This window comes from Anopheles moucheti, chromosome 3, assembly GCF_943734755.1.
Source record: "Anopheles moucheti chromosome 3, idAnoMoucSN_F20_07, whole genome shotgun sequence".
NCBI classification, from domain to species: Eukaryota; Metazoa; Arthropoda; class Insecta; order Diptera; family Culicidae; genus Anopheles; species Anopheles moucheti.
The window spans coordinates 48842455-49130812 of record NC_069141.1 but is presented as its reverse complement, the minus strand read 5'-3'; the positions used below and the strand labels follow the sequence as shown (position 1 = coordinate 49130812).

Sequence of the window (288358 nt, the reverse complement as noted above, 5' to 3'; positions counted from 1 at the left end):
TGCAAAGCCGGCTGAATCCAGCATTTGTGAAATTTGCTTGCGCACTTCGATGGCTTCTGCCAGGTCCGCCGCACCAGTCAATAGATCATCCACATAGAAGTCGTGCAGAACTGGATCAATCGCTTTGGGGTACTGGCCCTTGTGGTCGTGCGCAATCTGTTGCAACGTGCGTGTGGCCAAAAATGGCGCTGAGGCAGTACCGTAGGTAACTGTTTGCAATTCGTACGTTGCTATCGGGTCGGTGAATCTTTCTCGGTACCGAATGCGTAGCAGTTTGTGATCACTTTCACAATGACGAACTTGTCGATACATCTTTTCGACATCTGCTACTAGGGCTATGGCGTGCTTTCTGAACCTCAAGATAATCGTAAACAAATCATCTTGTACTGTTGGGCCTACGAGCAGCGTATCGTTTAACGAGTACCCAGATGTTGTCTTGCAGGATGCATCGAAGACAACACGTACCTTCGTGGTCGTACTCGTTTCCTTCACCACCGCATGGTGAGGGATATAATAATGCGGAGCACTATCATCAACGGGTTCGGTGAGTTTTCTCATATGTCCCAATGTTTCGTATTCGGACATGAACCGTTTATATTCTACCTCCATTTCAGGATTGTTCAACAATCGTCGTTCAACGGCAACGAGCCGGCGATCGGCTATCGCTCTAGATTGTCCCAATACAATCTTGGAATCGGTCTTATGCGGCAAGCTTACTACGTATCGACCTTGACTATCACGCGTTGTAGTGGCCGCATAATATTTCTCGCATTGGTCCTCTTCTATGGATAACGCGGGACCTTCTAGGATGCTCTCTGTTTCCCAGAAACGTTGCAGCATAGTGTCAAGCGAAGCTTGACTAACGGTGGTGAGGCAGGACCGTTGGCTCGAAGCCGATGTGTGGGAACTATTCCCAGAGACTGTCCAACCGAAGGGCGTCTCTACCAACCATGGTCTACCTCTACCTAGTGCACGCTTTCTGCCAGTATGCATTTCCCAATATGCGTCACTACCGATGACGATATCTATTCTCCCTGGGATGTGGAATGATGGGTCTGCTAACGAGACAGTCGGAATCTTCCATGATGTTGTGTCGATCGGTGTGATTGGAATCTCAGCAGACGGTGTTTTCAAAATCAGAAATTCCATAGTGGTTGAAAACTGCTCTGACTTCGATTGCACTGCAGCATCGATGGACCCTTTAACTTGTTGTACCGCTTGACCGATACCTATGATCGAAACATTAACTTTCGATCTCGTGGTAAGCAACTTTTGCGCTAAGGATTCCGAGATGAAGTTGCACATCGATCCTGAATCCAAGAGCGCTCGTGCTTCATGCCGAATACCATGGTCATCGACCACCCAAAGCAATGCCGTTTCAAGAAATGACATCTCTTGTTCGGCCTTTGCCGCCATCGACACTTTCGGACGTGTGTTGTCATGTAATAGGCTATGATGTCTGGCGTTGCACGTAATGCAACGATTAAGTGACTTACATGACCTCACTTGGTGGTTTTGGTTCAGGCAGTTGAAGCATAGCCGCTCCTTCGCCACCACTTCTCGCCGATGCTGGACATCTCCTTTCAGAAACTCAGGACAGCTGCGAAGATTGTGCACCTCTTCGCAACCCATCGGGCAAGGTAGCTGCATGCCGTTGGACTGGCCATGCGTCGAGTGCCGTGTTGTCGCTGCATTCACTGCAGTTTTCGGCCTTGCTCCTACTTTATGCTCGCCGCCGGCCACCATTGCCGTATTGGCCTTTATGTCTTCCGTGAATTGCCGAGTTGACCTGAGAATAAGTACACGACTTTGTAAGAACTCGATGAGATCCTTATACTTATCTCGAGGTGCTTGCGACGAATGCTTTTCCCAAGCCAGCATAGTTGAGGGATGCAGCTTGAAGAACATCAAGGTGGTGAGCGGAGCATCCCAACTGTCGACAGGTTCCTTCAGCTTTTCTAAGCCGTCTACATGACGCTTAAACTCGACGACCAGGTGCGCCAATTCTTCCGCAGACTCCGATTTCACCGCTGGGAGATGGTGAATTTTCCGCAGATATTGCCGGACCAGCATACGCGGGTTGTCGTAAGTTTTCAACATTGCGGCCCATGTGCTAGCGTAATTGTCTGCTATCAGCGTGGTGTGCTCGAAGAGCAGCGCGGCTTCCCCCTTCAATGACGACAACAGGTACTGCAGCTTCATGATCGTCGGAATCTCTGCTGACGAATCGATCATCGATACAAATCGATCACGGAAGGAGAGCCACTTCGTTGAATCACCATCGAAGGATGGTAATCCGATTTTCGGGAGCCGTAAACTTGGTCCCGAATGACCTGACGCCCCTACACTCGTGTTCGCAAACAACACTGAAGCATTTAGCGGATTTGCTTCGCATGGTTGCTTTTGAAGCAAGAATCCCTTTATTTTGCGATACACATTATCCATCTCGCACCTTTCTTGCAGGTATGTCTCTAGTGATTCCGCTGACTCATCCAACTCTTCCAGTTTGGAGATTGCATCCATAAAATTGGCATTATGTTGCTCTAACTGTTCCAAACACACGGGAATTTCATTCACATCACTGTCGGTAAAGTTTAATTTGAACTGCTCAATGTTCTTAATCAGCGCTTGAGCTTGGCGCTTTTTTAATTGCGCGGCTTTAATTTTCTTCTCCATCTTAACGCACTTCACTAATACTTAGATACGCGTGTAGGGTCGACGATCGTTACAACTTGCTATCTTGCATGCAAGTTGTTCAAATGATGGCGGGAACGACTGTTCGTTAAGATGGTCACGTTTCGCGATGGCGATGTTAAAGGGACGCTACACTTTTCAGAACGCTAAGCCAATGACGCTTTCTCGTTGATGCGGTGCAACAACTCACAATTTTCACGACACGTGAACTAAACGTGCAAAATTGTGGAACAGAAATAAAGTGTCTCTCGCAAACGCGTACGTGATACACGTTTGAACTAATTTCGTGCCTGTGGTGCTAGGCGACGACCGTTGTGTTTTATCGAACTCACACAACTATAGCAATGCCAAAATTCACTTATCCCTCAATTCACGTAGTGAAGTTGAAAATATCACAATCAGCTGGTACTTTCACCCAATCCGGTTCGAAGGACCAAAAAATGTATAATTTTGCACTAGCGGCGAAAGTGGTTCTAATTTGTGATAATGTGAAAGTGATGTTACTCGTTTGGCTTTCCCTTTGCTACTGTTTATTCAATTGTCCCTTAAGTTCATTTTACAATTCATGCGTTCATGCAACTTAATTCTACCATAGTTCATATGCCTAACATGTTGCGTCCTGTTTACATATATAGCTCCTAGAGTTGTCAAGTGCGAACGGATATAAACAAAACAAAACAATTACTTGACATATTTACAATTTAGTTAAACCCTAGAAATCCAACAAACACTTTTTCTTCACCATTCTTCGCCGGCAGTGACCGGCGGGGTTCCGGGGATCGGAAACAAAAATGGCCAACTCTCAGACACCTTCGAAACTTCTCACGAAGGTGGGTGCTTGAAGAATTACCCAAAACTTTTCCAATGAAGTTGTTGGAGTGCGTTGTTGTTTTTTTTTTGCTTCACCTTCCTTCGCTTTCCTCCACGCATCCGGTCGGGTGAAAAAGTGTGCTTCGATTATCCCGGAACTGGTTGCAGTTGTGTGTGTATGTGTGGGAGGAGCAGCAATAAAAAATGAAATGTCATGGCCCCACGATGGGAAAATTGGTGTCAAAGCGCCGGTAACCAATGTCAAACCAGCGGTAGTATGGGTCCAACCCGTAAGGATGTTTTTTGTGGCCTCTCTGGCCATCGTTGGGTCGCTCCGAGTCCCCCTCCAAAACGGAAAGATTCGTCAAAGTGCAATTGAAAGTTTGCAATTGCTTGGGAGGAAACAAACGGCAAGCGGACAAGCGAATGACCCGGGGGGGAATGCTCCGTTGTGCGAAGTCAAAAATTGTTCCTTACACATGGGGTTTAGCCTTTCTTCCTGCTGCTTTCCAAACTCTACACGAATGTTTTTGAAAACCAAAAAACAAATTTACATAAGAAAAGCCAAACTATGAATAGGGTTATTGTGCGTCTACCTCTAGCGAAGCACTGATAGAAAAAGCAAAAAAGTCTTTCAAAAGTAAACAAAGTCTTCAACAAAACAAAAATAACCATCATCGTAACCGCATAAAAAGAAGGTTTATCCTCGACGCTAATGGACGGCGAACGGTGGTAAAGTTGGAAGCCGATCGCCCGGTTCAATGATGCCGCGCACACTTGGAAAAGCTTTAAGCCTGCCCGAATGCCGAGGTGTTTGGCAGCGAATGTCCTGCCTGCTCGGTGGACGACTCCGCCCGACCATAAGTGGAGCGGCATTTGGATGGGTGTGCCGCCGGAATTTCTGGCTGGTGGCCAAAAATGTAGATGAGCACCGTATCCGTTTCAATTCACGATGCCTGTTTTTCTTGGTGCCCCGGGGTGCTTCGTACCGAGACCGCGATGTGCAACTATATCGGCTGCAGCATTGCTTTCCCATGCCCTGATAACGAGCCCGCGAGGTTCACGGGAATGCCATTTCCGGTGGAAATAATATCCGCAAATAAATATCCTACCACGAGCGCGATAGGATAAAAATGTAAATATCTTCTCGTTTGAGCAAATAATCCTTTCCGGGGTGAAAGGGACCGGAGTGGCAAGGTAGGGATGGCAAGGTTTTATCGTCGATTCCAGATCGGCACGGGATGGAGCGTATTTTTTTTCTTCTTCTGTTTGTTCCCCTGTTGCAATGACTTTTTAACCAACCACTCTTACGGAAAGACGTTAGCGTTGGGATCGCATCCCCAGAATTGGGATCCTTCCGGTGTTGAAATATTGCACAAATTTCCGGCCACCCCGCGACGACAACCCATTTGGGATCGGCTTCTTCCAAAGCGACGCGTCGTTTGCTATCTCCCAGCCTTGCAACTGCACGGGGCACTTTTAAAAAACCACCACCAGGGTGGGACGAGTGCGCTTCATACGCTTCATGGAAACCATTAAACCGCTTCCCCATTCCTTTTTTGCGCGCGGGTCAAATGCAGTCAATTGTGAGGCATTTTTGTGGTTTACAGCCGTGCAGTACGAAGCGTGGCTAGCCGCTACACGATCACAAGTGGTCGTAAATTGTCACAGATTAATTAATCCTTCGCTTATCGTCGGGCACCGATCACCGATGGCTTGCCACGGCAAAGAATGCGTCACGCCATTAGGACACCGGTCCAGTCAGGTAGTGTACCTGATGATCGATCGTCGATCGCCAGCGTTGTGGGGAAGGTGGTTTTGGCTTTACAAAAACCATTTTTCAGCCTCACACACACACACACAGCTGAAGGACTTTGCACGAAATGGGAGGTCTTGGTGTAGCGGGACCTCCCGAAGGTGATTGTATCGCGAATTGTAAAACCGTGATGGAGCAACAAAAAGTTGTTCATTTTGAGAGCGCAGTAAGAAAAAAAGGGTATGCATGTACATCGAATGTGACAGATATGATTGATTACGTGCCACCATTTTTGCAGTGTGACGAAAGCCGAAGCAGAAGGTTGAAGATGCAAAAGAAGGAAAAAAAAGGAAGGGAAAAAAAATCGTCCGTGCGGTCGAGCAGGGTCCGAGTGCATGTGCATTTGCGTCTGCACGCAGCTTTGTCACCACTCGCAATCGACCAATCGGCCTGTGATGACAGTAAGAGTGTATTCAATGTGTATTTAATCGAGAAAACGTCGTCATGTGCTGTTGATCCATACCATTTATGATCGTGTTTTTTATATTAATGTTTAATTGAAATTAAGAAAAGTTATTAATATTAATATTAATATTAAGTAAATGAATTAATCTGTATTGTAATTAAATGTTTAACAATAATAAATTCATGAAACCATTACACAAAGTTGATATTGTCTTGTTCATTCTGAATGCTTTGTAGCTCACATGGAGTGAGATGGGGCTCTTCAGATTATCTAGGATCTTGACATAGTGATTATAGATCGTAACATCTCTTCACTGGAGGTACAATATGCTGTATCTCTATAAAAGACATTGTCATACATTATGACATTATTACATATCGCGATTGTTCATACATACAATCCAAATCATACACCATCCGTTTGTCTACCCTTGACCATTTAGTAATGAGTTCAGCACGACATGGATATGAAGTGTCGAAATTAATTACTTTTGCTTTCAATTTCCTTCCTTTCCAAAAATGGAATCAAAACGAACTGAAGAGTGGCAAAAATGATTTATTTGCGCTGTATATTAAGCTCCACTTGAACAACAGCAAGAAAAATCCTCCAACCTCGTTATTGGGTAATTGTTTTGATTTAGTGGAGCGTGCCACGATAATTACACACACTGTTAGCATAACATTACATTACGCTTACGTAATGCGACTTTGAATCCGGTCTCCAATTCCAGTAATCACAGCTTCACACGAGCAACAATTGTGTGTTAATTGTTTGCAAAAATTGGCATTTTCATCGATACGTTGTGCGGTTTTGCTTTGACAATCGGTTGATGAGTGATTGCTTCTGCATGGCATCGAGCAAATTCTGCTCCAACATTACTAAGCAAGGGTTAAGAGCAACAGTAAACAACAGGTCGCACAGTTTGCGGTGTGTGTTTGGCACGCTTCAATCTACCGTTTGTTGATAGTGAATTGAAACGCAGAAAGCCTGACTTAAGGTTACGATAGTGATTTGTCTGGCAGCGAAGCGTAGATCGCCATTGTTGTCTAAACTTTGGCACATTTAGCGACACGTTTTATTGGTGTTGTGATTATTCCGGAGTAATTAAACGCCCATCATCGCACCCAAGATTGTTCTGGATCGGTTTGTGTTGCCATTTCCTAGAGATCAACAAGATTCTAATCAAATGGGCGTTATGAAACTCTACGCGTTATGGAATCAACAATAGCTTTCATGATGCGTTTAGTTGAATTGTTAAAGATTTCTATTGAATTGCTTTGTTATGAGTATACATCAAGGACAGCTTAACAAATCACCCAATAAAAGCTCTTCGAAAGGTTAGATTATTATTATTTTTTTTAATTATTTTCTAGCATTCTATTCAAAATGATCACCCATGATCAATTATCAGCAGGCAATATCGAATAATTTTCAATTATTTAGCAGTTATTTATCGTGAAGCAAGGTGTTACAACAAACAAAATTTTGAAAAGAAATTTGGTGTAAGCAAATCAATAAAAGAGAATAAAACTATAGGGTCTCAAAATGTCAGCTTCACTCCGGTGTTTATCGATGGTTGTAAAGGTCAAGATTATGTTTAAAATGACCCATTAAAGTTGTAAATGAACACTAATTTTTTTATTATAAAACAATACTTCAAAGTTTATTACCTTGTTCGTATACATAAGCTTTCATTATGAATTTTCTATTAATGCACCATGCCGCTGTTACCCTATCAGCTGTTTTAGCTCATCTTTTGAAACGTTCTGATTTAATTCATTATTGAAAACTAAAAAATAGACAATATTGTAATTCGTTTTTTTGTACTCATAAGTTTTAGCTCCGGTGCCATTAGCTGGCTAAATGTAGGCATTTTAATTTCCTGATCTTTAATGATTTGGCAAAAATAGTTCCAAGTTTTGTTTTTAATTTTACAATCCTTTAGTTTGTGTTTAATAGTTTCCACACATTTGCAACTTTCGCAGTTAGGATGCTGTACCATTTTATGTTTAAATTTTAATTCCTTTAATTTAATTTAATAATTTAATTCTTTCATTAATCAAACTTATACAGAATACTTCTTTCGCTAGAACTAAGCTTATTTTCATTGATGTTTCTCCATATCTTGTGCCATTGCAATGTGGGATGTTTTTGTATTATTTGTGGTATTGTAATGGTACTACTGATGGATTCTTGGACTGCTTTTGTGCTTGAGTTTTTGAATAATTCATCGGATAGATAAGCCATTTCAATTTTGATAGTTTTGATACACGGATTCTGTTGTGGAATGTCTGCTATGTATGGTGGATTTTGAATGTGATTTAATAATTTTCTGCTGTTTGGAGTGTTTTCCGTTTCTTTTAGTTGTCTATTCATTAGTAAGGCTTTGAACTTTACTTCGGGGATCATGAGATTTAAACCTCCTTATTCTTTAGGCAGAGCTACTTGGTGCAGGGCTATTCTTGGTCCACTTTCAGACCATATAAATGAACCTAGCATAGATGTAATATTCGCTAAAAGTTTGTTGTTAATTGACAGAACTGATCCAACAAATCATAACTTAGATGTTAAATAGGTATTTGCTACTACGAGTTTTCGGTGCAGGTTTAAGTCTCTTGCACTGTGATGCCAAATTATTTGAGCGAATTTGTGGGACTTTGCTTCCTAGTTCAATGTGATTGTAAGTCTGAGAAAGTTAGTGAAAAATATTTCCAATATTTTGATTTTGTTTCCATTGTCCAACCAATCCACTACCATTTTGTTTCTGTCCGTTATGCGCCCAATGTCAATTGATTTTGATTTGCTAGGGTTAAGCCTAGGGCCCGATTCAATTTCGAATATATTGAATATAGTTTTAAACTGTTCTATTTTTTTACTGTCTGTTGTTATAAGAGATATATCATCTGCATATGCATTTAACAAATCGTCTGCTTTGAACACTTCATTTTACTTTTTTAACAATGGATTTATATATAAGGTGAACAGTAACATTGCTAGAGGATCACCTTGTCTGACTGACCTCTTTATTTGAACTTCCGGTAGGAGAGTTGAATTTCTATGGATTGCAGTTATTATGTGTACTATTTTCCTATTGAAACCCATGAAATACATTATTTTGTATAAAAAATTATGGTTCACTCTGTCGAAAGCCTTCTCTATGTCGAAGGAGATGAGCTTCTTAACTAACTTTTTTTCTACAAATGTTAATGTACACTAATTACACCTCTTGAAACAGCCATTTAAACACAATCATCATGGCTGCTGAACGTTCCATATATCGTACAGCAGTATGATATAGATGAAAAAGCTAAATTCCCGATTAGTTAGTTCATACATTTGTTTTCCGGACGAACTCCAGTTCAAAACAGTAACATTAATCAAATAAACTTCACGCAATATCGAACCAGATTACAGTCAACAGTTTATTTACTTGCGTTAATTCATGACTCATAAACTAAACACAAATCAACCGTTTGAATAGTAATCGCAACGGTAAAATGGAATAATATGACCAATTAACTGCACCACAGCAAGGGCTACCGCGTAGGATGAACTGCGCATCGATCAAGCCGCGGTGCGCACTTCGGTGCTGTTCTTGCTCGTCTCTTCCGTTAGCGGGACTGCGTTTCATTGCCATCAACAAACCTAAAACGGAGCCGTTTTAGCTGCCACTGTCAGTCAGCTCTTTCCCTCTAGTTCACTTTCGACGCAACCAATTACGAGCAAAACCGCCTGTAATCCTTTGACGATAACAATTCACTTCCTAGTTGCAAACCGAGCGTTGTGATACAGCTGGACACCATATTTACCCCCACTGTCACCTTTTCCAACGCTCGGCCCTGTCTACTCGCTCGGGCAGCTTCGCTCGATGGCAACAATTGTCAGGAAAACCAATAAAATACGTACGCTACGCACTGTCAAGATGAGTAATGTGGTATATTAATTAAAATAATAAAGAAAAATAAAAATAATTCACTCGGACATTGGCACCCCATTATGGTGTTTGGCTTTGGCGTCGGATTAAACCGTTCGAGGCATCGAGGCTGTTTGGTGTCGGCGCTTGACACAACCGTCAAGCAAATGCTTCGAACACCCTTAACCAACCTGATTCGTCGTCGCTTTAACCAAAGCTAAATAAACGATCATTCTTTCTCTAAACCCCGGGCGCTCGGTTCCCCCACACATCCGGCGCGACACACATTTGCTTTCGCGCCGACAAAGATCGAATCTCGCAATCGGGTTTCGGTGGGGAAAATTACCACCCCAGCAGATAGCGATAGCGATGGCACCCCAGAAGATCTCCCCTCCGTTGTTCTCGCTAGCAGCGTGAGGCCAAAACCACTACCGGCAAGCGTGACATATATTTACACCAGCGTGTCACATAAATTTTCTAAACAGCATTATTTATAAATTCCAAAACCGACATCCGGCGGTCCGCTTGGGTGGCTGTGCGTATGGGAGTATGGGGCACTGAATACGGCCCCTCACATCCGTGCTACCCGGCAGGACGTAATCCATCCCGTCGAAATGTCGGAACCAAACGGAAGATTAAAACCGATCTGGTAGATGACAAACGCAGCCATTAGTATCGCATATCACTATCATCACACATTGGCACATCTGGTTGGCGAGATTGAGCAATGTGGGTAATGTTGAGATGTTGCCCCATTACAGTCCCCGGTGCTGAGACGAAATTGTACCCATGCTGCATCAATTATTTTACACGATGCAAATAAAATCCAATGAGACGTGCATCGGTCGGTGACGACAGTACGATGCATCGTCGTCCCGATTTGAATTTAGCGCTTAATTTGTAAAAAGTGGTTTTTAGTTTGCATGTGAAGTTGTTTTTTTCCTTCGATGGGGAGGAATATTTTAAAGAATGAATAATTCGAGTAATATATTGTTAATTGTTTCGATTGTGTTATTTATTACTGTTTTATCGATTACACTTATGTTATGGATGAGTCTTACAGTATTGGGTTACCTTCTTTAGGTTAGTCTCATTACATTATTTTTTTTCATCAGATTTTTATATTTATGTATTAAATTATAATAAATAATGCAGACCTGCTAGGCCGTCCTTGATGAATTCAAAACAAGTACATTTTTTTAATCTAGTTACAAACAGCGCTGAATGCATCGCAATTTTCATTGAGCAACATATTAGAAATTTCCATTATTTGAATTGAAAACATTTACTTATTTTCACAACAAACAATATATGGAAAGACCTTGCATGCATCCTCCCTCACTTTCCAAAAGCTACCGGAAATAAGGGCAATCCACATGCGCAACCCTCATCCGTTTGATAAACCTTAACCGAACCTTACAATCGGCCCTCCCGCACGGGTGAAACGTGTTCTCGTGGGCATTTTGCAACCCAGTGCTGTCTTCAGCCTTGCCGCCCGCGTCCGGTCAGTTCCTATTCCTGACGGCAACTCGACATTTATTGACTTCCCTCAAGGCGCAGAACGCTGTTGCTGCTGCTTAGCCCAGGTTTCGCCGAAGCAAACGGACGGATTGTCACGTACACCGCACTCGACGTGTGATGCTCATTAGCGATTTCGCGCATTTTCGTTTGCATGTGGTGGCCTGAGACCAGCGGCGGATCAAACGGTAGGCGGAGTAGGCGGTCGCCTAGGGCCTCGTTGTGTTGGGGGCCCCAAACAATTTGTGCCAATTGTGCGATTTTTGGGTATTTAACAGCAGAGTTAATTTATAGGAAAAAAAAAATGAAAAGGTAAATAATTGATAAAAAATATCTTCCTTGGTTATACAAAACATTTGTTTCTATGTAATCAATTAAATGCAAAGAAGAAAATCGACTTTGCGACTTTAAAGTATAAACGAAATTGCACCAGGACCGGGGCACTAATTTTCCCGTTAATCGAGAAAAATTTCTTTGAAAACTACCTGTTTCCGAATGTATAATACCAGGAGAGCATGCACGGAAGAGGTAGCTCCTGGTACTGCGCCGTAAGGTATGCAATGTTTATACACTAACTTTGCAACCAACTTGCAACGCAATACGCCGTAAGGTATGCAATGTTTATACACTAACCTTGCAACCAACTTGCAATGCAAGTTTGGTGCAAGCAAGAAACTTGCAGCAAGATGGCGCGCAAGATGGCGCCCAACTTCGTACTTGCATGCAAGCTTGCGTGCAAACTTGCATGCAAGTTCTTGCAAGCAAATTCTTGCATGCAAACTTGCATGCAAACTTGCATGCAAGAACTTGCATACAAACTTGCATACAAACTTGCATACAAACTTGCATACAAACTTGCATGCAAACTTGCATACAAACTTGCATGCAAGAACTTGCATGCAAATTTGCATACAAACTTGCATGCAAACTTGCATGCAAACTTGCATGCAAACTTGCATGCAAACTTGCATGCAAACTTGCATGCAAGTTTGCATGCAAGAAATTGCATGCGAAAACTTGCATGCAAGATTGCATGCAAGTACAAAGTTGGGCGCCATCTTGCAAGTTTCTTGCATGCACCAAACTTGCATTGCAAGTTGGTTGCAAAGTTAGTGTATAAACATTGCATACCTTACGGCGCATTGCATTGCAAGTTGGAGGCAAAGTTAGTGTATAAACATTGCATACCTTACGGCGCAGTACCAGGAGTTACCTCTTCCGTGGATGCTCTCCTGGTACTATACATTCGGAAATTGGTAGTTTTCGAAGAAATTTTTCACGACCAAAGGGAAATTTAGTGTTTAAATATTGCATACCTTTCGGCGGTTTTCGAGCAAAATTGCTGTACAAGGTGCTACCTCTTCCGTGGTTGCTTTTGTGGTATCGGAAATCTGAAAATAGCTGGTTGGTATGGAATTTCTTACCAGTCGATGGGAAGTTTGAGCGAGACGAAGCATGCTTTCCGTTTCATCCATCTTACTTACACTAGCGGATTGCTCTCACGAGTTTGATAATATGCAATGCAATAGTGATAGGCAAATTTATTCCACACTGCTTGTGTCACCTCTTGAAAAACATGTTTTTCTGGTATCGCAAATCTGAATACAATTGTGTTGTTCATGGTCTTAAACATCAACATGAGCGCAACAGGTTTCTAAGAAATTTCTCTGATTGTTACCGTAAAGTTAACCGATTGAAAACTGTTAACTTGGGCGAAAAATCGTAGAAGGCGTTGGACTAATCAGGATTCGTAAATGTACGTAAATGTGGCGTTATGGTTCTCTTTAGCGCATACAAACGTTTATATATAGACTAGCTTACTAGGCCCGTTTACAGGGCTACGCAACAGAACTCTGAGATGTAGGGAGCTTTCTTTCCGAGACTTTGCTTGTGTTGTTAAATCATGTTTGAAGTACACCTCCCTAACACCGATAATGTCGTAACAAAATTATAGGCCCCCCTTGAAAAATTCCGCCCTGGGCCTCCAAGAGGATTGATCCTCCACTGCCTGAGACAGCGGTTCCACGATAGCTTTCGTTTTCCTTTCGTTGGCATTTGTTCAGCAATCTTGTCTCAATGGCGCACATGCATATGAATTGGAGGGTTTTCGTCAATTGTGTGTTTCATATGAATTGTTTTATTTAATGGATAAACATAATAAGTGCTAATCGAAGAAGGCGCCCGACTAAAAAAACTGGATAAAAGTTTTAAATTGTAGCTCGTGATCGAATCAACTTTTATTCTATTTATCCAACAAAATCCAACAAAATTAAATCAAATACCTTTTGCACTGGCCCCGACTGTGGCAGAGCTATTGCTGCTTATCAGGTAATGGCGCGATTTACCTTAAAATTCGCACACAAAGCGCACATGAGCAACCCATCAATGTTCACCCCGAACTGCACCGAAACGGTGTCTGCTTCCTCGTTGCAGAGCAATAAATGTTAATTTCGACAACTTTACACCACTTTTCCACTCGAGCTACTACCCTTTGGTTGTACATAGTCCCATCAACACGGCGCGTTCCATCAGCCTTCACCGTACGATTTGCTACACTTTATGACCGGTCCATGCTGGGTCAGTGCTTCCTTGGACCGAAATTTCCTTCTGCACGAAAGGGGCCGAAAAGTGCATGGCACCGACCGCCGGAACAGAGCAGCCAAACCTTGCCAAACCTGAACGAAGCGTTCCATCAGCGACCCCGGGAAAAGTTCACCCGCTGCATTATTATGGCGTGCAGAACACCGTGTTGCAGAAAATTGCAGGTGCCTGGCAAGGGCCATAAAACCGTAGGTAAGGTTGCCCGAGTGTAAAAGACGGCATTAAAAAAGCACGATAAATTACGAAATGAAATCATAAATGTAGATGCTAATCTACAGTGGTGGGTTGTGGTTTTTACTACATCCCACCGCGCAGGTACCTCAGCGAACGGTCGAAGGCACCTGCTCTTGATTCGTTCATTCTAACTGGTGTGTGTGTTGGCACGTGGTGATAGTGCTACATATCATTGAGCACATTTCGCCGTAAGCACCACTGCAAACAATGTCATAGGCACGAATCTGATCCAAATGACGAAATTCAACCGTTCTCCTGGCATTGGGCGACCTAGTATTGACCTACTGAAAGAAGAATTACTTCCTGAACCCATCAAAAACATTTCTAATGGCGTTTGGAATGAACACGAATGGACCAAATCGGACGTGAGCGATACTCATGACTTCATTGTATCGTTATGCCTATTTTGGTCAGGTTTTCATCGGTCGTTTTTCTTCGCTTTTAGTGCCTGTGTTCATCAGCAGCCTAGCAGTTCGAATAGGGATCGTCACCAGCAGTGACACGAGTAGTGTTCTATCAATGCGGAAGATTGTTCTCTGTTCTGGCTCTTCAATGGATCATTGGTGTTTGGTTTCATCAGCTACTTCCTCAGTGGAATTATCACGTATGGCGAGCTCTTTTCAGTATGATATATATATACACATGGTGGAGGATTGTTTGTAGCCATTGTAGACAGTCTCTGAAGAGAACGGAACTACACATGTGACTTGACCAAGTTGTTTCAATTTGTAATCCTAAACGTGACACTGTGAAACTAAATTAAAAAGATTGCTTTAATAATTACTATGAAGTAAACCAAATAAATTGTTTTACTCAACGTATCGCATCTATAGTTATGGCATGGACAATTTGTTGAGAAATGGGAGTTAATTTTATATTTGTATGTATAGCCCACACTATAATTTAGAATATAAATATTACTTCTATAAAAAGTTTAAGTCTACGATTGTTTACAGTTTTGGTTGATTTTTTCACCTGTATTTAAATTTAATAATTCATGGTTTCTAATGATATTGAAGATTTCACATCTCAATGCTTCGGGTTGAATGCAAACGGTTGGTTTCTAGACCTATAACTGTAAGAATAACTTTCTTACATTATTAAACTATATAACAAGTTTTTGTTTTCTATCCACGTTCGAAACTTAATAGATGGTGGTGGTGTGAAGGAACGGACAGGCTGTATTTTCTTCTTTTGGACATCGCCATGGACCGACGAATTTATGTAGAATAAAATTATTGAATGAAAGCCTTCATGAAAAACGATACAATGTATATCTAGGATATCTATTAAAAGTCCGTATCTAAATGTGCGTGTCAGATTTTGTTTTGTTTTCCTTTTTTTTACTGATTTCATGGTATTTACTCTTAATAGAGTCTAATGAAAGGCAATAGAGTCTCGTCTTCAAGAGGCAATTGACACATTCAGTTCTTGGTGCCGCCGAAACTCATTGCTACTGTCCATCGAAAAATGTCACTAAATCTACTTCCCAAGATGCAAATCTCTCATTCTTTTTGACTACAACATTGAGAATAGTTTATTGCAACGTTCGGAAAGTGTTAGAAACTTAGGTGTCGTTCTTGACAAGCAACTCAGTTTTAGACCTCATATGACAAATCTAATTAACCGCGGTAATCAAACGCAAGGCCTACTATTTCGAGTGACTAAAGATTTCCGTGACTCCATGTGCATACAAACATTATTTTGTTCGTTAGTCCGACTAATCCTCGAGTACGCGAGTATTGTTTGGTGTCCTTCAACACAAAGCTGGAACCAACGCATCGAAGCGATCCAACGGAACACAACCCAGTGTACCATTAGACTTCTTCCCTGGAGAGCCAACGACACACGCCCAGACTACGCAGCACGATGCCTGCTCTTGGGACTTCAGCCATCGGCGGTACGACGGACAATGGCTCAATGTATGTTTGTTGCTGGCCTCATCGGTAACAAAATTGATACACCGGCTCCAGGAGTCTAAGACAAAGGGAAATAATTAAAACTAAGCGGTATAGAACCACTTTCGGTCAAACAGATCCCGTTAATGTAATGTGTACAGTTTTTAACGCTAATTACAATGTGTATGGCTTTGGTATTTCCCAACCGGCATTTCGCGAACGTCTCCGTTTCTGCCCATCAATGTCCAACTCGTCTTGTTAGGTCCGCTGTCTCTTTGTTATATTATCAACTAAGTATTCATTCAGACACGTGTATGTCCGATGAAATAAATGAATAATAATATTAATAGGAATTGGTACATCTCTGATTGATTAGAAATAAGTTCTAACCTATATTGAATGCTGGCACTACATTTGGAATCATCTACAAAAATTGGTTTCTAGCTTTTTGTCAAACCAGGCGATAAATTCTTGTTGTATCTGCATTTACATCACTCTGTTCTCTTCTCCAAACAGCTTTGGAACCGAAATCCAGTTCAGCACATCAGGTGATGTCCACATTCTATCAGTACGCACTGATACCCACTTGTACGCTGCATTCCAGTCAACTGTTTTCTACTGCCAAGAAACTATATTGTTCAGCCAGAATCGAAATTTGGTTTTGTTATTATCCTGTAGCGTTATAATTTTTCAACATGATTGAGTTTCTTCGCTAGTCTAGATCTTTGATGGGTCATTTATAAGAGTATCTCAACTTCTCGTCCAGTAAGACTCTCAAGTAATTAACATAGTGGAATTTATCGATTTGTTCCTAATTAGCGACTATAGGGAAACGGTAAGATCAACCCCATCTTACTAAATTCCGATTATTGAGTAAGGACAAAGTAATCATCAGCTACCTTGCATCACAAGATTTGAGACAAGATTAAACACTTTATTTTCGCTTAACATTAGACAAACAAATAAAGTTTACTATTTTTTATAGTTTTTAATCTCCGCATGGTTTAAATTATTAACAACGAATTGTTCAACACAGCATAAATAATCACAGTCTTCACACGACGATAACAACCAGTTGTTAGCTATCATATCGATCATTTCACTAAATATGTAACATAAGTAATAAAATAGTAATATAATAAAAAAAATAGGAATGTTAAGATAGGTTAGTCATTGATCTTTCTAGGAATTTGAGAATGATTAAAGTTAATCAAAAATTCCGAAAACCTTCATAGCACATCTAACGTGCTGCGAAATATGTAAGTACAGTGAAAAAAAATTTAAAGTACTACAGTCATCTAAACTATAGCAATTTTTATGTTCGTTTCATTTAAAACAGTACTAGCTCCGAATATAATGTTCAATTTAGTTGACACAATAATTCACTCACAAATTTTGGGACCAGTATTACGTTCCAGAACGTTATTCATCGAAGCCACTTACACTTCGTCATGCGAAAGTCTTATCGCATTTTGATCAAAATCGCCCGCTGTCTTCATAGGCCCTTTTGCCATTACATCCCCACTCCCTGGCTCGCCAACATTAATCCGCCGTCTGCTGCAAAGACAACCGACGGGCAGCGCACACAACTACACCCATCGCGGAGCGTTCGCGGACGCGGCCGCGAAAATAGATGACCTTGTGCAAAAATATTGCGCAGGTCATGGATGCGACGGGTTCGGTTCAACTTTCGGCTCAACTTGCGTTATGTTGCTAAGTTTTCTTCCCTCTTTCACATTTCGCTTTTTCGTCACTGTTTATTGCATCTGTTTCGATTTTTGTGCGAGCAATCTTTCTGCTTGCACTCTTTGTCTGCGTCTTCTTTACTCCGTTCTGTGCCGCGAACATTCACTTTTAGGTTCATTTGAAGGTTCGTTTCTTTTCTTTTCTTTTTTCTCTCTCTCTCTGTGTGTGTGTATATGTCTGCTCATGTTCCACAGCGCATCCGACAGTGTATCTGCGTATTTTCGTTACGGACAAGTTTTGAGCTTCTCCCGGTTCGAGTTGCATGTTTGTTTTAACAACGCTTCAGCTGTTTTCGCACGAGTGCCGCATGGTTTCCGGTGGAATAACAGCGACGATCGTTTTGTATTTTTGTGCCATAAATTGAAGGCAAATAAATTACGGAGCCGTTCACGAAACACGGGCAGCGAGCGTTTGCCGGGAGATGTGATGAGCAGCGAAAGCGAAAAAAAAGTCAAACACAGCGAAGCAATACACGAAACAGGCTGAAAGGCACCAACGACCGTGTGATTGACGAACATAACTGCGATAAGATAACGATGCTGGTGAAATTCGCATGTTCATAAATCAAATCAAATTTTTTAATCAGATATGAATACATGAGTTTCAACGCCGGTTTAAGATTGAGGCTGGTATTTGAAAGGTTAAATGAAGTTTGAGAGTGTTAAATTACTGCACGAAATCTTTCCAACACGAACCTAATGTGCGCATGTATCTTTTATACAGTTTTGTTTTAATTAAATAAGTACTAAAGTGTACTATAAGTACTATACTCTAGACTTATGTTATTAACTAAAATGTCTTATAAGGTTATGAGTTCTAAAACTTTTGCTGGAACTTTGCATGTAATATAAGTTTTTGCCATCTAAATAGATCTTTTTCAAAATCAAAAAATAAACTAATTCACTACCTACATAAGACCAGACATTTTCTGTCATAGAAATGAAATTAAGTTATTAAAAGCCATCAATTCAATTCCACCATTTTTAAGATGATCAAAACCTCCTTTTAAATGTTCAAATCCTCACGATCACACATTACGTGACTGTGGTTCATCCCAGCTGGGATTCTCACTGCTCGCTAATGTTCACCCGTATGTGTGCGTACACACTGTTTATCCCATGCTGGGCGGGGGTTCATTGAACCAAAAGCAACGATCTGTTTTCGGTGGGACGAGATGCACCGAACGCACCGGTTGCTGATTTTCGACAGTTTTACGATAAACTTCCAAATGCGCTCGGGAGCTCACCCCACGGGGATCATCCCCTATAACTCACCCCCGGGGAGAACCACCGTTCAATAACCTTCGCGCAAGGTAGTTAAACGGAACCGCAAACATTTCGCACACGATCGCACACATTGATTTGTAGTGCAGGCCAGGCGAAGATCGAGTTTTAGCTTCTGGTTCTTCATTTGTTTGTAAGTGTTGCATTTGTTGCATGTTTTCTTTTTTTCCACTTTGTCCACAGTTGTGTTAACGTCCTAAGCACGGGGACATCGTTACGTCATGCGCGTATTTTGAGCCAGCACCGAGCGAGGTCGTGCAAATTTTTATTGGCTAGATATTTTTGGCCAACGTTCCGCGATGCATGCTTCATGTCCGGCCCGAAGTTGCATCATCAGCTCGTGTGCTCGGTACGTGTGCATTATCGGGCAACGACATGCGGGAAGAAAGGTGCGAGAATTACGTTTTTAGAAGACGCCGAGAGATCATTAAAAACAGCGAGCAAAATCACTAAAACCTCCAAACAGAAAAAAAAAATGACAAATGCAAACTTCTTGCAAGTCAGTGACTTGCGGACAAAAAAGGGCAAACAGTTTTTCCAATTCAAAAGTGAAAACCCCCCATCCATTGCATGGGGTTAAGGGCGGGTGGTTAAAGAAACGAAAACCGCCCGGTTTCACCATGTGTCCTTAAAGTCACCGATGGTGGCTGGTCGACGAACCTGTGCAGCGTGCAGCTACAAAACGTTCGAATTATCACGAAAAATTGTTTGCCACCCGTCAGCAGGAAAGCAGGACCTGAGTCGCCGTTTTCCCACCCGGACGGTATGACATTGAGAGGAAAGTGCAGCTGGGATGGATTTTCCCATTACTTGTTCCGGTCGCATCAACAGACACAACCGCCATCACCACCGAATCGGACGGCGGCTGTCAGGCTTAACGGGTTGGTTGAAATGTTTTATTTGTTTCGCCGGTTCTTTCCTTTTTTTTTTTTTTGGTTCGTCGCGAGCTCGCCTCACTACTGATGGTGATTTTTATTTGTTTGGCTAATTTTGTCATTTGTTCCGCGACCATTGATTGCGCTGCAACTCGATGCACAAGAGCGCGTCCATCATAAGCCATTACCGTTGTTTGAAATTGGTTCGGTATGCAATGGTATGCGACTGCTGGTAGCGTTCGGTGCGACGTTTTACACTGTGGCCGCAAAGTGTCACAAATCGTTGTGATGCTACCGATGGCAGCTTTGTTACAGTTGGACCATTTCGGGAAAGCCCGGCGGCCCGGGAGGAAAAAAGGGGGAACCGTGGACGTTTGCGTGTTGGAACATTCCAACCGTACATGTCGTCACGCAGAAACGGCAGAACGAACTTCCTGACGAGTAATGAAAATGTACCAATGTCGGGAAGAATTATTCCGTGTTTCGCTGTACGCGCATGCATGTACATGCAAGTGTAAGAAATGTGTCTGTCACCGGTTCACGTTTTTGCGTGCGCTAAGGGGAAGCAAAAGCAGACGAACGATAATCCGAAGAAGGGTTAAATTTATCTTTTTATGATCGCACCATGTGCTCCGTTCACGGATTTAGTGTTTGCCTTTTTTTCTCATTTATCGACGGGAAAATGGTGCTGGATGGTTGTTGTCATGAAGATGATCATTCAATTTACCGCGGGCAAGTAAGACATTCGAGCAGAGTGGTTTCTTTCACCCAAGGTGGAAACGTTTTCGAGTGTATAATGATCATGAAGATCATCGTTTACGGTTGCTGTTCAATTTTAGTTTATAACAGAAATTTTTAAGTGGAAATTTAAACCACGTCTTTTATTGCACCGTTAATCGTGGCAGTGATGCTAAACGTTCCTTTCTTAAATTAACTTCACGAAAGTCAGACACAGGTTATTATTATATGACGTATTTATCATTTTATTGACAGGTCTTCAACCTTTTTTTCTGTAGGAGAATGAATAAATATTAAACGTTTTCGATTGTTCACAAATACTTTCGCAGGAACATTCTCAACCACATGAGCAAAGCATGCCATTAATTACAGATTTTTGTGCTTCGCTCCTGCCCCATCAAACACTAATCGGATCGGCACCTTACCCACCCGGGGACTTACCACAAAAGGAAAGCGGTTGGATATTCTGGATATTTTTATGACCGACTCGATGGCGGCTCACTCAGGCTCACGAACCCGCGCATCAACCGCACACTGATTGGACGTGCATCCGCCCGCCGGTCCGCCCAACCCTGCATGTCCCATCCGTTCACGCGAGGATCAACGATCGTCGACGGCGCAGCAACTCCAATTCTGTTACATTCGCCCCAGAACGCTGTCAGTGACTTGCAAACTGATCCAGTGATCCGAAAGAAACGGCACAGCAACAACAAAAAAAAAGAAGCACAACCTGCAACGGTGCGACGACAGGACCAGCACGATCACACCGATGCACTCTGCTCTGACTACAGCGCTGCTCGGGTACACCGGGTATAAACCGGGCGCAGAAATTATTCATCAATCACATTGACATTGGGAAATATAAACACAAAACGCGAGCACTCGCGTACGTTCGTTCGACCCGATTCTTCCCCTCACTCCCTTCACTTTCCCATGCGATTCGGTTCGGTTACGGTGCAGTCGCAGTCCAGCAATAAACATGCAAACCCGGGCGACTTGCAAAAGGACGCTGCGGCGGTGCGGATTCTGCACAAGATATGCCACATACCGGTACTGGCCAAGGATAGTGCCAATGAACTGTAATAAAATTATGGTTCTGCATTATTAGTCATCTCCCTATCGGGCTCCCATCATTTGTATTTCCTTCCCCGCAGCGAACGGCTTGGAACGACCGGAAACATGAGAAAGCATACCGTTTAAGAACAACTGGTCCGTTGATCGGAACGGGTTGCAGTACGCAGCAGGAAAGTATTGGCTTGCCGTAATGCTAACACGTTCTTGGGGTAAATTACGGTCAAATATGTCAAATATTGTGTAAATGGAAGGATATGGTTGACGCGATGGAATGGATTATTGGGAACTAGGATAATTTGGGTCTTGAATAGAAGCAATATAATTTAAAATATTCATCAAATATAAAGAAGTATAAAAAAGTTTAAAACAATACAGATTTGTTTTGAAAAGAATTCAGTTTTTTTATTAAAATTTAATAATTTAATTCGAAAGGGTCTTAATAGGAAAAAACATCTTTACATGCATTTAGCTCAAGAGTAACAACATTTCAATTGGGCTTAAACGGGCTATGTATCTCATTTTTGAAATGGCGATAAAATCCTTAGCGATTTCTAACATAATTTATTGTAATCTTCATTAGCGAATCATCACAAAAATAATATTATAACATGAGACAGTACAAGTCTAATAGACTATAAAGATCATCAAACAAACTTCAAATACATTTCAAAAATACACATCATGCAATGCTAAATACCGCACATATCAACCCAGCAAGTGAAGAATTTATACAGTCATAACAAAATATAACATAGGAATGAGAAATTGATAAATATAATAAGGTTACAATCAATAGGTAACTTATTAGCTATTACCAATGATATGTAAAAGTTTAAAAAAGAAAAGCGATATTCTCCCAAAGGTCGAAAACGAAATTAAAATCTGACTCCACACCATGAATTTAAATTTAATTATTTCATCAAGACCGTATTATTTGGTCAAGAAATAATAATTTCAGGACTTTTGTTCTTCAATGCAACTCTTAACTTAAAATGCTTTAGCGCTCTCAAAAATACATTGATTTTTTGATATTCACGAAATCATTAAAGCTCTGATGAGGAAAACAGAAAGCTCTAATTATCACGACTTTTAACCATCAAAATCAACACATTCTGCTCCATTCGTTGCACCTCGATCCGGGAATCAATGTCATCTAGAACGAGCATCCATCCTCAGTAGATGCGCAGATAAAACGTTTACAGTTGAATTCATTGCCGTAGCATTCGAAGTTTCCAACCCGCCTACGACCAGTACCAGCCACACAATCGGCACCCCACTGTTGACTTTGTCCCTACCCGGTACCAAAGTGCTCAATCGCCTGCCGGGTGTTTTGCTGTTGCATCGAACGGATCGAACAGAAGCGAATATCCCCATCCGCACCAGAGAAAAATGGAAGACAAATTTCAATATTTTCCCTGGCACTGCCGGTGAGAAACGGGGACAGACACTGTCGGGGGTCCTGGGAGGGGTGTTTCCCGTGCGTCACTGGATTGTCTCCCATTGTTTGAGTACCATGTACGAACGGTGGCACTTCGCAAGTGACAACACTTTTCCAACTACTTTTCCGAACGCCCGACCCTCGAGTAGATATCAAATGCAAACGACTGTGTCGACTGGGCAAATCGCTTCAGGAGTATTTCATCTTTCTGAAAGCACAACAAACGGAAGCGCAAGAGCGTCCGAACTTTCAATCCGATAGCCCGGACATCATCGACCGGATGGATGCACTTTCCCGCACGCAGGGTTGAAGATGCGCACGTGCGATGCGGCAGGAAAGGTAAAAGTATCCTTTTTGTCAACTCTCGGACTTTGGAACACCGGTCATGCCGGTAGTATGTGTCCCGGCTCGGACGGAAAACTCGAGGGCGAGGAGGTTTTCTGCCCGTCTGGGCTCGTTGCACAGAAGCGCACGAAAGGTGAACGCTAGTGCTGCTATCGGGGAAAGACACAGTTGCAGATTCAGGAGCACCTGCAAACCTGGCCCTGGGTCGGCCGGGTAACGAGTCTGACAAAACAGTGCTTCGTGTCCCGCAGCGATGGATTTGCAATTTTCTAGCAAAACAATTTCAAATTATTGTGTCACAATCACTTCCAACCCGTCGGTCGGTGGAACCTGACCGGGTAAAAGGATAGAATAGCCTTTTTAGCTCCTTCTTTGGTTCTATGAAACGGTCCTCGTCTCGGTCACTCCCCGTTGCAAAACCCTTTGAGTGAATTCTGTATTTGGTTTTTGCTGCGGGGAGTCGGATCCGTCGGCAAGGGAAACTACGCTGCTGCAGAGATTGAGCTTTCCCATTTCTTTCTAATGTTAATCATACATCATCAAACAAGAGTGTCCATGGCTTCCTGGTAACGCTATCGATATCAGGAATGCGGACACAGGCTAGTAACTCTTTGAGGTTTGATGATTTTAATTTTACAAACAAATAAGTTTTTCCAGCCGAGAGCATGTGTTCGTTTATGGAGTCGTAGTATTATGCTTTGATCATTTACAATCTGCAATGCAACCTACCGTCTTCGTACAAAGTAACTTTCCACCCGTTGTAGAGTAGAAATATAATCAATTTAAAACATATGGAGAATGAGTTGTTTAAGTTGATGAACAGTTTTCTCTCGTGGTAACAATTCGAACTGATACGGCTCATTCAATGTAGGTTGTGTTAATCTTGAAATAAACACATAAAAGAGACGTAAACACTTCAAAGTTTAAATGATATTTTTGATATACTATTATAGGAGAATTTCTTTACGCGTATGTCGAATTTCACAAAAGGGAAAAAATGTTCACTCTTAACATGAATAGATTCTGACTGAATTTGGGTTATCTTGACAATCTTAAATTAATTAAAAATTTTTTTTTGGTAGCACCTGACATGATCAGTCCCACATGAAATTTATTTCACCGTAGCAATATGATAATGACAAGTCTTTACGACCTTACGGTTCTCACAAAAAAAAGTTGATTTAACGGATCACACTTGAAGGTATTATCATTTTTTTATGCTGTAAACTTTGCACTACAAAACTTTTTAAACTTTCAATTTTCAAACTCCGTTTACTGAATCTCCACATATCATATACCTGGAGGCAGTGGCGGGTTTAACGGTAAGCAAACTAAGCAATTTCGGGGGGCTTCGAGCTGACGGGGGCCCCGAGCTGACGGAGACCCTGAGCTGAGACAGGCCGAGAGTTGAGGGTTTACCTTTTTCAGGAAGCGGGTTAAGCAAAAATTGGAGTAAGCAAGCTACGGGTGTGCAGGTAAAATCCAAGATAATTTAATAAGACAAAGTCTACTGATCTACTGTTCTAAGAATGCCCCGAGCTTGGGCTAGACCATTTTTCGGCAGGAAGCGAGCACAGCAAATGAGTACACAACAGATTAGAAAAAAATCAGATTACAGATCAGATCAGATCGTTGTGTGCACATCTAAAAAAACGCAACCCTAAAGCAGTTTGTGTACCCTGCGCAAACCATTCCTTTTACCTTATAGGCAATTTTGCAGCTAAAAACTGTGCTACTGAAATATTTTATTTTCATTCAAAACTTATATACAAGTCTTTCTTCTTCCACACACCGCTGGAACAAATTACAAAACAAATTTAAAAATAGCCAAACTCAACCTATAACTATTAAAAGAATTTCAGATACAAGGTGGTCAAGATACAAGAGCAGACGCTGTAAATGCTTTTTTCGAGATTTTAATGAGATAAAAGAAACATTAAAGAAACTTTCAAGTGACAATTATGAAAAACATACAATAAAGTTGGAAACAAAGTCGTTACTTAAAAAAATGTATAAACATGATACTGCATTTAAAACAATAATATGGAATACAATTCTACACCGTAACAATGCTACGTCTAAGTCTCTACAATCAATAACATGTGAAATTTTGCATGGTTCACAATTGCTCAACTCTTCAGCCATATTTATCGACGAATTCAGAAATGACTTTGAAACGGTTGTAAAACAATCAACCGAACTTAGTGGGTTGCTATTTGCAGCGATGGATACTGACGATAAGAGGAAACGAAAAAGAACAAAGCAACCAATGACGAATTATAAGGAATGAATAGAGGAATGATTTTTCATTTTTTTACAACAAAAGATTTAAAATAAACACATTCTTTGTAATTTTTGATCACATACAAGCTGAGTTAATTGTTCGAGCCAAAAAGTACGAATCTGTTTTAGAACCCTTCAGTGCATTATTTGATTGCAATATGAATATTCAACGCAGATCCCAGTCGTTGTTATCGTTAAAAAGAACATATAATGATGATATTGATGTACAAATGGTAGGTGATGCATTAGAACATTACTTGCATTTCATGAAAGATAAGGACACAATTCAAAGTGCAGAACTGAACATTCAGAAAATGCATAAAATAACAAGACAAATGTCACGCACTTTCTTAAATATTTAAATATTAGTGAAAATTTTCTTAACCATCCCAATGTCAAATGTTTCAGCGGAAAGATCGTTCTGCACTTTAAAACGTGTTAAATCATATTTGAGGATTACACTAGGAGCAGAAAAGCTAAACAATTTAGCACTTTTGTATGTAGAGAATACAAGAAAAGATACAGAGAAAATTACTCAGGAATTCGCCATTAGCGAAGTCAGGCGCAAAAATAATTCGCTCATACTTATAGAAAAGTACAATATTCGAAACATAATTGAATACAGTGGCAAATGAACTCCCCAAAAAGGATAGAATCAAATTTTATTCTTTTCCTTTAAACGCAAATTTAAACTTAAAAGAAATAAACTCAATTAGTTTAACCAAAATGGAATATTTAAATTTAATTAAGGAAAACAATGAATTACAGATATTTTCCATTTTTTTCAAATAAAACGTAAGATATATTTAATATTAAAAGCAATTTTATTAGGGGCCCTAAAACTGTTGTTGCTCAGGGCCTCCGTACTCCTAAATACGCCACTGCCTGGAGGGTTATTGTTGTTTACATAGTTTTAAATATCAATTTGAAGTGGGACCAGTGACAAAACAAGTTGCCATAATAAAAATTTCTTATACTTGAAGTTTTTATAATCTTATATCTTCATAATCTTACAAGATATTTATTCTTATATCTTCATAAACCTATAAAACACGTTCCGAAAAGAAATGAAAACTGAAAATGAATACTTTTTTGAATTTGTTTGATTTATTACAATGCATATTAGCGAAATTTAACCATTGATTGCAATAACGTCTTTCCTCAGTGGTGAGAGAATTAATTTTAAATTTGCTTTGAAACACAAACACGATTGTTCTGGAACGTTTTGCAAGAAAACAAATTACACGAAATGTCGTTAATGTCTGGCCAGATAGAAGCCCCGCAACGAAAAAAAACTGAACAAACACCCAATATGACTAAGATCCTGGAGCAAAAGTAGGCCAACGATTAGATACGGCACCGCTGTCGATGCAATTGCACTTTACACAACTGTGTACATTCGCTTCACGAATCTGAGAATGCGTTGTGTTTTTTTTTGTTTTTGGTATTGTTTTCGTCGGTTGGGATTTTTGTGCACCTCATTTTTTCGCCTTCATTTAGCGGGGTCACTCGACCGTCTTCCACACGGTTGCACGTCTGCTTTGCGTTGTTATGCCAAAATGCAGCGTTACGGAATGGGGTCAGACTGCTTCCACTTACAGTCTCGTCCCACCCGAATCGTTTACGGTGTGCCTGATAGAGAGGTGTAAATTTTGATAACTGCTCTGCATTTTGCGCGCGCAATCTGTTTGTAACACTTTTCGGGTGATATTTTAGAATCATTTAACGTTCTGGCTGACGATGATACGCTCATTCCTGCCAAGGCGTTAATTACAATCGTAAGACGAATGCAGGTTTGCTGAGGTTAGCACTATTAGCGATCAAATGGGTTTCCGTGGAGTGTGATTGTAATATAAAAGCGCATTTTATAAATAATTTCACGTGACAAATGTTTGTTCATAACCGATAGCGAATTTCATTCGAATGTGTTCGATGAACGTCTACCGAAAGCAATTGAAAAGCTTCTTCAAATGAACATCAAAGTAGACGTGCTTCCTGCTGCGATAATTTCCATCATTCCAACCAACTACCTTTCAAATCTGAGCGCTAGTTTTTGCCGCAACAGCAAGCATGTAATTTGATAGTCATTTATAATGCAAAACCCCGATAAAAAAGCTTGACACAAATTGAATAATTCTCTTACGGAACCATGACTTTCAAGTGTGTATTCCCAGTTTTGCTGTCATTTTTTGCCAGTGTTGTTTTCGTAATCATCCCCTCCCATACCGTGCCTACTCGATAATCCGGCAGGCGAAATGGTCAGGTCGTACGGCGTTTTTATGCACCCATCCCAGCCCATCATCGGAGCACCCCTTATCTCCTTGACCTCATTCCTGCGGGCAGTGTGACGTCAAAATAAGCAGCCTGTTATAACCAAAACAAGCCATTGAAGTGGACAAAAAAAAACACATTACAAAATGCACAATATCAGTTCGCTGGACGAGGGACGAGCGGTCAAGAGGGACCCGCCGAATGCACCGGCAGCTGAATGCAGTTCGGTTGTAAAATGTAACTGCAGTGTGGTGTACCCGGGGTTGCAGACACTTAAGGCTGCTGCCCGGCCTGATAAGATAGGCCCGGCCTGATAAGCGCTTGAGGTTTGAAGCTTGTTTAAAAAAAAAAGGTTCGTCCAATCGAATGTCCCCCGTCAGTGTCAAGATCGACAAATTACTTTCTCTTGCCCTCTGTTGCTTCCGCCCGCACCCGCCGGAATACGCGAACGCGAAGATGTTGATCGAATGTCAGTAAGGGTGCTGATATCAGTCTAGGTGAATGCTTTCCATTTCCAACGTTCATCGAAAGGTGTTTGGTACTCTGTGGTGTCATGGAGCACTTTTTTCCACACTCCCGCTCAGCTCGCTTCACCTCAGCGCTAGACGCAGTTCATTGATACCTGATCGGATCGGCAGAAAAGGAGGTCAGCCAGGAGTGTGGTGCATGATTTGCAAGCTTCGATGCACTAACAAACACCCTGCTAGGGGCGATGGTTGTGTTTATTTGTACTTCTTTTTTCCTGCCTTATTCCAGACCGCTTAATTGGCAAGCTAAAAAATAGCTCCTGTATGTACGCTAGTGATTCCACAGCTGCGAGATTTTTCCATGAAAAATTGTTTACGCATCAGTATCGTGCGTAAGAAATGCGTTTGGAATAAGAAGGTGAATTCTTTGAGCAGTGGAATGAAAAAAAATCTCACCAAGACGAAACAAAAAAGCGTCAAACCTTACTAACCAATTACATACCAGGGGTTTTAACTCAAGTGACTTGAAACTTTGTAATACATCTAGGAATGATTAGAAATGAGGAACTTGGACACCTATTTTATGTGGTCAACCTTGGAATAAAATTTATATTCTCCCTGAAAATTGTTTAAATTTTATTTTCTTTTTGTCTTATGTTGGGCAGTTCATATTCTTAAGGTTATGTTGTACCATTATGTCTCAATTGAAAGCAATATCGAATCCTTGGAAGTACTTTTTTTTGGATGTCTAGTTTTTTACTCGATCTTTCTCGTACTTTTCATATTATAAACCACAACTTAATTTACTAAAATTTATTTACAAAGTTATATTAGCTGTAATTCAATTGCCAATTTTAATTTTAAATTTGAAACACTGTCAAAATGACAGAATGAAGTGTCAATACAGAAAAGATAAGGCTCAAATTAATTTCAATAGCTAAACCAAAAACTGTTTAAAAAACTATGAGAAGATACGAATTAACGTTTTAGGTGAAGGTTTCTGGAAAGGTATGAGCCGTATTTTTTGTTTATTGTTTTTTTAATCATTATGTGAATTTTAAAGATCCGGTCTCAAACATGAAATAGTATTGACTCATTTGGTTTTATGTGACACTATCCTGATCCTGATCTTTATAGTGCTAAAGAGCATATTATAAAAAGGTTACTCAACACAATCACTCTATTTTGTATTCTATATCCATCGAATTATTTCGACGCTAGATACCTCGTGCAATTTCGAATATTTACACAAAAACAAAAACCTTAATGTCGCGCAACATCTTGACCTAGATCAACTCTAGCATTTTTACGGCGCTATTTTTAACTGCACAGCAAAGCAACAAAACATGTGTGGCATGATTTGGGAATTTATTTCCCAACAAAGAAGCGTGCGGAAAAATCGAACGTGAATTTTTTTCATCCAACGCGGTCTTCCGGTCTCCGGATACTGCAGACAGGCGATAGAATCCACACGCCCGAAGCGAATATTGTTGTATACCCCATTCCCTATTCGGTTAATGCATTATTCATTTAGACCTGCCCGCGTTGCGCGCAACTGCATTCGCAGTAGCATTGCATGTTACACACTCTTACCGCTCGGGTTCGTTGATCGTTCCCAAATCGAGTTGCCCTTCATTGCGATCGAGATGGATCACCCATCTAGCCGAACTCGTCCAACCGGTCGGGCTTGCGATAAGCAACGGATTTGCGCGCCTATGGTGGTAGCAAAAAAAACCATTGCACTCCGTTTCTGCACCGACTCCCTCTGCTCAGCTTCCGTGCGGGAGATGGGTCACCGGTTGGTCATCTTTTGCAGATCACGTTTCGAGAGAATACGTTAATTGATGATCGCAGAGTGATGATGCGGATGGTGCTTCTGTTGCTGATGGTGGTCGGGTTATTGATATTTACGGCCCACCAAGCGAACGGCTGCATCGGTAAGAAAATTGTGCAATCTAATCGATTTTGATGCATCTGCAAATCGGTGGTTGCGAACGGTCACATGGCTGTGCCGGTGCACGGTGCCATTCAGACAGTGAATGGAAATGTACGCAGCTAAAAATACTCTTTCAAATAGGATTTTTCGATTCATTTTTTATTCAATACTTTTTTCCCTTAAAAGCAAACCATTTACTGTCCTAGCTCAACTGGCAAAAACATTTTCTTGTATATCATTTCATTATCAACCCGAAATCGATTCCATACCGCCTCCGTTTTGCACGAGCTTTAATAAAGTTTGTTCACACGCAACACATAATAAAGACAGTTTCGATCTTGGCCGACCAAGGGAGGTGCACATTTATTTGTCTTCTGCAATATTACATCCCAATTACACACACCGCAATGACCCACAAATTGGTACACACGTCCTGTGGTCCGACTTTACCGAACGTCAGAGATGCTCGCTGCAGAGCTCGGAGAAGCGTTTATTGATTTTATGGCCACCCGAATCCATACTGTGCACATATTGATAATGGTCTCTGATGGGTTTTGTGGTTAAAGGTACATTCGATCCGGATTTTCGATCGAATATCTGATATCTGACAATGCGAGCTAATGTTTGCTGAGGGCAGCTGCGCTGTAAAGATTGAGTTACATGTGTGTTACAGCAAAGGCAAGCGGGTCTTTTCTACTTCTATCTGTTTGCGCTTTGTGGTAGTTTTACAGGCAACTTGATCGTGTTTATATTTGTGTGCCGTCTCTATATCACTTAATACTGCTTAATATATCAAGACCCGCGTTGTTCTTTACTAATTAACCATATTGACAAACACCTTCGCCGTGTGGACGTGCTGCGTTCTGTCGATAATGAAGTCGCTGATGATGAAATGTCACCGCCGCTGTGGTTTTGCGGTCTAATCAATTCTTTTCCTAATATACTGGCGACCAAGTGTTGACCGCGTGGGTTGCCGATGCTAGCGGGACGATTTGCATACGGTCCGATTAAAGACGCGGTCGGTCGGCCTTCCCGGTTGGTAGCTTTTCACTCTTCTGGCCAGCATGCATCACTGTCCACCCGCGTCGGCACGGCACGAAAACACGGCGAACGTGACAAACGGACGAATGGATCCGCGCATCCGCATTGCTTCGCCCCCTGTCGCCTCTGTCCCCCCCCAGACGGCCATTAAAGCTCAGCTTCTCAATCCTGCTCGACGACCGCAACTAGCAGACCGCGTAGGTGGTTAGTGCAAATACACATCCCGAGAGCAAACGCACACTCACGTATCGCGGCGTACTTGGACGGTGTGTTCTTTACGACGGCTCCGGCCCCATCCGTGCCATTGATACCGATCCCCTGTCGCTAACGACCGCGCCCTTTCCGCCGTGCCCAGCACCATGTATCGACGGACGCTTTGCGTGTTTTATTTAATAAATATTTATTTACATTACGTTTGCTTCCCGCTTGCAAAACGCCGAGGCAGTCGGATCATCCTTCTTTTTTCCGCCTGTTTTTTTTTTGTGTCTCGTTCGCCGACTCTGTCTCAGTGTCTGTCTGGGAGTCCTCTCGATGCCTGCACCCGCTGCGTGATGCTTGTACGAGATATTGCATCGCTTCCTTTGCGCTTCCATCGGCGATTGCGATATTATTCACTCTAAATATGTCCTGTCTGAAATGTTCAAAGGCTTCTGAACTCATCCGTTTTGCGGCTCACTGACCTACGTCAACGCTCGGGGAAGGTTGAATGGATGGATAAATCCGGCCGGATTAATTTAAGACTGACGAAGGATAAGATCGATGTGCACGGCGTCCTCGAGCGTCTGGATGAATGTTGTTATGGTGGCATCATGCTGGTTTGCATCAATTTATGGTTGGTGATTTGCAATACTATTCAAACGGTTAGTTTGTCGTTGGAAGTAAAAGTGCAAACGCATACGAAATAATACTTTGGAAGAACATTAGCAATATTTCTTTTATTAGTACATCCGAAAATATTTTGTTTAGTTCGTAGAACGATAGTATGTCTGCATATACATTCCGTTACATAATTATACGACTTATAATTATTTAAAGAAGAACAAAACAAGCTGAAAAGATAGATAGACGGAAAATGGGGGTTCATTTTTGACTCTTCTGTCGTTTACTGCAGTCTATACTTAAACTTTCATAATGTCGTAGTGTCCTGATTGGAGTTTTAATATTAAATTCGGACTACAAATCTTTGGATAGTAACTCCAACGTTATGTTTTTTTGAACGTAAATGTTTTTTTCACTCAAGTAAAGGAGTATGAACGTCGTAGAACTGAATACTGAAACGTAAACCGGACAAACAATAAATAGAAGAACTTGAGATAACTGAGGTCAGCAATTGAAGCAGGCTGTGGATCATTTCTAACATTTACAGAGTTTTTCTGTTTGATAACTGGGTTGTAATCTAAGTTATGATTGTTATACCATTCAGGCGAGAAATTTTCTGAAAGTTACTCGATTCTGTCTAAGTGATTGATTTTCTAATTTTTGTTTCATATTTTAGACAAATAAAACCTATTCCAACCTATCAACGTCGGCAGCAAATGTCAACGAGCAGTGAGTAATATAATCAAAGTGCATTGAATAAATAATACCCTAGCGAACTGCCCGTATGGCATATTTAACAAGGTTAAAGGGAAAGTTAGTGTTAAAAAGCTAATGCCTAAACGCAAGGCTACCCCATTTCGCTCAATCATCACTTATCGTTCGAGCGCTGGTCACCTTCACCGGCGCCATTTCTGCTCGTCAGCAGTGCGCACGAGGACGCGCGAGATCATCACATGAGCGGTATACTGTAACTCTTCGCAGCACAAAAACGCCACGGCTCGGAAGCTTCCGTGTTGCGAAATGGTGTCTGCGAGGGCGTTTCAAAAATTATCCCTCCCCAAGGGTTCAGCATTAGGCCACATGGCCACAGCGATGCGGCGTTGCACATCTCGCCGATCTAAACGGCTAAATGCAGCTGCGTCAATTGCAATCAATAAGGAACTAGGAGCAGGGCGTAGTTTTGCAGCCCCCGTCCCCTACCCGGGACCTGTGTGCTGGCAAATTTTACAGCATTTTGATTGCTCCTAATGAAAGCTGCTGGCAGTAATTTATGAAATAAAATCATTATCCATTGCCGGCGGCCCCCACCGGTGTGAGGGCCCTTGACGGTCCGAACCTCGGACCCGCTCGTTATATCGATTAGATGAAAGTGAAGCTTGTTAGGCGGTCGGTTGCGAACAGTGCAAGAAGCGCTATTTATATTTTATTACTGCTTTTATACGTTGCAAAACTTACAGCTAGATCCCTTTTATGGGCGATCAGAACAAACGTAAAGGGAGATTAAAGTTGGGTTCATTTGGTCCGTGTCAAAAAAAATGGTATAGGTTCGCAGTGATGTGAATAGTTCACATATTTTGAAATTGTTTTCCAGCGAAATCACGTCGAAAATCATCGTTTTTAATGTTTTCCTTTCAGGTGACCTAGTTTTCGGTCACTCACAGAGTGTTTTTGATACCTTATCATATGTGTGTGTGTTGAATTTTATTTTTCTTCCACGTCTACGTACTTTCAACCTCTCTAGCAGCAGTTACTGATCTACGACAAATCCCAACGAAACCAAATGCACTTTCGGGGGGAGGAAAGGCGGGTTTTGCGATTCTGCGATAATCGTTATCTGCTGTTTACCACCGGTAAGCGATAGTCCGTTCAAGTGCCCACTTGATGGAATGCTATTGACGGTAGTACGGCCTCCTTTTGCGCCTGGGGGTTGGTTGAGCTTTCAAAGTCAAGGCTCGGACATGACAGGATGGTCTTCCGATAAGGTTGAGTAGTGTGATATAGGCGGATGATAGGTTTATATCGCCCCATCGACATGTTACGTGCCTGCCCGAACGAACGTTTATTTTGAAGCTTTCGAACAGTTTATCTATTAAATGATAAGCAAGGTTTAACAATTTGGTTACAGTCAATGTTTCAAATAGTGATTGAAGACGAAAATTGTAAGTTCTTGCTTTTAAAGGTGATACTATAATTATGATAAATTTGCTTCGGAATTAAAAAAATTCCGTTGCTCTCAACATTCAAGTAAACAAACTCAAGAAAATAAACGGTAGTTTTATTTATTTTTTTGCTTACACACTTATCTTATCACGAAATTTCTTATCGTCCCCTAATCAAACATTTACACGGCATACATACGACGGCCGTGTGTTCTATCGTATCGTTTTTGTATTTTCTATCAGTGGCTCATATGGTCCGGTTATTATTATTTGGTTACCTTTCGCTTTCAAGCGCTTGACCTACCCCAAAAGAATCGGGGCGATTGTATTGGCCTTGCGCAAATTTTAAGGCTAGCACAATCGAGAATTTCTGTTTGTTTTGCTTTGTCATCTACCGTTCTGCTTTCAGTGGCCACGATCGACGCCATGTTACGGTGACCACAAGATGGTGACAGATAAGTCCGTTCAGACGCCATCGCAAATAAACAAAACCTCAACATCAACAATTGCATCAACAAATCGTTTTGTACCGTGTCTTACGGTGTCCTCTCTGTGGGGATATTTTTTCCCGCTTCTCCTTGCGATAATTCCAGCCGCGATCGTTCGGCGATGATATACCCGTGACCACCATTCGGACGATTAAAGGCTGCGATCGTTTATGGTGCACGCAACGGGGAATGTTGCTGACGATCGGCGACGGCCAAGGTGGATCATGTCGTGTCGCTTTGGCGATGTTGAGTGTCATATTTTGTAAACAATTTGGTTTGCCTTCCCCTCCCCCTGATTCACACCCTTGCCGTGGTTCACTGCTGCTGATGCCGCCCGGTGCAAGATGAACTGCACAGATGTGCGCAGAGAATTGGCGATCAAAAAGTGCGCCCCGGCTAGCGCGTACGGTGGTGCCATCGGCAGTCGCAGCCGCATTCCCTGTGGCAAACCGTCGCGCGATTCCCGTGCGCGAACAACTGGCGCAGAGGTTAACAACCATGGCCTTGGATTGCGCGTATCACGATTTCAGCGAACGGAGCTGGTCGGATTCCGTTGCTCCATAGCGGACTTTCCGGCCCATGTTTTCGAGGTCAGGTGAATGGGAGCATTTTTTACCTTTCCTTTCACAGCAAGCGTAGGTAATGAGTTTTTATGTTTTAGAACTTATTTCTGATTTCTGAAGCGGTGGTATTATTATAATTCGTTTCTAAAGAAACTGCCAAAGAGATGGATAGTTTTTGCTTTATTTCCGTGTGAAGTTCAATGATCTACACTTTGAACAATAAACGAATTTGTTTGAACTTCTATTCGTTTGTTCGTATATTTAAGTTATCTTGCATGGATTGCGTTGTGTTAAACTATTCTTGATCTAGCTAACCGTCATATGCATATGCATCAACTTAATTACTTATATTTTTGCAAGTTTCCGTCATTTGCATAATAGGGTCACTATCACCATGTGTTATAGATCTTAATTCAGGCCTCAAAAATGGTCTAGGTTTAAACTATCTAACTGGAGCCAGGAAATTATGTTGGACTAGAACAGACGAGGAGTCAATAGTTCCTGAAATAGTTTTATGGAAAATGAAAAAAAGGAAAATGAATTGTGTCGTCATTCCTCCACGTTCTAAAGATTCTATTCCAAAAAGCAAACATCTTATCCGGCAGGTAGAACAGGGGATACTACTAGACCAAAGTAATCAAAAGGATAACTGTTTGTAAATTTCCCCTAAATAGCTTTTATGATAACTATCTTAACTTGTACCCGCGGTGACAAGCAAAGCAAAATTCGATAATTAAAATCGTTGTTGCGGTTCGTATTTTCAACAACGCGTTTTACTGATAAACAACGTCCATGTAAAAACATCCATGCCCGAAGTAAGACGAGGTGAGTGAAAGGAGGAAATGCTTTGATAATTGAACAATTCAACTGAAAACAAACAAATGTTGTACTATGCTGTGATTACTGGTCACCAAAAATACACACTACTGTTCAAAAGAACATTATTATTTAATAACATTTACATTTACAACATTTTAATTATTTAATAACAAGGTAAAATAGATGTCATGAATCGTGTCCAGAAATTCTATACCTGGAAGGGCCAGAAGAGGCAGTAAAGAGAACAATTTATTTATATTGTTTTTTTATTTGTTATAAATACCAATCAAATAGCCAATAATGTCAGAAATATGAAAACAATTTATCATAAAAATTATTACATTGTCATCAATGTTCACATCGGATCAGTGGGTATATGTAATTAATTGTACAGGCACTTCCCGAGATACGCTATTATAGCGAACCGCTATAATTCGGGAAAAATCCGCGTATCTCGAATTTCCGCGTAAGTCGAATCCTGGTGCAATTTCGTTTATACTTCAAAGTCACAGAGTCAACTTCCTTCTCTGAACTTTATTTATTCAGCGAAACATTCGATTTTTAGAAGGATTACGTCAAAGTAAGTTAGAAAGAAATGTTTTATGTAAAAAAAATACCAATTTTTCACCTTTTTGCTTAGATTTTGTGCTATAAACTTACGCATATGTCAAATTTCCAAAACCCGCGTATCTCCGAATCCGCGTATAAGTGGTACCGCGTATCTCGGGTACTGTCTGTATATCTAAAAAACATCTCTTAAATCCAAAATGTAATTAATTGTATATTAAAAAAAACATATAATAAAATCACCGTTAATAAAAAAATTACTTCTTAAAATACGAATGACGTACATTTAGTTCCGCGTGTGTATTGATTCACTGCCACTCGAACGGCTCGTCTCTCATGGGTGCGTTTTGCATGCGACTTCCGGTAGGTAAAAGTGACGGCAAGCGAGAACTGCAGCAGCACAACACATGCCGCTGTTCCCCGGGCATTCAATCGATCCTATTTTTTATTGCGCTGAAGGTGACACTTCCCTTCCCGGCTTCGGTTCCGCCCTGCGCTATCAACCAACGCCACCGCACAACCACTTTTGCTTTCTGCCAGGACGCGTCACACACAGCGCAGTGCGCATCTGACGGTGACCTCATTTGGTGTTGTTTAGCCATGTACGCTCCGTTTGGCTGCCGCTTTCGATACAGCAACTGTTTGTTTGTAAATGGGACGAATAGCAGGCGGCCAGCGGGTGTGCGGTGGAGTCGCTTCATCATCATCATCATCACCGCCGCGTTTGTCATTCACTTTCAATAACGACAAATTTCACCGGAGTTACCGGGAGAGGGTGGGTCTACTCCCCCCCAATGCCGTCTCCCGAAACCACCCTCCCCCACATACAGCTGAGACAATCGAATGCACGAGAGCAGACAGTGTCCTCCTTGCCGGAAAGGTGAAACAAGCGTGGAAAAAGGCGCTCTCGGTGGTGAAAGGGAAAGAGCTCCATCTGACCAAATAAAGGAACCCGAACGGATGGATTCGCGTACGCAAGTGGCAAACGTGTACGCGAAATGCGAACACAAAGGCGTAACGTGGCCGTAACGTGAGCGGAGGACGCGACCACACTGGATGAAGAAAAAAAGTGTTGCGTTAGGTCAGTTATTTTCGCCCCGGACCATGGAGACTGACGGCAAACAGAAGGTTCCAAATGAAGCAGAAGCAACAAAAAAAAAACCAACAACGAAACCAACAAACAAACTCAAACACGCGCAAACACACGCGTTAGGGCGGATGCTTGGCTGGCGAATTTGTAGACCCCACCAACACTAATGTGACCTCAGGCGTTTCGAGACAAGCGCCAGAAGATAAGAGTGCCAGACGATGGAAGCTATCGGAATTTAGGAGTAGGTTGTGTGTGTGTGTGTGCGTGTGTCACATTACTTTGGTCTGAGACGGCACGAGGAATCGGTTCGAAATGCTCCCTCCAAACACAGCCATGACGATGACGCACTGCGAAACGGAACGGTGAAATGAGCCACTGGCGAACGGCGAAAACCCAAAAGGGAGCTTTTTAAATGAACACTCCACACCCTTGCGCACCCTCGCGCCTGCTTCGTTTTTGGACCAAATCTTTTGGGGACTGTGGCAACATTGACACTTTTCGGGGGTGTCGGACCCGAACCACCGAAGACGCATGTGTGTGTGTTAGTGTCCCGCATGGGTCGAAAATGAGATGAAGCAAAATGACGTATTTTTGGGGACTGGTTCCAGCGCCGTAGAGGCGCTAGGGCGCTGGTGAGGTAGATGCCCGTAAGGGGTTAGGGGTAGCGAACGAGGTTGGATAAACATCTTCCTTCCGTTTATTCATTCCATTACCACCGGTGCGCCAACTACCAACCCAGGACCAGCCATCCTTCCGCCAGACGGTGCCACCAACATGCACGGACCACGACCTCATAATACCGAAACCATGTCTGGGTGGACGCTTGCTGTCTCTATCGTGCTGCTCATTTTCCCCCGGCCAGAGCAGGGCGTACACTCCGTCGTAGTTTGGAGCGCTACCATCCCCCTGGAGACACCGGCCAAGATACTGTATGTCTGGGTTACTGCTTCTATCGCTCGCTTGATTCTTCTATGAAGCTTCTATTAAATTGTGTTATTTCATTTGCAAACAGTTAGTTGACAGGAATGCTACACGCACACGTTCGTTACACGCCGGTTCGTTTTACGGTCGTCGCTGCTCAACCCGCTGTTTCGGCCAAAGAAAAAAAAAGGATTGTCCGTTTATCGTGTTGTTAATTGTTACCATTTTTGTGCTTGTATTGTTCAACCGGAAGGAATACAGGAAATTGACACTTTTTTTACAACGGTTGCTGCGTCTCCAGGGGTCTTAGCAATCCATGATCGCTTATCGTAAACAAGGGTGCATACGTCCATTTAAACTCAACTTGAAGTTGTTATGAATGCAATATGTTATTAATCATTAAATTATTAACAAACTTTAATGTTATCAGAGATTGTCGAATTTCCTGGTTAAAAAATCCAACAACAATGAAGTTGCTATATCTACAGTCCGATCATCCCATCAATCCTCAAACATTCAAATATCCAAATTAAAATGACATCACACATACTATATTTGTTTAATCGATTTAACCCGAGTAAACTTTTTTTTATTATTTCTTCAAAAACGGCCAGGCCGTATTGCTTACAACTAAGTGTAACTTAATCTATTGTACAATTCACATACGTTTGAAGACATTTCCTTCTCCAAACAGTGAAAGGTCACCTTATCCCAACCCGAGTTAACTTTATTTATATAACAATTATGTTTTAAACAAATGCATTCATTAAGTGTTCTTAGATTAGTAAATTTTTTAAACTCGTGATTGAACTACATCATTTACATGATAAATATTACCAAACCCACGAACGAATACCAGCTACATACGTGGCTTTAACCGTCAACTCTACGACCGGATACCCGGGTATGATTTTCGTTTTCAAACTTATATAACTTTTTATTGATATATGATAGCTACCTGATTTTTTTTACTGTATCTTCAGGAAATTTAGTTCTCTTTCAGAAAATATCCAATATCTGGCATTTGGATAACTGGAAACATTATTTTTTCACAAATTTCTTTTTATACCCCTCATCTCTACGACCGGCATACATATATATAATACATATATAGAATAGTATATATACAATAGCATATATATTGTGTATAAAACAATACAAAGGATCAGGCGTTCAAAGCAAGAAAACCGTATGTGCTCAACATTCAACAAACATGCCCAAATGTAACAGTTGTTGAACTCTAAATTCCATGCATAATATCAAATAAATATCATACAAGTACAATAAACCATCACAATCTTCAACATCAAAATTATATGCATGAAATATGCATTTCTGTTAATAGTATATGCTGACAAATTGATTTATTACAGAATTTTACTGGGCAAAGTTCATATATCACAGTAAGTTATTGAATGCTACATGTCAAAAAGTTGGGTTTTCATACACAAAAACACCATTAAAAAATTCTAAATAAACTTTAAAATTCTGTTTTTTTCACGATTGTATAGAATACTAATGCCCGCTTTTGTGTTCCAAATTTGAAATTTTAATTTCCAATGCAAAAAAAGTTAATTAAGTTTAAATACGAAAACTTTGCGTTCCCCATACAAAATGTATGGGATACCCGGGTATGCCGGTCGTAGAGATTAAGGCGTAGATTTGGTTATTGACACAACGGTTAATAGTGCATTATAAAAAGCCATGAGAGATGTGCTCAAATGTTTCGTCGGCTATTGATTTTTTTTTTGTACATAAAGTCGTGCCTCGAGTTCGTGTAAATAAAAAAGATTCATTATATGTTCAAAAACAAGCATATTAACTAAGGAACAGTTTATTCGATTATATTCATTGTACCATACCTGAATGTCACAATAATTGTATGTTTTTTCTTTGAAAATCGATTGATTTTCTGCGTATTTTCATTCTTGTTCTAAACGCATAAGTCTCCGGCGGAAGTTCGTAATCCATGCAGCATATTTAATCCAACATCATTACCTGCCCCTCGACGTACCTAATGCAATGTTCTTTAATATGTACTTCAACAAACGAACTCCAAAAGCTAATCCCACTACAAAGAAAAGCTTCTCTGTTTCAACTCCAGTCGAACGGTTCTGTGCTTTTTGCGCGTTTGGCTTGCCACCCCCCCACTGTTGCTACGGTAGTTCTATCATTTCCAGCTGCTGCTGTGGTTTTGTGAACCGAGAGGGTTTTCGTTGTCGTCATCATCATGCGCCAATGATGGCGAGTTCTGCCCGGTGGTGCCGACGGTGAAAGAAATGACCAGGAAAGCTCTGCCCCACCCCTAAGAGGCAGACAGTCAGCAGTTAGTCATAAAATAGTTTAATCGTAAGACCTATCCCAACATGAAATTCGACCAACGGTTCCATCGGTTCGCTCCGTCTCCGCACGGCTAGTTTCGAGCATGGCAGATGGAGGCCAAACTACCCCTTTCTTTTTACCCGGTCCCAGCGATCCACCCGCTCATCCGGTTTCGAACCGCTCTCCGTCCGCCTGTCTGGTACGAAGCTGTTCGTCCGTTCATCTGTCTGTCTGTCTGTCTGTCCCCGCTTCGTCCTTCTTCCAATGTCATACCGGGGCCACGCTGCCTTTCCACATACATCTTTCTCTCTCTCTCTCGCTCTCTCTCTTTCTCTTTTCCCGAGCTACACTAACACCAGCTGGGGATCTCACCAAACGGGACGGTTAAAAAGCGTACCACTACACACGGACACACACACATTTATAACGGCCGACTTGGATGGTCGGAAAGAAATAAAGTTCGATGGCGAATGTTGGAACAGTGTTGGTATGGGAGCAAAGTTTTAAACGAGAGCATCTAACGACCGAATCCCAGCAGGACTACACAGCACCCCATCGGCATCCACGATCACCACCACCGCCGCCCGGAACGTCCATCTGACCACTAACAATTTTGAAGCTAATTTCTCCCATTCCTGCCGGTGTGCACCTCTCCTCTGATGAACTGGTTTTCCGCCGGACATAAGTGTACCACATCTCGTTAGCTTAACTTCTACCCCAACTGGTGAAGCGGTAGGACTGGGATGCATGTACTGCCGCCCTGCAAAAGTGCCACCACATGCTCACATAAAATAGAGGATGTGGTCACGGAATCCCTCACATCCATCTTTCCCGTCTGAAGGTCGATTGACTGTGGGAGGTAGCAGAAAACACCAAAAGAAGGAAGTGTGATGGTATGGAATCTTCGCTTCGCTTAGAGAAAAAAAAACAACCACCGTCAAAAGCTCCCCGTCTAGACTGTTAATATACGGTTGAGGTATATAAATTTAATGAAATTCTCCTCGAAATTCTGCCCAAGTGGAAGTGTTAATTATGATATTATTGCTGTTGGTGCTGCTCTACCGGCAGTAGCCGAGCGAACGTACCGGAGCGGAGCGCTGGTGTTGGTGCCGGAAAACTCTCGCCTTGGAGAATATGGGCGCTGCACTTCCATATTTATGTTTGGGCTACCCACCGAGTGCGCTGGTTAGAGATGAAACATAGAGATTCACATGCGAGTTTTTCCTTTCCGCAAGCCGTTTTGCCGTTGTTTTAAATCGCAAGTTTCCTCGCTATCCGCCGTGCGGCTCGGGAAGGTGAGTGAGAAAGAGCGCAAACGGAGAGATTGAAAAGAGCTTATGGTTTGCCTTCTTTTACATATTATTTGCTACTTCCTAGAACTCCCTCCCTTGAGCGGTAACTTGAGGGAAATCTATTTTATTATTCAGAAAATCTTGGTTGAATCGTACACCGCGCTCACGTTCGCGTGGTTCTTCGCGCGTTGGCTCCGTTACAGAAACGGGCGCACAGGAAAGTCAACGGACCAGAAACGATGAAGTTCTGAACTTTGGCAGTAGTTAACAAGACCCCCTGCGGGTTGAGAGCCCTCCACCCGGGTGGAAGGTACTTGTGGCCACTCTGGTGAAGCATTTTTATTTTTGCTCCTCCATTCGTTTCCATTTCCCTTGCCCGCGCGTCCCGGCCTTTATTCAAAAAGCAATCTCGTCTGGGTTGCTGCAGTTGCATTTACTTCCGCGGGTAAACTTTACTCACAGCACAGGCAGACATCGACATCGAATCATTTGCCCTGTCGCTGTCGCCGGTTGAGGTAAATTGGCTGCATAATCTCCGATCTCCAGCTGGGTTAACTGGCATGGGTCACTTCTTTCGTTTTCGCTGCCAATGCACTTCACCCGTGGCTGCGTGGCCCGTAACGGGCAGTGAGATTTGCCGAAGAGCCAAATTTTTTGGCAGAACAGAGTGCAACTTTTTTTTGTTTTCGCTCTCTTTTTCGCTTGTCATCTTGTTTTCCACTTCCACTCGGCTCTGTGCTATAAAGCAAGGATAGTTCTTCGCCGTAAAGGTTTTTTGGTTTGATTTGATCGAGCGCCACATCGCGGCGGGTTCGAAATTTCTGCAACGTTGTAAAATAAGAACCACAACTTTCACCCATTTGCCCTACACCGGAAGCCATCAACTTGAACTCAGCTTGACTCAACAGGGCAGGTGTAGTCGCGTGGTGCAAAAATTCGATCGACGAAGCCAGACGGCGTTACTGCACCACCAGCCGTAAAATACACATTATTCCTGCAGCTAAGAATTTAATACATCTTTTCCTGTGAGAGTTTTTCATTTTGCTGCTACCGTTATTGTTGTTGTTGTTGTTGTTATTGCATCTGTCTGCCCTTTTTTAATCGTATTGCAATGGCTTGAATTCGTTGAATGCATGGTACGAAAAAAATATTACACCAAGCAAGCAACACTGTGCTGACAGCGGAGAAAGCATCGTGGACGACGTGAAATAACGTCATAAAACTGACAAAAATCTCAACAATTTTCCCTTCTCGGTGACAGTGACGAACTGGCCTGCAGGATGGGTAGTAAACTCCTGTTTCTTGCTCGACTGAAAGGCCAATTGTGGCCAAGGATTTGCAGGGAAGCTTTGGTCTAGTCTTTTTGATTTATGTTTTGTATTTATTATACAATAAAAAGACAAAGGATAATTCTATAACATCACGAATCACACTGTGCATTCAAATCCTTTTAGTTTTAAATTGATGTGTTGTTTAATTTATTGTCTTTTCTTTATCGCATTTTTAATTAAAATTATGTAAATTTCCACCATTATATACACAAATTTCTTCATGAACCGGTATCACGTTCCAAAATAATGTTTGTTTTTTGTATAATTCAAAAGCGCCATGTCAACTTTTTTTAAATTAAATTAATTGTAAAAAGTTGTGTATGTTTCCCCTTTTTGTACGAAACTCGTTACTCTCCTAACAAACAACCATGCGTCTCCATAACGAGGGAACATGTTTGCTAACCAAATCCTCACAGTTAGTTCATTTTCTGTGGCTTCATTTAGCTATCAGACGCAAACATACATACACAGCTTACTATGATGCAAGTTTACAGCAAGTTAGATGCAAGAACAACCTTTCCCCATACACATCACTCCAGCTGATGCAGCTGCACGGCCACAGTGCACGGCGGATGGAGACGCCCGGGAAAATATTACTTATTGAAAGCAAACGGTCGGAGCCTGTTTACTTGCGCAAAACTCGGAGAGAATGGGGAAGTTTTCCACCCGGTGCAAACTTTACCATTCCAAATCACTCAACCGGCGTAGGTTCTCGCTACGGATACTTTCCGGTATGCGGGTATGCACTGAGCTTGCAACAAAAAGGGAAAAAGGACACCCGGGGGAGATTTTCCGCGCTGCTTCTACAGTTTGCGAGCGTTGATGAAGATGGCGATGATTAGCTGTAGCCATCTAAAAACTCGATAGTCGTCAATCTTTTCGCAGATGGATGGCTTCATTCCTGACATGTGTGCATTACCACCGCTGGTGTGCCACGCCGGTTACGGTTTTCCTCGGGCGGGCGGGCCACCGACTAACAGCGAGAACGGTGCAAAACCACCGCATCACCTCGTGATCGTTAGCAAAGGTTTTGTCGTCCAACAGGATGGTTTTGCGTAAAAAAGCACCATCCAAATCGATTTCTGGTGCTTCCACGCCTGTCCCGTGCGGTAAAGTATGCCTCGCAAATGGAAGTCATGAGCAGTATTTATCGTTCCGTCGAGATTTGCTGCATTCCCTATTCCACCCATAACTGGCGGGATGCTTAGGTGAGAGAATTTCCCTCGATCAAACTGGCAACGGTGCGGTGTTTGACTTTCATCTCCGATCGCTTTCCAGATGGATCGCGGCTCCGATGGTGCGCGGTAGTACATCACACACCGCTGGAATCCGTTCAATGTATGCATGCATGCATGCATGCATGTAACATACTATTTTACACTTTCAATATCAGAAAACCTACCATCGCGATGCGATTCTGAGGTTTCGCAGAGTTTATCGATTTCTCGCCGTCGTCGCCGGTCGCCGAAGCTGTTCCATAACGTGCGCTGCACACCGTTGCGACTGTTGAGATAGGTTGGGAACACCAAAACCCACACACACACGCGCGACGGCGAGACGGAATCGATAACAGCCACTTTGCACGTAATGTTAAGCATAAATAAATATGTACAATATGGTCGGTTCGTGCGGCATGGCGACCACCGACACGTCGTGCTTTATTTCCTGCCGTTTCTTTCTATTTTTCCTCCCAATGGTTTGTTTGGCCGTCTGGTTTTGCTGGGTTCGTTTTTTAGCCCCCATTTTGCAGACACCTGTCCCAAGGCAAGGGCGAGGAAAAAGCATTTCAAATCATCAATATTTCTTATTTCAAACCGAAGCTGTTTGTTGACTAACGGTGGTGGTACGGTTTGGGTTTCTTCCGCTTGCTACATGTGATGATTTATTTAGAAACCTGGAAGGTTTCGGAGAGCTGTTTGTCTTGCAAAACACTGCTAGTTCATGTAAGACAATACAAACAAGTGCTTCATTTCTTAGTAGTGTTCAATAATTATGCTGTGTTGATAGAAAAGCGCTTCAAACTATTGCTTTAAAAGAAGATTTTTTAGTTTATTGGAAATTTATGAAACAAAACCACTCACGAATAAAATTTAAATGCTACAAGTGAATAATAAGAGAGACTAAAGTTAAGTTAAACTTAAAGTCACCTTTGATTTTGTTGAGTTGAAAGTCATTTATGTCCTAGCCAATCGTTAACTAAATGCAAATACCTTATTTTAAATTGTGTACACTTCATCATTATCATTTAAGGCATGTTTTTAGCATTTAATTAATATCAATTAACGTTTAACATCCATGAGTTCGTCAATATGATTGTGTATTACGTTGCCCGGATCTGTATTATGCAGAAGTGTAATCGTTTATTATTATTGTAAATTATCATTAAATTGGCTAGCGTAGTTGTGATATTGAATAATTTCATACAATTATTGTTAATATTTAATGGAAATCAACTATGAAAGTAAAAACAGTAATTTAAGCAACAAGAATCCCTACTGCAATATGAGTTGTTGTATTAGCGCTTGGATTGATTCGACGTATAAAAACACCCACACACGTAATTTGTCGCTTACCACCCGCTACGTGTGCGTGTGCGTTCCCGTTGCATCCCCTGCGTTGCTGCATTTCGTAGCCATTATTTTCATTGCCCGCAGACACTACGCAATCATAAAACACCGTAGCGCAGGTCCGGGTCGAACGAGGCGGATGAATAAAACAAACACAAGCGACATGGTAGCACAGCGAGCAAAAAAAAGGACCATCACGAAAACAAAAAAAAAACAATGAAACACCAACATGATGGCAAAAACGCACACTGAAACGGAAAAGATTGAATACAGTTGGCCGAAAAGGTGTGTTGGAGAGCAGAGTAAACGACGCGAACAAAAAAAAAAAAGGAATCCGACACATTATGCCAGCAGCTTCACAAACACCAGTGCGAGGAGCTGCTCACAATTGTGGAATAAAAAGCATCACCCCAAACAGTTGCGCTGCACTTACTAGCGCTTCTGTTTTGTATTTTGGTGGTACGCACCATTTCGTGCAGTTGTTTAAACAAACGGGAACAAAAAAGGCGACACCATCGGATGGGAAACTATGCTCAAAATAATAGAATGATGAAACAATTGAGTGCAGCAGTCAATTATTAACATACTGCAGCTTTATCAACGGGTTTGCATGCATTATAAATTCGAGAGTTTTATTTTTGTATTGAATGATTCAGTTATGCTCTGCTCAATATTTTTATGCCATGCTCTAAGGCCAAATTGAATGAATGCAGTGCTAATTTTTTTTTTATTAATATCTTTTGTGCACTTGCTTTTTTGCTAACTGGATATTTTTGTTTGGCGTTGTGAACACAATAAATTTATTATCGAACCAGATCGAATGAACATTTCAGAGAATTATTTCAAAGCTAGCATATTATCCCGAATCGGCAAGGTACATGGAACCGTTTCTGCCAAACCAATAACACCACACCTCAGGGGATAAGGGTGCCTACCAATGACCTTCGCATTGGCCGTACATACAATGATGAATTCTACAACGTAAATGTCGTGTTTAAATTTGGAGACCAGAGCACGGGGCCGTCTGAGCTGGTGCTTTTGGTTCTGCTTCTGTAAAGTCAGGACGCGGCCCGAGAAACACGGCTCCACTATATCACCGGTGCCACAAGTTTAGCCATCCCGAGGGATGCCGATGTAAATGTCTGGCCAAGAACCGTGCCCACCGCACGAGAACTCGCCTCGAGTCGACATGATACTTTGCTCCACATGCAGCCGACCAATTTTGCAACCGCAGGACTAGGGCTTTCCATTTGATACGCTGGCAGCAGGGTACGGCCATTACGGCAAAGCTATTAACGTCAACGCTGGTGGCGGTAGCTTTTACTTCACACTTGAGATGGTTTCATAGTACACTGGGGGGATGACGCCGTAAACCGTGTATGGAGGTCAACGTGTACGTGGAAAGTTTAATCTTGCGCCGAGTGCGATCGATAAGAACTTTACTTTTTTACTTACTTTACTGCATTTTATATAAAGGAATTTTCGTTAAAATTTCTTAAAAATGGTACACTTATTGCCAATATTAGTAAGTTCTTCGCCATCCTCCAGCTTTCGGTGACGATTACCATAGCAGTGATCGAACAATTTTATCAGACATGATTCAATTACATGCTTTCGCCGGATGCTTCTTATCGCATTATATACCCGAAGCGCGCTGTCATTGTACGGTGCAAACCCCGGGCAGCAATGATTCGCTCGCATCCCGCCCACGAACCCACCGTAATCCTGGTCCATATTCCCTATCATGTGCCATCACATCGCCGTCGCGCAAAGCGATCACGTTTCGCCGGCCAATTAAATTAAACATCCGTATTTTTAAACTTCTGCCAAAGCCACTGGCTCTCGATGGCTCAGGGTTGAGCTTTTCTATCGCTTTTGTGCTCGGAACGGAGAATCCGGGCCAGCCATGCCCATTCCTTTATTTTTCGTTTCATTTCTCACAGCGCAAAGAATTGCAGTTCACGAAGTAACGTTACTATTATCATTATTATTACTGTTAATAATATTTTTTCCTCGTACAAATATCAATTGTCTCTCGCTCCCAACCATTTGCTTCCCTGCGCTAAGGTTGTTCGCCGCGAGGAAATCCTTTTCGCAAGAAATCTTCTGTCCTGCATATTTTTAACCACCCTGCCACCAAAAAACAAAAAAACACTGACGACAGACCTACCGATCTGCCGAAAATTCATCTCACCAACATGACGCGAAGCGGGTTCGGATGTGGCTGTCGCAGCAGTTGGCCAGCTTGGGACGCAGAAGCGTTGCTTTGCATAAAAATTCCGTCACGCTTATCCTTCGCCGTGTTCGCCTGTGTATTTTTCTTCTACACATAGTATTTTTAAGCTGCTTTTTGCCGTTGACAACGTAGAACCGTCTCGCCATTCGGCAGATGCATGCATACTTTGTCCTGATATGCACAGGCACGATAGCAGCCGACTGGACTGTATGGAAATGTAAGAACCGAAAAGAGGAGAGGAAGGCATTTTCGCTATCGCATGCAATTCATGAGTGAAAATGAACGAATTCGGGGCGTGATTCGCGTACCGATGCATGCCCCAGTTAAGCAATGACTTTGATCGTTTCCAACTCTAACTTTGCGAATGTGTGTTAATTTTTCGCAGCAAATCGTTTTTGAAGAATGTTAAAATTGCACCAAATTATCGAGATATGTAAAGAGTCTTGTGTGATTCCATTCAATACATCCAGTTTTAAGGTATGATTTTTTTCAAGTCGTGATTGCTACTAACGTGATAATATTACAACTATCTCGTGCGTATCTCGGGAAAATTCAAGTAAAAATGCGAGCTTACAAAATTTATAAAAAATTGGATTTTTAATGGACTTTAATTTGACGGAATTTGTGTTTAAATAATAAACGTCCAATAAATGTAGAAAACATTTAGAAATTACTTGATCTAAATTCGACTTTATTCTTTTATTCGTAATTTCATTGATTAATTCATTGACAGGCATTTAATTGGAATGGAAATAAATGTTTTGTTGTTCACATGACTTATGAGTTCTAAAAGTTTCTGAAAATTCTGAAATTTCGTACATTATTTATTTTTTTATTAATCAATTTAAAACATTAGATGGGGCGCCCGGTGGCATGATGGTAGCGGAGCCGGTCTTCACACGAATGGATCGGCCCAAAATCTCATCCGGACCAATCCCCCGTAGCAAGGATTGACTATCCGGCAACGTGGTTAAATAAGTCGATACGGCCAGGCCGTTCTAACGAATAAAAAAAAATTTAAAGCCTTAGATTGTAATGGGGCGAGGTATGGCCGTTCTCAAGACGCCGAAGAATTTTCAAAATTTATTTTACAGTAAAGAATGATTGATTGTCTTGTAGAAATAATGCCTACACCTATCATATTGTCGTCTTTTTTTCATTCGCCATTTAGCAAATCCATTTCTAAGTTTCTCATTAAGTCAGGAGTTCCAGACATGCGTTGAAGTTCATAATGTATCTGCTTACATTTATACGTCTGGTTTAACTAAAACCATTTTTTTTAAGTTGTAAATGTACTTTTTAAAAGTGTAAGTTTATCGGACACATGGAAGTTCAATCTAATTTATTTTGTTTGATTGTCCACTTGCTTGCTCCTTGTCATTGAAAGCGTCATTGCTTGCTCGGTATAACAAATGGCATAAAGTGGCGCCTATTGAGAGCCTCAAAGATCGCCCTAAAACTAAAGTTACAAACATAACTGGCAACACTGACCGCTCACGGATAGTGATATCAGACAGTTAGGAAAGAACGTAAACACCAACACCGCGTCTGGTGAGGTCAACGAGGATGGTCAATTATCGACCGAAGGATAATTGTTTATGTAAAGAAATAAGGGCAAATAATCGCGGCATTATTCGATGGTTCCACAATAGAGAAGCAACTTAATTAATTATACACTTTAGTGCGATACATTCTTGTATGGAGACGAAATCAAATGGGGATTATTTCTTAGGTTTCAATCAATTCACATTTATTTTAAGGAATTAGGAAAGGAAACTGTATGCGTAACAAGTTCACTGTAACAAAAAAAAAATTGATGATAAATTCGAAACATGCACTGCAGTTATTTCAACAGCGAGACAGACTTACATTTATGTAATTTATGTTTAAATATTATGATTTTGTGTTAGTAATCGGCACCCACAAACTCAACCTATTTGTACCTCAAATAAAAAAAAATCTATTAATTTGTTCAACAAGATACAGCATTAAGCTTGAATTTGTTTCATGTTTTCCAAATAAAGCGGTAAAATAATGTAAATGAAACAATTTATCCATAGCATTTCTTCGTTTACGTTCAAGACGTATAATATGCTCGTTTATTAGCATAGTTAAATCAACACAGTTTTTAAAAACTACAACGCATCCATGAATAAAATATGAACGATTGTTCTACGATCATGACGTTGGATACAAAACCATGTGTTTCAGGGCAACCCGAACGATTCAACCCACTCGTCTGCTTCTGGGTGGTTTCAGTCCACCGGTAGTCTGGCGCAGTTCTAACGAGCCACCCAAAGCATATGATACCGTGCTTGATTGCCCGCCGTTGACCGTGAAACGTGCTATGGATTTTATTCTCCTATGGCAAATTAAGCATTCGTGGAAGCCGTTAATTCATACGATCCGGAAGATGGTTCAACGTACCGACTAAAGCGGGTCGTGTTTTCGGCGTGGCAAGCTTTTTAAGTGCTTTTGAATAATTCCTAATACCCCCCCAGCAGCAGCAGGTTGATTGATCATGATTGTTGATGTATTTTTAGACCACCCCGGGCTGGATCTGATGAGTGGTACGACAGCCCCGGTTAATAATTATGCGACCAACGGAATCGTTTTATTTCGTTTCAGCTCATTCTAATTGCTGTTAAAACAGCACTTTTGTTGGTCATAAAACAGTTTTGGAGGAAAGCGAAATCGAATCGAAAGTGATAATCGATTGTTTTCTGTTCGCATTTGCTATTTAGCCACCGGCTAACTAAGCACGGTCCGAGAAACAACATGAGGCATAACTCATCTGCTGCTTTGCACCAGCTGAAGCAGTCACAAAATAAGCAGCTCGTAACGATGGACAACAACAGGCCGAAGTCAATTAATGGAAATGAGGTCGAACAGAGTCGAGTCTCGAAAGTCAAAACCAGTCTAACCGGGCGTCATAAATTGTTCATCACCGCTTAGATGATGGCAGTGCGGGTGAGGAACAGGCAGAACATTAATCTTTTCGGTGCGGATAAATCATGTTCGAATCATCCTCCTACATGAACGCACGCCATTCGGATGAAGGCGCCGAGTCCTCCTGCGCTAAATGAAGGGCGCCAAAGCGATTAGCTTAAGCAATGGCGTGAACCGCTTGCTCGAATGCTGCTACTAGAACTGCACCGTTCGTGTAGAAGCGTGGATCGTCGTTCACCTTGACTCTTAAAATTGCCAGTGTCAGTGTGCTCGTTTGGGGATGCTGTGGAAGACGCATCTGGCTCGCATTCTTCGTTCCAGTCTCGTATAAACTCTTAGGATCTGTCATGGTAATTAATAGGAAAAGAGCATCCTTGCCAGTAGCGTGCCGAGTGAAAAACGCATATTAAGATTGTTGATTGCTTAGAGAAAAAAGCAACATATTTCCTCTGGAGTTGCATACGTTTCTGATAATTTTAAATGTAAATTGGAAGTTAAAAATTAAGCTGTTAATTTTTAATTAATTAATTAATTAATTAATTCTGTATTTCGATTAATTTCTGTATTTCGAACGACGAAGTGTTAAATTATTATAGTTTTATTGGTTCGTTTACAGAGCATGTACGAGAAAGTTCACTGGAAAATCATCCTTTCGACAGATTTAATCCTTCCTAAACATAAACTTCAACCAAACATTCTTTAATAAAAGTGAAAAAAAATGATCATACGGCCCTCGGCCGTCATAATGGAATAAAATAAAATATTAAATAAAAGTGTAAAAAGTTATTGCGAATTGAGGAAAAAAAGACTAATAAACGTACGATTGCAAGAACGAAGCTATATTTTCAAATTAACAAACAAACGGCTCACGAATAAAATATACATGCCAGATGATAAATTAACAACCACAAGCCAGTCATCGTCGTCGTGATACGTAGTCGCATGAAGCAGGGAGTGTTCAGTGCAAGCCTTTACCCGCCAGACTCGTCGAGTGACTTACTTCAAAACGCGCGTGCCGCCTCGGCAGGCGCGTGACGCGTGAACTGCTCGGGCACAGAAATGTCAACCGAAAGGCGAGGCATCGCCATCGCATCGAGCGGCATCTTCACAGGCAGCGTTAGCGTTTCGTGTGGAAATTATTTTTATTTCGGTATGATGATTAAGCGCATACTTTCCACAGGTCCTTGGCGTTTACATTCCCGAATGTGATCCGTCGATAGATCCAGAGCGCGGAGGAAATAGTGCGACAAGCGTGAGGATGAGTCACATCGGTGGGATGCATTGGATTAGAACTGAGTGAACGAAGATCACGGTTGGTGTCGGAATGGCGTTGAACTTGTGATACTGGGAACACCCCGTCGTTCGAAGAGAATCATGATCGTTGAAATGGTCAAGACGTCGTTACTGATCGCAAGGCTAGAGCTCAGGTATCTGGCAACATTCCGGAGTGTAACTCAAACCCTTGAGCAGACCCCGTCGGCCCCGACAAGAATTCGCACTTTTTTTATGAGCCAATTCAAGGCCGACCGTCAGTCCGTCTGGCCTGTTTTAATGAGGGCATCGTAACGGGCTGGGGATGATTCCGAAGATGAATGCCTATCACGAATGTCGCGAACTGGATGAAAATGAACTCGCGGGATCATCGACTGGTCGTGGCCGGGTTCGGCAGAACTCCATTAATACCGAAAACTCATCGTCAAACCGTCGATGGTGGTGACCATCGGCGAGGTCAAACACCGCCTCGATGATGTGTTAATACGCGGCCAGCCTCTCACGCATAAATTATATGCAGCCGCGCGGCGTACCCACCGAAGAACCGGCTGGAAGGACGGGAGTTGTACGTGTAGTTCCCTCCCTGCTTGGGTAATTAAACGCGCGAATCCGTTCACACCCGGACCTGGTTTAAGAAGATGGATTCGTCGGTGATGTTTGTACCGTGCCGGGATGACTAAGCGCATAGCGGCATAGTTGAGTCGCAGCACGCAGTATAATGTTCCGCCACATGTTTCGAATGCGATCGTCCGCTGGGCATACGTGCACTCTTTTAGTGTACGGTTAAGGAAAGTAAAAAAAAATACGATGTTGCACGAACGACTGTGCCTGATCTCTAGCAGCGAATGCTGACTGGTAAAGTTAGCAGTTGTGATGGTCGTTAGGCCGATGATGACGATGGTGGCAATGCGCGTAAATTATCTTTATTTATTGCAGGGTAACGATCGCATCAAGCCTCCAACGGTGTGCTGGTGGAATTCAGTTCCCAGCAACGGACCAGAGGCGCTCAGGAATAGGTTTCCCCTAAAACGATTGTTAATAAATTGTGTCGCTTGCAGCGATTACGGAGTGTTGATGATGGAGGCACTGGGAATGATATGATCAATGAGGATCGTCATTCGGTTGACGCGAAATGTGTTGTTGCGTGATGCAAACAGAGAAATAATGTTATTACGATTTAGACTTCGTGATTCCGGTTGCTTAAACAAACCATTCATTCTGTCGTTTATCGCGAGCCAAACGGCGACTAGCTGTTGCGTATGAAATCATCTCAGGCAGAATGGGTTGCAAATTTTGAAGGCATTATAAACTATACGATTGCATTCTATATAACTATTGTGAATAGTGTTTCTTACTTGTTACATTTAATAATGTAAGTTTTCTGATCAAAGAGAATAAACAATGCAATACAGATAATTTGATAAAAACGGATGTTTTCCAGTGCAAATATAGAACAAAGAGAGTTTATTATTCGTTAATGCAATAGGTTAAATAAAAGCGCATTATGAAACTATGAAAAACAATTTTTATTTGTGTACCAGTAATTTTGAAAGCAACAAAAAAAAACTGATTTAACAGATCGTCCTACCTTGAGGGTTTTTTTTATTTTTCTTTATTTCAAAAAACAAACTCTTTACTTTCTTTACTGAAAAAAAAACACCGACAATATAAAAATATATTATGCATCAAAGCTTAAATTAGATAACATCACACAGCAGTTGAAGAATAATCAGATAAAAGGAAACTAAAGAAAATACAAAAATAGTAAATTTAGCAACAAACAGTTATCAGTGCGAAATGAATGTTAACTCACACTAAGCACTCTGGCTATTGCAGTTTATTATAGATTACAGGATTACAGGGTTAGTGAAATTATTAAAGAATGTTTATTGTAAAGCTCGATAGCACATACTATGTTTTTATTTTATTTTATTTATATTATGACGGCAATGCCGTATTTTCAACACCGCTTGTGTTGAGCGATAATAACAATTGTCACAAGGCATTTCCTCCTTGCGATTTGCCTTATCCCGGGCATACTCGGTTGTATTGGATGTTACTATGTTTTTGTTTTGTTATAAAATAATATATAATTTTTGCATATTTTATAATTTTAATAATAAAATATAATTTTTGCTCTAGGGTTACTACTCGGCAGCATTTTGAGTAAGCCGAGGATTCGCTCGAATCTTTTATGAATAAAAATTAATAAGCAAATGGCTACTGACCAACGTATTACTACCGGAATACTGTTTAGACCAAGCTGTATGCTACTTGACCAGGAATAACAGAGACGTAGTTATTCACTCGACCATACCGACATCTATTATTATCCAAAATGTTTTGTTTCCATACGCAGGACGATGAAAGAGTCCATGTTAAGTTTAGAAAATTAGTATAAGAAGTGTAGAAAAGATTAAAAAAATACATAGTTAATGTTCTTTATACATGCATTGATTTAGTAAAAACAAAGAAAGGAGGTAATTTGAATAACGAGCAGAAGTGGTTCTTCTACATATCGTGCAAAATGTAAATCAAAAAGGTAAGGTTCATGAGGAATCACTCACATCCCAGACACTACAAGTATAAGCACAAATATGTTAATCCACAGATAATTTATTTTCACTTTTCTCGTGCTGTTCACTGTCCGTAAATGATAAAGCGATACCAGATTAAGCAGCAGTGATGTCCCGGCAATTTGTATTCCATGCAGACGATCGATGCAATGTACATCGCACAAACCCACTTCGCCGTCAATAACAAAAATGAACCCAAAATGGTCCCAGGAGCATTCCGTTTCGCGCAGCAAAGAAATGAAGAATAGACATAAAGTATGTTACTCCCTATCTATTTGCATGCCGAGTGGTTTGCATTTGATTTGCTTGTCTTTTTCATTCTCATTTCGCTCCGCTTGCCGGGCCCGCCACACCCCCCCCCGGTTGATGAACGAATCTCGTGAGAAATGATCTCAACAGAAAATTTGCAAGAATAACTGACCTACATACATGCGGGCGCGGACCGTTCCTCCAGCCACCGGATCGTCCCCGTTTTCCTCGCTTCTCAGCAGCGGTAGCAGGGTGCCAAAAAAAAACGAAAATAAACCGATCGCACTGTCGTAGACACCCATGTGATCCATCTCCGTCCGGATGGAAGAAAAATGGCCAAAATGCAACGGCCATATCTTTCCGTGCCGTTCCGCTTTGGTTTGGAGGAGCTGTTTTTTCGTCCTGCTTCAGGTTTTTTTTTTGCAGTTCGTTTGCTCATTTTGGAGCCATTTTTATTTCTGGCAGCACCATGCACTTGTGCGGGTACGGGAAGGTGGTAGGAAACGGATCGGTAGCATTTGGTACACGAGTTCGTTGTGATGTTGATTTTTATTCTGCTGTAGGTTTGCGGTGCCTCCTTGATTCATTCAAACGCTCTTTTGTTGAGTATTTACTCCTGCACAAAATGAACGTCATTTCCTTTGCCCGGTTTCCCCCCCCTCGCTAAATCCTCCGCCGTATGCCGCTCCGGTTCGAAACGTTTTCCGGCCAGTTGATCGATTTGCAGCCATTGCTCCTTGACCGTGGCTGAATGGGAAAGGTGTAGAGTGGAAAAACGTTTCCCATCACCATTAGGGTAATATTTTTCTGTTTTTGCTCGTTCGTTTGCACCTCTCGCCATTTGTGTGTTTTTTCGCACATTTTTTTTTGTGAGCCGAACGGGGGAGATAAAATTTGCTCTGTCTCTGTCAGTACCGCCCAAAACTGAAGGTGATTGGGTTAAAAACTCCAATGTGACGTTGGAAGTGACATTGAACTTTGAATGCACAGCTATCGCTTTTATCAAGTGCCGATAGTATCACAAAATTATAACCAAATTATTTAAGTAGATTAAAACTATATATGATAAAACTTTACATAAACTATTAATATGACATCCAACTTATAATGTTCTTTTACTTGTATAATACACAAAATGCATCAAATAGGATCGAAAACGTGAAATTCAGTCTCCAACACGGAACACACTTTTCACGCTCGACTCATCGCATTTTTCAGTTGTCGCCATGGTGACCATTGAAGCCTGGAATTTAATTGCGTTCCATCCCGATAGCCTATAATTTCCAATCAAATTACCATTCCCGGAAACTGACCGGTTGCATTTTTGCGCTCCATTCGGTTGCGGTCATGTCATTCGGTACAGCGGCCCTTCAGTCGGCCAGCACCGAAACTGAACACGGTGCTGAGGTATCGATTACCCGCTGTCACACGACGTTCCTAACGTTGGTACGGCAGAATGCAAACCAAATAAGGGTGAGCTTTTAAACATTTCATTTGAATTTTTCAATCGCATAAATACTCATTGCGCGTCGAAAATGGGTACGAGTAATGGTCCCAGAAAAAGGGTTAATTTTGGGCCACTGTCGCGTTTTCGTTCCGTCCCTGCCACGCAGCTCGCACTGCTGTAGCAGGCAGAATTTTACGATAACGATAACCAACTATGCGGAATGAATCAATGTAATAAACGTTAATGGAATTAATAAACCGGTCTTTTTTTTCTGTCGCCTTTAACCAGATACGCATATTTCCCACTGGCACGTCAGTAAGTTGAAATGCAGTGAGTGAAATTAAAATTGCGTGGTTGCTTACATTGTTGCCCATTACGGGGGATCGGAAAATGAATATCGAACGTCCATAAGATACCTGCTTCCTGCGAATTTTAAGTCATCAATCGACGGTGTCATTTAAAAATCAAAACATAATTGGATGTTCCTCTCCGCTTGGGCCCTCAGCACACCTGAGATCATGACACCCTTGCTCGGTGCTGCATCATGGATTCATTGCCAAAAAATCAGCTTTTGAGATGAGCACCCAACTTACACCTTGCATACTAAACGCAGCACTCGATCTTACTCGCGCTGTTTGTTGGATCAATTTCATTGCAACGTCCCACAGTGACACGGTTGACAGACGCCAGGATCCTTTTTGGGCATGCATTGGCCAATCGTTTATGGTCCCACTTTGACTTACCGTGAAGGAGTTCTCCTTCGGTGTGGATCGGTATCGCCTTCTTGGAGAGATTACTTCATTCATTTGGCCCCGATGCCGGTGCAATGCCGATTTCTTGCGAGCGTGAATGAGTCGGTCGGTGTAATCGAACCACACGAGAAGGCCACCGAGAAGGCTGGCTGGTGGGGGTGTGTGGTGAACGACACTGAATGCAAATTGCACCGAGGGGTCCATTGTGCTGCTTGGTTCGTTACTGTGCACAGGCATACACACACAGTTGAAAGAGTGTGCTGCGTGCTGATTGCATCTTACGGTGCGACCAGGGCAATATTGCACTTCCTTAAGTAGCAAGGGAAGGTAACGATGATACTCTCATATTTTGCTGATCGATGAGTAATTTATGGCTGTCATTTGTGAATATGGACAGAGGTGAACAACTTTATTCACATGCAAAAAAAGGGCGAAGCGATACAGTAATCTAGCAATTAAGTTATTAACATATGTAGGTATCACTTGACCAAAAAAAGAGTTACATGGTGTTTAACAAGTTCATGAAATTTTTAGTTTATTTCTTCCAAGAATTTCGATTGTTGTTTTTCATAAAAAAGGGAACATATTAAATTGATGGAAAAAGTCTAGTCTTTATATTTCAGATTCAAGTTCAAGTTCCGTTTCAGCAAGTTGAAGTTTATTAAAACCCTTCCACAGTAAATGAAAATATGCAATTTTAACAATTAACCCTTGAGAATGAAGAAATAGACTGATTGACTGGAGGGATGAGTAGCTTTTGAGGAAGTCATCCTATCTCTTGAGTAATGTGAAGCCACATAGTCTCTCGGCAAGACCCAGCAGAGCAATACAGAGGAATACAGATGACGTCTCCCTGTTGTAATCTCCCTCTAGATTCTAATCGTTTCGCCTCAAATATATACATCCAATTTAACAGATAGGTCAAGGACAGATTATGATTTGTGACCTCGGATTATACGATATAATCTAAAGAACAGTTTGATTTTACTGTCTGAGCTTATTTCGATAAATATGGTATACATGTTTCCAAAAATTCCTACCCAAGACCCTCCGCGAATGTGGCCTATTATAGACTTCTCACTGGGATGGATGACTGATCCATAGAATAGTGGAATTAATGTGTATCACGAATGATTATGTGAAATGGCGAGTTGATCTTTCTTCTAATGATAAACACAGTAAAATGTAACAAAGTGAAAGTAACACAGTTTACAGCTTCTATTGCAGCAGCTTATTTTGAGACGTTTGATGTGAACTTCTACGATTGAGTTAGTAGTTCCTTTAAATTGACGAAATAATAAAAATAAATACAAAAATAACTGCAAAGTATTAAAAATACTAAACAAAATTTTTACTTTATATTCTTGCATATACCAGCATTCAATTACATAGTTTTTGCACACTCTTCACCTCATTTTTTTCCATAAAATGATGAAAAGTATGGAGTAATTTCCCACCTCGCACTGTTGGTCGGTTGCACCATTGGCACGAGCCGAACAAATAATGATCTTAATACGTCTTGCGAACCGTTAGGTTGTTTTGTAATTAAGCGATGGAAGAAATAGTTTTGATAGGACAAATTATCTCTTGCGAACTGTGCAGTGGTGTCTAAGCGGCTAACTGCAGCCAGTCACATTCTACCAGCCTACGGATCGGGGAATGCACTGGCCTCAGATGACATAATTGCACGCGGTGGCACACGCTCGTGAATTTAAGCAGCGGGATTACTCCTTTTCATCCGTGTCGCGATAATTGCAAGTAATGATGGAACTAGTTCACGATGGATTGTGTCGCATGATCGTAATTAAATTTACTTTAAATTTTTAACATTTTTCGTCTCTCTACCACCAGCCGATTGCGACGGACAGCGGGATTCGGGCAAGCAGTTTGCCTTCTATTTATTATCCTTTCCATTCTGGAGCACACTGCACGGAACACGGTGGAAGTCACCAACATCGCACTGGCACATTCTTAGACTGCTATAATTTGCGCCTAGACATTATAAGCTACCATAGGTCGCAAACCTTTACAGGACGCAGTACACCGTGGCGTCTGTTTGGTCCGGGGGGGAGGGCGAATGCATTTGGGTAGGAAAAACAAACCAGTCCACTCCATGAAACCAAGCGTAAGCGTGAAGTGTAAACCAACGGAGCTTAAATTAAATAAAGTGCAGGCAGGCGAAAAAAATGGCAACTGAAAAATAGCATCAGGCAAGCGGGAGAGCGCAAACGAGAAGCAGCGCACGAGAAGGAGTAAACGAAAGCAGAAAAGAAGAAAATAAAATCACCAAGCGCACACATATAAAATGCGACGGCAGAAGTGAGGCAGAAAAACGGACCAAACTAACGAACTGCACGAGAAAAACGAGAAAATTGCAGAAGAAAGCACTCCATCTTGCAAACTTTTATGAGCAAAGTTTGTTATGAAAACAGTGTGCAGAAGCCGAATGGAACGAAACGTAGTGCGTCTTGCGAGTTTTGCGAGGCAAGGTGTGTGTGTATTGGTGAGCGGCCACCCTTGGACGGACGGGCGTTTGCAAGACGCTTGGAGACCCTTTGCCCGATGGGTACCATCTACATCATCGCTCGTCCGATCGCACGGTAGCTGGGGGTCGTAAGAAATAAAAAAGCTGCGAGCCGCAGCATGCCATGAAAAACTAGGTTCCTCAAATAACTTTATGATGCGGCGATAAAAGGCTGTCTGGAGCGAATGGAACTTTCCGCATTTTTCCCGACCATCCTTGCACCTTACTTATGCACTTCAAATGCGTCATTTCTTCATTTGGAGTTGGATATATTTTTTTTGTTATTCCTAATTTTTTAAGGTTCCGAATTTTCCCGCTCCGACCGGGAAAGGAATGGTTGCAAGGATTTTTGCGAACCAAAGTTACTCTGCCTGACCTAATGCGTACTCCATCTGATAAGCATTATTTATCTCGCATCTGATCGGATAGAGATGAGAAAAGCGGAAACCATTCCATTTGTTTTTCCGTTCAAACTATTTGCAATAAGTCATCATTTCGCCCAGGGCACGCTGCTTCCGGCAACGCTCATCCGGCAGGTCAGATGAAGCCAACTGCGTTCATATGTGAGCGTTCTGACCTCGGGCATTAGTGAGGAAAAGGTTCATCCGAAAAACAAAAGGGCTGCTTGCTTTCGGGTCTCGTTTTCCCGGAAGGTCCTGACGAAATACATCGGTTTGATTATGCATAATGCATAAAAGATTGCGAGGAATCGAAATTATAAGTATTGCCGTACGTTCCCGGGAAACTGGGCACTGCTTAGCATCAAATATTAAACACACAGAACCCGGCACGGAACAAATGTACTTTACCAATATTCGATGAATTCACCACCACTCTAGGACAGTCGTTCCGGGCGATGCTGAGTGAGTTTTGATCTCGAGGTTCCCTCGTTTGCGGTTATCCACGGTCCGCAACCTCACCCGAATGCCACACGGCATTCCCATTCCAACATGTCTGTCTTAAGCAACTTCGGTGTCTACCCTGCTTAGGAGACTCGTTTATGCTAGCGCTCGATCGCTCGACTTCGAATCGAACCGGTATGATTACCATAAATTTGATCACATTAATTTATTTCCCATTTATATCCATTTCTCTTCAATACTTTCGCCCGTGCGGTGCTTGGAAAATTTACTTTAACTAGATTTTCCCTCCGTTCTACCTTGCGCCTTGCCGAGCAAGGGTTTCCCTGTCGAGCTAACCCGTGTTCTGATGTGGCAACGAGCACGGTGGTTGTATGTGGGTATTATGTTGCGTCTGCTTTTCTTTAATCTGCCTCGGATAAGAACTTGGTGCGGCATTCGGTATGCTGCTCATAAACAGTACGAAGGGAGACTAGATCAACAAATGTAAAAATACGGATGAAAAATGAGTCCTGCATGCTGTTTGGTTTGGATGTACAGGGTCGTCGACAGGGTTTTCCTGTATTTATTTCACCGTACACTGGGAGCGAAGGCTTTGATGGGTTTGCTATTATTTTCTAACGTTTCCTCTCGAAGATGCTTCTCTTCAGTTCCACCCAACCCTACCCATTCTACGAGCAGTACCCCTTCGTTGGCAGTACGGAAAGAGAAATTTGGTTTATGAAGGTAGTTACAAGCTGCCTTTCCTCGCATACGTTTCGCACGGCCTTACGTCATCTCGTTGGGGTTTCCTATAAATTGAACCAGAAAGGAAAATATAGCAGACAGTTCCACGTATATTCACATTAGCTCCGTACTCCGAAGTCACCGTTTTGGCTCTTCGTCTTCGTGGCACGCAGGATTCTGACTTTTGCGTTAAGAAATTGATTATGATAAGTGAGATAAGCACTTCATGAAATTGGATCATCGCTCTATCAAGAGTGGAGAATAGAAGAAAGACGAAAGAAAACTGAAAAACAAAGAAGAAAAAGTGTTGCATTAACTTCGCGTTTGACGTTAAAAATATGCCTAGACCCTTCGACACAGTGTTTTGTGACAGCGAACCATTTACGTACTTACTTCGGCGTTGTAATGCTATGTTAATGTTAATTTATATGAAAAACGCCTTCGAAAGATTTGTTAACAAGTTTCCAATCGTTCCAATATGTTCATCGCAATAAAAATCACATCATACTCCTCCATTTCCCTTCAAGAGTGGAGAAAACTTTTAATTTTATTAGCTTCGATTAGATTAAATCCAGCTTAAAGTTGGAAACTTTGTTGAGAATTATTTAGTTTGTTCTATAAGTATATTCATTTTTCTGAAGATTAACAAGATTTTCGTTTATCTTCGAAACAGCAAAATTTCTTCAGTAATGTGTTTTTAATGGTGATTGCCTGATAATGATAAGCCCTTTTTATATTCTTACATTACAAATTACACATTTAGTACTGAATGTACTGAATTATTTTTAACTCATATAAATTCTAATACATTAGCCCAAAAACCGAATATTTAAAAGAGAAAATTCAATAACACATAAAAAGGAAAGGAAAATAATATTGAAAGTGATTTTTTTCCTCCTTTCTTCTGTTTTTCAGTTAATGATTGATTTTCCATTCTTTCGTAATACTTCAAACCGTACCCTGTAGCTGAAATCATCGTTTATTGTTTGCACGAACGTCCAACGCTCATCATTAGGCAGCAAATCAGACCAAATAGAGATCGTAAAAGCTCTGCCAGGCGTTAAATTCTCGCTCGGAACATTAGCCGTAGCTACGTGTTGTTTGACGACGCACTATACAGCTGCACCCATGTGCGCCGTTCTGGACGGGCCTGCTCGATCAGGCGCCATACGCATCCAACCGGCCAACCGGGGCGCCGTGTCATCAAACGTAAAATCGAACTCTTGCAAACGCGTTGATGCGTAGCACTGATGGTAAATATGTTTCTCATCCGCCCGTTCCCTGGCGGGAGTAGGGTGTGATTAGAGAATGTTAGCTTCATGTTTCATTCAGTGATTCAACAAACATCGATTCACTTTTAATGACTACTTTCGTGTGCCCGGCGCATAAAGGGAACTAAAGGCGAAAAAAAAACATACGCACGCACAACACAAAACGGGTAATGATGCCTTTCTGCCTACACTCGCCCCGAAAGAACTGGAATGATTGAAAAACGTTCAACAATATGTTATTAGAGAGTTTTTGGGATCGTCCCGAAAATGGTACGCGGTGATGACATTAGCTTTATGTTTCCGTGCCGCGTACTTCGATCACACCCACCCAGAACATCCTTCCAACTAATCAATTTGAAGCCTACTTTGTTCCCCGCCACAACTACCGGGTGTAGTTGTCGAGCTGCGTGAAATGAATTCGGATTTCTATGCAACATTTTCAATGATTGATTTTTCCTATATATTTAGGAGTACCCTCGGGTATACACGCGCAACATTGCATTGAACACTACGACAAGGTGTGCCGTCGAAAGTTGCCGTGGCTGTCCAGTGGGTTTCCAGCAAATGAAATGTTACACTTTTCTGGGCGATGATGAACCAATTAGGCGGTTGTCAAACATGCGTAAGCGTCAGCGTTATCGGCAATCGGCAAATACGCGCGGGAAGTAAACTACAAATCTGCGTAGTAAATCAATTGTTATACTGTCCGCCGATTTAGGTTGTTTGTTTTCATGTGTAAATGGTGAATGCAAATGCGTGTGTATGAATAACATGCGTCAAACTATATTAATATGTTGAAATTTGTGTGTTGTTTGATGTAAATTATAGAAGCGATTAACAATTTCTTATTATTTGAAAGATTGCTTTCATACTTACTTACTTACGTATCTGGTGGTAGAACCGTTTCGCGGTCATGGCCTGCTGCAGGAGTACTTTAAACTGCTTACGGTTGAGCACCTTCATCTGTCAATTTAAATCTGGGCCTATCACGCCTACTTGGACAATCTAAAAGGACTTTACGGGCTAGGCCGTCCGGTGTCATTTTAATGACGTTACAAGACCACCCGAGCCTGACGAATCTAATTCGTTGTACGACAGTAAGCTCATATCATCTTGCTCTCGAACGCGACCAAGAGGGTTTCGTCAGTTTTGGACAAAGTCCGTATCTCATAAGGGCTCATTAAATTATTACGTAACGCTGCTAGGGGGAGGGGGAGGGGGTCAGTGCCATCGTTACAAAAGGGGGAGGGGGGTTTAACTATTTGTTACGTAACATACAATAAGATTAGGTTCTTAGATTCCCGCTTCACAGTCTATGTATGAAAAATTAACTTATTTAAGATTATACATTTTTATACAAATTCCATGTTATCTATCTTCTTGTCGTTTGTTTAAAGGTCAAGTCTCTTGGTATCTTCTGCTACCCATTCATTGATAACTTCTGGTGTCTACTCAGATGGTGATTTTGAATTTCTGTGTTTCATTCTCATGACGTGACCGGGGTCTCAGGCTGGTCTAATCCGCTGTACGACTGTAGGTTTGCCGTACAACTCATAGAGCTCATCATTGTAGCGGTTCCTCCATTGTCCTTCCATACATTCTTTCTGAGCATCTTCCTCTCGAACGCGACCAAGAGGGTTTCGTCAGTTTTGGACAAAATCCGTATCTCATAAGGGCTCATTAAATTATAACGTAACGTTGATAGGGGGAGGGGGGGAGGCGGTCAGTGCCATTGTTACAAAGGGGGAAGGGGGGGTTTTACTTTTTGTTACGTAACATAAAATAAGATTATGCTTATATTCCCGCTTTTCAGTCTATGTAAGAAAAATTAACTTATTTAAGGGATTTTTATACTAATTCCATGTTATCTATCTACTAGTTGTTTGTTTAAAGGTCAAGTCTCTTAGTCTTCTGCTACCCATGCATTGATAACTTCTGGAATCTACTCAGATGGTGATTTTGGATTTCTGTGTTTCATTCTCATGACGTGACCAGGGGCCCAGGCTGGTCTTATCCGCTGTTCGACGGTAGTCCTACGACGGTCTAATCCTTCCACAAATACGGGACCAAAAAAACTTCGGAGCATCTTCCTCGACTAAAAGGGTTTCGTCTGTTTTGGACAAAGACCATTTCTAACAGGCGTTTGTAAGTACTAGAGCTAGATAAGTTCTATATTCTCCCAGCTTCTTTCAACTGAAAATTATTCACTAAATCTACTTTACCAACAAATGTATTTATACTTTCACCTGTTTTTCTGATCCTTTAAATCTGTGTTTTATGAAAAAAAGTAATTCAAAAAGTAAATGAATAATAAGAATTAACAGAAGACAACTACGCAAAAGAAATATTGCTAGATAAATAAGAGAGCAATAGTACTGATAAATAATTTACGTACGAATTCTTTTTCTTAATAGATTACATCGATTCGCCATGGTACTATGTAATGTAATCTCTCAAACGAGCTTCTTAAGCTTTATTGAATGGACGATTTGCGAATGAATCCTTCGTTTGGGATCTGTGGTGTTGAAGACTTGTATACGAAGCGTCTTCTAGAAATTGTTATCTTTATCCAGAACCTATCCAACCTTGTATTAGTTAACTTGGTACATGTCAATAATACCAATTATATTGATGAAAGATACGGACAGCCTGAAAACAAACATGGTTAATGAAGTATCGTAGCTGTATAGACAGAAGTAGGTTCTAAAACCGCATCAAATTATTAGCAACGATCAAGCAAGCTAGTCTGGATTGAGTAGTAAATTTATTAGGCAGTATGTTTGTTTATTTTTACGATAGTCGAAATACGATGGAATTACATGGAATACTTAAGTAAATTTAATTTTTTTAAACAAAAGGGGGAGGGTGGGGGGAATAATAATTGAATGAGCTCTATGTTCAATATTTTTCCAGCTTCGTTCGTCGCGACAGGTTTTTTTGAGTAGAGAAGTTTCCTCTGTAGGCTGTAGAATGACCTGTTGCCAGTCCGCTCTTTAGCGCGTATCTCAACATCAATGTTATTGCTGACTTTTGACCCAAAATTTGGTGAAATTTTGGACGATTTCAAAACCGTTTGTACGTCACCCCTCCGTAAGTTAGGATTTATAGGCAGCGCCGCTGTAAGCCCTGCTGATTAAACTACCATATCAGTCTTAATTTGGAACATTACATATCAAATACACATTTCTTTTTGGACGTTTGAGGTGCAATTCATTTCATTGCTATCATCCAATGTAAGCAAATCGTCTATTGATTGCTTGGAGTAAATTTACAATTCTTCATTATCATTTTTATTAAGACCTTATCGAGTATTTTTTTAAATGAACTATTCTCATTTGAATAATTATCTTTGCAGAACGACTTCCAGGCTAGGCACGATAGCAAAACTGAACGCAAAAAGATATTTATTGAGTCACTTTAATATTAATTTAGCTGAACTCTTTAACGTCACTTTACGCATTCAAAAAATGGTTTTCGGTTACATACGGTTATTGTGAGCAATTCACCATCACACCACCGGGAAGCGTAGATTCATTGCACTCCGAAATTGCGGTTCGGGCTTAACGTGTGTCTTAACTCTTTGTTAGTTTGCCTCCGAAACTAGCGGACGGGTTGAAAAATTGTTCCACCGTTCCCGTTTCGAGGCATCAGCCGGGTGCGTACGCGTGCATCAGTGAGCATGTGAGGTAGATTAATTCGTCCACCTTCGCAAGGGTGCTTTTGGACGCGTTTGAAAAATGTCCCAATTTAATTCCGCCCTTTTTTTCGATAACGATCTATCTCACTCTGCGAGTTTTTTTTTTGTGTGTGCGTGTGTGTGTCTCCCTCCCGCTCATTCGTTTGCATCCTTTTCATTATCAAACGGGTTGCGCCTACGTGCCTGCGTATGCTGCCAAGCGCTTGTTGAATTCTCAATCTAATTATTGAATAGAATTAATTGCCTGCCTGACGCTGACGGGCGCACCGTCAAGAAAATTTGAATGAAATATCTTCCGAACCCATCGCTTGTTCCAGCAGGGCCTCCAATGGCTGGTCCACCCGTAACCTCTTCCTGCGGTAAAGGTGAAACCACCATCATACACCGGCCGGCCATCATGGCCCGCATGGCGTAAAACTACACGTGGAAGACGACAAATGCGTGAATTATGTAAATGCACGCAACAAACTAATATTTTCTTTTTCCTTTCTGGCCGTAATTAGGCTCGAAACCATTTCTGATACGGCGAAATACGGCGTGTTTATTGCACGGTCGGTGAGAGTGGGAGTTTCGTGGGTTCTCAATACCAGCTTACGTTACATTTTATTTCGGTTTCGTCCTCTGTTCAAGGGATAGGTTCGCCTTGGACTCTTCCCGGTGAAACGGTTTTGCGTACTGTTGTAAAGTGGGGGGTAATTTTTCATTTTTCCTTGTAAACGGTGACGATGTGTCTTAAACACTTCCACGAGCCACCAGTCACACATTAGCATAAGCGTAATTGTCTTTATGCACAGTGAATGTGTGGTTGGTTGCAAAAGTCTTTCTAAGATGTGTTGAACCTGTGAAGAGTTGTTTTGTTTTTGTTTTCTGATCTCTTTTCAGGTGAGATGAATAATGTACCGAAACAGGTTGAGAAATCGTTTTAATCCATTACACTCACTTGCTGTCCATTGCTCACTTCAAAATAAAGCCTCCAATAAAGTCAGAACTAGATTTAAGTTCGTATTTATTACTACTGAAGTACTCTAAACAAATTACGAAAGTATATCACCTATTCCACCTAGTTATCTATAATACCGTGAAACAAGATCACCTTGGGAATTTTAATAGCTAATAAATATATATATTTTTACTCATGTGTGATCGTCATCAGTCGATGGAAAGGAATTGTTTTTATTATCCCTTTTAATTTGCTTTTATCCATCCGTTTTGTACTGACTCTTTTGACTTTAGCACAGTGACTTACTTTGCGATCATTCCACCGTAAAAAAGTACCTTAGGTCATGAGAAAGTATAATTTAAGACATTACGTTACCCGACCATAGAGCGGTTTAATGCAAGTTCTCGCACACCTTGAGCGAATCTGTGCCGGGTGCTTGCCGCCGTGTTTCTTTCACGTTCATGATATTTATGTGTGTGTTCTTGCAGCTGCAGCTGAGGAGAAAAATCAAATTTTGGGGGTTAAATAAGATGAACGAGAAACGTGTGCGAGCGGAATGAAACAAGAGAAGCAAAACGTGGACCACATCCGTACAAATTCATCTTTAAATATTGTTTTGCCGGGATCGGTGGTGGAATGCAACCTTGTTTACCGTGCACCGAATGCACCGTCCCGCACGAAGGCCGGTTGTGAATTGGGTCAAATCGGGTGCATCAGATGGATACAGATTCGGCACGTCTGACCCATTCTGCTACACAACCCAGCCCCCACCCTCCCATTGTTTCTCATCGGCACACCACGGAGCGGAGCGCCATATCCCGGTTCATCAATCAGTGTTATTTATAACGTAATTAAGATGATAAAATTTTGAGCTATTTACCAAACAAGGGTTGAGCCGAAATGGGCAAAAATGTGGTGTGTGTGCAATGGTTTTGACTTTTGTTTCACTACATTTCGGCCACGGTGACGATGAAAAAGACAATTTTTAATGTGTGTACCACCGCGTAAAACCGACCCACAGTGATGTAAAAGTAACTGAAGTGCTGCGGTCTATAGCCAGAACGGCTGAAAGGAACCTGCCTGTCACTGCCGGAACCATTAATATGTGCTATCTTGCTCGGGATAAAAAGTACAATGTTGTACAACAGGGATGATCGACGATTTATTTACTAGCAAAGGTAGCGCATGGAAGGGTAAACACGGGCGTAAATTATCAACCTGACATACGGCACGATTCTGCAGAAGGCATCGGTAAAAATAAACTACGGGTGAATGTACTAATGTTGTTACAGCGAATGTCACATAATCTTGCTTTAAAGAAGGTTAACGGATGGTGATTGAAAAAATTCAAACAATTTTCAATATGATCGTACGATATTGTTCTACAATGGCAATACTGTTAAGATGGCATTTAACAAAATAATTGTTTAAGTGAAGTAAAATTAAATATTAATCCTTTTTTCGTTAGAACGGCCTGGCCGTATCGACTTATTTTACCACGTAGCTGGATAGTCAGTCCTTGCTACGGGGGATTGATCTGGATGAGATTTTGGTCCGGTCCGTTCGTGTGAACACCGGCTTCGTTATCGTCATGCTACCGGGACGCTTGCGTAGGAATTTCATGCGTAGAAATTGCAAAAATTCTCAATCGAGATTTTATGATTTTATTTTTTATCTTGGATTTTTGACATCTGACATCTTTCAACCGACTTAGTTCTAATTCATCAATTATTTTTGTCATCAATTATCTTTTCCACTTTCTTTAAGTACTTTGGAGTTCAGCGTATTTTGTTTCGTATTTGTTGGAATCTGTATATTATGTTCAATTTATAAATATGTAACTTACGTAAACTAAACTAAATTTGTAAACGAGAACGGATTCAGGTGATGTCGAACAGTCTCCGTGGATTGGTCCGGTGAAACCCGGCTTCGCTATCGTCATGCCACCAGGCCGCTCCTAAAAATTTTATTTTCATGCGTAGGAATTGCAAAAATGGCTTTATCGAGATTTAATTCTTTATTATTATACATTTTTATCTTGGATGTTATGACATCAGACATCGTTCCGCAGGCTTAGTTCTAATTCATCAATCAATTTTGTTTTCTTTTTAAATTCCCTTAAGCACTTTGATGTTCAACGTGTATTGTTATGAATTTGTTGAAATATGTACATTATGTTCAATTTATAAATATGTAACTTACGTAAACTAAACTAAATATGTAAACGGATCCAGGTGACGTTGAACAGTCTCTTATTTAGCGGTGAAAGAGTGAAAATACTCTAGCCTGTAACTGTGTCTACAATTCCTCAGGAATGACATATTAGTTACATTAAACTTGCACTATTATTATCGCTTCGTTCCATTAACAACATAAGAATTCAATAGAAATGTATTAGAATTATCGTACAAACGTTGTCTAAAATAACTTTGACCATTTGGAAGAAAAATATAGTTCAAAGTAATGTGAAATTTAATTACAAAACGAAAGAAACGTTAAATCAATGTCAAAGACATACACAACAAATGTTAAGAAAGCTCAGCGGCGGATCAAACGGTAGGCGGAGTAGGCGGTCGCCTAGGGCCTCGCCGTGTTGGGGGCCCCAAACAATTTGTGCCGATTGTGCGATTTTAGGAAATTTTAAAACAAAGTTAAATTATAGCAAAAAAAAATTAATTTACAAGGTAGAAAATTGATCAAAAATATCTTCCTTGGTTATATAAAACATTTGTTTCTATGTGATAAATTAAATGCAGAGAAGAATATCGACTTTGTGACTTTAAAGTATAAACGAAATTGCACCAGGACGAGGACATTAACTTTCCCGTTGGTCGTGAAAAATTTCTTCGAAAACTACCAGTTTCCGAATGTATAGTACCAGGAAAGCATGCACGGAAGAGGTAGCTCCTGGTACTGCGCCGTAAGTTATGCAATGTTTATACACTAACCTTGTAACCAACTTGCAATGCAAGTTTGGTGCATACAAGAAACTTGCAGCAAAATGGCGCCCAACTTCGTACTTGCATGCAAACTTGCATGCAAACTTGCATGCAAACTTGCATGCAAGTTCTTGCAAGCAAATTCTTGCATGCAAACTTGCATACAAGAACTTGCATGCAAACTTGCATACAAGTACTTGCATGCAAACTTGCATGCAAACTTGCATGCAAACTTGCATGCAAACTTGAATACAAACTTGCATACAAACTTGCATGCAAACTTGCATGCAAACTTGCATACAAGAACTTGCATGCAAACTTGCATGCAAACTTGCATGCAAGTTTGCATGCAAGAATTTGCTTGCAAGAACTTGCATGCAAGTTTGCATGCAAGTTTGTTGCATGCAAGTACGAAGTTGGGCGCCATCTTGCGCGCCATTTTGCTGCAAGTTTCTTGCTTGCACCAAACTTGCATTGCAAGTTGGTTACAAGGTTAGTGTATAAACATTGCATAACTTACGGCGCAGTACCAGGAGCTACCTCTTCCGTGCATGCTCTCCTGGTATTATACATTCGGAAACTGGTAGTTTTCCAAGAAACCTCCGGGAAAGTTAGTGTTTAAATATTGCATACCTTTCTGCGGTTTTCGACCAAAATTGCTGTACTAGGTGCTACCTCTTCCGTGGATGCTCTCCTGGTATCGGCAATCTGAAAACAGCTGGTTTTGTATGGAATTTCGTACCAGCTAATGGCGATCCAAGTAGTGGCGTTATCGTTCTCCTTAGCGCATACAAACGTTTATATATAGAGACTAGCTTACTAGGCCCGTTTACAGGGCTACGCAACAGAACTCTGAGATGTACGCAAGGGAGCTTTCTTTCCGAGACTTTGCTGGTGTAGTTACATCATGTTTGAAGTACATCTCCCTAACACCGATAATGCCGTAGCAAAATTATGGGCCCCCCTTGAAAAATTCCGCCCTGGGCCTCCAAGGAGATTGATCCTCCACTGCACATGACCCACCTCATCTGCAGTCGGTGCGTTGTTTCGGCACTGGTCAATACCTGGTATACGTGAAAGGAGGCAAAGGCGCAGCTCATCGCGAACAGTTCATGCGTTCATACGTATGACTGAACATTCATGTTAGGAGATTGCGAGTGATAAATACTCGCTGCAGGACAGACAATATCGATTAAGTCCACCACCAACTACTGGTGCTTGAGTGTTTTGTAAAGTTAAGTTAAGATCGAAGAAGTATTACAGAGTGTTGCATGGCGAATATCCCGGAAGAACAGCGAGCGAACCAATTCGATGGCAAAGTGCTCCTTGGATGCTGTAGTTGTAAATACCACCACGTGCAGCTTCTCGAAGTTGGCGCACGTATGATTGTAGCTCCATTTAGAAGAGTGCAGGTACAGTGGTAACTGTTGTTGGTGGTGATATAGCCGTTTCCGTTATTGTATTCGAAGATGGTGATTTGGGGTGGCCCAGCGGCGGATCAAACGGTAGGCGGAGTAGGCCCCTTCTTACTGCGCTTTTCGACTTGTCTCATTTCAAGTCCCCTCAATGTTCCCCTTCCCTCCCTCCAACGTTTTTGAAATTAGAGGCCCCAACTATAATTCCGCCCTGGGCCTCCAAGGGGATTGATCCTCCACTGAGAAAGCTATTTATCATATTCAATAGCATACTCGTCTTCCATTTATCTGTATTCTTACAATTTAATGTAAGATGGCTTGCGTGAATTTGAAAGAACTTTCACTGGTTTGTTAATAATTGTGGTCGAATCATCACAAAACAATCACAAGGTGCAACTCTTAACCACCAACCACCAACGCGCTTGTTTTCGGGTATAAATTTCCCTGCTCTACTGTACGATATCCGTGTTAATACCGCCTATCAACATAGAGCGTGTACATCATTCCTCTAGGAACCATACGTTTTGCTGCACCACCAACACTGTCAGCTGTCCGCGGCGATCGTAAAACTGTTTTCCCAATTAACGCGCCGGTTGTCCCACGCTACGAACCCCGTGCAGGTTCGAATGACGGATGCAAACGGCGCACACGAAATGCTAACGGGCGGGAAAACAACCAACAAAAAAAAAAACACAGCACCATGCACCGGGAACGGAAGACGGCTGCTTGCGTCTTCTAGGTGAAGCGTTCACATTTTCACCTCATTTCACACCAATCCCGGACGCCCGGAGACTCGGTGGGGGGGTGCGGGCGCTGCACAAGGTGGCCACTGATTGCAGATGGTCGTATTTCTTGCAATTATTCGCCATTTGCTAAAGTGGAGAAATGAACGTAAATATCACATTTTATACGCGCCGAGACTCAGCAGACCGGACGGCCTTTACCTACCGCAGCCACGCGCTGGTGGGATGCGCGTGGGCGCGCAACGCTGGCGGGGCACGACACTCATGCTGACGATCATGCCTGACGACCGTTCGGCGACAAAACGCGTCAAAACTCAGCAAAACCCCGCTTTACAAATGATAAAGATGTGAGCGACACACATAAAAATTAACATTTGCAACTGCCACGGTCCCGCGGGACTCGCGGCACTTGGTGCGGGGCGGTTTGGGATCCGTTTTTTTTTTTCTTTCTTTCTCCGCCACGGCTATTTCCTTGCGCTGCATATGCACCGGATGCACTGGAAACACACGCTCACACACATGGGTTACATCGAAGTGCAGACATTTGTCGGCAGTTTACGAACCGTAACATGTAATTTTGGACAGCATTTGCATTTTGCCGAGAGACGAAGATTTTTATTTTAGCACAATTGGTGTGTCTGCTCCAGTCGACTGACGCTGGCGCTGCGCTGCTGTCGGTCAGCTGAATTCGGCTTCTGGCCCTGGCGGTGATTGGAATTTTTGCACCACCAATTTTCGCCATGTCAATTTTTCACCCACCCGGTCTCCCCCACTTTTGCCGTACTCCCAAAGGAATGGCTCGTCCCTCGCTTCATCCCAGGAAACCGATACATCGGCCGGTGCCTCTGATTCGCATCTGGTTCGTGTAGGGGTATTTTTAAAAAATGGGAATTGTTTACGCGCTGTTGCTGCTTTTCTTTGACAGTTTTATTTCTTCTCCTTTTTTTGTTTGTTGTTTGTTTTCAATGCCGTGCGACACTAACCACCCATCCACCCCCACAAAGGAGCGGGTGCTGAGCTGGGAAGCGGTTTGGCTGTGGCGTGGTGCTGTTGCAGCGCTGCAAATGGTACCATTTTTCCGCTGCACCAGAAGAATGGTCGTCCGAGGTGGCGGGATATATAAATTCAATTTCTTGATGTGTGAAATGGTTGCGAGAAGAGATATTACATTCTGTTCCCGCAGCAAGGTAGCAAATAAATGTAACATTTTGATGAAATTGCTGTGTGAAAGTGGAGTTTTTTTTAACGAAAGAAATAACTGTTAAACAGTATTGCCAGCTGTATGCAAAGTATGCAAAAATTCAAATAGCATAATTATCTCAAAACCGTTCTAAGCCCCTTCTCCAAAAACCAGCCTTTCCAAAAAAAAAACATGGAAAAGTTAATTTAATATTAATGGCTTCCGATACTGATATGCGTATCATTTTCAAACAACAGTTACGTCTTGTTTGGCGAAGACAAAAAAAAACCCCAATCCAAGCAGGCCAACCGGGTCTTAACCCGGGTAGCGTTGATGTTTGCTCTTGTGCGTCGTTTTACACCTGGCTGCTAATGACGAAACGAGCCGGCCAAACATTCATTAATTTCATCCCGTCAAACGTGAAAGCTTGGGAGAAAAAAATCTACTTACATGCCTTCAAATACCTTCCAACGAAACAACTTAGATCCTGTATCAATTTCACCAACTAAAATCGAGCGAAAAAATCATCACGATTGCAGCTGAACGATAAGAGCAACGTGGAACCGAACCCCAACCCGCCGGATGCGTCAGGTGGATACAGGCAGTCGACCGAAAAACCGGGCAACCAGTCGGTGCACATGCAGTGCAATATAAAAAATGACACTATTACAGATGAGTCGTTTTGTAAACAAGAAGGGTAAGGCGAAAAATATTATGAACATACACGTCAAAGTGAAATGGCACGGCGCAGATGCAACGAAGTGCAAACTTGCACCCGCGAGACAAATGGGATGGAAAAAGGGTTTGTTGCGGGATTGTGTTGAGGGGGATGGGGAGCTTGCTGAATGATTGAATAAAAAAAATCCCATACATCCATTAGATGGTGATGGAGATCATCGTGGTGAGGTGCAAATGCTTTTCTGCTGGCGGCGAGCAGGAGAGGGTCACAGTGTCACGAGGCGGCGTGCCAGTGAAAGGACGGTGAAATGCAGCTGCAATGCTGATGAGCACGAGGACGATTCGGCGACAGTGGCGATGATCAAGTGCTGAAGGTGAAAACTGTGGATGTGGGATGTGGGTCGGGTCGTGATGCGGCCCCCATCCGCTGTAGCCGTAGCTTGTGTTTATGCACCGACACTCACATGCACGCAGCCAAACACCGTCAGTCCACGGTGGAGTGCAATGTTTTGGGTGGTTTGACAGGCGGTTTTGGACAGATGGAAATGAATACAAACACACAAATATGGTGCTGCAACTGCGGTTGAGCCCAGTTGCAGTACTGCCCTTCCCCGCTGCCGGATTTCCCACCACCAATTTTGTGTGATCTATTTTTTTTCCAGCCGCCTTCGCTTTATTATTTGCACCGGCACACGGCGACTAACGGAAATGCAGATTTTAATGGGGGGCTAATTTTTAAAACTACCATTTTTATGCCACCGATTCATACATAAACCAAACATGCGTCCCCTTCATGCGATTTTGAGGTCGCATTTTGTTGCTTTGATGGTTTGTTCTTCTTCGCCGGTCGATGCATTTCACGTTCGCTGCTTCTAGCAACATCCGTTCCAGTTCGGACGGTGGTGCACTCCGGACCGGTGGTACGGTCGTTTCGTCCGCGCACACAGGATGTGATCGAACAGTCCCTATGTGCGCTCGTTCGTTAGTTCAATTTCCCTTTTTTACACCATATTTTGCAAGATTTTTTTTTTCTCTTACCGAGATACAAGGGCAAGGGCAGGGAAGGGTGGATGGCAGGGAATTAATTCGATTCCCTAGGTTTTGAGGTGCATGCGTGTCGCGTTGAAGCACTTCGGGGACAAAAAAAAACATGCACCATGGACAGGAACGTGAAAAAAATCAAACCATGCACATTGTTTTGCACTTTTTGGTCAAATTCACCTGCTACATGGAAGGGTAGAGAAAGGGAAACAGTTTTTTTTTGTTTCTTAGAATGTTTATTTTTTATGGCTAGTTTTCTTTGGTTCTGGGACACAGTGCATTTGGGGTTGAAATTATTCAATGCATACATTCTGCTGCGTTACTAGCATTGCTGCGATATCACATCCAAAGTTCCGTTACGTTGTTCAATTATCATGTCTCGCTTTACGTTAACTAACCGTTCGTTGTCAGTTGATGGTTCCAGGGCTGTGCAGAACATTGAAATTTGCCCTTAATTTGTATTTTCATTTTATCTTTATTCGAATATGGAAACACTATTTTGAGAGGTATAGCCATTAAGTCGTTTTGCAGTACACTTTGTATGCTTTTTTATTGATTTAATTTGGTATTGCAATGTATTAACATCAACCAGAGTAGTGTAACAAGCTTTATAAATTAGAATTTTACTTCACTAATGTGATCGATTGTAAATAAAACACTAAATCATATTAAATGACGAAAATGTGAAATGGTTAATATTTTTATAGCCAAAACAAATTATTGAATTCAAACAGTAACCTTAAAATTTACGAGGAATAACTGCACAACATCTCAAATAAGTAATATAAGTACAGCTTATTCTGGATTTTATTTAAAATCATTTAGAATCATGATAAGTTTGGAATTTTTACCTCTTGAGATTTGATATTAAAAGAGAAAATAGCCATAGTTAAATCTACCGAAAAATAATCGTATAATCGTTGATAATGGTCCAAGAATTGGGAGGGATTCAAAATTCAACTCTCCATAGTTCAGGTCAACTTGAATACAATACTAAGAATATTGAACCGTTAGAATATTTGATACATACAACCTAACCTTTACCAAGAGAGAAAAAGTTATGTTTTTTTGAAATTTTCGACGAATTACTCATACTGGAGCGTCTAATATTGGGAATTAAGTAAATATTACCGAAAAGACATTGAAATTATAGGAATCTGTCAAAATAGAAGTGCATTACAAAAATATTTTTATTATTGTTTAAGATTTACATACATACAAGCTAGCAAAGAAAAATTTTCTATGCTTTTTTCCATACTTAGTCATTTTTTATTGTTGAATTAAGATAAAGTCGATTAAAAATCATTCAAATCGAAACCGAACGGCGGATGCGATGGTCTATCGAAATCCAATTCGACGAGAAGAAATATACTGGGATTTGGAGGAATTATCGTTATCATTTACAGATATCCAAAGTTTTTATCATTGTTTCTTGTCTTAAAATTTAATATTATACAAATCTAAACTTAGATAAAACGATTTCCTATTTTTTCAATAAATTTCGATTTACAATTTCACCCGCACATTTGTCCATATAGTTGTGTTTGCCTTACTTCCCAAAAAAATTTCTTAAAAACCCACACAAATAAACAAATAAACGAAACCCTCACAATCTTGACAATCGGCGGAGTGAGTGGCTTATCATTAAAACTGCACGACCGCGCATTGTTTGTACGCATTCAATTGCGTACGGTGGCGTAAGATGCCTATCGCAATCCATAGCACGCAACGTGTACCTGACGCATCACGAATCATCGTGACAGCGTGGTTCAACCCTTCGCGCTTCGTCGCTCCCTGCACTGGGGACACAAAATTATCATCGACTAAATTTTGATAGAAAATTGTAACACAAAACCACGTCCCCACAAAGGTCAGTCTCTGTTCACCCTAGCCACCTCCACCGCACCAGGAAGCGTTAGCATTTCGGTTGCCTTATCAGTTGTGCTCGATCAGAGCGACGCAAATAATACACCGCATGGAAAGTGGTGGCTCATCTTAACCCCCGTGTGCCGAACCATGATCACATGATTTCGGGTGCCGCTGGAGCATGGTCGGGATTCACGCACAACGCCGTGCATACGCACAACGGAGGAAGGACGGCTGTGGGTGGGTGGGTGGGTTTGTCCGGAATCGGGGTCCGAAGAAGGGTACAAAATAGGCTAACCTCATTTCTGATAACGTGCACGAATAAACGGTTACGCAGCTTGGGAGCCCGAATGCCCAAACCATCGGGCCATCGAAACCAGTGACACCGGGCACGGCTGGGTGCTATTTAGCCGATTTCGAGCCTTTTGTAATTGAATAGAGGAAATCACACCGAGCACGCATAAATATGCAAATGAGCCCGTCCCGCGGATACCCGTGTACGGTCATGGTCAACCTTTTGTTCTTTTTTTCTTGTTTTGCTTCTTCTTCTGCGTCGAACAGGCAGAGCAAATAACACGCCGGGCTTAATATTCCTAGCGAAACGATGCGTACATAATTGTACGATGTGATCGGACTGGGATCGGGAATGAATCGACAAAATCCTCACTATCCTGTACTACATCGTAGAACACAATCCCTGGTATGCCATTTCGAATGATTTATTACATTTATCAAATATTCTCGCACAAAAAAATAATCATTCATTGTAGTTTTTTGGCAGAAATGTTTGCATAAGTGAATAAATGCTATAAAAATTCACCTTTTACGCATGTTTTAATGATAGCTTTATTACAAAAAGGTATAAATTTTAATATTGTATTGCATCATTGTTGACGTTTTAAATCCCTACTGTACTATTTTTGTACAGGGAATATCACAAAGCTTTCTTTCAACGGGAATCGTTCCAGTAGGGCTATCCAAAATCCCATTGACACACCTTCCGTGGAATTGAATGAGTGGTTAATTATGCTGAAAATGCAGAAAACGTACGGTTACACCTAAACGAGACTGGTTATTTGCTTAATCGGTCCGCACGGTATCGCATCCGGTAGTAATGTCCCCTGAGTCGGCATTAGGCAAAGTTCTTTTCGTACCGAACGGCCCTCCGTTACGTTTCATCGCGTGCCGGAAGACGCCCTCTCATCGTAACGGTCGGACAGTAGTTCGAGGGAAGCGAGCTGCTATGGAAGCTTAAGGAAACGCTCATAATCACCCGTTACGGGTAGTATGGGATGGAGGGAAGCAGGGATACAGGACTTGCGTGTCCTGCTAATCCTGCTTTCTCCGGGGACATGCGGTACTATTCCCGAGAAAAACTACGTCATCAGGCCCCAACTTAATCAGCCCATCACTTCTTGAAAGGGAGTTTGTTTGCTCGTTAAAAGCTTAAAGCAAGCAATACGGGATGAACGATGTTCGAGAAGGAAAAAAGCTTTAAGCCTAACTGAAACAGTTTTATTTTTCTAAAGAAATGAAGTCTGACCCTATGCTGTATACACAGCTCTTGAATTATGTCATTTGGTTACACTTATTTGGTTCGATTCTGCTAACAGTCACCCTCCCTGATACGAATGACCTTCACGATGGAGATTTGCGAAAATAAAAAGATTGCGTTAGACAGCCCGAAGCCTGGTTCAAGCCTTCTCCCGCTCGAACGTGTTCCGACACGTTCCGACGGCGAGCGATAGCGGCAAGACGGCAAAAAAGTCGATTAGAGAACAGGAACCGTCTGGTGGGAACGTCGTGGCAACCGTCTGTGCCTACTGCGCTGGACGCGGCACATGTTGACTCATGAGAGCGACTCAAGCATTCACAAATAGGTGTTCAATGTGCGATTATCGTTATTACCAACCGTCAAGCCAACAGAAACGGAGAAGATGAGGAGTTTACTCTCTTGTATTAATCGATTCAACGGAATTATGATTTTGAACCACTTGTAAATCAAAAGTTTTGTAACAATCTTTTAACATTAGCATGGTAATCGGAGGAAAATGGAACAAATAATAGATCATCTATAGTGGTAGGTAACTTAATCGATTAATTAAAATATAATACAAGGAAAGAACAATCACTTATAACAAATATTCTTATTTTTACCTTGTTAAATATCTCTCTTTGAATTTTTTATTTAGGAATGCATATTTTAAGTGTCAATTAATTTATCAAAGCCGAATTATTAATATTTTAAAATTCTTGAATTTAGTTGCGGCTTTATAAGAGTCACTGTTTTGCATATTTACTACTTTTACTAATCGAAAGTACAAGTACTAATTCACAGTAAAAAAGTAATTCGAAAAAAGAACAATACACGGTGGTGTAAAGATTGAACATGAAATAGTCATCAAATTCACTCAATTCAATTCAATTCAAAATTCATGTCTTAGATATTGTGAGCTATAATGTCTAGGGCCATATTTTGTACATGATCGAGTGTCGTGGGCCTAGAGAATATATTTTTTTATTTGCTCAGTCGAATAATTCCGTTATAAAATTCTATATACTAAATTATCGGTAAGTAGTATCAATCAATGCGATTGATGATATTGTTTTGTTTCCAGCTATTATATCCTCCAAGCGAGGTTCATTATTTGTACATCCTATCATTCAAATTGATTGCAAATGGTTATCAGTTAATAATGATCTGTAATGGGATTTTCTTAACTGCATGTTTGAAAATGTTTTTTTTCCAGTATATTAAGCTTCCAAACATTGAAATATAGCAAATGATTTTAAATTATTATACTGTTGTTAGGAAGTGATAGAAAGTTATGAGATTTAAAACGTTAAATTTTGTTTTCAGACTTTAATTGTTTTTTTTTCATAAATTTCTCCTAACTGGAGTGCAGATGGAACATCATTTAAATGGAAAGGAATTGGAAGGAGACAAAGATTTTTAGATCTGAGTCTAGATAAGAAAAACGTCGTTGCAACTGTCCGTTAAGTTCTGTCAATAAGGCTGATGCGAAAGTTTTTGGAAATACAGTTATGGGAACAGACAACTGTATTTTTTGGCAATAGTTGAAATCATTAAAATTATTGTGTGTTACTTGTGTTTTAAATAGAGAAAATCTTTGTCTGTAGGATTTTGCAATCGAATAAAGTTTACTATACAGTAATTATTCGCTTTTTAATTTTAATCTAAATTCGTTGAGATATTCCACAATACCTGTAACAAATGCTAGTTTTTATTGTCATTCTCCATTATAAAACAAGGGTAATGAGTAATTATTTTCTTCCAAAAACTAAGTAAATGCACGATTTAGTTTAAAAAACTAAGAACTTTTCCATTACTCAACCGTCTCACTGCTGTATGATAAGGTATTTCTGTATACTCCGCTTCAATTTCCTGCAAGTATGCACGGATTTGACATTAGATTAAGCCCCAGGAATAGATGAAATTTACTACTGGGGTTACTTTTTCTATTTCGCTTGAAATGTTTTTGTTTTTAATCGCCTCGCTTACATGATGCGGTACCATTTGTTAAGTAAGTACGTGTTGAGATTATTATATTTTTGAAAATCAGACCCAAATACAATCAAGCAAGAGTACGACGACATGAAAAGTCATACTTACCGGTGCTCAATGTTTTGCTAACGAATAGATTCTTGCCATATAAATCTGGTAAATCCTATAGCGAGCCGAATTGATTGCTGCCGCGGACCGTATGTAGCCCGCATATCTGACTTCGCTGACTGATGGTTCGCTAATTTTAAAATTTTCTTTAACTTGAGTCCGTACCCTTTTTCGTGTGTTTGGAGGCTCAGGAAAGAGACCCTATGATATAGGCAACACGGCTAAATAATCGTTATAGCAAAAAAAAGAGACGCGATCTGGTCAATACAGTCCCCGCACGTGTTTTGGTAGAATGAAGAAGGACCAATTGTAAGATGACGCTCATTCAAAGGATACTTGATACAGAAAAAGCTAAAAACAAAGGAATTCAGTAGATTTGGCTACTGAGATCTTACGAGGGCTTCATAAATTTCACCCGCTGGTTGAGATTTCCGTAGGACCCAATCTACAAAACGCACAGCCAGCGATTTCTTATGGTACAAAACGTCTTTCCATTCACCTTGCACACACATCGCTACATCTGCCAGCCAGCGCCAAACCAGCAGCTACTTTGAAGCGTAACGTAGTGGCGAAAAAAGCTGAGCATATTAATAAATGGTCACCGTGTTGTCAACGGGATAAAAGCCCAGAAGTCACCCTTACGGCTGATGGCAGCGGTCATAAAATATTAAAAACATGCTAATGGGAAACTGTTTTCGTTTTTCTTCGAGTTTTGCCAGCATTTCGTGCTCGTACCATCCGGTTTCCCTCACCCCAGCGATGAGCTTTTGGCATGAAGTATGCTATTCTGAAATTACCTTGGTTTGACGCTCCGTATTACGGGAGTGGAGCTCCTAGCAGGCAGAAGAAAAACGCCAGTCGTTCCGTTGACAACGCTCTCCATTTATCTGAGGCTCTTAACGATGCTTACCCTCGGTGGGAGATCCTTTCCATTCGAAATGAACTTCACACCGCAGCTCCGCGAACGTCTGTGTTGTCCATCAAAATTTTAACGATAAAACTGTCATCTCCCGAACCATCGCCAATGGTCACTGTGGGAGAAGCTTTTTTAATAGCCTAGACTGGCCCTCTCACTGGCCGTTTGTTAGCATAAACATGAAAAGTACGAAAACCGAAATGTCGCGCAGTTCACTGACCATCGCAGGATGTTACACTTTCCTTAATGTTGGAACAGAGAAAACAAAACTTCTCAAGCTCATCATACCGGTTTTGTCGTACCGGTTACAGCAAGCCTCCTCAAGTGCAGTTGTTATCTATCGAGCAAGCAATATTTAAAAAAAGGATGAGTAATGAAAACGAATCACCGAAATGGTATTCGAAAGCAATTCAAATTACCCAACGATTGAGATGCATTCACGTCTGTTTTTTTTTATAGCTAGCTTGACAAGTAACGAGCATTAAGTGTTACAGTTTGTGCAACCAAACGTAAATTGACTCATTAAAAATGAAAATTTTGAATTTGCTTGCCTATTCGAGGACTTCCCTCGAGGACTTGTATGGCCTGAAGCGTATCGCATAGTTCTTGTATCGCATAGCCACTCGTGAAATTGTTTTGCACAAACAGTACTAAAAAGTACAAACAGTACTTAAAGGCACTCTCTCTGTAGTGAAACATGCGCTTGAATGCAACTGTAACGTTCGTATGTTCGTATTGTGTAACGAAATTACTATTTGTTGAGTGGAATGCTAAAAAACTTGTTGAAGTTCAATTTTTAATTCGAAATTATAAAGTCGTGTCCCATCAGGAAATTATTGAGCTATAAATATCAAAACAACTTGTAAAGGTTGAAGAGAAAATTTAGTTAGGTTTAAGAGGATTTCATCGTCATCATCATCATCATTAGCTTATAACATTAATGTAAGTTCATTGTGCTACTTAAAAATCTAAATCCGTAAAAATATATATTTTATTCAAGATGGCTACCCAGTGGCATGGTTTTATGAAACATTTAAATAATTGTTAGATATATTTTGTAATTTAATTTGAAATGTTTTGAAACCTGTGTTGTGCTTAATACAATCCCTATTGGTATAAGCATAATTTCATATGAAAATAATTGTATGTCTATTTTGAATAAACGTATGTTAAACACACTTTATTTAAAACTGTTTTGATGACTATTGAAACATAAATCATACTAAGGACGTTAAAAACTTAGTCCAATTTTTAGCAACAAATTGTCTACTTTGTATCTACCTCTACACTGTGCTCCTTCATTAGCAATATTTTAATAACAGTATGCTCTTACATCATATCAGCATGCTCCTAATTGGATGCCATTCGGATATTGATTGTTTCGGGCACTTACGAGCTGAGCGGTATCGCAACTTCCGCACAACTGCTTGAGCAGATCTTTCGAAACAATAAACCCCAGCCAATTTGCTTTCCTATGCAAAGTAGCCCCGCGGTAGCTTTTCGTATCAGACGCAAAGTGGCAAAAAATGCGCCGCTACTGCGTACGACCGCTAACGGCCCCACCGTAGTAAAATATGTCTTCATTTTAGGACAAAATAATCATATTAGGCTACCGGTTTACATTTCACCTCCCGAAAACGTCCCAAGCCAGCGGCACATAATTTTACCGGAACACTACTTCCCAAACTACCAGGACAACCAAACCCCATAACGGAACGGCAGGGTCAAACGAGGGAAGGGGCGAGTCAGTCTTCAACTGCCATGGACCACCGTGAGGTGTACTTTATTTACGATATTTACCCTGTGTGCTTTTCACTTACCGCAACCCCATTTTGGTCGCGCCCAACGGGCGGCAGAGGGTCGTATTAAATAATCAAACTTATAACGGCTGCCCGGACGGGTGGCAAAACGAACCGGCCGGGTCTAAATTGAGAGCGCAAAGTACTCTAATTCATAACTCTTTTTTACGATTATTTGCTTTTGTTTCACGAAAAACCCATCACGAATTGTTAAGAGCCTCGCGAAGCAGCATAAACCGCGCGCGGCTATTTGCTTCGGTGATGTTGTTTAAAAATAAATAATTTCCTATCTACGCACGCGTTTTCCGAACTAGCACTGCCGCATAATAGGATTGAGCTTTCCCGTCCCCCCGGGTGCTGCGGGAAGGACCCGAAACAGTAGGTGAAAGATAAATAGAAAACGGTGTAGTTTGGACGGAACCTTGTCTCGTTGACGTGCACCGGGCGACAGCCCCGAAAACCGTGCTGACATCCGATGAAAATTGGTTAAGCAGTCGAGGAAATAGTGTGTAATAACAGTAACAGAGCGGACCAGCAAGGTGGAAACCTGAACCAACTGGACTGTGGCGGTGCTGGTGCTGGCAAGCGATTCCGGAATTCATAATTTCTTATCAGTGGCGTTTGGGCAAATTAACTTTTATTCTAAAACACCAAAACGAACGAAAACCTCCCTCCGAAAGCTCACCCAACCGCATCCGGACAGGGAAAAGGGCAACCCCTTCGTGCGGGTGTCTTTCGGTTGTGTTTGTCCGCCGCTGTTCTGCCCTGTCAAGCTGACGGCACGCCTGTATCGGTTTACGCCTTCGTTGACACGCCGTTGAGCTTTCTCGGGTGCATGATTTGTGTCGCTCGTGCGTAGCAGCATACGGGAATGTTCCCGCATTCCCTATCGATGGGAATTGGGCAATAAAACACCTTCGTTACCCGCGTAGCATAATCATCAAGATAATGCGCCCCGCGGGTGTGCAGCAATCGTTATCATCGTAAGGCCGGGCCGGGCAAGCGCAAGAAAACCCGGCAAACTAACACAACGCACTTAAGCACTCATACGCTCGAAAGCATATCGAAAATGGTGCTCCGGCGTGATGTAAACTTTCATAAAACTTAATGAAGCGAAGCCATGCTAACGGCCGCAGAGCATTTAAACCAATCCTAACGATCTTTGCCATCGGCTAAACTGTTTGCATCGCTTCTTCGGAGGTTTTTATTTGGTTGGTTGCCACTGCTACTGGCGTGACTTTTCAAAGACCATCGCACATCAAATGGACGTTGTGTGCGGATGGCTTCAATTGACCGTACGAGATACTGGCACGAGTGGCAGAGCAAATCACGCAGGACCCTATCACCTTGTGTGCCATTTGGTTAAGCGGCTTAAAAACTACTAACCACCCGGTATTGGTCAGTCGCTGGTGTAAGTTCTAATCCATAACACCTAACAACGTAGCATGGAAAAAGGAATAGTCTTTGTTCGTATCGCCCTTCGGTATGGGTAATCCGCTGTAATGAATCCTAAGGGTAATTGACGGGAAAATTGAACAATATAAAAAACGGGAAAGTCTTCTAACAATCCGTTAACCATTTGTTGCTTAAATTGGGCTTGCAAATAGCTTAAACTATAGTGTTTTAGAACATCTTTCATGATAATGACCGAGATGGAGGTTCATGGATCCCAAACGACAATTCGTTCATCGAAGGATGAATTTTGTGAGTTCCCCTGTAAAAATCTGCATGAAATTTGCTCGAACCACCCGATTATGAGAGTGTGTGCGTGGCCGGCTGTGTCGAGATGGGGCTGTAGTGAACATTTGGTTTTGTTTTCATATCTCATGAATGTTTTGGCATCGGTGTTTGTCAACGTGTTATAAAAATTGAATCTGTCAACACATCTCTGTCTATTTTCTTACGTGAAACATTAACAGTTGCGATAGTGGTGTTGCAAATAATTACAAATTGTGTAAAATGTCACAAAATCGAAAGACTGGAAAAGCTTATCGTCAGCGCGACAAACTGTTGGAGCAGCTTTCGGCTGAATATGACCAAGAAGTGGCAGGACCTAGCCGAGTTTTTTCATCACAATGTGGTAAGTAATTTGAAGCATACCGTGTTCAGGTGTTTTATGATATGTTGTGTTTTACAATACGAAATACATGCAGTGGAACGTACTAGTGTATATTATAAAAATAGGAAATAATACTTATTGAAAGTAGTACGTAATACTGAAATAATAAATTTGATTTATTATTCGTTCATGTTCTTGTTGCAACGCACATTTTATTGGTACAAAAATCAATAGCGCACTTGTATGTCTTTTATTTAATTTGCAAGATTCGAACTCAACCAGTGATGAAGATAACCCGTCAACTTCATCCTTAAATGGGAAAAGAAGGTGTATGCAAAATACACATGACGGTACGTTAGCACAAAATACTATGTCCAATATTACAAAATAATATGTATTTGCTGTTTAATTGTAGCAGTACTTTCAGATGAGGATGTCATGTTTGTAGTAGATACAGACAGCGAGGAAAATATTCCCGAAAATGAGGGAAACGTCACTGGAAAATCTTACCACAATTGCGAAAACCACTCGACAATCAGAGATTGCTTAAGGCATCTAGCTCTGAACAGAAATTTACCTCGTGATACGGTGAACGAGATGTTGGAAATTTTGAGAAACAACACGACCTTGGATCTTCCCAAAGATTGTCGAACACTCCTTAAAACTTGTACCACTATAAGCCAGGAAATGAAGCAAATTCCTGGTGGTGAATATTGGTACAAAGGCATTGAAAAGTCATTTCAACAATATTTCAAGTAAGTTTTGTTATTTTATAGTTAACTTTGTTTAAGTGTGTTACGAAAACATGATGTAAACCATTCATTTATACAGCTCTTCTACGCCGAACACTGGGAATTTTACGGTTCAATTCTCAGTTGACGGCCTTCCCCTCCATAAAAGCGTCAAAATGGAAGTTTGGCCCATTTTGATGAAGGTGGAAGAGATAAAGTATGCTCCAATAATGATGGTTGCTGTGTTTTCTGGCAAAGGAAAACCAAAAAGCGTTGAAGAGTTTTTGCGTCCCCTCGTAGTGGAAGCAAACGAGCTGTACGCAAGAGGGGTTCGAATCGGCGCCACAATCATCAGCTTTAAAATCCGTGCATTTATTGCGGATTCTCCGGCAAGAGCATTTATAAAAGGTAAAATTAATTGTAGTAACATTTGTCTTCAGTGCATCTCTGTCTGCATATTTCTGATTAATTTAATTTTTATATTTACAGCAACTAAGTCCTATAACGCAGTGCATGGTTGCTTAAGATGTACTTGCGTTGGTGAATATGATCACAACGGTCATAAGATTGTACTAGATTCTGTCGGTGCGCCATTAAGGACCGATGCCGAATTCCGCTCAAGAGTCTGCGTTGATCATCATCAGCCTTGGCATACACCTCTAGAAGATCTAGTTCAATTTGATATTGTAGAAGATGTACCTACAAGTGACCGTTTGCACTTATGCGATCTCGGAGCGACAAGGAAATGGTTGTATGGGATTTGGGATGGAAAATTCTTAACGATTCCTCAGTTGACTTCTTCCCAAAGGGACTTACTAACGAATTTTTGTACGTCGCTACGGCTTCCCTCGGAAATCAATAGGAAAACGTTAGATCCAATGTATATGCACAAATGGAAAGGATCGCAATTTCGTTCATTTTTGCACTACGGCAGCGTTGTGGTTATGGAGGAAATTTTAAACTCACGAGCGTACAACCATTTGTTGCTATATTTTTGCGCTCTAACTATATATTCCACAGAATTTCATCGCCAACATTGGAACCGTGCATCTATTTTCTTAGACACGTATGTGCGGGATTTTGGTGGAATTTTCGGTCGAGAACATTTGACGAGCAACATTCATAACCTCCAACATGTAGCTCGAGATGTTCTTCGTTACGGTCCACTAGATAGTTTTTCGACATATTGCTTCGAGAACTATTTAGGAATATTAAAACGCTCAGTACGATCAGGTTTTAAATGCGGTGTGCAAATTGCTGCTAGGTCCGAAGAGCGAGCGGATGTTCGAAGCTTGGCCACATCTGTTTGTGACTATCCCCGAATAGTGCACAACGGAAAAGGGATTCGATTGGCCGATTTATTGTTAAAAGCTTCGCCCGGAGATGAGTGGTTTTCAACAAAAAATAATGAGGTTGTAAAATTTAGTAACGTGCGCAATGAATTATCGCTGATCATTGTTGGAATGCGATTTGAATACGTTACTGATATGTTTAGTTTTGAATTTACTGAAGAGGGTCAAAACGTAGAATTTTCATCTGCCGACATTTTTATTTATCGAGCTGACGCTGATACACCTACCAGAGAAGTGCAAATACCTTTGCACCAAATAAGGTGCAAATTAGTTGCTGTCTCTTCACCTTCAAATTCTGGAGTCCAAATGTTTTTCCCTCTTTTACACACTTTGCTGTCCTAATAATTAATATCTTTCAACTTGCAACTTGAAAAATGCAATGAAATAGAATAGAACACAAATTCGCAACACTGAAATACAATCTTTGTTTAAATGCTTTTAAAACAAATCAAAACATCGAGAGTACTAGGCCAGCTATTTTTGGTTTTCTTATGATTTACAGGACCTCGCTCGACCATTATTTTAATAAACATGAGTTATGCTCAAACTTCCGTTAAACGTTTATATTTACCTCCAATCGAAAATTCCGAAACCTGATCGAATTAACTTAAATCGACTTATCGACGAAAATGGTTACTAAAATCACCATGTTTCATGTACTGACATAACTACAACATTTTCATGGAATATTTTAATAAAGCCTGCATAAACTGTTTATTATCTGGCCTACTAGTTTTCATTACAGAACACGGCTATTGTTTTCAAGAAAAAAAAAAGAAAAATTATAACGAACAAGCTTAGCTCTTACTGTTTTTTACACGCGTATATGGTTTTTTACACGACCCTTTTCTGATATTCCGGTAATTTTTGAAATTGCTATAAGCATTCTTTAGTTTGCATTTAAAAAAAATTTCTACATCTGCATCCGTTACAACGAAAATTTCTGTTTTAGCTACAAGTTTAAATAACTCCAATATTTTTGGGTAGCTATTTATAGGAATTTTTTCGCAGTGTCCACCACCCCGCCAGCAACACTGCACTAAAAAAGCTCTGCTGAATAACAGTCTTAAGCAATCATTCATAACGATTCTCGGTTCAGTATTAGATTTAAACTTAGATATTAGGGCTTGTGCTATGTTTTCAAAGTTAACAGGAGAGTTCAGTGAATTTTCAAACTCATCAAGCTGTTCTTTTGATGTTACGTAAGGTAAAATATCCGTACAAAGTGCCGAACTACTAGTTTGCGACCTGTTTTCCGTGATATTATCCATCTGTACTCTAAGAGTGGCTACTGATTTTTTAATAATTGATAAATCTTTAATGACGTGCTGCTTGAAGTCTTCTAGTCCCAAAGATGGCAATTTTTTTAAATCCGCTTTCGTACTTGTGGTATTACCTTCTACCGGACGTATAATACGTCTGATATTAGTAACATTTGAAGCCGCAGCAGGCTGGGGCGATGGAAATGCTTTAATTTTGCCCGTAGCTTCTATCGGACATGTAATACGTCTTATAGCAGTGACATCTGAAGACGCCGCTGGCTGGGACGAAGGACCCGCTTTTGCATTGTCAGTAGCTTCTCGTGGAAGTATCACACGTTTTATAATATTGACCCTTGGAACCGTAGCTGGCTGGGACGAAGGACCCGCTTTTGCACTCTCGTTAGCTTCTTGCGGAAGTATCACACGTCTTATAGTAGTGCTATCTGAAGACGCCGCTGTCTGAGACGAAGGACCCGCTTTTGCACTGTAAGTAGCTTCTCCCTGAAGTATAATGCGTCGTATGTTTGCAACACCCGGTGCCAGAGCTAACTGGGACGAAAGAATCGTTTTTTTGGCGGTAATGTCTTCGTATGTTGGTATCGCGTTGGTAGTTGATGGAGTAAACTTAGATAAATCAACCACATCATTTGCTGCATTTGCTGGTCGGCTAATAACAGTCAAATGCGGCAATCTTGCCTTCAACATATTCAGCATGTCCACCGATTCGTTTTCCATTATTCGATTCTGTTGGATATTAAATTAGTTTAATTTGTAGTATCTATGTTAGATTTTAATTATCTCACCCTAACCTTATTGTCTGAACCACAAAAACAGTTGAATAACAGGTTTAATGCGAAATTTGTGCAAACAACAAAGCTGCAAATATGTAGTGCTAAATGTTTACTTTCACAGTGTCCGCTGTACTGTCAGCGAAGTACACAACACTCTTTGACAGTAGTTTGTTTACAATTTGTATTTGCAACGCGTTTCCGATGTGCTGTGCTTAACATAGTTTTCCAAGCATTAGCTAACAACATTTAGATTTACTGATTGTGAATTGTCCTAGCAATTGCGATCGCACGTCCCTTCGGCCAGCCGCTTACAGGTAGGTTCCCTTATGCAATAAATATTATGCCGTTTACGTGTTGAATCCACTTCCAACATTTCAGCTTGAGAGCCTATTTAAGCCTCAAATTCTACGAAAACGATCTTCTAAAAGCATCACAGCTTCGTCCCTTGCGTTCCGGACAACATTCCTGACGTGACCCTCTGGACCTGCGACATTCCGGACACAGCAAACTTGCCATTAGATCGAAACTTCATCTAAGTCAAGTAAGTTATATATTATGCTTCTTATTAATTATCCATCAATTATCCATCTTCTTTACTTCCTAGCTCATACAGGACGTTTCAACATGAATTTAATGCTGATTTGAAGCCCGTTTTGCCGATTGTAAAAGATAAGTACATTGAACATGAAAAAAACGTTATTTCCCAAACGACAATTCGTTCATCGAAGGATGAATTTTATGAGCTCCTCTGTAAAAATCTGCATGAAATTTGCTCGACCCACCCGAATATGAGGGTGTGTGCGTGGCCAGCTGTGTCGAGATGGGGCTGTCATGACAGCCTAGTGTTGTCTGTGTGTTGACGACGACGGATCGTGTTGGAGACACGTAAAGTTTTGTGTGTTTTTGAAGTGCCCAAGTGGATAAATGGTTTGGATTTTACTTGCAAGTGCTACAAAGTAGTTCCATAGGCCTGAAGGAATAACGCCAGTGGAGTTCATACGAACATGCTGAACATACGACGCGAGTCTTCGCTCCTGCTAAGGTAGCAAAGGTTAGCGCATGTCACCATCGGTGAAGGCAATTTTCACTGAGCATCAGCCAAATTTGTGTGATTTGGGTTAATGTGGCAAATTTTTAAACATCAAATCCAATTTGTTGCTTACTTATATGTGAATAAAATAAAAAAAAAACAATTTGTTTGTGTTATTGTATCGTTGGCAAACGTCAACGAACAGTTAATTGGGAAAGAAAATATTTGTTACTTGGGATAAACGCTCTCGAGACAGGATGAACCTCACGCACACACTCTCAAAAACTTCTTCACAATTTCTGCTATGAAGCCGTTGTGAAGGCGCTTGTGAAGCCATGAATTCCACTCGAAATTCACCCTCAGTCGAGCACTTTGTCGTTTGGGATACCAATGGATGAACCATGTTCATGGATGAACCAATGAACTCCTGCTTGACCAGCTAATGGGAGGTTCCTAATAGGAACAATCTTTATATTTCCTACAGCAGAATAACTACTTCTCAACGTTTACTAACACGATGTCCATTTTTTTTCGAAGTATGCAACTTATTTTATTTATTTCCAAGTTTCATTCCACGAGCGACGCACAACGATAGAAACGATATCACCAAAAATAGATTACAATAAGCGCAGCACCGAAAGGAAATGAAGGAAAACGACCTCAATGTCCGGTGATTGACGTAGGTTCGGTTTGGTTAGGAATGTTTCCTTACCATTTTTGCCCGTTTTGCAGCAACCGGAAGGACACGTTTCGGGGTTGGTTGTTATCTTACGCTCGGGAAACTTCCCGATTTCTTCGCTGCCGAAGGCAACAGCAAACATGCTTGCTGCGATCGTTTTCCACAGGAGGCGGTTTTAGGCAAACCGGCATGTGATGGGTTTTCTCACTTTGTTGGCGTTCCCTTACCATCCCATCCGTGCTGTATTGCATCCTGTAGGAAAATTTAATTTATTTCCATTTCCATCCCAATACCGACCGACCCGTTCGCATTCGGTACAACCTGCCGGGTTTGGTTTCATTTCGCCCGAAAAACCCTTATCCAAACTGGTCAGTTCAGCATATCAACCGAAATATGACAGCTTTTGCTATTTTTTTTCTGGAGACCCCAACAGTGTACGAGAGCGTGTGGACGAGGAAATGATTCACAATTTTGTTTTCATCTGAAAGACTTTTCCGGTTGCTTGCCTTTGTATTTCACTCTATTAATACCATCCATCTCCAAAAACTACGGTCCATCTTGTTCTTGCCCAATGAAATTGATAATCATGAATGTGTGTTTTTCCCCTATTTCGTTGCTGTTGTTTTTCGGATTTGTTTTTGCGATCGTTTCTACTCCGATGGGCTGAATTCGTTTCACGCCCCTGTCCAAACGTGTATCTTGATCGCGAACTTCTCACCTCGTCATTGGAATCTTTTTTTTATCCCCCTGTATGAATCCTGCTGTTGTGAACATCTTGGCTGTCTCGGTTATGCCAAGCATTTCCTGTGTGAGTCACACGATGTCACGACTCATAAGGAGATCTCGTGGACCGGACGGCTCTATCATAATTAGCAATAAATTTGATGCTAACATAAGATTAAAGAATGGAAGGTAGCTGGACGAAGACGAAGCAAGAGGAAGCGAACGGAGACGCGCCGCAATCAAATTAAGTTAACTATTATTTTTATTTAACCGATAATGGATTTAAGCTGCGATTGCGAAGTCATTCCACCGGTTCCAGCAAAGCTCAACCGATCTCGGACGCTCGTTTGCTTCGAGGCGGCCTTAGGCAATTAATTAAAATGACCGCTTGGTGCGTCCACAAGTTCCCGATTCTACCATCATCATCGTTGTACGTTGTCCTGCTGCTAACTGGCCGTATCCTAACACACGGCTAGCTTTCGCCCGACAGTCCGAAAGCTTTCATGCCAACCAACCAACCATCAGTCACCGGCGGGTTCGAATCTTCTTTCCACCATTCGGTTTAGAGCTCCGGGGAGAGCGAACTTGCCAACCAGTGCTCCTGCATATCTGCAACCCATCCGACCTTCGCAGGCTAATGAGGTCACTCAACTTGAAATGTCAAGAATTTTTGATGGCTTGATACTTGAGTTGCGAAAGTTGCCCACCAACGGTCGAAGCTTTTATTATTATTACCGAATAAGTGTGTGTGTATTTCTAGTTACATTTTTTTTCTTTCGCTTCCACTTCTTAACCATCGTTCACCATTCGTGGTACGGTTACACCGAAAAAAGCAGGTGATTGTTTCTGCCGCGAATAAATCAAGATCGAGCATATTCGTGCTCGCGCAAAACGGAAATGAATAATGCCATTATTATCAAGATACTGGAGTGAACCCGCACCGCCGCATCACCGCCCTTATCGGATCTTGCTGGATGGCGCGGGCATTCGATTTCGATGCTACCGTGCTTTCGGGAGGACTCGGGTGGCAAAACTATTTGTAACAAGATTTGTTTCTTTCCGCTCATTCATTTGACATTGCGAACTCAACCGCAAATCGTGCGCTTCGGTTTTGTAAAGTCATCTTGAATATTTGACCTCTGCTGAGCTTTTGGATGGAAATAAGACTTCATTTCCATTTTCATTTTGTTAATGACTGTTCTACGATACTGTTAAATTAGAACTGACCGCTGAACCGTGATTGGGTATTCCGATTGCTCATTGGATGGGTGAAAACATTCGTGAATGATCAACAGCTTTTTTAAAAACGTACAATCGCTCAATTAGTAAAATTACACTATTTAGTATGGAATTTTTTTATTTATTTCATTTATCCTAATAACCAAAATATGATATAAAATAATACCTTTTAATTTTTTAAAAACAATACTGATGTTATTGTAAAGGTGTGACTATTAAACCAGAAACAGACTAGTTTAAACTATTCTATGTTCCAAAAACCCACCCATTGGTACTAATGGAAAAGGTCATAGGCATGTCGCAGCGATATTCTTAAATATAGCGAAACAATTCTAAAACTTGGTTCTTTAAGTGTATTGTAAAGGATATTATGGGAAGGCTGGATAGACTTATCATAAAGCTGTTCGATGAGAGTAAAAATATAATAACGAAGATTTAATTTTTTTTCAACCATTATTAGGATGAAAGGTGAAACTTACCATTTTCTTTAATGGGAATAATGAGTCCATCGTACAATTCCAAGTTCTAGTCGTTGTGTAGAGAATGCCATTTTGTTTTAAAACATATTTTCCTGAACGTTTCACTCTGACTCTTTAACGAATTAAGTAGTTGATATTGAATTTGCTTTTTTTATAAAATTTTAACTTCTATTTATTTTTGTTCTTATTTTTAAATTTACATTTAGAGTAGATTTAGTAAAAACAATCAAATTATTGATCAATATTGGATGATAGTTTTATTATATTGAGTAAAGTATAGTAAAAATATGCAAACTACCTATTTTCTAATACACATGATTGCTAACCGGTAACAAAAATTATCTCAAGTAATGGCTACACAAGGCAAATATTTGTTCAACGCTTGTATTCGCCGAATGCAATCGTACACTGCAAATATCAGCACTGTCAATTCACTTCAAACGAACCATTTCTCCACCCCCAGACGAAGCTCGAAATGAAAAGCTTTTCACACCCATCCTTGCCCCATCCCGTGCCCCGTGCACCTGAAACGTCGTGCACCGTTGCGCAAAACTCACGTCCACGCTAATGAAAATTGAAGTTGTTGATTCTGCTTTTCATTTCGAATATAAAATCCATCATAATGCCCCTAAGCTAGGTTATTGTTTTCTGTTATTTCAGTTTGTTGATTTTTGTTTATGTTGTTGCTGTTGGTGTTGTTTGTAGTTGTTTTGGTTTTTGTTTCGAGTTGGCTGTTTTGTTCAATATTTGATTCTTTCCATTCAGTCGGTTCTATCGCCGCAAAAAAAAACCCGTGATCCGGTGTCTGCATCGATGGGCTGGAAAAGCTTGCCAACTCTTCGCCTGCCTCCATGGTCGGTGCGGGCAAGCAGTGCCGTAGAACGTCCGTTGCCTGGACGTTGGTGGTATTTGAAAATTAAGCCCAAAATTGAATTGGCTTTCGAGTTCGTATGCACGTCATCGTCATCACGGGCAAGAGAATGCAGTTTGCCCGGTTTGATAGCAATGCAGCTAGCTGGCAGCAGGAGCGTTGGGACCGTATGACGGATGGTGAAGGGTCCCATATTCCTGCCCGAGAAATCAACAGAAATTTTGATTCGTATCCGTGCTGGGAAGCGAGCCAACGAATTTCTGGCCCAGAACGGGTCACAGGATGCGTTGCCAGCAAATGTTGGGCAAAGGCCCCGAATGTTAAGCTGTGGCCTGTGGCACCGATGTGCCGACTCCTTGCCCAGCAACTCAAACAAGCCAACATTCGGAGCCCAGAAGCAGTTGAAACAACATTCATCAATTCGTCCGTCCAGCTTCGTCGGCCAGAATCTGGAATCCGGGGAAAACGCCGCTCCGAGCCTATCTCGGTATGCAATTTCGATGTTTACACCCTCTCCCATGCTGCAGCCCATGCAGAAGCGAGCCCAGATGCACAACCAGGTAGAATTACACATTTGATGCTGCCCGCGGCAGATTCTGTGCCCGAAATCCATGACCCCTGCGCTGCACGTGGAAATGGTGATTGATTAGGTGCATCTAGCGAATGGATGAGGCTGTACTTGTACTACCATCGTACCAACACGACCCGGGAAAGATGCCAGTCGACGCTATTTCTGGTGCTGCGTTAAGCTGCAGCCAATCCCACCCAAACGGTCACCGGTCCGGCAATAGCGTTGCCTGGACGAAAACTACTACTGCAAATATTATTTTTCTTGTCAGCAGCCGTGATGGGCCCCTTCTCTCTCGCGCTCTCTCCCTCCGCAAATCCGGCCAATGAATGCAATTTCCAGCTGCACCGGAGAAGGAACACGGGAACGCCGCAGGTGATAAGCTTCAACGTTTGATTTCGTAATTTGTGCACCGACCGGCGGGCTATCGGGACAGTATCATAAATCAGCCCCAGCCCAACCGACGAAACAAGCGGGCTGCCGGTACCGAAATTGCAGTTGCGAATGCGAATGGCGTACTCATTAGAAGCAAATGCCATTTTACCTCGCGATGGCTGCAGTCGATTGACGGGGGCCCAAAAATTCACTTACATGCCGGGTCGCACCCCCCGGGGACCCGGTCAGATGAATTGATTTATTTCCTGCAGATTTTGTGTTGCGAGGCATTTGTGTTTCGCGAATGAAGTTCGCGTCCCATTGGGTTCGGGCATTAGGAAAGTGGTTTGTCAATTTGTGCTGAAAGCAGTCCGTACCGATTATGCTAAATTATTCATACACAGCACAGGAGTGCGTTGCTGTTGTGGTGTAAATCATTGCAAATGAATGTGCGCACGTCAGCATCGATATTGTTATTGAAAAATTTGAAATTTTACATCAATGATGGTTCCGCTCAGTGTAGTAATCTATGTGACACTTTTTGATGGATACAATTAAAATAGAACAAACCGGAAAAATATCTTTAACCTTTCTCCAAACATGAGAAATGTTTTTCAATAAAATTAAATTCTTTAATTCATCCCGAAAGCTCCTTCAAACAAATGAATAGTACAGGCAGTCCCCGAGATACGCGGTTCCTCTTATACGCGGATTCGAAAATACGCGGTTTTTGGAAATTTGACATATGAGTAAGTTTACAGCACAAAATCTAAGCAAAAGGATGAAAATTGGTCGAAAATACCTTTTTTTGTCACTTAAAACATTTCTTTCTAACTTATTTTAATGTATTCTTTCTTAAAATCGCCTGATTCGATGAAAAAATTAAGTCCAGAGAAGGAAGACGAGTCTCTGACTTTGAGGTATAAACGAAATTGCACCATGATTCGACTTTCGCGGAAATTCGAGTTACGCGGATTTTTCTCGGGTTATAGCGGTCCGCTATAATAGCGTATCTCGGGGACTGCCCGTATTTTTTTTGGTTATAATAGATTTCAGGGAGAAATACACTCATAAAACTAGGAAAATGTTAACAATTTTTAAATGTTCAATGGGTAAATTTTCTAATTAAAACTAAATACTTATTGGAAATGTGAAAAAACCCATTAACATCGTTAAATCACAAATTAATAGTTGCATTTTTCTAACGTTAATTAGCTATTAACAATTGGTTAGTGTCATGCATGGAACTTGGGAACCTGTAGCTTCAGGCTGTTATGAGTAACCGTTGACTGACTAATATTATTTTACCCGATATTCCAAAAAAGTGTCATGCATGGAACTTGGGAACCTGTAGCTTCAGGCTGTTATGAGTAACCGTTGACTGACTAATATTATTTTACCCGATATTCCAAAAGCTTTTGAGAAAATACAATAAAAAATCGGTTTGTTGAACCCTGCTAGTTTCTCATTTCCTTTTCCGAAGTGAATACTTAACGGAAAATCGTGAGTCATAGGTCCAATAAATAAAACTTCACCCGCTGTAAAGAATCTTTGCATGCATCCGGCACACCAGCAGTTACCGCTTTCTTGGGGTAATGTGGGCCTTCGCTTCAGATGACTTGTATTGAACATTAATTCACTGTCATAAACCTGCAGTAGGTGTTAAACGATCGGGCTCGTTCGTGCAACATTGTGCAGTGGTGGAATAATATGTTGAAAGCAATCATAAAATAAACAGTCGGTAGCAAAAGTTAGCATGTGGAACTGCCCAGCCGATGCGACGATTGTGATCGATTCCAGTACCGGGCGCATCTATTTCCGCCCATACCATTGACCGACATCGTTCGGTACGTTCGAGAATCCTTTATTTCATATCAGGGCGACGTAAAATTCAAATTACGATGGTAGTAAAAAATAAAATTATTTATGTGCAAAGTACCAATTAAAAGAACGGCTCACAGCGGAGAACGCAGGTCGGTCGGAAGTTTTACGACCGACCTCGGAGCGTCATGTCAGGCAATAATAAAATAATAAAATAAACTCGAGAAGATGCACCAAAGCTCATGCACCGGCCGTAAGGTTCCATCTGCCCGTACGTTCAGTGCGACACCAACCAAAACCGAAGGCGTTTGGTGCCAGTTTCTGGAGCGGGTGAAAGGTTCGTCCGAGTGCATCGAATTGGTCGGCATACATACCTCCGAACCGTCCCAAAGTCCAAGTAAATCCAAACCCAACCCAACCTCATCCCCTACACTGCCCACGGTGCCGCAAACACCACTCAGCGCCTGGTGAATTGGCCTTAATTAAGAGCAACACCAAGCGTTCTTGTTGCTTGGACTAAGCCCTCTCTCCTTCCCACCGACGGGTTTCTACACTTGTCACTTCGTGTGCAGTGCTTCGGAAACCTCACCACAGTCCCGATAAAAGGAGCACCCAGTAGCGCACAGAGCCATGCACACACATAGTACACAGGATTAAAAACAAAATCGATGCTTGTTTGCCTCGGGTCAACGTGATTTACTGCACCTGTGTGTTCGGCAGTCCTATGGCAGGGGCGGACGGCAACGGGGGAGGGGGGGGGGGGGGGCATTTCCGGCCACACGGAGACGGACCGGTGCACACATTTATTCCTAGACGCCATTTGTGCGTTGTGCTGTGGAAATCAGCTTTCCAATTTGCCATCATGTAATTATAATCCCGCGTCCTTTTTGCATCGCACATGCACCGGGCACGATGCACTTGCACTTGCACAAACCGCACTGCAAAATTTTGCTTTCTCTGCTGTCAGACAGTGCAGACGCAACAGACGGGGTTCGGAAAACGGTAAAGAAACGATGCAAATAAATCACAAGCAAGCGTAAGTTCGGTCAGTGCGGAAAGGACGGGTGGAATACACCCGAAAGCATCACCCGGGCACGGGCAGTAAAACAAATCGAACCAACATTTTGTACACGACAGTGATGGGTTGCTGTTGTTTAGTTATTAGTTTTGGGTTTTACGACACAAAACCGGTTGGGTAGCGATAGTTCAATGCACGGTAAAATGGGCAATGTGTACTAGATTAATATTTTATTGTACGATGGGGCCTGTCTGCTGAAAGTAGGCGATGGTGCATGGTGATTGGAAAAATATGCAATGATGAATATTTTCTTGCAGGCTTGTAAATTTTAGTATCTCCTGTGGCAAACTCAACATAAACTGTGCTTTTGTTCTTTTTTTTCACACAAATCCATTGCCTACACGTTGCAACAGTGCAGTCCGGAAACCTCAAAATTTTTCCAAAATCCGCTCACATTACGTCTGTACGCCTCGGAACAAACAGCTTTGTTCGACAAACAAAGCAAACAAATAGCCCAACAGGAAATGCGTACGATTCATAACACTCTAGCTAATCATCCGCAAATCGGCTTAAAGCAATACTCTCGGTGCAAAGTCCATGCCACGTTTCATGTTTCCTGTCCGAGGCGGGGGGAGGGGGGGAACAAATCTACCCAAAACCCCCCTGACAGGATTGACATCAACGGACGGATGGATTTGATACGGAAATGACGATTTTTCGCTGACCACCTCGCTTCGGTGGACTCCGGATCGATCTCCGGATTAATAACCGATGCGGGAGACTCTCTTAAGCGGTCGCTTTAGCGCACCACTACAAAGCGGCATTACGAACGCCCTTCAGGGTTTTCGGGTTGGTTCCCGGCGGCGGTTCAACGGTGGCCCACAAATTAGACGACAGGAACGGTGGCAACAAAACTGCCGGTACGAAAGAGGATTTAAAGTTCTACCATTTATTGCTATCGTAGCGCCGCACCTCGAAGGAAGCTCATATTTCAACGGTTCCTCGGTGCTATCGTACGGCATCGGTAGAAATAATTATCTTCTCCCGAGCTTGTTGTGCTACCGTGAATCGATTAGCAAACTTGACTAAAAGCATTCTTTTGGGATTGTTATTTTTTTTATTTGCGAAAAATTATCTTCCTAAAGTTTTGGCGCATTGGTCCCCCTGTAGAGGCTGTTTCTGTGACCGAGCGTCCTTACTCATCGGAAAATCGGGCCTAATGAAGGCTGCCCCGCGAACTAAACCCACTTCGCGACTGTTTGTCGTCCATTTTTAATAGGCTTTGGCTGTTGGAAACAGTACGGTTCGAGTTCGGTGCGTAGTACCATATTATGGTAGCATCGTCGGTAAGACTCGCACAGTGCAGAGCTTAAGTCTTCGAATTGACGAACGCTATTAACATAATTGACAAAGGTTTAGCGGTCACTTAGCTTGGAGTACATTTAAATTTTACCAAGTTTTTGGAAGTAATCAACTGGAACTGGCACGATACGATGCTTAGGTTGTCAAGAACAAGTAAATTAAAGAACGAATATGAATGTGAGCATTTTCCAAGTAGTAAACTATTTAATTTTATTGCAAATTTATCCACAATATTTCAAATTCATGGAGTAAAAAACCCTCCAAAAAATTAAATATAAATAGTTGAATTGACATTGACAGGTATTTGGCTTAAAGAATTTGAAGGCTTAGGTGGTAATACCTGGCCTTACTTTAATGCGCTGGCACCAGATTTGGATTGAAGGGCACTGAACAATACTGGCGTACTTTTAAACAAATCCGATCAGCGATTCAGCGAAGAAAACGAGTTGTACTATGTGCTCTTACTATTCGATGAAATTCGTTGTTTTCAGAAACATTACATTTCTTTATGCACGTGGTACTTACTCAGGAAGTCATCAAGACACCCAGCATACATGTTGAAGGTTATCTCAAATTTGACCGTACAAATAGACATGCAGCGATTTTTCTCAGTGCGAAATTTCGCAATGCTATTCGATGAAATGCGATGATAAGTTCATATATAAAAAACGGCTTGTCGATGTAATTTTTTGACAGCCTCAGTAGGCGCTGAATTGTTTCCAATGAGAAATGGGATTTTTGCAAGATTAAGCTACTTTGCAAAATTTCGCACTGAGAAAAATTTATTATTTACCTATTAATAGTATTTATTTATTATTTATATAAAAAAATATTTATTTTTTTAATAAAACAAGCTAATGATTTTTTAATTGAAACTCTTTCAACACTGTGAATTATTTATCACACGAGTAATTATAAGCGGCTCTTTACACGCTAACAAATACTGCAGTGCCTGCTTTAGCAACAATTTATTGCTCATTTCAAATCGATAAAAGCGCACAAAAACTAAATTATATCTTGTCCATTCACAGCAGAACATAGGAAGCTCTCTTTGCAATACTTTAACCAACGAATTATGCGTTTGATAGATGCTTTCAGAATTGCGATTTTATTGTATTTTGCCGCACTGTATGACAATTTTTACCACTTACAAATTGAACATCCAAATTACAACCACATTTTACATTCGTTTCATTTTTTAAGCGTTCAAACAGACCAGGAAAAGTGAAAAAAGGCAACTAGATCCAGTGATTCAATGGAGTGCTTTCGGTTCGCACTTCCCCAGTCCATGTCCCACGAGAGATCGTTTGTAGGGAAATCAATTTTCCCCCTCCCCCATCCAAGCTGACCACTGCGGAAACATTTTTCACCCAGAGCATAATTGTAACGATCATGCAGCACACAATGTTGCGCACAATGCTGGACCGTCGCGGCTGCCACCACGAAAATCAATAACTCAACCGTATGAAATACGAAGGACTGCGGGGCACAATGATCGGTACGCAATGAGTGATAAATTAGGGATGGAAACTTTTTGCCCCATTCTGCCCCATTTTGGTAGGCTCGTCGAGAATCATGTATCTTGCACCTTTTTTTTAACCTCGTTTTGTTGGAATCTGTTTCTCTGGAGCCAGCGGAAAGAAATGGTCCCACCAGTGGAACCGCAGAAGAAGAAACCGATCACGGCCCGTTTACCACCGTCGAAGCGGAGATTGGGCTCGTAAAATTTTATTACATTATTAATGGCACTTTATCGTCATTTTGCATTCGAGTGCGCTCGAGTGTAATGAAATTTCGATCCAATCACACACAAAAACCACGAAATTGCTTCTGCAACTTATGAGAAAAACAGACCCCGGTCCCAAATTGCAATGATTCAGCGGCTGCAACCGCTGCTGGCTGCCGGATAACCTCGGGGCTACTCGAGTCACCCGTTGGAAGGGATGGCGGAGAGTGGCAAAAAAAATATCCACGTACAACTGTAACGAGAGCCCGTGTCGGTGGCCCGCACGTTGTTCATGCGTGCCGTGACCTACCGATCCGTAGGCATTAACGGGTGGTGCCGTGTCGCTGGCCATTCGATGCAACTGCGGTGTACGGGCATCTGCAGCGGCCAGTGATCGTGCAAATGCGTCGCGAACCGCGAGCCCGCGTGCAATATGAATAATTTCGTAAGATTCAACGCGAAACATAATAATTTTCTCGCCACATTCGCCACCAAACCGTGCCCTTTGCAGCGGTGGTTGTTGTTTTTTGTTTTCATGCTTATTGCCCGCTAGCTGGATGGGTTGTCGGAAGTGAAGGGCCAAGACACTGGCAGGTTCATGTGTATGTGTGTGTGACCGAGGTCACCGTACCTACCCTTAGCACTAGAGCGTTCATTGGTGTTTGGCTAAAAAGTTTTCCGTCTTGCAATCCACCAGCACTCTCGAACCCCAAGTCCAGCACCCGCAAGTCCCGCAGTCTGCGAGCTGAAACGGAAACCGGTAACGCACCAGGTTACTGACGAATTTAAATTACAGTCTTAAGGTGCAGATTTATGCTACAATGTCAATGAATAATTATTGCACAGGGTATGCAAAATGTAACCGGGGTGGTTGCTATCCGATGGTCGGTCGGCACGAATCGATACATCATACACACTCGCTGAAGCCCTGGTTTGCTTGATTTAACTAGGCAGCAGAACACAAAGTAGAAAATGTGAGTGAAATAAAAGAAACAAGCACAAAATCAGGGGCAGAATGCAAGATAACCTTGAGCGATGGTTGCGTGAGTAAAACAAACGCCCTGTGAAAATGATACATACACTGAAAATCTAACACACATATCAACGAACGAACGAATGAAAGAAATTATTAAACGCGCAAGATAAAACTACAAAATCTTATCAAACAAATCGAACAAATATCAATTCTTATACCAAATCTACTAATTAGAATATTATCTAGCTATTGTGAAGAAATTACCTTACTAAATTTATCTTTTAATAAAACTATACTAACTTTATAGTATAATGTATAGTATGTGGCAACTATGACATGCACAAGCTTTTCACTGATGTATTAATGGAATCTAGACTAATTTTTTCTTCACACACATCCGTTACTAACTACATTCTTGACGGTTTTTGCTTTACTAATCATCACCCTAACCCTTCCGTAAATGCGACCAAACTATGCCGAGTGGCAGTCGAAGGTGGGTTCGAGTGCAGTTTTTTTTTCGCCTCTGCTATTGGGCTTTAGCTGGCAACAATTAAATTATGAAATCCAATCACGCGAGTCGTATATAATTAAAGCGCTTTCCCTGCAACAGTTTGTGAAAATCGTTATTATCGTTATTTTGTACCACTACCGGGCCAACTAGTACGCATAAATCTCATATGCTTTGCAAATGCACTTTGCATATCACCTGCAAACGTGCACAAACGGTGCGAAATAAATGAACACAGGTGTAATAGTGAAAGAAAATCTGCGCCAACATTAATGGAGTATAGTATTAGAATGCAAGCGAATGTACTTTTTCTCTCAGCGATTTCAGTTGGATTACGTTCGAGGATCGGATTATTTTGAGTTCTATTCATCAATTCGCTATTATTCTCTCACACTCTGACCATAGTTCTTTGCCTACCCGAGAGGGTGAGAAAATTTCCACGGGGTAAGTCGGTCAGCAACAAATCCTAAAAATACGGGTTAAATACCATAGTCGAGCTTATAAATTCTGGTGACACACATATATATACGTAAGGAGGAATTTTTGGCAAGTGTACCGACGCATTAGTGCCGCTGTACAAAAGTAAGAGAGAGTAGGAGAAAGATAAGCCACGATGTGAGGATGGGCTATAAAACACGGAATTTTGATATCAACCAAGAGTCGCGATCACGTAGCAGGAACAAAACGTTCGCTGTCCGGTTGTAGTTATCACTAATATTCGAAACTTTACATATATATATACTCCGTACAAGATACGACACGGGACAATGAAATCTTTTTCGAAGAAGTCTCAGACTCGATCATTGCGTTGCAAAATTGTTTTAATAAATAAATGTTTTCATTGCCGTATTTATGCTGAGCTACGCAGGACCCTCGACCTAGAGCCCTTGCTAAAGAATTAACGTTAATAATGTATCATCGTGAGACGCATTTGGTTTCGATCATCCTTTTGACGAGATGTGAGAGGTGACGACATGTTCTTTGTGAGGGTTTCCTAAATTAGTTTTGGCGAATTTATTTCACGAACCCATACGCTGCCGACCCCATTAACCCTTCATCCGGGAAAAAAATCCTCTAGCGAGTACAAGTACGGTTCAATAATACAACACATCGCGATGGCAACAAATGACAACAAAATAATGTCCCCAGCCATCGCTTTGAGCTCCCCGCCGACTTGGACCTCGGTTGGAAGCTGTGGTGATCAATTTTCATTATACAAATATGCAAATAATACGCGCCACACGCAACGCGTATGGGTACGGGACTGGACACAGGGGAAGCAACTAAAATCGCGCTATTACAAACAAACCATAGTATTGGCGTCATTATTGTTTTTGCACAGCTTTTTTGTGGATTTTGCTCTCTTTCTCCCGTTTCTGCAGTTAAAAAATAGTCCGCCAATTGAAAACGAGTTCAGCAATTACAACAAAAAAACCCCCCCCTCAGTCCGGTACTGATTCACCCAACCGGTTGCGTGGAGTTGTAATTACAGCCTTTGCTTACCATTCTTCCACCGTTCTTTCCGCGTGATGCAAATTTTCCCAACTTCAATACATCCTGCACAGCGTTGCTGCACGATTGAGCGATGCGCTCGCTATATGCGTTAGCGTTTCATTTTTCACAACTAAAACAACCACACAAAAGCTTTACCGGCGGGACAATTTATGTTCCTCCGCCCGGGGATGAAGGGATGGTCGGAACGGAACGAGTGAAAACGGGAATAGACACGATGAAAGTAGTAGAGGAGGGAAAAACAAAGTAAAGGGAAAAACCACACCGACTGGACTCGCACAGTGGAAGGTGTACTTGCACAGCGGAAGCTTATTCGGATTTTTTTTAGTTTGGTTCGTTTTTACTCCACCAACCTATCAAACACTGGACCATCCCAGCGGGAACCCAGCAAAAGTGAATGCATTTTAATGGCAATTTGTGTGGTTGCGTTCTTTTTTGTTTTTCCCCCCATAGCTGTGTTGCTTTACATTCGAGGAAAATCGCGGAGATGAGGGGCGAGGCCACAAGAGTGGGTCGGAAAATTGATGATATGCGTAATTGAACGACCCGCCTGCCGTCTGTCGATGATGGACTAGACTGCGCTCCAGGGTGACAGACTAACTGACTGAATAAAAAGTGCAGTTCGTACCGGTAAAAATGCCGGTGGCTGCTGCTGGCATAAACCGGGGGAACCGGGGGGGTGCACAATTGGAGTAAAGTTTTGCAATGCAGGGGCCATAAATTCTCCCCCCATTTCGCATAATGCCCAAATGGAAGCTGCATCCCGAACTCCGCTGGGAACAACACCTGTGCGAGAAAAAGCGCGTTAGGGATTTAATGTTCCACTCAGTTCGAGCTCGAATTTTCGAATGGTCGGCCAGTGTAAGTATATCATTTTAGTGTAAGTATTGTGCTTTTTTAAAGCCCCGCTTTTGATTTGATTCTGATTGATATAGCGATAAATTGAATTAGGGTAAAAGAGATCGATGTATTCTAATGGGTTTGTGGCCAATTTCGGTAATGAGAATAATGAGCATTAGTGTGAAGGTATGAGCGGAGCATATTGAAATTTAGATAAACTGCAATGTCTGTTGTGCAATCTATAATATTTTTTTAAACTTGAATCACTGTTTAACACCAAATAGCCGAAACCATTATCATTCGTATCAAATTGATGTAAGAGCTTCGACCATATTCTACCACGCATGACTTTTACATATCTATTCCTTAACACGAACTCCTGAAATAAGTACAACATGTTACAGATCTTCGTTAATGTTCTCAACATAATCTTCAATGAAAAAAAAAAACACTCGATCAATCCAGGCAGGGCGAAAGAGAACAAAATAATCTGCTGTAATCATACTAACAACATCGTAATATCAGCTAGACAACGTTCCAGGCATTTTCTGAGAAAAAATGAATGTGTTCCATAGACCAAACAATATGACAGAATAATATCTAATTCCAAGGTAAAAGAAACAATCAAACTAGACTTCGTGACACTCGCTGCTTTCAGATATTGCAAATAGAATAAATACAGGCAGTCCCCGAGATACGCTATTATAGCGGACCAGTGGAGGATCAATCTCCTTCGAGGCCCAGGGCGGAATTATAGTTGGGGCCTCTAAATTTTAAAACGATGAAGGAGAGGGCCCTTGACTTTGAGGCCCTTGAAATGAGACAAAGCGAAAAGCGCAGTAAGAAAGGGCCTACTCCGCCTTCCGTTTGATCCGCCGCTGGGCCGTCCCTAACCATGTTCTTCAATGGCCAGGGCCATCACCATCTTCGAATACAATAACGGAACCGGCTATATCACCACCAACAACAGTTACCACTGTACCTGCACTTTTCTAAATGGAGCTACAACCATACGTGCGCCAACTTCGAGAAGCTGCACGTGGTGGAATTTACAACTACAGCATCCAAGGAGCACTTTGCCATCGAATTGGTTCGCTCGCTGTGCTTCCGGGATATTCGCCATGCAACACTCAGTTATACTTCTTCGATCTTAACTTAACTTTACAAAACACTCAAGCACCAGTAGTTGGTGGTGGACATAATCGATATTGTCTATCCTGCAACGAATATTTATCACATGCAATCTCCTAACATGAATGTTCAGTCATACGTATGAACGCATGTCTTTTCGCGATGAGCTGCGCCTTTGTCTCCTTTCACGTATACCAGGTATTGACCAGTGCCGAAACAACGCACCGACTGCAGGTGAGACGGGTCATGTGTGTTTGTGACGATATCACCAGTAGCATGGAATATACACGGGAGATTGTGCTGCAACATCGTGCTACAGGATCCTTAAGGCCAGTGTATGAGACCATCCAGATGATGCGTCCACTACAGTACCCGATCCTGTTTCCACGGGGTGAAGCCGGTTGGACTCATGGTATGTTTAAGATACGTCGCCGAGGAAGACAGCCGAGACCATCGAACACGCGGACAAACACAGATAGTGGTGACGTCATCAATGAGAATGATCCCCAGATGGAGCCGAATGCAGAGGAAAATTCATCCAATCAAATTACTCCACGTAAATATGCCGCGTATATGTTGCATATCCTGGCTGGAGATCGCTCATTCTTTGATGCATTGTGAACGGTAGTCAGGCTGTCATACATTTTGCAATACAGAATGAGCGAGTTACTAAGTTGTGACTTTCGATTTTTTTGTTTATTTATTATTTAGTGGAATGTTTACGATTGTGTATCCCATTCAACAAACAACGCAAATTTTATATAATAATAATAATTTGTGTTATGCACAGTTGGTTAGATTTGCATAGCTTTCAGCATTTGAAAACTAAAATGCTAGGTAAAGTTTTTGTGTTGAAAGACTACCTCCATGATCATTCGCTCACGTCGATGTTTTAGGCGATGAACAAAAATTAACGCTTGATTTCTGCGGTGAGCTTCTACATACTGAACTACTTCTACAAATTATTATGTTTTATAGCATTCCTTGATCCATTAGGCCAATGCCATCTTGGCCGCCATCTTGTCCGCCATCTTGTCCGCCATCTTGTCCGCCATCTTGTCCGCCATCTTGTCCGCCATCTTGTCCGCCATCTTGACCGCCATATTGTCCGCCATCTTGTCTGCCATCTTGTCCGCCATCTTGTCCGCCATCTTGTCCGCCATCTTGTCCACCATCTTGTCCGCCATCTTGTCCGCCATCTTGTCCATCATCTTGTCCGCCATCTTGTCCGCCATCTTGTCCGCCATCTTGACCGCCATATTGTCCACCATCTTGGCCGCCATCTTGTCCGCCATCTTGACCGCCATATTGTCCGCCATCTTGTCCGCCATCTTGTCCGCCATCTTGTCCGCCATCTTGTCCGCCATCTTGTCCGCCTTCTTGTCCGCCATCTTGTCCGCCATCTTGTCCGCCATCTTGTCCACCATCTTGGCCTCCATCTTGGCCGCCATCTTGGCCGCCATCTTGTGTTCGCCATCTTGTCCGCCATTTTGTCCGCCATCTGGTCCGCCATCTTGTCCGCCACCTTGTCCGCCATCTTGTCCTCCATCTTGTCCTCCATCCTGTCCGCCATCTTGTCCGCCATCTTGGCCGCCATCTTGTCCGCCATCTTGACCGCCATATTGTCCGCCATCTTGTCCGCCATCTTGTCCGCCATCTTGTCCGCCATCTTGTCCGCCATCTTGTCCGCCTTCTTGTCCGCCATCTTGTCCGCCATCTTGTCCGCCATCTTGTCCACCATCTTTTCCGCCATCTTGTCCGCCATCTTGCCCACCATCTTGTCCGCCATCTTGTCCGCCATCTTGTCCACTATTTTATACGCCAACTTGTCCGCCATCTTGTCCGCCATCTTGTCCGCCATCTTGTCCACCATCTTGTCCGCCATCTTGTCCGCCATCTTGTCTGCCATCTTGTCCGCCATCTTGTCCGCCATCTTGTCCACCATCTTGCCCGCCATCTTGTCCTCCATCTTGTCCTCCATCTTGTCCGCCATCTTGTCCGCCATCTTGGCCGCCATCTTGTCCGCCATCTTGGCCGCCATCTTGTCCTCCATCTTGTCCGCCATCTTGTTCGCCATCTTGGCCGCCATCTTGTCCGCCATCTTGGCCGCCATCTTGGCCGCCATCTTGTGTCCGCCATTTTGGATGCCATCTTGGCCGCCATCTTGACCGCCATCTTGTCCGCCATCTTGTCCGCCATCTTGTCCGCCATCTTGTCCGCCATCTTGTCCGCCATCTTGTCCGCCATCTTGTCCGCCATCTTGGCCGCCATCTTGGCCGCCATCTTGTCCGCCATCTTGGCCGCCATCTTATCCGCCATCTTGTCCGCCATCTTGTGTCCGCCATTTTGGACGCTATCTTGGCCGCCATCTTGTTCGCCATCTTGTCCGCCATCTTGTCCACCATCTTGTCCGCCATCTTGTCCGCCATCTTGTCCGCCATCTTGGCCGCCATCTTGTCCGCCATCTTGTCCGCCATCTTGACCGCCATCTTGTCCGCCATCTTGGCCGCCATCTTGGCCGCCATCTTGTCCGCCATCTTGGCCGCCATCTTGGCCACCATCTTGGCCGCCATCTTGTCCGCCATCTTGGCCGCCATGGATGGTTGGTTGTGGAAGGGGGGGGGAGGGGGAAGGAAGATGTCACCTCTTGAAAAACATGCTCTCCTGGTATCGGAAATCTGAAAACAGCTGGTTTGTATGAAAAGTTAGTGTATTAACATTGCATACCTTACGGCGCATTGCATTGCAAGTTGATTGCATACCTTACGGCGCAGTACCAGGAGCTACCTCTTCCGTGCATGCTCTCCTGGTATTATACATTCAAAAACTGGTAGTTTTCCAAGAAATTTTTCACGACCAACGGGAAAGTTAGTGTTTAAATATTGCATACCTTTCGACGGTTTTCGACCAAAATTGCTGTACAAGGTGCTACCTCTTTCGTGGATGCTTTTCTGGTATCGGGAATCTGAAAACAGCTGGTGTGTATGGAATTTCGTACCAGCCGACGGGAAGTTTGAGCGAGATGAAAGATCCTAAAGATGTCGTGCCGATAAAGAAGAAGGAGTTTGAATAAACTGCATACTTCTCTCGCGTAGCGGTGTAACCGGGCCGATATAGCTAATCAAATAGAAACAAATGTTTTATATAATCAAGGATATATAAAATCCAAAGATATTTTCGATCAATTGTTTACCTTTTTAATTAGATTTTGTGCAATAAATTAACTCTGCTGTTAAATTCCCAAAAATTGCACAATCGGCACAAGTTGTTTGGGGCCCCCAACACGGCGAGGCCCTAAGCGACCGCCTACTCCGCCTACCGTTTGATCCGCCGCTGTAGCGGACCCGCTATAACCCGGGAAAAATCCGCGTATTCGACTTACGGGTGCAATTTCGTTTATACCTCAAAGTCACAGAGTCGACTTTTCTCTCTGCATTTAATTTTTTCACCGAATCAGGCGATCTTTAGAAAGAATATATTAAAATAAGTTAGAAAGAAATGTTTTGTGTGACAAAAAAAAGGGAATTTCGACCAATTTAACTACAAACTAGCTCTGCTGTCAAATTGCCAAAAACGGTGGATTCGGGTATAAGAGGAACCGCGTTTCTCGGGGACTGCCTGTACTAAAGTACTCAAAGAAAATATGTTTCATATGTACAATAATCAGGTTTATCACGAATCGCATCTTGTTCCGCTGTTAATATCCCATTTTGAATTACCTTAAAGAAAGCAGTGCTCCTCCTCTTGTCGACATATTGCCGGCAACGAAGAATATTCAATCAGGGTTACTTCAGGGTGTGTTTCCGGCTGTATTCGTCCCTTTTCTTCCACAAAACCACCAAAAATCAATTTGTTACTTTTCACTTGTTTCCACAGCACCCCATTTCCTTTAAAAATAATCTTTCCGCTTTCAATAAGTAAGACACTGTCAACTTGTAACGTTCTACTAATGCTTGATTGTGATTTCATCAGGAATTGTCCTTTATCTCTTTAAGTGTGTGTGTGTGTGTGGGCTGTCGAGACGGGACCGGGAAAAACTTTCAAACCCCCAACGATGACGACGGCGAGGACGCTGATGATGATGAAGAAAGAAAAGCGATCATTTATCCTTTCCAGTGCAACACAAGCGTGTTGCTGTCTTTATTCGCCCAATCCCCTAACCCATCCTGTCACTAAACGGCCGGTGTTTGCTCGTGAAGTGTTGAATGAATGAGCAGTGAGTATTTGCTCGTGTGTTTGAGAGCGTGTACGTCTGCTAAGATGATGGATGCCGCCAAAGTTACGGTCGAAATTCAGTACCATCTTTAGGTACCGAAAAGTTTCGTATGGTCAAAACACCTTCTCGACGAACGGGACCCGATGGAATCCAATCCCTTCACCAGAAAACCCATCCAAATCCGTACATTCCAGGTTAACACATACCAAAGTTGTATGCAAAGGACGAGTGGGCCGACGCAAAGGGTGGGGTTCGAATGCAAATGAAATGGAAAAACGAAATATTTTTAAGCATTTTATATGAATAACTTTTACCCGTTTTGAGCAAAGTTTGCTCTTCGGAGGGCCCCACACGGAAGGCGGTGAGTGTGATTGGAATGTGGGATGGAGGTGGTTTGAATACCGGAAGTCGGTAAGCGACCGGGACCGGACTCGAGAGCGGTTTTGTTCTTCGGCCATTCTGTGTTTCCCACCCGAATGGAACGCTCGTGTCGTTTTGGAAGGAAGGAAAATCTTAAGGGCTACCGTTTGGTAACCACTTTTTCACCGACTTTTGAAGCAAACTTCTTCATCACTCCTTCTGCTAGCCATCGATGACAAATCGTTCGAAAGGAAAGCACGGCGGCGGCGGCGGCGGTGGTGGGCAAAATGGGATCGGCCAAGAGTCTCTAGTGCCTGCCAAGTACGCGGACCGCACCAGAGGGATGCAGAGTGAAACCAAAAACGCTTGGGTCAGGTGCAGACGGGTCGGGGCGGGGGAAAGTTTGGGTTTGCATTTTTATTATTCCGTTGAAAATTGCAAACCACCGGCACCTTGCCACCACACCGCAGGCTATTTGTTTGCACTTAGTTTCCTTTCGTTCGGCATTCGAGTGCCGTGTTGGAATGGGTGCTCCAAAACAACATGCTGCAAAAGCACTCTGGTTCTGCTGTTTCGAGAAGTTTGTTGTTGCTATATTAACGGACTGTTCTTTTGTCTTAAACCTTTTTTTTCTTTGCTTAACTGGTTTTGTATGTTTCACATCCTATTCATATCGAACCTTTAACTGAACATCACTTCATAACTGTGTGGGAAGTAAAAGTATTAAGTTAAAACTAGAATTATTTTTATAAAGATTAATATATTAATTATTTAAGACAGTTTAAAAAATAATCTCTTTAAAGTTACAAAAATTATAGAAAACTCTTATTTACACAAATACTTCAAAAAATATTTTCATCATTTACACGATATAGATTCCTCGTTTTAAACAATAGTTATATTTTTTTATTTTTGATTAAACAATAATTTCAGTCGATACGGCCTGGCCATTCTAACAAAAAAAAACAAAACAATAATTTCATTTTGATTATTTTACTTTTCATATTTACTTGTTCACTTTTCAAAACAAATTAATTAATTTCAATGGTTGTCTGTTCGTTACCTTTATAACGTTTGTATTTTTTGAAAGTGTGCTTTTCCGGCTCTTGTTCCAACATCAGAAGAACATAAATTGGAATGCTTGTAGCACATTTAACCAAATATGTAAATATGTAATAATATCATACAACGAAAGTAAGAATATAAAAATAAAATAAAATAAAAGAAATTACCAAAAAGGCAGCTTTCATTTCACTTACTGTATTTCCCTATGAAATTGAAGATCCAAACACCGAGAATGAAATGAAATCTTATCTACCAATTTTTCACGCTTCACCAGCTCGTCATCTTCGAAAACTGATTAACCTAAAAATTGGACCGATCGATTCGATCATTCCGGTGCCACCCGGCTCGCGTAACAACGCCGAAACCATTCCCATCGCTCGCCGACCGCGTTCGATTGCATCCGATCCGTGAACACACCACTCACTCGACACGCCGATATCCGAGCTAATCCGTCCGAACGTTCACTCACGGCATCGGTCACCTCGCCTTTTAATAGTTATGCTAATTTAATTTATACCGTATAATTGCATTTCGTTGTCCAGCGCTCACACGGACGCTCTCTCTTTGCGGACCATAGTGCCGGGCCGTTCCAGCTGTGTTCCAGCGAGTAGTGCGGGAAACGTTTTGCGGGTGTGCTATAAAGCAAAAAATAAACACGGGAAAAACAGTGCAGCCCATATGCTAATTCAAATCAACACTGTACGGGTTTAATTTTCACGCACAGCGGACAATCGCCAGTCGCCACTCACGGTGCGGATGATGTTGGTGCAGCATAGCGCGCGGGCGGTGGTGGCGAAACTTGGGGAGTGTGTCCAATTGGGAGAGTGTTGAGCTACCGTGAGGCAAAGGTTTTCGCCGTTCGCCGTTTCTAACAATGGTCTACACCAGCACACCAGCATGTCAATCTAATAAATTCTATTAAAACTGCACTTTCCATTCGCTGATCATTTTACGCTCGCTCATTGCTCAAACGCCACAGTCTGTGGGTGTGGATCAGCAGTGGGAAGCGTTCGGTGCGCATCGAATGATTTCTATAGATCATCATCAGCAGCAAACACGATGATGAGTATTCTATTCCATCCCTTTATTGGGTAGAGTTTCACTATGATTAAATTTGGTTTCATTGTTGAATTGTATGAACCAATCGATCTAGTTCACACTGGAAATTCGATGTGTTTGATTTGAAATAGAAGAGATGTTTTAGGTTTACAGGACAATAATAAATAGTACCCAATACTGTTTTCTGTTGCCTTTTGCATTTTTGCATCAAACCGTCCACCCCTTTATACATTCCCTTTTTGCATCCTTGGCGAAATAGTGCAAATGAAAATGCTGAAATTAAAGTGATATGTAAATTTACGCAGAAAGAAAACAAAAAAGCACCACACACGCATTCGCATCATTCACCAAGCGCAACGGCAGCGAAAGAATTGTATTCCAGTACGATAGCGATCTAAAATCCAAGCTCATCGCCACCACTCGCAACAAGGTGCCCCCGGGGTGGAGCCGGGTGGAGAGATTATGCGTTTACTCTATCCGAAACGTTTCACGTCCAAACACGAACACGCAGCTTTTGAAGCCAAACGACCGGTAAGTTTAGCGTGTGCGATCGATGGATGATATGGGCGCAAAGCGAAGTGGGACGGATCACAAGTGTACAACAACAATAACAAAAACAGGCAGGAGTAGAAGAAACGAAAAAAAAAAACATGTTACCCTTTACACCGGGTGGTGGGTGTTTATGGTCGGTTCGGTAGAGGTGCAGAATAAAATATGTAAATTGTTTCATTTTACTCAGATTGGTTGTGAGGCCTTTTTCATTAAGCATTTCATTTTACATTTCTACTACTATCAGACTGTTTTGAGGTGGATGGAAGAATAAGCAACTGTTATTCTACTCCCTTCACTTATTTGTTTGTCTTAAAGTTGTCTTAAAGATTCTGTTCTGTCATATTTCTTACAGTTGATTTGTTTGTTAAGCTTTTTTCTATTTTACTTTTTTGGTTGTTTACTTGGTACTACTTTGCTTTATGTCCATTTATTATTCATATCACTTTGTGAGATAGTGATATTTTTGAATTGCATGATGATAATCCACGGGCATATTGCGACACGTTTGTTAAATTATTTTTCTTGAAGTCAATCACATATTTGGATCGAATTGCGGACACTTAGTGCAACTTTTTCACGAATTATTACATAGAACATACAATCTTAATTGGTCACACCTCAGCACATCACGGTTTAATACAGCAAACCCTTCTAATTTGAGAAACGAAAAAGAGATTCCATGAAAATAACTTGAAATATTTGAAAACCATCAATTTTCTCCAGCTTTCAGATTATAAAATAAATATATAAAAGATAAAATATAAATATAATAGATGTATAAATGATAAGTAAAAATAAATGATAAAAAATCAAAGTAAAGTAAGTAAAAGTAAAGTAAAGAAAGTAAAAAAATATGATTTGAATTGCGGACAAAATTAAAAAGGATTTTTTTTTTGTGGAGTTAGGAATGTAGAGCGATACATTCCGCGATACGGTGCGAGCCACCGAAGGTTTTTAGTTTTTAACTATCTTAGGAATCAATTCCGATGTACTTCGACGCATCTAGGCCAAAATAAAAGGAATAAGTGATGATTTTACATAAGGGGCGCTGTGAAGCAAAACTGTTAAGTAATTCAAACACAACATAAGTTAACACAACACGTAACAAGTCAAAGAATCTCGATTGAATATGTCTAAAATTTATTAAATAACATACTTTCATTTATTATACAATTAATAATGATTTGTTTTTTGAATGTTTAGTACTGAATGTTTCAAATTCCTCGCAAAACCTGGCAAGATCCTTGAATTGAGTGCTTGCCCATTTAATTTATATTTGTGTTTAGTCATAATACTGAAATAAGTACTAAAAGAATGACAGATTTTTCGTTAATTAACAGTATTTCTTTTCATAATCAGTTATATTATCGAATTCACACGTTAAATGTTAAACTAAATTTTAACTCACAAGTACTTTACTCTTCTCTCTCCCAACACACGTGCATTTCCAAAACAGAAATCGCTTCTAAAACTAACTTCTCTTACAGTTCAATTCGCCCAACAGAGCGAGTCACAGCGGAGCCACAACGAACGTGCTGTGAGCTTTGCGAAGGCATAATGTACAAACCAGCGGCAAAGGCCTGCACCCGAAAGCGACCTAACTTTGCGGAATCTCCCCGATTGCACGATAATAAAAGCAACAATTTAACACTAAATTATTGTACCGCTTTTCCTTTTTTGTTTGCTAAAACTTTTTGGCGACCGGCTTCATCCGTCCAATGCTGGTGACCCCAAAAACGTGGGTGAGATGCCCGATCATCACTTTGCCTGGTGGAATTCGGTGATGGTGAGTATTGTTTTAATTACTATTTTTGTTTCTCCGTTTATGTCACTCAGGGGCTGGAAGTTTGTTGCTGTACATTTTCCACCACTTGAGTACATCCAGCGGGAGGGATGGCCTGTGGAATGTTCTGGCTCATTTCTGTTGCTGCTACGGCTTACTGGGAGACGATGTTTTTCCTTCCAGTTCCGGATGTTGCCGGAACAGTTCTGTAAAGGAGTAGAGTGCAATTGAAATCAACCCACTCGGTGGATGGCTACATCGTGTGGTTTGATACCGGTGTTCCGGGTGTATGACTGTAATTAAACTCATCGCAACAGAGTCGATTGGTACGTTTCGTTTCACCTTAAAGTTACTTTTTCCACCTTGTTATAGTTTGTTTCAAATGGATGCACGTTGAAGGAAAAAGTTTGGACAAATTTTATCGACGACAGCAACGATAGCCTGGTGAGTTACGGTAAATCCACTGAAAGCTATTGAGGGACGGTAATTGCATGGATGGATCTATGGCGTATTGGTTATCTCTTCACGCACCGGATCGTAGGTGGTCAAGTTTTCTGAAGTCCAAAAGTTCGTCACATTAGGACACTTTTCGCCCTATCGTTGCGAGCGTGGAGCGTCGTTTGCCCACACGTTCCGTTGTTGGGCGAGAAGTTGATGTTTGTCCTAGATAATGATGATGATGATGATGATGATCGTGTGCTCCCTAGAGCAAACTCCCGGCTACTTTTACCCATACATCAGCCAACAGCAACAAGAAACGTTGATTCGAAGGGGGAGTTCCACAGGGAGTCGTCGATGAGTGAGTTGTTAGCGCCCGATAATTTCGATTGGAAAACTTTGCGGATAATTTTCCTCTAATTGTAATTATCTATGTTGTCACTTTCTCGCTACGATTGGCGAACCAATATTTGCTAGAATGGAGGAGCTACATCTGATGAATTAATATTTCTGATTCTCTTAGCTCTTCACTATACTGTTAAAAATATAAATAAATATAAATGTTGGTCAATTTAGTTACAGTTCACACTTGAAACTAACTGCTCATAAAATGGTTAAATGTATATAAAAAACAAGGAATTTAAAAATCGATAATAAGCGAACGATAAACGAATAATAGATATTGCCGGTGTAAAACAGTGATAAATTAGTAGCACCTGTATATATTTATTTGTCTCTTGTAAAATACAGAATTAAGATTCAGGCAGTCCCCGAGATACGCTATTATAGCGCACCGCTATAACCCGGGAAACATCCGCGTAAGTCGAATCCTGATGCAATTTCGTTTATACCTCATAGTCACAGAATCGACTTTCCTCTCTGCGCTTAATTTATGCAGCGAATCAGGCGATTTTTAGAAAGATTACATAAAAATAAGTTAGAAACAAATGTTTCATGTGACATAAAAGGTATTTTCGACCAATTTTTCACCATTTTGCTTAAATTTTTTGCTATCAACTAGCTCAGCTGTCAAATTTCCCAAAAAAAACCGCGTATCTCTGAATCCGCGTATAAGAGGAACCGCGTTTTTTGGGGACTGCCTGTACTTGCTATTATTATTAATTGTACGGATCAAAACCAACCCTTCATACATACAGCGACAAACAATGTCTCTTTTTAAGCAATCACTTAAATTTGATGCTAGGAGCGGCCCGGTGGCATGATGGTAGCGGAGCCGGTCTTCACACGAACGGACCGGACCAAAATCCCATCCGGACCAATCCCCCGTAGCAAGGACTGACTATCCGGCTGCGTGGTAAAATAAGTCGATACGGCCAGGCCATTCTAACGAAACAAAAATACAAAAAAAATACTTAAATTTGATGCAACTTTCAATAAAAATATTAATTAGTAGAATAGCGTGTTAATGAATGGTCAAGAACTTTCATAACGTGATGTACAAGGAACTCGTATTCATGATAAAGCAAATGATACAATGAACTCGAAGCGTCATTTAATATATCTTACAATCAAGTTCAAATGAAACTCGATACCATTACACGGCAACTGCATGCGTCTATCCTTTCCAAAGTTCATTTTCCATCCTACCCGTCCGAAAATACACCTACACAGCCAGTGTACAAGGGACCAAAATGGCAAAAAATTAAACGAAGCAGGCTCCGATCATTACGCTTCATTACGCGACTCGTTCACGAGCTTTACTCCCTTTACGCGCTGCCGGCTCACTGTCACCGCTTTGTAGCCCTTTGGAGAGTAGATTTCCAAACATCGAAAAGCAAACGAACGAAGACCTGAAAATGGCTTCGGTTCGCTGCGGCTGCCATCGCCCAAAACTCGACGATGGGTGGAATCGAAAAACGAATCACAAGTGAACACTAATTAGACTTTTAGAGACATGTCGAAGACACTCGCTTTAATTTTCTCAGCCCAAATCAGGCTGCAACATTGTGGTCCTTGGTGCGGCTGTGGCTGTTCGTTTCCCGGGATCTGTCTCCGTTTCGGTTGGTGACATAATTGGAGCATTCATTACGGTGGGTACCGCGCGGCCGTGTGGATGGAAATGAGCAGCATGATTGAGGCAAATTAACCGGACTAATGACGCTGCATCATGAATGTTTATTGGTTGCTATTTGTTTGCTAAAGGATGAGGTAGAATTAGTTTTGTGAAGGCATTTGCTGAGTAGCGATTTTTCACGCCCCCCGCGAGTTGTGCTTGGTTTGACTGTTAACTCTTCGTTTTTGGGAATCTCAACAACTGTCTGACGTAATATCGCACCCTATCAGTCGTTTTTGAATATACTAGCTAATCGGCCCGGTTACAGGGCTATGCAGCAGAAGATGTTTAAAAAAAAAGGTTTTCTTCCCAATTGGTGGACGTTATTAATTTTATTTCATTTAGTTTAAAAATTTGTCAAATTTCACATCGCCCGAGATGTCTTGGCTTGGATGTAACCTTGGCTCTCATAAAAAAAACTATTCGGCAAAGCATATTGCAAGTCACATAGAGCTATTGTTGTTATTTTAGGTTTTCACAGACATTGAGCCTTAGCGGCTTCGTCTCTTAGTCTGAGATAGCCATTTGTCTGATCAGGACATCTTGCATCGTGTTTTAGATATTTGGCAATTGTAGTTTATTAGTCCCGAACCTTGGTCAGTTATCACGAATGAAATGTATCGTAAAAATATACGACACGTCCTGTTTGCGTTCAGCTCCCACCTAGACTGTGATGCCCATATGTGTCATATCATTTAACATGAGTACTCCAAATTACACTTAATCAGTTCTTAACAATCTTGCGTCAGATTATACTCCTTGTTGCTTACTATGCATTCCTGCTTCTCACCGCACATAATTTCGTCGAAAGTCGATGTTTTTCACAGTTAGAAAACTGCAACTGATTGTATATGCCTTAAGTCTAGTAGGTATTCACATTCATGTACCACTGATTACCCAAATTTTTTCTGACTTTTTCCTCACATACAGTATATTTGAGTCATGCCTTTCCAGTAACAGGCGCCACATTTCATATGGTGCCATTTAATCGGATGAGCCTGGTAGTGTATTTGGTAGCGGCGCAATTCGACAGGACCGGTACAAAACTACATACGGGCCAATCCAGGAACAACTATCCAGGTTGCGGGTTAATTAAGTTAAAAAAGCCCAGAATTAGCAAGCCTGGATTTCTCGATTTTCCGCTCAGTATGTGTAATGGATTATTGAAGCACAGGAGATCTGCAAAAAAAATATTATCCTACAAAACTCTTCTTGTCTCGTAAAAACTCCAAACATGGACGGCAACAATTCTGTAATCGCAAACCCGGAATATCCGTTAAAGTTCAATGATCATGATGATGATGGAAGGCTGTTCTATTGGCTGATGTGGTTTGAACTGACGATTGTTGCCTATGATTTTACCGAGATTTTCATTCAAAAGAACTTTTCTATTTGCATTTGATGGCGTTTTAGCCATTGGGACTTGACTCCCAAATTCTGCGTTTGTAGAAACCTGGTTACCTGGTTTATAAAATTGTCTCTATTTAAACAGAATAGTAAACAACATAGCACAACAACAACAGCAATTGCTTCTGAAACACTCTCTCAATTCTGTTAGTAAAAAACATTAAAAATTGCAGCGAATCAAGCATTAAAACAGCTTATTTAATACCTTTATAAGTTGTTGTAAAACATGGTATTATTTTCTATGGTGCTATCTTCGTGGATTCAATTACCATTTCTGGTCTTCCTTGATATGTATTAATCAGGATAGCGAGTCCTGCGCTCGCTTGGCACTAGACAGCGTTGAGGCGGCCCAGTGGCTTGATGAACACACTGTATCACCGACCAAAATTAAAATCTTTTTGAAAATCTTGTAAAGGATCCGACTGAAAATGCTAGAAAACTCGTGAATACCCAAGGGCAACACTTGAAAAAATTCTCAAATTGCGCGTTCATTTGGTTTGGTCCATTTGGTAAAACCAAAGTATACATGGAAAAATAAATTGTTGGCTCATAGAGGGGGATCATAGAAGGCCTAGCGAAAGAAAGGAGTTTAAAGAAGCTGTGAAATCAAAAATGCTCCACGCACAAAAAAAGATCCATGGATGTGGGAAATAATGTTACCATGGAAACGTTATGCGTCGCCTCCAACTAAAATTTGTATAGCGATTATTTACTTTACAATCATTTTATCAACCCAATTTTCTGTGTTAGCAATTATATTGAAAACATCTCGATTTGATCATTGTCGTTAAATAAACTTGAAGCATTAAAAAATCAGTGCTTTTTATTGATAAAGCCTTCATTCAACAGGATGGGAATAGGATGGAGCATTAAATAACGAAAATACACAAACACATTGTGCTTCCTTTCAACACGGAACCTCACTGAAACCGAAATGTTTTTGCAGTTATTTGCTGACTTCCAACCACACACAAACCTATTCTGTCAACCGCGAAATTAAATTCTGAAATAGAATAAAATAACCTGATAGTACAATCTCGTTCCTCGCTGTCATAAAACACGCTACAGATGTCAATTTTCCACGATGCGTGCTAATCGCAGTAACCGGCAGTAAAGCATGATATATCCTCATTAACTTATCTGCCATCTTAAATATATGTGTCAAAATAAAACGATCTTCAATAGATCGTTTTAAGTTTCGAAACCGGGGGAAGCTCCTCACTTCGCACTGGCGTGCCCTTGAACGGCGTGCCTGTACCGCGAAGCTGCAAAAAGCGCGAATGTTTAATTATTCATCGACCCATTCATGAGCCACGTGCGATCATTTGTCATTTTCCCTATTGGCGTCCCAACCGGCCGGTTCACCACCGAAACGCTGGGGCCAAACCAAGTGGAACGTACAAACGACTCGTCATTCGGCGGCGACAATGGCACCCGCAACCCGATCACGCTCGAGAACAGCCGGTCGCAATGGTCGACGAACTCCCTGCGCCCTGCGTGAGTGATTGTGCGTATTTTCGACGAGTTCACGCCATGCTGGCGCACTTCATAAGCCAAATCCTCGCCCACCCGGGTGCGTTCGTGCGTGAGGTCGCAGAATGCCTCCCCTGCCCCTGAAGCTTAGAAGACGCGGTAGTGGCGCACATTCCGCACATAGAGCAAACGGCAAAAGATGTGATGATTTAATTGTAGATAAATTCAACCGAACCTGTCATAGATTTATGATTTGCCAACACCGTCGCCGTTCGGTCTGCGCCATTCGCACGCCCCGTCCCACCGAGCCCGAAACATTTCGACAAATGTTAATCAGCGGCTGTGTGACGATCGGGCTGCCTTTTCTGGCGCACCACACACAAAGGCACACAAATCATCGACCACGAGTCGAGCAGAACCCTTGTGCATTGCGGATCGTAGCGAAACGGGACAGGTGGCCGACGGTGGTTTGGGCCCGGGTAATGTTATGCTATTCGGCAGATTGAACAAATACCGTGTACCTAATCCGTGGAAAAGCCGTGGTTTACGTTAGCGAAGATTTATTTGTTGAAATTTAAGAAATCAACGCCTTACTGCATATTAAAGCAGCGACCACTTCGAGGCTCGATTAATATTCAATGGCTCCAGTTAATGAAAGCCCGTTTCATTACCATTTTGGAGTTTGATACATGGTGGTAGCGAGTGGAATCATTCCGAGCCGCTTTATTGTATTTCGATTCTGAGAATTGGGGCAGTTCTGAGGCTACCGGTACGCAATTGATGCAGCAGTAGAGTTTTCATCTGAATGAAGAGAAAATATTGATTCCGAAAACAATGCAACAGATCAATGAAATTACAAGAAAAACAATTTGCATTCTGGGAGGAACAGCGGCCGATGAATGCAACCAGTGGATTACATTCATAGGTATATTTGATCCCTATTGATCAGTTCCAGTAACTCCAGGAGAAGACTTCACGTGGGAAATCACAGCAAATAAAACTATATGGCTCGCAGTGCTCTCTAAATTGCACCAAACAATCGATTGCTCTCCTTTTTCATTTCCTTATGGACTTTTCATTCTGTTTTCCATATGGACGGAGAATAAATCTTATGCTTTTGGATTTATCATTCAGTGATTATGTTGGTGCAATGGTTAGTATTCGCTGATCATGACGCTTGATCTTGAACAATTGTGAGGACTCTCTAAAAGTAGAGCATTACGCTGTGTGTAAGGGCTAGTGTAAGAAATTGTGAAAACATTTGGCTCACGAACCAGGTTTACACTATGCCTCCATTTTTTATATTCTTTTTTGTTGTATTCCAGTTATATTTTTTGAGCAGTTTTAGCAGTTCTTTAGCGAGTATTTTAGTCATTTTTGAGAATTTCTTACGATTTATGATATGATAGAGTGGGCAAATTTGCGAATTTCGGATTTATTTTCTTTCTTAAAATATTTACCGGACTCGTGGTGTAGCGTAGAAAAAAGAGAGCGATTTATTGTTTTGCACCCCTATTTATAACTGTCTTTGAGTGCCCCTAACACTCACCTGCCGACAGTTGACGAAACTTGACGAAACCGATCGTCAACTGTCAACTACCCGCCTGCTGTGTTGTGCGTGAACATAGAGTTATTGATATATCAGAAATTATTTCTGGCTTTAAGATTTGCTCGTATGTTATATAAGGAAGTATAGAATAGAATCTATAATGCACCGGAATAAAGAAAGGATTCCAAATTCGACACCCATCCACGTCATCTTAAAAGAAATCCATTTTTTCTCCCATTTTTCAACTTTTTCATTTCTTTCTACAAAACATAGACAAAAAGGTGCTTTTTTACACTATTTTTGTAGCTTATAAACTATGTCAATTTGATCTAAGAATACCACCAGCAGTGCTATTTAATTAAGTCACAAACTTTATTTATGATTTCATGGCTTTTCTTATGCTTCATCTTGTGGGCAAGTTGAAGCGCACAGTTTTAGCACGTTTAGAGTGACCCCTTGCCGGTCACAGCTCATCTGCAATCCATTAATTTTAATGAGTGCAACACTTTGCGTAGATAATTGTCCCCGAAAACCAGTCGTTCCTAATTGCATTGCTTTCACGTGTCTGCAATGTTTCGCCCGCATTTCGTACGGTAGGTAAGGGTCTATCAATAAAAAAAAACCAACGGCCCCAACAGCCAACAGTATGCTTGACATAACAGACCGCTAAACACGACCGTAACCTTGCCCAGTAGCGACCGCAGTGTGCCACCCACGTCGGAGCAGCTCGTTTACTCATCGGTGCCGGTGCGTTGGCCCCGGAATCACCAGCCACCGCTACTGTCCGTGCGACGCGATTTTTGCTGCTGAGGTCAACATTCGACGATAAATCTCACTCCCGCCCGTTTTGGGCACGCTTCGTGGAGCAATTCAAGGGCGCATCAATTAATTAAAATAAACAGTTGTGCGCAACATCGAAAGGCACCGGCGGCCCTTACCGGGGTCCCATCAACGCGTTGTACTACCGATCCAAGCAACGTTCTCGGTCCCGCTGGAGTGTGCCAGGTACGAACCGGGGCTGGGGATGATTAAGTAAAGTTAAGCTCATTATATTTCGGGGGAAGATGAGCAGGTCCCACTTGTTGGGTGGTGGCACTCGAAGGGAAGCGGATAGTGTTGTTGTAGAGATTTGCTAATGGTTAGGGAAAACACACATCGCTGGACGGTGCCTCCAGAGAGGTAAGGTCCATTGGGCGACGAGCAGCACAACTGTTTGAGCGATTAATGTGTGTTGAAACATTTATGCCTTCTTAAACGGGAACGGCAGGCTAGTGCTACTCCAACGAGGTTGACTAATGTGTGCTGCATTCAATTAAATAATGGAGCAAGTAGCCATTGCCAATTAAAACCCAACGTCATTTACTTTAATATTTTCGACGCCACTTGGCCCAGAATATGTAATACCTAAGATTTTTTAAAACAAGTGAAAGCTCACAAATAGAGCGACACAAAAATAGAAGAAAAAATACAGAATTTCACATGAGCTACTCACATGTGGAGAGAGTATGAGTGTTTTCGGGTGAGAGAGCGTGAGCGCTCATCGTGAGAGGGAGCGTGAGCGCTAATCGGAGGAAAAGCGACGCGCGCTTCCTGGCGAAAACAGATAGAATTTGCAACTGGTTGGAAATACACGAAAATCAAGTGTCGTGAACTGGAATCTTAGTTTGACCCGCTTTTTTTTTCTTTTTGACCTCACATAATTGCTGCAATTCAACAATCCGCACAAACCCAAACCGGAACAATATTGACGACAAGCACTCACGCTTAGAAAATCCATTAAGAAATTAATTGGTATGGTTGAGTGAGAGTCATAACTTCGTACATAATTATTTATTTTCGTTACTCCAAACCATCATCATTTCCAGTCCGCTATTCAATCGAACTGCTCACAGACAATGGTTTATTATCAAAATGGTGCTTCGCTTGTCATAACACCCTTACAAAAAGCGTTCGAACAAAAGGCACATTTGTTCACATCACTGGGGGGATCGATTTTGGGGGGGCGATGATTTGTTGGGGATGGGATAAAACCAACCAGCCTGCCCAATGTACTATCCAAATTCCATCAGCTTTTGTTTGATCGCCCCCCATTCCCAGCTGGCCGATGGACAATTATTTTCTTGCGTGCTCGTAAGCTTGTCCGTTTTTTTTTGGTTGCTTTGATTGTGCAGCGTTCTCGATTCTCGATCAACACAATCGGTCAACTAATAATTAAAGTAACCCCATCTATATACGCACTACGCCAGTGAGATCACCCTTATCATGGTTGCTTGCTTGTTGGGAGCAAGTGTATTACAACGCGAGGACTTCTTCACACTGCTTTTATTCACAATCAATTAGCCCAATGATAAGGCGCGTAAGTGACTAACACGGTCCTTGTAAAGGACCTCCATCGAATACGAATGATGATAAATGACTCGCTGGTAAGGTTGGTGGAGCGCGTGCAGCATGAAAGCTTTTATTTTGTTCCGCAACAGACCTTTTCCGTTTTTCCCGGTTGAAGGGTGAAAGACGGTAAAATGCTTTTTTCTTTCTTTCATCGAGTTGGGAGGACGCTTTGGGAGGAAAACAATTCGTGTTGTTCTTGTGAAGCCGTTCAAGCAGAAGCTCAACATAAATTTTCTCAATGATTGCAGCTGCAAAGAATCGAACTGTGGTGGTTGATTATTTGATTCGAAATGCCAATAATAAAACTATCGCTGCCTGAAAACAAAAATACTTACTTGATAAATTGACTTCCTTCACTTCGACATTCATTCGCTTGTTTTCAAATGAAACAGACGCGGGAGAAATATTTTTTGCAAATAAACTGCACTTTCCGTTTTTTGTTTTATTATCATCATTAGTCGCTTAACAGAAACAAACAAAACGTTTCAAACTGTACACAAATTCAAAAGTAAAAATTACATGTTGACTTTCAAATGTACAAACTAATCAAACATTGCTGTTCAGTGATCCACCTCCCGATTACCACATCGGAAGCAGCATCGTCCAATAATGTTGTTATGCGATTTGTGTTTTCGTTTGCATTATTTCGTCCACCGTTCTCCTCATCGTTCGATCGCCTTCTCGATCGCCTGTAACGCTGTTTCTGATTTCTTGTTTTTACTGTTCCGTTTTGTTTTGTTTTGTATTTTCTCATAGATTTTTAACTTATTTATGTTCCGTTTTTGGACAATTGCTTTGTAACAGCTTCTTAATACTATTTCCTACCGAATATCTATACCCAACCGTCCGTCACTGTTCATCTTCATCACGCCGCCGGCATCTTGGTTAAATGATTTGTTTCTATATATTGTTTGCCAGCCACTGAAAATGTGAATGTTTTCGTGTGTGATGTTGCTCTGCATTTACGGTTGGTAATCGTTTGTTTCTGTTTTTTACATCAGTTTCATGTGTTTCTCTCACCACACTGCTGTTTTTCAACTGTTTAAAACTGTTTCTTTTATTTACACTTAAACATACACAATAAACTTAATTACAAAACCCAATCTTAGACGGTTCGGAAACTTATTACAATTCACATTTTGGTAAACTTTTCATTTGTTTATTCCGTTTTGTTTTCTCCTTTTTTTCCCCCGCTTTCGTTCCACAGTAGGATTATACATGGTTTTGTTTATTCCTTCCGTTTTCTTTTTTTTTTTTTGCTAGAAGAAACCCCCAGAGGATAACCATTAAAACAGGTTGTGTTTATTTGTTTGTTTTGTTTTGTTTTGTTTTCAGTATTCAATAATTGTCCATTTCCTCGTACACACGTAATTAACTTGAATTTGGTCGCCAACGACCGTTCACATACACACACACACACACTCTCTAGCTCAGATTATATTGTATGCTTGTTTGTTTTTTTTTTGTTTCTTCTACATGTAAGATTGAGTTTTTTTATGTTGTTTGTATTTTATTTATCTGTTGTTATGTGTTGATTTTTAACATTTTCTGTCTATCGTTCTTTTGTGTGTGTGTTTTCTTTTTTGTTTGTTTTACTTTACTTTCCTTTCCTTGCTTTACCAATAATACTACCGATGCTACTACTTCTCCACCTTCACCACTCGCTTACACTTTATACACAATATTCACAATGCTTTACTGTAACTTCGCGTTAGTTCGCGTCTTTTCATACTTTATTAATTTTTACTTTGTTTTACTACTTTGTGTACTGTGGGCCCCCGGTTTCAGTTTGTGTAATGTTTTGTTTTTTTTTGTTGTTTAGTTATCGTTTTTAATGATTTCGAAACATGATCCATGGTTTGGTTGTCATTCCCTTTACCGCATCGAAATGATGACAAAGACAAACTTGCACCTTTGTTTATCTCTTTTTTTGTTGTCTCCACCTGCAACGACACAACATGGGCCTGTTTGAAAGGCTCACAAATTTGTCCACTGTTGCACTTTTCCAAACGTTCCAAACCTTCCAAATTGAAGCAGTCATAACAAAATTGTTTTACGTGTGTGTGTGTGTGTGTGTGTTTGTTTCTAGTGGTAGTTGTAAAGTAGCACCTTCCGCTTAGTGCAGCGGCCATTTCTAAAGAGCATTTGCGGGTGTGATGATTTTCCTATGCTTGTAACAATAGAGCGCATTGCTTCGACTGACTATTTATGCACATTCGTTCAAAATGGTGGATGATTTGCAAGTATGATTTCGCGCTTTTGCAGTTGCGCTCTAGCCAAAAAGGGACATTCCTAGGCAAACTGCCGCGACTAGCTTTGTTTAAAACCTTTCCTTTCATTATGAAACCATCGTCAACGATGCTGTTTTGTTTTTGTTGTTGTGTTTGTTCATTTTTGTTTTTCAACGTTTACTGTTTTCTTTTTCAGCTTTTACTCTCGTTTTGACACGTTTGTCTTCTAAAGTTTCTCGAGTCAGCCAACTTGGATGCCCTATTATGCTTTTCCATTTTAATGGGGTATGCAAATAAGTTTTGTGGTTGCTTTTTTTGGTATTTTTCATAAGTTTCGCTCATGCCAACTATTCGGACCTCACCGCCGAACGAACGCGCTCGCTTGATTTAGAAAATCCTTTCAAATTAATTGCTTCTTGTCCGTGTGAGTTCCATGCGACACACATATGGTTGTGAATGTTATTTTTCTCTCTTCGGTTTTCCTTGCTTTCCTTCAATGCTTGTTTCATGCATATTTTTGTATGTGTGTTCTATGTTTTTCGTTTGCGTAATTACTTTTGTTTCTTCTTCTTCTTGGACCTAATTTATAGCACCCGGTTCAAAAACAGTTCTCCGTTTGTAAAATCGAACCCCACCATTATTGCGTCTCACAGGGAACAGCATTACCAACTGCCAATAATACCTCCCAACTCCACATCTTCGAGCTTCCGACAAAAAAAAAACGAAAACAAACAACATCCGAGCAAAAGGGGGGGGGGTTAACAACAGTTCGGTTCCAATGCTCAGACTCTTTAGCTACAAAATGTACAAACATTCGCATCCTTTCTCCGCAACCCACAGCGGAGCGCAATGTTCGCGTGTCGCGTTACGAGGCATCCTTTCCGTATGTTCGATTTCCACGCTTCCATCCTGCTGAATAATTTTCCCTGCTAAGACACACCGCTTTCCACCCACCACATTGGGCGGGTTTGGCTTCGCAAAATATTTGCAAGCATTCACTTCCCAATGATTTCTCTTTTCCCTTTCCCAGCACGACTACAGGACACAGTAACAACCTGGCAGACACACGTGACATGCTCAGTCACTTTGATTTTTTGTTTTCGGTTTGTTTTTTGTTAAATACGTTGTGTTTTGCAGTAAATATTCACTCTCAGAATTCGGCTTTTGTTTTGCAGTTTTCAAGTCATCTCTTGCTGATTGCAGCTAGTGCAATGAGGACTCTTTCATGTAACTTTTCCAATTCCAACCAAATGAGAGATATTTATTGGTGCTGCCAGTACTGTCTGTTTAAATGCTCGATGAAGTCGCGGCTCTACCTATGCGGCTTTACTGCAAACAAAGTCCTGTAGCCACATCCAATGACCGAATGGAAATTCGGACAACATCCCATTTGAAACGACCACACCTCACACGCTATTGTTTGCGTGAAGACGGTTACACATTATCGTAATAGTAATATAATAATATCAATACTTATTATTATACTCTAGTGTACTTGCTCCTGGTTGGTTTAGATTACTGCATTATTTTTTACCTCCCTTTACAGATGCTTGCAATTCTTTTCTACTTTTAATTGGTTTGTTTTGTTTCCTTTCTGATTTGTTGGTTGTTTTTTTTTTGTTGTAAATATATAAATAGACATTTAATGATTTGTTTTGTTTCGTTTCGATTAATATAGTATGTGGTTTTATTTATCTCCTTTTGTTGCTGTGTTTGTTTGTTATGGTATTTTAAAAACTTCCCCTCTTTAATATTTCCCCACAAACGTACTCGCTCGGCTTGGCTCGATTCAACTCTGTTCCGGTGTGCCGCACGGGATGGGTTTCCACACGCAATCTCGGCTATACTATACGCACGGTATACCTATACATCCACTACCTCCAAAACGTGATGTGAAGCAGCAGGACACATTATGGGTGAACCCGGAACGCTTCATCGGCACATCCACTAATTGAGTGTTTTTATTTTTTTTTTCATAATAATATTCAATATCACTCAATTCAACATGTTTGTATAGTGTATAACTTACGGTATGCTAGATTATTTTCATTGTTAAGTCTTAATATGAAAGAAACGGTTCACTACACATTGAAAGCGATGTTTACGAATATGTTATGCGTTCTCAACCTTATTAGTTTTGTTTTGCTTGCAATTGCATGACAATGCGTTGGCGTCCTAACGGCGGCCCCTTTTTTTCATAGGATATTTTCTTCTTGTTGCAGATATTAGTTATGTTTAATAAAGTAAAACTCCGATTGCCAAAGCACCGCCCAGTGGCTAAACGAAGAATGAAGAAGTTAGAAAACGATTCCTCAAACCAAACTCAACTATGAAACATAAACGCGCACGAACGCTACAGAGATTAAGTACTGCTTCTTTCTCTCTCTCTCTCTCTAATTATTATTGCCACAGTTTGATTTGATTTAATTCAATGCTCGGATATATAGATAACTCCTTTGACTGGTGTGTAAAAATAAACACCCGTTGAATGGTGTTGGCCTGCAATGGGGTTTTACTCGAATAACATAAAACACCATCATCCGTTTTTGATTGAGTCTTTAGGTTAGCTTCCTTAGCTAAACCCCTAAAAGAACAAAAAAAAAGTGAAACGAAAACCTCACCATAAAACCAGGCATGATGTGTTACAGATGTACCAGCCAAACGTTCCCATTTTAAAATCGAACAAATGCATCGTTTTCCATGTTTTTGTATGCTTGGCAGTTTAGTTGTTGATGATCATGATTGGTTTTGTTGACGTATTGTTTTCATTGATTTGGGTTGGTAGATTGTTTCGCTAAAATGTAGTTTTGTTAAATTTTCTTGTTTCGTTCTTCTGTTTCTGTTCTGTTTCACTAAAATCTTATTTTCTCTTTAATTTTGTTTCGTGTTTTTGTATCTTGTTTTCTGGTCTTACTTTTGATTTGGTTTTGCTCTGAAAATTATTTTTCGTTTTTAACACCTAAAATTTGTCCGCAATCATCCATCATCATAAACGTGAGATAACAAATCGAGTATCAGCATGAACGAACACAAAAAATCACACAATGGTTCAATAAAACAAAAATAAAACAACTAAAGACGGTTCACCGGCCTAGTCTACCTCGGTTGGAAAAGCAAAGTGTTGCAAAGAAGGTGAACAGAAAAGGTGTACACTAAACATAAAATACAAACACGTATACCAATACACACCTGCTTCAAACATGATCAATAAAAACTAGAATAAACAAATAGACTATTTCACAGCCTGTTTAGATACCTGAATATTTTATTCATTTGTTTTCTCGTCACCACCCGTCACTCGCCCACTCGCCCCAAAAAACCCACCCACCCCCTGTTGCGTGATGAGGGACCAGGCGGGATGGCGGTTTGCGTCGCTTCTAATTCCCTATGCTACAAATGTATGCCCACACGGCCAACGCTTGCTTGATGTGCTTAAATAACGATTATTACCAGTGTTTTGCAGTTAAGCACTCGCTTTACACCCCCCCTTAAACAAACGGAACGCCAACCGTGTGGTTCGGTTCCTGTGCAATATGTGTGGTTTTTTGTTTTGTTCTTCTTCCGCGTTCCACCATTGGTTTCTAATGCTCTAATAGTTTTAGTTTTTGTCACAAAAGTTCAAACGTTTGTCATTGAAACTTTCGCCGAAAGAAAAGTAGTCCGATGGGAGAAGGAAACGATCACGGCAGTGCATACTAAGATCGAGAACAAACACTAGAGATTGAGATTGTCTGTGAAACATTGGCGCTTACACTTCCGTACGCATGGTACTGCAATGAGATCATCGGATGAGTAAAAAACCAACCAGGAAAGGGGGAAGAAACATACGAGAATGATCAAAGTAGCTCAACATGTCAAACGCGGCAAGCAAACCATTGAACGCGATATGTCTGTAACATTCACTTATCGTTACTTGATTCGGGTTTGCTGTTGCGTTTTTCGCACAGAAAGGGATGCACCAAAAAAAAAAAAAAAAACCATTGGCCGCAGACACGGTCGAAGCAGGCGGTGGAAAAAACGGAAGCGTTCATTCGCGTTCGCGTTTTGCTGATTTTTCTGGTGTGTATTTCAGTCTTGCATCATCGTACGCACGCACAGCGCAGCATCTTTGGCCCTGTGCGGGGGGCGATGTGCTGAAAACGGTTGTCCAGCAGAGCAGTTCCTTAATTGCGTACTCCTTAATGCTCGCAGTGGGTTTGACATCTGTAAACTTTAAGCCTTTTGTTCCATCCTGCCGCCAATTCGTACCGGGGCACCGGTTCGCATGGGGAACCCGGCCGGTTATGTTATAGCCAATAAGTTACTACTAACACCGACACTAACACACGATTAAATTCCCTTTTTGCTTGTGCCACTACTTTGTTATTTTTGTTTTTAATTATTAATTTTTTAACCGCTTTTACTGGCTAGACGTACGTAAATAAAAGCGTTTACGTTAGTTTGTGGTACGATTTCCGTAGGTTAACCGCATCCATGTGATTTAGTTGCGATCCATAAGAAGCAAAAGAAAAATGTATAATTCCATGCTATAGCAGGCAGCAAATGGTTGCTGCAGGTTAACCAATATGCGATTGCTTTTCGCTGTCTTAACACGCTGATGGAACTGTAAGCTCACAACCGATCGAAAAACACGTTCGCCTTCGAGATCTAGTACCCATCGCTGCCAACAATTCGTTACACTACGGAAAAAACAACACTCCATCCCGATAGTTGCGTGCGTATGTGTGTGACTGATTTTGTGTTTAAATATTTTCTGTCCCTTGCCTATTAAAATTCCACCTTTAACCATTCCGATTGTTCGTAGTGTTGATTGTTACGGGTGTTACAGCCCCGTTTCTGTGGATTCGTGAATCTATGTGCCTCGTACAGCCACCTTCTATTGGTTCCACATAACAGTTTGTTTTATGCGCCACAGTTGTCTGCCACGGTTTGACGGATGATACATCCTTCAGCTGGGGTATAAGTCTACTAACACTCATGTATGACTGTCATTGCTGGTCATCCGCGGCCTACTATGACCAACGTGGGGCGGCCACAAACGTGTGGTGGATGACAAAATGGTTTTGGATCACGTCGCGTTGCGTTTAGTTTTAGTGTTTTCTAGGTTTATCCTGCAAAAAAGGACCATTTCGTTCCGGTTTATCACTTGCACTGCTTTATCGTAGGCTTTTTGTTAGTGAACTGTGGTTTTGTTTTGTTGTTTGTTTTGGTAGTTGAGCTTTCATTGCTATTTTGTCGTAGCGGCTGGCTATTAGCAAAAGGAGGCCGTGCAAAAATCTTTCACTCTCTAACTCCTTTTCCGCCCTCTCTCTCTCTCTCTCTCTCTCTCTCTCTCTCTCTCTCTCTCTCTCTCTCTCTCTCTCCCACTGCAAGCAAAACACAAATCTGATGTACTCTCGTTGTTACATCTTTAAAATTCCATTTTCTTTCTTAAGGACCTCCCAATGCATTTTTACACGGCCACAGCACACACTTCCTTTTTTTATGTTTTTGTTGTTGCGGCGTTTCGTTTTTAAAAAAACCGGGAACCTAAACTATTTGCTTTGTTTTTCCTTTTTTGTTGTTTTGTTTCATTACCACAAAGATTGCTATTTTTCGCAATAGTTATTTTCCTGAGTTTTGTAATTTGTTTCTTTCATTTTTGCTTCTTTTTAACGCATTTTTACTAATAGGTAAAACCGTTTGTTTGTTTGTTTTTTTTTGCGCTTGATTTGAACCTTTCTGTAGATGCTCTTGGATTTTGAGTTTTTTTTGTTGTTGCTATAATTAACTTATTTATTTCATACTATTATGTATTGATGTTTTTTTTGTTTGTTGTTGTTGTTTATGTGTGTATGGTTTTTGGGTTCTGATGAAAAGCAGAGTTTGTTTCCGTTCGGTGTTTCACTGCTGGCTACGTGTCACGTTTTCGTTGTAATATTACTGATGATGCACCAAACGGGCGGTTAATTGTAAGCGACGTTTAAAATCTGTGCCCAGAGTTCGATTTTGTTTTTTAAACTGGTTTTGTGTAAATCTTTCACATTCTGCGATAAATTTTATCGCATTTCGGAACATATTGCTGTAACGTTTTTGCGAGTTTTGTTGTATAAAGGAGTGCTTGTGTAGTTTCGTCGTTTCGTTTGTTTTTTTTTTGCGGTTTTGCTTCCACTATTCTATTTCTGCTCATTTCTCGATGTATTCATGTATGGCATGTTTGGTTTGTTTTTCCCCATTTAGCGCTTTTAAATACCGTTCTCGAAGGAATCCGTTTTCTTCCATAGGGCATTGGTACAAAAATAGTATTAAAAAGCTTCCACTTGTTTTTTTGGTTGCCACAGTCCTCTGTCCTCTATCTCGAGGTGTCTGTCTGTGTGGCTTTATTATTTGCATCCGAAATGGGTTCCCTGATTCTTAGTTCTGAGGAGCAACATAAAAGAGGCAATGAAAAACAAAATGAAAGGACTTTCTTGAATTTTATCCATGAAAACACATTAGATTCAAATTTACTGATGCATTTTCAAAAACTGAAGATGAAGATTTAAAATAAACACCAATGATTTAGCATCCTTCTAAATAGTCTTTGAATGTGATTAACAATTATGGAACTTTGAAGAAAAAAATCTTTTCCACCTTCAAAGTCTTAATTAGAGTGCTGGATTTTTACTCAAAGCGAATTGAAACGACACTGAACATTGAAAGAAACACCGCGGAAATAGTACCAATGCAAACTAAACCTTTCTCCATAATAAGTCACAATGAAACATTAAAATGGTGAACACCAAATAGAACAAAGACCTGTAAAATACACTAAAAAGGTAGAAGTAGAATAGAAAAACAAACAAAAGAGGAAGAAAACGCAGAAAACGAGCTCCATTATAAAGTCATCGATGGATGTAAGCAGGAAGTGAGACAGCCAGAAGCGAAATAAACAGTAATATCAACAAAAAGAAAAAAAACACATTTGTAAAGCGATCTATTGATGTCTTCGTGTTTCGTTGCAAACATGGCTGCGATTATCATAGAGTTATAATAGTGTGTGTACCGGTAGTAATAATAGTAACCGTAATTCGTAATAGTAAACCTTACCTAACCAACTGAACGAAAACGAGCTCAGTTGTGTAACATTTGTCTGGGGCTGTGTATGCAATCGATTTTCGTTCTCCATTCTTTCGTTCCATTAGTGTTCCCTCTGCTCACTTCCACTAAGTGCTGTGGTCCACAGGGACGAGTTGAAAAGAGTAACATTCATAAAATAGTTGAAATTTTTGCATTTTTTTTTCCATGGACTCACACACCACCACGGAGGGAAACTTTTGCTCGTGCGTAAGTTGCACCAGCGGGCATTAGAATTGTCTTTGCGCCGTTTTGCGCTGTTTGCATTGACGCGGATAGGACTTTGCAAGTGCTTTGGCACACTTGCTACACACCAAATGTAGTTTCTGTTTCAATGTTTTGTTTTATTGGTTTATTCCTCTGTTTCGGAGCGCGTACTGTTTGTTTGTTTGTGTTGCTGTTCCCCCCTTACCCCTTATAGTTTGCGCCACTTTCGGCCAAATTTTGGTTACATTGTGGGGCGCCTACACACTAAATCGCTTATCGCTTACAGTAACGAAGCGGTACGCTTCACTAACTTTACACAAATAATTATAGTTAAACCATTTTCTGCCTTCCTTCCGCTGCAAATGTTTTGCTGCTCCCTCTTGCATGCTTTTGGCGCACCGCGTACAGTATGCTTGCCTTGCTTTTGCCTTAATCCATTACGTTTAATCACATATTCAGCTTATTTTCTTTATTTTCATATCTACAAGTTCACCCGTCCGGCACGGTTTCGTCGTCGTCGTCTCTCCTCTCCTTGGCGTTCGTGTTAATTTAAAGTACAGGAGTTTTTAGTGCCTTTCCAATCTGCTTCGGCCCTACCATCCGGTCACTTATTCTGACCTCGGTTTTGGGAGACTAACAGAGGAATGATAAGGAATGATGGAGGGGGAAGGGGGAGGGGGGGGAGGTAATAGTGGGCAAATAGATGCGCCGCTATAAAGTATGCACGTCTTATAGAGTAATTGTAGCTCCTAAACATAGAAACAGTGTGTGTAAAAAGTATATGCGTAGTAAGAGGGGAGGTTAATGTTTAATTTTCCATTTGCTGTTTTTTTTTTTAATTTGTTCTCACTTATTCTAACGATCCGTGATCGGCAAGATGAGCCCATTTCGCACGGGGAGAGGTATGAGAAAACACATGTCACATCGATAGAAACCGTGGGGCCAGAATGAAAACCAAAACAAAACACAAACACAAAGAAGGGAGAAAAGGACAGTTAACGCTAGCTAACATAATTTAATGTACAGTGTATTATAACATAATTCATAACATCAACAGTTAGTTCGCTCTATACTTAGCAAGGGTAGGAAAAGGGTGTCCTTACACGCTACTACTACTACTACTACTACTCCTTTCTGTACACAACGCTAGCAGACTGAGGGTGGCGTTTTGGTGTTCGAACTTGCTCGAAAGAAGGTCGCTCTTGGAAGTGTGACGATCACCGCTAGCTAAAACTCGTTTCGATCGCATCTTGGGTGATATAAACGATGTTGTTTTCTTTTTATTTCACCAAACAGAGCGAAAAAAAAAATTAGGGTTCATAAATTGGCCATTCAAAGGGGCCCGGCAAACAAAACCCTGACTTCAAACGTTGAACCCGCGCCCCCGACAACGTCGTGACCTTACTCTGCCGGTTTAGCCGTTCAACTCATCATTCCAAACATCCGCTGAAGTGTGTTAAAAGTCCTTCCAGCGGGTTTTCGTGTTCCCCCCCCCCTTTTTGCAGCCAGGAAAATGGATTTCTTCACGGTGGAAAACAGGGTGGAAAATCAAACCAATCCTTAGTCCCGGAGGCGAGAAAAACACACCAGCTGGCCGATCGTACGAAAGAAATTGCTCGTAATGCTCAATCATCCCCGTTTGCAGGTCGTTCCACGTTCTGGTGATTCGTGAAGTGTAAAGAGCGGAATCGAACGAACCAGGAAAAAAAAAACACCGACCAGCTTGGTAACCGACCATGTTGGAAGCACACGGAGGACAGAAGGGTAAAAAAGTATCTCGATTTGAAAAGTGGAACGAAAAATCGTTCCAGGACATGTTGGGCTAAGGAGGAGGGATTCCAAAAAATGCCAGGCAAAAGCACACAGGCGCAGGAAAAACACATTGCCGATAAGATGAACGATGGGAGGGGGGAACACGGGTGGAACCCAATTCCCGCACCCGCTTTCCCCTTGCCCCCTCAGGGGTTGGGGGAGGGGGGGTAGGGCCATCTGGAGATTGGCTCTCGATTGAGGGCACACCAAACCGAATAAAAGCCAATGTAGAGTAACAAATTTCTTACCCTCTGGCCACCCATCCTCATGGCGAAAGGCGAATCGATCCGCAACCGGGGGGATAATAAACCGTACGCCGAGTGAACCTTCGGGGCTATTTTTTTTTTTTCAATATCTTTACGTTTTGCTCCGAAAACCGAATCGTGCATATCCTGCGCGTGGGTTTTGGTGGCCGGATTTTCGATTATTTCGGTGAAAAAAAAGGGATAGGGAAAATGGTTGTGCCCAAGCGGTGGAACTGCAACCGAAGAGAAAAAGGAACCCCGATTCAAACGATTCGATACTCGCGCTGCGGAATCTGGAATGCTTTTTTTTTCTTTTGCTCTGATCCCGGTGTCCCGGTGTGAGCAGAAATTGGACGAAAATAGGATAATGTAGCTGCGATCGTGCACTACTGCCTTCTGACCAGCGTGCGATGTATTTTATATTAGCCTTCTGCCTGGGCTAGAGTGCTGCCTGTTGGAGAAGCGTGAAAGAAATTTAATAAAACACCGTCTTTACCGTCCCGGCCGCGTTGCCGTACCGAACCGGACTGATCCAGCCGGATCCGGAAGCTGGGCATTACATTAATCAAATTGTTTCACCTTTATTAAGGAACGTAGTTGTACAGTTGTACACTGTCCGGAAGGATGTTTTGTCCCGTGGTAGCTAATATTACCTCCAGCTCTACCGAAAGACAACCAATCCAATCCGAAACGGAGCACCGAACGGTGAAAAAATGCCAACATTCCGTACCTACTCCTCCACAGCGCGAGATGCATTTCTTCGCTAGAAGGGAACCTTTTTTATTTCCTTCCTGCCAATGTTCCAAAACAAACATTTTTAACAAATGTTTTGCTGTGGAATTTGCAGCAGCAAACCAATTAACTTAAGGATGAGCGATTTATTAATAAATCTTACTCAATTAAAATACTCCAGCTTCCCTTTTTTTTCAAATTCTACCAAATTGCTGCTTTTCCAAACGCGTTCTTTGACAGCGGCAAATACGTGAGCTATTTTTAATTACTGAGCTGCGTTCACAATTTGTTCAATTCGGTCACACACACACACACTCACACCAATTCGCAGCTAGCCACCAAAATAGAACCCTGCCTTGGTCTAACTCCTTCCGATCGCATCCTTGATCTTCGAAGCAAAAACACCAACCAACGACCACCTCTGACTGGTTCGCTCACGTCCAACACACTCACCCGTCTCTGCATTAATTCCCATCGTCCTAAATCGTCTCCCCCCACTGTTTTCGATCACTTTCTTTCTGAGAGTTTTACCTAGTTTCTCTTAAGCTCTGAATCGCTTCTTTGTGTATGTTTGTGTGTATGTGTGTTTGATTTTCTTTTGTTTTTTTTTGTTTTACTGACAGTTGGTTTTATTTCTCTTTGTAGTTTTATTACGCTTAACTTGTGGTTTTGCTTACTTACTTTCTTTGCTTTCATATACTTATATATTGCAAAACTTTACTCCTCATTTTTTCCTGCTATTTTTAAGTTTTTTTTTTTTTCGTTATCCTTAGTTAGTTATAATGTATCGCACAAAACATCCAAACTCCTTTACGCAGTTCCCTTACATTCGCAGTTCCCCATGCACGCCTTCTTGCAATCATATGCACCTCTCATTTGATAAAGCACTTATTTTTTTTCTTAACCCAACTTTTTCTCTCTCTTTGTTTTTCCGCTTTTCCTCCATCTTATTCTCTTTGTCTCTTTTGTTATCCTTATTTTCCCAGTGATAAATTGTAGCAGCAAATGGTTGCTACCCATTCATTCATTTTCTTCCATGTGGCAACTTTTGCTGGAGAATAGGTCGCTTACGCTTACGGAGGACGCTTCAAATCGCATCTCCTGTGCCATGTGTATTTAATATGTTTACTGTGTGTATGTGTGTGAGTGTATGTGGTGAATTGGGGGGGTTTTTTGGGTTCGCTCACCGGTTCCGTGTGTTGCCTTAAACGGTGTAGCCGATCAGGTTCGGCTCGGACAGGAAAATACTGTTGTCCTCGGTGATGAACTCCAGGTGTGAACCGCTGGAGGAGGATGCCGTCTCGAGCCCCTCGAAGGTGTAGTCCATGTTGGCGGTACCGAGCATATCGTCCAGGATGGGCAACACGTCCGTCTGGCTGTTACCGTCGAGCGACAGCGACGCGGCCCCGAACCCGTCCACCGACGGCGAAGGTTGACAGTTGGGCACGAGCGAAGCTTCCGCCAGCAGCGGCAATCCCATGTTCTCCACGGCTACCTGCGAGTCCATCAGATGCTGCTGGCAACCGTACTGTCGCAGCTGCTGCTGGAACTGCTGCTGGCTCTGGTGCTGCTGCTGCTGCTGCTGGTGCTGCTGGTGAAGGCTGTTGGCAACCAGGGGCTGGTTGGCCAAAGAGAACTGGAACGGTTGCAGCCCCAACGGCTGGTGGCACTGTTGTCCGTTGGTGATTTCGTTAAAGCTCGCTAGTGTGCCCCGATGCTGCTGTTGCTGGTTGAGGTGATGTGACTGCTGCGTCTGTTGCTGAGCTTGCTGTTGTTGTTGCTGCTGTTGCTGCTGTTGCTGTTGCTGCTGCTGCTGCTGAGTTGGGTCGGTCAGCGTGAAATGTCCATTGAAGGCCACAATCTCACCGAAACACGCGCCCGAACCGGGCGGACCGGTGGAGCCCACCGACCCGGGGCCAAGGTCCAGCGAATCGTCTATTCGGTTGATGCCAGCAACACCGTCCAAACAGCTGTCGTCCAGCATGGCCCCGAAGCGATCGCTCGGGCACTCGTCGTCATCGTAGTACTTCTCCGTCTTCACGCAGTCCCCGTCGCTGTCGGTGTAGACGGACTTGACGGACGGCGTCGATTGCGGCTGATGCTGGAGGTGATTGTTGTTGATCTGAAGACTGTTGTTGTTGTTGTGTTGATTGTGATGCTGCGGATGCGGACTGTTGCAGGCGGACGCCACGTGTGCACCGTGACTGAGCGCACTCGGACTGCTGTTGCTGGTGGCTGTCGTTGCGGAGGTGACGGAGGTGATAATGGTGGTGTTATGGCCCAGCGGACTCCCCACGCTGTCACCGGTGAGATCGGGCGTGGTACCGTGCGCGTACAGGAAGCCCTTGGCTTCGTGATCAAAGTGGTTGCTTTCGTCCACCACGAACACGTTGTGGTCCGGCGTTCGGATGAAGATTGGGGTGCTTTCGGAGAATGGACCGAACGTGGGCTCGGGCGAGATCAGCGACCGTTCGTCGTACAAGGCAGCGCTCTCCGGTGAGTTTGGCAGCGGTTGGGTGGCCGCCAGCGAGTAACAGTCGGGTTGGGCCGCGAGCGTTGTCACGGTGGCGGCCGTCGCTACCGCAGCCATGGTCGGCTGGCCGAGTTCGTCAATGATCACTTGCTTTTTGGCCTTCAGCGAGCCACCGTTGCCGGCGCCTGCCTTGGAGACCTTCCCGCTAGCGGTTCGGCTGCGCTTACCGGAAGACGCCGGTGACTTACCACCGGCGGACGAGGTTGACGAGGAGGAGGAACTACTCGACGATCCACAGCTGTCCCGGGACGACACGGACTCGGGCGAGGAGGAGGACGACGATGTGGACAGGGCAGGTGAACCGGCACCGGTGGAGGAGGACGACGAAGGCGACCCGTTCTTGGACGAACCGCCAGTGCCTCCGCCACCAACACCCTTCACCTGCTTCTTCTTTGGACGGTACTTGTAATTGGGGTACTCTTGCGTGTGCAGCTTGCGCAAACGTTCCGCCTCCTCGATGAACGGTTGGCGCTCTTCCTGGCTGAGCTGCTTCCAGCGCTGGCCCAGGTTCTTTGAGATGACCGCATTGTGCATATCCGGCGTCACCTCGCAGATCTTGCGCCGCTCGATCTGGCTCCACACCATGAACGGATTCATCGGTCGCTTGATGTGGCCCGGACTGTGTTTTTTCGTCTGTGGATGGGAGCAGAATGGGAGAAGCAGAAAAGAATATTTAAAAAAAACCATGCAGCGCTTAGCGAAATGAGACTTCAAAAAGATTGGTACATAAAACACATGCAACACATCAAATGGAAGATGACAAACCCAGGACTGAGAACTCGATTGCGAATTCGGTGATGGTTGCGCGTTGAACAAAACGTTTCCCGACTGGGCCTTGGGGACTTTTTGACATTCTATAGGCGATCCCCTCGCCCCCCTAGACGCGGGTTCTTCAATGGATCAACAGCAAAAAAACAAAAATTACCGCGCCCCAGGATAAAAGCCTTCCATTTGTGGAGACCGGCCGGGTGTTTTTTGTTGCGGAGAAAACGAAAAGCGCTTTCAACTGTCAGCGGACGCCGCGTCGCTCGAAAGTGTTTCAGCGAAATAAATTCGTTTGATGTTTGGCAATGGGCAGGCAGGTTTTTGTTTTTTTGTGGCGTTCGGCAGAACCGAGGATTAGAGTCCTTTTGCCAGCACATATTGCCACCGGAAGGTACGTACATGCAGCGCGGAGGGATTTTACTACGACGATGAAAAATAAATCCCACCATACGGTGTGTGCTCGACGGGCCCCCGGTCACGGCACGACAGCGATTCCGGCGCATTTTAAATTCTACCGTAAGCGCTTGGCCATCGTGCGCGGGGCACATAAATGTTTTGATATCCACTGGAAGGACACCACACAAACACGGTCGCAAAGTAACTTCACTTCAGCGGGCCGGCGGGTCGCTAGGCTAATGAAATTACAATCCCATCCTGCCCGTGCCCTGCTGTACCATCTGATTGACATTTATCGCTGTAAAATCCTGTGCCCACGATACACAGAGAAACGGAAGCAAACTGAGAGTAGAAGCATTTACTGCCCCTTAACCCCTCTGTGTACCTTTGGATGGCAACAATAACCACCGACGAGACTTTCATCACCGAGTCTGGTGGTTTTTGTTGTTTTGTGCCGTTGTCCACGATGTGGTGAGATGGGACTGAGGCTGAAGCCACCCCGGCCATGCGTGTAAGTTTATTATGTTCAACATGGATGTTCTGCCCTTCGGCCATTTCCAAACACCGGTCCGCTGGTGGGGACAATATTGGCCGAAGAAGGGGCCAACTAGAACAACAAACGATAACCGAGCAGCGAAACCAAAAAAAAAAAACCCCATTCGGCATACGGCGCCGGCCCAGTGACAAGCGTGGCAGTTATAAATTATACTTTATAATAGAGTTTTTTTCACAGCCGGACGGTGCGCGTCATGATAACTAGAGAGATCTCGGCACAGCGGAGGAAACCCCCAAACTGGTGTAATGTTGTTTTTGTTTTTGTTTATTACGGAAACCATTTTCCAGCAAAGCACCAATAGATGTATGCTTTTAGACCGCATCCCAGCCTGCTGGAGGAGGTTTTGACATTTTTTTTTTTAGCTAGAACCTTTATTTTAACATTTGTTTCAGGGATTTCTGCCCGTTCCGGGACGGTAAGACGAGAAGCATAAAAAAACAGCAAAACATATTTGTGCTGTTTAACCATGTTACGAGCGAAACGACCGAATGGCCAGCGGCTGACAACAACATATGGTTAAATTAATCTACGGTCGTTCTCCGCGCGCTGAGGGAAATAACAAAAAACCCACACCCATATACTCGCATACGGCTGGTCCAAGTAGGCTGCGGTGGTGAGCAAAAATTAAACTGTCACCCGGTTTGAGACGAAAAAAAAGACAAAACACCGTTCCCGTGTTTGCTGAAAATGCATTCGTGCTGCAGCACGAATGCAGGACAGCGTCCTGGACCCCGGGACGGTGGACGGAACGCTTAACGAAAGGTTATATGTGCAGAAATTATTATCGCCTTCCATTTCCGCAATCATAGCAAACTGTTCTACCGGGGCGGAATCCATCCGTCCGACACATTAGTGTCACCATCAACATCATCATCATCATCATCATCATCATCGGCATATCGCCTTCACAGCCGTGAGAGCTGGAAGACTGTGTGACGGTCTGCCCTATAGCACCCCCCCCTGCTATCCTCCACCACCGCCAAACTCCGCACAGTTGCACTTATAAAAATGCATAAATCGTAAGCAGCCCGACCGGCTGCATGGTGTGGTGGCCGCGAAATAGACGAATGCGTAAGCCGGTTCGCGGATGAGGAAGTGTTTTGCCGATGAACCGATCTGTATGCCCGCCTCGCAGGTCGGTCGCGGTGTACGTGTGTGTCCTTCGGATGCCCGTATAAGCCGCGACTTGTTTTCTATCCCGCCACCTTCTCGAGCGCGCCCTGATCGTCGAAACGTCGACAGACTGGTCAGTGGTGCTAGGGTTTGTATTTGTTGCTCTCTTCGTTCTCCTACTCCTTCTCTCTCTCTCTCTCTCTCTCTCTCTCTCTCTCTCTCTCTCTCTCTTTCAAACACACTCTGCTTCATTAGCGTCGTTTCGTAGCGACTTCTCTGGGGTCAGATTTCCTTCCTAGACCTAAACCTTGGAAGGTTCCCAAACCCCCCCGAAAAGAGAGAACGAATATCGGAACGGCCCTGTTCCCCGTAAACGAAAATAATGCCTTTGCACGGTGCGAAGGAACACAACAACTTCCACAAAAAACAAAGTTATATTCATTTTCCAACCGAAAAAGCTTTCCTTCCTTATAACTGGACCTTAATCTTCGCACCGAAAGGCATTCTGCAAGCGCCGGAAAGCCGAAATGCAAAATGGATGGAAAATAAACAACGTGCCCCCGCCGCCGCCTCCGAGTGCCTGATGGTTTATTTAAATTTTTGCATATTTCCATCCCTTTTTCCATCCCCTTACCCACCTCCAAAACCGATGATGTTACTCCCCTTTTTCGTTGCATCGTTTGTTGATTTCTGCCCGTGTTTTCTTCATTCATTCATTCATTCTCATTCCTTAGAAGCGGGCAAACTGCTTTCCGAATGCGCGCTATCTGCCATCACTAATCTTTTACGATGATGAATGAATAATGAGTGGGTTTTTGTTCTTTTTCTGGCTCGCTCTTTTATCTTGTGGCCGTACTGGAGCTGCATCATTTTGCATGAAACGTTCTTTCTTTTCTGTGTTTCAGTGGTGCACATTCTGCACCGCCGCTGCACCTTCCATTATGTCACCGATTCGAAGAAGAATGGTTGGCAGGATTAGAAAGAACAAGACAAACGGACGAGTGTGTTCTAAATTAAAGAGCACCCCAGTGTGTTCAACATTATGCTACAGCTTCGATAAGATATCTTAGAAATACACACAAACGCGAAAGGGATAACTCAATTTTATTCTTTAATTAAAAAGCGTTCTTTTTGGGAAAAAAGGGAGGAAAATCAATAGTTACACACACACACTCTTGTACAACTTTTCTTTCCATAACTTCCAATAGGGGAATAAGTTCAACGTCTTCTTAATTTTCTTTTTGTATGCCCATTTCTAATTCAATGCATTATTCAAAAAGTGCCTCAATAATTTGGAAACAATTATTGGACCTTTTTTCATTGGACGGAAAACTCCACTTCCTGCAAAGACGCGCTCCATCCATCCTGACCAGTAAATTCATTATCATCCCCTTATATGTCTCGCGTTTCTCGCGCTCAACAAAACCCGGAAGAAGATACACATTTTATCTTAACTAAACACTGCAACCAACCTAAAGACTCATCCATCCCAAGTGCTTCTTTATCGGAGAAAAAACTTCTTCTCGCAGCTTGGCAAAAACCCTTGCGAGGGGTTTTGGGATTCGGATACACGGTCCACGGAAAGTCCACGGTGATCTAAAGTGCGGGGAAACAAACAAAAAGTAACGAACGGAGCGCAAACTGACCACTAATCAATTAAAAATTTTGTTCATCTGTCCCACCGCCCCCCAAGCAGGACTCACCGACCAGGATCACCCTGTCGGTGGGAAGATGGGAACCCTCGATCGGGACGGTCTGGTCTCCCGGAAACGGCGGCTGGACACACCGGAGGAGGTACCGTCGTATAAGTTAGGGCGAAGTTTTCTGACACTTGTTTCAATTTTTTTCGTGTCCCCCCCCCCCCCCCCCCCTTCCCGAGTCAGCCTCTCGGACCGTCGGACCCGTCCCTACTAATGGTTTAATTTCTTTCGCTGCTCGGTTGTGCTTTTTTTGTTTTGGACTTTTTTTCGACCTGATAACTTCCTTCGTTTCCGGGCGAGGAAACCCTGGGACACAAACTGACAGCGGGCGACAGTTCATCGGAGTCCTGGCCGCTTCGAAGTAATTGAAAACTTTGTCCCCGGACCTGTTTGCTTTGTTAATTGACTGGTCTCGGTGACGCGCGTTTCGCTTACTTTTTATTTTGCACTTCCTGCCTACACCCAACCCTGTGTCAGTGTGGCACCCGGTGCCGAGATGCCGTACATAAGTGTAATAAAATTATTTTGTTCGAGCCCGGTGACGAACGGGGGCCATCATGATGATAAGGGTTTTTGGGGGGCCGACGTTCGAAAAATGTTCCTTTAATTGATTGCCACAGCCACAAAACATTCGCTGCTGCGAGGTCGTCGACAGTGCGACAGTGCCCCGGCCGTTTGGTCGTAAAACAGTTCGTCATCCACAACAGAATCACAACGCGCGGGAGGCGGGAGTCAAAGCGCAAGTGAAGCAAAAAAAATAAAATAAAAACCCTCCGGCCAACTTTTAGGGCCCGACATTACAAAGTAAAATTTCCCAAAACGATTTTCCTCGTTATGGGTTTTTATTGCCGCTCGCGCGACTCTAGGATTGATTTGCCGGAAAGGCTTCGACTTTCGGGGCACACACACACACGCCGGCGGCGGCCAAACGTCATAAAATGCCCAACAAGTGCGTTAATATCGTTCGCCTTCTTGCATGGTTATTCGCGGTTTTTTTTCTGTCGGAACATAAACAGACGGTACATCTATATATTCATGAACATCGGCCACGAACCACTGAACCGCTTTGGAATTGAAGCATCACTTTGCGCGTGTGTAAAGTCGCACCGCGCAGACAGTTCTCTTTCGGTGCTTGCCGCGGGGTGTCAGTGGGTAATAAATAATACAGATTATGCACTGATTATGATTTCCACATGGCAAAATATTGACGCAACCGACGGTTCATCGGTTCATTTCGACCGGAGAACCAAAAACAAAACGCCAAGGTTCGAAAAAAAAAATCCGCAGCGAGACTGGACCTCGGTAGCTCGGTTTTCGGTCGCAGTTAAGCCCTCAGGTTAAGCCCTCGTCCATGCCACAGCGAGCGAATCGGCCCGTAAGGGTATAGAGACGCACATAAACCTGTCATGTTAACGTTAGGTAGCAAATCGTAGCGCTCCAATAAAATGGAACTAAAACAAAACAATTTGTAACCATGGATTACCGCCGGCAGTCAGTTGCGTCAGGGGTGGAACGAGTTATCATTTTATTCTTGCCAGTTTACGTAATATGTTTTATTCGTAACTTCTATGAGCTACACACTAGGAACGGAAAAAAATGAAACCACTTCCCACAACTGCAATGATCCCAAAAAAAGGGTGTCCCCGAAAGTATAAGCACGATTTAAAAATCAGACAAAAAATAAAATCTTTTTCCAGAAACTGTATGTTTGTTTGATAAATAGAATTTGGGGAGTGTTCTGTATCAATTCCCAAAAACACAAAATAAAAAAAAATATAATCGTATGCCAATGATCGCACTTTTGATCTGACGCCTCCCATCAGGTTTAGCACAGACTTGTCCCGAACGATTTTCGACACTTTCTTCCAGTCTTTTTGAAAACTGTCGATGTCCTTCGCAGCTTTTAAATGCTTTTTCAATTTTGCCATGGTTTGCGCCCAAAATAACTCAATCGGTCTGGCTTCAGGGCAGTTCCGGGGGGATTCATTTCCTTCTCCAAGTACCGTACCTCATGTTCTTCATACCATGCGATCGTGTCTTTGGCATAGTGGACAGAGGCCAAACCTGGCCAAAACAACACTGGACCAGCATGTTTTCGTATCATAAGCAGTGTTTAGCTCAGTTTTGTGTTTTTTAATCCGAGTACAGTTTATTTGAGTAATTTCCAACTTGTGTGTCTATTGCGCTCCACGTGTTATCCAGAAAACCAACGCTTGCTTCTCTTTTTTTCACTGACAGATGTCATTCCACGGTTCCAAAACGTCAGACGGTGGTGACGTCTGGATACTTTTTAAAAAATTCGTTATGCCCTTTAAGAAGGCATAACGAACAAACAGCAAACGTCGATTCAAACACTCTGTTGTCACTAAACGGTTCGGACAACATCGCCTTTTTCTGAATTTTTCGGGAAAAATAGATTTGTCGGCTTATTAGACGTCCTGGCTTTCAGGCACGGTGTAATATTGAGCACCAGGAAGAGTTTTGAAGTCAAAATTTACGCACGACTCATCGCCCCTCACGATGCATGAGGATTGACGACACAGCAGCTTGTCGTACAACTTCCGAGCCCGATATTTAACGCATGCGGCCTGTTTTGTACTCCGTTTCGGTTTCTTTGGCTTCTTATACGTTTTTAAATTCAATCTTGCCTTAGCACGTTGGATGTTACTGTTTGATGTACCCAATTTTTGAGCCACAACGCGAATGGAACTTTCCTTTCTTTGCTCGAACGCTTTTGCTATGTCCCGGTCCAACCGCTGATCGACAGGACCAGGATTTCGGCCACTTTTCGACTCTGAGCTGGACTCCTCCCAAAGCTTTTGGATGGCGGCGCTAATTGACTTAGCGAAATGTTAGGTGTCGAGCACCATTTGTGCAGAATGCGTTTGCACTTTTCGACGGAAATGCCTCGCATTTCAACAGACGCTATCGAAAGAAATAGTTTTAATGCACTAGCAAGTAGCTCTGAATGTAAACAATCAAGCATATCAAGAATCAGCTGTTTTACGCCATCCGTTTACGTCATTTAGAAATCGTGCTTATACTTTCGGGGACACCCTTTAGTTTGCTTAGCAAATGTGGAAATCCACGATCAGTATGCCAGCACCACGATCAACAAACGGATCGGAATAAACCGGAGATTTCGCTCGCCCATTGGCGCGGAGGATCTACACGTTTATGAAACTTGTTATCTGCTCGGTCCACTTGCTCAACACCACTCGTCGGCAGCAATCGCCGATGTGCAATCGGACACCACAACGAGAGCCCGAGCCCGGCCGGCCCCGAGTTGCCCGTGTGATTATTGTTATTAAATAGAAAATAATTGCAAATAATTACATAATGACGACAAGTTACTCTTTTCACCACCGCCCCGGCACGGCATCGGGGCATCGGGGCCGAACCGAAGAATCTTGCCCGCCCGATCGCAAGGCTTCCCCTTTCGTACAGCCACACGGTTTTGCACCATTCTTGCCACGCTCGGCAAACGTCGCCATCGTCCGAGTTTTGTATTAAAAGGCACGCGTTCATTGCGCGTTTCACAATCTGTAGAAAGTTTTCCGCTCACATACTGCCATACTGGCCAGACAAAACAGTTCCTAAAGCCTGCTCCTAAAGTGTGTCCCTCAAGGAAAGGGCTTACATTAATGGCCGCCCGATCACTCCGCTTTTCCATCTCGTTTTTGTTCTCTGATTCTGCTGTTTATTTTGCGGACTGGTCCAAAAAGTTTGCCCAATTCGAACCATCATCGGTGGAGAGAGCGGGCTCGAGAACATTTCGCCCTCCTCTCGACGGATTAAAATCACGATCATCATGGACTCTTCGCCAAAAAAAAAAACACACACACACACTATTTACCTTTCTCTTCGCCAGCCGACCCAGTGGGTTTGGACGATAATCACAATCGATCATCGTTAGGCGCAATTAGGCGACCTGAAAAGTGAAGTGTGTCCGCTCGCTTGTTGTCCGCATCTCCTTCGCTTCGCTGAAGGCTTATTTACTGCACGCGGGAGTGTGTGTGTGTGTTTTGCTTCGAGATGGGTCACCGTGACGTTGATTCGTGGTCCCTCTAGTATCATTTTGTTCCCCCCGCTCGTACCTGCTTTGAGGTCAACATAGATGGTCTCCGTATGGGATAAAAACGCGCGCTTTATCGGCAGTTGCGTTTTGTTTGGGCTTAATCCTCCGGGACGGTAAAATGTTCCAACAGAACTACCCTCGAAAGAGCCGTAAAACTCACTGGGCCCCGGGAACTACTCAACCCGTACCTAAGTAAATATCGTCGGAAATGTTTCTCTCGCAACTCCCTTACTTTTTTTCTGCTGTTTTTGTTACATCCAATTCGGTGGTTCACCATTCACCATCAAAGGGAAAGCCAACGTTTGCTGGACATCTTCCCAACACAACTGATTGCTCCACCGAATTTTGTCATTATGCTTTCGGGCGGGTGGACAGATCGCCCCGAATCAAATGGTTACTTTTCTTCGCTGCCAAATTAAATTAGAACGAATTAAACATCTTCAATTTCACGCTCCCGTGAAGACGCTGGTCTGACTCGCTGGGGTGTGTCAGACTCTCAGTCCAGCAGCGCCCAGCAGAACAAATAGCACAAAAGGGCCATTGGAAGGGTGCGCCCTTGCTACATGGCGCAATTCCGTGTACCCGTTACCACCTCCTTCTCCTCCGCAAAAGGGTAGTTGAATTTTGGGTGACAACGTCGAAAGTCGAAATTAATTAATTTACGACGCAAGCTGTGAAATCAATCAAAAGTCTCAAAAGCAACTTCCATCCGCGGGACCCACGAAAGTCGGGCAGGAACGAATGGATGCCGCTGGATTTCCACCCGGAAGCGCAACAAACCCCTTTCTTCAGGGGACAGGGAGAGGTTGGTTGATGGAGCTTACGGTGATTATGTCGTTTGGATGTACGGGCGGGATTTTTCACTCCGTTGACAGAGGCCGCGTTGTGCTGCGTTTATCAAACAGAAAAAACGAAATGAAAATTGCCATCCACAGCGCCAGACATTTAGCGCAGCGCGGACAACATTTTGTTGAGGATTTTTTCGAGGCAAGAAGCGGAGAAAAAATTACGCACCAACATAAGCCGAGGAGACGCACATGATAACCATTAAAAAATCATAAAAAAAACCGTCCATCTTGATGTCCCGGTGCCCAGAGGGACCCTCTTCTCCGTACGCAACAGATCGGATGAGAAATTTCGACAAAGGAATGGAAAATCATAATTTGACATTTATCATAATAAAAGATGGGCATGTTTCGGCACACGGTGGAAGAAATGTAAAAAACCGAATGGAAAATTGTATGTGAAATCGGTTTCTTATTTTTTCATTCCGGTTGCTTCGGGAATGCGTCAGGACTTACTGGGGGGGGGGGAAAAGTGTAACCCGCTCGTTTCGGAATTGAAGGAAAGGATTACGAGATTGGTTGGTTGGGCCCTTCTTTTCTTTTCACATCGTTGTTGGCCTCGTTTCGCTCCCCAAAATGTTGTCATCGTTTAAAATTTGGCTTCCTCTCTGCACCTATCCCGAACCCGAACCGCGCGGTTTTCCACCGTTTTCCAGCATATTGAATCATCTTTAAATGAAAATACACAACCATATGTTTCGAGCAGCCCCGAAGGTGTACTGCAGGCGGCACACCAAATCTGGCACCATGCTTCTGGCCATCTTGTTCTCCCTTGTCTCAACCCGATCCCTCTCACCCATATCGGCGGCGGTGGTGTGGATTAGCGTCTTAATGATGTGATTATGGTCGTAAAAACATGTGGTAAAATTTACGACCCTAGAACCGTTCGGAATTCGAACACAAACACACACACAGACACCGCTTCGGTTTCGTCGGAAAAATGGTTGCAAAGTGCGCCCTCCACAGTTCTCCATCATGACGACCTCCGGTGCGTTTGATCGCGCAGCAGATGAAAGGACACTTCGGTAAGATATATTTCAAACCACATCGTGCAGCATCCAAGCGTGGCTTAATTATATCGAAAATTATAAGACACACACCCTCGGATGAATGTGTTTTGTTGCCGCGGGGATGGTGTTTTATGCAGCGCGCGATCGAGGGAAAAAAGCAACCAGATTAAAAGCTAAGCTTTATGGCAATTAAAGCAACACTCTCACAACTGTCGGTTTTTTTCGGGGGTGACATGGATGCGACATGGCAAAGGTAAACGGGTGAGTCATAAAAATGCAACCTATTTCAAACAAAATCAAGGCCAGGTGAGCGGTTCCAATGGTTTCGGTGGCCGGGGTTCAAATTTAGAGTCACCGTGTTCACCGTGATTCTAATTGAAATTTACGATCGCTTCAACATTGCCACGTGGCTTATGATTGTTTGTTTGATTTATCGATCTGCTCTTTCTTGTGTGATGGTTTGACACACCTTCAAACTAACGATCTTATCGAACAAGAAGACAAGTTAAGAGAATGGGGCAAATGTAAGTGTGTTCTAGGGATCGGGGATCAGTTATCAACAACAAAAGGCTTTTTCCAACCAACTAAGATCCCGACCCAGCAGCATACTTATAAATCGCTTCCCAGTTCCTCCCAGTACGACCCGGCCATTCGCGCGGCCTATTAATAATGCTCCTAATTGTCCATTAAGGACGCCTCCGTTAGTCACGTCCTAGCGCGCATCACGCAGACAACCACATTCGGACGCGGGTTTTCCTTCCACAGAAAACCCCCATCCCCGTACGTTTCGTGTCCCTGTCCCCCTGCGACTTTTGCTACACCCGCGGAACACAGCCTGATTGTCCATAATTAGTGTGAAACATGCGAGGTCATAAATTCACTGTTTACGATCTCCCGTACGTCAAAATGGGTGACTGTTTGATAAAAATAGAGCAGCACCACGCACGCGGCGAGGCCCCTTTCCGGCGAGGCCAAAATGTGTTACGGGGTGTAGTTGAAATAAAAATCCTATATCGATGTCATAAAAGATGTCGCTCCACACCGTCCACAACGGGGCAGCAAACATTATGCAGCGTTCGGGGGAATGGGTACGGGCACACCGGACAGAAATGCGTGCAGGAATTTAAATAAATTGTCAACCCAAGCCAACCGAACAAACAATAACTACCGGTGTACGGTGTGACGAGGTTTGAACTATTTAATTCTATCTTACCACCCCCTTCCAAAACGTCCAAACGGGACTCCAACTCGTGGGTGCGTGGCGCTTGGGTGTGCATCTTCTTTCCACAAGTCTATTGTGTCCTGAGCACCCGAAGGGCAAAGGAATTATGGTGTTTTGTCTGTGGCTGAGGTCACGCAATTTCCACGCCGAAACGGACGGTACGAAGAAAACATTTCGGCATTTCGGCAGCAGTAAGGAACATTCTTGCAATTCGCCGTCCCACACACGCGATCCGGCGGCAATCGGCAGTTCCTCCTACAACACTGAAAAAGCAGTCTCCGAAGAGCAGTTTCGGTTTTTTTTCAAACGAACGAAATTATTTATTCGCTCTGGTAAATTAACGAATGCTCGCGGATTCGATCGTGCGCTCCAGACGGATGGGCGGATGAAGGAGCTGGGCCGTTGTCTAATGCAGTTGATTGATGCTGTCCGTCAAAATTGACGTTGTTTCTTGCTGCATGCCCTGGCGGCGATGGTCTACATTTTTATCCAGTTTTTGATTTTTGGAGAGTCGCTCAACTTTTGGTCGGCTGTTGCGTGCAGAAAAATGAGGTGCATCACACAATGTTAAGCTTGGAAGCACACCGACATTCTGATTTCAATTTGTTGTTAGCTAAGGGATTTCTTTTCTATTGAATTCCTCTCAAAAAGAACTTTTCGTTCAAGAAAACTTAAGCTGCAATTTCAACCACGAGTGCACACACTCGATCGCTACGTACGATCGCGCCAGATGCAGATGGCGCAGCGCAAAAACCAAAGCCCATCACCAAACTGTCCTTCAAGGTGCATTAGCGAAGCGAACAGTCGCTGCACCACTTCTCATCCCTCAATCAGTGGCGTTGTAGTAATGCTTTTATGCTTTTTCACCCCTTTTTTATGTGCGCTTCACTTCGCGGCCGAATTGCATTCGTTACTCGCGCGATCGTTTTGCTTTTTTTTTCGAACCAAGCGCACGCAAACGCCTTTTATATTTTGTCACCATCGGAATGCACACACTGATCGTTATCGCCGCGCGAGTGCATTAGCGCCGTGAGTTGACAACAATCGATGCTCGATGCCGGGCTCGGTTCGCCCTAATATGCCACCGTCGTAAATATTGAAGGGTGCAGGGGGGTTTATCCTTGAACCCCTCACTCGTGCCACCACCACCACCACCACCATCGGACGGTGACACCCCGGCCGCCGTGTATCTTAATTAGGAACCGCGCAACTGGCGCTAATGATCGAAGTGTGCCTTTGCACGATCGATGATCGATGAACGGGAAATTAATTAAATGCAAGTGTGAATACGTTGTTGCTGGAACGACCGCAGCACCGATCTTTTGTACCGAAAAAACCCCATCCGAATGGAGGTAACTCGCCGCCATCGATCAACCGTGGTCGGTGGTTATGATTGATGGTGTCTTGGCCCGGACGGATGGACGGTGTGTCGTGATTTAGTGCACCGTTTGCCACCTGGCGCTTTGAAAGGAGCGTTCTCCTTCCCTATTGTTATGTAAAATAATTAACCAACCAACCAACGATGCAGCGCCGTGTGACATTGCACCGAACACATATACATCCGTGATCTGCGCTAACGCGAGCGTTAGAAAAATCGTTCACTCCGCCGGTTCGTGTAAGACAGCGACCGACCACAAACCCGTAAGGGTGAGAAATTCAGCGCTCCAGCATCACAGACTGGCCACTTCATCTGCCAGCGACCGCAAGCGACCTCACCGACAGCGGGGCCGGTTTGCCAATCCGGTCTGGTCTCTCCGGTCAAGTTTCGTCCGATTTGTCCGATTGGCACCCTCGAGTGGAGTGGAGTGAAACGGCTCAAGTGGGTGTATGTGCTATAAACACACGATTTCACATGAACGTACCAGCGGCGGCGGATAGCTTTAAACACATCCTCAACATCTAAACCTCTCCAACGTTCATGCTCCGTAACCGAGCTTGACGCAAAGTTTGAAGTGTCTTTGGCGCGTTGGCGTACATCCCCAGCAGCTCGCCACGGCAACGGAAACAACGAACCTGATTGATGGCCAAAAGGAGGTTAGGACTTATGTAAGAAACGCTCGGCTCTCCCACAATCCACAAACCGTCCACCAGGCGAGGCGCTTTCGCTTCTGGTCGTTTCTTACTCCGATCGTCTTGATGGCGTCGCCACGCGAGCAGGAAGATATGTTCCACCCGTAATCCAACAACCACACTGCAGGATTATAATTGCAATCGTTGAGCGATGCATCGCCATCGTATCGTGCCGGCACAACGACTCCGTTTGATGATGCCCTCGATGCTGGTAACAGCGGGCTCTTGTGTGTTCGGATTCATCCGATGCGTGTGTATTGCCGCGGCGGAAAAAGTAATGGAAGGCTGGCAAGGCAAGAAACAAGATCGCCATCCCTCGCCCCCACCGTCCGAGGCGCCCTTCTTCACTTGGTACGGCTCCACGATGTCCAAGATTGAAGCGTGGAACAAGCAGGAAAGATAATAATTAGCTCAATGTCAATTGCAGTAGCAGCTTCTTCAGAGCGCTGCCAGATACCCACGAAGAGGTATCTCCGCGCGGTGCCGGTCGGAAAACAACGGGAGGCAAGCGAAACGCCATCTTCATCTATCGATCCGATCGATCAACAGCGGCTGGGGCGGTGTTTAGTCAGGATTTTAATTATTGGTCCACCACCGACCGAACAGCACCATCCTCGACAGTTTGATGTCCATCGTCGCGTAACGTCAAAGGAATCACAGCAGCAGCCTATCCTATCGCTCGGGCACTGCTTATCCCTGGCCCTGGCAGTGGCAGACGAAGAACAACAGAAAAAAATGAGAACGAATCGAATGGATATAAATTACACTGGCGTCAATGGTAAGTTCCAGTCCACCGGTAACATCCAGTCCGTCAACGTCATCAGTGTGATCCCCTTCGGGGACGTTTCACCGTGTGCTGTCGCTGTCGATCCTGGCTGTGTACCCTGCCAGATGGGCAGCACAACGACAGCCAGACCTTCGGAAATGACTTTTGTGTAATCCTTATAATTTCGATCGGCTTTTGATAACCACACACTGAAACAGGCGCAAAAGGTGGAACACCGAGCGATATCCCCCCATGCCCGGATGGATCAATAATCTTCTGCCTTACTGCGTTACTCCTCCCCCGGGGGCCCGAGGACTAGGCCCGCATCTCCCACCTGACAGCTCCCGTTTCGAACGGTGCATATCCCTTTGGGTTCCACTGAGAACCGGGAGAGCATCAGTGCGAAGCGGGTGATAAAACTCATTAAACCTCTTTCAACGGTCGATTAGTTTCCTGATGAGGTTGTTACACAGCAACCGAGCGCGGCACCACTTGCACATCACAGGGAGGTCTCTGTTCCAATAGAATTGCACCGCTCCGAATGGTCGGTTGTGTTAATTGTTTTTAACGGACGATTGGACCGACGACGATTGAAGATGGAGTGGCGCGGTGCGGAAAAAGGGAACTCAGTTGACGGTGTGGACGTCGCAAGGACAAGTTTTTTATTTTGCTGCTGTTGCTTGCTTGTTTGCTCACTGTTGCCGGTGAGCGATAGAAAGATGATTCTCGAGAAACTATAGCTTGCGGCGATTCGAGACCAGATGATACGGTTCAGTACCCCGACATCAAACGAGACACGGTGGTTAATAGCGAATGAACGAACCAAAAAAAAACCAACCTGCCATTGATTGAGCACTGGATGGAATAGATACTAAACTAAGAGGAGGGCGGAAAAACACCTGTTCACACAATCTGTTATCAAACTAATTTTCGATAGTACGATTCCATGTCTTCTGCAGCCGTTTTCAACGGACGCAGCCATAAAACGCAACTCCTAGCTGGTATGGCGTTGTTATCGACGTAAATTAACCTTCTTCTAGACGATAAAACCACAGTCTATCGAAGCAAGTTAGGCTCGTCTAATCATAATCTTCCCCTCAGCGAAAGCGAAAAACGCCAGCTCTGGCGGACATTCACTTCTCGCCGGAAGCCGTTAAAGAACATGGAAAATCAGGATAAACATTGATGGTTGCTCCTTCCTGTCGAAACAAGGACTCCACGACCACTCGTCTAAACGGGAAATTCTTACCTACTAGGCTACTTTCTCACTTTTTTTTGGGCCATTCCACCCGGAAAGTTCTTGCCCGGCATCTAATCGCTTTAATCGCCCAGCAATCGAAAAACACTTTTGGAACCGCCCCAGTGTGATAAGCGGTGATTGTTTTGGGTAAAGCAACTGACAAGCGATGGTCGGTGTTTACCTATTCAAATTTCTCGGGTGTGTCAGCCTTTTATTGATGGCCAGAATGTTTAATTGCAGCCAATTTGTACCTAGTTCTACTTATTTGTGCAGAAGTTTAAAAAAATAAAATAATAATAATATAGATGTATATACGTGTAAACGCGCATTGAGCGACGACCACAATTTTGACAGCTGTCATTTAAAAAGTACAGAATAAAATAGACAGTGAACGAGTAAGACCGTCAAATCAAAGTGTCCTCGTATTTAATTGATTTTAAAATTGTAATATTTTTTAAAGTATTTTGTGAACTTCTTGGCTCATAATAAAGTAAAATACTATACCTAGGGAGGATTCAAAACCGTTTTACATTCAATTCATCCATTCTTCATTGCAGCCACCATGGAACACGTAACAACTTTTCCGTACCACCAGTGCCGTCGTGGAGGTTTTTCCCTTCCCCCAGGATAGTGGGGAAAATCGTTCGTACAAACTGTTTTTTTTTTATGTACCGGAACTTTTCCCTCCCACGACGCAGCGACCGAAGGAAGGAAAGCACAAAAGCGACGGTACGGTCGCACCCCCCCCGGCGGCCATATGGCTTATTTCTCACTGGTTTTTAATTTCCAATTAAAAACTCAAAGTTGAAAGTTTTTGACATTGGTCGGGATTCCTGCCCGGTTTACCGGGTTCCGGGTACTCCGCACTCGCACACCGCCACCGAACACCCGTAAAATCGACGTCTGCCCGAATTTGGTGCTCACATCAACCGGTGTGGCATTCGGCGGCATTCCACGCCCAAAGTGGCCAAAGTAGTAGTATCGAGGAGGAGAGCCAACCCCGCAGGTTGGCCGAAGAATGTATCTGCGGTTTTTTTTTTCTAAACCGCCAAGTTGACGAGGGGTCGGCCACACCCCGACATCCGACCAAGTTGCAGCCGCTAAATGGTGTCAAATTGTATGCGGTCTTTTACAACTGTCCGATGCGCCCGGGTGGCAATGAAGGAGACAGAGGAGAGACAAAAAAACGGCCCACAAAATGTTTTCAAGAACTGTCAAGCTAGAGGAAGATGTTTTTCTTGCTCTGCTCGATCTTAATTTTTGTTTGTCAGTTTCAGGTTCTGCGGCGGTAAAGGCTGCAGACGAATCGTACGCGACGGGCGCGACGAGATGAAGTGGCACCATCTCAAAACGTTTGATGAAGATTTCAGCCTGTCACACACCCGGTACCCGGTTGGTGCCGGTGGAGTGGGCTAAGTGGTAGGTCAAGAGTGCGACTCGTTGAGTTGCACACCCCTGTAACGAAGCAAATACTTACTTAAGACAATTCCCGGTAAGCAAGCCGCTCAATCAGTCGGTCTCGGTATCTAATAGCGCAACCCGAAACGAGCGCTGGACACGAAAGCGAAGGGTGGTGGAATTTAAAAGAAAAATCGATACAATCACTATCAGCACACAGACACACAGACACGCCATGAAAAGTGGCTACAAATCTAGCGATGCCTGCCTGCGAGTTCGTTCGGTTTCAGCGCGCCTGCTAAAAGGGGCTGCGACGACGCTGTTTGGATGGAAAAATTGTCCAAGGTTAGAGGTGACTAATGGAAACGCGAAAAAATGTGGTAGTCGGATAAGAGATGGTGGGGGGTGTTCGGTTGGTTTTTTTTTTTGCGAAGGAAAATTGAACCCACCAGCTGGGCCAGAAAGGCGCGAGTTTCGCTCGGGTCCGCCTCGAAGCGGCGCTGCACACTCAATCACGTGCATTGTGCAAGCGAACCGAGCAACGGCGAGCAAGTCGTTGTGGGTTGAGGTTTAGAGTTTGGTTAGAGAGATTTGTTCTTTTTTTTGCCTCCTCTTCTTGTTGTCTGTTGCTATTCCATTTTTCAAACATTTGTTACCCCGTCGTTCCACATCTCACGATCTCTTTTCCGCCGGTTGGTCCATTCCACCGGGATGGTTTGAAAATTGCTGCCACGGTATGTTGCATAAAGCGATCCTCCGAGCCCGAAATCGAACCCCCCCAACCCTTTCCACCACCCCCTTCCGGGTTTCCGCGTCCCTAGCGCGAGATTGACAGGGATTGAGAGAGCCTTGAGCGTCATCATTCAACATCGGTAGCAAAAGCACCAACACCAGTCACTCGATGGGGTAAATTGTGATAGCAAGTGCCGGAAAATAATCCCCACCCCAAAATAGGGGATGTCGGGGAGGCGTTTCATCAGGAGCAACTGCAGCGTACTTGGCACCGCCGCATGCACACACAAACGGCGCGGTGGCGGAAATTTTCAATCAATTTTCAAATCAAATTCAATATTCAACAGTGACCGCTGCTGCAACCCCACATCGCACCACACCAGCACACACCAGGCTCGAGAATGGCAGAAGGCAACCGATTCGCAACCGCAATTCGTTGGCCAGGCACCGAAATAATATGTTCAATAAATAGATTTTATAAACGAAACGACGACCGCAACAAGGAGCGGTAAGCGGCGGTGTGAAAGAACACACAAGAGAGGCATAGAAAATGTTACAAACAACAACCATTGCATGGTGAACTGTAAATAAGCTACTAAGAAATGAAATCTTTCAACTATTTCCTGTTTATAGCTCCAAACTTCATCTTTAAAATATTTAACTCGTACAATACCAAACGCAATCAACACTCTCTGTTTTGGAAAAATCCGCTCCAATAAGGTCCCTTCCGAGAGAAGACATTCGAACAGACGTTACCTGCAAGTAGAAGAAAAACACACAAACATTAGTTCTTGTGTCAACTCGTTAAGAGGCTAAAAAGGTTGCTGCTTTAATAGTAAGCTGACAAAAACATGTTACTTTATGTTAAAACCACCGATACCTTCCATTCGCCATCTTCCGTTTCGATGAACCCGTCACAAAACCCTTGGAAACTAAATACTGCTGCACTTACCCGAGCGCTGCTGACAGTTTTACTACCGAAATTTGACCAAACAAATTCCCCGCTTCCTGTCCCTCCCATTCACCGACCGATAAGGCACCGAGATAAATTTCTTCATTTATCCAATTAATTCTTCAACCATAAACATCATCCACCCCGTGCTGGGCCACCGAAACGCAAACGGCCCCGAATAGTGTCCCCGAAAGTGTGTTCCACCAGAACACCGGAGAGCATGATGTTGAACTAGCGGGTTCTTGCACCAGCAATGGCTTTTCGCAAAATTCGAACAACACAAAAAAAAAACAGCCGGTCCCCGTCAGCAAGTACCAAAAAAGGCCGAACCGAAACATGGGGCAAATGGGAAAGTCGGGAGTCACTGGCGCTACCACCACCGGGGGGGTGTTGTGCCGGGTACGGTGAGAGTGAGATCCAATTTCACAAAAGCATATCTTCACACAGCCAGCATGCCCGTGGTGGTACACGAGGACCCGGGCAGGGCAAGGTAAGGTGGGCATAGAAACATTAACACGGCTCCGAACAAGTCCAAAACAATGCAGTGCGCATCCGGAACCGTAGCATAAGTCTAATGGCGTAAAACTCATCGGGCAGGGATGCGCGCCGGGGACGCAAAGATAGTGACAGCAAACAAATAATGCGCTTCCTGTCCATGAAAGCGATAGCGGGGCACAAACTTTCTCGAGAATAGTTGTTTCTCCCGAAACGAGTGGCCAACTGCAAAGCGCAAGAACTCGCCCATACCCGTCCAAAAAAAAAGAGCCATATGCTGCCGTGGATTGGGGTGAAGCGAGGTGTGGGCACGGTGGACACGGAGTGGGAAAGATAGCCCCCGGGGGGTAAGTGACGGGACAAACGGGACCAAATTTTTCGGACCGAAAATGCAACGATTCTCCGAACGATTGGAGCAGCAAAACGACGAGACACGGAGACGAACGCCGCGAGAACCTCGGGAACCTCGAGAACCGACCCCTATGTAGCGAAGTGCATTGAGATGTATATCCAGGCAACAAACCATTCTGCCGCAGAGAGCAGGAAGATATTGCTAGCGTCTGAAACGAAATTAAACCCACAGCCAAACAGCAGTTCCAAAACAACATGGAAAAACGACAGCAGCAACGACCGAAACCTGCAACCCAGACCTGGTGCCGGCTCTGCACATATCTTGTTGCTTCCTTTCTGCTCTGTCTTACACACTGTTCACTTTTAATTACCGGAAGTCGACGGGAAGACAAAAGAGCAAACTCATGTCCGACATGCAAAAGCGTACCGAAAAACCCGGCGTGCCAGGGGAACCGGGGTTCCCCGAAATTATCCACCGTGCGATCTGCTCTTGCTGAGGTCAACAGGGTTTTGCGCTATCCCGTGTTCTTTCGCACACCCACCCAGAGCTCGGCTCGGCAGTTTTTCGGTTCTCCGGTCCGGGGAACGATCGACCGGGTGCGCCGTTCCAGTTTGTTTTTGCTTCGTTTTCCTTTCCGTTTTGGGTCGAATTTTTGGTCTAAGCGAAAGGACGCTTCTTGGCATGGAGAAGTGCATCAGTGTGCAAAAGGGGGGATGGGTTACTGATTGATAAGCAGAGACCGCTATGCTATGGGTAGAGGTTCTTTTTGGGAGTCCGGCGAGGGTTGAAAGCAAAAGTTAACGAATCTTAAATGCATTCGGTCACGCGTTAAGCATTGCACTTTTGTGTAGGTGGGTTGGAATCAATTTAGCTACACAATAACCCAACTGACGTCTTGATAGATTGCTATTAAAATATTCACCCGAGAACGAGGATGAACAGAAACAGAGCAGTGGGGGGGTTTTGCCATGGCAACGACCAATGGCAAATTATTTGATGGTTTTTGGGGATTGATTGATAGAAATCGTTAAAAATCATTTTATATTTTAAGGGAAAAAACATGTAAAAACTAAACTACAAACTAGTGATTTGTTTAACAAATCTTTCGAGAAGATTCGTTCATGTGAATCTGAGGAGAAGAGTTGCTTAAATCTGAAGTCGATTCTCAACGGATTCATTTACTCTGGTAGGTTTATTCATGATTTAAAATAAAACAAATATTAAAACATTTTATACTGGTGAAAATAGTAAAAGCACTGCAAGCATTCGTTTGCGTAAAGCAACCAAGCTAACATTTTCGCTAGCAACTATTTTAGATTCAAACATTTGTTTTACGTGGCACTTAGTTATGTTAAGATTTGAACTCTTTAAATATTTAAACAGTAAAAGCCATACACAAAATTATGTATAATTTAGTTAAAAGAGTTTGAACCCAATTCCCAGAATTAATTGATAAAGAATAACCAATTATGATTAAATAATTAAAATGAACTGTAGATTCATGAATCATGGTTTAATTAAGATTCATGAATCTCTAAGAATTCATGAATCGCGGAGGAATCACGAATCTTTGAGGATTCGTAAATATTCTGTATATTTGAAGAGTTTTAAATAGATTCAGTCAGTTCAAGGATTCATTCAGATTAATGAATCTGATTCAGATTCACCCAACACCAATATGAAAGATTTGAATAAATTAAATCAGTTCAAGGATTCATTCAGATTCATAAATCAGACTCAGATTCACCCAACACCAATATGAAAGATAAGAATAAATTAAATCAGTTCAAGGATTCATTCAGATTCATGAATCTGATTCAGATTCACCCAACACCAATATGAAAGATAAGAATAAATTAAATCAGTTCAAGGATTCATTCAGATTCATGAATCTGATTCAGATTCACCCAAACACCAATATGAAAGATAAGAATAAATACAATAATAGAATTTCTTCCCGGTTTTTCCTTGCTGTCCCTCAGAAAGGTATTTAGTTCGCCAAAAAATTGTTTGATTCGATTCAAGAGCCCATTCGGTTCGGAACCGGACAAGAAAACCGCCTGATCGTTTGGCTAATCAAGCAGCCACCGAAAACCGAATAGCAGCCCGCGCAGGCTCCTGCAGCGATCGATCAAGATGAATTATCAAACTAAAAGCATTGGAACGGACGCCTACGGGGAGGTAGGATTCGGTGCATGCGCTGACTCCACCACCGCGTCCGCGGAGGGCGTAAAGGGCAAACATAAAAGTGCATTTTTCAATCATAATCCATCACCAGGGCCGAGGGGTAAGGATGGGTGGGGCAAGCACCCGATGGAGGTTCGCGATGGAAAAACCTAACGATAAGAAGCGATTGCGCGAACGAGAGAGGCAGAGGCCAATCGTGCAATCCGCGTCTCGGTGGCCAAAGTGGATATTTTGTCTGTGTCTGTGTGTGCATGCTGCTTTCGGGCAAGATGTAGCGCAACGAAAGGGACGAAAATGGACACCGCCACCACCTTCTTCTTCGGCTGCTCTCCAGTAATCATAATTTTATGTGTTCCTGAAGCTGGGTTTTCGTCCGCGATATCGCTGGCACGGACAGGAACGGCGTGCAGTCCATCATCATCGAGCATCGTTTCATCTTCTTGACGGTTTGCTGATGCTGATGCCGGAGGGGGGCAGCAAGAACTGGGGCGCAGATAAATATATAAAAAAAAGAAACCTTTCCTCGGCACACCCCAACAACAACGAAAAAAAAAGGAGAGATACGGAACATGTGGCCACTCCGGTTCATTTTGGAGCGATGGGGTCGCCCGTCGCCCGTCGTTAAAGGTTGAAAATCTATATTTCATTCGCTTTAATACGAAAACAAATTAAAGGTCGTGCCATAAATTTTGAATCATTTTTCCTTTAAATTGATTTTTTATGTTTCACTTCGGTGCGGACACCCGCGGTGCGATCACGGACCATTCGGCCCGGCAGCGGGAGTATGCTAAACTTTGCCAAGGGTTCTATGCGATAGATTAACCCTTTCTAGTAAACATCGTTCCCGTTAAGAGGCCATGGCCTATGGTGTGTGTGTGCGTATCTGTGTATGAGTGTGCGTGTGCCTTCTAGCCCGTGGCGCATTAAAATCCGGACCAATCTAAATAAATAATCTCATAACGTCTATTTGCGAGCGAACACACATCCACAACGGCCCTTCGACGGGTAAATAGAGACATTTTCTCGATTGATGTGTTCCCTCTCTCACACACACACACGCTCACCCCGCACCCAAAAGGAAAACAGTAATTTCACGGGGAAAAACAAGAAAATTCAACACGTGCGGCAAAAACAACACCCGACACAACAAAAAAGGGGGCGGCGGCAGAATTGCTTCCTCCGTGTTCCGCTAGCGAAATTCGGGACTGATTGCCTTATGTCACACCTAATTTCCTATCACCGAGGTGTTCCGCGTGTTAGCATGCCGTCCAAAAATTAAAACTTAAAGCCTCACTCTCTACACGCCGTACGATTAATTACCCGTTGCGCGAAGAAAACGTTCCCCTGCCGCGGTACGCGCGCGCGCCGGCATGTGGCACACGTGATCTCGCAGGGCAGGCTGCGTAGGGAAATTAGCTTAAGCACTCTTCTAATTACATGTGGCTGGCTGGATGGCCACTAATGGCAAAGCAGCAGCAGGAACAGACAACAATAATGCTGGAACGTTTCTTCTTCCACCCGTTCAGAATCGGGGATCGATGTAAAGATTAAGGTGAGCAGCAGCAGCAACAGCAGCAGCTTTATGCTAATGTGAACGAAAAATTACGCATAAATTATATCTCAACCATCAAAAGCGAGCAAACGGTTTTTCGTGTGCCTTACTGGATTTTTGAAGCAATTAGTTGTAACAAAATTATTAAAACTTTCTTCACCGATCAGAAGCGATACAGAAAAGCTGATGCCTTACCCGTTTCGAAACGTTAATTCAATCATTACGGACACGGATTTCGGGATGAGGCAAAACATCAAACAGATACATCACTTGACGAGCCGTTGACATTAAGTATCCACTTTTTCCGCTGGCGAAAAAACACCGAAACAAACAGTACGTCGCTAAACAATTGCCGGCACCCAAGTGACGGTGCCGATCGCCCATCGACCAATCGCAGGAAGAGGCTCGTGGCGGCCACGCTAGACCGGCGTCGCACAGGAAGAAATTTAATTTCACGCACACTTCAGAGCGGCCGTAATGGGAATGATTATTATTATTATTATTATTTTAAATAACTTCTCCAAACCGTCTGCCGCGTCGTGGCGGTGGCAGGTCAGCAAATTTAGCGACGCGGGACGTACCGTGGCGAACAAAACGGGCTCAAACGCACATACGTGGGACAGACAGACAGGCGATCATCATCATCATCATGTGCTGACGACGAAACGCAACTGTCCAAGACACGAACGGACGAAGGGGGGGGAAGAAAACGGCGAAACAAAAGCAGAAAACGGTAGTTTTTGGGGCGTGCGTGTGTCCGTGTGTGTGTGTGGAGTAGACAAAATGAAAAATTTACATAATTTTCGTTTGTCCATGTTTCTTTCCTGCTTGCCTGCTTCGATTTCATTTATCTTCTTCTTGGCTGCGAGTTTCGGGGGAGCGCACATGGGGAGGGCAAGACAAGAGTGGCAGAAGAGGAGATGGAAATGACTTTTCCAGTCGGCAGCAAGGTATTTTTTTTTCTTTCTTTCTCTTTATTTCCACAATGAAGAGCTTCCGATCTTCCGCGGTACAACTGAAGACACGCACGGCCATGCGTTTCGGCACCGGCACATGGAACGCATGAGTGCCCTTTTCCAACCACACGCACACACAAACTTGCCAAAAGCCTGCTGACGCAAAAAGCCCGATCCAAATTCCGAGCGTGTAGAAGAAGAATTCTCAAACTCGCGCTTACCCATATGGGGGGAGGCACCCTCGTCATAGAGCAAAACCACGTGCACACATATAAGGAGACGAAACTGGCAACCTGTCGCGGGCAGGACACCGCGGCACAGTCGCTGTGTGCTTGTTTCCGACGCTATCTTTTATGACAGATTTTAATGGTAAAAGCTTCGGTTCACACGTTGAAGCGCCACCGTTGGCATTGCGTGGCGCGTGGAGAAGCTGCCAGGGTTTGTGGGATGGGACGGTTCTGTGGATCGATACCGTACCGGCACGAATCGACGGAGGGCGTGGATGTGTGGGCGTTGGTTGCATGTGGCATTGCAAAAGCATCAGCTCCACATACCGTCGTGTACGTAGGATATGAGGAAGTCTCGTGAATTATTGCCTTTCAGATGTCATTTGGGAGTGAATGCAGCGGGGCAGGGAACATGGACTATTGGACGACACCCAGTGTGCCACCAGGCAGCAGTGTATTCACAGTTGTGGAGCAGTCTAATAAGTTCATGAACAGGTTACTAAATAACTTGCGATATGTTGTTGTGCTGGGTGGGTTTTTGTGTCGTCGTCTGGCGCTATGGACAGAGCCGCTTTGGTACAGAGAGAGCTCGGTAAGATCCTTCCAGCTCCCAGAAAGCATAATTAGAAAACTTCCATTAGACACGTTGGATGCTCCATTTTACGACCGCAGATCGCTGCTGGTACCGCCGGCATTAGGGGGCACAGCACATCTCCACCAGGTTCTGTTGGGCCTGGGACATAAAATTTTATTGCTGAGCATTTAAATCTATCCACCTTCCGCACTGTTCACCACTCAAGCTCAAGGATGGAGAGGTCAATGTCTGAACAGTGTAAAGGGAGAGTGTAGGTGAATGGTTTTCATTTGGATTTTTCCTCGCTCGGAACCAAACAACACCAGCCTTTGGTTAGCCGAACCGAAACACCCAACGACCTCGAAGGTGACGATGGCGATATGTAGTCCGTGTGTTGCGTGTGTTTAGTATTTCGCAGGAACTTTACAATTCACGTCAGGTTTGCGCCCGACCCGACCTCATCACCCGCCCAGCCAGTGGAGCAGTGGAGCGCTTCGATTTTATGGCAATTCAGACTTCGCTAGGAGGCTGGGATTTCCTTTCGGACATTAAAAGGGCGCACCCACTGCACCACCCGGGGGTCTGATCGGAGAGGTTTTTTGTTGTTGTTGTATGCTGATGTGTGTCTTCTTGCCACCTTGCGTTTGCGTGTGACTGCGCTTTAGCACTGTTCGCCACCGACGACGACATAAAACGGTCCCTTTGCCCTTGTCTGCGCTGAAGCCCATAAATCCTAAGTGGGACGAAATGGTTGTCGTCTTCGTCTTGTACTACTTCTCACCCGCCCGTCACCCTCAGGTCAGGTGACGCTGGTCAGTTAGCCAAACCCAGTCCCTCCGAAGATGTCTGAAGTCATGTCAACCGATAGGGGGATGGTGATGTTTTACTATCAGCGGCCTTAAGATAGCCCCCGCGCAGCAAATGACAAAACCATCCACGGAGGCTGTTGCGGCAGCAGCGACGAGCACACACTAATTTGCTGAGGTCCGCTACTCCAAACGATCTGGCCGCTTGCCATCGGACGGAGGTGGAATTATCTTCCGGATTGAAAAATTAGCCACCTCAGTGGGCCACCGGTACGCCCGTTCGAGGCTTGGGAGTGATTTGAGCAAAACGATAATGGCGCGACAAGCAGCGGCACTTTACCAACACCCATCATCATCATCATCATCATCTAAGTGTGTTTTTTTCTTCTGTTTTTCATCTTGCCTTCATGTCTGATCATCGACAAGCCAAGAGCCCAAGGAAGGTGCATGTGTCTAGCAAACGTTGGGATGGGATCAAATTTAATGTTCTCTATTTTCCATGTTTTTTTTCTGTTCTCTCTTCGTTTAGTACTTTTATTTCGTTTCCCGTCCCGGCGTTCGGTTACTTCTGACCCACTAGTTTCGCGCGTGGCCAACAATTACGGTACCTGCCATTAGCAAGTGGGCCAGTAGTCTCGAACCCTCTAACGCCCCATCCGATTCGATTCCTTTGCGTCAAATTTAATACAATCAACAAAATCGCACAACACGCTGCTACGTGCGCGCGCGCGCGCTCACACTTCCCCCGGGGGGTGGTTTTGCAAAAGCTCCGGAAAACAATCTGCAGGCGTTTTACTTCCTGCAATAAAAAGCCCACCCCCAGGTAACCAGGAGCCGCGAAATAATGATTTCGCAACAGTTCAATTTGGGAACGGCGAGGGAATAGTCGAAGCCGCGCCTTTCGGTGGTGGCAAATTAATTCAGTGACACACACGCGCACACACACACGTAAAAAACACTTCACAAACGTTCTCAAAGCAGAGCAAAGTATTAAACTTGAAATAAAAACCTTTTTTTTTTGCTGTTTGTTTGTCCCCATTTCGAATGGTACATTTGGCACACAGTTCTTCTGTGGAAAAATTCTTGCTCCTTCTAGCAATTCCATTAGGCGTTCAGCGCGGCGTTCCGGTACGGGAGCTGACGTATAACCGGATTTATTGCCCGAAACTCAATGTGTTTAGACACGCTTTTATCCTGCTGGAGAGTCACATATTTAAACTTCATTGCTTGTTTTTCATCATAATTTTCAACCTCACTCACACTCACGCTTGCCCTTCATTCGCTGGTGGAAAAGAGCCTTAATGTGTGCAATGCAAAATGGAAAATGGAAAAGCATCACAATGGCAACGGAGCGCGCTTGGGGAGCTTTCAGGCGCACAATACACACACGGTACCTGTGGATACTTCTAATGGAAGGCTAGAACACACCGTAACTGGCTCGCAGAAACCGAGCGCGAACGAAATTAATGGCCATCGGTAAGCAAAGTAAGTGGGTGGAAAAAGTAAAAAGAAAATAATTTCAATGCTGCCGTGGATTTTCCGGGCATCTTTTCCACCACGCACAGAAACATTGACACTTTCCAACGTTGCCGTGCTGTCTTCATTAAGAGCCCGCCCGGCAGGCCGTTTCCGTGGAAACCGTGGCTCATGAATGAGGGGGAGGGGAGGGGGGAGGGAAGAGAAAGGAGGGCTTGAGAAGGAATGCTTCTAATGGAGATCGAGAGCAGGTGGAAGAAAAAAAAAATACTCCCCTACAACAACAGGGCAAAAGGTGAACCCCATATGATGGGGTAAATGTCTCTATCAAACGGCTGTCATTGATGATGGGGTAAGGAAGCGTACGCCACCGGCGGTATGAGAAGTGTTTTTCATACAAAATGGGCGCACAATTTGTCTCAACACACAGACCCCCCCAGCCCCTTTTTCACCCCCTATTTCGGCCCCCCCAAAAAAAAAGACCCTTGCGAACGAAATTTAACATTTGCAGCAAATCTAGCAACCATTGGTTTAATTTCAACTGTTCCTGCATACACCACAGCTCTTACCGGAAGGCACATAAAACCGAGAGAATCTCGAGCCGGGGGTGGGAAGAGGGGAGAGGAGGGGGGGAACCGGTAATGGTAATCACAAACGGGGTGGAAGACTTTTATGAATCCAAACACCTCTTCATCTTCTACCGTGCGCGCCGCCGCGCGACAGTTTCGCAATTTTCCATTACACATCCACATCCCACCCGCCGAATGAATGCCGGGCCGCCGCCGTCGACTGCTCTCATCAAGCATCATTACGCGTTGTTTTTACGTCGACAAATTCCACCCACACCCCGGAGCAGCACCGCGGAGGGAGGAGCCGGGCTAGGAAGGAAAATGCGTGCATTGCGGACAGATTTTCCGCGCGCGCGTTATACACACGGTCGCCCCCTGTAAATCATTTTCTCGCTCAATACTTGCCTAAATGGGTGCACTGAAATGAGGGGCGATGCGTGGTAAAGAACGCGTCACAAAACCGCCCCGGTTGTGCCTGGGGTACGGTACAGCAAGAGCTGTACCAGTGACGTGGCTTTAATTGGAAAACCATAATCGCTGAACCGTACCGTACCACCAGGTGCCAGGCAGCGTTTGTGCGACCGAGGTTAGTGGTTTGATTTTCCGTTCCGAAAGGAGCGCTGTGAGGAAAACCGAACACCGAAGGACTCGACGGGGACGCGAACGTGGTGACCGGGTGACTGGGTGGCTATGCGTTCTGCCGCTTTTCCCAATTATCTCACCTACGGCTCATACACACAGGGGCGATCGGGGAGAAACGAAAAAGAAAAAAATCTGTCCACATGTGCACTTTTGTCGCGCACCATTCAACTAACTTTAATTTCATTTCATCTCACATTCCGCATGTCCCTCCATTGGCGCGCGCCCGGAACCGGGGTTGCCGGGTTTTGATGAAAGTTACCCACCTCCACGTGTTCTATGCTCAGCACGTGTGATCGTAGACCGGTGTGTTTTGTTTCCTTTTGGCGCGTCGCGTCGCGTCGCTTGCCGTTTGCTCGCCTATTTTAATGTGCTCTACCTTTTAACAGTCCGGGTTTTCCTTTTATCAAACTTTTCAATTTAAATGCTAATCGGCTCGCGGAAGCTCACACAGACAGCGCCACCGCTCCAGTGTACGAGGGGCGGGAGTTCCTGGATATATTTGTGGAAGCCGGTTGTTATACTTTTTTGTCATCTTTCATTCTCGCTGTTTACCAATTTGTCCTACTGGATTCGGTTTTTCTGAGATTTTTTTCCTTCCTTTTTCCTTCGATCCAACGGAAGCAAAATGATGTGGAAAACACAATTCAGTTACCGATTAAATGCACGGGTAGCAACTTGATGGGAGGGATGTGCTTGTAGAAATGAGTGATTGGAAAAGCCCTTGTGAGGCTTTAACACAATCCGAACGATGTCACCCTAATATGCGTGACGTGCAATGTTTCCAAGGCCCCACGTACGTAACCCAAGTATGGGTAGCACTAAGTTGTGCATAATATTTGTTTGCTTTTGTGATACGGAATCAATGGAACGAGGAGCTCCTTGGTGTAAATTAGAAAGGTACAACAAAACAATAATATTATTATAATGTTTAACGCGAATTGTACATCGCTTTGTCACAACAGCTTTGAATAATTTGATGGGCGTAAATAAATAACGGTCGTTTTTTCATAAGTTTATTTTTACTCGTGTCATTTTTATTTGAAGAAATTGGGTCAATCAAAGTAGTGGCCATTATTATTTATTACTTTCTTCCACCTTTCGGGTAAATCGCGGATTCCTTTTCGGAAAAATGATACGTTTTTCGACGCAATCTTGGTATCCATGTGCCATGTAACGGAACAGATGGAAATCTGATGGTGCCAGATCCGGTGAATATGGCGGGTGCGGTAAAACATCCCATTTGAGGATATTAAGGTAGTTTTTCACAGGTTGGGCAACATGTGGCCGAGCATTGTCATGCCGCAGAATAACTTTGTCGTGGCGTGATGAGTATTCTGGCCGTTTTTCACGCAGTGCTCGGCTTAAACTCATCAATTGTTTCCGGTAGCGTTCACCAGTGATTGTTTCAGAAGTTCGTAGTAGATGACGCCGAGCTGGTCCCACCAAATACTCAGCATAACTTTCGAGCTATGGATGTTCGGCCGAGCTGATGATGTTGGGGTATGACCGGGGGATCCCCATGATTTTTTGCGCTCAGGATTGCTGAACAAAATCCACTTCTCGTCTCCCGGCACGATTCTGTGCAGCAACCCCTTTCTGTTGTGCCGCTGGACCAGCAATTCACACATGCAGAGTCTGCGTTCAATGTCCTGCGGTTTCAACTCGTGTGGTATCCATTTGCCCTCCTTCTGTATCATGCCTAATGCGTTCAGCCGTGATGATATGGCCTGACGAGTTACACTAAGCACGGCTGCAAGCTCTTCTTGCGTTTGGCACTGATTTTCCTCCAGTAAAGCCGTCAATTCTTCGTCGTTTTGGGCCTTCCTTCACGTTGAGCATCCTCCACGACGAAATCACCGCTTCGAAAGCGTCGGAACCAATCCCGACACCTTGTTTCGCTTAGAGCAGCATCGCCGTAAACACTCGAAAGCTCTCGATGCGATGTTATTTATTTGCGGACCTAATACATTTGAATTTTTCTTCGTTGATGCAACAGTTTTTTGTGTTGTTTATTGTCAACTTTTCCGACAATTTTGCACAAATGTAAGAAAAAGCGCTTTGTTTTTCTCTTCCTTCCATTGTGGCTTTTAGTTCTGAAAACTTGCTTTTGCGTTAAACAGTCTTTGTTGATAATTTAAGGTAAGTTTTTAATTTTTATTATTGAAGTGTTTTTAACAATTCGAAATGCACTCATTGTCCCGAAAGATAAATGAAAATTTTTCGATATATAAATAAAATTAATTAATTCGTGATTTTTTTATATGTCAGATAGCGACGGCTTTTAGTGTCCGCCGGAACTAGTGTCCGCCAGTGTGAATGGCGCTTGTAAGCGGGTATGAATAATAAGAATATTAGAAACCAATTAGGGTGAGAATGAAAATTATCCTCCGGTACTCTAGCCGCCATCTAATGTATCTTTAACATTTTCATTCTTCAACAAGCCACAACCTTTTGCAACCATCAACAAACAGGAGCCTTTCAGCTGCACGCACGCACAGGTGTTTAACCTCGCTGCAACGGTTCGTTCGGTACCAGGTGCCCCCGGGGGGAGGGCGCAACAAATTCCCGCCTCATGCTCCAACAAAGCCCGGACGGGAAAAATCGATCGTTTTTCCACCACCACGCACGGTGACACGCAAACGCAAATGGACGTTGTTTTAATTTCCCTGCCCGGCCGCCTGTGAAAAACGCGCAACATGCTTTTGCGCAAAAATATGACATCCGCGTGTGGGGAAAGCGGACGGAACTGAGGAAGCGGTAAGCTGTTGTCGAAGGATGTGTTAAGGGAGTTTTCGTAGGTATCCCACTGCCCGCACCGTATTGTGTCAATCCATCCATCCTTCCGAGGACCGCGTCATGTATGTGCGTGTGACATAGCCGTCCGTGCGGACGGTGCGGAAGTTTCATTAAAATTAATTATATTTTCCTATCGCTACCCATTTCGCCGCGTACACAGTGGCGAGAAGAAGGTGCGAAGAAGAAATGGCCAGCACACACCTATACACACAACCTAGCGCACAAGAGTAATGGAGAGCAACGACTTATGGTACGCAATCGGAAACTCGGAAAAATGCCACCCGGCCACCTAGAACGCATCGATTCGCATGTGGGGCTGTGTGTTTTTTGCTTTTGCTTTTGGGACGGATGGTAAAAGTAAATGAAACGAGGGAAACCAGGTAAACCTCGTGCGCCAACCAGAGTGACATCGGTGTGGTGCAAAAGCAAACTGGCGCAAAAAATAAAACCGAATAGTACAACAGCATCGAAACAACCGCCCCAAAGCCGTCGCGTACGTACGGCGAAACCTCATACATTGTCGGTGGGGGAGGAGGCCGCTATAAACGCATGAATAATATAGAAGAGCGTGCGCGTATCGCGCGGCGTACGTGTGTGCATTAAGTAGCATAAAGTATAAAATTTTATGCTCCAGAACGAAGTGTGTTCCCGTCCCCGTGCGCACCGGGTGGTGGGGTTTTTCCCTCCCCGTGTTTAACCTCCTTTTTAACCGGCGCTGAAAGACCCCAACTACTCCCCCACAGGCGTTCTGAATCGCGTGGTGATGAACGATGGGATAGCCCAGGTACCGGTGGTGGTGCACTGATGGTGGGCTTCAGATATTGAAAATCCGTACATTAATGCCTACCAATCCCGGCGTACCGGTGGACGATGTGGGAAACGGGGCGCAGTAGTGTGTCGTAAACAAAAATAATATTTTATTTAACATTATTAACAACAATGTATGCCCATGCGATGCTTACGCACTTACGTTGGCCCGGATCGGTCGAGGGTCGAGGGATGGCCGAAGGGTTAAAACACCGAGACCAGATGGCAAACAGGGGGGAATGGGTAATGAAGGTGAGCTGATTAATATTTTACCAACGCAAAGTCCAATTTAATGTTGTTTTTTGTTTTGTTCATTTAAATTTTGTCAAAACATTCTTCAACTAATGTAACTTTTCCTCCATTTCCAACACGTCCATTTCACACAAGTGACAACCCCAGGCACTTGTCGCTCAATTTATCCTTAATGCTGACGTCCCCCAGAGCAGGGCAGGGCAAATGGAAAAGTTCACCAATGCCGCGGTGCCCTGTGCAAGTGATAAAACATTTCATTAGCTCACTCTCGCTCGGTATGCGGTCCGAGATTGCCATCGTAATGCTATTCATGTTTTAATACACACACACACCCGCTACCTTCGTTCGTAATGCAAACGCCACTACGGTGCATTTGTGAGACATGGTTGGCGCAGCAGACGAATTGAAAAGGAAATCATCATTTCCGGCATTCATCTTGCCGCAGACAGGGTATTGGATAGGGGGGTGGGGGGGATCCGTTCATTTTCAAATAACCACCGTCCCCGTTCTGCCGAAAACCCTCTCCTTCCCCCCTCTTTGCCCAGTTGCCCCAATTAACCAACGCGCGCCCTAGTGCGCAATTTCGGAAACCGAAAATCTTCTGTTCCAGCTGGGGCTGGCTGGCCGGGCTACGAGCACCGAGGGGTCACGGTAGCAACCATCCAAATCTTGCACAAGCAAAAACCCACAACACCGGTCCGTATCGCGTTGCCCGTATCTTCGCATTCATCCACTTGCGTAGCATAATAATTTCCAAACGACGGAAGGTAGCAGCAGCACAGTAGGCTGGTACAACAAGAAAACAAAACAGCAAGCCATGGAAAGGAGGAGAAAAAAACCCTTCGCTAACGATGAAGGTAGTTACGATTATTCAAAACGCCGAAAAACGTTTTCCACTGTCTGCGGTCCCTTTGGCTCGCCGTGACGACCTTCGACCTCAGCTTTCCACCACCAGCCGCATGCATGTGTCCCCAACACGATTCCGAAAGCCTTTTATGGTCGTAGCAGTCGGTCGGTTGCGGTTCATCCCCACGGTACGGTGATCATTATTATCATTATAATAACTAATTAAATTTTATTTCGCCCCTCTTCCACAGCCCCCGGCACTCCGGAGCTTGTCCTTTCTTGGTTTTCCACACTCGCTCGCCCTCCGTTTGCTAGCTATTCCAATCAAAATCATGGAACTCATTAACGTAAATCTCATTTCTTACAGACCGTTGAGCCGCACTTACTCGAACGCTCCAGCTCGTTTAGCTGTATGTGTATGTGTGTGTTTTTTACATTTTTTTGCCGCTTCCGATGTAAACTCCCGTGCACAGTTTTACCACAAATTTGGGTGAATTTTCCACCCCCGAAAGTAAGCACGAATTACGAAGAAAATTCCCTTTTGCCCATGCCCAAAGCTCGAATGACAATAAATGTAAAGATGTACCACTTTTAGTGCAGTTGATTAAACTTTTATTTCCACACGGGTGGGGGGGGGGTTATTTTTTTCTTACGACCGGGAAATTGTCACCGCGTGGTGGACGGTTGTCCACCGAGGACGTTGTGTCATCGATCTTCCCCATTCATTACGCTATGCAAATTGGTGCCCGTTGGTGAAATTATACACTGCCGTCCGTCTCGTGATAAATGGCGTGCTCATAAATTCATCCAACCTGGGCGCGGTGGGGGGAAAACCCGGGGTGGGAAAAATGGAATCCCGGGTGCCGAAATCGCGAATCGGCTTAACCGATTATATTGACCCCGCTAGGGCGCGTGATAATGCAGAATCTATCATTTGCATGCATCATTCGGCGCCCAAGACCCGAACCACGGAACCACGGGACAAAAGCCGGCATTTTCCGGATAAGCCGGTGTGTATCCGGCTGGAAGTGAATATGCCTGCCTGGTGGGTGGAAGAACACGGGATTTTGGTCACTTCTTCGCCGGGAAATCATTGTTGTCCCGGTGCACGATAATTGAAATTTTCCACTAAATTATTCTGCTAGCGCAGCGCCGTGTGCAATGTGTGCAGTGATACGCGCGTCCATAATTATGATACGGATATCTGGCGCTGCAGCAGCGCGCGCGGTGCGTAAATCAATAGGCTTCTGCTAAATTTCACCACAAAACGTTTGGCTCCGACCAATTCCACCGGCGGGGACCACCGCACGAAGCATGCTTTGAAAATGCCATACATAAGGTAACGCTTTTCCAACCTCAAACAATTCCGTCCCATTCTGGGAAACAGCACCGTAGCGTAGCGCCAACTCGTCATACAAATTACCTCCGGAGAACCCACGTGGATGCGAGGAGATCCGAGTAGGCAAATTTGAATTCGATGAAATATTTGCATAATACATAAAATAATTCCATCCCCGCACACATCAATTGTGTGGATGTGTGCCCATCCTTCCCGTGCGCGATGAGAGCGTATCATGGCTCCGTTTCCACGTGCCGATGCGACCAACAAAGCCTAACTCGATTCGGTGCACGACCAACACGAACAGAAGTCCCAGGTGTGTTTTAAAAGCATAATCACCATTGCAGGGACCGGTGCCCACTACTCGCCCCCCGACGGTTCCGGTCCGAAGCCCCCGGATCGGCTCGGGAAATTGATTTCATTGAGAGCATAATTTGTTGGCATTGGACGTTGTGTCGATGTAGCTCCTGCAGTAGAAATAAATAAAAAAGCTTCCTAGAGCAGGCAGCTTCCTAGCGGAGGGTAGCATATTGCAACTCCGGGCTCCAATATCCTCGGATAGTCCACATTTTCACAACCACTGAGATGAATCGCTTTTCTGCGAGGACTGGGGATCGGTTCGGTGGGTGGCCAAGTGCAAGGAAATGAGTGTGAAGCTAAATTGAATGATTTATCTTTCCGGTCGCAAGCGAGAAAGACGGAGGACCGTTGTACTCAGCGCGGATGAGCGAAACATTCCGACCGATCAACCATAAACCATCGCCGAAACGAATTCGTCGTCCGTTCCCTCCCTCGAAGCGGATCATCAACGGGCAAAACCGATGGTTGCTTTTGCGTCTGTCAATCAAAGCAGTGTGGGCTTCCAGGGCAGGGAAGAAAATGGCCGATAGGGAAAATCACTACCCTAAAGAGAGAGTGGCCGCATGTGGCAGATGAAGATTCTGCTCGATTTTTCCTTTTCGTTTCTTTTCGTTTCTTCGTTGCGCTTCGATCACAATGGAATGAAGTGTGAAAAAAAAACACATAATCTTTTCTTCAATCCTACCCCGGTACGCAAGGAGCCACAGCAAACCTGCAACCTGGTGGCCGGAACAGTGAAGGAAACAGCTAGCAAAATGCTAAACAAAGGCTGGGAAGAAGGAAAAACGCTGGCGCTTTCTTATATTCGAATGGCCGCAGGAAGGAACGAAAAAAAAACCAACCACACGCTTATCTTTGAAGCAACATTCCACGGGCCCCCTTTGGCAGTGTGGCAACAGGAGCGGGAATGGAACGGTGCAAGGAGCAAAGGATCTAGGAAGCAACAGACGAATCTTACAAGTGAAACCAACAGCCCAAGAGAAGTGGGGCAAAAAAAAAACACCGTCAGAAAATAGGGAAAAAGCGGGCAGCTTCTGCCTTTCACAGAGCCCGGGCTTACATAATTTATGTTGCGTAGCTACCATTTCGAGTGATAAGACTGCGGATATTGCAAATGCTTCCTCCTACCCAGTGCTAGTGCCGTGTGCTTGGATCCAGCGTCATTTTTTTCTTCGCTCCTTACCTTCCGAGGAAGGATACCGAGCAGCACACACAAGCAAAACAAAAAAAAAATCAGGCACCGATCCACTGTGTCGGCACACAAAAGGGCGGTGGGCCTATTTGCGATCAAAGCCCGACCGCCAGTGCCCGATCCCAGCGTTGGATCATGTTGGGGGGGCACGTTTACATATGTTTCTTTTCTAGAAAAACTCCATCGTTGCGGTGCGGCGAGCTGGTGGAACCGTGCGCGGGCGGGGGTATGATTTTGATGGCCGAGAACAAAAGTTCTCCAAATCCATACACACCTCTGCAGGGCACGATGTGGCATGAACAAAAAAAAAACACCGCCTTCCCCCGAAGAAATACCATTCCTTCCGTGCCATTTCTTTTACGAAGGCAGGAAAAGCGAGCCTTTTTTTCTGGGTTCCGTGCGTACCACCGTGTTGATGTCGTTGTTAGGGCCTACCGCTTTCCGCATGCGAGTTTCGGTGATGGTTGGTCTCGGGCCAGGAATTATCGGGCACCGGGTGGGTTTTGCAGATCGTTTCGCACACAGATGCTTTCGTTCCGTATCATTGCCGGTTTGCTATCGGATGCCGGTGCGGGAAGCAGCTGACCAACTGGGCACTACTCCCGTACGCACGGCTGCACAATGCGAAACAAGAAAAAAAAGGACCATAAACTCAAGCACACGAGACAATACCATCCAACCCACCCGTACGCGCACTAAAAAGGACACACCGGGTCGGGATGATATAGGGCGGGTCTAGCAGCAGGAAGAGAAGAAGAAAAAAATCTCACCTCCCCGGAAGAAAAAAATCGAAACATTATTGGTACATAGTTGTTTGGCTTGGCTGCCAAACCTCAAACCCCCCTGCCATCCTACCTTGCAGGATCATCTCGTATGTCGTACCGATGACACTTTGCGGAGATTGTGGAAAATGGCGTCAACGCAAACGATGAGGCCAGCAGCAAAAGTAAAAACAAAAGCAGTACGAGCCACGTAAGTTCAAAGGTAAGTTATAGCCGAAGAAAAAACGGAACCGAACGCACATGTTTGAGATTGGAGCTCATCCATACGCATGTATGGAGCTAACAGAAAACAAAGACCAAGGCAAGGCACGTGCATAGATGGTGTCCCATTGAGCCAGCAATCACGATTGAGATGAGGAAAAAAACGCAAAACCAACAGAAGAAGAAAGAAGGAAGGCAAAAATACATTCAATTCCCAGCCGGTATGTTATTCTAATGGAGGAATGTGCCACTTCAAGGGAACCATCAAGCTAACAAGCACTAAGGAGACAAACACACACACACACCAATGGCATGAAATGGCCAACATACCTAGCCTTCCTGACATCGGGATTCGGGAAAACGCCACTACTTAACTGCCAGTCCTGCATGGCAGGGATGGACGCGTGTGTACATTTGCTAAATTATACGAAAAGTGCTGGCCACATCGGTGCAAACGGCCTGTGCCGGGGTGTCACATCTGGTGCGTAGATTGTGCGGTGATTTATGGCCGGTCGCACATACGGAAAGATAGCAGCTCAGCTGCCACTTAGCGTTCGACAGCTCGGTGGTAGCTCCACATATACTGCAAAACCGAAGAATGCGAAGATTTACTGTGGCCAAATCCGTTAGTGACCTTTACGATGCTAGTGGCTCGGTTTTTAACTTCCCCAAAGGATGATTCTCAACCGAAATGTAACGACAGGAAGCGGTTGTGTTGTATAAAATTCATCGCTTAACGCATGTTAAGTGCATGAACTTCCGTGCCACACCATCCCGCATGCCAAGTGGCGATCGAAATGACCTGTAAACGATGTTTTGAAGCAGGTGCAATGTGCTTTACTTTAATTTTATTGCAACAATTAATTTATGTGCAACGAACACACACGGCCGGGGTTCAGCATAGTGCCATTGGTGCCTCCAATCTTGATTCCAACGGCCAGATAATCGTTCGGTCGTCAATGGGGGCAATGTTTCATAATTCATAACAGGCACCAACCACAGCCGGGTTGGTTTGTCAGCAGTCGAAAAATCAGCACAAACCGTCCCGCTGTGCTGGCAGTGGTTTAAAGTTCAAGCTCCGTGTGTCCACAGAGACTGACGCCGGCCCCCAAAAACCCCGGAAGGCGAAGGAGTGGGCCTTTCGCACGAATTGCCAGGTGGCCAGGGGCCGTGATGCTTAGGCTTTCCATGCTAGGTAGCAATTCAAACGGCTCAAATTTTGATAGCATTTCCATTTTGCCCCATTTCCCATGGTGACGGACGCCGAGAAATGAAAAAGGGGCGCACGGAACATAAAAGCCCAGGAAATACGGCTCTAATCAACCATCGCGCGCTCGATGCGGTAGGAAGGACTTTCCCGGAGGTTCACAGTTCGGTTCGAGGTGTATCGTTTTCTCCTCTTCAAAACTACGTATTACATTTTACACATGCCATACACCAAGAGGACGGACTGGACGTGGAAGTGCTGACCATCCGTGCAGCAGAAGCAGCAGGACGAAACGGTACGCAATAAAAAAGCATAAACGTAGTAAACAGCTTATAAACGCTGCCTACCAACGACGCTTGATGATAGGCCGTTGATGGCAAACCGTTTCACCAGAGTTCCTCCCCACCCCCTCCACAAGGACCATCACGCCTTTGCAAAAGGTGGCAGACTTGTTTCTAATAAACGGGTGCGACGTAGACATTCACCCATGGAACCATGCTCGACCATGTAAGCGAATGCGCGCTTTTACGACTCCGGAACACGTGATTCCGCAGCTCGTTTGTTTATGAAACATGGTGTGCTCGGGTGCTGACTTTCCGCCCTGGAACAACCACACATGCACAAGCGCGGTCCAAGCGATCGGTGGTGACAACCGGTGGGCAAACAATGTTCAAACATCAGCCCCACCAGCGCTGACCAGCGTGCGCCCTAGCATCCTAGTGTACGTGGATGCGTCTTGGTGGTGGGCTTTCCCTTGCCCTTCTGGGTAGGACAAATCCTTACCGTGGGTGTGGGTGTGGGTGTGTGTGGTACGGTAGCACCTGCATGAAACGACCCGTACGTACGTACGCCCATTTCGCCACGGACTCAAGGGAACGCTTGGCCCTGCAACGACACGACGTGTACGAATGGTGCACAGTTTTGTGATTGCCATCCTCAGTGGGACGTGGAAGGAACCATTTCAGTTCCACATGGGGCCTGTTGACGCGACGCATCGCTGTTTGCGTCCAAAACACCGGAACAATCACGTCGCGTACTTACAAGAAGGTGCCCATGATTAAACACCTCACACAGTAACAGTGTCCCCCAGCCGGGTTGGGCAACGGTGCCACGGTGTTGCAAGACGTATGAGTAATTACTGCTCGCTTGGTAAAGGAAGCCTACAACGACACAATTTCCTACCGTGTTCTTGGCGACATCCAAGTTTCCGTGGTACATGTTTTCGGTATCCCCAAAAGGTTTTTCTCACTAAACGAGCGACGACACACAGTGCCACCGGGGTTGTTGATGGGGGCGTTCTGTTTTTCCGCTCAGCATATAAATTGCACGTTACATTACCTGAAAAGCAAAGAAAGAAACACATATAAAACGTTAATACTCTTCGGAAATGGGTGATTATTTCAGTAGATCTAAATTTGTTGCTTTGACAGGACGGCCGACTATTGCTCGTTTGCGGCACTGCTCTAACGCCTCCGCCTCTAAGCCTACTGAGTCTGTCACATTTTGTTTTGTTCTTTTCTCGAATTAAAGTGAAGTCCTGCGTACGGGAGCAATACAGTTTCTGAAGGGAATGAATCACCCTGTGCTTGGTGACAGTTGAGGCGATAGCTGGCAACACGGTTGTCAGCGAGGATAGCTGAGGACAGTCTGTTTCGGGAACTGCGCGATGTTGGTTGCAAATTGCAATCACAATACCCGTTCCTACATTTCTAACAGGATTTAGTAATCAGTGCTCTCGTCATCAAAACCAGTCCATTACACCGCTACTAGAATCGCAAAAAAAAACTCTTTAATTAGAGTTAATAACACTCGCTTCAATGTTTTGTGGTTGAAATTCCCCAATGTAATTATAAAGTTTATTGAGAACGTTTTCATTCCAATCACAAAATAAAAAAAAATACGGTAAGAATGTCAATGTCTGTGTCCCAGAACCGTTGGACTAGCTCGTGTGTGATTATTAATTTTCTAACCCCCTTCAGCCAGCGCGCGTAAAAACTCGACTAGACGAATTTCCTTCGCGTTGACGGTAAGGTGAGTGAAGACGAAAACGGCGAAACACAGCGCTCACGATGCGTTTTCCAATCCAAGTCAGGCTTGCCGCATTCGACGACGCCGGACTCTCGTCCGGCGCGATGGACAACCTTTACCACAATGCCATCGCGCTGTTCGCGCTCGATGCTGACCGTAACGAAAGTTTTCGGATTCGGTTTCGAGGCAATACCGATTAAAGTTCCACCAGCACGGGGGTACCGAAGCGGACTCCTCACATCGGGGTTTTCGGTTTCACAGCGCAAACACACCTATACACCCCGTGGCACACATGTGCTCACCTACCGTACAGGCAAAAGCAATAAAACCAGCGTACGAACTGCAATACCAATAGTAAGAGAAGATCGAAACCAAAACAAAAAAAAAAACAAACTGCTCACACATAATCGCGGCACATCGGAGGCGGAGATGGAGGTGGTGGAACCTGAGCATAGGAAACTGGCAATGCTAAAGCAATTAGTTCGCGAAGCGAAAACCGCGCTTAGAAGGAGGTGATGGAAGGTCGGTTTCTAGATTTCTACCACCGGCACCGGCACACCAGAGCGATACTGAAAGCGAAATTGCATCGCAAATCTAAACGTACGAACCGGTCGCGCATTGAGGAAGGTTCTTGAAGTGCGCGCAAAACCTGGCGGTGACATAACTCCGACCAACCAGCTCCGCTACACGGGCAGAATGGAGCCGTCGCATATCAATTCCACGGATACCGATTCCAAAATGGCCAGTCGTAAGCGTTGCGTTTCTACCGATCGTCCGGGACGGTTACAGTTGAATAAAATACCTCAAAAAATGTGTATTGCTTCACTTATTAAAGCGACTTTAAAGCACCCGAATCGTTCACACACGGAACCCGATTAATGAGAGGGGATATGGGAGAGCCACACTTGAAAGACCTGTGTTTATGACTCGCTTTCAGAGGAATTTCATTTCTTGGTCATAAAATCAGGACCGGATTATGCGTTTGCTCCTGCCGAACGAAATCCGCACATAAGTGCGCACGATTTCAAAGTGTCAAAGTTGTTTCGCTCGCTGGAAGGAGATGTGATAAATTCTAGCAACATTCTGATCTACGTGACTCAAGGGAAAAAGTGCGTTGGGAGTTTTCTGGAATTCATGCAACCGTAACCGTCACCAAGGATTCGTTCTCGCACCGATGGAGCTCTATGGGAGTGTAAAAATTATAGCAGAAGCGTTTGATTTCCCATTTTCAGCGCGTGCTTACCCCCCCGCACGGAGCGTTCTCCAGTGTTTATCGCTTTGCCATATTTTATCCCCCCCCAAGTTTGCTGGAATGCAAATATACGTACGCAGTCTCCCACACACACGTGTGCCTTAAAAAAAACGCAAACCAAACAGAAAAGAAGCGGCAAAGGAAAACGGATGACATCTTCTTGGCATTCGCGCCATGCCCCATCCAGCACGCGTTCGACAGCTCGGTCACATTGCCACACGCATCGGTACCGTGTGTATCCCGTCTTCCATATCGGCAACTCACTTCCACCATGGACAATCCGAGGGAGGGCGCACGGCTTATCGGCCACGGTCGCCTTATCTCGCGCACCGTACGTGACCGACTGCGACGGCTGCGTCGCGACTACGTCACGAACATCGAGGCAAATATGCACGCGTGCACACGCGAACATCAGGGGTGGGGGAACAAAAACAAAAAAAGGCGAAGCCAACTGCGACACAACTCACCCCACCCACTCCCCTTATAGGTTGGTGCAAATATGACGTTTTCTATTCATTTAACGCTGGCTAAGCTATTTAGTTGACCGTACGAAATGAATTACCAATAAGCCGCCCAGGGGGTTCTGCGGCGAGTTCGGAACCAGATTCGCCAAATGATAAACATTTGCATTCGGGAAACCGAAACAAGATAAAGCGCACAGCCCCACCGAATGATTCCGTTTTCCTTCAATCAACCCGAAAAAGAATTCCAGTCCCGCACAAGGGCTAATAAACGAGAACGAGCCCATTTTATCCACTGACACCTCTCAGTTCCGTCTTGGTGCTATTACCTTTTTCTTGCGACTTTTACACCCATCACCGATTTGTTCGCCTCGCCATCGCCTACTGCGATACGTTTGCCGTAGTTTTATGTTGCCCACCCTACCGGAAACTTGCCCACCCAAATACCAAAAATAACCAACCCCAACCCAAAGGCTGGAAGAAAGGAAGGGTTGGGAAGCGTAATCAATAATTCAGTTCATCGGTCTCGGTTCCGGACCTGGCACCGACGGGACGCTTATTTATCGGCTTAAAAGCAAGTGTTAAATCCATCCTACTTTTACCTCTCTTTCTCGTGCCAGATTTTCCACTCTTCAGCCGTGTACGTGTGTGTGAGTATGGTTTGTTTTTTTTTTGTTAACAACCAAAACACACGCATGGTGGCATGTTTTGGCATTACCACTTCCGATTTCCAAACGCACCAGGGGGGGGGAGGGGCACCCGGATGGTACTCCCCCCCCCCTCCCCCCTCCCCCGGGGGCGATTTAAGAACATATAGATTTATTGTTTTATATAGTTTTATGGGAATTCTATAAATCAAAAACGCACCCCGTCGCGCGCACACAGGTCAATGCGTGTGGGGGGTCATCCCCAAAACACAAACCGTGAACCCTCGGTGCGGTGGTAAAGGGTTCGAACGGTTTCGGCCAATGTTTTTTTTTTGTTTTTGTCTCTCCTTCAGTGCGTGACGCGTGTTTAGTGTTTTCGTCTTGCTGCCGCCGAACCCGTTTCGGAAGGGAAATAAATTAAAGGTCAATAAAGTTCCTCCACCGTTAGTAAAACAGTTTGACCATCGCCCAGGGGGGGGGAAATATCTCACCCCACTTCATTCTACCTCCCTTCCTTCTGCCATTCCGGAGTGGATTGAAATATTACGAATTGTTTGCTGAAATTTACTGGAAAACACACTTCACATCAAGTTTTGAGAGTTTATTTCTTCCAACTTCCAATGTACCCTTTTTGCTCTTGTTTTGGTAAAATTCATTTCACCGGGATTAAGTTGTAGGAAAAATTGTGTTTCCTCATCGAAAAAAAAACCCAGTTCTTCCAGGCATCCTTTCGAAAAAGGTATTGGAAACCCAGGAGCCCGAAGTTCACATGCAAGCCACAACATGCCTGCCGGGGAGCTGGCTAATTAATTTAAACATCCTCTCGCACGCCATTCGCCATGTGCGGATGTGCGAGAATCAATTGAAAATTGATTAAAATCTTACGGAATTTACTACCCCGAACCGAGTTCACGCACCTTACCACCCCAAAGGGGGGTGAACCCCCCCCCCCCCCCCCCCCTCCCACCTTCCATGGTGCCAGTTTGATTGATTGACAATCGTAAAGCGGAGTTTTCACAGTGGCGCACTACACCAAAGTGCCAAAAGGTTGCACGCGGACGAGCCCCGAGCCCCGGTACGAAGGGAAAAACCCCTTCGGAAAAAGGGGGGGGGGGGGGGGGGGGGGAGGGGGTTGGGTGGAAAATGGTAAAAGTTTATTGATTTATAGTACGAAAAATAATAGTCCACCGGGCAGGGCCAGGCAGGGCAGGCACGACCACCCACCCATTGAGTTATGTGCGTTTGGCACTCGTCGCTCCCAAAGCACCCTCCAAGTCCCCTCCCTCACTCACCCCACCATATCCTCTACCCCTTTCCGTTGGCGTCAGCAGTGTTTGATGATGTGATCGAATGGCGTCCCAAAAACAACGCATCGCACCAACCCCTGGGGTGGTGGAAAACCTCAGAGCAAAAGGTGTACGAGTGGTTTCGGGTTTCAATTTGGCCACCGAGTCCCTCCCTCTCCCACCCACCTTTCCTGCTTGAGGCGCATTGCGCACACTTTACCGGTTATTAAATCGTCCCTACCGATTTCCCAGCTCCCCCTTCTAAAGAAACCACTAACCAATTGGCCGGAAAGGATACGATTCCTTACACCGTCCTTGCACGAGAGAGAAAGGGGGTCGAAATTATGTCAGCACACACCCCCCCACTTTGCGATGATAACAGATACATTGCGGTGGCTTCGAAAATTCCGCCGTGCCGTGCTCGACAAAATGGAAACTTGCCATTGCCATTTTACAAAACCTTTACAACCGTCGCCGTCGCCCGCCGAGTGCGGCCCCGCTCTCTGTAGAACATCTCTCGCATAATCATGCCATTAAAATCCGTGGTGCTTCCGGTGCAGAACAGGGAAACGACGGTGCCGTTAACGTGGTGGACGCGTGGTAGTGGGGTCTGATGATTTACGATGGCGGGCCCGTTATCGATCGAACGATCATACCCGGGGCATGTTTTCGGTGCTGCTCGCAGCAGTATGTCACAACATGATTTTTAAAAATGATACATTGTTTCAAGACCACCGGTTTCCAGCAAGGGACGAAGGAATGGTTCGGAACCGGGCTTAAGCCCGCTCCAGTGCCGCCAGTCCATTTGCAGCGCGTCGTAAAAGCGAAACGGGAGCGCGCGCTCGATGGGGCAGCGTAGGTGCAAATGGAAAATAAAATACTTAAATGGTGTGTGTGTATGTTTTTCTCTTCTTCCATTTTAACTGCTCCCTTTTGTATTGTTTTCCACAAGGGGGGGGTTTGTTGTTGTAACGCTCTCGCTTTGCTCTCCCTTACAACAAAAACCAATTCGCGTCATACCGGTGTGCAACGCCAACGAAACGTGTCCTTCCGGCTTGAATCTTCATCCCTCCCCACCCACCTCTCCAGGTCGGCCAATCATCCCCTTTTCTTTTAAATAAAAACACACACACACAGTGTGATAGTCCGGTGGCAATGAATTCGAACGCCGGCTATCGGAACGCCTAGATCTTAACTTTCACATCTAATTGATAGTAAAGCAGATTTATAGCTTCCCTTTTTCGCCTGTGCGGACACGCAAACCGTACCGTAGCCGTACGGGGCCCACACGAAGATGCCCGGGCCCTTTTTTCCGAACGCCAAAAGGGTCTTCCTTTCCTACGCGAGCGACGAACACACAGACGCTCTATCGCTCTATCGCACATAATGCGTACTTAAGGAAGGAACCCCCGATGCTATCGAGCGGTGGTTGTTGTTTTATGGCGAGAAATAAAGAAACACTACACACGGCCGTGTGTATCTGGTCGGATGGACAATGTGTTTCTGCCAAAAAATTTGCCCCAAATTATCATTCGCCCCGGCGATGGCTAAACTGATAACTGCAGCTCCACACTGTAAAGTTGCGCTTTACACACCCAAACGAAACATTTTGCTCTACAAATCGACGAAAGGCCCCTGCGCTCGTGCTGCGTGTGGAAAGCGAGAGTTGCCGCCGTTTCTGCCCACTTTGCGATCGTTCGCCTATAATCGAATTACGAGGCCAAACTACGGCACGCAATTATTAATCCACGAGCCAATCCACGACTTGATCGTTTCATTACCGAGCTCACCGAACACACCGTCATACGTATCGTGTTCCTCGGCTCCATCGCGAGCTCCAACGCACGTGGCCCTGCGTCTTTCCCGCTTCCGGGGGGATTCCCAAGCATTTCGGGGTGGTCTTTTGCCAATTTCTTTCTCCGAGCGCCAGAACGATCATGGCTAATTGCTGATCGTTTTCCAGCCCGATGGCTACCGTGCGTCCGAGACCGAAAGTGAACTGATATAGAGCAGCGGAGTTCTTTTCGTTCTTTTTTTTTGTAAATTCTCCATCCCGTGTGTGTGTGTGTGTGTGTGTGAGTGGGGCCGGGTTTTCGGAGTTCTCTTGCCGCTTCAATTACGTTCTTCCAAATTGAATGTTTTGCAACAGAAATGAAATGGTTAATCGAGCCCAGTCACCCCCCACCCCCCCCCCCCACCCCCCCCCCCCCTTGAGGAACTATGCTCCTTCCCCCCTTGGGAGCAGGGTGCTCATCAATAAAGACACCTTCATCAAGATCGTGGGCATGCTTTTCACCCCGGGTCGCCCGCAGGCGTGGTTGCGTGCGGAAAGTATATGGTTAAGTTGTAAATCGCTTTGGATTTATAATTAGTCACTCCGGTTGTAAAGGGCGTGTAGCGTGTTAATAAGTCGGCCGTAAAACGACCGCGTACCGGCGGCTACCGGTGCGACCAACTGCTTGCCGCATGAAGAAAACCGTTTTGTTCGCGACCGGGAACCGGGTTTTTGCCGACGTCAAAGATTTCCACCATACCAACGCGAAAGGAAACATTTCGTTGATCAACAGCAAAAAAAACATTGTTATTGTTTTTGCCTGTTGCTCCCCCCAAGTCCCTCGATGGACGCTGTCTTTTCTAACAAGATTTCTGGAAGATTGCTCGTCGTTTCAAATGGTACGAAAAGAGATTTAAAACCTTCCAAAAAGCGATTGTAAAACACACACGAAGCAGAAGCGCAAGTTTTTATGATCCACACTCATGGCCTGGATGCGGTAAAGCTTGATGAGCTTTTATGCTGTGCGATTAAAAAAAAAGCGTTGGGGGAGCATTGATTGTTCCATAATCAGCAATAATAATTTGTATGACTTAGAGCGGACGCAAGCGTCACTAGCGTCTATAAGATTAATTAAGATTTTCTCTCTTAAAGGCACGCGTTTGGAACGCTTGAAAAGTTCCAAATATATGATAATCATTACTATTTTGTTTATAAGTACAGGCAGTCCCCGAGATACGCTATTATAGCGGACCGCTATAAGCCGAGGAAAATCCGCGTATCTCGAATTTCCACGTAAGTCGAATCCTGGTGCAATTTCGTTTATACTACAAAGTGACAGAGTCGACTTCCTTCTCTGCACTCAGGCGATTTTTAGAAAGATTACATTAAAATAAGTTAAATACAAATGCTTTATGTGACATAAAACGTATTTTCGACCAATTTTTCACCTTTTTGCTTAGATTTTGTGCTATAAACTTACTCATATTTCAAATTTCCAAAAACCGCGTATCTCCGAATCCGCGTGTAATTTAAATATAAACGATCATAAGTTCCAATGTTTATTAAGCTCTAAATGATTTCTATTTCCAATGTTTGCCCCCTCTAAATGTACCAAATCGTCTAAATTTTTGATCAAAATGAATAAATCAAACATCGATGAACGAAAATTGTTCGAACCGTACCATCATCCACCCCATCATGTTATTTGCGGTTATATATTGTTTCTTGCTCATAAATAATAAAAACTTTGTCACTGCCTTTTTTTTCACTTACTTCAATCCTTCAATTCAAACGTTCAAACGAATGGCACCCCCAAGGGAAGACGTGGGTTGCATCATAATTACTGTAATGTTAACCTTTTTCCACACCGACACACACACGACACATCGGTTAGTTCTTGTGCAATGTGAACAATTCTTACGTTCTGCCACGTGTTCACAACCGGCCATCATCAACCGGAGAAAGTTGATCAAAGGGCAAAGAATCAGTACAGTCACCAGAGGTCGAGAATTCGCTGCAAGCGTTTTCCACTTGATCAACGTCGTATCGTGATTGACTCTTGGGGGGTGTTGATGGAAGGAGTTAAAATCATGTTTGCTTCCTTCCTGCACACGTTCGTTGCTCGGTTGCCCGGGGACCATCCATCCCATCGATTGGAAGCCATCAGTTCCTTTTGAACTTCGGCACGGTTTTCGGTCGGGCACGGCAAACGGCGCCAATCCGGAGAACGCCCCCCGCGGACTCCTAATGACAAAGTGCTGTTACGGCGATGTTAACACGGTGGTGCAAAAGGATACGGCCAGTACCGAAGGCCAGTATCGAAATGTTCACCATTTTGCGTCCACGGCAAAATGTCGTGATAGAGGCGAATTAGTGTAGCGCGCGGTCGCCTCAAAACTCGCGATACGCGATGGCGGCGGAACGGCACGGAATGGAGGCCCCAACTTCCCTTTTTGCGCGCCAGCAAGCGCTGGCTACTAATTATATCACTGGAAAATTGTCTCTAATTACGCTAGCCCTGCCGGTGCTGCGAAGAAACGGGTACGGTTCGCAAAGACACTCCCGGGTAGAATTGTTGAATCCCTGCTCGACTCGACACTCGACTGTGGGACTGTACGAGGCCCGTTTGTCCAGAAGTTTTGCTCCATGGGAACTCTTTCTCTCCCTCTCTCTCTCTCGGTATGTGCACAGACGGCTAGAACGATTTCACCATGGCCGCAAGCAAATAGTTCCTCTCGGTGTCCCCGTGATGATGGTGTTGATAATTATTTCTTACCCACCCCTCCCCTCTAGCCATCCCCCTGGGGGGGCCCTGACAAACCGCAAAATCTTCCACTCACATATTCCGGTTATTATCCGGCGGCTCCCTACTTCAAGGCGTGTGTCCACACCACGCATAAGCCGAAATCCGCAATCCGTTCCGGCGCTGGTCAGCTGGACGTTTTGCGTTAATGTACATGTTCAACACCCCGAGCATTGTGCGTTTCGCAGTCGCCCACCACTGTATCCCCATATCCACAACCGAATCCGAAGGGGGGAGGAGCGCACGCAGGGGGAACCCAGGGAATGGGCAATAAATTTACAGCCGGATTGCACATAATTTATCTTTAACAACTTATCGACAACAACATTCGCAGAGCAGAATGTGTAAGTTTACACACAGTGGAGGCCGAACCGACCGACCGACCGACCGACGAACGAGAGCAAACGTCTTAACAAAATGCCCGCAACAAAACTACGAGCTGCCGAACCAACTGAAGCGCTAAATATCCGGGTTTAAGGTGTGTGTGCGTGTTTATATGTGTCCATGCCAAAGTGCAATTGCCGCAGTACACGATGGGGGATGGGATGTGTATGTTGCTTCAATCATGTTAACGCGATCCGACGATTAAGCTTAAAACACACATTAAATATTCGCATGCAATACTTATGTCTTAATAGGTTCGGTTTATGTGCATGAAGAAGCAACACTAAATAGCCGCCCCCCATTACGCCCCGTCCCCACCGTCTGGCCATTCGTTTTGCTGCTCCACCAGTTGTGTAATGGATCGTGGGGCCTTATTGGCAATGTATGTGTAATCGATGGACTGGCGGTGGTGGCGAAGAAAGGAAGTAAGAAAGACGAACCACCACCGGTTCGATCGGTGTTGCCATCGACTTTAAAAGGGGGAAACCGATCCGATCTTCCAACGATAAACCGGACCCAGAATGCAGATCTTCTTGCAAGCAGAAATTAGTCCATTTCCTTGCCGGACAGTGGGTAGAAGTCACTTTAATTTTATTGCCATCCCCCACACTGGGCACCGGCAACACCGGAGGAGGCCAACGACTTTCTTCTGGCGGCCTCGAAAACGCCAGTGTGTGTGCCCGTGTTACCAATGATTGCTGCCCAGGCATCGATCGGTCGTCCACCATGGCATGCAAGACACGCCGGCACAACTCGCTTTCCCTTCTGGCCAGCAAAACCCCCCCTCCGTTCCCGAAAAACACGCCGAGCACCGTGTGCATCATAAATAATGCACGGTGTGTGTTTCCGTGGGAAATATTAATTGATTATGCTGTCAGGCGGACGTAATGGGTCTGCTTAGATAAGACTAGCGTGCTCTCGGGATTACAGCGTCGTTTGTCGAGACGGTACCACCACCACACAAACCGTTTGATTTCTTCCACAGTTTTGTCCGGTGGACGGGTGAACTCCTTTCCTACTACAAAACGGTTCCTACAGTTCAAACGAATCGATTGGCTATGGACGGTGGGGAGCTTTTTTTCCTCCCCCGGCGATACGAACAATAGCTCACCGTGCTTGCCTTTCCAGTGCCAAAGGACACACTGGACAGCCGGGACAGCAGCACGGGAATGGTAGAAAAGACGCAGCACTAAATCCAATTTAACTGCTATGTTCTACCGCAAAATTTGTGATGTTCGCTCCAATTACTTTCAAATTGGCGCATCTTTTTCGATATGGCGCGGCCTGGAAAGAATGTAAGTCTTAATTGCAATAGCCCCAGCCTTTCGGTCCTTTGTGATACACCCGTCGTACCTCTCGGGGTTGGTTTGGCTCGGGTTTTGGCGGAAGGTTTTTTTCCATCACAAAATACGATCGACGCGACGACTGCAGACGGTTTTTCAGTAAAATAAAGCAAAATAAACGATTCGACGGAAAATCTAGCGCACGCCAGGACGAGTCACTCAATCCCTCTCTCTCTCTCTCTCTCTCTCTCTTTTTCTGTGTTTTCCATGCCCTTTCGGGACGAATCGGTCGAAAAGGAAAGCGCAGTAATTTGCATGGGATATAAATCGGCTTTTAATTAAAATTTATTCAACCATCGACAGCGAACATTGTACCGTATCGACTTTGTGTTAAAGAATGGAGCACAAGAAAAACACCTTCAAACGAACCAGGTCGAAAAGGAATCGTCTTATACATTTGTTGGCCAGGATGGCCAATTTTCCACCTTAAAGCACAACCGGTGGCACCGTTCGTTTCCCTTCGCAAAAAGACAATAATTTCGTCAACTCGCGCGGAAGTCACATTTTCTGCGCCCTTCACCACCGTCGGCACGTTGGCGCCATTTTGAGAGGCGCCTACTTTGGTGAGATTTATGGTTAAACGAGCTCATAATTGCTTTTCGTCAGGGTAACCCTCCGCTGCGGACGCGGTGCCGCATGCGTGCCCGAAACACGCGCGAACCGCAACCGGAAGGGCGCAACAAGGACTTTCACGACGTTCGCTGCTTACGCTTGGGGGGTGGCTGGCTGGCTGTGCGTGTGCTTAGGGCGTCAAGATGGGTGTAAGGTATGTGTGCACTCGCATAGCAAAGTGCCACCCGAGCGTGTGTGTGTGTGGTTTGTTTTATAAAAGCGATAAACTAATTCAACGGTACCGGATACAATGCCCTAGTGTCGGTGGTAAGAAGATGATACCCGGCAGTGCTGTGTGTATGTGCGTGCGCTTATTAAGCAAAGATGCCTCCGCAACTCTGCTCAACGCGGCCACTGAACACGGTTGGTGATGGGTGATCGATTATCTACGCGGAAGCATGCGGTAAAGCGTTCGAAACTTATTGCAAATGGAAGATAAAGCTCCAAATGTGGGGAAACAATTTAATTAGTTGGCAAGAATTTAATATTTAGCATACATTTCAAGCATTACTTATCATGTCCTATTCACAAACCACTATGTAAGATGTGTCTTTAAAAGCATGGGTAACTCTATGCATAACCAGTCTGAAAAATTGTCCTTGATTAACCATACAAACCGGTTCCAAACACTGTCATTGACACTGAAATCCTTCAAACAAAATCATATGCTTGGCCGTTCGATTGGTATTGATTTGAAAAACCTTCGATCGTAACACACGCGATGAGCGTACTGACTTTAATCCGTTTACTCTTGAACTTGAAAATCATATTGCCGCATACGAATAGAAGCTTGTTAAATGCTTGAGTAATCATTTAATTATTGTAAAATAATACTGTCGTGATTTGCGGACATATTTATATATATTTCCTTTTTTTTTTTGCTACCGCTGATCTTATTCCTTCCTTCCTTCATGCGTTCAATCACAAAACTCAATATTTCGCTCCTTGCTTCAACGCGCTGTCACATTTAGTTTCGCCCTGATACCTCTTTCGCTCTCACTTTCTATTTCCTTCTCAGTTCGTCTTTTCGCCTAATGTGCTTTTTGAGTTTACCGTTACGTTATGTTCAAAACTAAACTTCTAATTGCGTAATTAATTGCGTCTTTTTATTTCTGGCTTCATTACTATGCTTAATCCCTGCAAATACTACCATAACATATCAAAAGACTAGTTCAGTGAGAAAGAGTCTCAGTTTTCAGTTTTATTAACTGATGTCTTATCAGGTCCCGACACCAAAACTTTCTTCTTCCGACGCACAGACATCGGACGCTCATAAATCATGACCCGGCCCTTATTGTGACATTTTTGTGATATAGAGGACATTTCCACACGCCGGTTTTCCCACCCCTGTCTTCACACGCGTTACACGGTGAGATTTCACAATCTTCCAACACCCTGAACCAAACCCTGAAAAATATATGTCCCATTGCAAATGGCGATCCAAACGGCCCGGGTCGATCGCTGTCCAAACACACTCCATGTGCCCGACGACAATCCATGGACGGCTCAAGTTTGCTGCCACTATTGTTGATGATGATCATGATGATGGGTTACCAAACTGGTGGTGGTCAACAGTGGTCACTAGTGCGAGGAGTGCCGCTCGGTGTCAAAACTAGAAGCTTTGCTAACCGTATCGGGAGCATCAGGGGATGGTGAGGGTGGCAAAAATAAATAAGCGAATCCCAAACGAATATACAACTGATTTGATTATTCCAGACACGTTCCGGTATCTCCACAAGACTGGCCGAAAATTAACTCGATACGCAGCGAACCGAACCGAGTGGCACTGGCACAAAACCCCGGACACAATCGGAGGAGAGTTCGAAGTTCGCGAAGGGAGGGTGCGCTAGACGAATGCGGAACGGTCGTCCGAGCATACCCGCACCCGGTTGATGGTGGTGTTCACACTGACCGCAAAAACAGCTGATTACTATTGCGGACATGTTTCTATTATCAAACTTCACATAAATATGCACCTCCGGTCGTGCGGAGTTCGGACCGTGCGGCGTTGGAGGCCGACCTTTTCCGAAAAACTCGCAACGCAACATCGTTCGGCCAGTTCCGCCAGGTGAAACTGCCGGGGTGCGTTCGCATCCACCTAACGCACTCTCTAACGAGCCGGCCACGAGAGACGGACGCTTATGATGATTGAGTTCGGAATGGTTTGGTTTTGGTGCATGGTCCCGCCCGAAGCGTGCTTTGGGCCGTGTCCTGCAGGATGTGAGTGCAATTTTTAAGCAACACACTCGCCGCCCCGGATAAGGGATGCGGGGAGCAAGAAGGGAAACGGGGAACTTCCCGGTCCTTAAAAGCCTTCAGACCTTTTCCGGTGGGGGGAGGTTAGCCCAAAACGGCCCAATTGTCCCAAACGAACAATGGCGGAACCGTTGCGGGAAAGGTTGTTTACGGTTCAGTGGCAAACCAATATGGATCCCACCGTCGGATCGGGCCGGGTGTGGGTAATGCCATGGCCGGTCAAACATGTTCTAATGGTGGGAAAACGGACATTGCGGGTAGGTGGGCAAGGTTAAACTGTAGCCACACATTAAAGCACATAATGAACCACCCCTCCTCCGACCACCCTCCGAGAGGCCGAAAATCTATCGGTTAGGGCAGATTGGCGGACGTGATGTGCGAGGCTAAATAGGTGGCAGCAGCATTCGGGTGTACAGGCGCAACAGCATTTCGACCATTGGAGGGCCCCGATGTCCCGATATTATCGGAGGAAGATCTCGAGTCGGCCAGCCATAATGCAAACCATCACGCGCGGGAAGGGTCACACTGCAAACGCCCGGAACACTGGACGAATTATGCATTCCAATTGGATTACGGTGAAGGTGGTTAAGGCGAATTCTGAAGAGTTCCGAACAGGACGGGTTGCAACGTTGCATGTGTGGTGGATTCGTCTTTCCAGCGAACTGTGGCCACCAATGATTCGAGCTACAAATGAATGCAAATTTTGTGAAAGTAAATTAGTTTGCATTAAGCTCAGCGGGAGAGTTCCGGGGAGATCCTGCATTTTGCACAAAAGTTTTGTGTGGTTTTTCCCCCCCCCCGAAAGAGACGAACTTCTAGACGAGCTGCGCGTTACTTGATGATATCATAAAACCACTCTTACCGAAACCTTGAACTCACCGTTCGACCTCCTATGCTTCGGGGTTCTGTTCAAAAAACAAAACCTTCCCCCAACCCATCCGGTGCGGTGCGTTTGCACTTAGAGGCGAGACAAAGTTTGGGAAAGGGATTTCCAGTCGATCCCGAAGCATGGGAATCGATTTTTGCGCTGACGAGCCTATCGTATTACAACGCACGCTCTGCCCGCTTCTCGCACAGATGGGTCTCGAGTGGGCAATCCACCCCTTTTAGTCTAACCCCTTTCGCGAGATGTCACTTTTCGGGGTGTCCCGCGTCAGGACATATTAGTCGGGTGCGTCATAAGCGCTGTGCATCGACTGTGGATACCCTCTCCGCACTTACCTACTCCGATTGCACTCCTGCTTAATCCCTCAACCAGCAACAAAAAAAACACACCACGATGAACCGGTTTCTAGCCTCGGAGCGCGGACGGCAATAGAGATCGAAATCGGACACCTTCCAGCACGGTGGCCAGCCAGCGGTTCGGTTCGATCATCGATAGCGCCGTCAACGGTATGACGCGCCCTCTTGGGGGCATCGCAAACGAAAATATATTTTTACAGCACACGAGCGTGTCAAACCTTCCACCGTGTCCTTCCGTCCAGCACCCGATCGATGACGACGATGATGGTGCTGCTCTGGCTGGCTTCAGTGGTCGGCAAACGGTGGAATGTGTGCCGTTTTTGCCCGGTTTTGTGCAGATCAATAATTTTCGAGCTCATGTTCGGTTCCGCTCCGAAAGGCGCCATAAAGCGGCAATCCTGCTCCAACCAAACCGCCGCTGCCAGAGAAAAACCAGACCACTTCGGATAGTATCCAAACCTAACACCACGCAGCTTCGTTTGGGGGGGAGCTGTTTTGAAAAATTAAGCAGCACAGTTGATGTTTAAAAATAAATTTATCATTTTAATTTAGATAAATGGCCATTTGCGAAGCGGCAGTATTACCCACACCCACGCCAGCACCAGCCCCTCTCATCCTTCGCACGCATCATAGCGCCAAAGTACGCCAAACGAACTGGATTTAACGAACCTCTCGGAGCACAAGGAGCGGTTCAGTCTATCTAATAAATATCGGGAAGCGACTGTTCTAATCCAATGCATATTACCTCCCTCCCAAGTCCTTTTCGCTTTTTCACCGAACAAGCGGGAAATGTGACACAAAACCGTCACAGGGCTGTAAAAATTATGCCACCAGCTACAACCGGGCCCCCTGTTGTGGTACAAGATGTTGAACCACAAATGGGAATCTGATTGAATTAGAAAAGTCTTAAATTCGTTCACGTCAACCGCGTTAAGGGGGGTGGGTGCGAACATTGTGGACGACCGATTACCATATTCGCCAACTCTTCTCGGCACTCTTCAAAGTTTTATCGTCAGCATTCGTCAGCTTCTCACTCCGCACCGTTCCAGATCCCGCTTTTTTTTTAGATCGCATGTGAGTATCTTTATTCTTGTGTGCGCTAGAAGTAAAATGGAAGATTAATGTAACACAGTACCCGGAGCTATCGGAAACCTCAACCTGCACAGGGGGGTCGTAAAGATGTCCCAAACCCCCTGGAAAATGTGGGCCTTTCCGTGCCACTCATGCCACAAACTGATAGGGATGCTTCTTCAGCATTTTTTTTTTGTTTTCAACCGCAAATCGTCAAAACGAATCATCGTTAGCGTTGGAGTTTCTGTTTTCGTCTTTTTCAATGAGCGGCTTTACAGTGCTGGGCGCGTGTGTTTTTCGACAGCGAAACAAAGGGAACAGCAGCTTCCACATCCCGTACTAGCACAAGCCCCATCATCGATCGATCCCCCCCTTTGGCGTGGAATAATGATGCGTATCATATTAAAAATTAAGCGTTCCCCTTCTGTGTAACGGGGGGAAACGGGACAATACGCTTCCCCTAACAAAACACGACGCGAAGGGTGATCGCGATCCGTGATCGTGATCGTAAGCATAACTAAGCAGTGCCGAGACTCCGTGTGTGTGTGGGGAATTTGGATTGCCCTTTCGCTAGTTTTTCTTCAAAAATGGTCCCGAGGAGAAAAAGGGAGGGGGGACAATACTTAGCACACACACACACACGCACACACCGCGTTTGAAGAAAATAAGCCGAAGAGAAGTTTAAAGACATTACCACACCGGTCCCCACACCGGGTGGATGGGTGGTGGAACCCTATCCGCTTTCCCACCCCCCGGCTTGTTTGTGGCCGTTATTCCCCCGGGGCTGTATAATGTTGCGCTACCCAACAAGCGGCAAGAGGATAAATAAACAGTGCTCTAATAAGTAAAACAAACATAAACAAAACACTACGGGCCCGTGCTGGCGTGTACCCCGGCAGCACGCGAGCATTGCGCCCGCATAATAAGACACGCGGGGTTGAGGGGGCATATGTTTGGCATATGCAAGGCCGGGATATGCCGGGTGCCGAAATTTTTTGAGGCCACTTCTCAGAGCACAAACAAGCTGTGATGTTATGCTCTGCAGGATACCAACGCTGGCAGGTCTTGAAAGTCGCGGGAAAGTCGCGGTGTGGTCTTATTAAACCAATGTTATTTTGTGCATGATGCAAGGGTTCTAAAGGGTTTAAAGCGATCGGGAGAGAAAAGAAAGTGTCGTTTAAGAAAAATCATATCACAAACTAAAACTTTGAGTAGCCTCACAGCGTCGGTTAAGCAATCCAGCTAGTCTCCTGATACGCGAATGACATAAAGTCTGCGAACATTAAATAAAGTTAAAATGCTGCTGCTTTTCCTTATGGCCCTTCGCCTCAGAACGCAAAAGAGTTGACAATATTTTCGTACGGAAGAGGCGCCTTTTTCTCTTCGACACCAACCCTCCCTACCGTGTGCCGTTAGACGAGAGTGATCAAAAATTATCCAAACTTCAACCATTGCGACGTGCGAGTGTGGCTTTCAGTTCCGTGCCTTCATCACTCACGTCCCAACTCGAAAGCGGGCCAACTCGAGTGGAAGAGTTTGTCATCATCATGTCGCCAAAGTAGTAGTCGTCGGAGGGGGGGTCGGAGAAAACCCGTCGTCAGTCAACGACTTCGTATCGAAACCAGCGGGAAGCGGGGCTCGATTTCGCTGACAAAAACCCATTTCGGGCCCACGCAAACGCGACACATGGCTGTCATGTGGCTGGATGTACGTTTCCGTCACTAAAAGCCCCACCTTGGGGTGTCCCCCCCAAACCGACGACCAAAGGAGCGCCATCGATACCGCCCAAGTAGGCAGGTACGAGGAAGACGGTCGGATTGACGGTATAATGCTACTCATTATTTAATTGAGTGGATATTGAGAAACGCCACCATCGTCGTCTTCGGCTTTCTGTCTCACAGCAGCGTCGTTAGTCTCACAGCAGCAGCAGCAGCACTTAAACGGTACCATTTTGTCCTTGCGTACGGCCGTACGGCTAAACCGCTAGTGTCCTCCCGAGCGTCTGATGCCTGCCAGCCCGACAGTGAACGAATTCGAAGGATTCGAGTGTACGATACGGATCGGAATGAAGCTACAACGGCCGCCGCCGCCGGCAGAGAGAGAAAAAAAGGAAATAACAAAGCATAACACCGTTTCCACAAGCATTATACCGAATATCTTCGCCCCACCAAAAGCCAGCGTCAGTGCCGTTTGCCCGAGAAAAGCAACGAACACACGTATTATTTCCCGTTTGAGGAGTTTTTCGAAGTTCCGTCCCTCACTGCTCCCCCCCCCATCGGGGTTTCCTGTTCGTCGCTTCGCGCAGCGGTCGCTTTTTGCACGGCGTTGTCTCTTGGATGCCTTCCAACAATGAGAAAATTTCATTATTATTACCACAGATAAGGATAATCTGGCGAAGGATTTCCCGGCGCTTCGTTGCGCCACCCGGTTTCGGCATGTGCGCCGAGTGCATTATACGCGGGGACGTTCACATCAGCCAGGATTCTGTTGGTTTCGAACCAGATCCAAATGAAACAATTGCCAAAATTTATCCAACGAAAACAGAAAAGCGCACGGTGGCACCAGCAAAAGACACAAAACGATACACGAGATACACAGAAAAAGCGGACACACTCCGACACACTGTGGCGGATTGCGGAACGGACCCGGGGAAAAAGGTTGACCCGGGTTCGGGGAGCCAATCCGGAGAGTTCAAATGGAGATTGTGTCAATGTGTGTGCGCACGCAGAAGAAGAAGAAAAAGAAGGCGTACTAAATGGCACAAAACAACCGAAAAAGACCGAAAACACGGAAAGGAAATCTTCAAGGACTCCTGTGTGTGTCGAGCAAATGTCGCCCCGGATCGCTTGGCACGAGACCCGGGTCCCGCGTCCAGTGGTCGGTCGGTGTTTTTTTTTTTTACTTTTCGGGCCCAATTCGGACATCGTACATCGACATCAACCGGAATGTATACCGAACCATTCCTGCCACCCCCCCACATCGACCGACCTGTCCCATAAGGTCACCATGCCTCTAGTCGAAAGATGGAATCGTATCCCCCTCCGTAGGATTACAGATAATTAGAGGAAAAGAAATCTTAATTATGTCGTATTTTAGTTGCCCGCTCGGTAGGGCTCAATCTTCTGCATTCCCCCCTCTTCCCTTCTTATTCCTTCATCTATCCGCAATTGCGAAAAGAGAAAAAAAACCATCACACATACATAGACACACACACACACCTCACTATCCCATGTCTTTGATCGTCACTTTCCATCAGGACACGACTGTTAGAGTTTACCCCAAGAGAAATAGAAGACGTTCTTCTCCGGGAGGTTCGGAACAGTTTCTTGTGTCGGTCTGCCTTCGTACCGGAGTTGGGAAATTGGGAAACACGCAAAGTGGAAGATGGTTGGTGGACGACGACCCATCACACACATACAGGAATGGTTCCATTTTAGAGTCGACCGGCAGCTCGACGTGCAAAGGCGTGCAGAGGCACTCAGAGGTAGGAAGCACGAGTCGAGCACGATGATCAGATTTTACATTCCGGTTGCGTCCGGCGCCAGGACTAACCACCAGAAAGGATACAAGTCGAACTCGGTGCTGGGTGCTCGGTGGGGGGAAATAATTTCGGCAAACACGCCAGCTCAGGAAACGTCCTTGGAGCTGGAGAGAAGCAGCATTCATTGGAGCATAAAAATGAACGCCGCTGATGGTATCCTGATCCTTCTGCCGTTCGGTTAGCATTAGGGCCCAGGATTTCGCCCAGGACTACCACGCTGGACCAATGGACGTACACACGCGGTGGAGAACCTATTTTGAAAAGCTTCATTAATTTTTACGACAGCATCCGACGGCGGCGCCTGACCGCTTTCGCGGATCGGAAATTCGGCATCCGCTAACTGCGCTCGTGCCCGGTCATTATCATCAACATCGACATGATCGTTGTCTTCGCGGACACACTGGCGCAGGAGGTGCGAGCTTTAGGCTACCGGAACAACCGGACGGAGGTCATTAATGGGCGTGTGCAATCGAAAACAAGACGAAATCAAGCTGAGATGAGCTCCGTCCCGGGGCATAAATAAATGCGCCCTCGGACCACTCACACCGACCGGGGACACTCCTTTGAACGGGGGGTTCGGTAGGTAATTAAAATAAATTTCCAATCATAAATTTCCATAAGCCTGCGTCCTCGGTGCCACATTCGAAACGCAAGTTCAGCAGTGGTGCATCACACATAATCAAAAACACTGCAACGGCCGACGGGCTCGGGACGCGATTGTTTGCTTTGCTCCGTAGCGATCAAAGTGATACATCTCGAGCGTTCTGCGGTGACTAGCGCACAGCACATAGTTCTCCACAGCTCACCGCACACTATGATAACCCATTAATAGTCCATTTTTGGCAATTACTTTTGCTAGCTCGACAGCTGCAAGCCCCAGCCAGTGTCCAGCAGGGTGTACTCGGGGTTTCGCCCCATCCGATCCCCATCATTAGTGGCGAAATGTTACAAGTTCATCAGACAAGCGCCAAGCGTCCAGCTGGAAGAAGTCTTTGGCCGCACCATTAGCGGCACCACGGCCACGGTCTCCGGTTCCGGGACATCCACAGCCGGACGTACTACACCGACACCGCGGGCACGATTCGGGGGCCCACGTATTTCGATGATATAATTACCGGGACCGGTGGTGGAGCCTCTCAAGGTCGTGAAAGCGAACGGAACCTCACTGAGAGCGTCAAAACAGCAGACTCATTAAACAACCATTGACGGATGGCTACGTCTACCCAACGGCGCTGGCATAGAGGACTCCCCACAAGGGACCCATTTTGAGGGGGGGAGGGTCCAAAATTGCTGACGGAATCGGTTTTGCCGGTCCGTTCGCTACCAACAACCATGCCGACAAACAAGCGAACGAAGAAGCGAAATGGACAGGCACTTTACAAATTGTTACCTTCGCTCCGTAGGAAAGATCCTCCGAACGCATTACGTTGCCTCCTGTTAGAGTTTCAGTTTCGTTTGGGCTGCGAGTGTGAATACTCGAATGGAAGGAAGTCTGCGAGAAAAGGCTTGCACGCCGTACACACGGTATTTGCGACGAAAATTCTCCCTCAAAAGCCAAATCGCACATGAAACGCCGCTCGGGAGCCTCACCTGATGATGCAAGATGAAAGTAAAACTCGGAAGCTGCACCTTGTTGTGCCATCCGAATTATACGCCATGCCCCTTTAATGTTGCCTGCCTCATAATAATTTGCCTTCCTTTTGCAGCTGGGAGCTGCTGTTGCTCTTCTGGCGGGTTTCTGGTTTTCGTACGTCATTAATTATGTCATTCTCGGTTAGTGCCGCTCGAAGGAGGAAATACCTAAAAAGAAAAAAAACGCGCCCTGAAAGAAGCTGGGCGCTGGACTAGGAGATGAAACCTCGCTGATGCTCGACATATCGTCCCAGTTGGTGCAGAAATTTTAATATCCTTGCCATTTTTTTGTCACTCGCTCCCTGCTCTTTGTCGTCCCCCATTTCTTGCCAGCAGGCCCGTGTCCGCAACCCATCAGAGGTCCGGGATCCGACACTGTCTGTCTTTTCGGGGAAATTTCCCCATCCCCATAACCGATGCCTGATGGATAGAAGGGCACTCTCAGCGACTGGGACCCCCACACCCCGTTCCTGGCCCAAAACATGTGGCGATGTGTCGACATAATTGAACGCGGCGATACACGCTGACGGCACATGTGCAAAGTGGCGAAAGAAAAAGTGCATCACACGCTGGCCGCGCCAACCGCCGCCAGCGTTGGAAGGGAAGCGTGTAATGCAATATTAATCAGCGTCTCACTCGTTTATCTTCCGTCCCGTGGGGGGCGGGCGGGTGAGGCGCTAGTTCTTTTTAGGTTTTTTTTTTACGCTGCTCGCCCTGATGCTCCAACTTTTAACATGGAAGAACAAGAAAGAACGAAAGGAACACCAGCAGTGACGGAAGGGAGAGAAAAAAAAACTAGAAATCACACAACATCGTTCCAGTCCCCGGGCAGACGGGGTGTGATGCTAAAGCCATGAGACATGAGCGCTTGTTCGCCCCATCGATGCGAAGGGCCAGAAGCTTTTCCAAAGGAACAAAAAAAACGGTACGGTTTTCCTAGCCCCGTACGTGAGTGCTACACGTGCAACCGGGGTACGCTTGCAGCGTCAGCTAGTGTCGGCTATCGTTTGCGTTTTCCGACAATTTATCTCGACCATATTAGCGCTGATAAATGTTTTGCTTGATTCCTCCCCATTTGCCCGATACCCCGATCCAGTGCCGGCGCCAGCAAACATTGCTTGCACCTAGTCCTCCTCTCCCCTTTGTTACAACCGGTCGCTCCATGGGGCTATCTGCTTGTGAACATCGCGCAACACACAACAACACGCTTGCGCTTGCGGCAGATGCTTGTCGCTGCTTCAGCAGCCGTCCATCGGCATTGCCTCCCGGCTGCCAACTAATCACACCACCGAAAGGGAGAGCGCAAAGGCAGAAGCAAAGAGGACGCCGGGCCCCGGGGACGGTTACAATTAATGCTGCTTGTCATGTTTGCACCACCGGTGGATGTGTGGCCAGTCACTGGAGTCGTTTAATTATCAATTTAGTTTTGTCGTCGGACCGCGTCTACTACGCGTTATGCGTTGGGGCTCGCAGGCATATGAATCATGGGAACCGGCGCACACGCACTGGGTAGCGCAAGAAAGTGTAGCGCGTCCAGTGTCCAGAGTGTATCAAACAATTAAGATTCAACGTTCGGCACTCGTCAACACTGTCGCCGACATTGCTCACCTTGAATCTTTCAAGTGTTGATGTTGTCGTCACCAATCGGCATTTGGCCACTGCAGATTGGTTTTTGCATTTTTCGCAATGCAACGCGGGGTTCGCACTAGCCGAACTCTAATGGTACGCTGATGATTACGCTTGATCTGGAATTCCAAGGCGCCCGCGCCCTAGATTCCGCCCTAGAGCGTACCTGCGTCAGTCAGCGGCATCTCCAGGAGGTTTGCCATCGTGGTGGTTTAAAAATAGGTCCCCCGACCGAAGATGAGCGGGTGGTAGGACACCTTACCTTACCACTCGGCGGTGTATCGGTGGTCAACCTGCACACATCACGCCACAGATTTCGGTACGCGGTACCCGCTATAATTAGACCGTTAATTTATTTATTCCGTAAACCGCCCGGTGCACCGATGCAGGTCAAATCGTTCACCAAAACCGGTACACGGCTGGAGGACGTTCGGTAACACACGCCGAGAGAGAATGTTATTTATTACCCGTGGAAATGTGAACCGCAACAAGCGTTCTTGCGCTACCCCCTTGCGGGGTCCGACCGTCGGGAAAAAAGGAAAATCTTCCGTGACCCCAAAAGACGCTGACACCCTTCGAGTGGGGGGCGCAGGTTTGCACCCTCCACCCAATCGCGATGCCGTGTCGGTGGATAGTCAAATTTGTTACGTAATTTCATCGGCCCCCGGCCAAACCGATACCGAGAACGATTTGTGACGATCGACAAGGGCTGACAAGACGCGATGGAGAGCGTTTCGTGGGCAACAGCCCAAGTTTCCCAGCAGCGCTTCGGGATCGCACCGTAGCAGAGAAGTTTTAAATTTAAATCCCAACCCCGGGACCCGGAGCGATCTCTCAAGCGTTTGATGGATGTTAGACGCGCTACTCAGCCGCGATTCGTGGGGCGAGGAATGGCACGCGGTAGTTCCGGAGCGGTGCGATCGCCGAGCTGGATTGGATTGGAAACACGATTGCGGAAGATCATTTGTCATCTCACACATCGTAAAACACCCGAAAATGGCCCTCAACGAAATGAAGCACGAATTTTTGATAGCTTCCAAACCAACGCCACTCGATCATCTTCCGCGAACGGCAAAGTATGACTGACGGCTGGAGTGTAAGGCAACACCGCAATGCCATATAGTAGCGCCGTACTTCCGTACCGGCCACTTGTAAGTTGCTACAGTTTGAGAACTCCCAAGAGGAACCCCTTTTTTCGGTTGCTTCGGTTGCTTTTCTCACCCACAATGTACGATCATGATCGATTGAACCGCGATCGCGCCGCATCTGACACGGCCCAAGAAATCGGAAGGCCCAAGAATTCGGTTCCAGCTCCGTAACGCCCCGTATACCACTTGAGGCAGCGGAACGGAACGCTAGTACGCAACGAAACATCAACAGCAACACGTAGCGGTTGTAACGTTTGTCAACAAGTCACCCATTTTCCCTCCCCTGCCCACGCCCTGCCCGGCAGAAAGGGGGCGCTTTGGGGACGGGTAGACCAAGGTGCCATCTGTTTTCTGTTGTCTTGAAGTGTTAATAAAAACTTTTTAGCAACGTTTACAAACTCAAACATCAGCTGCTGCTGGAAGTTGGGAGTAGGGAAGAGCGGGGGCTTGAACGTGAAACAAACACTACACACTGTGTGTGTGTGTGCTCGGTGGAGATCCCACTTTTTCCCAGGGTGTTCTGCTGCTTTTCCACGGTGCGCATAGTTGGCTAGATTGATCATTAAAACATCATCTCAAGGCGATGTGCGGGTCGCTCACGCCCAGTTTGAGGAAGCGATGTCAACCGTTTGTTGCTTGGGGGTGGTTATTTTTATCACAGTTTGTCACTTTCTGATTAAACTTTAAACACATTACTAAGATATACAATCTTGCTGCAGGGAACAAACATAGAACGGCGTGCCGTTTTTTAAAGCATTTTTGACGTTTGATTAGCGATGGCTACTTTGGTGTCTAAATTCAAATCTCAAGTCAAACTTTCAACTGATGAACATGATTTAAATTAATCAAAGTGACAGTATTTTTTTTCATAAAAAATATTAATGTGATTACAGGCAGTCCCCGAGATACGCTATTATAGCGGACCGCTATAACCCGGGAAAAATCCGCGTATCTCGGAATTCCGCGTAAGTCGAATCCTGGTGCAATTTCGTTTATACCTCAAAGTCACAGAGTCGACTTCCTTCCCTGCATTTAATTTATGCAGCGAATCAGGCGATTTTTAGAAAGATTACATTAAAATAAGTTAGAAAGAAATATTTTATGTGACAAAAAAAAGGTATTTTCGACCAATTTTTCACCATTTTGCTGAAATATTGTGCTATAAACTAGCTCAGCTGTCAAATTTCCAAAAACCGCGTATCTCCGAATCCGCGCATAAGGGGAACCGCGTATCTCGGGGACTGCCTGTATTAGTTTAGTAAAATTAACTTAAATTGTTCTTCATACTCAACATCTCCGCATGACACGAGCTAAACAAAAGCCGGCCCGTCTTATTGACCGTCGAGCCGTCGACTGTCATTTCCTTCGTCAACGCACATAATTAGAACGGATTCCATCGACCCCTTTCAGAGGGTCGACAACAAAACCACTTGGCTCACACGTAACCGTACCTGGAACGAAAGGAAAAAAGGGACAAATAAACATACTTGATTAACGGAATGATGGACTAAATTCTGCGTTCTATCAGCGGCAAAAAAAACAAGCGGAACAGCAAAAAATCGCTTGCTAATAGGTTCAAAAGTCAACCGAAGAGGTCTGCCAGAGTGTTTCAGCTAATGGAGGATGGTTTAAAGTTGTGGGAAGTGCTGAGAACAAACACCCCGAACCGTGACAGAACGGTACGGTAAGCACAATGGCAGGATTAGATTGTAACATTAAGGATAAGGATTAGGAAATATAATCACCATGGAGCAAGCAGCAACAAAAAGAAACCCCACACTCTACCCCACGTCCACACCCGTGGCATCAGGGTACATATTAAAGTTCCCTACAATGCCGTTCTTCTTCTTCGCCCTTTTCGGGACGGATTAAATCGATCGGTACCCGGTGCCGGAAGCTGAAGGAAGGCAAGAAAACCGAATAGTAAGCAAATCCATTTCCCAGCCCCCACCGGCAGCATGGTTTTGATTGACCAATTTCGGGCGCCGGTTACAAATGGAAGCAAATTTGCCGACTCGATTCACGCACTGTTTCTCGCGTGCGCCCCAAAACGACACGACTCCCTAATGCTCATTATTGGATTATTCCCATTCAACGGTGAAATAAATGCCGTGCGTCGAGTTTTGGAATCGGGCGGCATCCCGCAAAGATGCCGGGGCCGGGCCAAGTAAAAAAAAAATGGTACAAACTCACCAAAGCAGGCGAAACAACCCGCGCAACAAAACCCAAGGTGATTCTGGGCAGAAGACTCATCCACCCGAGTTTCATCGGCTGCAAGTGATAAGACAAAAGCAAGCAAGTAAACGACGCGATGTACGATGCTTTTCGGGAAAGAAATGCTCTCCCAATCTGGACGAAACGCGGTAGGGGTTAGAGACCGGGAAGTGCGAGCATTAATGATAATAATCATACGCAAAAGGCCGGGCCTCACACACGGCGGCCCCATCCCTAGTTAGCGGGAGACCTAGTGAGGAAGGGCACCATCGACGCCGAAAGGGCTCAACCAACCAAATGCCCAGCATGATTGTACCGTATCCGTATCGCCCGCGCTCTACACATGTGCGGCGGTTTCGAGCGGAACATATGTTTTCATTCTTCTCGGGATAACTTTTTATGTTTCACTTTTTCACCACCACCACCACCAACCCTACCGTTATTAGCGGCAGTCGCAGTTCCTTGTCAGCCGCCGGGGCCCGGGACCGGCAATTGCCAGTGGATGTTTAAAAAGCGATACAACGCATCACCAGAGCGAAAGGATGACAGCGGCGGTACCGGGCGCAACGCACGCAGCAACATATGACAAACCTTAATGGAAAAAGATACAACCACACTCCAGTGTTTGCATTTTGTTTCCTATTGAAATGGGCTGTTGGGCAACAGAAGGCACCACGGCACCGCATCGCGCTGTGGGTGAAAAGCGGCCGCCCTTTTTTTTCGTGGGAGTGGGAGATAAATTTTGAATAAACATAGCTACTGCCGCAACTAAACACCCGCCAGATGATAGGGATTAACGAACCGGGGCATTTGGTTGGCTTGTTGGTGTTTTTGGTGCCATGCCTCAAACGGTACAGTTACGGTTCTAGTAGATCAGATGATTTTAGGGAAGTTATCGAGTGTTATTTTAAAAGAGAATGCAGAATACATACCTATTGAGAATAAACTTGTAGCAGAACGTTCCGTTTATTTCTAATTTCAATACATCTCACTGACAGATCGCACAGATCACACTGTCATCTCCCACTGGTCATGTATAATTACATTGCTGATGTTGATATATATCAACAATCCCAACACAGTAGGCTACTAATGTGCTACGCGTTTTCCGGTACGAGATTCAATTATGTAAAGGAAAAGAACTGTTCACAAGGCAATGTGTACAATAATTAGCGTGCTTTATCCAAATTAAATTAAACAATAAGTAACCTCATTGAAATGAATTACTAAACATTGTATCGGTGGGTTTGTTTGTAACAGATGTAATAAATGTATCACTACACATCGAAATCGATCAACCATGTCCAGCGAGCATAGCGAACAGAGCGAAGTACAACATATCAACGCAACCACCAACCCGCAGTTGCAGAGCTAGCAAATAGGTGCATGTGAAACCCACGTTGCCTATCGGTGGCAAAACAAACGACTAGCGGACAGAAGTCAACCGGGCACTGTTTATGTATTCATGTACGACCATGATTGCAGGTTGGTCTAATTAGTGTCACCGTTAACAAATTTATGGGATTTTGTTTTTATTGCTCCAACGTGAGGCGACTCCATTCGCACGGAAGGACGGATGGCGTTCCCGGGCTCTAAAGGAGCGGTGGATTGGGTACTTGAGGCTTATCTCTCAAGAAGTAATGCAACCGTTTCTCGGTGCGGTGCAGAGGAATCAGCACACACGCTGAGCTGCAGCATAATCGCTACGGCAAACCGTTATCGGGGGGCTAATCTGAAAGTGTTCTTTCGGACCAAAAAGTTTGCCCGGGCGTCCATCCACCCGGGGGGGGGGGGACCGGGGTGGCCATTGATCCCAATCGGTGCGTTCCGGTGCAAGGGAAGATGCGTGCAAATGCGTACAGAGCGGCATCATAAACCAAACAGCTCTACAGGCGGGGTAGTGACCCGGGGGTGGAGGTTCTCGAGGTCACCCAAACCAAAGTCGGGCTCGTCTGGAAGAACTACTGCAGCCGACGTCTACCTCAGTGCGGTCGGCTCAGCTCAAAGGCGCTCCGAGGTGATGGCGCACTGGAGAACGGATTTAGCGTGGCTTAGATTTATTACAACGACCGACAGGATCCTCGATCAATTGTTTTGATAAATAAGTGCACGGTGATGCTGCAGCAGCAGCAGTTGTGCGTAGCCACCGTGTGTGACGCAGTGAGTTTCGGACACCCAAGCCGGCCGACCCGACTGCGTATCGGGCGCAGCACCACATCCGTAGTCATGTACGCCACCGAGAAGCCACCAAACACTCGGTACACATTTTTATGGGCATACGGAGCGTTTCGCTTGCCACCGGGCCAGGATCGTTTACCTTTTTCCCTACCGCCATCCCCTACCGCCACTAACCCGATGGCGAGCAATAAATATAAACGAGCGAAATAAGCTTACGGTGTATCGGTGAAGCATAATCAGCATAATATATCTTTCCTCGAGTTGTTTCGCCCGGGCTCGACTACGTCACCAGCTTTTCCAGCTCCCTCCACAGGTTTCGGCACCCCCCACACATCCCCGGGGGCCCGATCGACACCGGATGGTATCATTTGGGATGGCATGAATCAAAGCTTTCCGCCGAGCGCTCCTGCGGCCGACCGTTAATACCACTGCAGCTTTCGCATCCTTCTCGACATCTCTCTCTCGTCCTACCGAATAAGCCTCCACCGCCTCCACGCTCACCCTCCCCCCCGCCCCCTAGAGCCCGCGGGCAAACCGAGGCGAATCTCGGTAGGTAAGATTTATGGTTTTCGGAAAACAAATCTCCGTCAATGATAGCTCCGTTTCTACCCGGCGTGCGACGACTTCTGAAGGGCTCAAATCGAAGCTTGCCGTTCCACCCGGATCGCGCGTGTGCTGGAAAGCGATTTCCTCGCCGGTGGGCCAAACAGGGTGGGAAACCAGGTGGATTTCACATGTCCTGTGCCTGGGTGCCAAGTGGAACAGGTCGCTGTAGCAATCGTAATGCGGAGTGGCGTGAATGTGTGTGTGTGGCGAGTTGGGAATTGCGAATTCGATGCCGATTACGCTTCCGATCCTTCGCCGCAGCAATAAATGATTAATCACTCAATGTCGAACTGATGCCCGATCGATGCTAATGCTGACGGCGCCAAGCCAAGCGACCCACCGGCGAGCCACCATTCAACCGGCACCGGGAAAACAAAGGTATTAATAATTACTTGGCATCATCAGCATCATCATCATCATCATAATCATCGTCATCCCTCCCTTTCCGGGCGATGGCTCAGCGCCCCCAAAAAAAAAAACGAAAAAGAGAAACAGCGACTTAAAGTTGCGCCCCGATGTGATCGCCCCGGCACCGGATGTCTGGTGGCGAATGCGGCAACAGGACATTTCTCGTCATCTTGAAAGTCATTACGATAAGCCTATTATCGGCTATGATTGCCTTGTCATTGTACTGCCTGTACGGCAAGCCGGCCGGAGAAAGCATCGTAAATTACCCAAACGAAGAGGGCTTGTCCATTTTAGGTGCCACCTTCGCTGCCAAGAAGCCTGGGACAGGGAGAGCTACACACACACAGAAATTAAACGAAAGATACTAGCCGGATAAGCACAAGCACACACACACACACCCATATTCAGGCGAAAATGATAAACGACAGGTCGCTCACCCTCGGCAAACGGCATGAGCATGAGGATGTCCTTTCCATCCACCGAAGCAACCGAACTCGACGAACGATCGTGAGCACCGAGAGGACTGATTTCTTAATTTTCACTTTTTGATAATCATTTGTGTCCACCCACCCTCCCCGAAAAGTGAAAGCTACTGGTTACTTTGGTGGTTTTACTCTGTATAGATGATACAGAGAGGGTGGGATGATTTATCACGCGGGGGGTCCACGGGTGAAGAAAGGCCCAATGATTTTAATGACCATTATTATCCGAAACTGTTTGACAGGTTCGTTGACGCCGGGGGGATGCCAAGCATAAATCTAACGTTAATGCCCACCATCGCCAACGGATGGGTGCACTTGTTTAAAGATCTCATCCCGGATATATCGTTATCCCGTACGTACGCTGGGCCCTTGATTAGACAAAAGAGTCCCTTCCAAGCGATTTGGCCCACAATTTTTCTTACCGGAAGTTCCGTCTTCGACAGTAGTTCTCGACGAAGAGAGAGAAAGTGAAGTGCCAAAGAAGCATCAATCAAAAACGGAATTGTTACTCACTTCTCGCACGGGCAGTGGGTCAAATTTTCATTTAAAGCACGTTATCGCTTGACAAAAAGGGAAGGTGCAAAGAAGTGTAAAGAAAACACATCAAACAAACGGTGATAAGATCACAATCACAGTGGAATAGAAATGTGACTAGTGAAAGGAAAATCATACCCAAAAAAAAAGCAGAACACTTTCCCGTGGCACCGAGGTGACCGAGAGGAAAAATCACCAATCACTCATCTATCAATTTCCACCCGAAACACACAAACACTCGAGCGGCGCTACACGGCGGCCAAGCTTTTTTACAAACGGAACAACTTATCGGAAGGAGTTCCGGGGTGTGGGGGGGCTGCAAGAAAAAAAATCACTGCAAAAGAAAAATCAACCATCATTAATAACCATCCCCGCTTGGAGACATTTTTCCTGCCGGTTCGGCCGGTTCGGCAGCAGACAACAAAAAAGAAAACACAAACCCTCACGAGCAGGACGAAACGAAACGAAACGAAAAAAAACACCCCCATTTCCCAATCAAGGCTCGCAATAAGGTGAATTCTATAGTCGCCCTTTTGTATCGTTAGACACACAGCTCGGACAACACAGTAAACGGCTTCCTTAACTTTTGCCTTCCCATCGTCCGCAACAGAGAAGCAGAATGGCAAACAAACAGAGAAACAAACTGGAAAACCCCGTACCGATGCGAACCACTTTTCTTAATCGCTTCGTGTCGTAAGGACGCCATGGGAAGCGGGCAAGGTAGGAAATGTGCCACGGTCGGGTCGGAGCGGGTCGGGTTGGTCTATGGTCAAAACTTACGCGCGTTACAAATGATCGCCTACGCACGCATATTGTTGAAATGGGAAGACAATTGGGGGATGGGAAGCGCAGGAAGCAGGAAGAGGAGGAGGAAAATAAAACCTTGCCAACATAAAATGGCCACTTATCAGCCACGGGAGCAAAAAAAACCCGAAGGGAGGACCACCCGAAAGGAACCGGAGGGGGGCGGTTTTGACGTCTATTTTCCGGCCTCGATGGAAATTCATTTCCACAGCAGACCGATCTTCCACAAACGGTTTTCCACCCTGCTCCTCCTTCTCCTTCTCCTATCATACCGCTGAATCGGTCCTGTGAGTATTACAAGTATTTATCGTTATTGTTATTATTGCTATCATCATTATTTATTTAGCTTCTTTCCGCGGTCTCTGCCCCGCCAACCTTCTCTCCTTACTGTCTTAGATTCATGTGCTTCCACTAGATAACATTAGAAGGGAAACAAACCAAACAGTCACAAAAAAGCCCACCCCAAAAATGGATGTCCGACTGGACATGGGAGAAATGTCGTTCTCCCTTATACTATCTGCGTGTGCGTGTGCGTGCGGTTCCCACCCGGGAACTCATATTGATCCACTTAAGGTCAGGCTTGAAGCATAACAACCTTCAAACCGATCACATCCTGCACTGCCGCGCGCCACAGTAGAAACACACATCATCCAAATGCAGTTGCGAGCGGTCGTTTATGCGTCATGTCCCCGAAATCGTTCAACGACTTGGCAACAACCGGCCGAACAGAACGTGACGGTCATCTCCGCATAAACACACACACACGGCGAACGCCTGGAAAGATATCGTTCGCGCGCTGCTCGGTGACGGGAAGCTTTCGCGCTACGCTCGAGCCAATGAACCCACCAGCACCACCGCCCGCCACTCGCACGCCACGCGTGGCCGAGTTCAATGGAACCGTTCAATGCAATCCGGCTGCTACGCACGCTGCAATCGATGCGAGGTGAGGATAGGACGTGCCGGAACCGGTAGGACTTGAATGTTGTTGGACCCCCCTCCCATCCCAAATCGAACGTCCCGCATAAGATAAGCTACGGGGTTGATATTTTCGGGTACCCCCGGCGGGCATTTCGAGCAAGGTAATTTAAAGTGTTTTGGGGCCACCGAAAAACACCTCGACGAATGGTTCGTTTCCGTAACATACCGTACCACCGCCACCCACCGCCATCGATCTCCGAACCCGGCGGTCCGGTCGAAATTGTTTCAAGGCCGACCAGGCCGGCAGGACGGGTGATTGTGATGTTAATGACACCGAGCCAACCAGAAGAAAAAAAAACCCCGCCGGGCGCCAATGCATCCATTTCGATAGTGTTGCAATGCCCGCGTGTGCAATGAAACGCTTCCACAGCGAGGTGGTCAAAAACTGCATCCCGATTCCTCGACGATCCGAAGCACCACGGTATGACCTTCAAGCCATCCGCTCACGGTTCCACCCAAGGAGTGTATGGACAGCCAAAAAGAAACAAAAAAGTTTGATGAAAATCAATGTCACATGGATGTGTGCCGAGTGGATTCGGGGTCCGGTTCATTCAAGATGAGTAGATTTCCTCCACGGGGTTGAGCTAAATTATAGCCACTGCACTCGTGAAGTTGGCCTCCTCCACCGACACACCGTGAATTGCTCCCTCCCTTTTAAACCGCCGGATTTACCATTTTATGTTTCAGTATTCGCGTCGAATCTTGGTGCACACTTGCCTTCTTCGGCCAGGCCACAAACCGTCCAATTTCGACTCCAATTCGACCTTGACTTTTTCGAGCCTGCGATGTTGCCGTTTGCTGGGGACGTTGCTGGCAGGAAACATTGAACCGCTATGCCACCACCACCATTTAAGTTCCAAGCCCTGAGACATCGGCCCGAACCAAAGTGAATAAAACAAACACACGAACACCACATCGTCCGTATGTGTGCCGGTGGCTGTGAAGCGAGGGTAAACCTGCCAGCGGTCGCAACTATTCGGCGACACTCATGCGTACCGAATCAAAAGCTCAGTCAATGACCAGCGACCGATCGCTAGACGTCTGGGTACGCACGCTGTCTAATTTTGGGACCAAAATGTCTAAAAGTGGGGGCTGTTTTTTTTTCTTTTTTTCGTTGGGCTTATGGAATTGCGAAGGCGCGTGGAACGCGAAGGCAAGAGCGGCAGTAGCGGAACTGCGGTACTTTGGATACGGCGGCTTAACCAACACTGGTGCTGCGCTGGCTGATCGATGGATGGCGATGTGCAACAACGAAAACAAAAAAAAACACTGCTCAGGAATGTGCGTGAGGAATTAGGAATTCTTTACAGTGGGGAGAAGTATGAATCGGTTTTGCTCCGGTGGGTATGCTTGGGCCGCTGTTGGTTTAGTTTGATCGCAACCAATCACCCGAGGAACTCATCCCTACCGTCCCACAAATCCATTCACACACTTCGACTCGATTCAAATAACTCCAAATGAAAAGCAAAACCCAAAATAGAGATGCATTCCGCATATCTGTGAATTGGGCGCTCTCTACCCCATTTCGCATGAATTATGACACTTGTACTGTAAAACTGTGCTCGTGACAGAAGTTCAAGAGGTCAAAGCTGTTTGGCCGAAACTTTATGTCATTTTAACACGTGAAACTTTCACAATTACCCGTTCGGCGGTGTGCCATCATTCATCATTCGGTCCTGCACGGTGGCCGGCATTGGTGGCACGGGCAATCTGACAGCTACCAGTCCAGTCAACGGAGTTTGCGAGGCGGGGGTGAACAAATACGGCTCGCTATAATAATAAATAATGCTTTATGAGTTTGCCTCTTTCGGTGGCGCTCTTCAACCGAACGAAAAACTGTCATCTTAACTTTTGCCCCCCAAAACATACATTCCTACTCCTGTCGCTCGGTGCGTGCGTGCGTGCGTGTGTCCTCAATCATCGAAACGGATCTCGGCTTATCGAACCCTGGGTTCGTACGTGGCTGTAGCCCGCGAACCGAAGAAATTCGATACTTCACAATCGATCCGACGGGATGAATCCACCCCATCAGGGAAGAATGATGCGAAGAAAAAGCGAAATGGTTCAGAGAGGGGAAAAATGGGATAATAACCTGGGCCAGCATCCGAATGGTAACATCCTGCCGCTATTCAGGGCCGAATAAAAAAAGAGGAAAAGACGTAAGTCACGCAGTCATGCAAAAAGGAAGCAGACACTCAATCGAGAAGATAACGACACCCAGAGTCAACTGATCCGCTACCTTACGACTGTGGTGGAAGGAGGAGGAAATTCGGAAAAAAGGAGTTTCCCATCGAAGAAACCCCCCCACTGGCCGTATCGAATGGGTAATGATGATTTAGAAAGAGGCCATAAAAAGTAATTTGATTGGCCCGGGAAGACTATTTTTCTTCTCCACGTGAATACCGGGGGCGAGAGAGAGTCCATTCCCGAAGTGGAACTTTTTTGACAAACGACGCCAATGTGACGTCTCTTCTGCCCCGGGAAAATGGTGCTGCTGTTCGGGGAGGGAACAAAAAAGGTTTGCAGGCTGAAGAAACGAAGATGATTGAAATATGAAAACCAGCCGTCATACATCAGAGATCCACAGCCAAGGCCATTGAGTACGGTACGGTAAAGGAGCTCTCAGTTTTTTGGGAAAACATGGAGAAATTGGTCGGAATTTCCACCAGAACCCTTTTGGCACATGTACCCGTACCGAGCAGAAAACACCCCACAGTTGCCAACTCGCGATCGATTTAAAAGGTGTTCAGTGCGTGTAAAACATGAGGAAATACAGCACAGGCTTTAAAATTAATCAGCTCACCCACGGCGCTTGCAAAAACTTGGTTAGGAAATTAATACGCGTTCTTGTTGAAATGTGGCCGCAACACACCGCAACTAGCAAATCAAATTCATACGCGTGTATTTCGTAACTAGCAGCGCGCCCCGTTCCGCCGCTGCCGTTGCAGACATCATCGAACCGGTTGTTGCTTTAGCCGGACCGAAGTTCAGGGTAGCCTCAAGAAGGCCATTTGTATGCAACCGATGCCCGATGCCCGCTTACCGCAATAGCGCCGTGTGCATGTAACGTAACCTTCCATCGGCTTGTAATCGGGGGCGTTCAGTCGACCGTGCCCGTGGCCAGGCCGTCTTCTTCTGGGTCTACCCAACACCACCAAGCTGGTGGATCCGCGTCCATCACCACCATCAACCCACCCACGGAACGATCCCTTCAGTCATGCTGCTTCGATATGATTGCTGCGCTTGCTGGCGTGTTCGCCCTCCACGTACGATAACGGCCGTACACGCGGCCATCTACTCGACACGTGCTTGTTGGTGGGGGTTGACAATGGAGGGCACACGCGAGAGAGAGAGGAACCCGACCCAAACTCCCTGACAAGCTTGCGGCCAGCTGCCATCTGGCGTTACTTACGGCGACGACACCACACACAGCTCCCGGCGCGTGTGATAGCGTGTGGCCCCGAGGGCTCCACTATCAGCTTGCACGTACCCATAGCCAGAATGGTGGTGCCGTACGAACAACAATTCACATTTCGGTGCTAAGATAAACGCCGCCGTTGTGAGGCTGATTCTGGGGCCATGCTGGCCACTACGCCTCCCCCCGGGTGTACCGGAATGCCATCGCAATCGGTCGCCCGATCGGAACGCACCCAGCCGCGCAGATGAAGACGCTGATGCGGTGATGTGCAGCACTCTGTCAAGGCCGGTGGTCGTTGACGTGGTCGCAGCACCTTGGACGGTGCATGGCCTTCCGCTTCCCACGGATCGCTCAGAATCGATGGCCTTCCCGGGGCTGACCCGGGCAAGGGTAGGATAGTTTTTTGCGTGTAAATACCACCGATAGGAGTTCGATTCCGACCGTGCATTCTTTTGCGCGATGCAACGCGCAACAACAACAACGAAACGCGCACGGTGGAGGGAGTTAGCAAAACCTTTGCAGCTGCAATAAGCAGACACATCCAGCGCTTACATGCGCACCGGATTCCAGCGCGCAATTTTCAAACAACGGGCAAGATAGCAGCCCGCGCTGCGCCTGATATTGAAAACAAAATGCGGAAACGTCGCTCTCGGTTCTGCAATTTCCTTCACCGAGGCGCGAGGCTGAATAGGCGGCGAACCGGCATGCGCGTTATGACATTGCGACGTAACCGTGGTCCGTAGTAACCGGGGGTGGGGGAGGATAGCGGTTGCACAGTTTATCGCCACAAGGCACCACAGGGGCACCAGGGGTGGCGAATTCTATAATTTTGCACAATGTTTTCTTTTTTTTGCAAAATGCCGCCCTTCTCCATGCAGATTGCACGCTGGCCCTGGAGGCTGCTGCTAGGTGGCCCGATCGTATCGGTTACTCCTGCGAGAGTGCCGGCGAAGGTCAGGCTAACGAAGTGAAGTAGTAGTGGTAGTAGTTGGTCGTAACGAGTGAACTCTAAAAACTCAACCCGTTACAAAACTTTCCCCCACTAACGCCAATGCATATATTGCTTCGCCAAAAAAGTTCGCCAGCTACTAAAGCGCCAGCCCCACACATACTCCGGACCGAACGAGCATAAATATCCGTCAGCTTGGGGGGTTGTTTTCACCCCTAACACACATATGGAATCCGGCGACTTCCTCCACGAACCGTTGCAGGAATCGAAGCGAAGTTGGTTACGAGCGCATATCCGAGGATGAATTTATGATTCCTTGGAGAATCTTGGTGAGCTCCTAAATGTCCTATTCATAACCTGCCCGCTTTCATTCGCTGACACATTCGCCGTCGCGCGGCAAACTTGGTGACAGTGGGAAAGAAAAACAAAAGGAGAAAGAAGAAGGACCAAAAAACCATCCAAGCAACCCTTTGCTATCGGGATCGCAATGAAACGCCGCCTGTACCGTTTAGGGGAGCGGGTTGGATTCTTTTCTGCCGCCTGCCGAAACGCAATATAAATAAATAACGAGTTTCGGTCAACTTACGCCGTATCGAATCCCTCTCGTCTCAGCCGGCTGCTGCAGCCGGGTTGCGTGTCGTGTTGCCTTTTTCCCTCTCCCTCGATTCGACGATCAACGCAAGAAGGAAAGCCATAAAACTTTTCGCTCGGGAAAATGCCCACAGCAGCAAAGATCGGATTAGGGCAAACGTACACAAATACACCGTACCTTGCCCCCGCCACTCGCCGCTCCGCTTTTGGGGGACGATAGCGTGGATGGATGGGTGAAGGACATCGCGCGAAGTAAACCCCAAAAACCCTGACAGGGTACTGTCAAATACTGCCCGCTCAGTGCACAACTTCGCATCGAACGAAATCCCTCGGAATATTCGAACGGAGTGAAATACGATCGATCGGTTTGTAACACGGGACCGGACACGCTATGGCGGTTGGGCAGAGAGATGGATAACCCCGGCCAGCACAAGCCGATAAGGGGAAACAAACAAAACAAAACCGACGGAATCAAACAACTAGTGAACTTTCCTATCAACCCTTCCATGGGCGCATTTCCCATTCAAAACAGACCCCACATGTGTCCCCCCGCCGCTGCGCTGATTAACGCGGCGTGCAAATCGTGCCAAACTCTTTTCCACACATTTCCAACTGCTGGTGGTTCAACACCACCACTTGTGCGTGTACGTTGTTGTTTTCCCTTCAAAAAGCATCAAACCCGGCTTACATCCCACGCCACCGAAGCTTTGCCCACGCCACAACCACGCGGCAAAAGGGAGTTAAATTCATCGTGTGTTTTGCAAAGAAAACCAATCGAAACACGAATATTGTCACGCGTAATGATGACAAAACTTGTCAAACTTTCGCTCTTCTTACCCCCGATGTGACCCTTTTTTTTGGTGACAGCTTCCCTCCGTACACTGAAGGTTGAACTTTCACCCTCGCGTTTGTTAGTGTGTGTGTGTTCCGGGGGTCCTTTGCCTTATCGGATTTTACACTTTCCTATCTCGTCTTGCTCGTTGCCTCCTCGTCGCAGGCGGAAGGGCTCGAGACTTTTACGGGCCCCGAACCGAGAACCAGAAGCTCGAATTTCTTAAGCTACCAGCGCATCACCCAAAAACCTGCCAAACTGATGAAGAAGTTCCGGAGCACCCGAAAGCCGGGGGGAGGCAGTCAAAACAACAACGAAAAAATACTAACGACAAGGAAGGGTACAGGCCGAGCAGGCCAACAAAACCTCCAAAGGGCCAGGGCTAAATCGAAAAACTTTTACGGCTTTAAAGCAGCACAAATCGTTAAATTAACTTTTTTTTCTCCTCCATCTTGTCGGCCAGCTCTTGTCTTGATGGGTTTCGGCCGGTTTCGGGTGGTGGGTTTCACCCATCTTAGCCTTAGCGGCGGCCCATTCCACCGGTCCCCGCACGGTTATCTTCGGATGGCAAGTTTTCTCTCGGTCCCTTTGCGTGGGGTTCCCTCCCTCCAGTTCGGTTCGGTTTTTTTCGAGGGAGGGAAGCAGGCAGGAAGCTGGGAGCTGAGGGGGAATGATAGGGAAAAGGTGAATCTGCCAAGTGCACAACCCAAAAGGCAATAATACCCAAAATACGACCAATCCAACCTCGGAGATCTCGGCAGCACGGAGAAGGCACCGACCACCGGAGGCAAAGACACGCCATGTCTCGAGCGGTTTTTACGACTTTTCGGCAAGAGTGGGGAGTTGGGCCAGTAAGGCTCGCACAGCAAAGCGAGCTTTTTTCCGTTTGTTACTGTTTTGTTTCTACTGATTGTTTTTTTTTTCTCTTCATCTTCTTCCTCTTCTTCTCTGTTCGGCGTGGAGGTCGACGAGAGGAGACGGGGCTTTTCGCCGGTCCAAATCTGTTTGTGTGACTTCACGAGGTCACGGAGATCGCGAGACCTCGACCGACCCACGTCTCGGACAGTCGCGAACAATAAACCCGCTGACTGACTTTGACCGGGCGCTCCGGCCGTGTGGTCCCGTGGTAACCGGGTGGATAATCTGTTCATCCGAACGGAAGCCTACGATGGATGAGATCATGCTTCTTTGCGTTCGCCAAGTGGAGGAGAAGCTCAGAAATAAAACTGGTGCTGCATCATGCTCGCTTCATTCCTCCGCTTCAGCAAAACCATCTTCCTCTTCCGGCCTGCCCGGGGGCCGCCGCAGCCGCCTTGATGGAGTACCCGGGCTTCTACGCGTCGACCACACAGGTCAAAATGCCCCCGCGCAATACAAGTTGTTGTATTGTACTCGGTATACATACATTTTTTTTTTGCTTGCTGCTAGCTCCCTGTTTCGGTGGCTTTCGTTAATTCTGCTCGGTTATTAGCATAATTACTCATCATCAAATTTAAGAACAATTTTTCTTCACGTACACATTTCCGCCAAGTTTTCCATTCGTCACAACCGTTCCGGCTGCCCTGGTCCGGTCACAGAGATTTCGGGCCCCCGCCGGTCGCCGACTCTACCAACTCGATGACGGAGGGAACGGCTACACTCGTTTTGTTCCCATGCGATTGCTTCGCCGCACCAGCAACTCACTCACCTACCCCCATTGTTTGTGTGCACGGTAATTGCGCGGACCTATCGAGAATTTGGTCCGATCTTCCGGAGCGAAACCGCGTACCGCGATTGCCAGCGCACGATAGTGGCCAAAAAGGCAAACCGATAGATAGTAATCACTTCATTTGCATACAGGCCCTTTTTTCCATCCATTCGTGCTGCTCGTCGAATCGGTTCGGCGCTACCGAATGTTCCACTGACTGGCGTGACTTCTTTCGCGGGTTGTTCTAGCGTCGGCGCAGGGTTTTTGGGGTACGCGCGCCACCGGAAAACACCTTAAACGCGCTGATCCGCTTCAGCTCCCCCATCCGCACCGGTGAGGGAGCTCGTTTGCTCAGGATTGATGTAGATTTAATGTAAAATTTGCGTACGCCAATCAATACACGGCTTATACACCATTAATTTTAACACATCTCTCACCTTGTGCACCCGCGTACCGGTGGGACGCCGATTTGCATAGCCGGGAAACACCGACGCCCAGGTCAGTTCGGACCTGCCTCCGACGAACACATATAAAACACTTTAACGGACTGTTTTGATTTGCACGGAACAAATAACGGAATGCTTTAGTGTGGTTTTTGTAACCTAGCTCAATACTTAATTTATTTTTGGCTTTGTGCAAAATTAGTCCTTTTCTCGCGTCCATCGCCTACTGCGTTTCGATCTGAACTGGTGGATCGCCCACTGTGGGTTTCCCTCTGGTCCGCAAGTTTGACGTTTGTCAACTTATTCAAATCTACCACACAACACAAACAATCGCTTAATTCCGTTTTCATAACTCATTTCCCTTCGCTTTGCGGGGGGGCTTTGATCGGTGTGTGTTTTTTTTTTGCAAACGGCCAGATGTGGGACAGCATCATCAGCAACATCCAGCACAGAGTCCATGCGTACCAACACTCCATCATCGAATGGTCGTTGACATTGGCAGCAACTTCTCGCGCTTGTTTCATCATAATTTACTTCGGTAAAAATATTGTTGTTTTCGACTCCGGCTACCATTCGCGTGTCCACCGTCTCGCTGACCGAGACGGGCGCGTATCGTGTCTATCGGTCGTATGCCCCGTGGTGTGTCACATTCGCACCCGCAAAACCGGAGCCGATTTTTGATCGCATTAGCCCGTTTCGAGTGCGACGGGGCAATGTCACCGATGATGCACACGCTACCGAATAGGCGGGCTGCCGCGTGTGTGACATTCGGGTGGACGCGACAGGGACCAAACACGTTCCATATTTGCGGTCAGACTTGCCCTTCCCACCCCACTCCAATGGTAAGCGGATACATCCATCGCACCCTGCGCTAGCTCGTGGCAATAACCTTCAGAAACGGAGCATTCCGGGTGCGTTTGAACTTTGAGCCCAAAACCGAACGCCCCGGAGGTACGATAAAATTATGAAACTTTCCTAATACCAACGGACGGAGTTGACGGACAGAAGCCATCACCTTCATCCTGATAACGGCATTCAGAAGAGTGTTTGATCTTGCCACGAGAACGATTCGACGACAGCTGGACTGGACCGTCGTTGGGCTGTAAGTGGAACGAACTATCAACGTTCAAACCGTGACCAAACGGTGGTCACCAGTATATAATCACCATCGTCTACCATCAGTCCGCCCAATCGCACAACGAGCGGCTTATCTGTCACGAAACCACAAAGTAAAACAAAAACCCTCCATCGACGTATCCGGAACCGAAACGGCCGATAAGAAGTCGATCAGCTGTGGTGGCTAACGTGGACAAACAGTGACGGTGTCTCCGGCGAACTCGCCAAACTGTCACCGTTGCGGAACGATGACCTCACCCCGTCTGGAGACGACGTGTCATCCACAGGGTGGCAAACCGGGAGGGCCGGATTAAACCGGACAAGATTCTACCATTCTACTGGCAGAAGGTAAGCAATCTCGCGCCCAAGAAACGCTCATCGGTCTTCGTTAGCTCGTCGAGGACGGGGATTCTGCGGTGTTCCCAAAGGGGTGGCGAAGTTGGCGACCGATGCGGGCGATACCGCTCCGGCCAACCGTGAGGAGATTAATCGTGAATCTAACAGATTGGTAAGACGCTTCGCCAAAATGAAACGCTCGTTTTGGGAGGAAGGGAAGGCATCATTTTTCATTGCGCACACTCCTTCCTAACAAACGCACGCACGTAAAGGATTATCAGCGAAACTCCCAGCCCGTCTGCCAGACGTGTCCGAACAGACGCTTCGGAACGAGGCAGTTCTGCTTAGTTTACAGCACCGAAAATAATCACGTCACAAAAAAATGGCCCACGATGACGGTCAAGGGATGTGTTGCAATACGTCCGATAGCGCAACACCAACTCCCACACGGATGCGCAGACGAAAGTTTTCGTGCGCTAATCGCTCTAGGCTTCAGGGCTTGAAACGGTGCGTATCTTTCTGGGTCACATGTAATCGGCCTCGACTTAAACAACAACAAACCCCGCAGCCAAACCATGCGAGGAACTTTGCCAACGGCACGCAACCGCCCAAATCGAAACCGCGCACATTGCGTTCAAGGGCAGATGCAGATATTCCACCGAGTGGCGAGTATGGGGACACTGCCATAGCATCAATGCTTCAATTCAAATGCACAAAAAAAAGGGGGAAGGTATCCCGAAAATTGTGTAAATAAATTCGAAATAAAATAATCGTTATAATTCGCAGAAATTCAAGCACATCGATAGAGCACCGCACCGAACGTTCGAAGGGTATCGGGAAGGTGAACGGGACTGGATGGGTCGGTGCGGGATGGCACTGGTATCATGCCGGCCACTAATGCACCCGGGAGACGAAGGCGAAGAGCAGACGAACTCGAGATCGACCGCTGCAGATAGGCAAAAGAAAACGACTCCGAAGGCCAGCCGGTCTGCGGCGATCGTACCAGAAAACCAATGCAGTGCACCGCACAGCGAGTGGGTGGGCGAACCGAAGATGGATCCGGGGCACCATCCGCACCGCGGGTAAACGACCGGTTGCCAGATTCGATTCACTGCCGTCGGTCAGAAATTCAATGTCAAAAGTTGCGCATCGGCCCGGGCTCGTTCGCCGGTTTCTGGCCTTCGCTTTTCGCTTCTGCCGCTGCAAGTGCGCGCACTGTGGCGGATGGCAATACGATGCATCTGTTGCACGTACTGGCTGGTCACTGGGTATGTGTGCGTTATAGATTTCCTTCAGCAGTGCACGATCTGTTTTCTTTTCTCTCTTCGTAGGCTTGGTGGCACGCTCTTTCTCCGTGAAGTTTTGCTCAACTTGCATAATGTGCAGTGGCTCCATTAAAGTCCCGCTTCTAGTGCACCTTGCGTTAGGCTAGCGGTCTGCTAACCCACCCACACGGGGTCCCTAGAACCCATCGCCATAACATTGTTTGTTACAGCTGCTGTCGAAACGGACGATCGTAAGGGTTTCTTGACTTAACTAGCGCTTCCGCTCCGCAGCGGTGACTTCCTGCCACCGTTCCACGTGTCTCGCGATGAAGAATGGCTAAACGTGCAAGCGAAACGATGGGCGAGCTCCAGCCACGTCGAAGCGTAACCAGCGGTTGTGCCTTCTTTTTGCTGCGCGAACGTCCATCACGTCCAGCGTCGTAGCGTTGGCTTCTTAACGATCCCGGAAGGTGGCTGTCTGTTGGCGGTGGATGGTTTGGACGATTCTTTGGCTAGCATTTTCGTTAGTTCGTCTGTGCCGAACGTGCTGTCGATGTAATTTAGACTGCTAGCATCCTCTCGTCCAGTCAATATTTATGCATGCGTAAGCTTAATCCTAATTTTGGTGCTTCGCTCCTATCCACTGTTCAACACAGAAAAGGAAGCATTATTTAACGAGCAGTTTCATCCTCGCGTCTTAATAAAAGCGATGCGCTCCTTACCGTTAGAAAAAAAGGATCGCAAGGCATTAGATCATTCGGGTTTTGCAATGAGCTTTAAGAAGCTTTTTTCTTCGCCAAAATAAGGCCCTCTTTTCAATTTAGTGTTTCGCTCCGGCACAACCTTCCTTATTTCAATTGTTGCATTTAAGCAGCAGAATAAAATTATAATATAAATCCAATATCAAGTTTACACTGCAATTTGGTTATCGCTTTCTTAGGCAAACAACTTCCACCACCCCCTACCGGGCGTTGCAATCTACCGGGAAAAAATTTTATCAACAAATAGGCAACAAACGAGAAGTAAAAGCAAAACTCTCGCCCCACTCCCCGGGGGTCACCACAAAAGCGGAAGATTTCGGTACGGTGTGGCCTAGCCAATTGGATTGTTATCCATGGTAAGGCCATGTCCGTTCGGGCATTTCGGGCAAGGTTTACGTGGGCTCGTGGACCCCGATAAGCGCATCTTAATTTCCATAATCGCCGACCACGGCAGGGGGGAAATAGAAATAGCAACAACAAAAAAGACCGGCCAGAACCAGAATTGTAACAACGACAAAACGTCCCGGCAAAGAAAAGCAAAAGTACGACGCGAAACTCAAACACGGGGAGGGAAAAACAACATTTTCACAAGAACAAGCGTCCAGCGTGGAAAAGCTGTGGTGGTGGAAAACCGGTGACCAAATTTTACTGCTCGTTATGCTCGAACTGTCCACAAAGTTCGAACGGTGTGAGTGTGTGTGTGTGCGACGGGGTTTTTTTTTGTTTGTTAGTACCTCACACTTTATGTACCATTTCCCGTTTTTCGTCGTGTGCTTGTGTAGACGATTTTCCTCGAGCGTTGTTTATTCAATTTCCTTTCCGCGAATGCTTTATAAGACACGCCGAAGGAGCAGAAATCTTATTTGCATTCGGTTAATTTTAAGTCGCCATCGTTTTGCCCCGTTTGCCCCGTGAGGGGTTGCTTTTAGTGTACTTTTTAGTCGCCGCTTTTCATCGGTGAACGGCTCTAATACTCGTGCTCACTATGGGGAAAAGGGACAAATAAAATCCGAACCAGACGCGAAAGAGACGTAAAGAAGAGGGAAATGAACCTAAAGTGACCTTAAAGTAAAAAGAACAAGGCAAAAAAAAGCACCGAATCCACATCAGAACAGACTGCTGGCTTTGCTTCAGCCTTGGGGTGGTGCGTTTCTTGCGAAACGTTTCACGTTTCAGCCCAAATCGTAAGCCTTCCTCCCAGAGGTCTTAACGCGCTAAGCCTGTAGCGACCGTTTAGCGTTTAACCCCCCTGCGGGTGACCCAATTATTTGTAGAATTTTCTTTCCCGGAACTATTGTGCGCGATGCTTGCTTGTTTTTGGCCATCCCTTTCGGTGACGAACCCTGTAAAGGGGGTGGTGGTGTGGACGAGAACTTGAGTGTTGAAGTTTGTGTGTGCGTTTTTTCACTTTACTTTTTGCTGCTCCTATATAAGAGGCAAATAAGGTAAGGTAAGCGAAAAAGAAGCGAGAGTAATTTAATTTGTGATGACATTAGTAAGATCTTTATCGGGGGCTGTGCTGTCGCCCTTCACTTGGCAACGGCGAATCATTTCTTCTGTTGATATCCAAAGTTGCAACCATAATGATCGCGAGAGAAAAAAAATAAACACACACACGTACGTGGACAAAACACACTGGCAAGATTCGACGACCTTTGGGCGGTGTTAACATGCGGACCGGTACTAAGCAAGCGCAAGCATGGCACACTGCGATGGATGCGAGAACGGCGACGAGGATGATCATGATGATGATGATGATGAAATCATACACCACGATTTTTGATGAATGATAGGAGCGGAGGTTTTTTTTGTGTGTGTGCCACCACCAGTGGCCCACCAGTGCAAATGGATCAGGTTTCCACACGGGAAACTCCTGCGGGGGAAACTTGCATCGAAATCCATCATCCGTCCATGGCAGGGAACCGGCTCATCTGGCACGACCATCAGACACACCCAACCAAGATCCGGGCGAAACCCCAATCCAATAACGACAGCGAAACTTTAAAAAAACGACCAACCTGACAGGCCTCATATCTTGTGTGAAAATATGAAAAAACACACACAGGAATCGGGCGGGTGTTTGTTGCACTGTGAGTGCAGCAATGTCGAAGAGATATGGTGACCGACAGGCATTTTGGAACGTGCGGGGGGGAAGGCATGGAGTTTTGGGGAAGGAGTTTATAATTTATAAAATTACCTTCATCCATATTCATCCCATTTCGACCGAAACAACCTCGTAACGGCCACAACAACAAACGACAATGCCAGTGTCTCCTCTCATCCTGGTCGTTCGGCGCTATTTGATGGTGGCCGGAATCGGGCGCGGCGGGAATACGGAACCATCGTAATTGGTTGTAACATTCACTAAATATTTCATCCGGCAAAAGCGAACCACGCGAAACACTGTCGTTGTGTCGTGTCGGTGCTTCGGCGGTTCCTTGAACCGGGTTTTACTGAACCATTGCGCCATCGTATCGTAGCGCTCTGGCCGCGCACCGTATTTGTTTGTTGACTTTTATCCTTGCGTGTTCACAAATTGTGTTTGCGGAGCTTTTTATTTTCCCGCGGCACCTCACCTGGTCGATCTTCATCTAATGGGAGGGGGGGTTGAGAATGGCAGGTTCCTTTCCTTTCGGCAACTTCCCAGAACCTAACTGTGGCTCTGCACTATCCCGGTACCTCCCCCCCGGGGGAAATGTGCTCGGTTTTCGGACAGATTCCGGCAGCAAATATGAAATTTAATTAAATGTTTACATATCATACTTGCCGCACACAGGTCGGTCCATTGTGCCCGGAAAAACCTCATCGTTCATAAAGGTCCACCGCGTTCCTCATTCCTTCCCGTTTGCTCTAAGGGGTGTGTAATGACACACATGCACACAAACAAAAAAGGTGTGTCTCGAGAAAAGTCGAGGGTAATCGAGGAGGTCAAAAGCCAACATCGTCATCCTCGTGCTCCACCTCCACCTTGGCCACCATGACCCGAGGAGCGAGGATTCAACAGTTTCAACCCACGGTGGAAATGTTTCGAACTGCACCGGGTGCAGTGCGGTGCACTTTTACGCCTGCCTCATCAATGAACTATGCATAATCCCATCCGCACATCGTTCCTCGTCCCATTTTACCGGTAAACAACCAACGGGAACTGAGAGCCAGAGAGGAACAGAGAAATCCACTACCGTAGGGTGAAAGCTCATCCCGTGCGAACCAGCTTGCGGAATGCAGCCGAACAGAAAAGTTTGATGAACCATTTTTGGCCCTTGCCCACTCAATGGGGCAATGTTTACCTACGCCAAGTAATTAATTTTCATATTTCAGTGACATGTTTCAATTTTCATCTTGATGGAAGGAGAAAATCGAAAATAATGTACATAATTGAGAAGAAAAAACAAGATAATCAATTTAAAGTTGCAATAATTGAAATAAAGGGTGAAGCTTACCGTGATTACTATGTTATATAAATAAATAATATGTAATTACCTGAAATGAAACAAGAAACAAAAGTAATAATTAATCTTCTAGTAAAAGACTAATAAAAATAAAAAAAAAAACAATTATCTAACTATAGATACAAAAGTGCAAATTAAAGAAGATCAATTAATAAAAATAAAAAAAAACAAACAAATAACCTAAATAACCTAACTAACTAATACAAAAGTGCAAATAGAAATAAATAAGAAGTACATAAGTGTGTAATTATTGTTAAACAAACCAACATCAAACAAAACCCTGAACAACGCAACAAAACTAAAGAGACGTACATTAAAGCAATCCAGTTCTGGGAACGATTCTAAAACGACACTTTACACAAACCGTATAAATAATCTAGTCAAACATTGCGCTCCCCGGAAAAGTCAGCACCAGTACAATGAAATAACCATTTCATCCACTCACAACACACATATCGTCGTCATTCACATTCGTTCCGTGCGCTGAATGTCTCAAAACACAAAACGAAAGCATCAAATAAACTATGTTCCCTCCGAACCGGCGTCTCCGGGTGGTTTGTTTCACCAAAAGTTTAGTACGGCGGTGCTGCCCTCCACCAATTTTGGAGCATCAAAAGTTTGTGCTGTGCTGCTCCTTCTGCTTCTGCGTTTATTTATGTTATATTCTTTGTGCTGGAGTCGCGCAACCGAAAAACTCCGGGCCCGTTCGATTAGCTCACACTCCCCCACACGGAAGGATGTGAGGACAGGAGATACAAACAACAACAAACGGCAGAGGAAAAAAAGATACTCCGGGGCCAGTTGATGGTGATGGCTTATGTTGATGATAATGTTTTGGCCTCCGCACAGGCCCTTGTGTCTACTGCCTTGGCTTTTGATTGCATCAAGCGTTCGCCCCTTCGCCGTCCGCGGACATGCCTCCCGGGGCTTGCGAGGTTTTGGCTGCCCCCCGACGACTTTCTTCCGAATCAAATTGATTCAACTTTAGCCAAAAGCCAGTGCCCCGACACCCCTCCAATGGTTGGCGATAATTCCGGTGAGTGTGTTTATTTTTATTTATAATTCATTTAAGCTCCCTTTTTTCGCCTCGTTCGCGCTTCATCGATAATGCAATAATGATAAAAGCTTGAAGCTTTACCGGCGAAGCGGTTGGTGCGTTTCTTTTCCCCGGTGGGACCGAAGCCGCGACCTGCTCCGGCGGGCATACGAGAACTGTGGCATTTAACCGCCACAGAACACAGAAGCGATTAGATCGAGAACGTTGAGAAGTCAGTTAGTCAGCGCGCGCGCGAGGAAAACGTCGAAAAACCGCGCGGCTCACCGAGGCATCGTGGGCACGCGAACGCTCACGCCTTGGGTGCGCGAACCGACGCCGACCGAAGAACGGAATCAAATGAAATTGAATGATTTTTATTTTATTAGATATGGAGTTGGAGGGAGAGAAATCAAATTATTCACCACTCCGTGAATGGGTTTCGGTTTTTCGGGGCTTATTCTCGTCCCCCGTTTGCCGATTGGCGTTCTCTTACACAGCCGCCGGAAGAAGTAAGAAACCCACGCCGTACCCCCATTCAGCGCTACACAATCGCCTTAAATCACAAGGATACGCGTGAAGGAAGCAGTAAGAACTCATGCTCATTTTATGGATGGTTGGAGTGTGTATGACGCTCTGGAGCTCACTTCTCCAGCTCTGCATGACATTCTACTCCCCGGGCCACCCGCCAACATCCTGCCCGGAACGAATGCAGCACCAAAAGTGTTGCAGTAAAGCAACGAAAAGACGTCGACGAGCAACGATCCAGCGCAATTGTTTGCCGGAAAAACTTTTGCCTATCGCCACCAATCAAAGCCACCAGGACCTTCCAACAACCGGACGGTGTGCGCGCAACAGTACCAGGCGCGCAGTCAATTTTGTATTCATGAGATTCACGAAGAAGATAATAAATGATCCGGAGGGGGAGGTGAACGCTGAACGGGGTCGTTGCGTTTGAAGAGTGACACCACGCCTTCCGGTTCCACCCCGTACCGCGGAGGAGCGCGCTTTTCCGAGTGGGCTGATCGCCGGAAAGCTTGGAACCGGAAGCGATTGGCGAGGCCATTTCCTTGGCTTCCGCTTACGATGCCAACCGGTTGAGCTGCGTCTACGGCACACCAACACACACGCAAAAGAGGGAATCGTTTAAATCGCTATATTATGAATCAATAAAGCAAATCGTAATTTAAATTTATTACACCAATCGGGCTGCGGCTTTATTTACGCTCGGGGTTCGCGCAATTTGCCTCCAATTTTATTAAAACATTTAGCTTTAAATAATCCTCAATAATTAATTTAATGTTTACAACATGTAGTTCCATCGTGAAGCACAAATTTTAAATGCAAACTTACGCACAAACTTCAAAACACTATCGCTCGCCTTATTTTCGTCTGACTGAAACAGTTTCCCAATCGGCAGAACATAAAATTGAAGGGAACCGAGTGAATGTAACGCCACCGTCAGGAAGCGTTTTCCCCGGGGCCCAAACGAAGGGGCCCATTCATTCAATAAGCGCAATCCAATCGAAAAGTTTGGATTTTCCCTCTCGGTATGCAGCTCTCGGTATGATGCCGCTAAACAAAAGGCACTACTTAATATCAATGTTGATAAACACCACCACCATCCCCCGGGGGAAAACTTTGTCGTCCTCGGCCTACGAGAGACGAGAGTGAAATCTGGTTTTGGGTTCTGGTTCTATTTTTTGCATGTTTTGTTTTTCCCTCCCAATTCCCTGACCCGGGGGTCGGGTCACAGAATGACACGGACTGGGTGCTATAGTTTTGCTCAAGCCTTTCCATCCACAAGGAAAATTCAAACTCCCTGCTCTTCCATCAAAGGGACATCCTTTTTTTCCCCCAAAAACCCACCAACTCCCCCCACAACAACAACAACAACAAAACACACACACACACACTACCACTGTTTGTTCTTGCTAGAAATATATTCCCTATTTCTCTTTCAATCTCGTCCGTGCGTGCAGTTTTCCTCAGTGCTCCTCAGTCACGGAGCACGGCAAGCATAACATTCCGATTTTCATATATTCACCCACCCCCCCCAAAACGATGACTTGCCCCTTTCAACTCTGCGCTTTTCTTCCACCCACCGGGGTCTTACCGAGGAAAATGGGGTCGCACATTAGGTCGCTTTCGGGGTTTTTTCGGCATGAGCGGCGGTTCCGGAATAGGACAATGTCTCTGCTCTTCTGCTTCTGCTGCAACTTGCAAAGCATGCGGTGTCGCACCGGAAGCAGGAAGGATTGAATGTTTTTCCTAAGCCCTACTTACCCGACTTACCCCACCCGACCCGAGTGAAAGGAAGTTGGATTTTTCCTGACTTTAGCCGTCGTGCGGTAAATCGTGCAGGCGCTTCATGAATGCATGTGGAGCGGTGTATGTGTGTGGGTAAGGATATGCTTCAAACAATAATGAAAGCTAGCGAAAAAGTTCCTCCCTGGGTTCTGTGAACCCCTAGCAGTTGAACTGGCGCACGAGCACTTCCCGGGGAAGATAAACACAGTGGGAAAAGCGAGACAGTGCTCGCTAGAACGGAACTGCTAGAACAAATATTTGTTCCCTTCCATGCGATTGGAATATCACTCCCGCAATGCAAGTGTGTGGCCGGCGGTGGTGACTCGTTGAACACCCCCAACAGCCAGTGAGCCAGTGTGTTACGCCGAGATGTGTTCTTCTCGGTTCTCGGTTCTCGGTTCATATTCGAGTTCCAGTTATTTTTTAAGGGCCATCCCCTTCCCTTTGATGCCTTATCGGGCGCACGGAGCGAGCATGAAAATGTGCTAAAAATTAAACATAAAGGTACATGTCCCCCCCCCGTGTTGGACAACATTTCAATCGTCTTCGTTCGGCAATTACTTCTATCCCGTCCGAATTTCTATCTATCCCCAAAACCCCAACACCGTTCACCAAAATCCTGTAACAACACACACAAAAATATACATATTTTCCCCGCTTTTTTGTTTTCTTTTGCCACTTTTGTCACCTTCACGCGGGGCCGTATGTTTCCACGAATCCGGGGAAACAAAGGGTTTTGTCGGTTGGGGAAGGGACAAAAGCGAAACCAAAAACAATGGCATATTGGCGGCGGGCTCTTCTTTTGGGCATATTTTGGAATTTTCTACCAATTCATTTTCCACCTTCTCCCCGGGGGGAGGAAGGGGGGGGGGGGAGGACAAGTGAAAAATTATATTCGTCCTAGTGGTAGACAAACAAAAAGAAAAACTAAACATATCAGCGTATAGAGGCCGGCTGAGAACCCAATTCAACTTCACTCACAGTGAATTTCCACGGGAAAAATAGAACTCCAACGGGATTGGCCCTGGAAAATGGTGATTCTACTTTACACCGACATGCACGGCCGATTCTCCTGCCTGCAGCTGTTTTCCGAGTCTGGATGGCACCGAACTGTGTGTGTGCGGTATTGATTTTGTATCCTTTTTGCTGCTTTCCGTTCTCCGCCAGGGCCCCTTTGAATGTTGGTTTGATGTTTTGCTTTTTCTTTACCCTTTCTCTCTCTCTCTCTCCCTCTCTCTCGTTTCATCAATTTCCCGACTCCGTGTCAAAAATCGACGTCAACCCTGCCTGTCAGTAGCAAGAGATGTGTGCTGTGCTGGGCCGAAAAACCCCACATCTGAAGAACGAATGTTCCGAGACGCGTACATATGTGCAGGGCGAAAGCGAAATCCTTTCACTTTCCTCGCGTGCAAAGAAAATGGAAAAAAGGAAAATAGAAAAAAAAGGAAGCGAAACTCCTACATGAAGGGGAAAACCCATCAGTGTACCCATCCCTGAGGTTTTCCTCCTCGAGACGACGCTGCTGCGGCAGCAAAATATCATGTCAATGATGTCAACAATCGTGGCCAAAGTCATCATCCCACCCGGCCCTCCCGGGTCACCCCACGCCTTTTCCTCGTATCGTTACCCCGAAAGAAAAGAAAAACCTCCCAATTCAATGCCTTTGCCTACCCAAAAACCTAATTTCGTCCCCGCATTCTTCGTTATCTGCACTGATATCGACAAGAAAAAAAGGGGTCGTTTCCGGTTTTGTTGGGACCACCACCGTTTCGGGTGGGATTTTTGCGTTTTCAGCGTCAGCACCGGAAACACCGGTGTCTCCCGGTTCGGGGTTCGGGTGTGGAAGCAACGCAGTCAGCAGTCGAGCGAGACTTAGCGCGCAAATAGGCAAAACTTTCACTCCACACGGGACGGGACGGGACGGCCCAACGATTGATGCCACCGTTTCGGTTCGGAAAAGTCGATCCGTTTTTGGCCGTGCCACGACCAACGGAACAACATTCCAAGTGCCTTCCTTCACTCCGGGTTGCCTGGAATTTTATGTCACTTTTTTATTTCCTTTCTTTTCAACAACTATCAATGCCCCGTGGGTGTTTCTGTGTGTTCCGTGTGGCTATCGGTGTTACGACAGGTTCTCGCACTCGGCCCGACCCCACCGGTGTACTGTTTCCCGTCACAGCAACACGCACTCGTCTCGTTAATCGATGGGAAAATCGGAAAATATGAAAAACTTTTTTGCCTACCCGCCCCACACGCGTTGCGCTCTCTCTCTCTGTGTCACACCTGCCACCCTCGGGCTTGACTATTTTATTTTTCTTCATTATCTTTTATGGTACCCCGTTACGTGTTAGTATGTCCTTAGGATGGTGCGTCCTCTTCAAGCCCATTTGCTCCGCGTTTTGCCTTCACCGTGTTTGCGGCTGTTTGTTTCTACTTTATGTTTTCAATTTTATTTTCCTCTCCGCCGCCTGTCGCCTTCCACCCCCTGTTTACCTCCTCATTCCCGAATGAACTGACTCACGTGGAAATTCCGTTCCGAGGTGGAAAACCCCGGTAAGGAACGAAAGTTTTAGCACGGACTGCTCCGGAACCAACCGGAGCACCTAACGCCGTGTGGCATGATTGAATGATCCATGGCATGCAAACGATGTGCTCCGGGATGTTCGTGTCCCTTTGGCGCAATTCGTTCGACTCCTTTTATCGAAACCGACGCAACCAAACATTTGACATGCCGTTCAATGATCGTACATGTGTTTGGGCTTACACAAGAGAGAGAGAGAGAGAGAGAGAGAGAGAGAGAGAGAGAGAGAGAGAGAGAGAGAGCGAGCGAAACCAACCGGATTAAGCGAGCAGTTGAGCAGAAGCAAAAGTTTTCGTTGTAATTTGTAAACTTTCCACCACACAGCTCGGCACCACTACCACTACTTCCTCTGCTTGCGCTCTTCTGGTGCTTCTGGTGCACTCCCTCGAAAATGTTACGAATAGTTGAATAATGCTATTTTTTTTTGTTTTGTTGCATCTTCACTTACAGGGTATCCCGTAATGCTTTGACAGTTTCCCATCAATTTTGGAATCCGTCCCGAGATTTTTTGATTGCGTCCCAGATATTTTTGAATCCGGTCCACAATTCTTTGACTGCGTGTCCATCAATTGGGACCGGGACTGGGCCTGGACAGGGCCTGGTCCTGTCGAGTTAAGACCGGCGCCGATACCAATACATCACCGGACCGCCCCATTAAAAAAACCTCGGAATAAATTCAAAAATATATGAGAAACCCGTCAAAAAACCTTGGGACGAATTCAAAAATATATGGGAAACCGTCAAAAAACCACGAAACGTATTCAGAAATATATGGGAAAACGTCAAAAAACCTCGAAACGAATTCAAAAATAAGTGGGAAATCGTCAAAAAACCACGAAACGAATTCAAAAATAAGTGGGAAACCGTCAAAAAACCACGAAACGTATTCAAAACTATATGGGAAACCGTCAAAAAACATTGGGATGAATTCCAAAAATGATGAGACGCAGTCAAAAAACCTCGGAACAAATTCAAAAAAGGGTGGGACACTGTCAAAAAATTGGGAAACTGTCAAAAAAATATGGGACACCCTGTATGCTGCTCACTGCATATGCAACGCGCCGGGAAGGAGATTCACTTTCAAGAAGTGCAAGGATCACGCCTCTCAAAAAGCAAAGCCAAACAAAACAATCGAGAGCAACAACAACAACCTACCCAAGCGACCCACCGGGCCCGGCCGGCCGGCAAAAGGGGAAAGAGCGGCGAAACAAATTATGAAAGTGTTTCGATTTTATTTTCCCGACCGGTGATGGAAAATTCCTTCCTGGGTGGCACACCCTCGGTGGAGAACGGTGGTGGTGGTTGGAACGAAAGTTCCAACCGTCCGTATCTTGATCATCACCATCGAGCGAAATCGTCACGTTGTATGTCACCGTGGTGGGGGGGAAAACACACGAAAACACAAAACTGCACGAAATACCGGGCTTAAGTTTTTCCTACACCGAAAGTTTCCCCCCTCCCCCCCCTCCTCGTGCATGATGCCACAAGGCACAATAACACCGAGGTGTGTTTGTGTGCATCGCCTTCTGGGTGTGCGTATTCGAGCCATCACCGAGTTCACTGTCTGTCTTTGACCCGTTTGTTTGGGAGGGTGGGGGCTTTTCTAGCGCGTGGGACGCAAAAATTTATTACTATTTACTCAGGCATGCACGATGCCTTCATGTCTGGGCGCTATCAGCCGGCATCGCGTTTCAGCCACTCTTCGCAGTCACCTTGTGGAAATAAGAAGTCATTTCGCTTCTTTACTGCACGCCACCCACGCCCCACCCTCCCGTGCATCGTAACTGCCAGCCTCACTATTGATCCAATAAATGGAACAAATCGTCACAAGCAGATACGGTCCCGTAGGACGGTAGGAAAATGACAAATTTTCGGCGTGTGATAAAACCAACAGGAAGCGGTGGTCCGCTCTTGGTGGTGGTGGATGTTGCAATGGCAGGAATGTGTTTGTTTCGACCTTCCCGTGGTTGGTGGGGAAACAAAATTGCTAACAGAGCATTTTTTTATACTTTTCCTCGATCTTTCTTTCTCTCTCTTTCGTACCTTATCTTTCATTCCTGTTTCACAATCGATCACGCGACTGCGGGGTAAGCGGCTTTTCCGGACCACTGGCTGAAGCAGCCGTTCCCACCCGGTTCCTGCCCAGTCCGGAATGTCCACGTCACGTCAGATGTTGTCAGTTATTTTGTTTCATATTTTTGTGTTTTGATTATGGCACACATCATCGAAAGTGAAAGTTGCCAACTACGTTCACCCTACCAGAAGGGATCCGTTGAAATGGGAAAAGCGGAAAAACCCGTCATCCCCGTTCATCCCTGCAGCATGAACCCCGTGACGGTTGCCTCTGACGAAGGGCGGACAGCTGCTATTCCGATTATTTCTACCGGCAAAGGATGGGATTCTTGCGGAGTGTGGGCACGCATCCTTTCAAAGCCCCGCTTCCGAATAAAACAGAAATGATGGAGTGTTTATTGTACGGCAAATACGATACAGGGAAGACAGGGAGAGGGAGAGAGGGAGCAAAAGAAAACGAAACACAAGATAGCGGAACTTAAAAAAAGACTTCCGTGTTTTCCACTGCCGATGCAAGCAGAAGAAGATTTCAATCATTTTTAGTACCTGCTTCTTTCCCTCTTTTTTTTCCTTTGGCGTAAGCGAACACCTTTTGCAACACCCCCACCCCCCCCGGGGAAAACGTCAAGCAACAAACACACGGTTCTAAACGCGTGGATATGATGTGAAAAGTGTTTCACCTTCGCTCCGACACCACAACGAGCGTACGAACGAATATCGTTGCCTTTTGTTTTTTGTTTTGTTTTTGCTAATAAAAATAAATCGTTCAAGCTTTTGCAGCACACAGCCACCGGTTGGCACACAGCAAATGAAATGTCTTTTTATGCATCCGGTATGATTTAAATAAAATACTTTTCCCATTTTCTTCTTTTTCCGGTGGCCCGCTTTACACCAAACCTGGAAGCAGCAGCAGCAGAAATTGGTGTTTACGATCGTTGAAATTAAACTTCTTCGCTATCGGGAATATAATTCGAAATTGCATTTTTTAATACCTTTCACGCCGTTTTTCCGTTTTTTCGGGATTTCGCCTTCGACTTCGAGCACGAGCAGGGCAACGGGAACGCTTCCGTAAAATTCCTGCAAAACCGTACAGAAGCATCGCACCGGAAAAGGCTAATCCGGAAGCATTAAGCACTGAATGGATTTGTGGATGGACATGGCAAAACCCGGGGGGATGATGAGGATGGGAACAAATTCGACACGCTCATTCAATGGTGCAGTGGAAAAAGGCGAAACTCCCTGGTTTCCCTTGCTTTCACTCCTCATTCAGCCTAGCTCCGAAAATCCCTGACAGTTTCTTTGCACCCAGCTACAAATCCCAAGGTCCATCGCGTACGAATGCGAGGAGCGAGAGAAAAATCAAACGAAATTAAATTAACCATACATTTCCCTATCCTGCCACCCATCGGCTGGATGGCTCTTCCTGTCCCTGTCCCCAGACGACTTATTGTCCTTCATTTGCCTAAACCGTTTGCCGGGTTTGTTTTGTTGCAACGCGAAGAAAGGGGAAATAAAATGAACAAGACCAAAGAAAAAAAAACCGCCCCCGAAATCGACGAAGACAAAAAAGGGGCAAAGCATTGGTGTAGCATTCGAAAACTACAGCCCACCCGCCGGCGAAAGGTCCTGAAAGCGATAAACTCAAATAGGATTTTCCATTTTCCAGAGTCGACCGCACCCGCCGATTCCGTGATCTAATCCTTGGGATGTGAGTCGCGGCGCTTGCCGATTCAAATTTCGCCTTTCCCGTTTTTTTGTTGGTTCTTCTTCGTGCGATTTTTTTTTTCACGAAGCCACGCTACGACAACACCGGGCACATTTTTATTTCATTTTTATGGCCAATTTTATTTTACTTTCAAATGAAAATTCGAATTTCTACTCCGGGCCCCGCACGGATCCTTGCAGGTTCCCTCGCAGGGGTTATTATGTGAACATGCTCAGCCAAGTACTCGAAGCGTTGTGAGCGAAAAACCCCTCAACACCGGAGACAGGCAAATGCTTCGGAATTTCTTCCGCCGACGATTCCCCCCCCCACCCCCCTCCCCACCGATCGGAACACAGGTTTAACTGCACAGGTTAAATCGATGAACCAACCGTGCTAACGGGGCCGATGTTTTTTGGGTTTCGCGATACGGCATCATAAGCATACACGGAACCACGGGAACGGCACGGGAACGGCTTGATTTGGGAACGGCATTGCGAAAAAAAACCCTCCTCCTTCTCTCACACACACACACAAAGCAAAATCCGGCAGTCGTTTTCGTCTCCAGTATCCACAGCCCCAGAACCGGACCACAGTTCATCGTTAAAAAATAAAAACGGTTGAAAATGTTTTATTGCGATGGGTTTTCCGAGTTTATTTTCGTCTATTCGCTCAGATTTCCAGGGGGGCCGGCAAAGGAGAGTTGCTCCTTTTCAGCCGAATGTGAAGGATCGCAATCAATCCTGCTCCGGCGTACGTGCAACGGAACGTCAAAATGTGTTCTCGGTGGGAGGGGGCTCCTCTAATGGCGGCGAGTTGCCGCTCTCTTATCGTAGAATGATGACAATACCGCTGACCAGAAGAAAAAAAAACTCGCAATGTGTCGATTGATAAGAAATGCCAAAATGCGTGCCCGGTATCGTTTTGCCGTAATCTTGGGTAGAAAAATTAACAAACCATAAACCGTGGCCACGCAGCACGGGACATCTCGAACGTCGCCCTGGCGTCGTCTTTATGGATGGGATTTTATGGCTTTTCTTTTCATTGCACTGCCAAACCGGAAGTCGTGTGCATGTGTGTGTTTTTGTCTGTGTATGAAATTCCTTTCTCCGTTCAGGTCCCTTTTCTGGGAGCCACAGGGAGCCACACGAAACGCAAGCGGTAGGAATTCCTTGATGAAACGAAGAATTTCATAGCAAGCACCAAAAGAAAGGCAAAACCAAGAACTTTAACTTCGCAACACAGAAAATGAATTACAAAACACAAATCCATAGCATAAGGGCAGCCGGAAAAAGGCCGGGAGCAAACAATATACGCTTTATATTGTGTGTGTGCAGTCAATTCGACCGCCGAACGCCGAACCAAGTACCGGAAGTACGGAAAATCGGCACAATCACGATCAGTGCCAGCTCGGCTGGATGAGACCCTTTCAGACGCGCTGACTCTCGTGGGCCGTGGGTTACGCTTGAAGGATGTCGATGAGGAAGATTAATGATGATTATTCAGATTTCGTGAGGCCTCTCGGGTTTGGGGCCTTAGTGAGGAGGCCCCGGTCCAGTCGGCATTAATGCGATAAATTGCGTATGCCAATTTTTCATCCCAAGGTTACAAGAGAGAGAAAGAGAGAGTGGAAGGGGAAAACCCGTCTCTAATTCCCAACCGGACGATTTGAACTCGCTGCAACAACTGAACTGAACCAAATTTTAATACCTACCAGGCGTCTCCATTAACCGGGTGGAGCTTTTTCCCAATCAACAATTTCAATGAGCTTTTTTTTAAAAACGTGCTTATTTTGATGGCAGAATACAAAATCACAGTTTTAGAACTATTAGGAAAAAATATTTTGCATTCCTTTTTTTGGCGAATTCTGACAACACCCCCTTTGTAATAACCGCCGGAAAAAGTAAAAGCTACCGGAAGCGAAACAACTGTTCGATTTTTCTTCATTCAATTACATCAACAAAAAGTATAAAGCTAAAGCCTTTTCCTATCAATCCAAACCATCACCATCCATCCCGAATTTTGATCGTTTGCGGTATCCCCGTACCTTATCGTGTGAGATTTAACTACATTTCATCCTTTTTCCGCTGCCCATCGTTTATCCTTCTCCCGCTTGCGTGTGCGAAGTGCTCCCCGGTTGCTGCGATGTGCCGAAAATATTTTCTCCAGTCACGCCGTTTCTTCTGGCTGCGCAAGGTCGCCACCGTTATATTAATACGGCGCGCGCTTTGCCGCTTGATTTGTTTTGCTTCGCCCCGTGTTTTCGTTGGCGCGCCCTTCAGCTGCGCACACCTTGCGGCCCCTTTTTCTTCCGGCTGCGACCCAGGGCAGACCGCAGGGATGCTCCGCTCGCGTCACGCACGCACCCGATGATAAATTATCCGCCGGTCAATCATCGTCAGGCGTGGGTGATTTGATGCGAGCGCGGAATGGGGGGGGGAGGCCGATCGGCAGGGATCAGGAAGTAAGGTGGAAGCAAACGGGGAATACTGAGGGGATAGGATAGGTTGCATGTTGTTAAATTATTATTATTCCGCAGCATTGGCATCCACCGGGCTCTCGCACATACTCGGTCGGCCATCTTAATCGAATCACGCACCACGGTTTGTCCTTAGCATGGTCCGACGCCGACGGGACGCCAAGTGGGGTTTTAGGGGCCCGGGGGGCACAGCTGAAGTCAACCTCAGAAGGGACGGACCGGGCCATGTATGTGTGGTGGCACACGCAGTTCGCAGGGAGTTTCGATGATTTCCACGCTCACTCGCCGGGCGCAGGATAAACGATAAAGCTGAGGAATTATTCAATTAATTACAACCAAATTACGACCGCAAAGTGGTCAAGCTGCGATGCTGGTATCCGAGGTTGGATTGGGTTGGCCGACGCTTCGTCGCTGTGCCGGAAAACATCCGCCAACCTTAAATGGTGAAACAAAAACTCTAAAGCTCCTTCCTATTTCCTCTCTTGCTCGTAGCCATTACTAGCGGCGAGTTATGAAACGGGCCCCTTTCCCTATACCCCCTCCCCAAAAACCTTCCCTGCCCGTCTTTCCAATCAGAAGGAAACCAACAACCCAGCGTCTTGGCGACTTGAAGTTTATTATCATTCGTAGCACGCAGCGCCCGTCATCTTCATCAGACGGATTTCAATTTGGAAAAGTGTAATCTAATACGAATGAGGAAAAATCCAACTGACAGGCCTGGCACATCCAGACGCTGCTGCCAGAGGATTTCGGGAATGAACAACAACGGTAGCCGGTATGTGTGTGTGTGTGATAATGCGAACAAGAAGGCAAATAGCGAAGCGCGCCAAATAGAGCGCCCAGCGTGAAACTCCGCCATTCCGCCGGCAAAGTTCCGGATGGTCATAATTTTCACTACGCGTTTTTCGTTATGTAAATTTTGTGCCAATTTGCTTAATATTTCATTCTTCCATGAATTATTGATTTAAAAATCCCGGTCAATCGGGCATCATCGGGGCAGGGATCGGTTTTTCGTCCAAACGGAGAAGCATTAAGGGCACTTAGTGCTTACGTTATTGATAATGCTGTAACATGTAGAAGAAGAAAAAGAAAAAGCCACACACCAATTTCTCCTGCCAAATCCCCAAATTGTAACAAGCGTAAGAAAGTTTTTCCTCATCATTCATCATTCACCAGGTGGCGTCGTGATCGTTGCTGACAGTTTTTCTCCCGCTGCTTCAGCAACAGCGCTTAATGCATAAGTCCCGGAAGTCGATTTGTTTGGAAACGAGGGGGAGAAAAGCAACAAAAACCACCGGGGAAAGCAATCGGAATGCAAATCTACCACCACCAAAAAGAAGGACAAAAGGTATGAAAATAAATAACCAAAAAGTGGAGGACACGCGCTCCTTCCACGAATCGTGAAGCGCAAAGAAGATACGCCACTGATCCTCTTTGCGAGGATTAATTCAAGTTTTCCGATTTCATCCCATTTTGGGACGATTATCCACCAAAGGCATCCACCCGCCCCCCCCCCTTCTTCTGGTACACTTCTGGTATTCTAATTTCGTTACGCACAAAGTCTCATTTCGATGTTGCTCCAAGTCAACTCGACAATCCACTGACAACCTCGTCGATGCGGTCGGTACGATAAAGGAAAAAAGGGTTTACATTCGGTGTCGGTGTACCGGTTCCAAAAATCCAACGCTAATCCAATATTGCCGAAGCCACAAGAAGGCGAAGGTGAGGCGTGGGGCTGTTGTTGCGTAAATAAACTGGGCGGAAGTGAGTGCGCCCGGTAATGGAAATGGCTCGAAATGGTCGCTCAAATTCAAACTGGCTTGCAAAAAGCTAAAATTTCTTACCCTTTTTTTTTTGCCGGTCCGGTATCGGTCGGTTACAAGGCTTTTTAACAAGCAGCCGTTTTTAAATCTGTTGCAAAGCTTTAATTTCTCAATAACGCTTCCGGGCATTGATTAAACCGAACCTCGAGAACGGAGTTCTCGACTCTCGCGCGCGACTTGATCGACAGAATGCGGTGCTGAACCTGGTGCTATGTGCCAACGCCTACAGCTCCTAATCGGTAGCACCGGTAACCCGGGCCGAAAACCGTGATGATGGCGATGATGACCGAAGCGAGGGAAAGTTTTCAAATTTCATCATTTAATTAAATTCCATCATCGAACGATTTCTCTCGCTTTCTCTCGTTCTCTCTTTCAAGGGGCTTCAAATTTCGGTAACCCAGTGGATTGAGAGGTTTGGCCGTTTCCCGGTATGCCGAAATCTCGAAACCGGCCGATTTAATAAGCGGCATCCGTCCAGCGATCGATGCAAAATATGGCTTTAATCTGCCTTTTCCGACTGCCATCGCAAATTGGGAAGAAGGCTTCACGCTGGCCAACGCAACCTGTTATGGTTTAATCCACACTTATTTAATTAAATCGCAAAGGTAAACCGTCCGAAGCGCTGTTGCCTTCCTGGAAATCACAAATCGTTAAATGGAAGTTACGAAACGGTGCGATAAACCAAATTAAGGAATATCACTTCAGTTCGCAATATTTTATATGGAATTATTAGCTCATCAGCATACCACAAGCTGGCTTTTATTAGTTTTTTCCATTGTATTAATAACAAACGCAGAAACTTGCCCTAATTACCTCATTGAACAGATGAACCTACCCTTCGGAACGCTGATGGGCCCAGCAGACGATCGAGTTGCACTTAGATGATGGATTCCTGCGTGTAACCTCTAGTACGCAATTGGGATGATGACGGTCCAATTCGGAGCGATTTTATTTTATTTCCCTCCTTGGGCTCCGACAACCGACAAACTAGCCGCGCACGGCATCGTGAGAATCTAGAACACGTAAACACACGGCGGCACTGGTGGCCCTGATGACATTAACGTGTAACTAAATTATCGTTGATTTGTTTTGTGTAAACAATCCCTCAATCGTGCTCCCGTGCAAATTGCAATTGAAAACGAGAAACAGTACACTCGGTCGGTCGCCAAACCACCCGCCCCGGACGCGCAACTATCAGTGTCACCGACTGTTGTCTTTCTTTTTCCCTTTCCGTCGTCAACTGGCGCAAACGGTTTTCTAAGTAGCGCGTCTTTACGCGCGCGATGGGCCCGACCGAATCGCTCGCGGTGCACTGCGCGCTGTGTCGTCGTCGACGGTTGTCTTTGGCGTTAGTCACGCGCGTTCGGGCGGAAATCAACAACGGCGGCGGTGGATGATTTGTTTGTCTAGGCCTGGGAAGGGGCCGCCATCCAGCGAGGAACGGACAAAGAACACTCGACCCGACATGGGAATGAGGTGAAGGATGGCGTTTAGCCTGCTGTTGGCCATCGGCGGGCAAGGATGAGGATGAGCGCAGATAGAGTAAAACACTATCATTTTACCATTCAAGGTATGGTCGGATGGATGTGGCATCTTCCTATAGATGCAATAATATTTAACGCAAGGACTAGCCTCATGTGTTTGCTAACGATTTGTTCCAATAAAGCAAACCATCGCCTGTGATTGCCTTGATGTCCCACCAAATTATTTCCACATCTTTTCCCCATTCCCGTGTGTACAGGCAGTCCCCGAGATACGCTATTATAGCGGACCGCTATAAACCGAGAAAAATCCGCGTAATTCGAATTTCCGCGTAAGTTATTTCGTTTATACTTCAAAGCCACAGAGTCGACTTCCTTCTCTGGACTTTATTTAATCAGCAAATCATTAGATTTTTAGAAAGGTTACATTAATGTAAGTTAGAAAGAAATGTTTTAAGTGACAAAAAAGGTAATTTCGACCAACTTTTCACCATTTTGCTTAAATTTTGTTGCTCATCTGTCAAATCTCACCAATTTTTTTTTTCACCATTTGAGCAAATGTCAAATTTCCAACAAATGGCGTATCTCCGAATCCGCGTATAAGAGGTACCGCGTATCTCGGGGACTGCCTGTACCTATTTTCATCAGCGAAATCTGAAATCTCTACCGTGTCTAAGAGTAACTAAAAATACCACAAAAAATGCCTATTAGCAAAGCGCTGATAGCGAGCTTACGATAAGTGGTAGTTATGAGAACATCGTCTAAAAGTGTAGAATACACTAGGAAAACACACAATGTAACCTCCCCCCCCCTAAGCCTATTAAAGTTCCACCTTGCAAACCACTGACCAACCTAAAATAGAATGTCATAAAATGCTCACCCCGTTGCTATAACAACCCCTAATGATTTCGCAAACGCGAAATTCACCGAAAACCGCCACACAATCAGCAACGTAGCAACTCTTTTTCGCATTTCGCGTTTGTCACGTGTTTTATTTCAAACCCATCCCGTTGTAAACTCAAAACCCATGTTCAAACATTTACCGGCATGTAAAAACATGCCCCAAACTAGCGTTTTCCTTTTGAAGTGACGCATAAATCGATGTCAGGTGGAAACGAACGCTGTATGAAATGTTTCTTTTTTTTCACGAAGCACGATCGAAGCATGTGTGTGTTTTTTCCTTCTCCCTCCCTCCCTCTCTCTTTCTTTCGCTATTTGCGTTACGCGATTTAATTTCACAGCCGCGCCCCCTGCAGCGAGGTGCATTTTTAATTAACAAGTGCTAAGTTTAGCTTGCCACCTACCAAATGGTGGCAAATGCACTCGAATTCGCAACGGAGCGCAAACGTTAGAACGTGAAAAAAAAGAGCGAAAGCGTACGGTCAAGCCTTAGAACACACAACACGTTGCTCCAAAAAAACACGAACCACATTTCTGGGCCACATTTCTAATGCATCATATTTTACCATTTACGCAATGATCCGATTGATTGATCCGGCGACCCGATCCCTTTACCGCACTGCCCTAGAATCGACGTTCCCAATTTCACATGATGCAAAACACAACTGCAGAAATATAAAACTAAAAAAACACCCCTCTCTAGCAACATCCACCTTACTAGGCCACACCCGAGTCCCGAGGAAATTAACCTTTCCTACCACCGAGACTTGTTGGCGCATTTTGCCTATCGCCTTACACATCGCTTGGTGCATTCCAGTGCCTTCCAGTGGCGTAAAACATTCTAACTAATTCTAATCGAATGCGTTTCCGAATCGGTGGCCCGGGCTGACGGAACGCTGAGTCACCTGAGAAAGCGCACCAGTCTGGAGGCGGTGGAAAAATCGAACCAAACCACTCCAGAGGGAGCTTCGGAGCTGGAAGTCGGAAACGCGTTCCTCCTTCGGGGGGACGACACCCGAAGAAATTGCTGCACTTTGAGGCGCGCGCGTGTCGGCTAAACTTGAAAAAACCTCGTCCGTACGTACGTTCGAGACACTCAGACAACGAGGTAAACAGTAAAAGTCAACCGACCGATCCGGCAATCACGCCGACCCCCGTGTGTACGTGTGTGTGTGTGTGTGTGTGTGTGTGTATGCAGGTTACATCACACTTCGGAACCACCTCCACGGTGCGGTGCAAGTTGTCCGGCACGTGGAGTATCGAAAGAGGTAGCAGAATAAAAATATCCTCTTCCGACCCAACACACAACAAACCTTCTTTTACTACTGCCTTGCGGAAAAAAACGAATGCGGTGTGAGCAGTGCAAGTGCAAACCGTCAAGAAGTCGTCTAAATGTCTGCTGCGATGCTCTCTGCGAAACCCCTCTCCTGCGCCTGCTATGATGAAGCAACGTGTAAAGTGTACTTAGGCTCTCCACTGCAAGTGCCATCAAAACAACAACTACCCTGATAACGACAAGATCTTTCCCTTTTTTCCCTTCCCTCTACCATGGCTTCGCAGCAGAGCATCGGCATCAAGCTCGTAAACAACTAAGCACCTAGCCCGTAGCCGGGTTCCGGGTTGTGTATACCTTCCGAAGGGCTAGCAGTCCAGAATCCCGAATGCCGTATTGAAGGTGCACAAACAAATGGCCCGTCCTAGATCGGTGTGTCTCGTTGCTTTCCTGTTTGGACAACGACTTAACGCCTAAACCTGTCGCCTGTCTGTATCCCCTCAAACTCGGACTCGGCTTATCGAACAGGCTCAAGCACCTTGGACTTGAGCACTTGAGACTGGAAGGGCCCGAGCCGGTTCGAGTTCGATGAACGCTTTTAGAGCATCCCTTCACTCTCGGTGTGCAACCAAATGCGCTATCAGTCAGCTGTAGCGGAGAGATGCTCTGCAACGGCACATTATATCATACACGTAAGTACGGACAACTTTCCGCGATAGGTGCTACTATGGCAACAGTATGCCAGCCGTTGAGCCGTCACCGAGACGACTCCATTAATTCCAGCGCGTAATATTTTTGTTTACACCGCTTGGGCGTTTAAGCGAAATTGCCACGCGCTTTTTCCGTTTCCACTGTGGAGTGTGGAGTGGAGTTTCATTTTTCTTCAACTTCAAAAAAAAAACCACACACACACACGCAATCTCATTCGAACGCGCCCCAACGCTTCGGCTTCTTGGAGCGGTGGCCGCCTCCAGCTTAATCGGCTTTACACCAAACCAGTGCCCATAGGTACCGTCGCGATTTCCATACGCGCGCTGGTACTGGTCGTGTCAGCAAATCATACAGTCACGTACGGCCGAGCTGATCACGTTTTCGGTCCGTCCCAAGCACGCTTCCAATTGCAACAGCAGCAGCAGCAACACTTGCGTTGCATCGCTGTTTGCGACAAGTGCGACTCGCCCCAAACCCATGCCCAGTTGCTAGCTGGTGCCGTTGGATATGGCGCGAGTTGGTTTGGTCGCTTTTGTCGTACCATTGTTTTCGATCAGTCCGATTACTCTCTACACCAACACACCGAGTGTTTGTTTGTTAACGTTAGTGACAGAAACGAAAAAAAAGCGTCAATCTAGAAAACTGACCCTCCCGGTCCCGTGATGAAACTACCTCCCCCCCATATCATGACTCATGCTTGAGAAACATAACGGCAGTTACGTCAAAACCCTGCCTTTAAAACAGAACATACTTAATACAAGTAATTTAAGCTGTCTTGAATATTATTAATGTGTTTTTTTTTTGCTTTTTTCCATTCACCTCCGAACGTAAGGTGCCGGTTCCGAAGAAATGTGCTTGCTCTGGAGAACAATTTTAAAGCCGTTACTATATAAGCGCGAACGAATGATATTTTATTCTCGCCTATAAAACAGATAAATCATTCTAAAAAGAGCAATAAGCTCATTTTTCTTCCAGCGGGTGCGACTGTTTCATCACCTTCTCCAAGTAAACCTTTCGCACCTACCTAGTGCGGAACTGAAGCTGAAAAAAAAACACCGAAAAAATGCTTCGCAACATTCCACTAAGCACATGGCACCCGACCAGCAAAAAACAGTAATCCAGTACGGGCGGACCGAAGTCAACCAAAGCGGAAAACTCCCGCTTGGCACGAGATATTGAACCGAACCAGCAGAAACGATCTGAAAAATTTGCCAACACTCTATTCTATTTTGGCAGTTTTTGTTTTTTTTTTATATTTTCAACCACCTCAGTCCCCTCGTTCTCCACAGACCATCCCCGGGGCTTAGTGTAATTCGCATGGTGCCGGAAATATTTCATAGAAGAATAATATTTGAGCGGAATTCTTCACGGGCTTGTTCTTTTTTGTTTTACCCCCTCTGATTTTATTTTGTTATTTTGCTTGCCTTTATGCTTTCGCCCTGGTTTGGTGGAAGCCTTGCAGGGCCACTTTCGACAGTTCGTCACCCCGGGAAAGCTAGGAACAAAAAAGGTATCCACCACCTTGGATGGTGCTACGAAGGCGACATAAAAACAAACCTCGAGCTGACGTTGGACGGGTGGCAGCAAACAAAAAACGGAAAAACAAAAAATCACCACCCCAAAATGCGTCAAAAAACAAACGCTCTCTTTAGAGCGCGCATAATTTTGGCACAATCTGGCACACTCCGCCCAGCACTCACGGACCCGGTAAACGATCGTATTTATCAAGCAATTAACACTTCTTCAGCACGCCCCGAAGAAAATCGCCTCACCGCATGGGAGGGGGCGGGAGGGGAAAATTTTGCACTTTCCGGAAAAATCCTCCAGACAGTGGCTTTGCCTTTGCCTTCCACATTCCTTCCCGGCATGCCGCCGGCTCACTGGATGCGGTAAGAAGCAAAGAAATAACTAACGACATCGGGGAAGGCCACCGGGCCAAGCCATCGACCGGCCAAAAATCCACCGGTCCGCTGCTAAACGATAATGATAAAATAGCGAGCTGAAAAAACAGAAATGGAAAGCAAAATAGCGTCAACCAGCGTGGCCACCGTTGAAAAAAAAGCACCCTCCAAACTATCTTCTACACGCCCGTAACAAGAGGGCTGATTCTGGCGCACTTTTTGTAGGAAAAACGCTGCTGGAAGAAAAGCTGCGGCCCCACCGTTTGGAGTTTTGGCCTCGTGACGCGTTAAGCATTGCGATTGCGGAACGACTGCCTAGGCCGTGGCAAAATACATCATCCTTAATTCGGTTTTAATAATTCATTCTATCTTCTTGCCATTTAGCGACCGAAACACATACAATGCAGCGAAGAAAATGGAAGACACGCCGAGTCGTGATTCCGGTCCTTTCGCACTGGTTAAGATAGCCAAAAGTTGGGAAAAACAACACTCCAATGCCGTCGCTGCCACGGAGTAAGACGGAAGGTGTTGGTTTACGCACACATCCCGCACATTATATTTCGCCAATCGGAATCGGTTGGTTTTGGGGCGGTTGGGCGGTAATGAAAAGCACACACAGAAAGAGAGAAAAAAGCCTCCACCTACCCAGTGATAGGAAGCCAAGAACACGGAGGAACACGTGAAAATGCGGACAAGATAATGCTCTAAAGACAAGCTAAATCTTCCCGAAGACTATTAAGTAGCAACGATCCTTAAAAGCAAAGCATGCCCCGCCATGGCGCAAGCAGCATGGCGTTGCATGCTAATTTTTGCCCATTTTTGGTAACGGCCAGAGAGAACCGGACTAGAAGACAGCTTCAGCTTGATTGTTCTAATTTTGCTTCTTTTGTTTTGCGCTGACTGCAGCACGTGGTGAAAGATTAAAAATTAAATTGGATTTCAAACACGGTACACGGCATTTTCTTCGTAATGTTTTATCACATCTGTTTAGTTTTTTAATCCGAGTACAGTTTATTTTAGTAATTTCCAACTTGTGTGTATTGTGCTCCACGTGTTATCCAGAAAACCAACGCTTGCTTCTTTTCCACTGACTTTTCTCACTGACTGATGTCATTCCAAACGTCAGGAGGTGTTGACGTCTGGATACTTTAAAAAATTCGCTGTCAATCTCCCTGACCCGACGCAAGTTTTCCGTTCGATTAAAGTGTTGAAACTAAATAAAGAGTTCCTTTTGCTGCTTATTGATCATTTTAAGAATAAAAACAATGCCTTTCTGGCTTTTCGTCATGTGCTCACTAGTTTTACCATACGAATTCCTTCTCACTAGTTCTCGCTCAGTAAACAATATGATTCAAAGCGCAACGATTGTAAAAACGAAGCAAAAGTAAAACAAAACCACAAAACAGACGGCGAGGAAAAGTGAAAAACAAAAAGGAAAAACACACACACGAACAAGAAATGGTAAAGTGTCCATTTCATAGAATGGCGAAACTTTTCACAGTGGCAAGACGTCGGAAAGGCAACGAATTCCGCCAGAAACGGTCCGTTCCCATTGGTTCGAAGGGAAAAACTTTAACCAAAAACGCAAAATCTCCAAGCGCGCGCGTGGTTTCGCTGGAAAATGTCACCGTGGAAAGACTCGCCCTGCCGGACGCCGCCTATGGCGAACCGGAAGGTGGAAACGGATTGGTGGCGTGTCTTCAAACAGGGGAGTAGCGGACGGGGACCCAAAGACAACCACCATCGTTTCGTCCTTTTACCCGAGCGAAGGAGAGAAAGAAAGGGGCAAAGAAAATGGGCACACACACAGCACAGCGCAAAAGGCCAACTGGCGAACCTTTCGCCCAGGCACGGCGCGTCCCGGACCGCAGATAATATGGAAATTTATGTTTTAATCTAGACGATATAAATTATGGCCATCGATTCGCCGGCATCCGGAGGACGCCAAAACGGATGGCGAAGAGAAAATGGCGAAAAATGAGCAATGGCGAACAGGAGCGGCAACACACACACACACACACACACACACACACACACACAGAAACACCACAGCCACAGGTATGGGAGGGCCCGAATAGGAAAATCTGTGTGACAAAACGATCAACCAAGAATGGACGAAGCTTTTCTCGCTGGCATAACACGGAATTTATGTGCCAGTCAGTGTTTCGGGCATCTTTGATTTATTTGCGGCCGTTGCGCGCAAGGGTTTTTTTCTATTTCTTGTTTTCTCTCTTCCTCCAGAGCGTGCTGTGTGTTTTCCTACACATTTGTATGTGCACTACATTTTGGTTTGTGTCGTGTGGTTCGACCCCGGCATTAGTGGGCAAAAGGATTATCCTTTTCTTTCCTTGTGTTGTTGCCTGTTTGGTAAACAAGGATCAGCTTCCAAGCTGGCTTAGTTTGCTATTAATTAAATTGGACTTCATTTCTCGGAGGCTTCCCACAAACTTCCCAAAGATCTCCAGGAAGTTGAAGATTTATGCAAACAAAACAATTATGTTGTAAATTAATTTTCTCCATTCAAAACATTCAAATTATTAAACTTTCTTCTCAAAGATCTTGAAGAAATCATAGAAATAAACAACAACAAAAATCAGAACGTTTGTTTCATCTGTGTCTTAAAGCCAAAGATGTCCTACTTTCTCACACACTCAGTAACACACAATCAGTACACGATGCAATTTGATGCACTTTAAAGCAACATCCATCAACACAGCACCAAACAGTCTACTTCTACGCCACTGATAAGCCCACCCAAACGGCCCCCAAAAACCTAACCGACACCGATCGTAAAAATAAAATTGGTTCGCGTTATCACATCAGCACCCTCCCCGGGTCACCGGCCTACCCAGGCTCCCCAGACGCCCGAGAGGACCCGCGAGATGAAGATGGAGCGAGTGTGTATTTGTTCCCCCACTTGCACACACTTGCACACTAAAAACCAGCTGCACCAACAGTGCAGTGAAGTTTCGGCACAGTTTCGCCTAGCACGAGTTCACTCACCTGCGTTGCATCGGTGTAGGGTGTGCTGGAGTTCTTATCCACCATCTGGGAGCCGAAGACGGGCGGTGAGCCGTTGCCGTTGTACTGTTGCTGCTGCTGCTGCTGCTGCAGCTGCTGCTGTTGCTGCACCATCACCGTATCCATCTCGCTGTCGTGCTGTGACAACGCGTTGATCACCTGATTGTGTTGGGGTATCATCACTGTGCCCCGAACCTGCTGGCGCTGGCCGTTACACCGACGACGATCGCACGGGTCGCCGTCCGTTTTCCCTTTTTTTTTGCCCACGCGCAAATCCGGCGCAAATTGCACACTAACGCGCCACGCTTTCCGGCTTTTTTTGCACCACAAGGGCACGGGAACAAAATTTCTCCTAACTGATTCTTGCTAGCCTACCCAAACTAGAACGCAAAACTACGCAAACGGAACAATCGATCATCAAACCAAACAAAACAACAAACGGAACAATCGGAAAGAAAAACAACAAAACCGCGAACAACAACGCGCAACGGGGTAATTGCGTACGTGCGGGTGTGTGAAACGAATCGATCGCGTTACCATTGGGTGGTAACACACCTGCGCTACGAGGGTTGTGGTTGCACTAAGAACAGCGGATGCACCCGGATGTACTTTTACGCAATTGTAAAACATAAAGCAACACGCATCTTTTCACGCGTTTCCTTCACGCACTGGAAAAAAAAAATCACCAACACCACCAAAACACTGGCACCACCGCCTGGACATACAGGGGCGCGCCTACTCGCGCGCTGTAACACTGGCACTTGCTGTAATTTTTTGCGTTTCTTGCAAGAACTTCTCCTAAAACTCGGAAGAAGCAATGCACACTAATCTTTCGCTCTCGCTGCGTTGCATACACTCGCGCACCTCAAAGGGGATGCTGGCATCGTTACACGCACACGCACACACACGCGGTGCTAATCTTTTCCGTCAATTTTGTGCGTGACAGTTGGGTATGTTTGTTTGTTTTGGTTTTCCGCCTTGGCTTTCTTTTACCATTTGCCGATTAACACAACTGAAACTCACTTTGTATGCACCACACGTTCACAACTCGATAAAAACTGCATTACTTTTTTAATGTAAAAATTAGAACAAAAACACAAAAATATTATTAAACGTTGAGCGACTTTTATTAAGTAGGACAGCTTGTCGAACTTGCATGTCTTTTGCACAACAGAAACACATTCACGTCCAGCCTGGTCAGTTCTATCAGTTCGTTGCGCTGCTGTTCAGATTGCACTTGATCGATGGAATCGGAGCGAATAATAATCCACCCGAAACAGTCAATCGTCTTATAAATCACTTCAGAACGTCTTATTGATGCAGTTGGTGTGCCACACACAAAAAAATCCCATACGCACGGTGACAACGAACGCTAACAACAATTGCATACGTATTGCAACCCCCGAGTTCATGCCGGGCACTGCAGGTCTGTGCCTGTGAGAAGATTTGGGGCGGGATCGTCGGGGAATTCCTGGGATGGGGTGCAATCGTTCGCAAAAAAAAAAACAAAAAACCGCACTGAACCACCGTCTTGTGATAAATCGAGTTCACGTTTCTTTTTTCTTGTTGCGCACACCACACGATACGAACGAGTTCTGACAAGGCACAAAACCACTCTACGGTATGATGTATTAATCGGGTGTCTGTCGCTCGACGCGATGATCGTCGGTGTGCGATAGAAAGATTTTTACACGCAACACCTGCATCCAAGTGTGCATCGGTCGAAGATTGCTTTCACTGTGACGACTCGACTCGACCCACCAATCGATAAACACACATGTTTCGAAAACCAACACCGTCACACTGTCACAGCCGTTAATCGTGTCCGCTACCGTTTCGAGAACATCAAAGCATGCGACTTAAGCGCGGGACCGGGTGCGTGGGAGAGACTGCAATCTAATAACACCCGATCTGTGTAATTTATTTACAGAAATTATTTCCACTTCCCCGGAGCACACCGAGCAACCCGGTGACAAGACACAGGGCTGGTGTGCAGGTTTCCAGGCTGTGCCGTACCGTGCCGTACTCAATCTCACTTCCGGTATGTATTTTTCCCCCAAAACAGAACGATGATCTGAACGTGATGCGAAGGTTGCGAGATGTGTTTCTGCCGATGTGCACTTCACCCACAGTGTGCGATAAGAAGCGTCTAGCGTTATGTCGTACCGAAAAATTGACTTCCGCAGTAGAGTGTCTCAACATGCGGCACGCTGTTTAGCAACGATTTGAGTTCACAAACGGCGTCGCGCGGAATCTGTTTGATGGGTTTTGATGGTATTTTGGGTTGGTGCATCATTTTATGGTGAGGAAATTAAATTTAATTGACACAAAAATTACCCTCAAAAAAACGACTTTTATGAAAAAAAAATATAAAAAAATTATTTTGTTGTTTTAAGTAGTAAAATATTTTTAATGAAATCTATCGAATAAAATTGAAAAAAAATTTAAAGCGGAAAGTTTCAAAAAATCAGAAAAAACTAATATTTTAATATATTGCCATATTTTTAATAGGCACTATAAAAATGCTGCAATTTCTAACCATTACAACCAGAAAAAAAATATCACTACTCAAAACGGGCCTTATCTGTTGCTTCACAAGGCGGTACTGCTGACAGCACTTTGCAAAACTGTTGCACTCCACTCAAACACACGAAAAGGGGCCCCAGCAATGAATGCACCCCCGGGGCGGTTCTACATCATCGTGAACATTCGATGTTGTTTGATGGTGACACACAGTCGCTATGAATATTTGAAATGAAGAAAAACTGGCCGAAAAATAAAAATTCAAACAAATTCACAAATGGCCACACGATATGATAACACGCGTTTGAAAATTGTTTGCATCGTATCCCATCAAACAGATTCGTGTTGCGGATGTTATTTCGATAACGTTTCAAATTGCTGTGCGTGTTCCTCGTCACATCGGTGTGATGCAGTTTTTCCGGCAACAGTTCACACACTTTCCCAACAAAAACACACACATTTCCGGTCCGGCGTTTTTGACAGTTTGACCGAAAACTGTATGTTCCTCTCAAAACTGCGTTAAATAATTAATCGGATGGAAAAATTCAGCACCACACATTTTGCACCGCAAAATCTGCATCAGCAGCTTCACAACGCCACTTTGCTCACGACCGCATTGGATAGCGACCGCCGTATCACATCCAAGCCGCGTCCACACACATATTCTACACAGCATTGCACAATATTCACCTACATCGCACAATTTTGATTCTTTTTGCAGCAAGGACATGTACACGGTTTGTGTTTGTTTGCCGTTCGGTGTAAATGTTTTGCAACGTTTCGTTCCGATGCCGGGTTTTTCTCACTAGGTTCCACTCACGGCTCACTGCGATCTACTAGTTGTCCGATTTGCAGGCAGAGTGTTTTCCGATGCCTTGCGCTGTTTTGCTGCTACTGCTGCTGCTACTACTAAAGATGCGAATACGACTTCTCGCTGACGGGCTCCGCAGCTTTTGCGTCCGCCTCGGGTAGTGTTGTTTAGAGACTGAATTTTCGTTCGATGTTTTCGCCACGGCAGACTCTCGGCTTTCGGGTTTCGGTCCGCACGGACGCTGTAACTCACGCACACCGTTGCACAACGACCGTGCTCGGGTGGTACACGGTGGGGGTGATTCTCGCACGCTCTACCACTCTCGCTCACGCTAGCTCTCTCTGTCTGGCCAGCGCGGGATGCTGAAAACACGACGTCGCGTCCACCCACCAGCGCACGCACTCGCGGTACCGCCTGTACGCAATTTTATTCCACAAACGAACCCTCGTCTTTACTCGTTCGTGGGCACTCGGTGAGTGTGAGTAATGGCGTGAGTGCCACTAGGGAAAAAAAACTCGATGCTATCATTTTTGCAGGTTTTCCCCACCAAATGGCACGATAATTTACTTATCTTTTTAAATCAATTGTTTTAATAAAAATACAATAAAAAAATGGAAAATAACATACCCTTCTAGCATCGAGCAACAAATTATTCGTTTATTGAACGATGTGCAGCACAGTGGTACTCAGTGCACTCACGACGAGAGGCATTACGCACACTAGAGCACGAACGCATTTCCCTATTGTGCTGTTGCATCGACGTTCGTCAGCTGATCGTTGCGAGTGTGTGAGTTTTGTATAAACGCGCAATGTACGAATACGCAGCCGGGTTGGTGTGCGAGCGTATCGTAGTGTGAATAAGGGTGTAAGGGAGTTAACTACTACTCGGTGCAAAATTAAGATTTTTTTTTTATAATTATGTTTCGCATCACACAATTTGATGAATATCAACGCGTTATTCATTATATTATTATTACATTATATTATTATTTTACATTAACTATAAAACGACTAAATATAAATTAAACATAATTTCAAATCCATCCTGTCATGCAAATCGAATTATAACGCTTCATTTTACAAATCGACATTTAAGATTTTAGCTTGAAAAGAATAACTCATCTTATTTAAACGTTTCTCATGCAGTAAAAGCACGTTTTTAGCAATTGACATGTGCGGCCTCTTACAACCAACCAACTTCTATCTCACTTTCTCTTGCGTATCAGCCGGGTAGCAACACATGCGCAGCTGACCGGTGCTGGTGCGTTTACATGACTTTCTCACATGCAAGCGTCTGTTGAATCATCAGCCCGCTGTTGTGGGTGGTAAGATAAGAAAAAAAAATCACTCCCCAAAAATTGAAAACTGATTACACCTCGCTGCAATTAGACGTTATCGGTCAAAGCTGAAAATAAAAACATCAACAGCTCGGGTCGTTGTTCGGATAGATTAGAAGTGTTTGTATTCTCCCCAATAACGTCACAATGATGGAGCATTTTTGCTAAAAAAAAATGTTTGAAATATTGCTTCCTCTTAACTGATCATAAAATTACATTCTAGAACATTTTTTGCAAATTACAGCAAAGAAAAGAAAGACAACACCAGGTTCGATTGCAATACTACATCAGCTGTGTGTGTGTGTGCGTAATAAACACAACACACACCACTAACCACCTTATTATGCATCCCGTGGCGAGCATAAACATGTTGTCTACCCGTCCGCAGCACCCTTACTCTTGCCCTGCTTTCGCATCTTTCCACTTTCGCTGTGGTAGTAAACGATCTGTTTAGGTGTGTTAGTTTCGATCGCAGCTCGAAACGCGGTAGAAGAATGTTATGCTTGCCACCGTACACAGCATATTTCCGCACTCTCACCTGTACCTCAGTGGTGAACGGTTCCGATTTCCTTTTTCGCTGTCATCTCGAGAGCAGATCACGTTCCATGGTAGCATAATTTCACATGCTCGCAAACCGTTTCTGTCGCTCGGCCACCAATCTTCCACAGCTGTGTGTGCGAGTCGCGATGAAGGTACAAATAAAAACACAAAAACATATGATTTACGGCTTGGTATTGGTAGACTATTGGTGCTTCTTTTATGCTTCAACCGTTTATGCATCATTCGCTTCCAGTTCGAGTGGGCTCGTGTGGCACAGCGGGGGCTCAAGTTTCCGCTATTTTGTTTTGTTCCTTTCGGGTAAACGTATCCGCAGGCTTTCTTCGTTCGGTTCTGGTCATCTTTTCACGTTACGTTAAGTCTGTGCCCATGCAAAACATGTTGCAGGGCAAACTATGTGCTTCAATACCGATCAAAGATAAATTACGCATTATTTCGCCCGCAAAACATTTGATTTAGAACGTTGTATCAAAATAATCAAAGTTTAGAAATATTACAATTTAAGTGGAAATAGAAGTAAAAGAAGGACCGGTAAAGCTCATCGTCGAATAAGTGGTTTGGATAAAATGCTTAAAATCAATTGACGTACGTTTAAATCTTCTCCACTTCCTAAAATTGCATATATTAACATGGGTATGGTTAAGCAGCATTCATCCATCAAATTCAATTTCATAATAAAATTCCTGACTGTTCCTCCGACTTTTTTGTTCTTCCTTTTCCTGTCTGTAAGAGTAAGTATCATAATGAAGCAACAATCAATCTCAACTCGACACAACACCCAGACACGGCGCTTGGTTCTCCGCCTTCCGAACCCCTCCCTTTCCCAGAGTCACGACAGACAAACAGCCACACCAACACTTTCAACTACCTTCACCTGTGTGGTGGTCGCTTCAAGCATCCTTTTGCTGTGTTCCGCAGCCATAAACGCGAAAGCACCACTACGACGACAAACAGCACTTGTGCAACAGACGATACAGAGCTGGCACCTGGCTTCCTGCATCTTGCCTGCACGTCCTAATTCCTTATTCAACTACGCAAAAAGCGCAAAAGAGCTGTGGCAGGTGGTAAGGGACAGGCAAAGCCTCGCTCCACGCAAAGATCTGGACGAAGATGGTGGTGAGAGCTGAAGCGCGCTGGAAGCAAGGCAAACCAGACTGCGGGGTATCCTTGCGCATTAATCCCTTTCGCATCCCCTTTACTGGCGTATCAACGTAAACAGCGACACTGAGCCATCCCATCCACCGGCGGAGCCTGTTAGCATAAAGCGATGTTATTATGTACACAGGTATTTACATAAACACACAGAAGATTGCTCGCTTCGAGGTGACCCCCATCCTTACCGGGTTTCCTCCGTGTGTTGAATTGAATCCATTTCCCTACCTACTGGATCATGATGCGCATAAAAGGGCGCTAGCATAAGCAACCCGTCCCCCACAAACACTAGCGCGCCGGTGTACGAAACGGTGCTGCTCAATACCCGTCTCAGGTCTCAGCCCGAGACGCGATGTTCACAGTGCACGCTGTAAGCGCGCACAGGGACGGTTTCGGTGTGCGTTCGGTTGCATTGGATGCTGTTGCTGCGGCTGGAAGTTTCCTTTTGCGTCGTGGAAGAAGGTGCTGGATCCCGGTTCGTGCGATGAACAGCAAGAATACGGCAACAACGGCAACGGCGATGAGGATGATGATGATGATGGCGATATTGATGATGTGGCATAGTGATCCTTTTTTGTGTGGTTCGATTACGTCTCTGTTCGGTTGGAATGTGTGACGAATGGAATGGTGGAGGAAGTCACACTCACAGTCAGCCATCTGGATTCGGTTTCGACAAACGTAGCAACGCATTTTGATGGATATAAAGTGGGTTTTGGTATCGAAATTAATCGGAACGGATAAAAAAAGGAACAGAGGTTGTGTGTGTAGTTCACACAAAAAATGAACATGTTTCGATACAAGCGTTATAAAATGGAATGAATTAATTGAACGGGTGCTTCATGACACAAAGTTTAACTTAAAATATTGTAATTCTATGTTGTTCTGTAAAAAAGGTTCCATATTTATTGCATGATCGACCAACAGTTAAATTACATGACACAATCCTTTTTGAATGCATATAATGCTATATTCTATCATTAAATTGCATAATGCTAGTATCTCTCAATGAAAATAAACGAAAGCTTACAAACTAGTTTACATTAGTAACTCTACACCTTGTACAAACTATCGGTTGTTTACCTAAATAAAGGTACATTTACAGTCAGAAGGTTCGATGAAAGATAATGTTGTTATTAAATAGTTTAATATACAGTTAAATACTTAAATAGTTAAATACTTAGAACAACCCTAAGTTTATGCTTTCAGTCATCAGAATGAACCAGGTAAATATTTCGTTTTTACCCATTTGCATTGCCAGGGTACGGAATCTTAATATAAACGAAACGAAGCTTAGAAGCCCTTCTGGAGATGACTCTAAATGCAAGGCTAGGACGATTTTCATAATTTTCATTTAGCCATCTGCAGAACTCTAGATGTTTTTAGAACAGACATCAATATTTCTTAAACCATTTTATTCGTTTTTAGATTATTTTCTTTGAAAATTTGATCTAAAAATTTTAACGCTTGTTTATTCGATTTGCACCAATAATTTTAATCTGCCAAAATGCTGCTTTTGTAAATTTTTAATGCGTGACTCAATTTTTCCTAAATTCTGCACACTACAAGCATAATGAAAAACGATTAAAATTTAATGAAAAACGATTAAAAGTGGCACTTTCAAATTGTAATCTGAAACCAATTCAAAACAATCGACACAGTTTAAAAACTGAGGTTTTTGGCGTATGAAATTTCATTTGTCAGGAAGTAATAGGTTAAATGTATCGATAAGGAACGATGTATGCGAATGGTTACGAATAATCGAGTAAAGCAAACGCTACACGAACACGCACGGCAATAACGTGTTTAAAATTGCCACCTTTTATTTATCCAAGACCTGAAAACAAACAAATTTGTATTTTTCTATATGTATTCTTTACATTTTTATAATAAATTATATTACGACGGCTCTAAGCTGTACTGTTCTAGTGTATTTTTACATATGAGGAACCTTTTTTATTAAGCAGATTTATTTTATAAATGCACCGTTTAGCCTGGCCGTTCTTTACGTATGAAGAAAATTGATGGTTTTTCGTCTTATAGCCAAAATTTTGAGAAATTTAATTTTTCTTTAATTTAAAATATTTGTCTTTTTCTGTAAAATTTTGACTATACAGCCTGTTGGTTTTTTTTTCTTGAAAGGATACATTTAAAACATTTCTATTTCTTTCAATAAAAGATTTCAAATTTTTTTCAAAGAATGCAAATGGGTAAAGCTAAATCTGATTTTAAACGGCACTCTGATAGAAGGCCAGTAGAAACGTCAATTTTCTTGTTGTAGTTTTTAATTACTTTCATGTACTGTAAACATGTGGTACTTGCATTATTATACACTAAAGCACCTTTTAAGAAATATTTTAGGTACTGACTGAAGTTTAAGTATATATCTTCCCTACAAATCACAGTTTTACTAGCCATTCTGAGGTATATTAAGATAAAACATCATCATCTTCTATCAACGTGTTCCTTTAGTTCGCAAACAACAAGTAATTGTTATAAGCGATTTGTAATACAAATCTGTATTAACTTACGTTATGTAAAATATTATACTTCGTAGATAAATATAAGTTATCGGTTACGATATATGATTTTTTATGGGATAAACATATTTATCAACTTAATATTGCATCCAGTAATACTCAGTAAATCACAACCACAGGAATAAAAGAAGAGAAAATGTTTTATAATCGTATTAAGCACTAAGCAAACTAAAACATACTGAGAATGTTTTTTATTTAAGAAAGACCAACGCCAACACCATTAAACACAGCCGAAGCTCTCCTGTCATTGATTCATCGCGAGCTGACACAGCATTGGCAGTGGATAAAATGTGAAGTGGAATTTTATTTCTCAAGACTGTCGAGTGATGAAGTGAAAAATCATTCATCCCACGAAAACTTCACCGTCAATGAATGCATCTTTATTGTTTGACTTTTCATGGAGACGCACACACCGACAAATGCATGCACACGATCGGTTCCCGTTGTCTGGTTTTGAGTGGTTTCAAATTTCTTCTCCATTCGGTTTGGCGCAAATCAAACACACACAAAAATCAGATAAATCGTCACCGTAATATGGTGAAAGATATAAAAAAGTGGAAGGAAAACGTATTCAAGCGAACCTGTACATCGAACGCAAGTGAATGCTGTTGAACATAAAGTGGTCCATTAAAACACAGACACACTAAATGCGATAGAAAACTCCAACGAGTAAAAAAGGAATGCTATCCGTTTTTTTTTTGTTTTGTGGGGCAGGAAAGAAAAATGATCTCTTTAACGTCTTCAAGTCTACGCGGCATGTCAACATGAGCTTCCCTTCCCGCTTGTGCTTGTCCCTGCGTTGGCTAGGTGAGTTGGTGGAACCGATACGCCAATCTTTACCACCGAGCGTGTCATTCACAATGCATCCGTAAGCATCGGATGTGGGTTCGACGACGTGGAAAAAGCTTTCCTGCTGCAGCGCAGAGCACGATGACGACGCTGGAAGAGAGCGGATGAAAAATTAAAATTTCACCGCTTCATCGTGGTCGTCGATAAGGAAAAGGGACACCTTTGCATTCGCTTGTGGTTGTGGTCGACAAAAAATAAAACAGGTAATGCAGTCCATTATTCCTACCGTTATGGCATTGCAAATATTGCATTTTCCTTCAATTGTTGACTCTGAACTCGAGATATCCGCACCCAAAAGGAAAGCACTCTTCGGATCTGAGGGCACTGGGGGGACAGGACGGGACGGAATGGGAAGCGATTCAGGTGTGGGATGGGGACACAAAACCAAGCCACCGGTTCCACCGTTACATTGCGGTGCGGTTGACGAAGATATTCCACTTTTCCTCATTCAGAAACAGGAGTCATTGATTTCTGCTGACATCATCAGCTTCGTCCTCGGTGGCACAAGAATGCAAACGGCTTACGGGAACTAGCATTAAAAGAAGCAAAAAAAAAACCTGTTAGCTACAGAAGATTAATTCGTAAGCAAGTGACAATCGGGGGTTTTTCTACCACACGACAGCAAAAAGGGATAACGTTCAATCCCGTTTGTAACGTGGCTCGTTCACATCCTGAAGGATGTGACCCGTTTTTCCTCCCATGCACCGTATGCACAGACGGGCTTAACGCATTCGTTTCGAACTTTCCTCTGGAGGGATAAACTCCCCCCCCCCCCCCCCCCCACAGGCACTCAGCACTATACGAGCGAAGAACTAAATATGTCTATGGAGTGTAGCCGCTTGATAGATAGGGTCATTTGGGGCTATTTCGAAGGGTAGAACACTGCGTAGGGTAAACAATTGCGATACGCTGAAAATGGTCCATCCCTCGAACGGCCATAGGTCCATTCCAGCGACCATTCCATGTGTGCCGATAAATCGTCGAATGTGTTTCATAAATTTGTCCTTTAAGCTCGCTCGTTTTGGTTCATCCCGGATTCTATCTTAAATGGGTCACGGACTTTAGTTTTATGAATGGAAACGGATTCCGCTATGTCATGTAGAGTTTTTTTTAATCCTTTACAAGGATATATATACGAAGATCGCAATACAACGCACTATTCCACACAGCCGACAACAAATTTCTTAAAACAAAAAAAAAAGAAGTAAAGTATGTTAATGAATCATTAAGGATGAAGATAATTATCTTATAATTATTTTTTATTTATGTATCTTGTGTTAAAATTATTTTAAAGGGATTTAAAAATTTTTGCTAGTCATTTTAACAAGTAAAATAACTGAAAAGTTCAAAACACTTAATAATATCTAATAATTTTTGAAAACAATTTATTTTATTTGTTTAATTTTTGAATAACCGTCAGTCCGTACCTCTTAAATTCAGTTTAACTTTAACTATTGATTCTTATATAAAGTTAGTTTAACTGTAGTATTTTCCCATATATAAGAGACACCTTTTCAATAACCTTTTATATGTTTAAAATATTGGGTTTTTTTGTTTAAAATCTGATTCAGGTTCATGAATATGTTAAGGATTGACATAGGATCGGTCTGAAGTGGGCTAGCGGAGTATGTAAACGGCGCTCACGAACGAACCCGAATGGGAATAGAATTAGGAATGGCGATTAAGAGAAATCGAAACGAACGCCAATTTAAATCCTGGCTTACAAATATCGTTAACAGAATTTAAATGATTTTTTTTAACTAAATGAGTGAATTTGAAAGTTTAAATAATTCAAGAAGTTTTTAAAAGCTCGTGAATCGCTGGGGATTCATTCTAAATTAATGAATATTTTGGAAGTCATCTCTCTACGTGGTTATTATTCTCCGGCGAGTAAATAATTTTAAAAAGTTAGGCGAATAATAGCTTCAAAATAATAGCTAATAATAATAATAGAATAATAGCGCTTGACCAAATTCGATTGTTGAAAAGAATACTATAACAAAACTTTTCATCCCTTACCCACCTTGTGCTCCTAGTGCGAACCCGTTACGACAGATATCATGCACCAGATGTAACGCGAAATAACTACCTATTAGCTGGAGAGCCCACCAAAACAGTGCGTCAGAAAATGGCCAACATTGTGCGGGAAAATCCCGTCCCCCTTCAGCACGCGATCACGCACACCATCCGCTGCGCAACCCATTTGCTTCGGTCCGGCCCAGCAGTAGTGACCGTTCCAATTTTTTTGTGTTATACTTCCATCCCGCACCCGGAGGCCACGTGTGAATGTGCCAGTTAGTGCTATCTCATGCAAAACACAACACCGCCGCAACACCGTGGCCGCGAAGGAAAAACAAAGATAAAACAGCATAATGAAGCGACACACAAGCGCCCGAACGGTTACGGTGGCGGTGCGGTGTGGTAAGGCGAGTGGGCAGCACCAGGCATAGATAATGCCTGTTCCGGGATCGTGCGTCGTAGCCAATCCATTTGACCACGCGCTGAACGGCCAAAGCGCGTGCGGTGCGTTCCCGTCGCTGTGCAGTGTGCGATGCGCACCCGAACTGTGGTCCAGCCGGCACTGCCACTTTCCCGAACTGGGACAGCATCCAAGCAACCAGGAACGATTAGCAGACTCGGGAGGTTTTGTTCTGCTGTTTCATTTTCCATTCATTTTCAAGAACGTTGCACGGAGGAGTAAGAAAAATATGAAAATCAGTTTTATTCAATTTTCAAATTGTAATATTTAATTGTATTGAACAGAGCAACACGAATGCACAAATAAGAAGAAAAAAAATCAAATAAATATTAACCATACAGCAACGGATGCTAACATCATATCTTGTGTTCCATTTCAATTCCCTCCTAAGAATAGTAAACCGCCGGCAGTATGGCAGTCAGTGTCTTTTACTTGCAAGAAACGGATCGCCTGCGGCCAAACCCACACAACGCTGCCCCTCATTCCGGCCCTGGCTCGGGGAGCATGCAAATTATTAGTTTTGATAATCATTTTCTTTGAATTCGCTAATTGACACAGCATCATTATGGAGCTCTGGGCATATGGAGCCTGGGAACCGTGTTCCAACGTGACGCACCCATTCGATGTGATGGAGAGGGTGTAGCATGGGAAGAACAGAGCCGGTCGAAGGCAACATCTTACCAGCACCGTGAGCCAACGATTGAAGCAGCAAACCAAACGGAACCACCGAAGACAAGAGCGAAAGTAGATAAGGTTCGTATCAGAACTGGGCCAGTGCGTGATATGTCCAAGACCGGGTATCAAATACTGAGCTGTTAGCGTCGCATAAGGAACTGGTTAAAGGGGAAGAAAGTCCCATCCAGCTGGTTGGATGCGTTGGAAAACGCAGGATTTGGGAATGGTTAGCATAGATCGTAATAGTAAATGATAATAAACGATCTATTCGTCAAACAATGCTATTAAACTGATATATTAACAATAAACACCTGTTCTATTTTTTATTCTACTGTATGTTCTTGTGAGGATTGATGAACTTAAAGAATAAAATTGTAAGAATTTATTCTGTTTCATTATAACAGTAATATTCTTTCCACTATTTCTCATGTGTTCCTTCTCACATTATGCTTTCTGTAACTCCTGAAAGGAAAAAGACAGCATCAAGAGTGGATAGATTTAAAGGGCATCTCCATTGAACTTGCTAGCACACAAATTTCATAAGCTTCACGCCTACACTGAATTGGCCACTCGCTGTAGAAGCTTTAGAAGAAATGGAAAAGAATCGTTAAAAGAGCAGCGAACTGAAAACAGCAATTATGCATGCTCAGCCCCAATAGCCTGGCTGCACCCTTTCAAGAAGCTTTCGAGAGCGGAAAAATCGGACACTTAATCATTCTAACAAAAAATGTGTGCACAGTAGCACGTGTGCTGGTTACACCTGCAAGCATTCAAAGAACAACTATTACGATGCTTTTTTACTTAACTTACAAAAAAAAAGAATTAAACGAAAGCAAAAAGCAAAGAGCAGCCCAATTATTTATTTAAGCGTAATTAATTTTATTAAAGCTGCTGTCGCGCCTACTTCGATGGGGAACGTATGTATGAGTGTTAAAAAAGGGTGAGGCTGAAAGCAGCATCCGATGACATGGTCAGTCCCGGTACACCCGATCGAATGGGAAGGAATTGGAATGCGTAACAGCATGACTAGTAGCACACAGGGGCAAATGAGGACGCATTTCTTTAATGCTTCCAAATTGAACCCTGATTTTCCAGCGGTGGAGTTTTTCGTTTCGCCCTGGCGATGGCTTATGCTGTTTCGTTTGCTGCCCGTGAAGGGTTCGCGAAGTGTTCTACAAAATGCTTGTACGGTCGGTCAACATTCGATATGGTGGCACGTTAGCCCGGGATGCTGTGAAATGTATTACCCCGTTCGAAAGAGGACACAACAATGCATCGAATCGAGTACGATCTAAGCAGCAGTGTCAGACATAGCAGATCAAAGTGTGCATGTGTTTCTTAGTGGGTGAACCAAAACGAGGCAATATATTCGTTTACTAATTTTATACAGTTTTTAATATTATGCTGTATATATTTGTCAAACAGTGCCCAATGAAATGGAAGGTTTCTTGGATAATGTTATTCATGTTTTTCTTTACAATTCGTGTTAATTGTTTAGAGATGCTGTTAACTTTGATCGAAATTGCACTAGATTTTTGTCAAATGTCTACATAAGTCTCCAAACTAATGTGATTATTACTAATGATTTTTTATTCAAATATATTTAAGCAATCAAGTCTGGCCGTTCTTCATGAATAACAAAACATATCTAAGCACTCAAAATACACCGCTGCAATTGTGTGCAATTCAAAGTTTATGGAAATTTGCCACTGACTAAGCAGTAATTATTCCATCAACCGATCTGTCCTGCCGACGATTTGGTGTTATCGTTGTAGCATCTGGGGAAATTCCCTCCACATCCTACGGTAACTTTTCAACAATGTGCCGTGATGGGGCTGTCCTTCATGATCGCGTCAGCCCCAATTCCAGCACATTTCACCGGGTGTCTGATCAGTTTTGATAACAGCGAGCCTTCCGAGAAAAACATTAACCATTTAAAAAGTGCAATTTGCCGTACATCAACATGATTCCAGACCAGACCAGCGTGTCGTAAGGTGGGTGGAGGAATTAAATGTGAACCAACAAACCAGACACCGTTTTGTTAGATTGAGTGCCGCGGGTTTTCATCAGCACGCATCAGCATTGCGCACGTCGGTTGCCCGGGCAAGATTGTCATCTTAAAATTCGTACAACTGCTTTTTTTTGCAACCAACTGTCGTCTGCTCGCGCGTAAGAGTGAGCTTACTCATCAATCATTCAACGTGCACGATGCATTTATTGCATGTTCCGGCAGGTCACGTGTCGCGTCACCAGCAGTTGGAATGTTTTATTTCAATGTCACCGAAGTACGGCCGTTGTATTTAGATATTACGGCTGAAGTTCGACGCGATTCTTATGATTCATTGTGATTCAATTAGATTGGAAAACAATAAACTCATACTCAAGGAATAATGTTGTAATTTTGTGAATAATACTTCAGAAGCGCAAGGAATAATTTTTTAAAATAATTATTGTTTATTATACTACATCAAATATCACCATAACTTTATATTTCCTTTGAAAAACTGTGATTGAAACAGTAGCATAATTTTATTTATTCATTAAAACACCCTGGCCGGCTTATTTGAGCACGCAGAAGGATAGTCAGTCGTTGCTACGGGGGATTGGTTTGGATGGGATTTTGGTCCGGTCCGTTCGTGTGAGAAGAACGACACCCCTAACATCATGCCACCGGCCCGCTCCAGTACTACAATTTAAAATGACCAAAATATTATTATATATTAATGAACAACATTATTAATCATTCTGACATTTCCACGATACCATTTAAAATCGTATCTAAACTTTGATGGATAATGTGACAAGCTAGACAAAATGTATAAAAATATTTATTTCCTTTCCCATATCATTTGATTGACAGGAATTAACTCGTACTTCGAACGGCATTTGTTTGACGTAGATTATCAGGGCTGGTTGGCGCATTTCACTCCTTCCGCAATTTGTCCGCCCGGTGCGTTTGTGCGATTGTGGGATGATTTTGAAACGGATAGCGAAACCAAAACCAAAACAAAACCAAAACGACCACACGATGGATCTGATTAGTCCGTGCCCCGAAGCCTATATCATCGCCTATCGCCCATCGGTCAAGGTTTTGACACCGTTTTCGAACCGTATCGATGTGTCGATCAGCAGGCTCATTAAAAGACAATAAAATCGCGCGTGTTTGATAACAATGCAGCGTAGCGACTTCCTCGTTAGAAATCCCGACCCGCAGCCAAAGTCTGCCACAACAGCCGTAAATTAGCAGTATAAACAAATAACAATTGCAACTGCATCGTGTGCATTATCATGGCGGGTAGGTCCTCTGCATGGTCTTACGCTCTGTATATACCATTCTATCACATTCATTTTACATGTTGTGTGAACATTACATGCACAACATCTAGTTATAGAAAATTGTATAGTAAATTTGATCGATTTTAAACATTATAAAATATGAATTTTCAATGCAATGTTGCATAACATAATTGCATTACGTCAAGCGCGTTGTTGCATTACCGATCGCTTCCAGCCGAATCGACGCAATTTGCTCTAGAATGCCAGAGAATGCACATGCTTCCCTTTTGTCTTAGAACGGACAGCTCTCCTTCTCTCTTACGCGTGGAGCAGCTGTGGAGTGTGGCCTTTGGCCTTTCAGCGGCATAATGGTGCTAACTTACACACAGCGATGACCGATGCGCAATCCTTACTGCACCACCTTGCGATACTGGGCAGCCACTGTGTCTGACCCATTTTTTCGAACCACTCGCGATAAGGCGTGCGCAACGAGCGAAAGAAATTCGTGCGTTCGCGCACTTACACCAAAAACACCAACACACCCACAAAAACCCAACGGCCTGGAAAAGCCCTCGGCGCTCAGTTTATGCAGTGCGTTTTTTTTTGTTTTGTTTTGTTTGCTTTTCTCGCCTTCTCTTGTCAATTTTGCATCATTTTCCCGCCTGCTGCGTGCGTGAAGGCGTGCGGAAATGCCGGCCGGGTATGAATCGGCCTCGGTGAAAATACCATTCCGGTGAGCCATCGGTTTGATCAAGGTGGAAAAATGCATCACGGCCAATTACCCTAGTCATGCATGCAGGATTGGACTGGGAAATTACACTAGCCGGCCTACCGGGCGATGGAAATGCGTATGAAACATTTTACATTTTAAACATTTTCCCATGATAATACGAGTGACCCGGGGTGTGGGTAAATTCCGTCTAGCGATGTGTGCATGATTCATTTGCATCGTTTGTTTTTTTGCAGCTTATGAGCTGGATGGAACATCAGACAATATTTCCTCCGCTAAGTACCGATGCAGTAAGGTTTTATCAAACTTGGTTCAGAAAGCAAATATAAAAAGCCTTATAATTGTTATTGCATATTTCCATAGTCTTTCTATTCTATAAAAAAATGAAAAAGATTCAAAAATGTCATAGGTACGCTGTGTTAATAAACCGAAAAGCAACAATGAATAGCAATCAATTAATTAAAAGTAATGAGTCCCAAGGCAGAAGATCAAGTGATCAGCCATGGTTTTTTAAGTAAATGATAACAATAAAGAAAGCAAGATAATATGGAATGAAATATCTGGAATAGAATAATGGAACAGTAAAACTATAATTCATTTGCAAAAGTGACAATCTTTTTAAATAAATGTAGAAAATTGTGTTCTCTCTCTGGAACAATGTAGAATAGGAAAGATTGGTATTGTATTTATTAACAAAACCATGATATCTGCGACCTTGTAGATGTGAAATTATTTAATTCTATCATTCTCACATTCTTTGCTGAACTTAATCTAATAACTAGAAAGTGCTAAAGCATGGTAGTGACAAGAAAAGGAAAAGGAAAGGAAATCTTAATGATTCCACACTATCAGCACGTTTTGAATGATAGATAATTTGATCTTTGCTATTGCTCATTACAATTTAATACAAGTACGGTCCAGCACGAGATAATCGAACGAGATTACTGCACAGCGGTTGTTCATATGCGTTTGTTTCTTTCGTCACCTGTGACTTGAAGGGTTTTGCGCTGTAAGCCATCACCTCGCCCCTAGCGCTGCTAATCCAACAAAATTCTGGCACTCCAGCATCGAGAGTGCTTGCAATTCAATGACCGCTCCTTCTGTTTTGGGTTGGCTGAGGGGGCACAGTCGGGCCGGAGAATGGGAAATTGTTTTGCGCCAACTTGAGCACTTTTTAATCGCCCAGAAAACTTGAAATATATATTATTAAGGTCAGTTATTTTAGCGATGATGGAGTCATTTCGTTTCCCTTTCCAACCAATCAGCTGGAAGACATGCCGCACGGTTTGGCATGTCCCAACAAGTTCATGCTCAATCCATGCCATTGAGTCATGATCCCTGGGCACACACGTATGCATCGGTTGCCCCGGCTGGCTGCAACTTTGTCGGGCAATGGTGTTGTCGATGGTTAGTGCGCAGTATTTTGTTAGTCACTGCTGACTGATGCGCTTTACCAGGTTCGTACCCGGCAAGGGTCCGCTACTTTCCGCAGCACTTACACCGGTACGAATTAGTTTCACCGAAACGCAATCAAAACAGAACCTGAGCCTTTTGGGGATGTGGGGCGGAAATGGTGAAGCGTGACGTGTTGAGGGGGGAAACGAAACTGCAAAAAGTGAACACCCTGTAGCCCGATGCGTATCGTCTTTCCTTCACCTGAGCCCTTTGCGTACGTGACGTCGTTGCTGGTACCGTGAAAAATTGACATAATTCTACTCCGGGCAATCATCGTGTCCGGGCAACGGTTTTATGCTGATTTCAACACGCCCAACACGCAATGAATATCATAATGTGGCGCAATATTCATCCTTCCGGGCCAATCCCGTGTTCGTTCCTTACCGACTACCTTTAGAAAGTGCTTGGATATGTTTTAGTCATCTGTAAATGATAAAACGATAACATATTTCCTTCGATTTATAGCAAATAGATAAAGACTCTTTAGGCGTGTTACTTAATTATTGTTCGTTTTTGAAGAATTCCAACTTAAATGGCGTATGAATCACAAAAATGTTGCGTTTCTTATGTAATGTAACCAAATGAAAATTTATATTATTGTTTGTCATTAAGAAATACCTTAACTTTACTCAATTTCCACGAAGCAGAATGATCCCAACTAGAACAATTAGTATGCAAACATTCTCGATTCCACTAAAATAAACAAATCGTCACAGACCTTCTGATCATGATACATGATGCATCGCAGGGCAGATCTGTTCCATGGCTATGCGAATGGACATAACTCTACCAATTTGATCCATGTGCAACAACAAACAGAAGAAAAAGGAATTCAATTATACCGGTTAAGTACCGGTGATATTCCACCCTTACTCGATCCACGGGTACGATGAAAAACATACACGCCTAGGTACGGAATAAAGTACGAGAAACTCGATGAAGAGCCTGTGCTGCAACCCGTGCACCGTCAAGCCTCGGATTTAATTCACTTTCATTAGCAAACATCAAAGCTTCCATCCCGGGAGCAGGGGCAACATACTACCATGCCACCGTTCTGCAGGATTGATCTTTCCCACTGTGCGGGATACAGCACAGCAGCATTTGAAGCATTTTCCCAGTACACTCCGGGACGGTTCCCATCCCATCCCGCGATGGGCGTTACGTTTCATTCAAACGCTACGTGGGCGCTTCGTTCTTCAAAAACTTCGGAATAAAATTGCAATTAAATAGTTCTGCGAAGTGTGTCTCAACTAACAGTGTGCCATACTGTAACAGTATCCTGGTTGGAGACTGTGCCCTCACGTATGCTTGGCGCTGAGCGGTCACTTGTCGCTCATACTGATCATTCCCCGAATATTAAAAATATTTGCAACTCTGTAACACAACATCTCGCTCGTTTCATCGCTGTACGTGATCACCTTTTTTTTTCCAGAGACAAGTGTTACGATTATTGCATAGTTAGACAACATTTTAATATCTGCACCGGAATCTTCCTGGAAGTAGAAAAGAGCTGTTCTGTTTCTATTCAATTTATTTAACTCTTTTGAATTCTATGCACTCTTCCTGTTTGTTTCCGCAATAAAGCAATCAGAATTATATTAAAAATAAACCCATTAATTTCATGAGATGTCATCAATTTTAAAACAATAAAAGTTTCGTCAAGTACAAATGCCTCGCCACATGCAGTACACTTCGAGCTCTGTCTTATAAGGCTGTACTACGCTTTCTTTTATCATTCTCATTAATTAGTGGAAGTGCGACTTATTGCACTTGTGCCACGCCGTGAAGCACCCTTGCGCTGTGACATTAATCAGCGATCATCCATGCACAAAACCAGTCAATCACTGTGCCAGCGGTACCGTCTCATCTTTCAACTTCCGAATCTTGCAAAAAATGTTCAGAGTGCGTGCCGCTGCAAAAAATGATCATCCACCATCGAACCGCAGTTTGGAAGGCAGAACAGAAATCACAAGCAAACAAACAAACAAACAAATAAATAAATAAAGCAGACAGAGGCAAAACAGCCGATCCTGTTGAAGCACGCGATGATCGTCGGCAGCTCGTTTGCAAACGAGATCGGTTTGCTATCGCTTGCCAGTGCATCGACAACGCAGTTGCACCCGGTTCGCTACTAGATTGCGAATGTAATTCGAGCCGAGACCTACACACGCCGATAAGGCTCCGTACCAGCCTGCCTGGAAAGGGTGTGGAAGGAACACACCCGGGAACGAGCGGCAACGCTCATCTCTGGCGGCACTTTCGGAAGCGCGCAAACGGGAAACCTCCTGACAAGTAGGCTGAACGAATCGCGATAAGATGCAACGAAGACGATGTCGACCCACTCTGATCTTTGCTGACAGCCGCCCTCGGAGCATGCCTCGATGCGCTCGCCAAGAAAAAACTCACTCTCTGCAGCTTGCACTCGCCTTTTGCACATAGCGAAAATAATAAAGTTTGAGCAATCGTTACGATGCATGATAAAACATAAACACAAAGTTACCCAGAATGCTGATTTATCAACCAGCCCGTGCCCCCTCCCCCCCATCTCATTCTAGTCTCGGTCACGTGATGAACTTTGGTGCAGATAATTGAAACGATTTACGCAGTGGCACCACTAAAGATGTAGAAATAATTACTATCTAATGAATAGTTTAATTCAGTAGCTGATTATTTCAGTAGCTATTGACAAATATTTTTGGAAAACTCTTTCGTCGTCTAAAGAAACAATCCTGAAAGCAGGAATCTTCCGTTCACACTCGTAATGAAAATAACTACCATAATGTGATTGCTTAATGTTCTAGCAAGCACTGCCAAAGGTGACAGTTTGAACGTAAGCGACATTCACGTTCAGTTCTATTCTTAACGGCATCCAAGTAAGACGTGTTTTATGTGTTAGAGAATAAAGGTTATAATACGTAACAAATTGGCGACGAGGATCATCGAAACAACGAGTGCAGCTTGAAAATGGCCGAACCAAACGAAATGTTGATGCGTATGATGACGCAATTTGCGGATATGATGCGGTCACAACAGGAAGCAAACCAATTGTTGGTGCAGCAGTTCACCACGGAGAAAGGAGGAGAATTTCTGTTAAAAACGCTTTTGGAATCGATCACGGAGTTTTCATACCAACCCGAGGAAGGTTTGACCTTCGATAAGTGGTATGCTCGTCACCGTGAGGTCATTGAAAAGGGTGGTGAAAAATTGAAAAGCAGCGAAAAAGTAAGGTTACTCACGCAGAAGCTAAGTGTTTTAGATCACGATAAGTATGTTAATTACATCCTTCCTAAAACACCCGAAGAGCTTAATTTCGACGAAACGCTGAAAATACTGCAAACAATGTTCAATCGCACATCGTCCGTGTTTTTCAAAAGGTTTAGCTGCTGGCAAACTAAGAAAAAAGACGAAGAAGATATCGCGTCGTATGCAAGTGCAGTGAACAAAGCATGCGAAGAGTTCGATATTCGCAAAATCACACCCGACCAGTTCAAATGTCTTGTTTTTGTTGCTGGGTTAAAATCGGAAAAAGATAAAGACCTGCGAACAAGATTACTTTCCAAACTGGAGAATGAGAAAACCACAGATCCGATTACTCTCAATAAACTCCTGACAGAATGTCAGACTCTGCACAACTTAAAGCATGACACGGAAATAATAGAGAAGCCGAAGACGTTCGTCAAAGCTGTGCAAAAGGCGAACAACGAAAAAAAAGAAAGAGCTGAGACCTCAAGTAAAATACTGCCACGACGACCATGCTGGCAGTGCGGAGGTATTCATTTTGTAAAAGATTGCCCATACAACTCGCACACTTGCCGAGTATGCGGGGCAGTGGGACACAAGGATGGCTACTGCAAATGTTGCCAGAAGCCTAACGAGCCTAGCGCCGCGACGCCTAGGAAAAAGGCTCAAACATTTGTTCGAAACAACGCTAACAGACAACGGAATGGAGCAACTAAAGGAGTGTTTGCGGTACAGAAGGATGATTTTCCGAGCACGCGAAAATACATCCGAATTTTGGTTAACGGAACATCGTTTGTTATGCAGTTAGATTGTGGATCTGATTTTACGATAATATCAGAAGACTCCTTAAAGGTGTTAGGTAACCCTAATACAACACCGACAGGACTACGAGTGCTAACCGCCGCAGGAACGCCCCTTCCACTTGTGAAAGAATTCGTAGCCGAGGTTACTATTCAGGGGTTAAAGAAGGAAGTCCTGTGTTATGTAACGTCCGTGCGAAAATTTAATGTACTAGGCAGCGATTGGATGCAAATTTTCGGGTTATATGACAAGCCTATAAGTTCTTACTGTATGCAGGTGAGAGGATCGGAAAATGAAATGGAGTCATGGAAATCGAAATGTCCAAAGGTATTCATGGACGGTCTTGGTTTGTGCACGAAAACGAAAGTGAAATTGTGTCTAAAAAACGGAGCTACTCCGATTTTTAAGCAAAAACGTCCAGTTCCGTTTCACTCACAACGGCTGATCGAAAAGGAGCTCTCACGACTGGTACGTATGGAAGTTCTGGAGCCGGTAGATTTTTCTGAATGGGCGGCACCCATCGTTGCGGTGCGTAAAGCTCAAAAAGATGCTGACGGAGATCCAATAGTTCGCATCTGTGCGGACTACTCGACTGGACTCAATGCAGCATTAGAAATGAATAGCTATCCAATTCCCACACCGGAAGACATATTTGCAAAGATAGCTGGTAGCCAACGATTCTCAGTAATTGACCTCTCTGATGCGTATCTTCAAATGGAGGTGGATCAAGACTCGCAAAAGCTCTTGACTATAAACACCCACAAGGGATTGTTTCGATATAAACGGCTACCACCCGGAGTGAAAACCGCGCCAGGTGTGTTCCAGAGAGTTATCGACAGCATGCTCGGTGATTTGGAAGGTGCAGAAGCTTTTCTAGACGATATTCTGGTGTTTGGTCGAACGCAATTAGAACATGATAGGAATCTGGAAAACACACTAAAACGCATCGAGGACTACGGTTTCCGCATTAAAATAGAAAAGTGCAAGTTCAACATGTCGCATGTGAAATATTTGGGACATATTATCGACGAAAATGGATTACGCACAGACCCCGCTAAGGTAGCAGCCATTTCTCAAATGCCAGCACCGCGAAACATATCAGAGTTACGATCATTCCTGGGTGCAGTAAATTATTACTCCCGGTTTATAAAGGAAATGCACAATTTACGCCAGCCGCTAGATCAACTGTTACGTAAAGACGCAAGTTGGGTATGGTCTGACAAGTGCCAACAATCATTCGAACGCTTTAAGCAGGCTCTGAAATCAGACTTAATGTTAACTCACTACAACCCTAATCTACCAATCGTTGTAGCGGCTGATGCATCGAGCACGGGCATTGGAGCGAATATTCGACATATATTTCCAAATGGTGTCGAAAAGGTAATTCAACACGCGTCACGATCGTTAACTCAAGCAGAACGGAAGTATAGTCAAATTGATAAGGAGGCAGTGGCATTGGTTTACGCGGTAACCAAATTCCATCGTATGCTGCTAGGAAGGCATTTCATCCTAGAAACAGATCACAAGCCTCTGCTGCGCATATTTGGCTCGCAAAACGGTATTCCATCAACGACATCTAACAGGCTTCAGCGGCTAGGGCTCACACTGCTATGCTATGATTTTAGTGTCGAATACGTACCGACAGCAAAATTTGGATACGTAGATGTGTTGTCGAGGATGATAAATTCATCAGCAAGAACTGACGAAGAATATGTTATTGCTTCCGTCAAGTTGGAAGAAGACATACATGCTATCCTGGAAAGTGCAGTTGATCATACGCCGGTCACATCTAAAAAGATAGCCGCAGCTACTGCAACGGATAGTGTACTGAAGCAAGTGATGCATTGCTTGAAAACAGAGTGGCCTGCAACGGGAAAAACGATTACAGAAAAGGAATTCAAATCATTTTTCAACCGCAAAGAAAGTTTATCTGTAGAAGACGGATGTATTCTGTACGGGCAAAGAGTAGTAGTACCCAAGTGTTTCCAAAGACAGGTATTGCAGCAGTTACACTGGGGACACCCCGGTATAGGTCGCATGAAAAATCTCGCCAGAAGTTATGTATATTGGCCTAACATAGACTGCCAAATAGAGGAAAAAGTACGAGAATGTGGAAGTTGTGCAAGAGCCGCAAAATCACCACCACACTCACCTCCCGTAGACTGGCCAGCACCAGATGGTCCATGGCAACGCGTGCATGTGGATTATGCGGGACCAATCCAAGGGAAATATTTCCTCATCATAGTGGACGCGTACTCCCGATGGCCGGAGATTTTTGAAACATCGACTACCACTTCTACAAAAACTCTTCAATTGCTAAGGAGCTGTTTTGCACGGTTGGGTATTCCGGTAACAATCGTGACTGATAACGGAACTCAATTTACTAGCAGTGAATTCGACAATTTCTGCAAGGAAGTGGGTATCACCCACATCCGTACGGCGCCATATCACCCACAATCGAACGGTCAGGCGGAGCGTTTTGTGGATTCTATGAAACGAGCGTTCAAGAAAATTAACATGGGGGAACCTCTACAAGAAACTCTAGATGTGTTCCTGGCCACTTATCGCTCAACACCAAGTGACACGACAAAAGGAAAGTCTCCAAGTGAACTCATGTTTGGAAGGAAGATACGAACAAGTCTCGATCTACTTCGACCAGTATTAGTGCACACTAATAACAGTATGCAGAACGGGCCATTAAAGCGACGATTTGTAGCAGGTGACACAGTGTTCGCTAAATTACACCACGGTAACAAATGGTCTTGGGAGCCTGGAACGATCATTGAAAAAATCGGAAATGTGATGTACAACGTATGGCTGGAAACATCGCGAGCTAGGTTGATACGGGTACATATCAATCAACTACAAAGTCGTAGTGAAGCATCAGAGGCTGGAACAAACGATAAGGCTGGAGGAACATATCAACTGCCTTTGTCTGTTCTGATCGACGAATTCGGACTTCCACAGCAGCAGACGACAGACGAGGGCGCTGACAGTGGAAACGCCTTGGATAACGTACAGGCGCAACCCGAACGTGTTACAGCGGAAGAAACTGCCAGCCGCATACCAGTAGCAGTAAGGACATCGAGTAGACGACCGATACGGCTGCCACCGCGTTTCGAACCCTACGTAATGTTTTAAAGGGGGAGATGTTCTAGCAAGCACTGCCAAAGGTGACAGTTTGAACGTAAGCGACATTCACGTTCAGTTCTATTCTTAACGGCATCCAAGTAAGACGTGTTTTATGTGTTAGAGAATAAAGGTTATAATACGTAACACTTAATAAGATTATGATTAAGATTAGCGGCAGAAAACAATTAGTTTACGATTAACGATGAGTTATGGACCCATTGTGCGTCGTTAGCTGCGCTTTTTCTGTGATTAAACTCATGCCACAGAACAATAACCACTTGCACCCCGGTTAGCGTGGAAGCTAATGTCCGGTAGGGTCGCCCCGTAACATGGCCATAAAATTGATAACGAATTTAGATTCATTACCAATTTGAAAACAATCCATAAATTTTCATTTACACACGCCTGGTTGATTGGTCTGAGTAGATAATATTCTCGATCTCTAACGGGAAGAAATTTCGAAACAAAATGATTAAATTAATATTCATTCTAAAATATTAATACCCCTCACAATTCTGTATGCTTGGAATAATTTTTGGTTAATTTTTGGTAAAATGGATAAAATCAGTCTGTGGTAGACAAGGTAGCATACTATCTCCCCTGCTATTCAACATTTATATATCAGATCTACCACCTATGAAGAATTGTAAATAATACCTATACGATGACGACTTTGTCATCACATCGTTATCAAAACAACCAAAAGCAATAATAAAATCGCTAAACAACGCGTTAAAAAAAGTATAGTAAATTTAGCAACAAATGGAAACTGAAAGTAAACGGATATAAATCAGAAGCTATTTTCTTCACTAAAGACACCAGTAAACGAAAACTTCCCCAACGTTGTTTAATAACTAAATAGCACAGTCATTCCATTGAAAACATCATGTAAAATACTTAGGAATTACTTTGGATCAATGCATTACATTTAAATTACATTTAGATAATCTTGTAAGTAAAACTGAAAAAACCTTGAAATGTCTTGACTCTCTAGCAAATAGGAAATCAAAACTGAATCTGCAAAATAAATTGCATCTTTACAACGCTTGCTCCTGTATGGAAGAGTTGCGCCAAAAATAACTCAAAGAAATTGCAAATTTGTCAAAACAAATTACTAAAAATCATCTTAAATGTTCCACCATGGTACCGCACTATTGATCTCCACAAAAGAACAAACTCCCATCTCAATACAAATTATATATATCTGATTGCGCGAAAATATTACAACAAATGCCAAATGAGTGCAAATTCATTTCTACAGCAACTAGCTGAAATAATCTAGGTAATTTAGTAGAAAATTTAATTTAGGTAGATTAGGTGTTTCTCTATATGTAAGATAGTTAGTATTTTTTTTCTACACGTGAGTTTTTTCTTTGAAATAATTTTTCTCACATCATTAACTCCAACGACCAGTATAAACATTAAACACCGGTTACGCTATTGAAAAGCAAATATCATTGCGGAATGATTATTAATCGAACCCACTACTCCAAATTACCATTGTGACGTCACATCGTGAAATTATAAACAATAAAGATATTCTTTAACTAACTTTAACTAACTCAGTAAAAAAAATGACTGTGGTAGATGAACATCAGATCGACACAGCAGAGCTGGCGTTACCAAGCAACGAGACAGCAAAGCGAGACTAGTGGCATTGACACTTTGACATCAGAAAAAATAAATGCTTATAAATAATGGGGAATGGAATGGGCATTTATGAAGATTAGTAAAATTTTCTGTATTATACAAAATACAGATCCTTTCTCCACTTTATCCACTTTGTTGCGACACACTTGGTTATTATGCGGTACTAAATTCTACACAATCTCAGCACGGAATTCAAATCTCTTCAAGAGTTTTTCCAGAAATAACCTAAACATTAGCTTTATATAAATAAATTAAGATATTAAACACGCTGTTTTGATAAATCTTTCCATTACTGTGCCAAAATAAGCTTTGACAAGCATCCTTTGATCAATCATTGATCAATCATCACAAAAAAACAACTTCAACTGTTAAAATTCAGTTCACAATCAACAACACATTGCTCTTCGGATTTTAATCTAAAACTGGTCAATTAAAATGCCTACAAAACATACATGTGTTTCCTTTCTCAGCCCGTTTACCCGAACCGTTACTCCCTCACGACAAAATTGACATTCTAAAGATCAAAACCTTACACGACCTCAGCTGTGCTTGTCAACAACATTCTTGAGCGATAAAGTTTGCAGCCCAACACAACAAACAAAACAAGCGGCTGACCAACCAAAAAAAACAGCACCAATTGGCTTAGGTGCAATAAAACACACGGCAATAAAAATCAGCAAAACGGAGCAGCGGCCAAAAACAAATCGTACACCAATTTTCCACTCAGCGTCCCAACGTGTTGCGTTGTTGGCTTTGAGCACTGGGCATAAATCTAAAGGCTCGGCCACCGCGAGCAAACGGCATGATAATCGCTGCAATGAACCGCAGCATTATGAATCACTGCAGTTCCCCGGGCCGGCCGGCCAACGCGTGTGTCCATCGCTGTGTCCGGACGTCCGGGTTGCGTTAGCGAAGGAGGCGAAGAAATAGGCGAATACTGACACGAGAAGAAAACGAAACGGAACGATCAAAACGAGCAAATAATACACCCCATGCCCCTTTCGCTAACCGTCTCCGGCATTAGGCAGTGCCCGTCGGTTGAATGACCACGAGCAATCGTGCAGTTGTTACCACGCATCATTCGCAAACACGCTGCAAAACTGCACGCTGTCCACGGACCGTGTCCTTTGCAAGCACGCAACACCGCCCTGCCCCCTACCCCACCGAGCGTCACCTAATCGCCGACACGACAGAACCAGCAGGGGACGACATTTTGGTCTTAATTTGATTTTACCAGAAACCACCGACCCGGACACTGGCCGCCAGGTGTTTTACAGGTGAAGAAATGCAGATCCATGCAGACAACTCCGCTGCTGGATGGATGGGAAAAAACTGGGACATTTAATTTCGCTTCCCCCGGCTCTGCGTGGACCACGGTCCACGTTCGCGGTCGGAAAATCCAGTCCAGGGTAACCGCACGAAACTAGCTCATCGCACTAGTACCGTACTGGGCCCCGGTACTGGGAGAGCCCGAAATGACACTTAATTTTGTAATGGCAACAAATTTGCGGCCTCGCCGAATGGTAACCGTGCCGAAGAACGTGCACGAACGGGCGAATGTTCTTGTACCGGAAGCATCGGAGCGGTCAGGTTGGCAGTAATAGTTGCTCGGATGAATGGCCCCGCGTTTTGTGTACAGTACAGGCTGCACCGCCATTATGTCACGCGGTGCTAAATAAATTATTGTTGATTGATTTTCGCTGCTATGGCTGTACAATCGATAAAAGAACGAGACGTTTGGCCATTTATATTTCATTAATGCATGATCACCATAAATCAGGACTGTTGGGCTAACATCACAAATGTTCGATAACAATAATATTTAAGACTGAATTTTAGATGACAATAAAATCATGGACATTATAAACAGTCATTTATAACTAACATAAACAAACAGAAAGAAAATTTTCTTTCTGTCATGAAGCCGATTTTATTATGAAAAAATACACTGGTGATGGAAAATTAGAAGTTATACAACAATACTAAAATCAACAAAGAAGTTATCAAGAAGATAAAGATCCGTAATCTTGATTCTTTACGCTTTCGGTTGTTTGATAATGGCCCTTTTCATTGCAATATACATATTTTCTCAATACGTTCCACCTGATATGATATGGCTCGTTTTTTTTAATAGAATCCAAGGTGCAATTATGAACAGCGCTGTGCAAAAAGTTCGAGAAAAGCCAACAATAGTCATGGTGGTGCCCTGGAGACTACAGATGCCACCGGTGTGCAAAGTCAAACCCACCTGAACAAACAGCTGCCATCACGGCAACGCACTGAAACGATCTCGTGCGGCTCCATCGCTCGGCATGCCAGGAAACCGACCGGCAAAGTCCCCTAGAGACAGACACCGAGCCTTCCAGGCTACTTACCCGGCTACGAGTGTATGTTTCAGATTTGCGCTATGTCTGGAATGTCCATCTCGTTGAGGCACCAAGACGGTCATCAGATGTTTGTTCGGAGAATTCCGCCTTCCACAGGCTGGTGGGATACTTCTATCTAGACGATTCTAGCAATCAGCTGACTGGCTGAGCCGGCGGTACCACCGAGCCGTGCCATGCAAGCAGTGGAAGATAAGCGATGGGTGGTGGGAAAAAATTCTCGATGCAAACAGAATGTAAACTAACCGTTCCAGCCTTGCCACATCGCTCGTCGTGCATAACCACCACCGCTCGGGCCAGCTGCCCAGTGGTCCGGTTCGGATGGCTTATCGGAAAAATTGCTGGTGCAAGGAATGACAACGATAGCAGCATATCGCATGAGAAAGAAACGATCAACATGCCGAAGCCAGCAAAGTCATGTCAGGTTAGATAAACAAAACATTTTCTTTTAAATCAAATCATGTGTAAATGTTTGCGAATGTAATCGAATCGATTTGTGTCTCTTGATGCAGTAAACTGCTAAGACTAAGGTGCACTACAAATGACAGTACTGTGCCCATGCATAGTTCAGTATTTTGTTAATGTATGTTGTTTAATCTAATTTTTTTAATGTTTTCATACACTCAAACGTACACGAGGCACAATCACAGAAAAAAGCTAAAAAGTTAAATTTGCACTATTTTTAAACAAAACAAAATTGTTTCAAAGTCAAATTAACATTTGCTTTCTTCAAGTGAAATATCTTACCGCCATGTTAATGTTTTATTTCAAGAGACCTACAGATATTTCAAACCATCTACCGGAAAATGATCATAGTTTGGACAATTCATTTCTGGATGTAAAAGTAAGTTTCTAATATTTATTAACACATCATTAAGAGGTTTATTTTTTAAAAAGTATATGGCTAAGTTTTAATTCAATGGGTTGCCCATCATATACTACAATTTTCTCCATATTTCCAAAGAATTTCAGATCAAAACACTCATCTTTTGTCACTTATGATATTACAGGTCGGCTGATAATTGTTTGGTCTAACGCATATATATCGCGCTAGAAGATTTATATCCATACCATATTTAGTTTGTACCAACCTTCAAACGAGTTCTGTCTAAATTTGACAGCACTCGGGCCATAACCTAGTAGGCTGGAGCATTTTGTGTGACGCAACTCTTGTGTTTTGAGTAATCATAGAAAAGAAGGATTTTCGCTCGAGGTTAAAATATTGCTTTTTGAAAGGGAAAAATACAGTTAAAGCCAAAAATCCAAAAAGCCAAAGTCTTTGGACACTGCTCCACCAAAATCAACCATTAAATATTGGTATGCTAAATTTAAAAGTGGTGAAATGAGCACTGAGGACGGTTGAACACAGTGGAAACCCAAAAGAGGTGGTTACAGAAGAAAACATTTAAAAAATTACAAAATTATTAAAAGCAACCGTAATGTGAAGTTGATCGAGATAGCTGACACCCTAAAGATGTTTAAGGAACGTGTTGGACATATTGTTCATGATTATTTGGATATGAGATAGCTCATATCTGTGCAGCGTGAGTTCACATTTGACCAAAAACAACAACAAGTTGATGATTCGGTGCAGTGTTTGGAGCTGCTTAAGCGAAATAAATCCGAGTTTTTGCATCAATATGTTACCATAGATGAGTCTTGGCTCCTCCACTGCACTCCAAAGTCCAATAGACAGTCATCCGAGTGGACAGGACGCGATGAACCTGCTCCAAAGCAGGGAAAACGCAACAATCAGTTGGCAAGGTTATGGCCTCAGTTTTTTGGGATTCGCAAGGAATAATCTTCATCGACTATCTTGAGAAAGTAAAGACCATTAACAGCGACTATTATATCAAGTTATTGGAGCGTTTGGAGGACGAAATCACCGAAAAACGGTCACATTTGAATAAAAAAAGGTTTTGGTTCATCTGATGGTGCCACAAATCAGTGAAAACAATGTCAAAAATGCATGAATTAGGTCACGAATTGCTTCCCCACAAACCGTATTACCTAGATCTGTCCCCCAATGACTATTTCCTTTTCTTAGATCTCAAAAAGATGCTCACTGGGACGAAATTTTCCTCAGATGAAGAGGTGATCGCCGAAACTGAGACCTCTCTTGAGGCAATTCACAAATACGTCTACAAAAATGGTATCCAAAAATTGAAAACCGGCTATAATTGGTATAACACCCTTGAAGGGATGGTGCTTGGGTCTTGAATGTCCTGCACGGGTAATGAACGAACAAATACGCTAATTCTCCTTGTGCTGCACTAGTGCGGCCAGCGGCAGGATTCACTATCTGATACCCTTCGCCACAGATGGTTTGACCTCACGGTCCGCACGCGTCTTCGCTGCACGATTCTTTAAATCAGATTATAGAAGTAATGCGTACATAAAAAATACTCTTTTGACTGAAACCTACCCATGATTTCGCTCAACAAACTTATCATATCCGATAGAAATACCCAATTTCGTTGCAATGGTGTTAGCACTTTTGTAATTCACAGATGAAACATGTTCTGATTTGATTTAATAGTTTGTTGCAACTGATCTGAATCTGAATATTTTACAATGCTTATCGTCTTCCATTAACTCTACATAATTAAAATTATACATGTAACACCAGCGCACCCGAAGCTAAATTTATTGCTATAACCTTCACTCTTCAACAAAACATGGAAAATCGTGCGATGGAAAATTCTCTCCCACGATCTTCTAGTACATCAACAACAAAAAATCCCAACTGCTGGGTAGAAATACCGTTCAAGGGGGAAGGAAAGTTTTATTAATCATCAAATATACACTCCTCCGAGCTGTCACCTGCCATGTGGCTAATAAACGGATTAACGTACGGCTGCGGTACAGGCAGGAATCTCCTCTCGGCACAAGGTTAGATGCCGAGGCTGGATGCGAAGAAAAAGACGGAAAAATTGTGCTCTCGTTGACAATGACAAAACTTCCCTAATCGCTCGTAGCGCATACATACCGGCCACATTGCAGTGCCTGCACTGTGCTCGACCAAAGTGCAGTTGCTTGTGCGGTACATACATATGCATTTCTGTATGTACATGTGGACTTTATATTGCCGATAGTTCACCCCCATCACAGCGGCGTGCCCGCAGCCAAAGAGACGTCAGGGAATGGAAGAAATGCATCCTCTGCCACCTCGCTCTCCCCACCCACCACAACCCCCCCAATTCTTCGCACCTCCCCTCCCCCTTCGATCCACACTTGCGGGGGATGTTTGTTTTGAGTTTTGCTTTTGTTTTGAATTAAAATATATCGCCCTCCCGCTGTGTGACAGATGCGGAAGAGTCGCTACGCTTGAATGCGCCATTTACTTTTGCCGATTGTAAACAGTTGATGTTTCCTTCAACAAGGGGGAGGCAGCCGGGCGAGATCGTCAAGCGGTACGCGGTATGGAAAATAGTGTTCGTCACTCATATAGAGGTTTCTTGCAGATTGTGAGAAGACCAAAAAAAATGTAATGAGATCCAACTAGTACGTCCTTTTGGAGGAAAAACAAATTAATCATGGATTTTTAGTGCATGTCATTTGAAAAAAAAAATCATAGAACAACCACATCTTAACACCGTGATGTTGGTGCCAACAGTGGTTATTTTATTTTACAAATTAAATTAACAATTTTCATTACAAAACAGTACAACCTAACCCCACTACTTTCAATTTACTTTTCAATATTTATAAAAATTCCTCAAATCTTACGCTAAGTACGAACACTTCAATGTGAGGCTCAAATGATGCACTCAGCAATCGATCGCAATGGGAACTATATCCGAGATGATTTCAATATTCCTCTGAGACAGATGTGTCTCTTTCACAATAACAACAACATTGTGAACAAGAAATCGGCCCAACGCTACAAAACACAACCGCAAAATGTTGCAAACGGTGGTTAGCACGAAAGGGACGCGTAATTTTCTACCCAACACACCGAGTTCCCTTATCGCCCTCGTGCCTCCAGGGACCGTTCAACGATGTGTACGATGTTGGCTGTGTTTCGCAAGACAAAACATCATCAAATCAAGCTACGCCAACGGCGGGTCCCCCATACCGGCGAATGGCGTCGTTTGCAAACAAACCAGAAAAGAAATAAGCTACAGCCAAACCAAAAATGCGTAGAAAACTGCAACCATACCGCCTTCCGTGGTGGTAGAGTGTAGGAAAATCGATGGAAAATCTCTGATGCTGGTGTAGAGTGGAAGGAAAATGGCAAAAGGAAGAAACGAAGAAAGCAACAACAACAACAAAAACAACATCGCCGGTGAAGTGAAGAGGAAAAGCGAGAAAACCACACACGATAGGCTGGGTGGATAGTAACGACGAAGTGCGTCGTGACGGATAGAATCGGTAGGGTACGAAAAAACCCAATTGCTACGTCATTTATCCCTCGCCACACGTGTCTTTCCGGACACTCGATATCGGCCGGTAAACGACGAACAAACCACAAACAAGTAGAACACAGGGAAACGCTGAGAATGTAAAAAGGGAAAATGGGGAAAAATCCAAACCAAAGTAGCTGTTGAATGCACTTTACACACGTACAAACACACGCAAGGGGGAGGGGGGGGGAGACAAACAGAAAAGCAAGCCTACTGCTCGTTCGGTATCACATCCCTTCTATTTGACGCATATATTCATGCGTTCATTTACACATAATGCGTGCGTACGGTGCCCATTCCATCTATCACAAGCAACGAAAGGATGTAAAAACGAATTAACACGTTCTAAAAAATAAGTAGAATCTATTAGCATTTGGAATTTCTAATTCCAAATAATTTTAATGGCATATAAATATCAAACTTCTTTTTAATTCAAAAGTCCTTCTGTAGATTTATATTTCCCTCTCGCTAAAACGAAGAAAAAATCCTTAACGTTGTTGTAACGTTGTGTTCGTCATGCTTTAGTCTTTTCTCATTTCCCCATTCCTTTAGCAGTTAGTCAGATGTGGCTTGGATCAGGTTATGCCAAGAAGAAGACATAAATTCTCATCGAAAGTGCACTGCACTTATAACTATACTACCAACTGTGCAATCCATAAGCACAGGCCTCCGACGATGAATAATCGTGCTCGCCAAGTACATAAGTCCAATAGGCCACACCACCCTTCTCGAATGGGGGATGATGTCTTAGACGTGAAGGGTTTCCACATCGAGCGGAAGCAACAAGCAATGCTAGTGGAATCTCAGCTGTGTTGATAGGCCGGGTTCTCCAAATTGTGCTCGAATTGATTCTCTCACAGAATTTTCTCGTGCTCTCCCAAGTTGTTCGCTCGGCAAAACCTTCAGTGTGTTGCTTTCTGTTGACTAGTATACGCCATGGCTTGCTATGACTAAGATTCTGACCGGTTTCGAATAGAACGCTTGCTATAGACATTGACGACCCCTGGAAGGTGTGAATAGGGCGCTTACACACTGAGTTGTTCTCAAATCAATTTTTATTCTTATGGAAATGTTGGTCGAATTTGTTTTGTATACATGTTAAAGTTAAGGCATACGAATAATTATTTAATTTTTGTTTGTATCTGTCACTCTCTTTTATTTGAATAACTATTATGCCACGTTTCACTTAGAAACATAACTATTTGGAGTTGTATATTATATAAAATAAAAATGTTTAAAATTATTAATTTAACTGAAAATAAAAAATCGGTTCATTTATTCTACACACTATCCAACTGCAACTTCAACTAAAATGTTATAAAGTTTACTAAAGTACTCGATGCTTGTTATACCATAACATTGTTTTTATTCCCATATTCCTATGCATCGTCATAATCGACACAGCAATAGACGCGTTGGCACGGTTTAAATAGTGATGAGACTTTCTCTGTTAACCTCCAGAATGAACCCGATCGTCGACAGAAATGGTCAGCTTCAACCGTGCACAGCATTCCACCCGGGGGGAGGTCATGAATATTGGTAAAAACGGTCACATAGAAGTGGTAAATCATAGTCTGTCATCGATTTCGATGCCCGATAAAATTGATATTTGAGTTGCAACGTACAGGCGCTAGCGTGATCCCTCTTTTCCAAAGAGCGACCGATTTCCGGCGACACCATTTTTGCCCGGGAAGGAGCAAAAAAATACGATGCACGTACGCACTGTCGCCACATTCACCGGCACACGACTCGTAAATCCGTTCCGGGTAGGATTGTTTCCCGGATTCCCCGGCAGAATCGTGTGTTTTTTTTGTGTTGGTACGGATAAGTCTAGTGAACTGTACTGCCCGGCCATGCAAAAGCAGCCACAATACATACTGAGAAGATTTCAGTGTCACACGAGATAAAATCGAACCAACCGATGTGATGGGATCAACCAGTACGTTCGAACAACCGGTACGAACAGCAGACAAAAAATTGCTTCCATCCCTTCAACATACAAACTTCCCAAAAAAAATCGCACTGAATCAATACTGAAAGCAAACGTAGCAGCGTAAAAACAGCGAAAAAATCTTTCATATTTCGTGTTCGTCCCATTTGAAATTCCTGGTCAAGGGATGGAAGCAGCACATAAAATTGGCACATTAACCTCCTGTCACGGGATAATCCATAACTTTATTTTTCAACCCATATCGCACCGTCTTGGTGGTCCTGCTTCTGTGCTGGAAATTGTCGTTTGTGGAGATCCTTCCTAGCTGATATTGTTCGTCGAACATAAGCTACTGGAATGCGAACTTGCACTGCGGTCTGTGTCGAAAGCCATGTCTGTGGTGGTCAGTACAATGTGATATTATGCTATTATTCAAATAAAATAATGGAGCACTTTAAAAACTGTGTTTGACATGTACTTTTACAATTATACAAGGTAATTGATTGCATGAACAGAGAGCAATGATATACTCTTACTTTGGATAATTTTAATAATCAAATTGATAAGTCGGTTTAGATAAATCTATTCTTCATTTTCATTTATATAAATTCAGATAAAAGTGATCCTATTCCACTACATTGTAAACAAGCAAAGTATCTTCCACATGTTGTTTCAAACAACATGCCGCTGCATCAGAAATGCACAACGATGACGCAGAAAGTCCAAGGAAACGAGAATTTTTAAAAGATTTTGCAACACCGGCTGCCCTTCCCTTTTGTTCGCTGCTCCAAACCACAAAAACGTTCGATCGCATCCTCGCAAGGACTAACGATGGCTGACAGCTTTAACGATTGCTCTGGTCAAACCACGTTCTTAAAAGCGGCTACTGTAACAGGACCCAACAACGGCAACATACAGTGAGGAATGGAGAAAAAATGAAAGAAATGGAGCAACATCAAAACGGGAACAGTAAAGAAATATCGTCCCTATTGGAATGCATCTCTTCGCATCAGCATTCGTACGGAAACCATAATATTTCGGGCATCGGTCGCTTTGGTTTTCGGCGCAGAAATTGAAGCTTCGTTTGGTGGGGAAAGGGAAGTGGGTTCGGACGTCGGTTATGAGCAAATCATCAAGGTATCCAGCTGGGACATGGGCTACAAACATACACACACACACACGCACACACGGAACGGAAGCAACGGATGCATATAAGAATTCGATCCGTTCGAAAGGAACTGTGGGATGGCAAGAATTTCGGACAACATGCGAGACATTCACCACGGACCCGAGAACCCGAGCAGCGTCGAGCAGGGAAACTTTACGCAAAAAAAGAAGACTCCAAAAGGACGACGATCTTCGCTTCGGAACAGATCACAATAAGCGAACAAGCAGCCTTGGGAAAAAGGGAAGCGCTTTGCTAGCGAAGAATATTTTGCAATGCATCTTCGAATCGCGCCCAGCACTAGCCCAGAACCACGGCAAACACACGCGCACCACCCAACGGCAAAGGTGCCGAGACTTGCAGAAAAGTACAATGATTTATAATGCAGCCAATTATTAGTTTTGGCAAACATCTCGTGTGGAAAACGAGCTATCGGAGCTGCCTGAGTGACTCGCTGACCGGTTTGCCAGCACCCCGCCAGAACACCCGCGTCCCACCCGGACGCCACGGTGGACCTGAAATCGCATAAAATTTATTTATGGGATGGATGCTTTTCGGCTTTGGCTTTCGAGACTTCGGGAGACCTTCCCCACGTTCGCCACACGTGGGGTCGTGCACGTGTGGAATCGATGGGGCGATTTATTGTCCTTTTAGTCGACTGTCGAGGGGATTTCCGGTATGAGTGTGTGTCTGATTTTTTTCTACTCTTTTTTTCACCTTTCCTTTGCCGTTTGTTATCTTGTCCGGGCGTCTTTAATATTTACGCTGCTTATTGGAAATGGTAAATATAGGGGCGGGATGAGGTTTATTAGATGCCGTGGAGACAAAAATCAATTAGCTTCATTCGCAAACCAAACGGAAACGAACCGCCGGGTACTTGGCGGGCATGAACACGCATATAACGCATGTGAAAACTATTTCGCGCTCCTATAGCTACATTTGCAATGACTCATGCCAGCCAGTGTGCGTCCGGGTGTGATAACTTTCCGGATGAAAGTTCGTGATCTGTGTGTGCGGGTCATCGTCTGTTTCCACTTCATTGCTTAGGGGCATTT

At 44.3% G+C, this 288358-nt stretch overlaps 3 protein-coding genes across 3 annotated transcripts in view; 1 reads left to right on the top strand and 2 right to left on the bottom strand.

Annotated features, from left to right (window-relative positions):
- Positions 1–2676, bottom strand: part of LOC128302785 (uncharacterized) — a 6644-nt gene extending 3968 nt beyond the window's left edge. The window contains exons 1-2 of the mRNA XM_053039636.1: positions 1497–2676; positions 1–1421 (exon numbers count right to left, since the gene is read on the bottom strand). The exon at positions 1–1421 is cut by the window's left edge and continues 113 nt beyond it. Coding sequence (XP_052895596.1) covers positions 1–1421; positions 1497–2676 — 2601 coding nt within the window. The remainder of the gene's footprint in view (positions 1422–1496) is intronic.
- An 83002-nt stretch (positions 2677–85678) lies between these two features.
- LOC128302784 (uncharacterized) lies at positions 85679–90766 on the top strand. Its single transcript, XM_053039635.1, has 3 exons — positions 85679–85739; positions 87315–88108; positions 90659–90766. The coding sequence occupies exons 1-3, from the start codon at positions 85679–85681 to the stop codon at positions 90764–90766; spliced, it is 963 nt and encodes a 320-aa protein (XP_052895595.1).
- Positions 90767–138365: 47599 nt separating this feature from the next.
- On the bottom strand, positions 138366–250327 carry LOC128302206 (transcription factor SOX-4-like). Its single transcript, XM_053038967.1, has 2 exons — positions 250196–250327; positions 138366–140940 (listed from the first exon to the last, which is right to left on the bottom strand). Exons 1-2 carry the CDS (start codon positions 250325–250327, stop codon positions 138979–138981), a joined length of 2094 nt encoding a protein of 697 aa, XP_052894927.1. The 3' UTR covers positions 138366–138978.
- Positions 250328–288358: the final 38031 nt, after the last annotated feature.

What these genes read in the sequence shown, in the direction of transcription:
- LOC128302784 (XM_053039635.1), top strand. Translation starts at nt 85,679, where the DNA reads ATGACCGAGATGGAGGTTCATGGATCCCAAACGACAATTCGTTCATCG. An exon ending in TTCATCGAAGGATGAATTTT is followed by an intron (nt 85,740 to 87,314) that starts GTGAGTTCCCCT and finishes TTATATTTACAG; the next exon opens with CAACTAAGTCCTATAACGCA. An exon ending in GGTCCGAAGAGCGAGCGGAT is followed by an intron (nt 88,109 to 90,658) that starts GTTCGAAGCTTG and finishes ATCTTCTAAAAG; the next exon opens with CATCACAGCTTCGTCCCTTG.
- LOC128302206 (XM_053038967.1), bottom strand. Translation starts at nt 250,327, where the DNA reads ATGGTGCAGCAACAGCAGCAGCTGCAGCAGCAGCAGCAGCAGCAACAG. An exon ending in CCTACACCGATGCAACGCAG is followed by an intron (nt 140,941 to 250,195) that starts GTGAGTGAACTC and finishes TCCCATCCACAG; the next exon opens with ACGAAAAAACACAGTCCGGG.